Genomic DNA, 256,718 nt, shown 5'->3' on the forward strand with positions numbered 1-256,718 from the left:
AAATGCCTTGCTGCTGAAATGTGCTATACAAATAAAATTTGATTTGATTTTTTTATTTTATCTCTCAAGGTAAAAGTTTAACAGTCGAGTCCTGAAACTGGTAAAACCACCTGGTTGTTGCACAGAAGGGAAAAATAAATTTAGTTCTGATGTGATATCAACTCCAGGTCCATTAGAGTTCTGATTTCGCTCTCAGGTTTTGGTACCAAACACCAACTGATGAGGCCAGTCCAGGTTATGGGTTCTGGTTCTGTATGTGTGTGTGTGTGGGCGTGTGCGTGTGTTTTAAAAAAAAAAAACTCACAGCGGATCGCACAGCGTGAAGCTGGACGTCTTGTTCTGAATCTCCACTCTGCACTGGCGGTGAGTCGGGATGGACATTTCTAGAACCTGTTCAGGGAAACAAACATGGAAATACTGAAGTTAAAGGAAATGACTTGTACATCCAAAGTAAATGCTAAAAACTAACCAATATGTGAGTCTATATTTTCACTTAAAGAAATTAAAACTGATTAAAAAATAATTAGTTAATCAGTTACAGTTACTGGCACAAAGGATTGTGGGATTATTACAACATATGGAAACAAATGAAGCTCAATTTAAGTCTTGAAACCCTAAAATAACTTGATAAATTTAGTTGAGATGGGGCGTGCCGTGGTGGCGTAGTGGTTAGCGCGACTCGTATTTGGAGGCCTTGAGTCCTCGACGCGGCCGTCGCGGGTTCGACTCCCGGACCCGACGACATTTGCCGCATGTCTTCCCCCCTCTCCTTCCCCGTTTCCTGTCAGCCTGCTGTCATTTAAGGGACACTAGAGCCCCTGGAGGGGTTAAAAAAATAAATTTAGTTGAGATGTACATAAAGTGAATGACTTCTACTAGCTTAAAATGGCCTTTACTTCAAATCACCTCTGGTCTGTTGGTGCTTGGGAATTCTGGGTAATATTTGGTGTTTTGAAACACCAAATGAAAAACAGTAAAGATAACAAGATTGTTTTTGTTGTGTGGATGAACTCGAAAAGACAGGCTACTCGTACTTAAAAAAATTCTTTTCTGAAAAAAATAATAAATATTTAATACCACATATATTTTTGAGAAGATACCAACTTGAATTTTTATTGTTCATTTTACAGATTCAGTTTTGTTAAATTTACTTCTGCATAGAATCTTTTTTTTTCAGTTCAGAAACGTTGCAATCTTTCAGAGTCTGGCAACAACATCCTGTTTCCATCAGCCATCAAGACACATTTCACAATCTTTCACAGCTAAACGATCAGCAGAACCGATTTTACGTCCTGAGAAAATCCCAGAGTTTGCAGCTCAGAAAATGAGTTATGCAACAGAGATGGTGTTCCAGCGTCCAGAGACCACAGACGTTTTAGATCCGAGGTTCTGGGTCTATTCTTGAAGAACTCTGCAGATAACTGAACTTCTTGGCTGAATTCTGGCTCAGACCTTGGAATCACCGACCAGAACCAAGGAGAATCATTCAAACAGAAGTTACTCACTTGTTTGGAGCTCCTGAGGAACAACAGTTGTATGCAGGACTCTGTCTGAGCGCTGGGCCTGGATTCTGGTCGGGTATGGGGTATGAGGCGCGGTTTCCTCAGGAAATCTGAGTCTTAAAGAGACACTGAGACAAAATCAACTGAGGCAAACAGGCCAGACTTTAACCCCTAAACTGCCACCCCAAAGACACATGCATGGAGGAGGAAGTTATCCTTACTGTATGTTATTAGGCTGTTTTGAACTAATGCATGTTTGCATCAAAATGAAGTGCATGTGTGTGTGCATGTGTGTGTGCATGCGGAGGGGGGGGGGGGGGGGGGTCCAACATACAGTGTCATTCTGACCTAAATTCCGGATTTGGAAAGATGTGATGTTAGGTGTGATGATCTGTTTTTGTTATTTGACACTTTTTCATTCCCCAACACATTCTGAACTGTTCATCAACATCTGAACATTTGGAACTGTTCATTAACAGAATGTTCAATTGTCTGAACATTGTGAACTATTTACTAACATAAATAAATACTTCATAAATAAATAGAATGTTCATTAACATGAACTTTCTGAACTTTTTATTAACATATTAACATTCTGAACTGTTCCTAAATTCCTGAACATTCTGAACTGTTCGTCCAGAGCTGGATTTCCTGTTCATTCAAATTTGAACATAGAGAACTGTTTATGAACATCTGAACTTTCTGAACTGTTCCTCAACATCCGGATTTTCTGAATTGTTCATCAACATCTGAACTTTATGAACTGTTCGTGAATGTTTGCACGTTCTGAGCTGTTTGTGAATGTTCTGGACTGTTAATGAACATCTGAACATTTGAACATTCCTCCTGTTCCTTGGTTCTGTTCTGATGTTGATAATTTCTGTGTTGGTGTTTTCAGAGTTGCTTACTTCGGTCAGAACCGTCCTGCGTGTCAGTGGACCTGGGTCACCATGGAAACACCCACAGGGCTGTGGCTTTGGAGATCCCCTGACTCAGTGCTCCACCTTTCACAGTCCGACCTTTACTTTTAAACCGTGATGCTCCTGGTAGAACAAAGAATTGGTTGCCTGACTGGTTTCAAGCTTTTGGTTTTCATGTCACTTTCTAGGTTTGGTTCCTTTCGTTTTCTAGTTCGTGAGAAAGTCATATTTTTCCACAGATTTAATGAAGCCACAGAAACCTGAAGAGAACCATGAAACCAACATGTCTGAATCTGGGATTTGATGGATTAACATTTTTTTATGGATTTAATTTGGTTATGAACCTGAGAGAGAGAAGACAGACGTAAAGCAAAGTTTTACTGCGAGAAAAGCAGAAGAACTTGATTCTTCTCACTGATTCCTGTGGTTTGAGTCTCTTAAAACTCCAGAACCGAGCCAGAATCCATGATGACATGAAAACCAGCTCCCTCTGATCGCTCTGACTCACTTTGCTCAATTAAAGGAAGTGAAATCGTCACGTTGAAAGGCTGCAGCAGCTGCAGGAAGGAAACCTACATAGGAAACCTGAACAAGCAAAAAAAAAAAAGCAAATGAAGGGTGAAACTCCCTTGCGAGTAATGAAATGAAAAGCATTGCATTACGCAACGCTCTAGAATTTATATAGAATTCAGCGGAACAGATTGAGTCACCTCTCAGGAACAAATCTGAGAGTTTTGTGGTGAAAACTAGAAAATCAAAAACAAAAACCACTCAGAGTGAAACAGCTGCTGGCATGAAGGGACTGAACATTTCTCCTCATTAAATATGTCATGTTGTCCAATCAAACGTCACACTTTTACCGCCTAACAGCATTAGCTTCTCTTTGGGGAATCCCAATACAAAAGACAATTCGTCAAAATATGTAAAGAAATATCAACTTTTAGAATGTTTTTTCTTACTTTTATTCATTATTCAACCATTTTTACATTAGTTAGCATAAATGTTGCCTCATGCCTTCTGGTTTTAGTTGACCAGGGCTTTTTCCAACAGGATTTCTTGAGTTTTGACAGAAACTTTTCCATTTTTCAGTGCTAGCTGCAGGAGCGAAGCAGCTTCATAAATCTGACTGGCAGCCAATCAGAAACATAAGCATGTAAAATCAGTTTAACAAATTATGTTCAATGTATTATAATTGAAATACCTTAGGATCAGACTAAAAAAATTGTTTTAAAATTATGAATACATTAGAATGAAGTTATAATATTAGCAAAATAAAGACGAAAATACCATAAGAAAGTCAAAAAAATTACGAGAAATAAAATCGTTTTTACTAAAGTGTAACTTCACAATATGCTCAATATTCCTCATTTTAATTTGTATACGATTATAAAATTATTACTTCATTGTACAAATATTATGACATCATTTTGTCAATATAAGTAAATTTTTCTTAATTTTTGACTTTATTCTTATATTGTTAAGATTTTATTCTCATATTTGTAAGACTTTTTGTCATATGACTTTTTTTTATTAAAAAAGTTTTTTATTATGTTATTTTTATGTTATTAACTATTTTGGTAATAATGACTTTATTCTTGTATTATTATGACTTACTCTCGTATGACTCCATCCTCATAATATTATGGATTTATTTTTATATATAACTTTTTTCTTGCGATATGTAATATTTAAAGACTTTTTATGGTAATATTATGACTTTATTTTCATAATTAAAATTTCTTTCTAAACTTGGCCCTAATACTCCATTGTAAAAAAAAAAAAAAGCAGATTAAATTTTATGATAAAAAATTTAAAAATCAATGATTAAGAAATTTATATTTTATTTTATTTTAGTGATTTTTAAAAATATATCCTGAACTGGAACCATAATTTCTCATGGTTTTGAAAAATCATTTTTTTCCTTTGATGGTAATTGTCTTGCAGTCAGAAAAGAGAGGAAACAGCGCCCTCTGATGGTCAGAACACAAAACAGACAGAACCACCTGGGAGCTTTTCAGGTAATAAACTTTTATTTCTGTTATTTACACTCAGACAAATATTAATTACCTACTTATAGATGGAATAATAATGTTTCTGTATAACTTGCTTTGATGAGTAAAACAGAAAAATAAGCATCTCCATAGCAACAGAAAAGGGGCATGGCTTCATCTAGTCACATGCCTGGACGTAGTTTTCCGGGAAGAAGCCCTCCCGGCCATTACAGACGCCTTCACACCAGCCGTCGTCATGGCGACGCATCACGTAAATGATGTCCCCCTCAGTTAGAGAGAGGTCGTCAGGCTTGGAGGCCTCATAAGTATATAGCGCCACCACTAGGACAAAAAGAGGAAATGCATCATAAGTAACATCTCACTCTAATAGTGCAGCACCATGGTGGGGCGGGTGGTGGCACCTTTCTCCAGGTAGTCTGGGGGAGCATTGATGTCATAGTCCACTGGAGGAGGAAGGGGCGGCATGATGTCATCAAATTCTCCAATATCATCCAATGAAAGAGGAGGGGGCGGGGCTAAGATCTGAAGATCTGAGAGGACAGGAACCATCAACAGAGCAGCGTTATGTTACATATCTGTGTGTACTACATTTGTACTACACACTTAGAGATGAGTAGCACTGCTACACAATGCTCTTCTATAGTTAGCTGTGCTACATCTACAGCAGTACCACTACCGGTTCCTTACCCAGGTGTTCAAGACGAGCAGGTAAGCAGAGCCGAGGGGAGGCGGAGGAAGAGCGAGAGAGCAGGGGGAAGGGGGAAGAGGGAGAGGAGGATGAAGAGGCGATGGGCTCCGGGGGGGCATGAGGGGGAGGGTAAGGAGGAGGAGGGGGAATCCTGACTGACAGACAGAGAGAAGCCGAGTCAGTTTAGAGAACCAGGAGCCAAAATCTGGCCTGAAACCGACATGAACTGTTCATATGGATATTCTAATCTGTTCACCAACATCTGAACATTCTGAACTGTTCATCCATATTTGAACCTTGGGAACTGTTCAGCATCTGAACATTCTGAACTGTTCATTAACATCTCAACTGTTCATCCACATCTGAACATTATGAACTGTTCATCACATTTGAACATGATTCTGAACTGTTCATAGACATCTGAACCATGGGAACTGTTCAAATTCTGAACATTCTGTGCTGTTCATCCACATCTGAGTGTTCTGAACTGTTCATTAATAATTGACCACCCTGAACTGTTCATTAGTACCTGAACATTCTGAACTGTTCATTAGTACCTGAACATTCTGAACTGTTCATTAGTACCTGAACATTCTGAACTGTTCATTAGTATCCGAACATTCTAAACTCTACACTTACATCTGAAGTTTTAATCAGTATCTGGACCATTCATAAACATCTGAACATCCATGGTTCAGATGTGAGATGGGTCACACGACAGGCATTTTCCTAAAATGTCCTCCAACTTCAGTCACTCCAGGAATATAACCCAACACGGGTGAGAACTATAATTGGGTTATTGATGAACAAACTGAAGATCCTAAAACTAATCACTGATCCATCACCAGCCTCTCCTGAGTTCTTATTGGACGACAGCAGCTTACATGACTGGACTGCAGGCAAGAACAGAGAGCGAGTGTAGCGGCAGCGAGAGGCGGGGCCCGAGCGGACCCTCAGAGAGACAGAGCGAGTGGCTGGAGGTGAGCGCCGGCGGCGACTCCTCCGAGATGTGAGGGTCACTGAAAAACACCACAGAAGAAGTAAACACTGCAAATAAGCAGCAGAGAAGAAGCAGAAAGTGAAACAACTGAGGAATGACGAGCCGGGGGTTCGATTCCCCACGTTGGGACCTTTGCTGAATGTCTTCCCCCCACTTCCTGTCTGATTACTGATTAATTTATACAACTAAAAAACGGTATTACCGTCTCCTTCCTGGGGAGGTGGAGGTGGTGGAGGCGGGGCCAGAAAATCTGAGCCATCATTGGGTAATGGCGGGAAGCCATTATTATCAGAGGGAGGGGGAGGGGAAGGAGGCGGCAGGCTGTTCTCCTCCACCACTGAGGAAAGACAATAGAGATGATGTCATTGTGATGTCACACACTGACCAGGACTTCTTTTTGTTTAATCCACAAAGACCAAAATCAGCCCAGATCAGATGAAGACGCTCAGTTATTTCATAAAATCATAACTAAATTAATAAAATCAGGATTAGGATAATTTATTTTTAATTATTACTTCAGAGTAATATTAGCATTCATTTTGTGTAATACTGGAATTGATATGACTACAACGCTAAGCTCTGATTATTTTGAGATTTAAATAATTTGAAAAAAAAACAATATTTTAAACCTGCAGGGGGCATCAAAGTACAGAATACATAAAACACAAAGTAAAATCAGTAATAATAGTAGTAGTAAGTGGAAAGTGTTGAATCGTTAGAGTGAGCCACTGGTTGCTATGGTAACTGATGGAGAGCCCACAGCACCACTCTTTTCTCAGAAACACAAAGACTTTAGGCCTCACACTGAAGTCTGTAGAGGCCTCTGATTACTGTAAGAGCAGAGAAATTAGTTTGTGTATTTGGCAAAAAAGAGAAAGTTTTTATGCCTTTCTGGAGCTAATTATTTAGTTTAAGGTTTAATGTTTAGCTTGCTAACTAAATATTTATCTCAGTGTAAAATATTTAGTTTCTAAACAAAAGATTTAGTTGTGAGATCACCATTTACATTGTAATTCAAATTTTTAGCTAGCTAATTAAATATTTAAATTTAAAATATGACATTTTTAAAAATACCAACATGGTGGAAACATTATTTTACCTAAAACTTATAACAGGAATGGAGAAATGGCCAGAAGAAAAAAAAAATTATGATGTCTGATAAAAAAATTTTTATAAAATACAACAAAGATCCCCATTGTGTTTGTTTGACGTAATATGGCTTGTTTTTATATTTAAATTTTGGCTTTGATGATTCAGTTTGTCGTGGGAACACACTGTGATTTCATCACCTGTTTCTAGGGTGAGCGGTGCAATTGGAGGAGGAGCAGGAGCGCTGTGATTGATCACAACCCCAGAAGAAGAGGGAGGAGGAGGAGGAGGAGGTGGAGGAGGAGCAGGAGCGCTTTGATTGATCACAACCCCTGAGGAGCCAGAAGGAGGAGGCGGAGGAGGAGGTGCCGTTGGAGCCACCATCAGTCCTGAGGAATCAGGAGGTGGAGGAGGAGGAGGCAGACCGGAGATTACGTCCCCACTCTGAAGCAACTCCTCGTCAGGGAGAGGAGGAGGAAGTGGAGCTTCATCCAGCAAACTGGTGAGGATGTTACAGTCAGGTGGAGCTTGGCCAATGGGGGGAATGGTGGGCGGAGCTACAGGTTTCCCAAAGCTGGACCTGAGAGGGAGAATAATGTTGATTAAATAATAGTCAGGTGAAAAAAATGACTGATTGGTTAATTATTTAATAGCTACCAAAAGGAAACTGACATCATGGAAGGAATCATTAGCTTCCTACAATAATAGCATAAGTAGTTTTTATTTATTTAGTCTAATGTGATTTTGTCAATAAAATCACCATCTCCTTTTTGGCAAAAAAAAAAACAAAACGTTGACTTGGGGCCAGGAAGGTGATGAAATGTGACTTGTGGAATACCTCAAGGATCACTGATCGTTTCATACTTGTTTCTTTATATTAATGGAAAATTTGCTCTAATAACTCATTAAAACATGTTTGTTTTTATTGATTTTCTTCATCCTAACATCCCAAATTGTAGACATGCACTACATGTCTAAAACTCATAGACCTCAAATAAACTTTCAGTTTCAAACCCAAAAAAATCTAAATTTTGCCTGAAGATCTTAAAAATATGAGGGGAAATAAAAAAAATCTCTCTCTTACATGTTGAAATTAAATTTTGGTCTTAGACCTAAAGATGGATAAAATGGTTATGAATTACTCAGAAAGCATGCTTTTATTAAAATCCCATTTTATTTTATATTATCTGTCTGCAATTTCTGTGAGAAAGTTATACTATAAAATTTAATTATTAGAAACAAATAAAAAAAAGCTTGACGACCTGCAATCATCTTTATATTTGAAGAAAAATCAGCATTATCACCAAAAGATCGATTTTTTTTGTCAGTATGATTCATGGTAGTTATTCTTTTTTTTTTACATACTAAAGGAGTTTTATTTGTACTGAAATGAAAAATTAAGTGAAACAATTTTCTCAGCCACGCACGCCTCATCAGGCTGAGACATGAATCTGGCTCTTACCCTCCAGCAGGGGGAGCCACTGGGCACTGAACTGGCTCAGGAGCTTTGTTGGACCTGAAACAGACACGCATGAAACCGCAGTCAGACTTCCTGTGTGAGTCTTTGCTGCAAAAACAAGAAACTGCTGAGTACAGAAGCTCTGCAGAGGAGGAGAAGCAGACCTGATGGAGGCTCCGTGTTTCCGGATCGTTCCCGTTTTCTCCGGCTGTTTCCCAGAGACCTGCAGGGACGAGGGGGCAAACACAGAGCAGGGTGAACATGAATGGAGCCCTCAGCTTTCAGCAGCTCTAATTAGTCTCTCCAAACATTTTCCCACGGCCAACAAAGAGCCTCAGCTCAGGGTGTGTGTCTGTTTGTGTGTGTGTTTGTGTGTCTGCCTGTTTCTGTGAGGTCCAGCAGGACATTCAGACCCCGTGGACATCACAGGGACAGACACTGTGTAGAGGTGGATGTTGGTGCTAACAGGGTTGTCTGAGTGTGTTTTTCTACTAAATTAATCAGTGTTAGTTAAAGTCTAGGTTGGTGTCCTCGCAAAGCAGTGGGTTTGTTGAGTCCTCATGAAGATACACAACCGCGCATGTGTGTGTGTGTGTGTGGGGGGGGGGGATTTTAGTTAAGAGCTTTGTCTTTTTTTTGCTGTTAACTGCAGAGAAAACTGATCCATCTTTAAAACTCAGCATCTCGCAACTTATAACACAACATTTTTCCAATTTTGCAAGTGAAATAATCAGTCAGCAGAACTAGCACTATTTCATCAATATTAAGTAATTGTTGCCTTTAAAAAGCCAGAATATCTTTCTGAAAACATATTTTGTACAATAAGATTGTTGCGCAATCTTATTGCATACAAATCAAGTCCAATAAGATTTTTACATTAAAAGGAAGCAAAAAAGAATTGATAACACGTTGTGTTTTTGCAGTGTCACCCCACAATCCAATATAGAAGCTTAGATTTCAATTTTGATCTTAACTGTTAAACTGTTATAAGAAAAATTAAAGAATATTTAAAATAAGGTCAAATTTGAGTTTTAAAATATTTTGTAATGTCTTCATTTGCTTGCCTCTTTCGTCTCTGATTAAAATTGAGAATCCTTGTTTCTCAATTTGCTTTTGTTTTTAAAAATCTGGCAGCTTTAATGGGTGAGGGTGGCCTAGAACTAGGCAAAGCAAAGTTTTCAGGTTAAGGTAAACAGCTCAGAAATATTAGCAGAACAATGGTGCAGTGACAATGCCACTCCTGAATGGTTGGTCTCAACGTTTTGGAACTGAACTGAAACGGAAAGAAAAGCCACCAACGGTCCTGGGTCAGGTCTTTCAGAAAATCTCCTTGAGAAAATATTGTTCACCTGATGCAAACTTTTCTTGGCTTTTTTGTGAAAACTGTTTTTACTCAGGTCCACTGGAAGAAAACTGACAGGTGGATCTTTACTGAGATGTTTAAGCTGTATCAGTTTTGCTGCTGCGTTGTTTTGACACTGTTAATTTTCAAACAGATAAATCTGTACAGAGAACTAGTGTCACTTGGAGTCTGAAAAGGGAACTTTTTTGTAGCATTAATTCTGCTTCTGTGTCTCTGTGCAGAAGAGACTTCCTGTTAGCTTGCCGTTTGCAGCTAACAATGCTTCACTTCTGCTTTCAGCTTCTTTTTTAGGGTGTAAATGTTGCTTTGTGTATCTTTTAATAACCAGAATGCTGATTCCCATCAACTAGACTATAGGGCAAGAGGTTTGGACTAAACCTCTTGCCCTATAGTTATTTATCCAAGTCAATAAGATTTAAGCTAACCTCCTCTAGAAGAGCTGCCAAAGGGCAAACACAAACATTAAACTGTGAAGGAGAGTGCTACCTTAATGCCGTGGCCGATCTCGTCCAGCTGCTGGTAGTTGATTGGTCGGCGGCTGTACGATGGGCGGGGCTGCGTGCCAGTTGGAGGGATGATCTTATGGTTGCGAGGAACTCGTCTGACTGCCGTGAAGGCACCTATTTCCCGCCGTGCAACTTTCTCTTTATGCATTTCTATGGTCTGTGGAAAAGCAATTAGAGACTGTGAAAATATTCTGAACTGCAATCATAACTCGAGAGGGTCAGTCTTAACTCTGGAGAGGAGTTACTTCTGGTACTATTGAACTTTCCCTTCAAAGTTTGAATAAATGCATACACGACTTTGAAAAGCTGAAGTGATCAAACTTCATCAGGAAGTTTAGTCTGACCTTCTTCGTTTTAAGGAAGCAGTCACAACAAAAGAGGTCACAGCAAAAGATACCTTCCCTCTGATAAGCTGATACATTGTCAGACAATTAATGACAACCCATTTGTCCATCCCAGTCAAGATAATGGAGGATCCTGGAGGTTAACGGTCCTGAAGGGAACCCAGACTTGCCAAGGTTTTCCCAGGTCAGAAGGGGAATAGTCCCTCCTGAGAATCTCCACTTAGGTCTTCTCATTACCTCCTGCATCAAGCCACAGGAAATGGCTTGATGCAGGGCTTCATCCCATGTTAGGTGTCAGTTGTCAAATTTGCCTCATGGTAAGGATGGGAGGTTCAGACTAACAGTCATTCACTGAATTAGACCACAGCAATATTGATACCAAGACTAGAGTAAGCTACCTTGAAACTTGTCTGTTGGGCAACCTTGTGACCTAACCTTAGGGTTAGGTCTCAGCTTATGGCAAAGGTTATGCGTAATGATTTTTCCTAACATGAACTAATGACAGAAGGGCTATACATTTTTCATATTTTTCTTTAAAATGGTCATAAAAAAGAAGTTAGGAAAGAGTGAAGATATTGTAACCAGCCAGGAAGATATTTTGCTAAGAGTCTGAACAAGAGACTAACTTTCAGTTTAAGATAAACATTCATCAGAAAGATCCAGCTGGGTGTTGTAGACCAAAATCTCAGGACAACAAAAAGAAAATGATCAGATAATGTGAACTTCTGAGAAGAAAACATCTTCAGAGGGTTTTTCCCCATTCACTGATGTTCTTTTCAAAGCACCCCCTGATGTTTAACACCATCATTCACAGAATGGTCCTGGTCTGGATCATGGATGCTTCTGGACAGCTCCTTAAATCACAGCAGAGCTTTGAGCAGATCAGAAAACAATAAGGAAGCAGCAAACAGAGGCTCCATTCATCCATCCATCCATTCAGACCCTGGTTGCTCAGGCTGTCCTTGTAAACAGCCTCATGACTGGGAGGACCCTGAACCTCATTCCAACCTCAATCAGTCCAACCGGAGGAACAGAATCCTTCTACTGATGCACTTACTGAGAACATTTCACAATAATATATAATCTCTCCTGTAAATGTTTAATACATTTTCAAAATGTCTAATTTGTATAAATATCTCTAAATATGTTGAATTCACCAGTCCACACCTTTTACAAACTAAACAAAATAATTTCATGATGAAATATTCCATCAACACCCTGAGATTATTAAAAAATATAATGTGTTTTAATTGAGAGGTTTATACTCACCTGACCAATCAAATTTATGGAGGACTCCATCTGGCGAAGCTGATTGGTCTGAGCATCCAGCAGACTCAGGACGTTGTTAGCCAGAGTGCTGATCTGATACGCAACACTGGCTAATGATTGGGTGGTAAAGTTTTTAGTTTCCTCCAATGCTTTCTTGCTGTTTTCACCTGACTGTTAGAAAAACCAGAGAAATATTAGTCTAGCTCAGCCCAAAAACTAAAAACAAAGTGAAGAGTTAGCTCAACTTAGAACTATGACAAAAAACAAACAGTGAGCTTAGCTTTGCTAAAAAACTGAAAGGAAAGGGGAAAAAATAAACTACCAGTAGCTTAACACAAAAACTGAAAACTAAAAAACAATTAGCCTAGCTTGACACAAAGACTGAAAATAAAAGTGTTAGCTTTGTTCGTCAATGCTCAAAACTAAGCTACAAATTAGCTTAGCTTAGCACACTAAAAGAACACACAATGGCATTTAAAAAGATGTGTGAACCTAAAAAAAAGAGAAAAATAAATCATACAACCAAATAAAAATCCAATAAAAAACTGAACTTTGGGCAGAATTACTTGAGACATTTATCATGAAAGATAATAACGCTATAAATATTTACACAAACTGAAACGATTCTATAAGCAATAGAGTGATAATAAAAATATGCTAAACTTGTAATAGAATGTGATTGTAATTTAAGATAGAGGAAAAAAATGAATAAAATAAAAGTTTATATTAGATCAAGAACTGGGATCTAAAGGCAACAGGCATTATTTTGAACTATTCTTCAGTTTGGATCCAAAATGTTTTGGAATCATGGTCATTAAGCAAAATTATCACAAATGCAATTTGCGATGTTTGAAAGTTCAGGAAAATCTGCTCTAATAGCACATATTTGTAGTCTTCAGAGTTTCTAACACAATTTCTAACCAAAGAACAGCTGTACAAATGAGCAGAGAGATTATGATCAGTTGGTTTCAGCAGGCGGTATTTAGATGTTCTGGAGCTTTAATGGTGGCAGTAGCGGTACCAACCTGGGTGTAGGTGTTGTAGCAGTAATCGGCCACATTGAGCAGGTTTTGATAGTTTTCCTGCAGAGCTTTCCTGGCGCTTGGAGCTTCCTCCAGAATCTTCGTCACCTCGTCCTTATAGTTTTGGTCCTTCATGATCCCAGAATCGATAGACCACAGAAATCAACTGGTTTGATCTGCAGGGAGACAGAGACAGACTGAACCCACTCAGAACCACAGCTCAACGGGTGCTGGAAAACTGGACTTTGTTCTGAACCATCAGCTGGGTTTCAAGCCTCAGAGTGGTGGGAACCAGCAGTTCCAGCTGATTGTTAGACAGCCTCTATTACCAGTGTTGGTTAGGTCTGTTTCTGTTTGAGGAACACTAGCTGCTGATTTGACCACATTCAGGAACTACTTCACCCAGAAGTCTATCTGAGAACCAAGTCCGTCGTCTATATGCAGCAACACTCTGTCACCTCATTTTCTTCATTTTAAGACTTATTTTAGCTCTTCAAAAGGTTGATCTAAGTTTAAAACCGGGTTATTTAGACTTCTTACACAAATACAAGTAACTTTACAGCAGAATAAGTTAAATTTGTCAGAAATAATCTCATCTGCCGTCACTGTTTCTAACTTAACATACAATTATCTTTACAGAGTCCAACAGAACCAGAAGGGGGTTGTGGCTCTTTGCCAGATCTTCTATGTTACATTCGAACAGTTATTTTTGAAGCTGTAATTGATCAGAGACTCACCAGACGCCAGAGAGAAACAGAGTGATGAAGTGATGAAGATCCTCCTGTTTCTGACAAACTTCACTCTGCAGCTCCAAGTTTCCTCTACTGCTGCGGCCAGAGATCCTCTCTGTTAGACAGACCACCCACTCCTCACAGCAACCAGAAACACCCAAAGCACCAAGTATGAGCTTGCAGAAATCGGTCAGAGTGAGTGCCTCTCCCTAAGTTTTTAGCGTTTGGTGTGACCGCTTCCTGTTCCTCATCAACTCAAACAAATTGAGTCATCAGAAGCATCAAGGAGACTTTCTTTCCGTTCACTTCCTCTAATCACCCTCAGAGATATTTAAAACCTCCTTTGCGATACTTGAACCCCTTTAAAAAACCTACACATTCCTAAAAGATGCTCCTAGTCAGATGAAGGAGTTATAACCCTTCAGATACACGTAGTCTCATTAGAATGGAGACCAGAATCGCTTTAAAAGAAACCAGAACTTCTCTAAAAGATACCTGAAATGCAAATCCTTTTGAGAAACACCCTCTCCCAAATTACCTGAAACGTTCTGTGAGTCACCTGAACCAAATTGGAGAGATACCCAACACCCCTGAGAGATAGCTGAATCCTCCTCAAAGATACCAAAACCCCTTCAGAGATACCTCTCCCTGACTCAGAGATCCCTAAACCCCCATTAGAGATACCTGAACTCCTCAAAGAGATACCCTGAATCTCCATCAGATACCTGAACCCCTGAGAGATACCCAAAGGCCTCTCAGAGGCACCTTAACCCGCTTAGGTACTCTTACGTCCTAAGCACCATCAGAATCACTTCGGTTACCCAACTGCCCTCAGAGATTCCTGACACCCAACTTTCTCAGCTGTACGGAGAGTCTGAGAGTTAAACTGAAGTTGCTTTAATCACTGAGGGATACCAAACACCAGAAGTGACTGCTGCAGTGCCCCCTACTGGCTTACTCTGCATGGTTGAAGAAATATCCAGAAGAACCTCTGTGAAAAATAAATTTTAAAAAACGCCTGAAGTACTGCAGGGATTTTAAAATGAGAAGTTTATTAGAAACATTTAAGGAGAAACTGTGAGCTTTCATTTGGAGTTCTTGGTGTTTAATAAACAGATAAAAATCAAATCAATGTTTTAAAGTAAAACATCTGAAGCTAAACTTTTAAATGAACAAACAGCAGGATCACACCACAGAGTTTATACTGGATGGGGATTGCTGCGTGCCGCCTGGAGTGATGGTCCATCACGTGTTTCCAGGAGCTACAGGGTTCCATGGTTGTTTCCGTGGAGCTCCGTCTCTGTCCTTCTTGTCCAGAGGCTTCAGGTGAGAGGTCAGAACCAGACCTCTGAGGGAAAGAAACACACGTCATTAACCTGAAAACGCCAAAAATGTATAAATTATTACAGCTTGGAAGATCCAGGAGACATCACAGAACGTCCTGGTGTTACTTGCAAAGAGGAGCTACCTGGAACTCATCCAATAAATATTTGGAAAATTATCCTGCTTATGACTGTAAAAATTCCAGGACAACATGGAACTTTCTCATATATTCTCATAAAGCATTCCAAGGAGCCCTCAGTAGAAATGTAAATGTTTTTCTTACATCCTGGAGTATTTTACTCTTCATTTAAATAAATGTTATATTATGGAAAACTGGGATGTTTTAAAGACTCTTGAAGCTCCCTGAACTCTGAACTCTCAGAAAAGATTTAGGAAGTGATTCCAGGAATACTTCCAGGGATCCATCAAGCTTTCAGGAGAGTAAACTGACCCATGAATGTTTAAGAAATCAGAAACTCTTCATATTCCTGCTGATATCCCGCCTCAGACCCTCCTGGATCTTCTCTGCCAGACCTAAAACTTCCTGGTGATCCACCTGAACTGATCGTAATCCACTCCCTGGCTCACGGCCCTCAGCTTCGCTTGGTTTTCTCGCTGGTATTTTCTCTCAGACTCCACCGCCGCCTTGAGCTCCTTCTCCAGCGCAGAAAAGTCAATGATGTCGCGCTGTGACATCACTACACCTGGACAAACAGGAGCTCCGTTAGTTCAGGTAGAAACTAAAGTGAAAACACAAGAAAGTTCAGCGGATGGACGACCACATTTCATGCTTTAAAGCATTTAATTCCTGTAAATATAACAGGAATTAACAATTAAATAAAAATTACAATAGTGTTTATTATTTTATCTATTACAGTGAAGTTCATGCATGACTGATAAGATCAATTACCTGTTATTAAATCAACACTTATTCAATTTTACATCAAGAAGTCATAATGTAAAACAGTATAAATAGAAATATAGTAACAATAAAAAAATGTATTATAATCACAGCTCACTTATACTGTAATTGCTTGTTAATCTGTTACGTACAATCATATCCAATGAATTAGGATATCTATTATTATTTCAGCAACAAGAAAAAAATTTATTTCACCTGAGATGATGTTTTCAAGCTTTTTATTTTGTTATAACAATTTTCTTACTTAATATTTACAGACGTGAAAGAAGAAGAAGAAGTTAATCAATTCGGAAAGGACTGAAAAATGAAAACTTATCTTGAAAAACGCACTCAGGAGAAGAGAGACGCACGTCGGTCAAATTCCCAACTTAAAGAGGATGCTAGTACGCATGCGCAAGCTAAGAATCGTGGATCAGGGTTTAGATGATCTGACCAGAACTGGGTCGAATCAGTACCTGTCGGTTCACAGAAGTGGATCGATTGAATAACAGATTCAGAAGTTACGAAATACTTTCTCTGAAACAGAACAATGAACTAATCCTGGAGCAGTTCCTCCGTGTTCAGTTGAGTTCCAGCTCGGAATCAACAAAACGTCTCCATGGCGACGCTTGTTTTCTACTGCTGTGGTCTTTGCTGCCATCTGGTGGTTGAAGAGAAGTACAGCACAGAGAACTGGCGGGAAAACCCTGATTCTGCTTAAATGAATTTAGGACGTTCAATTTCTTCAATAAAACACTGATATTTTGATTTTATGTGATTTGATATGTGGAGAAGGAGACTCTACATTCATCATTGTCATGTTCAATGTTTGTATTTATTATTAAAATTAAGTAAAATTTTTAATAGATGGTCAGATTTTGTGTACATCTCAGATGGAATCAGAGACACTGAACTTTGCTAAACCAGCAGTTAACCCAACCTGGATGTTTTACAGTCTAAAGAGGAAACCAGAATATCTGGACCATAACCATCTCTGGGCAAACTGAAATCATTGTTGAATAATTATCATCAGATATTGATTTCCATCTAGACTTTAACATCTGGCACAGATGTGTTTTTAGTTCGTCTCCTCTCTCCTTTCAGATCCAAAGAAATCCGGTCTGGTACGGATCTTTAAAGGAATCCAAAACCTCTTTAAAACTGGACACAACAACCATTCCTGGTTTAACAATGACTTTTATTTCTAATAAAACTCAGTAAAATTCCCTTTTATTTACAGAAACTGTATATTCTGTGTTTACCTGGTTCTGTGTCTCTAATACATTTAAACAGTATAAAACAAAGAGCGAATGTGCAGCAGATCCATAACAAAGCTCATTACAGCAGAACTGTTCCTGGAAGACTCCACCCTATAGACAATTTAAAGTAGTTTGTTCTCTGAACCTCTGGGTTCAGAGAACAACATTCCCTCAGGGAAGCATCTAGGAACCACTGAACATTTAGAACACCTTCCTCAGATTTATCAACCTTTCATGAAGCTTCTGTCTCTTTTTAAGAGCTACATGTTTGCACTCCCAAATCCAGGGTATGTTGAAACGCTGGAAATGATCAAATGATTCCTTTGAAACAGAAGAATGACAATTCTTTATGAAAAAAAACATTTTAAAAATTAAATCTGAACTGATTTGGTGTTTAACACGATGAATCCGGATAAACTGAAACCTGATGCTGACATCAGGGAATGATCCAAACTGACTGATCCAATTGGAATTTTAAAATTCTAGATATAGATTCTCAGATTTCCCACTTGATCTTCATGCTATTATTGACCTCTACGTACATTAAACTCATATTAAAGTGTAGAACTTCCCCCTGACGAAGCAGATCTTCAGTATGAACTTCATGCTGTAAAAAACAGCCATCTGCTACTGGTGCATTTCTGAAGAGGTTCTTTGTTAACTTGGGTCAATGCAACATGGAGGTTCTGGAAGGATCCCAGTGACGTTAGAGCAGGTTCCAATGCGATTCAAGTTCTACATTCCAGCTTCTACTGTTTGGACTTTGGTTCTACAATTGGATTTTAGGCAGTTCGACAGATATTCCTCAGAAGGTTCTAGAGGTTTTTCTCAGGTCTGCAGTTTCCAGGAGGTTTCCAAGCTAGAGTCCCAAGTAGAACTCAGTCTGTGATGTCTCTTTAGCGGTTCAGGTGACTCGAGGTCCAGTTAGTTTGGTTCTTCAAAAGAAACCTCTTTCAGAAGTATCAGAACCAGAGTTTTTGATGGTTTTAGTTCTGTTGGTTTTAGGTTCCCCCTAATAGAGAATATATGCTTGTGGTCCTACAGGTTTTGAGACATTGTTGTTCAGTTCAGCATATGTTGCTCAGAAGGTTCTGGAAGGTGACAGTGGACCTCCTTCTACGTCTCAGCGAATATCTCATTGTATTGGTTGAGCATGAGCTCGACGATCTGGCTCTGGAAGACCATGTGGACCGTCATGTTGGCGGACTCGATCTGCGGCCGGAGCAGCGTGGGCCCAAACACGATGGCGACGCTCTGAACCGACATCCTGTTGGAGTCTTTGTGGTTGATAACCCTGAAACACGCAGAGATGGAGATAAGAACCGGAGCAGTTCTGGTTCTGGTTCTGCTTCAGAGCGGTTGGGCTCACCTGCGCAGGTGTTTGAAAAGCAGCTTCATGGTGTCGTAGTTCGGCAGCGGCAGAGAGCGGACCAGGTCCTTCGTGTAAGAAACCCTCTGGCTGTAGTCAGAAAGTTCTGCACAGACAAAAGATGAACCTTGAGGTCCGTTTGGACTCATCCGACACAATCAAACACTGGTTGTTCCTCAAACACTAACAGCTTTTAAGGTAAAACTACAAACTAATTCTTAAAGTTGGGTCTTTTTCAGTTTTCATTGTGGAAACATGAAGAGTTCAGTTACTGAAAAGGATAAGAAAAAATTCTACCAAATCAGGTTTAGAATGTGTGTGTGGTAAAACATAAAGCTCAATGAGCTTTTCCTCATATTTATCAGTTAATTATGAGATCATTAACCAATCCAAACATCCGTAGATGAGGAGGCTGGTTGGGATTGTGGTCTGGTGTGTGTGTGGGGGGGGAGGGGGAGTGTGTGTGAACTAACGGATGGTGGCGATGAACTTGTCAAAGCAGCAGAAGGGAAACAATGGTTCTGGAAGCTCCCTTAAGAAGAGCTTCAGTGCTCCAGTGATCACGTGGATTTCCTCCCACTGTCCGTCCTCCAGGTCCAAATGTTCCTCTGCAGGGACACAGAACCACAGAGTTAGATGGACAACCTCCAACCAACTGTGTTCTCAAGCTTCTCCTGGACTTTAACTCCTGGTACTGTTGATGCATCATCAAGTTCTCCTGCAGATCAATCTCCATATTTGTTCTGGTCTAGACCTTAGTTTATTGTTTCTGTTCCAGCCTGATGGATCCGTCAGACAGAAGCAGCAGGATTCTAGTTACCGTGATCGGCTTTATGTCGGAGTCTCTGGATCACAGCCAGGTTCCCGCTCACTCTGTAGATCCCATCAACATCCAGACCTGAAGGAACGGGAATGTTGAGGGGACAGAGAACAAATCGAGGTCAAAGATCAGAACAAAAACACATTCTGCTTAAGCAAAATCCTCCTGATTGAATCGCTGATATCCAATCCTGGTACAACAGGAAGTAAAACAGTTTCCTGATGTTTAAATGTCTGAAAATAGAAATATTCACCAATCAGGGGACACTTGTCCCCACCTGGACCAACCTATGGCAATTGGATCCAGTTCTGATGCTGTTTTCAGTTTGAAAACAGAACAAACTTCAGCTTTCTGACGGATTTTCTGAGTTAGGATGTTTGAAGGGTCTCAGCTTGGAGTTCTCTGGCTCCCTCTGGTGGTTTTTTGTTGTAACTTCAAGTAAATTTGATTTCATGTTGTCATTATCATATTACTATTATTACCATTATTACTATTTTAAATTTTAGGTAATTATATTATTATTATCTATTTATTTAAAAAATTTATTTAATATCTTCTGTTAAGATTTCACCCAGATGATGTGACAAGCTGCTGAATTTAATGTATTTCAGTTGGTAGGAAAATAATTTGATGAACTATTGAGAAAAACAATCATGAAATTATTTATATTGATTCTAGATTTCCACACTGATTATAGCTGAATTAGTTATTTTTAACTGTAAGGAAACAGTAGTGATCAGGTAGGGAAAGTAACAGAACTTAGTTTTCACCAGGAACAAATTTTAAACTCTAAAATTGGCTGTAACTATCCAATCCAAGAGGGAATATTTTAATTTTGGAAAGTTAAGAATTGATCACCTCTCCTCTCCACTGTTTTGATGCATTTCTCCACAAACTTGGGAATGGTGGAGTTTTCCCTGTGACAGAGAACGTCCAGGTGGCAGCCAAACACGTTGTCTGCAGGAGAAAATCACTCATTCAGAACGCGAAATAAACATTTCATAAATCAAATGCATTAACATAAATGTTTATTGTATTTTAACACTAAAACAAAGAGCGACAGGACCAGGAAAAATCTAGAAGCTTTCTGATGTTTCCATCAGAAGTCCAGAAAGCAAATCAATATATCTGGAAGAATAATAAGTTCCCTGATGTTCCTGTAAGCTGTTCCGTACCTTGGATGTATCCCTTCTCTTTGACGCTCTGCAGCGTCGGTCTCCTCTGCAGGAAGCGTCTCAGTTTGCTCCGGATCCGGTTCTGCTCTGAGTCTGCTCCTGAATTGCTCCTGGTGGCTGAAAAAACCACAGCAGAAAAAAACATGAGACTCAACTTTGGGAGAAACTGCCAGCCAAGAAAGAAGCTTTTATTTTGAAGGAACCACCATATCTGAATTATATCCAGCAGCTGGATTTATTTTAACATGATGGATAGTTTCAGGAAGACTCACATCCCCTCATCTTGTCCTCTCTGTCTGAGTTATCCTCGTCTTCGCTTAGATGCTCCGGTTCCTGAAAGAAGTTGCAAAGCAAAAAGTTACATTAATGCAAGAACCACAGGAGTGGAGTTACTTAGTCCTGCAGCTCTAATCTAGTGACGGTGCAATGGATTGGAACATTATCAGGAAGATACATCAGTGTATCATCAGCTTAACGATAAAACTGACCACTCTCTACATGATATTTTCAGTACACACAAATATATGAGAGCCTTTAATTTCTTCTTGTTACCCCCCCGTAATGACCTGTATAAAACTCGATGTACAATATACAATTAATTCCAAATCTGATCCCAAAACGAGTCGCACAACTGGAAAAATGGCTTAAAATGGGCCAAGAATCGCACAGTGAGAACAAACAGCTGCATTCCTGTATGAGGAAGCCAAAGAAAAGTACAGAGAAAGAGAAAAGGACGGGTCCAAGTGTGGACACCACAGGTAAGGAAAACTAGTCCTGTAAAACCCCCGGTTGGATAAAGAAGAGGTGAGGCGCTTAAAACCACATAGAGATCCCAGCCTGTTCTTCTAAATGGTCCAACGAGGCATCATGAACAGTACCAGAAGCTGCTGGCAGATCCAATAAAACTAGAACTGACTGTAAGGTGGAGCTGGTCTGCCTACAGGATGGGTGCGTTTGGCTGTGGGGTGTGTTGCTGTACCAGCTGATGAGGCGTCAGCTGCTGGATGGCTTGCTGGATGACTTTGTACCAGTCCGAGATGATGCTCTCCGTGTCGTACTGGATCAGATACTCGCAGCCCTGACGTGTCTTCAGCTGCACAAACAAACGCAGGACACAGTTACCTCCAGCCCACTGATCTGTAACCGTGGCAATAGAGATGCTGCTGTGGCCTCACCTCCAGAACAAACTTTTTGGAGGACTTGTCTTTGGCAGCCCATTGGAGCGACGCTCCTTTCAGGTCCACAGTGTACTCTGGAACAATCTGCGATGATTTGTTCTGAGAGAAAAGCAGAAATCCACCTGATCATCACTAAACCTATCCTCTCTGCTCGTATTCAGTCCTCTGGATATGTCATCAGCCTGGCGGAATATCTGCATCTGGTTGGCACTAAAACTGTGATAGAAGAAACTCATCTTACAAATCATTTTATCTGACCTGGATCAGTTCTCCAGGTTCCTGAAAGTCCCTGTAGAGTTCTTCTTCTGACTTTGGCTACAGCCCAGTTCAAGTTTAAGACGCTTAGTTTAGACCAATGGAACATTCAGGTAAATAATAGTTCCCAAATCTTAGTCTAATAAAGTCTAAGCTTGACGTCTGACTTTCATATAATCAAAGGATGACGCAAATCTCAGATGCTAAGTCCAATCTTTACATGGTTCTGTTTGTTAAAGACAAGACAAGATTAGATTTTAGCTTTGTTTTTTTGTACTTTTCCTTGATTTTCCGAGAGCTAAAGCCACGTTTGATTGTTCGTTATGCCCCATTTCCACCGACTGGTAGATCACCGCCAGTTGGACGCTCACTGAGTCAGTGGGGTTATAAACCCAAACACCTAACACTGAGTCATTCTAGTACGACAACAAATGTGATTCAAGCAGTGACGTTTTTCTGTCCCCCAATCATTGGATTGGGTTGTATGACGCCAGTAGATCCACCCTAACCGTACCATACCATAGTCTCACAGTGCTACAACTGAACGGTGTATTTGGCTTTGGTGGTACAAGTTGGTTGAATGGGACAATTTTACAATGGAAACAGACAAAATGGCACACAAAATGCCGATCCGATTGACCCATGCTGCTCAATTTAAATGAGGCATTGCTGGACTGAAAATGGCCTAATAAAGTCAGAATAAAGGTTGGATGGATCAGGACTGTCAGGATGGTTCTTACAGTGTTTCCAGCTGGGGCAAATTTGGGATCTTTGTGAAAAGTAAGAATCCCACCATGGAGGACTGTCCAGGACTGAGTCCAGTTCTTCCTGTTCAACAGAAACATCAAATATGGAAAACAATCATCTCTGAGTTCAAACAAATTCCCATACACAGGTCAGTCAAACTGAGGCAAAATCAGAACTGAAGTCTCTGGTTCTCACCTCATCTTTCTGCCATGATCAACCAATTTGGTCTTATTAACAATTCCTGCCTTTTCCAGCAGATGGCACTGAAGAGACAGAGAGGAAGAAGTGAGTTCTCATGTTTCTGCAGGGCAGCTTTGAAATGTGACTCCTTGGTAAACATGGGAGTGGAGAGTGAGAGTCTACCTGAGTCTACCTAAGTCTACCTGAGGGCTTTTATCCACCTCAGCCCCTTCATTCAGCAGTCTGCTCCCTTCTGGTATCATTTTCCCACTGATTCAGGAACTTAGAACAATTTCAAAGCAAAGAATTTGATCCAAATCTACTTTATAAACGCTTCTTCTACTGTAGACTCCTTAAGATTTATCAGAGCCTCACCTTTAGAAACGTGTAATGTAGCTTAACAGTGAGCCAAAACCAGTCTAGGTTGGTGCTAGAGATGAATGATGTAGGATTTATTGTCGCCTGAGGCGATCTGATTGAAAAAGGCCTTCAGGATTTAAATGTTGTGCTTTAGGCAAAACAAAAGTAGAATAAGGAAAACAGCCAAATTACAGAGAGGCTTCAGTGAATCAGAAGCTCAGCCTTTAGGGAACATCTCTGTAGGAGTTTCAAAGTGTCAAACTTCAGGTCTTCACAGCTGCTGGAGGAAAAGCAGCTTTGAAGGGGACAAAACCTCTGGTTGATTTAAAATTTACACCAAGGTTATGAAGCAAAAGTGGTATGGAAGCAGGAATAACTACTTGAGTCATTCACGTTTTAACATCACTAGAGCAGTGAAAGAACTGATGAGTTAAAATGATCAAATAAACATCTTTATTGTTATTTTTAATTTTAAAGAAGTGAATAAAACAACAAACATAATTTTTCTTTTTTCCTTTCACTTCTCTCCCATCTAATTAAGCTTCATGTTCTCCAATATTTTGGACGCTGGCGAATGTCATGGACATGTTGGGTCTTGCTGGACATATTGGATGTTGAGGAACGGAGTCAAACATGTTGATTGACATGTTGGATGTCAAGGGACATGTGGAACATGTTGGATATTTCTACATATGTTGGATGCTGAGGAACCAGCATCCAACGCTTTGACTGACATGCTGGATGTTGAGAAACATGTTTAAGGATGCCGAAGGACATGTTGGATGCCGAAGGACATGTTGGATGCTGAAAGACACATTGGATGCTGAAAGACACGTTGGATGCTGAAGGACATGTTGGATGCAGAAGGACAAGTTGGATGTTGACAGACTTTTTGGATATTGAGATGTGTTGGATTTTGATGAACATGTACAAACATGTTGATGAAAATGTGTTGAATAACATGTTGGATGTTGGATATGTTGGATGTTGATTAAAATGTTGGATGTTGAGTGACATGTTAGAGATCTCTCAGGGTGAACCAGAGTTCTGGTGGTACATGTAGTTTTTGTTTTTCAGTTTGGACCAAACTGCTGAATGAAACAGAACCTGACTAGAGAAAACAAACAAACCCTCCAGAACCAAGAGTAGAACCAACATCAGAACAAATCCAGCAGTTCAGAACTGTTAGCTGACAGGATGAATGGTTACTGATGAGCGGTTAGTGGGATTAGTGGGAAAACACTCAGAAACTTTCTGGGCAAAAGTCTTACTGCCAGAGATGGAAATTTCCAGAAGGAATTCGAGTCAAACTTCTTTGGTTAAAAATATTTTAGATTAGAGCCGCAGTGCTGCGTTTACACAGCAGGAGGCACTGGGACGTCTAAGCTGCCCAGAAAGTTCCCTACTGGTAAAAAAAAAAAGAGACGTTAGAACAAAATGTTAGTACATTTAGCAACGGCGCCTTGAACTTCCACCAGCCTTTCAGAACCTACATGGTGCTGGGGTTTCCCTGTGCTGTGGATGGACAGGTTCCTCCTAGGCTTGAGCCTACTATGAAACTGGAAGGAGGAAATAATGGTATGAGTCGATGGATGAATGAACAAGTCAGGAAGTCAGTGAACACATGAGCAAGTCTGGAAATTAATGCATGCTTTAGTCAATGAGTCAATGAATGGTTGAACAAATCGTTACATGAATAAACAAGTCAAGAAAAATTTGATGAAATGGGTCAGAAGATCAATGAACATTGTCTGTGAGGGTCCAATGGGGTTAGGGAACTGAGACAGGTGAGTCTGTACCTGCGGACTGTCTGGCGAAGGCTTCCTGGTAGCGTCTGTGAGGTCCGAGGATATCCTTCTGTGTCCTGGGGAAAACATCTGGAACACAGCGGGAATGTTAGGGAAGAACGCTTCAGAACCGTTCTGGATCAACATGTTTCACTCACATCTTCACCGATACTGTGTCTCATGATCTTGACTTGTGCGGCTCCTCCCTCCGCAGGGACTCCGTTACCCATCAGCCTCTGCTGCAACACAATAGAACCACCTGATCTGAGCAGGTTCTAGGGAAGACAGGATTGATGTTCCTGTGATGTGACTGCTCACCTCCTGCTGCTTCTGCTGGCCGTCCAGCTGGGCTCTGGGAATCTGCGGGAGCTGCTGCGGCGGCGGCTGCTCAGAACAAAACTGAAGGTCAAACTAGAGAAAGGCAGGGAATACTGGGAAACTCTGAGATTCTTCCGTACCGTAAAGACAGAGTCTCCATTGTTGTTGTGTCTGTCCGAGGGATAATCTGGCTTTGGTAGAGGAGGCTTCAAACCATCAAACAAATAATCATTAAAGATGCTCTATTATGCTTCTTTGAACAGGCTAAGATATATCTGTGGTCTATACAAAACATCTTTGTTAAATTTTTTTGCACAAAAGCATTCGTAGATAATGAGATTTTACCCTGATCAGCTCAGATCGACCTGTTTTAGGAACCTCTTGTCACTTTAAATCCAAATAAGCTGCTGGCCAGGCCCCCCAACTCAACGTTTACACTCTCACATAAAAATGGCTGCAAACAGATGCTCAATTATACATATGTACCTCTTTGAAAAGCAGAAGTGGAACCTTCTGCACAACCAACTAGAATGCAGCAAGTGGTTTCTTGATGGTAAGTGAATAACAAAACACTTGTCTTTTCCAGCAGCCATTATACAGAGCATACAAACGTCCTGGAGCTCCACTGGGGTTGCTAGGTGACAGGCAGAACTCTGCTGAGGTTGCTAGGTAACGGGCTGGGGTTGCTAGGTGAGAAGCAGTGCCTATTGATTTGTGACATTCTGAAGGTATTTGAAGTGGCTCATTTTCACAAAAACGTGAACTTATTGACAAAGAGCAACTGTGTAGGTTTTTTCAGAGGCAGTTCAGACCCAAAGTGGAAGCACAAAAATGTGAATTTTGCATAATAGATCCCCTTTAAGGCCAAGTCCAGACTACACCCTGTTTCAAAGATAAACCGCTCATGCCAACAGATCTTAAACTAAGGTAATCCAGGATAATCTCAGGCTCATACCGGGACGTCGTCCTGGTTTCTGCTGCCTGTGGATCCAGCAGGAGATAATGGGGTTGTTGGGTCAGGGAGAGCCCAGGACGTGGTTCCCGTTTTATGGTTGTGGTAGTAGACTTGCCCCGATGCTTCGTCCAGCAGCTCCTCCCACTCACAGGAACCCTGAGAGGAAGAAGAACCAGGTCAGACACCAGAACCGTCCGCTGTTACCGATCAGGGAGGAGCTGTGGTACCTGAGAGGAGGCCGGGGAGAGCGGACTGGACAGGTTCATGTCTCCGGCCGGCGTTTGGCCTCGGTGGTCCGACCAGGTGGTCTGTCTGGTTAGAGGATGGTAAAAGAACTTCCTGCCACTCTCCTGATCAGTGTGAACCTGAGCAGACAGGGGTACATACCATCATTCTGCACTTTATATTAATATTCAGAATGTCACGAAATTATTAAAATTTATTCCTTTTGTATTAATTAGGGCTGAAACGATTAATCACATCAATCATGATTGATCGATTATTGAAATAATCATCAACTAATTTAGCAATTGATTAATTGTGGATTAGATTTTTAAAAAGGCAATTTGCTGAAGAAAAAAACAACATCAAGGGAGGTAATTTAACCAAAACTGTAAAAATATACATTTAAACATTTAGAAATTTAGCTAAATTTTTTCATTTGTGTGTTCATTTGTGGCATTATCATTTCTAAAATTAAAAAAGAACAAGAGAACAAGTAATATAAATAAAAAAACTTTTATGTTGTGCAGCAAAAATTTCTGTAGCACAGTTGACTGACAATATTTCAATTTATTTTGTAAATGTAGGGGGGCTGGTTGACCTTTGATGACCTCAGGAAACATTTATTAATATCTCTAAAATTACAGAGGTGCACAAACTTTGTTTGGTTTGCAGAAGGTGGAGGTCCAACTTCTGGAGGTTCCTGGATAAACTAGTCTGACGGAGTGGCTAGTAGGTCTCATTACTGAAGTGTCTTTGAGCAAAGCATCACAGCTTTAGCTGTTCCTTATTAACACCTGATCCCTGCAGAGGAAACCTGATGACCTCGGGTAACATTTGATCAAACATTAATTATTTCCGTGTAACATGAGCTCAGAGCAGAGGAGGCTTACACTCAAGCTGTGTTCAAAACAGAAAACTTCAAAGTTTAATCAGATTTAACAGATTTTTCCTTAAATCCTCTACTTGTTACCATTTTTCTGCATTTCCACCAGCAGCTTCTTTAACATGCATAATTTTTCTTTATCACACCTGGATTTGGAGGTCATCTCACCTGCCATTCGTCTTGTGGGCTGAGAGGAGAGGCGGGGCTTATCATGCTGGAGGAGGAGCTTGGAGATAAGAGGGTGTGGTCTGCTTCCGATTGGTCAGGGTCTACACTAGTTGGGGAGGAGATGGAGATCTGAGGAGTAGAAGTTTTCTTGAGGGAGCAGACGTTGGCGTAGATGGGTGAACTAGGGGTGAGCGAACTTCGGTCCTACAGAGAGGGAGAGAAAAAAGGTTACATTTTTAGATACACTTCACCATATGTGTTTATGAATCCCACTAGAACGTCAACTGTATGAATTTCCCTTAAAAAATTACTCTTGGTCTTTTGCCAAAGACAAAAGAGAAATCTTACAACCAATTAAATCTGATGTTACTCCATTTTTGTTTGCATTTTGTGATGAATGAAGTTGAGCTCAATGTGTTTTTGTGGTTTCCTTCAGTGGTTATTGGTGCAGCGCCCACACAGGCGAGGGGGGGAACTGGTTTTTCAAAGGTTGTGGTTCGTTTGACACAATGCAGTGTGAAAAAGTATCCCAGCAGCTGAAAATGTAACAAATGCTGCAACTTTGGTCCCCAATTAAACCAAGTGTATCGGACTATGAGGTGTGAAAACACCTTTAGTTTTAGTTTCACCAAACCAGGATCAGGTCACCTTAGTGCCATTTTATAATTGGTATCTGTATTATATTTTATGCCGTAAAGCACTTTGAACTGCCTTGCTGCTGAAATGTGCTATATAAACAAACTTGACTTGACTCATTGACGAAGCTGTGGTCCCAGCGGTTCAGGGATTTTCATTCTGATCTCTCAACCAGAACCAGTTTGCATTGAACCAATCTTCCTCAAACAACATCTGCCCATTTTCTGAGGGCAAAATGAACAGATTTTAATCATTACTTGTCAACAGGAATCTTCTCATTCTGTTGAATCCAACTTTTACGTTGTAAATATGTTGCCCTACTATTTAGTACTGACCAACCGGAGCTTTATTCACCCAGCCCAACTTAAAAAGGCCACACATTCATAAACAATACACAGACCAGTGCACAACTGCAAGGTTATGTGGAGTGAAAAAAAAAAAGATAGAATCAAACCCACAACTTCAGGAATGCAAGAAAACTACTCTTCCCACTGACCCACAGCCAATCCTGAGATCTGGTTTCATTAAAAAGTTTCATTAAAAATATTCCAGTTTCCCTGGTTGTTCCCTCCTCAGACAGTTGTTTTCCTCAGACATCAGTGAAGGAACCCTGGTTTCTTCTAAATCTCTCCATGGCAGACCAATCCTGACTGAACCAAAATGTCAACATAAGAATCTGCCTCTCTCTCAGGTGAACCCGGTCAGTCTAGTTTTGTTTGACTCTCTTTGCTCTTCAGGTTTTGATAGAGTCCACTGTTATCTCCCAGTTCTTCCAGTAGGTCTCCCAGTATGCAACATGAAACCCCAACATAAGGTGAAGAAGGTTTGGGAGCATCAGCTGTTCCTAGAATAGTGGGGGCAGCATGTTGCTTCAATTCTTTCTGTAGACTTTTGCTTTTGAATGGTCACTATGATGTGTAACCATGGCATTAATGTATTTATTTTACAACTGGGAACAACTAATTAGTAACTCAAAAGCTCAAATGAACTATGACCCCAAGGACCAAAGCACAGAGAAAGGAGAAGAAAATTCAACTCATCTGCTACATCCATCATAATGGGCAACTATGGTATCCCCTACTCCAACATCTTTCTAACCAGACGGCCAAACAGAGATTTAAAAAAGAGCGACAAAAGCAAAGGAGGTGGATTAGCAGTGTATTCCAACAACTGATGGTGTTACTGTGGATTCTCATTTCTGTCCCTGTATATATCATGACAGTTTTAATCTACTCTGAGTGGCTTTGCTGAAACTCTAAGTCAACTGCTCTGAACCGCACCTAATTAAATGCTTAAATTGTCCGTTTGAAATGTTTTGGTTCTAAAAAAGCTGATATTTAATCTCCATAAGCAGAAAATTAAGCAAACATATGCATTTCTGTTGCTTCTGTGTTTAACATGAGTCCATTACTGATGTTTATGGAGAAAATCAAAGTGTAAAGTGGAGTTTTTCTTAACCGGGCTGCAGAAAAATCCTGTTATGACCAGGATCTCTGTCTGTCTGCCTGGGTGGATGGAGCTGCAGACCAACAGGAAGAACTCCTCCCATACTGTATAAACACAGAAGCAAATGATTCCCTTTTTCATCAAATGGTAAGAGCTGACTGAACATCTCCATGCGGTTTTAACCCAAGAAACCCAAACAGGAAACCTTACATTTTCACTCAAACTGATCAGAACTTCAAACCGAACAGCTTCTGAGAAGATTAGCCTCTCCATCTGTGACTCCATACTTTATATTTCAATTATCTTATGCTGTTGTGTGTCATGGAATTGCAGCAAACCTACAGCAGCTCATCATTTAGTTTGTCTCAGTTTTCATTCTATAACAGTAAATCCCTTTTAGCCTGGTTCAAAGTCCAGACTTCCTGCCGGTTCTGTTTGCAGCTGCAGATTGAGACTCTCAGACACAAAACGCATGGATTAAAGCTGAACCAAGGAGAGCCTAACAGGAAGTCAACTCACCTGTCAGCATCTTTCTGTTTGTCCTGAGGTCTGGGATACATTATCCTCCATCAGAAAACTTGTCATCCTGTCACTGATCTGCCTGCAGTGAAGCTGGGTCATGCTGCCAGTCTCAACGGCTCTGCCAGTTGTAGCTCCGCCCCCCCTCTATTCTCCTGTGAACTTAGGCCCCGCCCCTACTGAACCACAGGCAGTGTCACTTTTTTTTGGCTTCAAGTCTTCAGGATTTGTTTGAACTTGACTTTCATTCATGGTCCAAAAACTCTTCCTGGAAGTTAAGTGCTGATTGTTTCCAAGGAATTTTGTATCTCGTACACAACCTTCATAGAAACATGAAAATGCTCCAAAGAACCAGAATTTCTTCAAACATCTGCATCATGGAGACATGGAGCTTTATCAACATTTTGAGGTTAAATGAACAAAAACACAGAAAAGATGCTGTCAGCCTTGATTGAACAAAGTCCTGAGTCCTGCAGCTGCAAAAAAAGCCCAAATCACTACCTATCCACTGCCGTGCTCTGCTGCAGAAGGTGTTTGTGCCGATCGGCTGGGTTTGGTTTTCTCCAAACATGGTTCTCTGCATTATGGTCAAAAATCTCTACTTTGGTCTTATTTGTCCAGCGGCCATTATCCCAGAACTACATTTGTTGCAGCTTTGCAAACTGAAGTCCTGCCACCATTTTGTTTTTAGAGACAACCCTTCAAGCCTCCACCTACACTGGTTCACTGTTTCCAGATATACTTAGTCCAAAGTGTCAAAAATGGCTCTTATTGACAATTGTGTGACAAAAATTGCGTCATCAAGATCTTTTCTCAACAATAGACCCAGGTCAAACTACTTTGTTACATCTTTGTGTGAAGTGTGACAGCAATGCTAGTACTTCTGGTTCCACTATCCAATTTCTGTTCTGTGACTGCAGGTGACATGAATATTTATGTTTTTTTCTGAAACTGTGAAGAATTATTTACATCTATACAATTCTTCACTAAATAACTACAAAGATTGTCAAATGATCCTGGATGGAAACTGCAACGCTGTTGTTCACGGAGGACAACAGCGTTTCCTGCAGAAAGGTGGCGCTCTGTCTGTGACTGTTTCATAAAAGTAAAAGGAAGATCCAGGGATCCTGCGCCATGTATGAAAACAATGTGGAAATGCTAATGTCCCGTAACCATGTGACTGTGATTCGAACTGAGGCAACAGCATTCTAAGAGAACCTTTTCAGGGTTTTTCACAGTTGTGTCAGAGACTTCCTCAGACCTGCCTGTGTTTCCCTTCCGCCCTGTGTCAGAAGCTATCTGATCATCTTGAAAACACAAACATGTGGTATCAGCGCGATCAGGTCCTCAGGGAGCTGCAGTCTGTTTACCGACTTAAGGAAGCTTCTAGCTGCCACTGAGAACCAGCTGCTGGAGATCTGAAAGTACTCGGTTTCACACAGAGGATCCCATCAGTCTTCATAAAGTCACATCTTTCATCAACAAACCAAAAACCTTCTAGTAGGTTCTCCTGAACTCTGATTTATTAGATCTCCTGACCATTTGGACCATGTGAGATTTTACAGATAACAGCGGGAACATAATGGGTTTATGTTTTGATGGAGGTTCGCCTTGATTATGCTGCCCCCTGGTGTTGTTAAAAGCAAAATCTACATCTGAGTTCTTCAACAGGGTACAAAGATATAGAAAGAACCAGAAAGAGTCATGGTTATGATGAGCAGAAAAAGATCTTATCTGAAGTCACTCACCTTCATATCAATCTCCCAATGGAACACCATCATCATCTGAATCCACAGTTCCCAGTAACTGTCCCAATCAACAACCAGTCTTACCAGAAACAGGTCAGTTTAACTGCTAGTGCAGTCAATAACTGCACCGGTCAATAGCTGGATTGGTCAAAGCTGGTCCGCTCAATAGCTGGGTCGGTCAATAGCTGAATCGGTCAATAGCTGGTCCGGTCAATAGCTGAATCGGTCAATAGCTGGTCCGCTCAATAGCTGGGTCGGTCAATAGCTGGGCCGGTCAATAGCTGGGTCAATCAATAGCTGGTCCGCTCAATAGCTGGGTCGGTCAATAGCTGAATTGATCAATAGCTGGTCCGCTCAATAGCTGGGTCGGTCAATAGCTGAATCGATCAATAGCTGGTCCGCTCAATAGCTGGGTCGGTTAATAGCTGAATCGGTCAATAGCTGGTCCGGTCAACAGTTGGTCCAGTCAGTAGTTTTTCCGGTCAAATGCTGATCCGCTCCGTTGATAGCCTGTTAAAAGTGGGTTAGCCCAATACCTGGTCTATTCAATACATGATCAGATCAATAACTGGTTCCACTCAAAAACTGGTCCAGTCAATAGCAGGTCCGTTCATTAACTGATCAAACAGAACCTAACTCTGACCTGGTTCATGCAGAGGCTGACCAGGAAGAGCTGCAGACAATCCACCAATCAGCAGTGATAGGACTTTGACCAGGAAGATTTTGGTCCTGCTGCTGGAAGGAAATTCTTGATCCCTGATACCCGGAAAGGTAATAAATGTTTGTGGAGCTTTAGGAGGAGTTTGCCCCACTACAGCTGATTTACAGCAACAACCCTGGTGGATCCCCTGGGAATCGCATAAACAACTCCAGGACAAAGATACAGGCGAAACCAGGTGACCTACTGTCTGAGTCCAAAGTTCGTCACATGAATCAATAAAGGAAGTGAGCTAATCAGTGATCAGTTGGAATCAGACCAACTGGAGGTATAAACATCAACATGGTGCAAATTTAGACCAAAAGAAATCAGAACTTTACACAAAGCTAGTCATAAACCAGAGATTTATCTGCGCCAGCTCATTAGGGACAACTCGTTAAGAGCTCGTTAAGGAGAAGCTCTTGTTATGGTCTGTCAACTCGTTAAGAAAAATACTAACTACAGATCTCTTCCTTCATATTTTCCTCTACTTGATAAGAAATATAGTAAAGATGTGCCATTGATTACAACAATATCATTTCATTTGATTAAGATATTTTTTTTTCAATTTAGAAAGTTTTGCTAATACACACAATGATTTGTTTCCATATTGGGAAAATAACTTGACTTCCCTTAGATTTTCCTTCAGAATCATTAACTCCTCAGAAGCATTTGGAAATAAAAACTAAAACTGGCAACAGAGAAAGCTTTGACTCAGTTTCCCGCAATGCAACACATGACAGCTTTAAGACCAGATGAATGAAGCTGGGAGGTGAAGTTCTGCAGCTTTCAGAGTTTTACCCAGAGAACACAAACAGTCTGGGTTCTGGTTCCGTTCCCCTTCTGACCTGCAGGTGTCGCTGCACCGTCACAGCTGCCTCACGGTTTCCTGTCTGACCTGACCTCTTCCTGTCCGCTGTGACATCATTGCTTCCACCTGACCTCATCACATCCTGTTCTGACATCAGAAGTTCTACACCGAGACCCTGAACTCGTCCAGAACCAGCTGCAGAGCTAGAATCATCCAGAACTTGCTCATCCTTACAAACATCTTGCTCTGACTGGATCAGAAAACTACATAAACACCAGCGGATAAATCACAGTCTGTTGTTGACGTGGTTCATCTTTAAATTCATGATAAACATCTAGATAAATCCACAGCAGAGTCAGAACAGCATGAAGATAGTTTAGGATTAAACAGCAAAAGCTCAGCGGATTTTTCTGGGGTTTTTTTTTCTTTTCTTTGTTGCTCTGAGGAGAATAAAAAGAGGAAACAGCCTTTTCTGCTTCCAGCTTCCTGTGCCGACGCTGCAGGAAATAAGCCACAGCTGCACAGGGCTTTTATTTTGTAGAGAGACCAGCAGCCTCTGAACATCAGGCTCTGATTTTCATGCTGCAGCAGATGAAACATCCAGAACATCAACTCTGATCCTGCTGATCAGGAGGTCAAAAGAATCCAACAAAGTCATGTTGACCTGAGCAGCACACATGGTTTGTTTCCTCCAGACTCCAACAGAAAATCAGGATCATTCAGGAAACACACACAGGAACTAAACCTTCAATCTGAGCACGGATGCTGCATTCAAGGACTTGTCTGGGTCAGGATGCGTTCAAGGACGACAGAAAAAAGATGTGCCACAATGTTCCCACGTGGCCAATCAAAGCTACTGATATTGCAGAAGGCTATTGGCTGACAGAGTCATTTGACATCAGCTCACAAACCAATGAGCAGGTGAGGCTGAATAAAAACACAACAAAGTGTAAAGCAGCAACTTTAACTGCATCATTAAAAACTGATGCAGATCAGAATAGATATTTGAGAAAATCTGAGATTTGTGTTTATATGTAGACATGCAAAAAATGGAGATTTAAGATCCCGTGAATTACAGTCTACAACAAATAATGCACCAATATATTAGTAATTGATATTGTCTCATCTTTAATTAACTTTATATTCAAATGCTCGAATTAAAAGTAGTTCAAACTTTATTTCAGTCCACACAAATAAACCTCCTGTAGCCATGTTTAATTCCTAACAGGAAGTTGGGTTGTTTTGAAGGATTCTGATTGGCTGACATAGGTTTTAGCTTAGCATTACACTGCCCCCTACGGGTCTGGAGTGTTTAAATCAATGCTCAGGGTCGATGTGGATGGAAACTTTTGTGAAACCTGAATCACCAGAAACATGTCTGGAAAATTTAAACCTAAATCAGGCACGAGGTTGAATAAGTGGGTGGGTCTTACCTGTGAGGAGGGCGGAGCCACAGCAGGAAGTGAGGACTCAGGTGCTGCTGATGGCGCCTTCTGGAGGCTCAGAGCCTCCAGGTCCAGATTCAGGTCCTGGATGGACTCGTAGATGTGGTGACCTCGACACCCCTCCTCTTCCTCACTGCTCTCTGATGTTGTTGCCTCCTCAGCCACCTCCTCTTCTTCTGGCTCCTCTTTCTGTTGCTTGTTGTCATGACGACCCTCAGACGTTTTGCTGTGAGGGGGAACCACGGGCACCTCCACAGGGATGGGCTGGTTCTGGTGCTTGCTGGACATCCGCGGGTCCGCCGGACTAAAGCTGGGAACCCGCGGTTTTCCAGAATCCTGTTGGTCCTCATGGTGCCCCTTGACTTGGGGCTGCTTTTTACTGTCAGCCATGTTTGTAGTCCCAGTGGAAGATGTGGTTCCAGTCTCAGCAGAACCAGCAGAGTGGTTTGTATGGACCCTTGGCGATACATGTGCCAGGTCCGTGTCTAGATGTACGCCGAAAGTGGACATGCGGTTCTCATTGCGGTGGTGCCGGTTGGAAGTGTCGGGTCTGAGGCGGATCGTCACCTCATCATTTTGCTTGGTTCTGGTTCCTCCAGGCTCCTCCAGACTCTTTGGAACCGGGACAGGAACAGGAACAGGAACTGGAGCCACCACAGGATGAGGGACCGGTTCTGGACCGCGTTTGTCAGCAAAGTCCAATAGCGACGGGAAGTTGGTGGGTAGCTCTTTGACGTACTTGGCCGGGATGTAGAAGATTTTGGAGCTGCTGTCGTTCCGGACGTGCCACCAGTGGTCGTTGGTCTTGGCCAGCAGGACGTAGCGCTCATTGGGTTTGATGGTGACCAGAACCCCGTTCTGATCTTTGTATTCGTACTCAAACTCCACCAGAACCAGACCAAGACCTGGAAAGTTAGATTGCAGTTAGGCCTTTTCTCCAAACTTGCTCAGTCAGAACCTCTCAGGTCCGGTTTGCTTCTACATGACTAACACACTCACCTTTGCTCGGCACCATGGAGGTCGCTGCCATGTTTCCCTCCCTGACTTCCCCAGGCCCCGCCCCCTCAGGTAGACTCTGAAGGTGAGGGGTCAAAGGTTACCGCTGATTCTCAGCGACCCTAAAAGGAGAAAACATGAAATTAGCGACGACAGATCCAGGAATCCGGAAGCTAAATAAACTGAAAAAAGCTCTAATCATGATTTTGTGAAACTGTAAATTATCAACAGAAAACATCTTATTTCCAGATATGTTGGTACTGATCCACTTCTTCACAGATTGTGAGCCATCATCAAACCGGCTCACAATTAGCATTAGAGCATTAACATCTCTAATGCTACCTTCACACAGCAAATCGTGATACTCAATTTAAATATTTTAGCTAAAATACGGTTTTTGCATGGTTTTTCTTTCTAATAATTAAACCCGACTGAAAACAGACTTCAGTTACGACCCCAACGCGACCGGCGGACCAAAAATGCGAACTCCGGTCTCTACAAACCTGGGTCTCGGTTCGGTTGAAGTAAAGTCTGGTGTGGTTCCAATTCATGCGAAGGTCAAGCGGATGAGAGACCGCTCCAAAAGTAGGGCGTGAACTACAGCGCAAGGCATTTTGGGTAAATACTACCAAAACAAACGCGCTAGTCTACCGGTAGCAGGAGAAATGGCCCGTGGTCGTTAGCCAAAGACAAAAAGGAAATCTTACAACTGCTAAAATCAAACGCGACTCCGTTTTTGTTTACATTTTGCGAAGAAGGAAGTTGCTCTGAGTGTCTTTTTCTGAGGTGTTTGTGTCGGTTCCTTCAGTGGTGTAGCGCCCCCACAGGCGAGGAGGGGGACAGGTTTGTTAAAGGTTTGGTACGACGCCGTATTGGGCGAATTGTGGACAGAATGGGGAAAAAGAGTAAATTACTGCCAAAAATAAAAACTTAGAAATTTTCTGGAAAACACGAGGAAATTTTCCAGTTTAAAAAGTCAAAATATTTCTAGAAAAAAAATAGAAATGTTTTGAGATTAGTCTCAGAAATATTCTAGAAAAAATTCGTGGACATTTCTGAGTTTGAAATGTTGAATATTTGCTAAAATAAAAAAATATAGAAAACTCAGACATTTTAAAGGAAAACATGGACGTTTTAAATGTTTGAGTTTTAAAACTTGAGATTATTCTCCAATTTTTTTCTAGCAATTTTTTAACTTTTCAATGTCAGAAATTTCCTCCTTTTTTTTCTAGAAAATTTCAAAAATCCAAACAATTTTTAACTGTTCGTAGCAATCAAACCAATTCTACCCGGTGTAAAAACGCCCTCAGATTTACATCTAATAAGCTGTAAGATGAGTTTACGTTTAGAATGCTATATCACGAGTTCTGGTCAGTTCTATATGTTTTTATTTTCAATTTTAGTGTCTTCTCTTGGTTCCGAGACATTCTGGACCCACAGTTTATTATGGCTCACTCCTTGAGGACCTCCTGATTCAGAACTCATAAAGACTGAACCAGAACGTCTAAAACAAACAGCAGATCCCAGAACAGTACAGCTGATGATTGTTTTGCTCAGGATTCCTTGAGGAACAGCAGCTGCACACAGAACAAGTCATGAATGACAGCAACAAGCCGTTCTTCATGTCAGAACCCGTCTGAACACGCTAACCTCCTCCTGACTTCAGAAACACGCAGCTCAGCCGAGACTCGCCTCCAGGTGGCAGTTCTGGTTCTCAGGCTCTCTTTGGACCATGATTGGAGAATAAGATTAAACTATTTAGTTGACATTAGCATCTTTCATAATTTCTTTATTTCATGGTTCCTGGGTTGTTGTTTTTGGGGGTTTTTTTTACACTTTTTAGTATTTATTTTGTTTTGTACAGCAATTTGTGACTTTTATCCTACAAACTTGTGCCTAACGGCTAATCTAATGCTAACAGAACGCCGAGTTAAAAACCCAGCTGCTGTTTTGTCTCCGACAGATTTTCCTGATTTCTCCACATTCCTTCAGGTCTTGGACAAAGGTTGGACCTCTGAAGGAACCGGAACAGCTGCAGCAGCTGATCGTGATGACAACTTTTGGCCTGGATCCTAATAGAAAGCGAGAAGCCCCATCTCCAGCACTGGAATGCTCCTCTCTGAGTTTTCCTGCCCGGCTGCCTCCGAGCCAGGCACTCTGTCTCACAGAACAATGACAGGTGGCTGATTCCACGCCAGCTTTATTTACTAAGGGAAGTCCTGCTCTTCCTGTCAGCTCTAAGCCCCGCCTACATTGCTATGTGGACACCACCCCTTGATGACATCACGTTGTGCGTTTCCTGTCTTTGTGGAGGAACAATAGTCCGACCAGAAGATTCAGACTGCAAAGAGACTGAAATCTGATTCAAATGTGATCAAAATGTGAGATCTGGTAGATTTTAATGACCTGTAATCTAAAGGGGCCCAAGACACTGGAGGGGCCCCAAGACTAACGTGAAGTCAAAACAACACTGAAGTAGAGTCCTATTGTTAGGTTGGACAGCAGGTCACAGGATTCAGAGGCCACTGATCGATCGATCCAACCAACCATCCATCCATCCATCCATCCATCCATCCATCCATCCATCCATCCATCCATCCATCCAATCTGACCATCCTGGATCACCAGTTGAACTGAAATTGACCAGAACCTTCTGAAGAATCTGGACCCAGATCTGATCTGCTTCAGGTGTGTTTGAGACTCCATGTTGGAATGCAGCCACCTCTCACTCCGTTCTCTCACTCACTGTTTGTCTGCATGACTCAGCGCCTCCCTTCAGCCGTGTAACTCACACACACACACATAACCCCCACACCGCTCTGTGCAAGCAGAAAATAAACAAAGCTGTCAATCATCAGACCAAGGTCGAGGTTTGTGGCCGGAACATCAACCAATCAGAGCAAAACAAACATTCCTGCAGAGGATCGTCTCCTACAACATGGTGGGATCCACGATGACGGTGTGTCATGTGACATCACAGACCCAGCAGCCAATCAGAGCAGAGCACATCTGTAGGAAACCCAACCTTTACCCTGTGGGTGCGTGTGGGTGTGGTCACGCTCAGCACAGAAATAACCGGGTTGAGCTCATAAATCCTTCAGCCGAGTCTTCCTTCACAACACTGGAAAACAAACAGGAATGTTGAGAAAGTCCGACCACACGGAGTCGACATGACACCAAGTTACACGTTTACTATCCGACACATGATCAGCTCAGAGACAGAAAGATGAGACGACTCTGGGAGTCTCTGAGCAGAGCAGTTCAGGTGTCAGATTCACCTGTTCGGTTCAAAATCTGCTCAGAAATGTTGTATATTTCTGTTGTTGATGAAGTTATTCTCTAGAACTTGGAAACTTCCAGCACATCTATCTTCAAGATGGTTCCTCCAGTTTTCAGGGCCTCAAGTGTCCTCCGTTTTTCATTTCCTGATTTCTTCGATCCCTCTAGGCCTTTTAAGCATAAATATCGGTCAAACCTGTTCTGGGTTATGACAAACACCTTAACAAATTACTCAAAAAAAACCTATTGGAGATCTTCATACTTTCTTCTCAGATTTTTCCAACCTAAAACACCTTCAGACTCCTGTTAAGTTCCCTTTGAAAGACCCTATCTTTTAGAAAACTCTTTCAATGTACATAAACAGAATCAGACCTCCTAGATCTCACAGAAAAGCACTGAGACTAATGTAGAATCTCCACATACCTGCTGAAGTACTTGAAATGATTCAAAAACTAATCCCTAAGGTCAACAAGACCTACTCATGTATCCAAAACTCCAGAAGAAGCCAAGAAGCTCAGTCAAAACTACAACCCGTTCCTGAATCGTTCAACCGTTGGGTCAGATGTCAATCATCAAGATGAACCCTGTTGAATATTGTCTGCAAAGTCTCATCTTTGTAACCTCCTTTTGATCCTCCACATCAATCAAAAGACCACCATCATCTTTGTAGACCACCCCAAGACCATGGTTCTGAAACCAGAGTAGGTAAGCTGTCAGAAGAACATTAGATGTCTCCAAAACAACCAGAACCATTTCCTCACAAACACCCAGAACGGAACCCAAGACCACTTACATCTCCATGAGATTTTTGTTATTTTTAAAGATTCCACAAACTTTATGAAGACTTTCACCCTTACCACATTTAGAAGAGTGCTTCCTGTTGGTCAAAGTCCAAGGCTAATAAAGCAACCAGTTACCATGACAACTGTAGTTAACTAACTAATCTGCCCTTGTTACACCAGAGCAGAGATGGGTCCAACCAGAGAAGTTCTTAAGTTTCTAAGGACTCTGGGGAAGTTCTAGCATCTCTGAAGGAAAGACACTGTGACTAGAGTTAGCTCTTCAACAACTCCTCACATTACGTTTTGTTGAAAGGTTGAAGAACAGACGACAACGCCTTTTTCTTATGCACAAACATTGCTAACTTTTACATCAGGGTTTCTTCTGAGGTTTGAATGTGGATAAAAGTTGAGGTATGAGGTGAAGAATGATTATTTATACAAATGTTTCTGGGTTAAAAAAGGACAGTGACTGAGATGCTTGTCCACTGGTTGAAATGTTGGTTAGTACAGGCGATTGTTCTGAGGTTGGACAACTACATGTTCTCATCTACCGCTGCACGAATGAACAATAACCTTGAAAACCTTCTGGCACCTTCATAATCTGATCCGGATTACAGATTAATCTTGGGTGTCCTGCAGTCTGGAATCCATCAGGGATGTTCTCGGTCTTTGGGACTCCTAAAGTTGTTTTCCATGAATCGGTACAATCCCACCTTGAAGAAGGTGATCTGACTATGAACCAGTTTTTTCAGTTTCTATCTCCAAGGCAAATTCTCCAGACCACAAAAACTGCTCCTGTACAAGCAACACCTCGTTACCGGGTCAGAACAACGTCAGGAACTCAGGGCGGGTCCAGCAGAACAGCCAAATCTGCACCCAACATCCGATCGTTTCAACTCTCCATTAAATCGGTTTTGGTAAGACGCCTGAAGCTGAGTAGAAAAATTTATCATCTTCCAATCTGAAAGTTGTTGATTCAGTTATGACTCTCTCAGCCACTGCTGAGAGAGCAGTGGCTGAGCAGTGGGCAACATGATGCACATGTTGCCCACTAACATGTGCATCATTGAGCAACCAGAATGGAAAAACTCAGTTTTAACTACAGCTGTCAAAACAGAACCAGTACAGTCTCTCTTTCCCTCAACAGTAAGAGGGACACTCTCACCAAGACTGTTTGGAAAACCCAGAATCTTCAGATCCAAGCCAGCAAATTCTACAAATATTCCAGATTTCACTGCAAAATACAGTTTTCCCATTTTCATGGATGTTTTTTGTGCTCTAGAAATCTGGATCTTAAGGCCCTGAGACACCAGTTCGCAAGACGTCGGTTGGATTGTGTCTCTCTGCTGTGGTTGCCTATGGATATCTGAACACACCACAGGGAGGGGAGGATCAGACCAGAACCAGAACACAACTGGATCCACCAGCAAAACCTGGTTGGACCTGTTATTATATTGCAAAAGCAAAACATCTTGCCAAGTAATTTTTGTATACTTTCTAGTACAAATATCTTAGTACACTGGAAATAAGACAGAAATCACTTATAAGTAACTTTTCATCACAATATAGGAGCTTGTTTTAAGTAAATAAGTGCTTAAAATTTATTTAAAAAGTACTAGTTTGGGGGCGTGCCGTGGTGGCGTAGCGGTTAGCGCGACCCGTATTTGGAGGCCTTGAGTCCTCGACGCGGCCGTCGCGGGTTCGACTCCCGGACCCGACGACATTTGCCGCATTTCTTCCCCCCTCTCCTTCCCCGTTTCCTGTCAGCCTGCTGTCATATAAGTGACACTAGAGCCCACAAAAAGACCCCCTGGAGGGGTAAAAAAAAACAGTACTAGTTCTATTGGCAGATTATTTCACTTATAAGAAGAAAAATTTCCCAATGTTATAAGTGAAATAGTCAGTCAGTGGAACTAGTACTTTTTCATCAATATAATTTTTTTTTAACAAACAACAAGGTCCTATACTCATTGAAAAGTTACTTGTAAGCTAGTTTTGTCTTACTTCAGGGTTACTGAAATATCTACATGAGAAACTAGATAGAAACACTTGGTTTGTTTTGTGTTTTTGCAGTGTAAAGACAGTTAGAGCTCTACTGGACCAAGAAGAACCAGCTGTGGTGGAGGTTCCCTGTGACCGGATCAGATGGGCACCAGAGGACTCAGAAATATTGACCTGAACCACTCTGAAACAACTTCCACTCCTGGTTCTGAAACATTCGTGAGGTCCAGTCAGTGGAAATGTGGAAAAATTAATGAAGACTGACTCATTAGAGAGAAAAGTGAGACATTATGGTCTCAAGCTGAGTTCTACAGGAACTCGGCTTGAGAACCTGGAGCCACATTTCCAGCAGAACTTTCTTGTTTCATGTTCTGCTGGGTTCAGTGTTTGCGGCATAGGAACAGAGAAATGTGCTTGGACCGGTTCCTCTCCTGAACCGTCGCCGTGTCCCATATGAACCCAGAGGTAAACAACACCTGACAGCAGAAAACGCATGAAACCTTCCTGATCTCTGGGTCCAGCATTGTACCGGCGAACCCGGGGATTTCTCCTGGAAGCTGAAACGAGTTCAGGCTCAGCGTTGGTCTGAAATCAGAACAGGGTGGGTTTTCTTTCAGCTGAACACACCCGGCCACAGAAACCAGCCAACAACACACACAGACAGAACCAGCCTTGAAACTCAGCAGCAGAGTCTCTGTTAACCGGGCCACAGAACAGAACTTCACGGTCAGGTTTACTCCAGAAGAACCTCATTTTACTTATTTCACGTGGGGGAAAAACAACAACTTCTTAATAGCATTTCAGGTGCCATTTCAGCCTAGAATCATCCTATAATACATTCCTATTGAATCCAGAGGGAGAGAGATGGTTTTACCTGCATAAGAAGTTAGATCCAAACATCCTGATCCAGTTTTTCTCTGATTCTGAATCTTTCAAACAGGTTCCTGTCTGTGAGGCTCCACCTCTGGCCGACCTGCCAGCCCCAGCATGTCCTCCTCCTCTTCCTCCTCCTCCTAATCCTTGACTTGACATCCTGTTCTTCAGAGGAATCCACACATGGAGCTGGAGTTCAGCCTGAGTTCAACAGCACCATCTTCTGGCTGGCAGTAGGTGGTGCACCTTCTTTAAAACCAGGCCCATTCAGTGAGTGTTTGCTCTACAAACAGGGCCTGTTGTGCCAGAATGTATTGATAAACCCAATAACACACTGTTAAAATATTAATAAATAGCTGTGTGTGCTTTCGATAAATACTTCTTAAAATGCAGTAATATAACATCTTCTCACATTGATCGATCCCTCCAGGATTTTTAGACTGTTTTGGTGATTTATTGCATACAAAATCACTGATTTTATGGTTCAAATTTAGAAATACCTGCAAGAAATGTGATATTTACGTTTCTGTACGACAATGGAGTGTTAAGAAAAAAAATTAAATTAAAGTAAGAACATTACTGCAAGAATAAAGTCGTAGTATTCAGAGAATAAAGTTGAAATATTAGGAGAATTACAGTTTTTTGATAACTAGACCAAAAATGGTTAAGAATAAACAAATAAAATTAGGAATGTTGAGCATCTTGTTAGCAAATGACTATTTCGAAGAAACAACCACTCAGACACACCAAATTTTGATAATTAAATGGAGGCTTTGCTCTCATTAAAATGACATTTTCTAGCAATTTTACGACTTTCTTCTGGTAATATAGCATCTTTATTCTACTGATATTATAAATTCATTCTCATAATATTCTAATTTTATTCTCGTAATTTTTTTCTCTCTTTGTCTGGCCCTATTACTCCCTCGTATGGTTTTCTGCAGCCGCAGCAGAAAGCTGTGGAGCTGTTTTGTTGTTGCGCTTCTGAATCTGTCCAGCAGGGGGCGGTGGACGCATCGCCGCCTTATCTGAACTCCACACACGAAGCGGAGCCAGCAGCCAATCAGCGTTCAGCATTCAGCCTCAGCGCTGTGCTAATTGTGTTGTTATGTCTGCCGCTAGGTTTTAACCTGCCTTCCTGCGGGCTGAGGCGATCCAGACAGCGGCCTCCTGTGCGGGATCCGGCCCCATGGAGACCCCCAGAGACCCGGTGAGTCCCTTCCACCCTCTGCCCGGAGACAGACCTCTGTTCCCGCTTTGTTATGCTTGTTCGAGCCGCTTCTCTAGAGAGCAGCAATGATCGATACCGACAGACTGATTCCTACACATACCGCCGTTACAGAGTGGGGTCATGCATGCCGAATAAAGCGATGAGTGTAGATGAGTGAAACCAAGCTGCGAGTTGAGCTCAAGAACCTTGGAGCTGGATTCAGAACCGGCAGGAAGCTGGAATTAGAGGAATACTGAAGGGAGTCTGGTGTGGTGTCCTGCAGAGTCTGAGCACCGCAGTGCAGAGCTGAAGAAACAAGATCTGATCATTAAGATGTTAATGAGCTGCAGATGTCTGACAGATCTAAACATCTGATGAGGTTAAAATAAATCATACCGATGGGACCAAAAGTGTTAGAGAGGGAGGAACCTGACTGATCCAAAAAATCCAACTAAAAACATGGTCAGCTTCAAAAACTGAAGGGGAAAAAGCTTCCAAAATCCAAAGAAAACCTGGAAAATTGTTCTTTATTATACTAGAGGAACTTCTCAATCCATAGAGCTGAGACTGAAAGAAATAGAAGCTGCTTTAGCTGTAAATATTTAAGATTTTTCCAGATCTAAATGCACAAACAGAACAGGATGTTCACTTGTGGTATCCCTCAGGGGTTAGTACTCGGTCCTACCCTCTACTTCCCTCCTCTACAGCGTGAATCTGCCACAACCTTCCAACCTCAACTTTAAATTTCATGTGAAGCAACTGTGGAAGATTTCCTTCCATCATAACATTCCCAAACCTCTCTCCACTCTCTCTACCAGATGTTGGAAAAACAAATCCACACGTTTATCCTCTTTAAATCTCTATCTGGCTCTATGGTTGGAATCTGAGTAGAGATGTTGAAGTTGGGGATAAGCTTCTTGATGGATGGAGGGTTTGAACTTCCTTGCCTCTCTGCTCTTTGTTCTCTGGATCCATCGCAGCTTTAAGGAAGGACCTTTTCTCTTGATAGTTGGTTTCTGTTTTGCCTTGTATTCTTATCGTGTGTCTGTCCTCAGATGGAGCGTCCGTCCAGGAAGCGGCAGGACTCCTTTGGGATGCTGGACAGCCTGGAGGAGGACCGCAGCAGCTGCAGCTCAGACTCCAGCGCCGGCAGCGCCGCGTCCAGCCCAGAGGACAGCGAGGACGAAGACTTCGGCGTGGGTGGGGTCGGCCATCAACTGACCACCTCTTCATCCTCCTCCTCCTCCCTGATGCTCATTAAGACCAACGGACAGGTGTACACCTACCCTGACGGCAAGGCAGGCATGGGTCAGTCAGAAGAGTCTCCACAAACTAAAACTTTGTTCTCAAGCATTATAGATACAGTAGATAAGATAAAATAATAATAATTTTAAATAAACAAGCCACACTTTATTTCCGTTTAATATCAGTTGCAGCAATTTCCCAAAAACCTCAAACCAATTAAGCACCACATTGTTTTTGGTGGGAGTATTTAATTAGAGTAAATTGGTTGTAAACGTCAGGGCCATTTAGCGCATTGTCTTTCCACCAGGGGGCGCCACAACTTTGGGAGAAAAAAAGGCAAAAATAAAAAAATCTAATACGTTTTTTATTAGAATCAAAAATGTTTTTAAGACAGAGTATTAAGCCTCATTAAGAAAAGAAAACTAAATAAAACTATGAGATAAAGTCAAATTTACGAGAATAAAGTCATAATATTACGACTTTATTCTCGTACAAGTTTATTCTTGTAACATTATGACTTTATCTTGCATTTTTTAAATATTTTTTTTTCTTAGTATGGCTCTATTACTCCATTGTACCTTTTTCAATCATTATAATATTAAAGGTAACATAACTTATTTAAATGTTATTTTCCATGTTCATTTTCTGGCTGGCTGGGAGTCAGATTTATCAAGCTGCTTCGCTTAGCAATCCCAGAATGGAAACATTTCTGTCAAGAAATAAGACGATGGAGGACACTGCTGCACAAAAATCTAAGAACTGAAATTAGAAGGTATGAGTTGGCATTTAATTATCGGAAAGTGAGTGAAAGTGATAGAAAACATTCTGAAAGCTGATGTTTGTTTGCATATTTTGTCTGTGGGATTCCCCAGCCAGAAGCTAATGCTGATTGGAGGCCATGATGCAGAAAGTTTGGGCACCAATGAGGTAGCGGACCTCAGCAGGTGGTAGTTTTTCTTCGTAGTAGTTTTTCTCTCCGTCGTTGTTCTTTAGCCACCTGTGAGATGTGCGGGATGATCGGGGTCCGGGACGCTTTCTACAGTAAAACCAAGCGTTTCTGCAGCGTCTCCTGCTCCAGGAGCTTCTCCTCCAACTCCAAGAAGGCCAGCATCCTGGCCAGGCTGCAGGTGAGCCCGACCCAGTCCGATCAGAACCTTCCAGAACCTGGGAAGGCTCTGATCTGCCTCCTGTGTGTTTGAAAGGGGAAGCCGCCCACCAAGAAGGCCAAAGTTCTGCAGAAACAGCCTCTGATGACCAAACTGGCTGCGTACGCCCAGCACCAGTCCAGCCAGCAGGGCGGCGCCAGAAAGAGCGGTGGGTAGCAGCAGAACCTTCCTCACTCATCATCATCATCACAAACATGGCGGCTTTTTAACGCTGGCGGTGCGTCCTGCAGTCTCTGTGGACGTGTTTGACTGGGGGCGTTACCTTGGAGACGGAGAAGTGACGGGAGCGCCGGTCAGCTCCTTCAAACACGTGAGTTCATCTCCTCAGCTCCATCTTGGTTTCCTCTACACGCGTCTAACTCGAGGTCCGGGGGCCAAATGTGGCCGCCGTAGTTTTTTATGTGGCCCTCTAGACTCCAGATGCTAAATTAGACCAATCAGTCCCTCCAGTTTTCTGGAAACTCACATAAAGTCAACAGATCTCAGCATTTTTTCATCAGCCTTAAAATAAAAAACTGTTCAGAAATGGGTGCAAATTTTTTTTTCCTAACCTTTGTGTTATTCCCCCCCCACCAAGTTCTTTGGACTTCACTGTTGTTTTGGAGTGTTGGTCGGTCCAGTGAGTTCTTTTCATTCCTCACTGGATCCTGATAAAAGTGGATCTCGTCAGATTCCAACAGATTCCTTCTGAAGAAAACGAATAAATTCAGCCTGGAGAAGGAGGTTTCGTTGCTTCCAGCCCAGTTTTGACGCTTCGTCTGTCCAGGTTCTGATGGGGAAGTCGTGGGGCAGCGTCGGTGAAGGAGTCCGGGTCGAGGTCCCGAACACCGACAGCGGTCTGCCCATGAAGGTTTACTGGATCGCCAGCATCATCAAGCTAGCCGGTTAGCACCCACAGCTCAGCTGATCCGTCTAAGCCTTCGTCTGGCGAGGTTCTGGTTTAACCGGACTGGTTCTGGCTCCTCCTGCAGGATTTAAGGCCCTGCTGCGCTATGAGGGCTTCGACAGCGACTCCACCAGGGACTTCTGGCTGAATCTGTGCGTGCCGGACATCCACCCGGTGGGCTGGTGCGCGGCCGGAGGGAAACCTCTGGTTCCTCCTCAGAGTGAGTAAACGGTTCTGACGAACCCGATCCTGGGCGGTATCCTGCTGCAGACCGACCCGTTTGGTTTGATTTCTGATTGGCTGACGTTTTTCTGTCTGCAGCCATCCTGCACAGGTTCACCAACTGGAAGACCTTCCTCATTAAGAGACTGACCGGGTCCAAAACTCTGCCGCCGGACTTCTCATCGAAGGTGACCCATGAATCAGAGGCTTTCAGTTCGGTTCTGCTCATTCAGCTTCCATCATTATGGAAATTATTATTTTTTTAAGGATTAAACTACCGATTGTGCACAGATTAAATCTGAAAACTGCGATAGCTACATCTGAATATCAGCAAAATTATAAATGAGCCAAATTGGATTTAATAAGAAATTAACTGGTGTTTTTTTATCGTGCTGAGATTACAAGTATGAAGCATAAATGTTGGTAAATAAAAAGAAATATTCCAAAACTGATTTGATGTGCTGGATTTGTATGAATCCTGAAGAAGTAAATTTTCCTGCAGATTCGACTCAGTGGCCCTGATCTTCAAAAAACAGCACAAACTTTATGTAACGCTCAAACCTGATCTAAAAACACGGAAAACGTATTCAGGAGCAAACTGAAATCAATTGTTGGTTTTTGTGTTTCTGTCATATGAATCACTTTGAACTGCCTTATTAGTGAAATGTGCTGTAAAAGCAAACTTGACTGATTGATCTGAGACAGTCTGGGGGAAGAAACCGCTGCTTGACGTTGTCTTCCTCATCCTCCTCTTCCTCCTCCAGGTGCAGGAGAGCATGCAGTTCCCCTTCAAGAAGCAGATGAGGGTGGAGGTGGTGGATAAGACCCACCTGTGTCGGACTCGGGTGGCTCTGGTGGAGCAGGTGAGGGTCGGCCCGGTCGGATGGTTGGGGCGTTTCCGTCTCCATGACGACCGTGTCGTTGCAGGTGATCGGCGGGCGGCTGCGCCTCATCTACGAGGAATGCGACGACGGGACGGACGACTTCTGGTGTCACATGTACAGCCCGCTGATCCACAGCATCGGCTGGTCCCGCTCCATCGGACACCGCTTCAAACGATCAGGTGGGCGTGGCTTAAGTCCGGCGGTGTGGAGGAAGGAGGGAGGGACAGACGGAGGGTGAAGGTGTGTGTTTCTGTTTTCAGACGGGACGAGGAAGCTGGACGGACAGATGGACGCTCCTGGACAGCTGTTTGCCAAGGTGAGCCTCAGCTGGGCTCAGCTGTTTTTCATGCATTTTAAACCTGTTTAGATGTAAAATTGATTGATTATAAAATCGATTTTAACCATATTTTACTTCTGCAGCCTTTTAAAATTGTTCTCTTATTAAGCTGAAAGTTGCTAGAACGTATTTTAAAACAAATTCTCAGATTTTCTGGATTTTTTTTTCACTAATTTACCTGATTTTAATTGGGCCTAAAACGATTAATTGTGATTTCAAACCGTTTCAAAACAAAGAAAATTTTATTTTCTTATTTTAAAAATAGAATTGAATTATTTGTTAATTATTTATTCCTAATATTGTATAAAAATGCTTTAGTGGTTAATTGAAAAATCTGCAGAATGTGCCAATTCTTTTGTCCAATTAATCGATTAATCGTCAGAATAATTGCTAAGATAATCATTAGTTGCATCCCTCATACACGGTCATTACATCAGGCTATTCCATCTTCTGACCACCAGGGGGCAGTTTAACACCTGTTAACCTCAGAGCGATGTCCTCTGTCTCCCTCAGGTGAAGGAGGTGGATCAGACCGGACTCTGGTTCCAGGACGGGATGAAGCTGGAGGCCATCGACCCGCTGAACCTGTCTGCCATCTGCGTGGCCACAGTGAGGAAGGTGAGGAGGAGGAGTCCGTCCCGCTCAGACGGCGACTCAAACTTCTCCGCCTGACCTGCAGCCTCCGTCGCCTCCCGCAGGTTCTGGCAGACGGATACCTGATGATCGGCATCGACGGCTCGGAAGCAGCCGATGGTTCCGACTGGTTCTGTTATCACTCCACGTCTCCGTCCATCTTCCCCGCTGGATTCTGTGAGATCAATAACATCGAGCTGACGCCCCCCAGAGGTACGTCCGGCTTCCTGCAGCTGCAGGTTTAACATCCTGTTAAATCGGATGGTTTCGGAAAACTTGGAAATAACAGAAACTAAGGAATACACTGCAAAAACACAAAATCTTACCAAGCAATTTTGTTTAGTTGTACTGCAAATATCTTGGTACACTTGAAAAAATAGAAGACTAACTTACAAGTAACTTTTCAACAAGCTCAGTTATTCCTTAATATTGGCAGATTTTCCACTTACAATTTTTTCCCCCATTTCATAAAGTGAAATAATCTGCAAAAGGAACTAGAACTTTTTCATGAATATTAAGGAATTATTGACTTAATACAAGCTCCTATATTTTGCTGAAAAGTTATTTGTAAATTAGTTTTGTCTTATTTCCTGTGTAGTAAGACATTTACACAGTAAACTAAATAAAAATACTCAGTGAGATTTTGTGTTTTTGCAGTGTAGTATTTTGTTCCCAAAGTGTTTGAAGAAATCAGAAGATTTTTTTTTTTCAAATTCTTGATAAAATGTTTGATTGGAAAAGTTGGAATGAAAAGTTTCCGCACGTTCAGGACAGAACATTAATATTGGGAAGTAAACGAGAAGTTCTTGGAAAAGTTGTAAATTAAAAACCTCTTAAGATGGTTAGGAGGTAGATTTGGAAAGTTTTGGAATATCCTGGAAGCGTCCAGTGAGATCAGGGATGACGCTCCGCCTGTTTCTCCTCCTCAGGCTACGCCGGTCTTCCCTTCAGGTGGTTCGAGTATCTGAAGGAGAGCAAGTCAGTGGCCGCTCCGGTCAACCTCTTCAACAAGGTCAGACCAAAAACTGATGGATTCTGAACTAATGAATAATTAATCGATTATTAAAATAAGCATCTGCTAAAGTTCACATGTTGATATTAAAAATATTTTCAATGTTGTACATAATAAGGCTAAGTGGTTAAATGAAAAATCTGCAGAATGTGCCACATTTTTTATACCTTATTACAAGATTTTTTTTCCTAGTGAAATAATATGGAAGTAGAACTTTTTCATTCGTATTGAGGAATTATTGTCTTAAAACCAGCTGATGTATCTCGCTGAAAAATTACTTTTAAGTTAGTTTTGTCTTATTTACAGTGTACCAAGATATTTGCAGAAGAACAAAGACAAAACTTTGTTTTTGACTTTTTTTTTTTTTTGCCTGACTCCTGAAAAGTGGCTGCACACTATGATCATCCTTCCACTAAACTTTACCCATGGACTAATTTCTGATTTTGAAGCACATTACCAATGGAACAGATTATTTTAATTTTGTGGTTAGTTTGGCAGCAGAATATACTCTCAGAACCACAGGAACCCAGAAGAACCCGTCAGGGACGGTGGAGACGCCGTGACGACTCGTCTACCAACCAGGCAGAGCGTTTAAACTCCCCTCTCTTCGCTCCAACAGGAAGTCCCGAACCACGGTTTCCGTCCTGGGATGAAGCTGGAGGCCGTGGACCTCATGGAGCCGCGGCTTGTTTGCGTCGCCACGGTGACCAGGATCGTCCACCGGCTGCTGCGGATCCACTTCGACGGCTGGGAAGACGAGTACGACCAGTGGGTGGACTGCGAGTCCCCGGACCTGTACCCGGTGGGCTGGTGCCAGCTGACCGGGTACCAGCTACAGCCGCCAGCCGTTACCGCGGGTAACCCTCACCTGGTGGGGGGGGCTGAGGCAACATGCTAACCCAAAATGCTAACCCAGGCGTTTGTTGGCTTCAGGGTCCAGAGATCTGCAGTCTGCCGGATCCAAACAGAGGAGGAAGTCCCAGCAGTACCGAGGACAGAAGAAAAGTAGGTTGTTATGAATCGATTTTTATTCCCACTGATGGAAGTTTTACAGATTTGGTTCTCTGAACTTAAGTCTGTCACCATAACAAATTTTGCTGGATGATGACTTAGTGCGATAAACAATAATATTGTTGTTTTGAGACTATTTTCAACTAATATGATGCAAGAACACATTCTCAAAGATCAATAAACTTTAAGTTCTAATGAACATTTAACGCTGGAACTGGAAAACATTTTAAATATCCAAAATAAATAAACAGAACAACAAATAAAATGAATTATGAGGTCTCTGTAAATAAAATTCTCCTTCAAATAAAGGTTTAGTTGAGACCAAAGAACCAGACTAAAGACTTTTATCATCCAGTTCTTAGGTTGAGAGAAAGAATAGAGAAAAACGATAAATTGTTCAAATTTTGTTTTAATTTATTACGTGATTAATGGATTTATTGCTTATTGCGACACAACAGTGTTCTGTTTCTGGAAGTGATGATGGACTGAGCCGTTTATGGATCAACTTTAACCATGGAAGCAGGATCAAAGATCAAAACAAGACGAAAAGGAAAGCAGCAATCTGCCTTTAGTGGAGAATTTCCTGCAACTTCTGTAGAGAAGTTTGTTTTTATGTGAAGTCAGAGCCGTGATTAGGATGCGACGCGCTATAAGTTCATAATAATTATAATTTTCAGACATTTTTTACATCTTGATTTACAGCGTCTGGCTTCTTCTGGTGCAGAATTATGACGCATGTGTCGCATCAATGACATAAAAGATGTATAAAGTGACCGAAACGTTTTAAAAACAATCAAATCCAATTTAGTTCCACATATGGAAGTTGCTCAAGTCCTTTTTTGTTTTTTGTTTTGGTTGAGAAAAATTGAATTTGTGTCGCCTTCACCTGCTGTTTGAACAATATAAATCTAAAAATGTTTATCCGACTGTCTCCCAGAGAGGAAGTTACCCGTTGCTAAGCGCCCCGTCAGCCTCTCCGGCTCCATGGTAACGGGAGTTCCCAGGAACCTATCGGGAGACGAGAACGAGACGCCGCCTGACTACCCGTCGCCGCCCCCTCCGGCCTCGGCCGCCCAGCCGCCGTCCGCCGACCCCGACGCGGAGGGCGGGGCAGGTAAGCACCGTCTAAACCAGCTTTGGCGCTCCAGCGCTGACCGAGCGGTCAGCGGTTATTCTAATGGTCAACGTGTTTTTCGGAGTAACTGGACTTGATTGATAGTAACTTTGTGTCTTCAGGTCTGCAGATGGAGATCCACAACAACACAGGAGGAACGAATTCCTCATTCCAGCGAGCGGCGTCGGAAACCAACGGGTCATCCCGAGATTTCCTGGCCAGCAAAGATCAGTAAACTTTGCATCTTTACCATCGAACCATTTACTGTGATGAACTATTAACTGCCGCCTGCTTCACCTCATTGGTTTCCTTCCACAAACCCTCCGACTTTTTATTCTTCTGAACCAAAACGTCCTGAGAAAGAAGAAAATTTAAGCTGATTGACATGATGCATTCGGGTGCTGTCAGGACAATGCGTGAATCTCGTGAAGTGTTATTTAAAACTTTTTTTTGCCTTTGATATTTCCAACAGGAGAGAAAATTTGAAGGGTATCCTGGAAATTACATCTTTCTTTCCATAACTTTAAATTTTGATAACTGGATTTACTTTTTGTAGCTGATATTTCACATGAACTACACTTTAATATGAGGCGACTTTTTAACCTGGTAGGAAGAGGACAGCTCAATTATAACAGGTACTCTGACTGAAAGAGACTTTATAATACTAATGAGTTTTCAGTAGCCATTAGCTCATTTTGTATTTGTCACCTCTAAGCTGTGAGGAGATATGATGTAAGTTTTAGAAAATAACCCCCTTAGTAACAGAAAGATAACCTCCATATTTCAGAAAAGTACCCCAAAAAGGGGACGTTGCATCTGCCTTACAGGAAGGTCACTTCAAAGTTACAGGAAGGTAACCACTAAGGCTCAGAAGGTAACATTTAAGTTACAGAAAAGTAGCCTTGAAGTTACAAAGTAACTTTTAAATTAGAAGTAGGTAACCTCAAAGTTACAGGAAGGTAACCTCTAAGGTTCAAGAAGCTAACTTTTAAGTTATCAGAGAGGAACTTCTTAGTTACGTTAATGTAACCTGTAAGGTACTGAACAATAGCATCAAAGGTTCAAAAAGTAACACTGAAGTTACATAAAAGTAACTTTTAAATTAGAGGAAGGTGACGTTTAAGGTTCAGAAGGTAACTTCTAAGTTACAGAAGAGTAGCATTGACGTTACAAGACGGTAACCGTTAAGGTTCAGGAAAGTAGGATTTATGTTACAAAGTAACTTTTAAATTAGAAGTAGGTAACCTCAAAGTTACAGGAAGGTAACCTCTAAGGTTCAAGAAGCTAACTTTTAAGTTATCAGAGGGGAACTTCTTAGTTACATTAATGTAACCTGTAAGGTACTGAACGATAGCCTCAAAGGTTCAAAAAGTAACACTGAAGTTACAGAAAAGTAACTTTTAAATTAGAAGAAGGTAACGTCTAAGTTACAGGAAGATTAAATTCAAGTTATGGGACGGTAACCTCTATGTTGCAGAAAAGTAGCCTCTTAAATTTGAAAAAAAAAGTATCATATGAAAAGCAGATATATTAACTACGGTTAGAAAATATTTAATAAGTTTTATGAGATTCTTTTCTCTTTAAATTTCTAAAACAAAAGTGAAAATTAAATATGCAAAAAATAGAAGAAAATGTTGACATAAAGCAAATTTATCTTTAAAGTTGGAACCTTAAAAATATCAACAATCTCCTGAAATTCTTCGGATACCTCAGAAACCAGAATTTAAATAAGCTGCAGAACAAAATGGTTTAATTTGATTAAACAGTTTTTAACAAAAATATATTTGATTTAAGAAGAAATACTTTATTCTAACAGTTTAACAAATTAACATTTTATTACCTGTTCGGTCCGTGTGGCGTCCATGATATAAAACATTATAAATGTAAAGTTTGATGTGTTTTTGATGGTCAGTGAAGGAAGTTTCTGTTTTCATTCATGCAGAAGATGAACTCAAAGTTCAAAAGTTGAATTCTGCGTCTGTAACGTTAAACGTCGCATTTTCTAGAAGAAAATAAATCTATTGCATTTCATGAAGCTCTGAAGGTTTTATAGATTGAATTAAACTGATTTTATGAGACATTTATTTTTACATTCTAGTAAAAAATGTCAGAATTTGGGCCTAAAATTTAAATTAAATGTAAAAATGGAAGCCAGTTTCTCCAAAGGAAAACTTACATTTGTTTTGGTCAGTAATATTTTTATGTTGTTCCTTTTTTTGTCAGAGAAAAAAAAGAGAAATAAAAAGAATGCAGGGAACTGGATTTATTCATTATTCTAGTTTACATTTACTCATTTTTATTTAGCAAATCCAAATGTTATGGAAGCTTTTAACTGCCATAATCTTGGAAATAAATTCAGGAGCAGTATCTTGTTAAAATGAGTTTTACGAGAAAGACGCGTTTTATATCTCGTTATAACGGACAAATTTTGCTTCACTTTTGATGAGAAACTCGTTTTTTTCATTTTGTTAGAAGAAGAAACATTCTCATTTTAACAATTTGCATTTCATTTTCTTGTTATAGCAAAGTTTCTCATTTTAACGAGATATAACAGATTACGACTTGATATATTTTGTTTATAAGTCATATAACTCTCATTATAACGAGATTTTAACATTTTTGCTTTTCCTAAATTTATTTCCAAGTTCTGGCAGTTAAACTCTTCCGTAAAATTTACATTTTTAAAAGAAGCGAGTGACATTTTTTTATATTTGCTCATAACGAATGTCTGAATCTTCTTTTCCTGGGAGAAAAAGGCTTCCTCTCATCTCATCGATTGTCTGTCGGTAAACCAGGGCCCGGCTCCCAGTTTAACGTGAAGAACCGGAACCAGTGCCAACTGGTTTCTGTTGTGAGAAAACAATCATGTGTCCTGGTGCTTTATGTGGAGGATTTGAAGCTCTTTCTGGGAGGATTTCTGCGCCCTCAGCTTGTGTTTTTATAAATATGTCGGATTTTCTAAGAGCTGAACATGTTGAAGGTCTTCCTCGTCACTTTGACGCCGGCGTGTCGGACTGGACCAGTTCCTCATCGAGCAGAGTTCGATCCCACAGGAAATGTATCAGAATGACCTCAGAGGCTCTGAGAACTGATCACACTGCAAAAACTCAAAATCTTACCAAGTAGTTTGGTTTAGTTTCTACTGCAAATATCTCAGTACACTTTAAATGAGATAAAACTAACTTTTCAGCAAGATATAGGAGCGTGTTTTCAGTAAATAATTCATTAATATTGATTAAAAAGTTGTAGTTATAACAGAATGTTATAATATAAGTGAAATAATCTGCCAGTGGAACTAGCACTTTTTCTTCCACATTAATGAATTATTGACTTAAAACAAGCTCCTATATCTTGGTGAAAAGATGGTTATAAGTTACTTTTCTCTTATTTCAAGTGAAATAAAATATTTGCACTAGAAACTAGACCAAAAACACTGGATACACTTTTGTGTTTTTGCAGTTCAGGCGATAAATCCAGAACAATTTGGTCTAGTTTTGGACTGATTTACTCATGTTACCTAAAAGTGTTAAGTATTTATTTCAAACACGTGGAAATCTTTCTGATTTCATTTATTAAAAATATAAAAACTGCAGTCTGAACAGTAGATGAGTCCTTTTACAGCACAGAGGTCATGAGACGCTTCTCCTGTGTGACATCCTGGTTCCCCAGCAGCCCTCTGAGGGTCGACCTCTGCTCTCTATGCTGTTAAATGTGAAAATAAAGCTGAAGATCTTCAGAAAAGAATCATTTTCAGAAGAATCTGTTGATGTTCGTGGATTGTTGTGAACTTTTCTTGATTCCCCATCAGTTCGAAGGTTTGAAGATGACAAACAGATCTGGATCAGCTGTAACTGTCTGACTACAGTCGTGTGTTGATGTTCTGATGAAGGTTTTTATACGTTGTGCAATTTTTGGCAGCATGATTGTGAAGAAATATTTCATCTAGATGTGAAATTAATGACTTTATGCAATAAAAAGAAAATCTCAAGAGTCTGCTAGAATATATATTCATCCATGCATGAATGATGAGAACTGTTTTTTTTTTTTTAAATAAATATTCACGTTTTAGAGTTGGAATTTTCTACCAACATGGATCTAGGATCCGTCCTATCCGGTTCTGGTCGGACCAGAGAAATGTGACGTGCAGAACCTGGTTCCACCTCATTCCTCTCATTAGAGCAGCTGCTCGTTAGTTTCTCCTCATCCTCGCTCAATAAATCATTGGCGCTCCTTAACATGCCTTCTGGACTGGAAATGGATCCTAACACAGTGATTTATTACCGGGTCAGAAGAGATGATACCGAGTCAAAACCAAACTGGGCGTCTCCTGATCTCATGTCCAACCCACTGACCTCGGCCCATGCAGAACAGACTTCATGTATCGAGTCAGGGAATAAAACTTTGTAGACTAGAGAGTCCAAAGTGTGGGTCGGGGGCCATTTGTGGCCCTCTGAAGGATTTGGGGAGTTAAATTGAGAAAATCTGGCCTGCAAGGTGGTTGATGCAGATGGACACATTTTTCAACAATCTTTACAAATAAATAACATCTTAAGAAAATATTAGACACAAAAAAAAAATTCCCATTTATTAGCGAGTTTTTTATCATTCTTGTTAATTTTGGAGCAACTAGAATAACAAACATTGATCTACTTTTCCTCAAATGTAAATCTTGCTTCTCATACAAGAAAACAACTAGAGGAATTTTTAAACTGTTGGTCTTGACATACACGTCCAATTTAATCAAAAATGTAACTAGTTTGTTCATTTTAATATAATTAAAATTGTTTTCTTTATTACTGAAAAGCTACAATAAACAAAAGGCGGGGAGAGTTTGTTTTAAAAATGTATGATTTTGGTTTCAGTTTAACATTGGCCCTCATTGCAAAACCTGGTTATGAACCACAGATTTGATTCAGGCATTGAGCCACAGAAACATGTAAACATGGAGGCTGACGTTGGACACCACAACTCTACAGAACCGGAATAATTGGTCCTCTCGCTCTGATTGTGCCGAAGGTACACGGTGGTTGTCCTTGGTAACGGCAAAGATTAGCCCAATTCAAAACTACTGGAAAAATATAAAAAAATATTAACTTTGTACTCAGAAAATACCCTAAAGCAGTGGTCCCCAACCACCGGGCCGCGGACCGATACCGGTCCACAGACCAATTGGTACCGGGCCGCGCAAGAAATAATGAACTACTTCCGGATCTTTTATTTTGGAAATCCTAAACCGGATTTTACCGGTTACGTCTTGCGCATCAAAATTGAGCCAACTGGCAGCAGAATGAGTAACAAAACAGCATCGGAGTACCGCGGCGCACTTACGATACTTACGACGCGCGAAAATGAAGGACATTTGAATATGATGCACCAAGAAGACCAAACATCATGGTTCTGTGAGGTTCTAAAGGATTGGTTAAGTAGGGTTTTGTTAATTTGGTTTACATAAATAATTAATCTGCCACCTGGACCTTTATTATCAATAAACTGGATCTTAGACTGAACAAACTGCCTGAGTCCTGAGTTCTAAGGCAGCAGGATAAACCAGGACAAAAATCTTGCAAAATGTTCTTCCTTCCTGATCTTGAACTCTAAATCATAGTTGACACATTTAGATAAAAGTCACATGGATGTGCCTCAAGTCTGTTTCTGTCCTCATTTCATCTGCCTGTAAAAGGAAAGTCATGCCAGCCAACCAGCAGTCCAGACCTACCAGAGCCTGATGTGTTTCCCTGATGAGGGAGGATAGGATTCAGCTGATGGTTCAGCATCCGCAGCATAACTGATATTCTGCCAGAAACGTGTAGTTTCCCCCTCCCGCCTTCTAAAAACAGCTTCCTGGGCTGCATGCTGACACCAGACACTCGCCGTTCTGGACACCTGCCGGACTCTCTGCAGGCTGATGATCCGATTTATGCAACCCAGGTGAAACTCTCATGTAAACAAGAGGACCGTGTTTATTAACACAGCAATATTTCATTCACTGCAACAGCTTTTGTTGTTTCTAAGAGGTTTGGTCCAGTTTTGAAGGAGTTTTTTTCCTGTTGCTTGATAACAAAATTGACTCATTCCTTGATTTTAGCAGCAATAACTTATATAAGATGACCTGCCCTGCAAAAAACAAAAACTTTCCAAGCATTTATTTATCAAGTTTCTAGTGCAAATATCTTAGAAAACTTAAAATAAATCAAAACTACATTACAAGTAACTTTCTCCAAGATATAAGAGCTTGTCTTAAGTCAGTGATTCCTTAATGCTGATGAAAATACTCAGATTGTTTCACTTATAACATGGAAAAAATAATCTGCCAGTAGAACTAATACTTGCTTCTGTTATTGTAGCTAGAAACTAGAGATCAGGCTGAAATCTGGGTGTAGTGATGACATCTGACCTGAACCTTCGGAGTCACATAAAGACGGTTACAAAGTCGGCCTTCTATCACCTGCAGAACATTTCCAGGATTAGAGGACTAAATTCTCAGCAAGATCTAGACCGGGTATCTGCAAACTGCAAGCTAAGGAACTAACTAATGTTTTTAGATGTAGATATAATAACAAATGCAGATTTTTAGCAGTTTTTCTATTATATTTGCATTGACTTTCTACACAGAATGGCACTAAAAGTAGCAGTGTTACGTTTTTAGAGCTGTTTTTCCTCATCAAGATATTTTTTTCCTCATTTCCCGTCCTACTGAATAAAGATCCATTCTCTTTTCATAAAATTTTATGTTTATCTTTATTTTAAATAGTTAAAAAAAACTTAAAATGGTAGTTCTTTAACTACCATTTTAAAATTACATAAATACCATGGGGTATTTATGTAATTCTAATTTGAATTTATTTCACAAGGGACCGTACATATAAATCAACATGAGGATGTTAAAACAACCATGTAAAAATGAACTCCAGATTTAGCCACTGAGGTTCATTTTCATCTGTAGTTTCCTGCCAGTTCTGGTTCTGCGCCCCCAGAACCAGAACCAAAAATGGAGAAGCAGCATTCAGCTTCTATGCACCACAAATCTGGAACAAACTTCCAGAAAACTGTAAAACAGCTGAAACACTGAGTTCCTTTAAATCTGGACTAAAATCCCACCTGTTTGGAGCTGCTTTTGATTCATAATAATTAGAAAATTGATCAATATTTTTCATGTGTATTTGCTTGATGATAGCATTTGATCAAATGTATTTATTGCTGTGTCATAATTTATAACTTTATTACGTTTTTATGTTTTACCTGCGTTTCAGCTGAAATGTGCGACACAAATGAACTTTAAAATTGTAGAACGATCTTTATGCTGTGATTTTTTTTTGTTTTTTACTGTTTATTTCCATCATATCTGTGATATGATTGAACATTGACACTCAGACAGTTTGTGGTTAACATGAGACTTTATTGATCAGTGCTGCATGTTTGGTGGAACAGGTAAAAACCAAGGTAGAGGATCGACTGTAGAGTGGGCGGGGTTTAGTGGATGGGTGGGCGGAGCTCCAGAGGGGGCGGGGTTTACTCGTACAGGAAGGCCTGAGAGCAGGGGGTCCAGTTGACGAACTCCTCTGCCTTGAACCAAAGATCGACCTCCATCTTGGCGTTATCCAGGGTGTCGCTGCCGTGGATGATGTTCCTGAGGACACAGTCGGGTCCAGATCAGTGACTTACAGTTTCATTATCTGGTCCATTCTGTCTGGAAATATTAAGTTTCTTCCTAAGAAGAATAAGTTATTTCCCCCATTTTTTTAAATGAAAACCTGAAGATGTATTTACTTTTTCTTTTAGTAATAATCTAAAAATAATTATTGGTCATTTCTAATTATTTTTACTAGTGAAGTATTTTTAATATTTTACTATAATTAATTAAATAATTTATTTAAAAAATGTATTAGAAATGATTAATTTTAAGCATTTCTCATTTTTCTCACCTGTATCACATTTATAAGATGTTTTCTTTTTATATTTTATTTAATGCATTTTTCCGTATTTTGGGAATGTGTGGCATATATATTTTTATTTCTAAATGCAGAAATGTTCTAATGGTGACAGTAATATTTACTCTGAATTTTTATTCATGTAAAAAATATTTTTATCAGAAAAAATATATTTTTAAATTGATTCTAATGTAAAAATGTGTTTAAATATTTATTTTTGCTGTTTGTTCTCGTTAAATTTGACTTTTTCCCTCATTTCTCTGGATATTCCTTGAGAACAAACCTCTGCTCAGACCTCAGTAATCCCATTTGTGGTTAAGTTTTTGATTATATTGAATCTTTGCCGTCATTTCCTGGTGCGTTGTGCAGGTTTTGAGGCGTTGCCATGGTTTCCTCACCTGCCGATGTTGATGCACAGGTCTCCACGGATGCTGCCGGGCTTGGAGTCAGCGGGGTTGGTCTCACCCAGCATCATCCTGGCCAGCTTCACAATGCTCTGACCTTCCCAAACCTGAAACACAAATCCAAACACAAATGTCTGAATCAGGTTCACATTTCAGGAGATCTTCAAAAATAAACTTCAAACTTAACGTGGCTCTAACGGGTCTTCATGAAGTTATTTAAATGTTTTTAAAAATTAAAAGAAACCATCTAAAAATAAACTGGTCACAAGCGCGCTATATTATATTTTATGCCGTGATAACGATGATTAGTGTTTAAAAAACTATTTACTAGTTTTGCAGGACGGTGAAAACACGACACCAACACAAATATTATTCTTTAAAAACATTCCCAGACTTCTTCAAGATGCAACTTATGTCTTGAAGAAATCTGTGTGATTCACTTACTTTACTGAATTGAATCATGTTTTTGAATTTAGTGATATTTATTGATGCTCTTGTGTAACAAAAAGTGGAGAAAATATCAAAAATAATATTTCCGATCAAACTATCAGTTCTGTTTCATTAGTTTTTTTAAATTTAGCATCAGTAACTGAAATGTGTCATGACAACGATACACCAAAACTCTTGAAATGAGAAACGACACGACTCATTAAATATTACAACATGAGCACCAAGGCTGTCCTCTGTGTCTCCATGGTGACACTCTGTGGACAAGTAGCTGTCCTCTGTGTCTCCATGGTAACACTCTGTGGACAAGCAGCTGTCCTCTGTGTCTCCATGGTAACACTCTGTGGACAAGCAGCTGTCCTCCGTGTCTCAGCTTCCTGTTGGACTGAAGCAGCTGAGGCCTTGAGGACCAGCAGGTGTCAAGAGGTTGCTGACGCAACGGAAAAACGAAGCAGGAAGTTATGTGCGGCCATGTTTGTGTTGGCGTTACCATGGCGAAGACTGGTCCAGAGGACATGTATTTGCACAGTCCAGCGTAGAAAGGCATGTCCTTCAGGTCCAGGTAGTGCTTCTTCATGTGGTCCTCAGAGGCCTGCGCATGAAACGCAACAAAAAGTAAGTACACCCTGCTGATCACACATGATTTAAGACATTCATTAACCAATCAGCATCATTTTTACTGCTCTGGAGCAGAAAGGTGAGGTAAAAACCAGAGAAGCAACTTGAGCTGCTCATCAATCTGCACTGCAAAAACATTTCCTACCAAGTACTTTTGATCTCATTCCTACTACAAATATGTTAGTACACTTAAAATGAGACAAAAGTAACTTTTCAGCAAGATATAGGAGCTTCTTTTAAATCAATAATTCGTTAATATTGATGAAAAAATAACTTATAAGAAAAATGTCCAGTTATACGTGAAATAATCTGCCAGTGGAACTAATACTTAAAAATATATTTATTATTAAGGAATTATTCTTAAAACAAGCTCCTATGTGTTGCTGAAATGTTACTTTTAAATCAAATATTTTGGGTTTAGGTTTTAGCGCAAATATCTTAGTGCACAAGACAAAACTAACTGAAAAGTAACTTTTCAGCAAAACACAGGGGATTTATTTAAGCCAATAATTCCTTAATATTGATGAAAAAGTTTAGAGTATAAGTCAACGAGTAAATGTGTTCCTAGTTACCATGACAACAGAAACCAGAAAGCTTGGAAAAGATGATCACTTTGTGTTGCATCCAACATTTTTTATCAGTAGATTTTAATTTAAAAGCTACAGTTTGGTTTGAATTTATTTAATTTATTTTTGCATTTTAGTTGGAAGGGCTGCATGAAATCAGTCAACGGACCACAAATGGCCCCCTGACCTCACTTTGAACACCAGCTGCTGAAGAGACAAACCCACTGCTGCAGGTCAGGGGTGTACTTAGTTTCCCTCCTGGTCGTCATTTTGTTTCTCACCTGGACGAATTTGGCAGCGACCAGCTTGAAGCCTCTTGTCTCGAAGCGCTTGATGATCTCACCACACAGTCCTCTCTGGACGCCGTCAGGCTTCACAGCGATGAAGGTACGCTCCATGTCTGCTGAGGAGGCTGCAGAGAAACACGCACCTCATTTATTCACAGCTGGAAACATTCGCGTGAGTGAAACACGGGGTTAAAACGACACAGTCTGCTGAAAAACAAAGAGAAAAGAAAAGAAACAAAACAAAAACAGAAGAAACTCTTAGGGCGGAAATTTACTTCTCCCTTTTTCTATCTACAATATAGACGATCAAACTGGACCCGGATCTCAGAACGGCTGCAAAAAGTCTGACCCATTAAAGAGCAAAAACTTAATGAGTCTGGAATAAAGATAAAAATAAAAACATCCACCGGGCATCCTGGAATAAAAACCCATCGTCTGGTTTTAGATCCATCCTCATCAGAAACCTGACCAAGTTTTGGGTCCACTTTCTGGTTCTGTCTGGACCCGGAAACACGTTGCTAATTTTACAGCCGCTGGTATTTGTCGTCGTGACTCCGGCAGCAGCTGAGGGTCAGCGGGAGAGGCTCCCAGTTTAACCTCCTGCTGGGTATTATTAGGATCCCAGTTTGGGTTCTGCTGACCCTTCAGACGGGTCCAGATGAAATCAGAAACCGGGAAGAACAGAACCGGTTCCAGGCAGGAGAAACAAACAGGACTGGGGGAATCAAAACTCGCTCTGAGCCACAAAAGTTACATCAACTTTTGTAAAAACCGTTAAAATGTTTGGTAAATATCTGCTGCAGGAAACGGAAATTTTAAAGAGCCGCCATTTTTTTTCTGTTTTTAGGTTTTAAAACCAAGAAAAACATAAAATATTTACAGAAACATAAATGTTCTACCGGATTTAGATGTTTGCGATTGATTTTGAACAACAAAAAATATTTAGTTTCAAATGTAATGATGAGAAAAAATAAATATTTCTGAGATTTGTGTCATTCTGGTGTGGAAGTTTAAAGCAAGATTTATTCCATACAACAACAACAAAAAAACCACATAATAATAAAAAACTGATAAATCTGCAAAAAATAGTTGGTTCTGCAGCTTTTTGGCCAAATTATGATTCATTGTGAAACATGTAGCAGAACTTAAAGCATCTAAATTCAGCTTCATTTTGGATAAATATTGCACAAATGTGAACCCAGAACTTTAGTTTTAAAGGCAGAGGGACATTTTTTAAAGACTGAGGAGATTTTGCACTTAGAACCTGGAGCAGAACCTCCAGAACATAGAAATAAAAAACATCTTGAATTTATGAATAATTAATCATGCATTAGTAGATTTAAAGAAAAATCAAAAAGTAAATGTTAAATTCAAGCTCTGATGTTCAGATTTTGAAAAATAAAGTTCAGTTTTTGTGTCTAAAGGAAAAATGAATTTGAAGTTTCATTCAAAAGAAACTGCCAACAATAAATCAAACTTTGCACCAAACTTCCTCCAAATGTTCAGCTGATCCGATCCGGAAAGCAGCTGCAACAAAAAGGACGACGAAGAATCCAGAACCAGAACCAGAACCAGAACCAAATCAACTTCTGCTGCAGGATTTCTGGGATTTTTGGAAAGTTTCCGGATCTATTCTAGTTTCAAATAAAATCAAATAAAAACTCTCGAGATGAATGAATGAATTTTGCATGTTGGACAAAATAAAGTTCAGAGATTCTGCGGAATCAAAGCGCCGAAATTTCTAGACTTTCTCCACCTGATCCGAACCAGAATCTAAAAACATTTTTCTGCAAATATAATGAAGAATTCCTGTAAAAACGGAGGGAAAACGCGTCAAACGCTTCATGCAACAGAGTTTTAGTGAAGCTGAAAACCCGCAGGACGCAGCGGTTCGGGTCCAGTTCAAATGTTTCTGCAGGGTCAGAACCCTCACGTGCCGGGTCCGATATCTACCTGAGTTCTGGGACTTGAGGAGAACTTGTGAAGTTGAGTTGCCGGCGGCTGGGATGCGACACCGAGGCCGAAGACCCGAACAGCGGCTCTATATGGCGGCCGAACCGCGGGCGGGGTGAGGGCGGGGCCGGTCCGTGGGCTCGGTTCTGAATAGCTGGAAGCCGCTGACGGATCCCTCATTTGTGCATGTTTGTCTGTCACTGACTGGACCGTTTTAGAAGCTGTTGTCAAAGATCCAAAAGCTGCAAACGGAGAAAGAAAAACGAGAAAATATTTTCCAAATTTCTTAACATGGAAGTAAGAAATTCGTGATTTTAAAAATTATCTTAAAAAAATTAATAACTAAAATAAATCTTTAAAAATGAACCATGTAGATGAAACTACTAAACACGCAACTTCTGCAAACTTTCATAAAGTCTCTATAAGCTTTCTATAGATTCTGGGTTTTTTTATGAACGAAGAATTTATTTTATCTGCAGCTAAAATATTTATGATTACATTTCTAATCGTTTTCCTAAAACACGTGGAATTAGCATTTCTTGCTCAGAATATGATCTTTTTGTTACACAGGTTCATTAGTGGGGCTGGTTGCTCCAGTAGAGTCACAAACAGGATGGAGCTGAAACAGAAAAATCTCTGAGGGAAAATATGGCAGCTTTCTTTCAGCCAGCTGGCTGTCAGTGTGGTGGCGCAGCTAAATATTTTCTCAGGTGTATGCAGACACATTATAGGGGTTTTCAATGCACAAACAGCTGTTAAACCGAAAATGAGCTAGAATAATTATCCTGCCATCTTCTGGCGCCCGCTAGATTGGCGCCCTGGTGTTTGATTACATACTGAAGAAAAACTTTCTTTAAAAGTGACTTTAAACCATCGGAACCAAGAAAAACTAAAAGTATGAAATAATTTAGCAGGTAAACAGCTTTTGAGTTGGTCAGGAGTGTAGACACTACACTACCCATAATTCAATGTCGCTCCCCGTCGCTATGGTGGCGACTGGGTTGATCAGAACCTAAAGCTGCGGGTTAAACTGGGAGCAGAACCAGAATCCAGCAGGGCTGACTGTCGGTTCTGATCCAGACCCAGATGACCCTCACCTGATAAATATAACAGTCCTTCACCCTTCCCCCAAATCCCCACTAAATATAAACCTTCTCCTTATCAGGGATGGAAAGCAGACTCCTCTCATGGAGGGGGCAGGGTGAGGTTCTGTCCACTCTGCAGCCCTGCATGCTGGGGAGGTTCGGTCGGTGGGGAGGGGGTCCAATCAGGTCACATCAAACCAAACATACCCCCCACCCTGACTGGTCCCTTCAGGAATCAAACATCTGAGCTGCAGGTTCAGGTTGCTCTCAGGTTTGGGGTTGTCGGTTCGTGTCCCACGTCCTCACTGTCCTCATGTGTCCCCGGTTCCGTCCGGCCTGTCAGCAGAGTGACCCGCTCCCTGTTAGCGGCTTATTAAAGCGGGTCAGACGGTACCGCTTGCATAAACTCTGAATTATTTCCAGAAATGTCCATAAATCTGATTTAATCTGAATAAATCGGATTATTTTTCAGATTTTGTCACATAGTTTTATGGTTTTTTTATGTTATTTTTTCTTTTCTGCTTCGCTGCAGGTTTGTGAAGTTTGCTGATGGCGCCCCCTTCTGGCCGGAAAACAAACTGAGGCGGATTTTAGTTGTTTTTGTTTTGTCTCCAGATTTTATTTCAGTGTTTGTAGTGAGACAGCAGAGGGAGGAGACGTCTGCAGGAGGCGGGGTCACGTTCTCCATAATCAATAATCACCAAGAAATTCTCCGATTCTGGTCATCAACTCATCACTGATGTTAAACTAAATTAGCAACGTTTTCTAAAATCAAATTAATCCAATTAATGAGAAACAAGAGGGGAAAGTGTGAAATTTTGAATAAATAAATTTCGGTAAATTATGAAATTAAAAAATAAATTAAATAACTTGGAATAATTGTAATCCTTTTAGTTTAAATGTGAATTAATAAAATCACATTAATGATAAAATATTGTAAAAGAAAATCAAAATGATCAAAATCCTGAAAGTCAATGTACCTACATATAATATTATTCATTACTTATTAACATAATATTTTTATTTAATGTTATTTAAAAAATAGTAAAACTCTGAAACATATTGCTGTTGGTTTCTCATTCTAATGACTTTTTTTCTTTAATTAAATCCATTAAAAAAAAACAGACTAAAGGTTTTTTTCCCCTATTTTTTAAAAAAATATTAAATCTAAATTAAAATGAATAAATTTTGTTTTTATCACAACTGAAATTCAGAATTTTTCTTTGATTGTTTAATGAAAACCTCTTCAACCAAAAGTTTCTTCACTAAAAATGAAGAGAAGAAAAAAACCCATTTTGGAGGAAATTCTTTAAGTTAAAGAAAAATCTTTTTACGTTTTGTCTAAATTTAAATTTTCAGAAAATATTTCTCTTAACTTTGATCAAAATCTGATTTATCTGAAATTAACAGATTATTTTTCAGTAACTTAAGCAAACAGTACCAGCTAATTCTGTTGGTATTGTTTTAATCATTTCATTTTAATTATTTCAAGTTTATAAAGTAAAGCTCAAATGGTGTATTAATGTATCTTTAACGTTTCTATTATAATTTAAAATCAAATAATCTGAACCGTAAGGCTCCGCCCCCTGCCACACGTCTCCTCCAATCACATTATTCGCAGAAGAAAAGGATTCGTTTCCATGTAAACAGCCACTTCTGTACAAATAAAAAGCAACAGAAACAAAGTTTAGATAGAAAACAACTGAAACATCAAACTGAAGAGATTTCTGTACATTTCATAAAGTCATAAATTCATTTTTGTAATTTCTCTGTTTCATCGTCTTCTTAAACTTTCTGAGTTTTACAAATAAAAGACACCAAATGAAAGTTTTTCTCCTTGAGGTGGCGCTGCTCTCCCTCCGTTCATACATAAAATAGAATCTCCGATAGTTTTTTATTTACACACTTCAGATATTTACAGTTTTTTTTTTTTTAGTTTTCAGACCAGCGACACGGCGGACGGAGGAGACCGACCGCGGTGTCAAAGCTCTGGATCCCGGAACGGTTCTGGGCCGAGGCAGCGATCGATCTTTGGACCAGAACCGGACTCAGAACTGGACTGGGATCCACGACGTTGCGCGCCTGAGACCCAGAAAGTGGTCCTGAGAGAGCCGAGGGCTGACTGGTGATCGTCCACCTGAACTGGGTTTTCGGACCACCATGAAAACGCTTCAACCAGACCAGAACTTCATCTCAGCAGGAAACCGTCCTGATGGTTCCTGAAGAGAGAAGCTTTTATTTTGGAAGTTTACATTTAGATTCATGATACTGATATTATTCGTCTCCTGATTTTACTGAATTTTTCTTTTGTTTCTTTTCTGTCAGATGAGGTTTGTGGTTTTGTAACTTCTGGTCAAATTTTAGTTCAAACTCTGGATTTCTGCTTCAGTCAGAAGTTGGAACCATTTAGGTTGGAAAGTTGGAATTTCAGCTGTTTTTCTTGGTGGAATAAACCCCTGGCTCTGTGATGGATAAAAGGTCCAGTCAAATCATTTTTGTTCTGTCCAGAGTCAACTGGTATCAGTTCATGGTTCTGGAATCTGTTCCAGTTTAAGCTTTTATTCTAATTCAGTTTTGGCAGCAAAACCACAGGTTCACTTATTCATACGTTTCATACCATTCTGTAAACATAAATTATTGAGCCAGAAGTGCTGGCCAGTGATACCATTAATGTTCCAGAACCTTACTGGTTCCCAGTCAGTGGAGCCGATTGAGAAGTTTCTGAACAGGAACGGCCTGAAACTGGATGATATGGTACAGATGGAGAATAAAAAAGATCTCACTGCCCACCAGAGCTGAGAACGGCAACCATCCATCCAACCATCCAACCAACCAACCACCCATCCAACCATCCAACCAACCAACCAACCAACCAACCAACCAACCAACCATCCATCCAACCATCCAACCAACCAACCAACCATCCAACCAACCAACCAACCAACCATCCATCCAACCATCCAACCAACCATCCAACCATCCAACCAAACAACCATCCATCCAAACAAACAACCATCCATCCAAACAACCAACCATCCAACCATCAAACCAAACAACCAACCATCCAACCAACCAACCATCCAACCAACCAACCATCCAAACAACCATCCAACCATCAATCAAACCAACTAACCAAACAGCAATCCAACTAGCACTATCATCCATCCATCCATCCATCCATCCATCCATCCATCCATCCATCCATCCAACCTGCAGTTAGAAAGACAGATCAGCCTTCATGCCCGGGTCCATCAGCTCTGGAGGTGATCAAAACAACAACAACTCTTTAGATTTCTATAACTGGAGTAAATATGACAGCAGCGTGATGAGCTGTACAAACAAGAACCAAGCGATCCAAACACAACTGGACTGAACTGAACAGAACTCTACTGAAGAAGGAGTAAACAGAACCTCTGTGTGTCTCTGAGCCCTGAGGTTTGACAAAAAGTGCTTCGACCAGCCGGCGCCGCTTCCAGCCACCTCGGTTTATTGCCTCAGACCCGTCAGAACGGACCAATAGGAAGCCGGTTCTGGGCGGGGGTAGGCAGGTCCTTTGTAGAGCCGGCTGGTCGTTCAGGTGTGACAGCAGGTAGAGAGAAAGAATTTGATCAACTCTGAGGAGTGATGTCATCCCATCAACACGACTGATTGGCTAAATGTCCGGCCAATCAGATTAAAGAATCACGCTCTCTTAAAGGACCATTCCTTATTTTTTACTCCAGGTTTAACCAATCAGGCGGAGGTTTATGAAGTTTATATAGTTTATATCTGAAACCCAGAGGTATACAACAGACTGGTCCTTTAAGAGGAGCCTGATCTGGATCATGTGACCCTCAAACACTGTGAGATGTTCAGGGACCATCATCATTGTCTGGAAACACAAAGACTGTAGAGTCTTCAGACGTTGTTCAGTAGAAAACCAGCATCTACTCTCTGTGATCCAATCAGGTGAGTTGGTGCTCCGTCGGCGTCCACGAGTCCGACCGTCAGTGAATGCATCATCACCTGCCTGGACTCTGAGCGGAATATGGCAGCAGGTATGAAGCCCGGGTCGGCCCCAACATCAGGACCGACCTGAGTCTTTTGTTAAAAACATGAAATCCGCCTCGGCGCGAAACGAAATGATGGCTGTTTTCCTCCTCGCTGTGAACATTTACAGATCAGTTCTGGACAGAACAGAGAACCGCTGTCGGTCTCTGTCCGCAGTTCAGATCAGACGATCGCTCTGCTGCAGCCCCACAAAGTCACAGTACCATCAGCCCTCTGCGGGGGGCGCTGTCCTGCTGCAATAGCTCTGTATCCTCGACCCGTTTGGTCCATGAAGTCAGTGAAAATAAAACCTGAAGTCTGGAAAACCACATCACATTAAATCTTCCAGCCTGACTCCGGCTGAAGGAAGCTGATTGGACGATGCCTGCCATTTATCTGCATTCTGATTGGTCCTGATGGGGTTGGGTCATCAGTTGCTAACACACAGCAATGAAACAGCCTATTTTTTTCTCCAAATATTGTTTCAGGAGAAACATTAAAGCTAAAGGTTTGCTCTTTAATGCATCTTCTGAATTTAAAGGAACAGCACCTAACACCTACTGCCACCTGCTGGTAGAGAAAGATAAACATTTGCTTGATGCTTCACTTTTTTCCTGTATTTTATAGCTGGATCATGGCTGTTCTCCCGTTTTTTAAATGAATAAAGAGAAAAATCTCAGGTAATAAAGACAAAGTTTGATATCTCTTTAAGAAGATAACTTTTTATGCCTTTCTGTAACATAAAGATGATTCTCTGGGAGTGCAGGAGGGCGGCAACCATTTTTCAAAAGGGGCCCATTGCCCCACTAACCCCCCCTCAGGAGCGCCACTGATTTTCTGCTACTGCAGCTGAAAATACGCAGAATTTGAGGTAAATAGAAATAAATATGCGAATCGACTGGGTAGACTGGTTTGTGGAGGAGCCGTAACTCCACTTTATGTTCCAGCTGTGTGTTAGGAACCAATGCTTAGGTTTCGGGTCGGTTCTGGTTCTGCAGAGACGAACCAGAAACAGACGAATGAAACCAGAGTTCTGGGTCTCCAGGTTCGGAGGTGTGTCAGAATGTTTTATGTTATATGATGAAGAGGAGCAGGTGTAAATCTAACGTCCGGGTCATGATCCTCCTCCTCCTCTTCCTCGCCGCTCCTTCGTCCCTCTACGTGTCTTTGGGCTCCAGCTTGCAGGACATGTCAAACAGCAGGTTCTGGTTGTCGATCACCTGCAGCTGACGGACGTAGGCCTTCGTCTGCAGGTGTGAGGGGGACGTCTCTGTATCTATGGCTACCAGGAAACATCACAACATCAGTGAGCAGTCGCAGCTGCAGTGGCAGAAACCTGCCACCAGGTGGAGACAGACAAGACGATGAGGAAGAGTTCGGACTCACCCAGCTGGGAGCTGCGGTACCGTCTGATGGTTCTCACCATTTCAGCCACTTTATGCTGCAGAAAAACGATAAATATGAGATTACTGAGGCTCTGCGGGTCGTGGTTCACAGCACAGCAACAACAGATTAAATCTTACCAAGTACTTTGTGTAGTTTCTACTGCAAATATCTTTGTCTACTTGAAATAAAACAAAACTTACTTAGAAGTAACTTTTCAGCAAGAGAGAGGACATTCTTTTAAGACAATAATTTCTTAATAATGGTGAAAAAGTTGTAGTTCCATTGGCAGATTATTTCACTTACAACATGGGAGAAATGTCTTGTTGGAAGTGAATTTATCTGCCAATTTAACTACAACCTTTTCATCATTATTAAGGAATTATTGACTGAAAACAAGCTGCTCTCTCTTGCTGAAAAGTTACAAAGTTGTAAGTTTGTTTTTCTTATGTCAAATGTACTAAAATATTTGCACTACAAACTAGACCAAAAACATTGGGTAAGAATTTAATAAATTAAATAAGAGCTGATTTAGGTGCTGTAAAGTTTTCAGTAAAAGTGAATTAAGGCGGTTCTACTTTTTATAAAAGCTTGGTTGTAAAAAGATAAATAGTTTGTGTTTTACCCCGATTCAAATTTAAGTTTAACTGCAATTGGGAGCCAAAAGGAATCAATCCAAGGGCCACAAATGGCCCCTGTGCTGCTCTTTGGACATCCCTGATCTCAAGCTTTTCAGTTCATTCAGCGCCTCTGGAGTTTTACCTCCAAACTTCATCAGTTTTCAGTATTTTTTTCACATGCAATGATTGTGAAACAGGTCTGAGTCTCTTTCTGTCACTTTTAAGCTTTATACCTGATAACAACTGTTAAGGTAACCTACCTGTAAAATAATTAAACATCTGAACATTTCCATTATGTTGTAAGTGGACAACAAACTCACCATCTTCTCAAAGTTGACAAATTCTCCGTGGAACGTTTTGCAACTCTCGTGAAGAAACGTCAAATCTGCAAACAACACGAATCAGAGCGGTCAAGAATCTCACTGATGGAGACAAACGGATTCATCAGATGTGTCCTGTGTTACAAATGATCAAGAATTCACTAAATGAACAGAATTTTATTGCATTTTAAACAATAAAATGTTTATTAAAGGAATTAAATTATTTGTTTAGAGGCATCTTTTAAAGTATTTCTAATATTATATAAAAAAGCTTAAGAAATAATTTAAAAATCTGCAGAAATGCTAATTTTTAAATCTGATTAATCAACAGAAGTATCAATCACTATAATAATCATTAGTGTTTTTCACTTTTCACCCACCGGGGGCGCCAGATCACAATTCAAAAATAACAGTTTTCATCTTTTTTTTCCTTTAACCTACTTTCATCCGACTGTGTTGCCATGGAGATGGACAGTGTCAAGCTCCCCAGCATGTCCTCTCTAATAATTAGCAATTATTTACCTGAGATTTATTAAAAACATAAAAACCAGTGAAACTGTGAAAGGTTACAGGACTGTTGGAAATAATAAAAAACAGAATTTTTGGTTGAATTTTTTATTCTCTTCTTGTTTGGCAGATAAACAAAGAGCCGAATGGCCAGCAGGTCCAACCACGTCTGTTCCTCAGCTGGGAGCAAAGCCCCATGGGAAACGTAGTTAAAGTTCTACCTGAAAATGAGCCGATAATCTCCGCTAACGTCTCACTGAGGATCCTCTGAGATGAAACAGTTGGTGAATAAATCACCACATAAATAATTAAATTCTCACTTTCTTCTTTTACTCTATTTCTTTTTCATATTTTATGATCTTTGGAAATGTAAATAATTACAACCAGCATGAACAATACTGTAAGCTTAAACTTGTTGATATTTATTTATCATAAACATCATATAAAAAATGGGAGGATTTTGTATTTCAAGCCATCACTATAAAACACTTACATTAACCTCTAACTGTTTTTTCTAATTGTTTACAAGTGTTTAGCCATACTGTTGCTTTATCAATTAAGTTACATTTTTTCATTTAAGTTAATGTTAAATAGTCCATTAAAGCTGCACTAGAATAAAAATATTTAGCCAAAATATTAACTTGGGGTAATTTGTGTTTTTATAGTTTGTTTTTACAAATAAATACACTAATTTATTAATTTATTAGAGGTAATTTGGGAACAGCAAAGTTTCCAGTAAAAGTCTCTGGATAAATGAGGTTTAAAAAAAATGTTAGGTCAAAAAATGTGGAAAGAACAAAAGAATTGTTAAAAATCTGTAAAAAAAATTTTTAAAAATTAAAAATTCAGATTTTTTCCAAGCAATTTTTTGACTTTTCAAACTCACTTTTTTTTTTCTTGGGAAACTTCTGAAAGTTTTTGTCTGAAATTTACTGCTTGTTCCAGAAAAAACAGCAGCACTTTTTCCATCTTCATGATTCAATTAATATTTAAAAATATTGGTCAACTTTAAAAAAATAAGTAGGTTGGTGCAAAAGAAGAAATAATAACTATGTTATAATATATATATTAAGACTTCAGGAAATTTGTGTTTTTATAATTTGCTGTCACAAAAATACAGTGAGAGGACTGAAAAAAAAAATCAAAGGAATAGTTAAAAATCAGTGAAAAACCAGTGAAACCCATCAGTTTCCTGAGTTCTGCTCGGGTTCTGGTCACCTTTCAGCAGCAGCGGGGTGAACGGGATCAGCGGGGGCCTCAGGCTGGTGATCAGGTCTCTGTAGGATTTGTGGTTCCTGGACGGGTCCTGCAGGAGAAAAAGGTCAAAGGTGAGCATCATGTTTTTGAACTGGGTCGGTTCTGATCGGCACAGACCCAGGATCAGCGTGGGAAACTCACAGCGATGCTTTCGAACTGCTGGAACTGCTTCCTGAACTTCCCCGGAAGACCCTGAGAACATCAGAGGAGATTTCGTTATCAGAACCAGAGGATCTGGTTCTACAGACGGACTTGGTTTAACAGAACCGCCCTGTCTGTTCTGTTAAAAACCCGGCGGGTCGTACCTCCCAGGTGAGCCGCAGCCTGCTGACGGCCGGGTTGTCCAGACCCAGAACCACCGCCAGGAAGGACAGCAGGTCCTGCTGCTGTTTACAGCTGGAACAGAGCAGAACCGGGTCAGTTCACGGCCTGAACACCAGGAGGCAGCAGAGAGCTGCAGAGGACTGATGCCATTCAGTTCAATTTAAATACTGATTATTGATCATTTATCCCCAATACTGATCACAGTATATGATAAGTTCAACTGTATATTAGGTTCATTGGAGATAGAAAAACAGAGAAGGAAGCTGAGAGTTTTTTCTGAGTTTGAAAAGCTGAACATTTTCTAGAAAACAAAAAACTCAGAAATACTTTAATTTGAAAAGTTTAAAACTTGCTAAAAAACACACTACATTTTTAAATATGTTCTTTCTAGAAAAAAACTTTTGATTAGCTGCTGATTAATCTCAGAAATGTTTGAGAAAAAAAAAAATTCATAAAAAAATAGGAAATTTCTCAGTTTAAAATGTGGTAAATTTTCTAGAAACAACTGAGACATTTTTCAGTTTGAAATGTCAAAGATTTGTGAATAAAATATAAAAAATGTTGAGATTTACCTCTGAACATTTTTAGAAAAAAAAACGTGGAAATTTCTGAGTTTCAAATGTCGAAATGTTTTGACTTTTGGAAATTTTCTGGGTTTCAAAAGTTGAACATTTGACTTTTAAAAAATCAAAAATTACCAAACATTTTCTAGAAAATTTCTGAAATCAATCTAAAATATTTAAAACGGTTCAGAGATGTGATAAGCCCCATAAATGTCACCAAATGTCTGTTTTTTCTCCTGCAAATTTTCTACTTTTCATATTCAGAAATTTCCATGTTCTTTTTTTGAAAATTTCAAAAAAATATTTGCAGAAAGTTACTTCTGCTGTTTCTTCTCGATGTACAATGGCATTAATACATCTAACATGAACAAGATTTATTTATAAATCTAAAGAAAAATGTTTCTTGACTTATTTTTTTATTGGGGGAATAAATTCCAGTTGAAAATTATTAACATTATTATGTTAGTCTCTCTGGGAGTCATCTAATTACGCATTTATTTATTTACCAAAAATGAAAAATAATTAAATTTGTTCTATGAAGGGAAATAAAATGTTTACATTAGTGATCCTTTCTGTAGTTTGTGTCGATAATAAACTCACAGCGCTGCGATTTTGATGAACTTGCGCAGCAGCTGGATCCTCTTCGGCAGCGATTGGCATTGCAGGATCTCCGTGGCGACCCAGTGCTGCACCTCGCTGCAGCGCTGCAGTACCAGCTCCAGGTTGAGAGGGCGCCAGCGGGACTGCTCGCCGTGAAATACGTAACAGATGAACTCCACCTGCAGGGGGCGATATGGGTGTAGCATGGGATGAAAAAGTTGCAGATTGTTTTTTTCAGCTAATCACGTTTTTTAAGATTTTTTTCATCAAACGTTTTTCTGACCTCATGAACGCAGCTGAAAAGTTCCCAGTCGAACACCACCAGCTGATTGGCCACTTCCTCTGCCGACATGTCGTGAAGTTTGCTGTCGCCAGGCGTCCAGTGGATCTCCTCAGGAAGAGGAAGCTGTAGGAAGTGACATCAGAATTAAAGATGAAAAAAACTCCAGACAGAAATCTATCTTCATTGCTGAACTTTGAACCCAATGATAAGCATTTATCAGTAGTTAGCTTTAGTTTTCCAAAATATGGGAACTAAAATAGAGGTTCCTCAAAGTGTGGCACTTGGCCCCCTTTCTTTCTCTTAATTCAAACCTTCTTGCTCTTTGCTAAAAATAGTTTTTTACATTTTCCTGAATCTCTTTTGTTTCGTCATGAACTGGGGACATTTATGGGGGCTATCACACCTCTAACCCTTCTGAAATAGCTTACACAGAATAATTTTAAATGTACTTCCTAGAAAAGAGACAGATCTTTTTTTGAGTTAAAATCTGGACTGGACTGTTTCAAAACTGGACTGGATTGATTTTTGACTGTAAATACTCTACATCTGTGTCATCCTCATCCCCATGCCTGCATTCCAGTTAGGAATGGTGTCAGTTATCCAGTGTCACCAGTTTGATTGATTTATTTGCAGGATTTATTTATGATTTAGTCATAAACCAAATCTCCATGAACAGAGTCAACTTTGCCCTGACCCAGAAAGTATTCATAAAAACACTGATTATAATTCATGACGTAATATTCCATGGAAGGAAAACTGTCCTAATCTGTTTAAAGCTTTATTAGGGGTAATTCCTTTATTAGGGACCCGACATTTTCTCTGGTTTCATTGGCTGTCACTGCCCTACAATCAATCACCCTTCAATCAATAATCATCGATCCTCACCAGAGAGTCGAGTTCAGAGGGTTCACAGGCGAACAGGTGGGTGTTGACGCCCAGCGTGGTGAAGACGGCCTCGTCGCTGGGGCGAAACACGGCTTTTTCTGCAAACACAGCCACCATCAGTCACAGCAGGAAAAACCCCAAAACATCCACAACCGGAGGGAAGACGGACCTCCAGCTGAGGTGACGGCCACCAGTATGAGGTTTCCAGGCAAAACTGGTTGGTCCTCGCTGTACTGGAGTTTCTCTTTGACCAGCGCCAGAATCTCTCCGACCCGGCAGGACAGGCGGCTCCGGATGGTGACGTAGGAGTGATCCGGGGTGTAAACCCTGCAGAAGACTGCAAGCACGCAAAAATATCACACTGGGCTGGGAATGTTCACCAAAAAGTCTAGTTTATTTGGGTAGAACATTTAAGCAACAAGGCAGTTCAAAGTCCAGTAAACTTCACAGTTTGTCAAATCCCATCATCGAAATCTTCAATCAAATGTATTGATCCATTTTCCAGTTATTATGACTCAAAGGGAACTATAAAGAAACAGGTTTTTAGCCTTGATCTAAAGGAACCTCGTTCCTTTAAAGAATTTTAGCGTCCAGTCTCTGAGCTACAGTCCTTCAGGTGATAGAAGGCCGACGTTGTAACCGTCTTTATGTGATTCTGAAGGTTCAGATTTCAGCCTGGTCTCTAGTTTCCAGCTGTAGTAACTGAAGCTGTGCATTGACTCTAGATCGTTCGTCTTTAGGTCCAAAGACAACTTCAGTTTTGTTTCTGTTCAGCTGGAGGACGTTTTGGCACATCCACATGTTTATCTGTTCTAAGCATCTGTTCAGTGATTGGACGGTTCTGGGTCACCTGGTGACATCGTAATGTAGATATTAAACAGGAGGGCTCCAGGGATTGATCCCTGGGGTACTCCACATGTGATTTCTGTCCGCTCCGATGAGAAGTTACCTACTGACACAAAGAAATCCCCGTTCTTTAGGTAAGATCTGAACTGACCCAGTTCTCATAGTCAACAGTGTCAAATCCTGCAATGAGGTCCAACAGAACCAGCACCGTGGTTCTTCCACAGTCTGTATTTATGTGGATGACACTAAACACTGACGAGGGCTGTCTCAGTACTGTGGTAACCATGGAAACCGGAGTGAAAGACGTCAAAGCAATTTGTTGTTGTTAAGAAACACAGCTTTTTCAATCACCTTAAAGGGGCGGTATCATTTTTTATAGCACAATCAGGTAACTATGTCACCTTCAGTTGTTATCAAAAAGGCTTAAAAGAAACTTTACTTCCTGATTCAATTGGGCCTCTGTCTCTTTAAGAACTCCTGCTCTTTCTGAAGCTCCGCCTTCAGGAAGTCATCACAACATGGCTCCTCTATTAACCCTTCAACAACGTTTTTCCCAGCGTTGCTCTGAGAAGAAGCTCCTATAAGGAACTCAGCAGCTCCACCAGGTGTTTGCTAATTGCTGCTGGCTAGTCTGAAGGAGCTGAGTGGGGGCAGTGGAAGCTCTGAAGCTTCGAGGCTTTAGCTCCAAGGAGGAGCTGCGTCTTGAGGGCGGGGCTAAGTCCACCCAGGCGTTTTTCACAGGTTGCCATAGAGATCAAAGGATTTCTCACACATGCATGAAAGAATCGAAGCGACACTCCAGGTCTGTTTAGATGAAGGAATAACATTAGAACATGATGTAAAGCTAAACAAAGTACATTTTAAATGATACTGCCCCTGTAAATCAATACTTAGGGAGATTCTCTGTCCGTCTGCTGGTTATTTATGGAACTGCAGATGAACTGTTGGGTTGGTCCTTAGTATTCGAGTTAAAAGTCCAAACCTCAGATGTGTGTGTGTGTTGTGTTCAGGGTGTGTCGACCAGTGATTTGTATATCCCGACCGCAGATTGCAGCTGTGTTTGCATTTCAATTGTGAGTGTTTAAAGATCACAGCCTTTATAACTCAGATCTGTGTGTGCGTGTGTGTGTGCAGGTATCTGTGGGCGTCGTACTTTCGTCTGAGCCTCTGAAGGCCTCACGGGGCTGCAGGCAAGCATCGATACGTCTGAAGTGTCTGAACAGCGGACGGACCTGCTTCTTCCTGCTCTCCTTCTCCTCATCGGAGCTGAAATACACAAATATCCCGAATGAAAGGGAAAACAGCGAATAAACGTGATGAATATCCAACAAAAACAGCAGAATATGTAGTCATAATATCCAGAGTCTTCAACGCCTTACGGGCAGTGCAGGATCTCAGACCATCGCTGCAGCTTGAGGACGTCCTCCACCAGCTCAGGATACCGGGTCAGCTCCTGAACCGCACACATGTACAGCTCCTGCACACAGGCAAACCCACAATCTGAGCTCGTTCATCCCAAACGGAGACATCAGCACGGAGAACCCGCCGGCAGCAGCAGCAGGTTCAGCTGCTTCACTTTCACTTTCAGGCCTTCTCAGAACCAGCGTCTGGAGATTCCCATCAGGCTGCTTTCCAAACAGTTACTGTCATCGCGTGAATGCAGGAATTGGCCGATAATCATCAGGAAGTCAGGCATGTTGAGGCCTGATGGCGTCTCGCTCTCTGAGACAGATTATGTGAGATTACATCGTTTTACTGAAAGGCTGGGAAGATTCCTGTTGTTGGTTCTGGAACAACAAAGGCTGAATCCTGAAGGGTTTCAACCGTTAGGATGAAGGTTGGTCTGTGGTGGTCCGACCACCAGGGGATGTTCAAATTTAGCATCTTGCTGTATGTACCTTTTATAAAGTTACATGGTTGTTTTTTACATATTTGTTGAAACTCTTAGCATATCGTGGCAGTTTGGTACAAAACAAGTAATCTGTGAAAAAAAAAGAAATCAAGCTCCTGTCTACTCCCAGTGCAAACTAGAAACAACCAATCAGAGTGAGGAGGCGGGTCTTAGTGCCCCCCTCTTTCCCCACTCGATCTCTGTGACGCTACAGCTAGCATAGCCTGTCAAGAATGCTAAGGCTACTTAGCATGGCCACCAAAAATTGTGAATAAACAGTTTTCCTGTAATGGTGAGTTGTTTCTCTGCCATTAGCACATTTAGCAGCACATCCAAGAGATTGATTAACAGCACTAAGCCTCGCCTCCTGCCTCTGATTGGTTGTTTTTTAGTTGAGAGTGGTAAATTTCTTCAGATGGAAAAAATGGCTCTGGGAGAAGATGGAGATCTTTCTACAGATTATCTCACAACATGGTGACAGTTTTACGTAAACATATTTTTTAATAAAAGTTACAAACTGCAGCTTTAAAGCTGAGGTTTAAAGGAGGAGTGTCATGTTGCCAAAATCCTCAGCTCAAAATGTTGTGATTTTTTTTAACCTATTCAACAATAAACTAAACATGAACTATTTTAATTAAACAAATAAAGTAATTAGATTTTTTTGAAGTTTTTCCTTGCTAAATGAAAATCACCCAGTTTGCTTTTTATTTATATAAAAATATTTAATCTATTCTCAGCAATAAAAACAGGATCTGGGTCGTTTTGCTCTATTTTTAAAACAGGAATTAAAATCAGATTTGGACTACTTTAGAGTACAAGTCAATGATTAGATGTTGTCATAAACCAGACAGCGTGGAACAGGTTACCACATTTCAGTGAGTAGATTCTAATTTAAAAGTCATAGTTTTGTCCTAATTTATTGAATTTATTATTTTATCATGTAGCCTGGTCTTGCAGTCTTTCAGACTGGAGGTCAGTTTGTGTCGCTGACCGCCGTTGACCTCTGGCCTCACACCGGTACCTTGGGGAAGCTGTTGCTGCGCTCTCCCTCCTCCTGCAGCAGCTCTCTGTAGGTGTCCAGGTAGCGGAAGGCCATGTTCAGCACCGCCTGCTTCCTCTCGGCGGCACTCATGGCCGCCTCGGCCTCGCCGTCCCTCCGCTCGCTGCCCCCCCCCTCTGCCTCCAGGGAGAATCTGGAGGAGCGTTTGGGTTAAGGAGGAACCAGGCTGGATGTGAAACACGTGTTTCTGCGGCGCATGGAAACCTACATGCATTTTCTGTGTTACAGCAGGAGGAGCATCGTTTTCAGCTCAGAGAGAAACGCCGCCATGATGACCCACATTACACCACACACACACGCGCACACACACATCCTCATCCAGCTGCCTCACCAACACACACACTCTGCTTGTTTCATCCCCTCTGCCCGGCTGATGAGACATGCTTTTTCTGCTCTCTGTTTGTCCAACGCTGAAAATTTCAGCTATATTTCCCATGAAGCTTTGCTCTCCTTCGCCATCAGCTCCTTGTTCTTCTGATTTTTAATCAGGTCTATGACCATTTAATCCTGCATAGAGGACAGATGTGAACATCCTGAGAGGAAAAGTCCCTGAATCTCTGTAATACAACAAAGGGAGATTTATTTCTGTCCGTTTCTTTCACTCTTCTGCTTCCGCCCACATCCCTCTCTTCCTCTCCATCTCCCTGTGGGGGAGGATTCATGCGGATGGATGTAAAAAAACTGGCAGTTTTCATATCAGCCGTCATGAACTGAACTAATCAGAACACAACAGAAGAAAACGGCTTTCACGTCCCGTAGAGGTTTCCAGTTCAGCCGGTTTCAGAAAACTGTTTGCGGATGATGCAGGTCGTGTTAAGCTCAGATGATTCCGCAAAAACTTCCAGGAGAACGGGAAACAGTTTGCGTGACTCAGATTGTAAAGTTGTTTGCAGATGACGCACTCAAATTAAGTTTGAATGGTTATGCAATAATTTGCAGGAATGTGTGAAACAGGCGGCATCAGATTGTAAAGCTGTTTGCTGATGATGCAGTCATGTTAAGCTTAGGAAGTCACAAAATAATTGGTAGTAGAATGGGAAACAGTTGGAATGACTCAGATTGTATAGTTGTTTGCAGATGATGAAGTCGTGTTAAGCTTAGCAACAATTCTCCAGCAACAACTTGCAGCAGAATATGAAAGTCAACACAATTCAGATTGTAAAGATGTTTGCAGATGACACACTCAGGTTTGAATGGTTATGCAATAATTTGCAGGAGTCTGTGAAACAGTTGGCATCAATTTTTTAAACTGTTTGCAGATGTATTAAGAAGTCAAGTTAAGTTAGGATGGTGCTTCAATCATTTCCACAAGAATGAGAATCACTTAGCATAATTGAGATTGCGAAGCTGTTTGTTGTTTGCAGATGATGCAGTCATGTTAAGCTTAGAAAGTTCTGCAATCGTTTTCACAAAAACGTGAAACAGTCGACACAATTCAGATTGTAAAGTTGTTTGCAGATGACGCACTCAGGTCTGAATGGTTATGCAATCATTTGCAGGACTTTCTCAAACAGTTGGCATCAGATTGTTAAGCTTTTTGCCGATGATGCATCGTGTTTGTTCTGAGACTTTTAGATTGAGTCATTTGTCGCTGAAGGTGAAACAGTCAGGATTATAATCAGAACCTTCGACTCTGAGGCGATGGATTCATCAGGAAACTGGATTTCCACCTGCAGGTTTGGAGTCACGATTCAGGGTCTGGGGTATTAAGAAGTGGATCTACCAGTCGGTACTTCCCCATTCCTTGCCTCAGTCATTAGTTAGGCGTAGGAACCAAAAGAATGTGATCATGAATGCAAACAGCTGAAATAATTTCCCTGCAGGCTGGGCTCAGCCTCAGGAGAGGAAAAGTTTCAACATTCTGAACATAGTGATGCTCATCAAAGGTGCAACTTTACGTCAGTCTCACTGTGTTTCTGATTTCCACACAAACAGCGTTTATGTGACACATGAGGGTGAGACATGTTACAAACCCTCAGGAGCATGAAGACTGTACCCAACACTGGCATCTTTTCCTCTCTTTACTTTTCTACTTAATTTATTATTCTATTATTCTATTTATGAGATTATTTAGTTTTAAAGCTTGTAGTGTTCAAATTTTGTTTGTCTGAACATATGACAATTTTTTTTTTTAAATGAACTTGGATCAATTGCAAAAGCATGATGTTTCCTGGTATGCATCCTTTCTTCGTAACAAGGAGCTCAGGGTTTTCACAGGAACCAGATGAGGTGGTTTGGGAATCTGTTGGTTTCTTTTTTCCATCATCTCCAAATAAAACGAGGCTCTCATTTTATATTCAGAAAACAGTTTTACTCCATTCTACCAAGAACCAAGATGCTAAAGAGTTAAGACGCGTTCACACCAGCCATGTTTAGTCCGCTTTAATCCAGCTCCAGACCATTTGCCTGGAAAATCCGATTCCTTTGGGCAGGTGAGAATGCGTAATCAAACTCTGATGTGGACTGAAAGAACGAACTCTGGTCCACCTATAAACCTTGGTCTGGATTCGGTTGAAGTGAACTCTGGTGTGGTTCGGATGCATATGTGAACGCCAAGTGTGCCAAAAGCAGGAAGTGAACTATATCGCAGGGCATGCTAGCAGGCTAATGCTAGCAGAAGAAATGATTTGTCGTCTTTTACCAACAACAAATCTGAAGCTACTCTATTTTTGTTTACATTTATCGAAGAAGGACGTTCCACTCAGTGTCTTCTTCAGAGGCTTTCATGTTGTTTCCTTCATGAGGTTATATGTGCAGCGCCCCCACAGGCGAGGAGGGGAACTGTTTTTCAAAGGGTTTGGTTGGTTTGACTCAGTTCAGTGTGAAAGAGAACCACAGCATCTGAGAATGTAACAAATGTTGCAGTTTGGTTCCCAATCGGACCGATGCTACCAGACTATCATGTATGAAACATTCTTAAAAAACGGGTCCTGGATCAGGCAGTGAGGTCTCTGTTGTGGAAGTGTTTTTCTCCTGAACCTGAACGTGGTGAAATGTTCCTTTTTCTCCCCTCTGGAACACAAACAAACAGAAAGAAGGTGGGGCAAAAAAAAAAAAAAAGAAACTCGGTAACAAACATGAGGTAGAGTCAGCAGGCTGCAGGCAAAGAGGAGGGAAAAACACGACTCGCAGCTACACAACGGGAACAAAGACGCTGTTAATGCCCTGGAATCAAACCTGCGAAGCTCGTCCCTCATTCCGATCGCATTAAACACACCGGCGCATGCACGTCGCATCGCAGCGCTGTGAGCGCATTCAGTCAGGCCCAGGACAAGGATACTGCTGCAGCAGGACTTGCTGGAGCCTGTCGGCCGCCAGGAAGATGGGATGTGTCAACATGAAGTCATCCAGCAGGGTTTCTGCATACAGACACACAGAGAGGTTAGATGTTACACGCTGCACCTGAACGCAGCACAGACATTTCAAACTGGAGCCAGAGGACTCCACCTCTGATTTGCAGCATGTTCATTAAAGCAGATGAGTCAGGTGGAGGCTGAGGGACGCCTTCACCTCCTCCAGCCTCAGAGCTTCTGGTTTTCTACATGCAGAGTGAGTCCTGACAGGACAGCAGCGTCTCTGCGCCTCGGAGGAGGATGCAGAGACGAGGCCGCCTCTGATTATACGTTAGGCCGTGACACGCAGCGAGCCGAGAGGCGGCGGCGAGAAGCTGCTGCAGCCGACGGCTGTAATTTAAGATGCTGAAGCAGCACGACGCGCCTCAAACCTGTGGTCACATTTACTAAAATACACTGCTGCGCTGCGTGTGTGTGTGTGAGAGAGAGCCATGCTGCAGTGGGTGTGTCCAGTCCAAGCCCGCCTCTCTGCAGGCGGTTACCATAGAGACAACACGTCGCTGACAGCGAGAGGATGGAGAGAGAAATGTGCGAGAAGAAGAAGAAACTGATAAAAAAAAAGGAGAGAAATCAGAGTGCTAGCTGCAGGAAACCGGATCAGAACCGATCAGTTAAAACATTTAAAACTAAAGATGGATTTAATCTGTAGGGAGACAAAAACACCTTCAAATCAGAGCTGCAACTATTGATTATTCTGATGACTAATCAATTAATCGGACAAAAAAATGTCACATTCTGCAGATTTTTTACTTAATATCTTAAAAGATGCAAATGAACAAATTTCATTCCTTTCTTAACTAAGAAAATAAACATTTTCTTACCTAAAATATAGAAAATTATGCATCTACAGCCAATGATCAGCTTCTATGAACATGTGAAAACTCAACCTTATTTCAATAATCGATTAATCATGATTAATCCGATTAATTGTTGCAGCCCTACTTTAAATATAATTGGGGCCTGCCATGCAAAGCAATGGCAGGAACCTATTGCTATTCTCCCAAGAAAAGTTTCTTTATTATTATTGGGGCCTGCCATGCAAAGCAATGGCAGGAACCTATTACTATTGTCGGAGAGAAGCGTCTCTTTAAGTATTATTGGGGCCTGCCATGCAAAGCAATGGCAGGAACCTATTACTATTGTCGGAGAGAAGCGTCTCTTTAATATTATTATTATTATTATTATTATAGAACTTTATTTTTCTTCCGTAACCGTTAATGCGGCTCATACCGCTGGGTGCACACCTACAAATGAGGTATCAAAACGTGCAGAAAATTCACGCCATTGGAGCTATTACTTCTGGTGGGATTTGGGCTTAACGTGGCGACATAATTCGCAAAAAACTACGAAAAAAACCCCATTATAACTCAATGGGAAAAATCCTAGAAATACCCTATTTTTGAGGATTTGCTGTGTCGTCACAAATTCACCTAGAAATGCCATTCAAATTTCATTTTGTAGATACGTCTGTGATCTCTTCGAAAGTGAAGACGGCTCGTCGATACCAGTTACGGTTTGTCCACAATTTGCCTCTAAGCGACCCAAAGTTTCTCATTTTTGCTCATATTAGAGTGACAGCCGACCTCGGATCAGATATGGGCACAACATTTCTTTCTCTCATCGCTGTAAATGCTCTGAGTGAGGTACAGATATGAATCTCGGGACTATCGCAGAAGACACATTGAACTGTCATACGCTCGAAACGCTTTTCGAATATGTATTACGGTTCCCGAACAAGAAGGATTTGTTTCCAATGCTTTTTTTCAGTAAAGTGTGTTTGCTCAAACACACTTGTGTGTTTGAGAGCTCACAGCTCAGAGCTCACACCTGCTGAGACCATTATTTGCCATAGCAACGGAACTCAAGAGGCTATTGGCTGCTGGTTAGGACTACGAATACGCATCACTGTAGTTCTATCTATCCTCAGTTGAAACAGATCAGGACTGAGAACTGGCCTTTAGAACTACTGCTGCTATGGGCTGTATATAACTGATTTAACTCAGTAACTGTTACACATGGGATTAGTTTGGAACTTTAAAATGGAGCATAATAATAATTTCAAAATAAAAGCCTTGAATATTTTTACATCAGGTAATTGCTGTTTTTGGCTTTATTTGACGTTTTCATCCAAAGCACTGTTACACATGGGATTACTTTGGAACTTTAAAATGGAGAATAATAATTTCAAAATAAAAGCCTTGAATATTTTTACATCAGGTAATTGCTGTTTTTGGCTTTATTTGACGTTTTCATCCAAATCACTGTTACACATGGGATTACTTTGGAACTTTAAAATGGAGAATAATAATAATTTCAAAATAAAAGCCTTGAATATTTTTACATCAGGTAATTGCTTTTTTTGGCCGTATATGACTTTTTCATCCAAAGCAATGTTACACATGGGATTAGTTTGGAACTTTAAAATGGAGAATAATAATAATTTCAAAATAAAAGCCTTGAATATTTTTACATCAGGTAATTGCTGTTTTTGGCTTTATATGACTTTTTCATCCAAAGCACTGTTACACATGGGATTAGTTTGGAACTTTAAAATGGAGCATAATAATAATTTCAAAATAAAAGCCTTGAATATTTTTACATCAGGTAATTGCTCTTTTTGGCTTTATTTGACTTTTTCATCCAAAGCACTGTTACACGTGGTATTAGTTTGGCCCTTTGAAATGAAGCATACTGAAAATTTCAAAATAAAAGCCTTGAATAATTTTACATGACGTAATTGCTCTTTTTGGCTTTATTTGACTTTTTCATCCAAAGCACTGTTACACGTGGTATTAGTTTGGCCCTTTGAAATGAAGCTTAACAAAAGTTTCAAAATAAAAGCCTTGAATATTTTTACATGACGTAATTGCTCTTTTTGGCTTTATTTGACTTTTTCATCCAAAGCACTGTTACACATGGTATTAGTTTGGCCCTTTGAAATGAATATTAACAAAAATTTCAAAATAAAAGCCTTGAATATTTTTACATCATGTAATTGCTCTTTTTGGCTTTATTTGACTTTTTCATCCAAAGCACTGTTACACGTGGTATTAGTTTGGCCCTTTGAAATGAAGCTTAACAAAAGTTTCAAAATAAAAGCCTTGAATATTTTTACATGACGTAATTGCTCTTTTTGGCTTTATTTGACTTTTTCATCCAAAGCACTCTTACACGTGGTATTAGTTCAGAACTTTAAAATGAAGCATACTGAAAATTTCAAAATAAAAGCCTTGAATATTTTACATGAAGTAATTGCTCTTTTTGGCCGTATATGACTTTTTCATCCAAAGCAATGTTACACATGGGATTAGTTCGGAACTTTAAAATGGAGCATAATAATAATTTCAAAATAAAAGCCTTGAATATTTTTACATCAGGTAATTGCTGTTTTTGGCTTTATTTGACGTTTTCATCCAAAGCACTGTTACACATGGGATTACTTTGGAACTTTAAAATGGAGAATAATAATAATTTCAAAATAAAAGCCTTGAATATTTTTACATGACGTAATTGCACTTTTTGGCTTTATTTGACTTTTTCATCCAAAGCACTGTTACACATGGTATTAGTTTGGCCCTTTGAAATGAATATTAACAAAAATTTCAAAATAAAAGCCTTGAATATTTTTACATCATGTAATTGCTCTTTTTGGCTTTATTTGACTTTTTCATCCAAAGCACTGTTACACGTGGTATTAGTTTGGCCCTTTGAAATGAAGCTTAACAAAAGTTTCAAAATAAAAGCCTTGAATATTTTTACATGACGTAATTGCTCTTTTTGGCTTTATTTGACTTTTTCATCCAAAGCACTCTTACACGTGGTATTAGTTCAGAACTTTAAAATGAAGCATACTGAAAATTTCAAAATAAAAGCCTTGAATATTTTACATGAAGTAATTGCTCTTTTTGGCCGTATATGACTTTTTCATCCAAAGCAATGTTACACATGGGATTAGTTCGGAACTTTAAAATGGAGCATAATAATAATTTCAAAATAAAAGCCTTGAATATTTTTACATCAGGTAATTGCTGTTTTTGGCTTTATTTGACGTTTTCATCCAAAGCACTGTTACACATGGGATTACTTTGGAACTTTAAAATGGAGAATAATAATAATTTCAAAATAAAAGCCTTGAATATTTTTACATCAGGTAATTGCTGTTTTTGGCTTTATATGACTTTTTCATCCAAAGCACTGTTACACATGGGATTAGTTTGGAACTTTAAAATGGAGCATAATAATAATTTCAAAATAAAAGCCTTGAATATTTTTACATCAGGTAATTGCTCTTTTTGGCTTTATTTGACTTTTTCATCCAAAGCACTGTTACACGTGGTATTAGTTTGGCCCTTTGAAATGAAGCATTCTGAAAATTTCAAAATAAAAGCCTTGAATAATTTTACATGACGTAATTGCTCTTTTTGGCTTTATTTGACTTTTTCATCCAAAGCACTGTTACACGTGGTATTAGTTTGGCCCTTTGAAATGAAGCATACTGAAAATTTCAAAATAAAAGCCTTGAATATTTTTACATCAGGTAATTGCTCTTTTTGGCTTTATTTGACTTTTTCATCCAAAGCACTGTTACACGTGGTATTAGTTTGGCCCTTTGAAATGAAGCTTAACAAAAGTTTCAAAATAAAAGCCTTGAATATTTTTACATCATGTAATTGCGGTTTTTGGCTTTATGTGACTTTTTTATCCAAAGCACTGTTACACAATGGAATAGTTTGGCCCTCTGAAATGAAGCATACTAAAAATTTCAAAATAAAAGCCTTGAATATTTTTACATCATGTAATTGCTCTTTTTGGCCGTATATGACTTTTTCATCCAAAGCACTGTTACACATGGGATTAGTTCGGAACTTTGAAATGGAGCATAATAATAATTTCAAAATAAAAGCCTTGAATATTTTTACATCAGGTAATTGCTCTTTTTGGCTTTATTTGACTTTTTCATCCAAAGCACTGTTACACGTGGTATTAGTTTGGCCCTTTTGAAATGAAGCATACTGAAAATTCCAAAATAAAAGCCTTGAATATTTTTACATCAGCTACTTGTGTTTTGAGCCTTATATAACTATTTTAACCCAAGGACTATTACGCATGGGATTAGTTTGGCCCTTTGAAATGAAGCATACTGAAACTTCCAAAATAAAAGCCTCGACAACATTTTAAATCGTACCGAACGGTGCACGTCCGCCTCGCTTAACGTTCTTGCGGTTCTCCGCGTGCCACTGATTACGTCGCGGCGTTCTTTAGCGTCGACGCCGATTTGTGGCGTGACGACGCCGGGCCCATGCCCGACGGGCGCGCCTTGGCAGGCCCCGGCTAAATTTCTTCCGAAATTTTTATTCTTTATTTTTCTTCCGTAACCGTTAATGCGGCTCATACCGCTGGGTGCACACCTACAAATGAGGTATCAAAACGTGCAGAAAATTCACGCCATTGGAGCTATTATTTTTGGTGGGATTTGGGCTTAACGTGGCGACATAATTCGCAAAAAACTGCGAAAAAAACCCCATTATAACTCAATGGGAAAAATCCTAGAAATACCCTATTTTTGAGGATTTGCTGTGTCGTCACAAATTCACCTAGAAATGCCATTCAAATTTCATTTTGTAGATACGTCTGTGATCTCTTCGAAAGTGAAGACGGCTCGTCGATACCAGTTACGGTTTGTCCACAATTTGCCTCTAAGCGACCCAAACTTTCTCATTTTTGCTCAAGTTAGAGTGCGTTTCTGGCTGCTTAGAGTGAGAGATGAAGACAACTTTTTCAACCCAAATCATTTTTGAAATCGCCATCACGCCCACAAATATCGCACGATTAGTATCAAAATCGGTCCTGACATTGATACGCCTGTCTGCTCCGGTAAAATGTTTTCGAAATTTATCTAGACCGTACGGTTTTCTGTCACGGTGCTTCAGAGCAAAGTCATGCGACAGGATTTTCTGAGGCTGTCTGAGGCTCTCTCCCATGTATTTGAATAGAATTTCAGATCTGGGCACAACATTTCTTTCTCTCATCGCTGTAAATGTTCTGAGTGAGGTACAGATATGAATCTCGGGACTATCGCAGAAGACACATTGAACTGTCATACGCTGCAAACGCTTTTCGAATATGTATTACGGTTCCCGAACAAGAAGGATTTGTTTCCAATGCTTTTTTGTCAGTAAAATGTGTTTGCTCAAACACACAGTGTGTTTGAGAGCTCAGCGCTCAGAGCTCACACCTGCTGAGACCATTATTTACCATAGCAACGGAACTCAAGAGGCTATTGGCTGCTGATTAGGACTACAGATACGCATCGCTGTAGTTCTATCTATCCTCAGTTGAAACAGATCAGGACTGAGAACTGGCCTTTAGAACTACCTGCTGCTATGGGCTGTATATAACTGATTTAACTCAGTAACTGTTACACATGGGATTAGTTTGGAACTTTAAAATTAAGCATACTGAAAATTTCAAAATAAAAGCCTTGAATATTTTACATGACGTAATTGCTCTTTTTGGCCGTATATGACTTTTTCATCCAAAGCAATGTTACACATGGGATTAGTTTGGAACTTTAAAATGGAGCATAATAATAATTTCAAAATAAAAGCCTTGAATATTTTACATGACGTAATTGCTCTTATTGGCCGTATATTACTTTTTCATCCAAAGCAATGTTACACATGGGATTAGTTCGGAACTTTAAAATGGAGCATAATAATAATTTCAAAATAAAAGCCTTGAATATTTTTACATAATGTAATTGCTTTTTTTGGCCGTATATGACGTTTTCATCCAAAGCACTGTTACACATGGGATTAGTTTTGAACTTTAAAATGAAGCTTAACAAAAATTTCAAAATAAAAGCCTTGAATATTTTTACATCATGTAATTGCTCTTTTGAGCTTTATTTGACTTTTTCATCCAAAGCAATGTTACACATGGGATTAGTTCGGAACTTTAAAATGGAGCATAATAATAATTTCAAAATAAAAGCCTTGAATATTTTTACATCAGGTAATTGCGCTTTTTGGCTTTATGTGACTTTTTTATCCAAAGCACTGTTACACAATGGAATAGTTTGGCCCTCTGAAATGAAGCATACTGAAAATTTCAAAATAAAAGCCTTGAATATTTTTACGTCATGTAATTGCTCTTTTTGGCCGTATATGACTTTTTCATCCAAAGCACTGTTACACATGGGATTTGTTCGGAACTTTAAAATGGAGCATAATAATAATTTCAAAATAAAAGCCTTGAATATTTTTACATCAGGTAATTGCGCTTTTTGGCTTTATGTGACTTTTTCATCCAAAGCACTGTTACACATGGGATTAGTTCGGAACTTTAAAATGGAGCATAATAATAATTTCAAAATAAAAGCCTTGCATATTTTTACATCAGGTAATTGCGCTTTTTGGCTTTATGTGACTTTTTTATCCAAAGCACTGTTACACATGGGATTCGTTCGGAACTTTAAAATGGAGCATACTGAAAATTTCAAAATAAAAGCCTTGAATATTTTTACATCATGCAATTGCTGTTTTTGGCTTTGTATGACTTTTTCATCCAAAGCACTGTTACACATGGTATTAGTTCGGAACTTTAAAATGAAGTTTAACAAAACTTCCAAAATAAAAGCCTTGACAAAAATTTTAAATCGTACTGAATGGTGCACGTCCGCCTCGCTTAACGTTCTTGCGGTTCTCCGCGTGCCACTGCTTACGTCGCGGCGATGCCGATTTGTGGCGTGACGACGCCGGGCCCGAACCCCACGGGCGCGCCTTGGCAGGCCCCGGCTAAATTTCTTCCGAAATTTTCTAGTTGGGGCCTGCCATGCAAAGCAATGGCAGGAACCTATTACTATTGTCGGAGAGAAGCGTCTCTTTAATATTCTTTATTCTTCCGTAACCGTTAATGCGGCTCATACCGCTGGGTGCACACCTACAAATGAGGTATCAAAACGTGCAGAAAATTCACGCCATTGGAGCTATTACTTGTGGTGGGATTTGGGCTTAACGTGGCGACATAATTCGCAAAAAACTACGAAAAAAACCCCATTATAACTCAATGGGAAAAATCCTAGAAATACCCTATTTTTGAGGATTTGCTGTGTCGTCACAAATTCACGTAGAAATGCCATTCAAATTTCATTTTGTAGATACGTCTGTGATCTCTTCGAAAGTGAAGACGGCTCGTCGATACCAGTTACGGTTTGTCCACAATTTGCCTCTAAGCGACCCAAACTTTCTCATTTTTGCTGAAATTACAGTGACAGCCCATCTCGGTTCATATCTGGGCACAACATTTCTTTCTCTCATCGCTGTAAATGCTCTGAGTGAGGTACAGATATGAATCTCGGGACTATCGCAGAAGACACATTGAACTGTCATACGCTCGAAACGCTTTTCGAATATGTATTACGGTTCCCGAACAAGAAGGATTTGTTTCCAATGCTTTTTTTCAGTAAAGTGTGTTTGCTCAAACACACTTGTGTGTTTGAGAGCTCACAGCTCAGAGCTCACACCTGCTGAGACCATTATTTGCCATAGCAACGGAACTCAAGAGGCTATTGGCTGCTGATTTGGACTACGAATACGCATCGCTGTAGTTCTATCTATCCTCAGTTGAAACAGATCAGGACTGAGAACTGGCCTTTAGAACTACTGCTGCTATGGGCTGTATATAACTGATTTAACTCAGTAACTGTTACACATGGGATTAGTTTGGAACTTTAAAATGGAGCATAATAATAATTTCAAAATAAAAGCCTTGAATAGTTTTACATCAGGTAATTGCTGTTTTTGGCTTTATTTGACGTTTTCATCCAAAGCACTGTTACACATGGGATTACTTTGGAACTTTAAAATGGAGAATAATAATAATTTCAAAATAAAAGCCTTGAATATTTTTACATCAGGTAATTGCTTTTTTTGGCCGTATATGACTTTTTCATCCAAAGCAATGTTACACATGGGATTAGTTTGGAACTTTAAAATGGAGAATAATAATTTCAAAATAAAAGCCTTGAATATTTTTACATCATGTAATTGCTGTTTTTGGCTTTATGTGACTTTTTTATCCAAAGCACTGTTACACATGGGATTAGTTCGGAATTTAAAATGGAGCATAATAATAATTTCAAAATAAAAGCCTTGAATATTTTTACATCAGGTAATTGCTGTTTTTGGCTTTATGTGACTTTTTCATCCAAAGCAATGTTACACATGGGATTAGTTTGGAACTTTGAAATTAAGCATACTGAAAATTTCAAAATAAAAGCCTTGAATATTTTTACATCATGTAATTGCGGTTTTTGGCTTTATGTGACTTTTTCATCCAAAGCAATGTTACACATGGGATTAGTTTGGAACTTTGAAATTAAGCATACTGAAAATTTCAAAATAAAAGCCTTGAATATTTTACATGACGTAATTGCTCTTTTTGGCCGTATATGACTTTTTCATCCAAAGCAATGTTACACATGGGATTAGTTCGGAACTTTAAAATGGAGCATAATAATAATTTCAAAATAAAAGCCTTGAATATTTTTACATCAGGTAATTGCTGTTTTTGGCCGTATATGACTTTTTCATCCAAAGCACTGTTACACATGGGATTAGTTTGGAACTTTAAAATGGAGCATAATAATAATTTCAAAATAAAAGCCCTGAATATTTTTACATCATGTATTTGCTCTTTTTGGCTTTATCTGACTTTTCCATCCAAAGCACTGTTACACATGGGATTAGTTTGGAACTTTAAAATTAAGCATACTGAAAATTTCAAAATAAAAGCCTTGAATATTTTACATGACGTAATTGCTCTTTTTGGCCGTATATGACTTTTTCATCCAAAGCACTGTTACACGTGGTATTAGTTTGGCCCTCTGAAATGAAGCATAATAATAATTTCAAAATAAAAGCCTTGAATATTTTTACATCAGGTAATTGCTGTTTTTGGCTTTATATGACTTTTTCATCCAAAGCACTGTTACACATGGGATTAGTTTGGAACTTTAAAATGGAGCATAATAATAATTTCAAAATAAAAGCCTTGAATATTTTTACATCAGGTAATTGCTCTTTTTGGCTTTATTTGACTTTTTCATCCAAAGCACTGTTACACGTGGTATTAGTTTGGCCCTTTGAAATGAAGCATACTGAAAATTTCAAAATAAAAGCCTTGAATATTTTTACATCAGCTACTTGTGTTTTGAGCATTATATAACTATTTTAACCCAAGGACTATTACGCATGGGATTAGTTTGGCCCTTTGAAATGAAGTTTAACAAAACTTCCAAAATAAAAGCCTCGACAACATTTTAAATCGTACCGAACGGTGCACGTCCGCCTCGCTTAACGTTCTTGCGGTTCTCCGCGTGCCACTGCTTACGTCGCGGCGTTCTTTGGCGTCGACGCCGATTTGTGGCGCGACGACGCCGGGCCCGAACCCCACGGCCGCGCCTTGGCAGGCCCCGGCTAAATTTCTTCCGAAATTTTCTAGTTGGGGCCTGCCATGCAAAGCAATGGCAGGAACCTATTGCTATTCTCCCAAGAAAAGTTTCTTTATTATTATTATTCTTTATTTTTCATCCGTAACCGTTAATGCGGCTCATACCGCTGCGTGCACACCTACAAAAGAGGTATCAAAACGTGCAGAAAATTCACGCCATTCCAGCTATTACTTTTGGTGGGATTCGGGATTAACATGGCGACATAATTCGCAAAAAACTACGAAAAAAACCCCATTATAACTCAATGGGAAAAATCCTAGAAATACCCTATTTTTGAGGATTTGCTGTGTCGTCACAAATTCACCTAGAAATGCCATTCAAATTTCATTTTGTAGATACGTCTGTGATCTCTTCGAAAGTGAAGACGGCTCGTCGATACCAGTTATGGTTTGTCCACAATTTGCCTCTAAGCGACCCAAAGTTTCTCATTTTTGCTCATATTAGAGTGACAGCCGACCTCGGTTCATATCTGGGCACAACATTTCTTTCTCTCATCACTGTAAATGCTCTGAGTGAGGTACAGATATGAATCTCGGGACTATCGCAGAAGACACATTGAACTGTCATACGCTTAAAACGCTTTTCGAATATGTATTACGGTTCCCGAACAAGAAGGATTTGTTTCCAATGCTTTTTTTCAGTAAAGTGTGTTTGCTCAAACACACTTGTGTGTTTGAGAGCTCACAGCTCAGAGCTCACACCTGCTGAGACCATTATTTGCCATAGCAACGGAACTCAAGAGGCTATTGGCTGCTGGTTAGGACTACGAATACGCATCGTTGTAGTTCTATCTATCCTCAGTTGAAACAGATCAGGACTGAGAACTGGCCTTTACAACTACTTGCTGCTTTGGGCTGTATATAACTGATTTAACTCAGTAACTGTTACACATGGGATTAGTTTTACACTTTAAAATTAAGCATATTGAAAATTTCACAATAAAAGCCCTGAATATTTTTACATGACGTAATTGCTCTTTTTTGGCTTTATTTGACTTTTTCATCCAAAGCACTGTTACACATGGTATTAGTTTGGCCCTTTAAAATGAAGCTTAACAAAAATTTCAAAATAAAAGCCTTGAATATTTTTACATCAGCTACTTGTGTTTTGAGCATTATATAACTATTTTAACCGAAGGACTATTACGCATGGGATTAGTTTGGCCCTTTGAAATGAAGCATCCTGCAAATTTCAAAATAAAAGCCTTGAATATTTTTACATGACGTAATTGCTCTTTTTGGCTTTATTTGACTTTTTCATCCAAAGCACTGTTACACATGGTATTAGTTTGGCCCTTTGAAATGAATATTAACAAAAATTTCAAAATTAAAGCCTTGAATATTTTTACATCATGTAATTGCTCTTTTTGGCTTTATTTGACTTTTTCATCCAAAGCACTGTTACACGTGGTATTAGTTTGGCCCTTTGAAATGAAGCTTAACAAAAGTTTCAAAATAAAAGCCTTGAATATTTTTACATGACGTAATTGCTCTTTTTGGCCGTATATGACTTTTTCATCCAAAGCACTCTTACACGTGGTATTAGTTCAGAACTTTAAAATGAAGCATACTGAAAATTTCAAAATAAAAGCCTTGAATATTTTACATGAAGTAATTGCTCTTTTTGGCCGTATATGACTTTTTCATCCAAAGCAATGTTACACATGGGATTAGTTCGGAACTTTAAAATGGAGCATAATAATAATTTCAAAATAAAAGCCTTGAATATTTTTACATCAGGTAATTGCTGTTTTTGGCTTTATTTGACGTTTTCATCCAAAGCACTGTTACACATGGGATTACTTTGGAACTTTGAAATGAAGCATACTGAAAATTTCAAAATAAAAGCCTTGAATATTTTTACATCAGGTAATTGCTGTTTTTGGCTTTATATGACTTTTTCATCCAAAGCACTGTTACACATGGGATTAGTTTGGAACTTTAAAATGGAGCATAATAATAATTTCAAAATAAAAGCCTTGAATATTTTTACATCAGGTAATTGCTCTTTTTGGCTTTATTTGACTTTTTCATCCAAAGCACTGTTACACGTGGTATTAGTTTGGCCCTTTGAAATGAAGCATTCTGAAAATTTCAAAATAAAAGCCTTGAATAATTTTACATGACGTAATTGCTCTTTTTGGCTTTATTTGACTTTTTCATCCAAAGCACTGTTACACGTGGTATTAGTTTGGCCCTTTGAAATGAAGCATACTGAAAATTTCAAAATAAAAGCCTTGAATATTTTTACATCAGCTACTTGTGTTTTGAGCATTATATAACTATTTTAACCCAAGGACTATTACGCATGGGATTAGTTTGGCCCTTTGAAATGAAGGTTAACAAAACTTCCAAAATAAAAGCCTTGACAACATTTTAAATCGTACCGAACGGTGCACGTCCGCCTCGCTTAACGTTCTTGCGGTTCTCCGCGTGCCACTGATCACGTCGCGGCGTCCTTTGGCGTCGACGCCGATTTGTGGCGCGACGACGCCGGGCCCATGCCCGACGGGCGCGCCTTGGCAGGCCCCGGCTAAATTTCTTCCGAAATTTTCTAGTTGGGGCCTGCCATGCAAAGCAATGGCAGGAACCTATTACTATTGTCGGAGAGAAGCGTCTCTTTAAGTATTATTGGGGCCTGCCATGCAAAGCAATGGCAGGAACCTATTACTATTGTCGGAGAGAAGCGTCTCTTTATTATAATTCTTTATTTTTCTTCCGTAACCGTTAATGCGGCTCATACCGCTGGGTGCACACCTACAAATGAGGTATCAAAACGTGCAGAAAATTCACGCCATTGGAGCTATTATTTTTGGTGGGATTTGGGCTTAACGTGGCGACATAATTCGCAAAAAACTGCGAAAAAAACCCCATTATAACTCAATGGGAAAAATCCTAGAAATACCCTATTTTTGAGGATTTGCTGTGTCGTCACAAATTCACCTAGAAATGCCATTCAAATTTCATTTTGTAGATACGTCTGTGATCTCTTCGAAAGTGAAGACGGCTCGTCGATACCAGTTACGGTTTGTCCACAATTTGCCTCTAAGCGACCCAAAGTTTCTCATTTTTCTTCAAATTAGAGTGACAGCCCATCTCGGTTCATATCTGGGCACAACATTTCTTTCTCTCATCACTGTAAATGCTCTGAGTGAGGTACAGATATGAATCTCGGGACTATCGCAGAAGACACATTGAACTGTCATACGCTCGAAACGCTTTTCGAATATGTATTACGGTTCCCGAACAAGAAGGATTTGTTTCCAATGCTTTTTTTCAGTAAAGTGTGTTTGCTCAAACACACTTGTGTGTTTGAGAGCTCACAGCTCAGAGCTCACACCTGCTGAGACCATTATTTGCCATAGCAACGGAACTCAAGAGGCTATTGGCTGCTGATTTGGACTACGAATACGCATCGCTGTAGTTCTATCTATCCTCAGTTGAAACAGATCAGGACTGAGAACTGGCCTTTAGAACTACTGCTGCTATGGGCTGTATATAACTGATTTAACTCAGTAACTGTTACACATGGGATTAGTTTGGAACTTTAAAATGGAGCATAATAATAATTTCAAAATAAAAGCCTTGAATAGTTTTACATCAGGTAATTGCTGTTTTTGGCTTTATTTGACGTTTTCATCCAAAGCACTGTTACACATGGGATTACTTTGGAACTTTAAAATGGAGAATAATAATAATTTCAAAATAAAAGCCTTGAATATTTTTACATCAGGTAATTGCTTTTTTTGGCCGTATATGACTTTTTCATCCAAAGCAATGTTACACATGGGATTAGTTTGGAACTTTAAAATGGAGAATAATAATTTCAAAATAAAAGCCTTGAATATTTTTACATCAGGTAATTGCTGTTTTTGGCTTTATTTGACGTTTTCATCCAAAGCACTGTTACACATGGGATTACTTTGGAACTTTAAAATGGAGAATAATAATAATTTCAAAATAAAAGCCTTGAATATTTTTACATCAGGTAATTGCTTTTTTTGGCCGTATATGACTTTTTCATCCAAAGCAATGTTACACATGGGATTAGTTTGGAACTTTAAAATGGAGAATAATAATTTCAAAATAAAAGCCTTGAATATTTTTACATCAGGTAATTGCTGTTTTTGGCTTTATTTGACGTTTTCATCCAAAGCACTGTTACACATGGGATTACTTTGGAACTTTAAAATGGAGAATAATAATAATTTCAAAATAAAAGCCTTGAATAGTTTTACATCAGGTAATTGCTGTTTTTGGCTTTATTTGACGTTTTCATCCAAAGCACTGTTACACATGGGATTACTTTGGAACTTTAAAATGGAGAATAATAATAATTTCAAAATAAAAGCCTTGAATATTTTTACATCAGGTAATTGCTTTTTTTGGCTTTATTTGACGTTTTCATCCAAAGCACTGTTACACATGGGATTACTTTGGAACTTTAAAATGGAGCATAATAATAATTTCAAAATAAAAGCCTTGAATAGTTTTACATCAGGTAATTGCTGTTTTTGGCTTTATTTGACGTTTTCATCCAAAGCACTGTTACACATTGGATTACTTTGGAACTTTAAAATGGAGAATAATAATAATTTCAAAATAAAAGCCTTGAATATTTTTACATCAGGTAATTGCTGTTTTTGGCTTTATGTGACTTTTTCATCCAAAGCACTGTTACACGTGGTATTAGTTTGGCCCTTTAAAATGAAGCTTAACAAAAATTTCAAAATAAAAGCCTTGAATATTTTTACATGACGTAATTGCTCTTTTTGGCTTTATTTGACTTTTTCATCCACAGCACTCTTACACGTGGTATTAGTTCAGAACTTTAAAATGAAGCATACTGAAAATTTCAAAATAAAAGCCTTGAATATTTTACATGAAGTAATTGCTCTTTTTGGCCGTATATGACTTTTTCATCCAAAGCAATGTTACACATGGGATTAGTTCGGAACTTTAAAATGGAGCATAATAATAATTTCAAAATAAAAGCCTTGAATGTTGTTACATCAGGTAATTGCTGTTTTTGGCTTTATGTGACTTTTTCATCCAAAGCAATGTTACACGTGGTATTAGTTCGGAACTTTAAAATGGAGCATAATAATAATTTCAAAATAAAAGCCTTGAATATTTTTACATCATGCAATTGCTGTTTTTGTCTTTGTATGACTTTTTCATCCAAAGCACTGTTACACATGTGATTAGTTCGTAACTTTAAAATTAAGCATAATAATAATTTCAAAATAAAAACCTTGAATATTTTTACATCATGTAATTGCTGTTTTCAGCATTATATAACTATTTTAACCCAAGGACTATTACGCATGGGATTAGTTTGGCCCTTTGAAATGAAGTTTAACAAAACTTCCAAAATAAAAGCCTTGAGAAAATTTTAAATCGTACCGAATGGTGCATGTCCGCCTCGCTTAACGTTCTTGCGGTTCTCCGCGTGCCACTGGTCACGTCGCGGCGTTCTTTGGCGTCGACGCCGACTTGTGGCGTGACGACGCCGGGCCCAAAACCCCACGGGCGCGCCTTGGCAGGCCCCGGCTAAATTTCTTCCGAAATTTTCTAGTTGGGGCCTGCCATGCAAAGCAATGGCAGGAACCTATTGCTATTGTCGGAGAAAGTGTTTCTTTATTCTTTATTTTTCTTCCGTAACCGTTAATGCGGCTCATACCGCTGGGTGCACACCTACAAATGAGGTATCAAAACGTGCAGAAAATTCACGCCATTCCAGCTATTACTTCTGGTGGGATTTGGGCTTAACGTGGCGACATAATTCGCAAAAAACTACGAAAAAAAACCCATTATAAGTCAATGGGAAAAATCCTAGAAATACCCTATTTTTGAGGATTTTCTGTGTCGTCACAAATTCACCTAGAAATGCCATTCAAATTTCATTTTGTAGATACGTCTGTGATCTCTTCGAAAGTGAAGACGGCTCGTCGATACCAGTTACGGTTTGTCCACAATTTGCCTCTAAGCGACCCAAAGTTTCTCATTTTTCCTAAAGTTACAGTGCGTCTCTGGCTGCTTAGAGTGAGAGATGAAGACAACTTTTTCAGCCCAAATCATTTTTGAAATCGCCATCACGCCCACAAATATCGCACGATTAGTATCACAATCGGTCCTGACATTGATACGCCTGTCTGCTCCGGTAAAATGTTTTCGAAATTTATCTAGACCGTACGGTTTTCTGTCACGGTGCTTCAGAGCAAAGTCATGCGACAGGATTTTCTGAGGCTGTCTGAGGCTCTCTCCCATGTATTTGAATAGAATTTCAGATCTGGGCACAACATTTCTTTCTCTCATCACTGTAAATGCTCTGAGTGAGGTACAGATATGAATCTCGGGACTATCGCAGAAGACACATAGGCCTCTCATACGCTCGAAACGCTTTTCGAATATGTATTACGGTTCCCGAACAAGAAGGATTTGTTTCCAATGCTTTTTTTCAGTAAACCGTGTTGGCTCAAACACACAATTGTGTGTTTGAGCATGTATGACTCACAGCTCACACCTGCTGAGACCATTATTTACCATGGCAACGGAACTCAAGAGGCTGTTGGCTGCTGATTTGGACTACAAATACGCATCATTGTAGTTCTATCTATCCTCAGTTGAAACAGATCAGGACTGAGAACCGGCCTTTAGAACTACCCGCTGCTATGGGCTGTATATAACTGATTTAACTCAGTAACTGTTACACATGGGATTATTTTGGAACTTTAAAATTAAGCATACTGAAAATTTCAAAATAAAAGCCTTGAATATTTTACATGACGTAATTGCTCTTTTTGGCCGTATATGACTTTTTCATCCAAAGCAATGTTACACATGGGATTAGTTCGGAACTTTAAAATGGAGCATAATAATAATTTCAAAATAAAAGCCTTGAATATTTTTACATCAGGTAATTGCTGTTTTTGGCTTTATGTGACTTTTTCATCCAAAGCACTGTTACACATGGGATTAGTTTGGAACTTTAAAATTAAGCATACTGAAAATTTCAAAATAAAAGCCTTGAATATTTTACATGACGTAATTGCTTTTTTTGGCCGTATATGACTTTTTCATCCAAAGCACTGTTACACATGGGATTAGTTCGGAACTTTAAAATGGAGCATACTGAAAATTTCAAAATAAAAGCCTTGAATATTTTACATGACGTAATTGCTCTTATTGGCTTTATTTGACTTTTTCATCCAAAGCACTGTTACACATGGTATTAGTTCTGCCCTTTGAAATGAAGCATACTGAAAATTTCAAAATAAAAGCCTTGAATATTTTTACATCAACTACTTGCGTTTTCAGCATTATATAACTGATTTAACCCAATGACTATTACACATGGGATTAAAATAGACTGTTTTGCATGAGCAGCAGATAGATCCTCTATTGCACATGTGTCAAACTCAAGGCCCGCGGGCCACATGTGGCCCGCTACGTCATTTTATGTGGCCCTCTCCCCCCTACCACCGTTTTACAGCCCCATTGATTGACTTAAAATAGGTTTTGAGCACGAATTGACTACAAACTACATATCCCATAATGCCTTCCGATTCTTACCAACCAACATTACGGCTTCTCGCCACTAGAGTGCAGCAGAGTCACCTCAAGCTGATTATTAATTTTCCCAGCGAATAAAACTGAAACATCGCCAAGCTAACAAGCTAAAGAGCGAAGTCCCCTTTGAAATGAAGTTTAACAAAATCATTTAGCTAAGGTGTCTTTAAAACAAAGTAGAATTATGGACGTAAAGTATTGTAAGTCTGAAATAAAATCAATTATTAAGAGCAAAATTACATCTGAATGGCAACAATTGTGGGAAGAAGGAACTAACGGTCGTCATTTATTTCATATACAAAAGAATGGGTTGGGGAATATGGAAATAATAGGAGAAAATCGAAAAGAGCAATTAGTAAGGAAAAGATTGTGCCTTGGATATACTGGATTAAATAAATCTTTACATTTGATTGGTAAAAATCCAACAGGTAGATGTGAGTGTGGTATGGATATAGAAACAGTAGAACATTTAATAATTAATTGTGGAAAATATACAGCAAGTAGAGAGAAGCTAAAACAATAAATTAGGAAATATGATATAGACATATTTAAACATAATAAGATATTAATTAAACACCAAATAAATAAAGCGGTTATTACATTTTTCAAGGTAACAGTAACATGTAAGAATTTAGCTTGGGGGAGATGCTGTGGTACACACTCCAGCCAGTAGATGGCGTGTTAACGTTAGATGTAACCCGCCACTACAAATCACCAAGAAGAAGAAGAAGAGCTTTCTGCTTCCGAATCTGCTTGGTAAAGGTAAGACGTGTTTGTGTTCTGTCCATAAAAGATACTATTTCAATATTTAATTTAATTACTATATTATTAGAACTGCTTACTGTTGTTAAATTTTATGTGTTCTTTAAGAAATGTGATGGATTTTAAAAGTTTGACTGCTGTGGAATATGTTGTTGTGGCTCTGATAGCGTAGCTGCTAGCTTGATGGAATATTTTTTCCACGACAAAACCGGAACCGCAATTTGTTCACATGTTAGCAATTTGCTAACTGGCTTTCGTAAAAGCTGTTAGACTATAAAATCTCTGTTAACATCAAGCTGATCAGCTGAAATAAGGCAATTTTGTTTTACCTCAACCTAGAGCTATTGTGACTTGCAGAAATGGCCACAAATAACCAGAACTAGCATATTAAGCTAATTCACTGACTCAGTTGCTTCGGATACAGATACTCTCAGCTGCCGTCTTGTGCCGACAGTGAAAAACAGCAGAACTACATAATATTAGCTTAGTATGATGTAAATTATCATTTTTGTTTGAATTACATGAAATAACTTCATAATCTGAGTTTTTATCATTATGTTTGGCCTATCAATAATTTCAAATAAAACATAAAATATCTTGGTTTATTTTGTTCATCCGAACCACAACCTCGAGGTTCTCCGTTGTTGAGTTTCACCGGAAATTCCGCGGAGAAATATCTGTAGCGCAGCAGCTGCGATACAGTCTCCCCACTAGAGTAGAACTGAACCGAACCAAACATGAACGTATTTCATTGCCTAACGAAAGAAAAGGAAGCAAAAAGATTTTTGCTAAAAAAATCTAAACTTGAAAAGAGAACACAAAATGCGTTATGTGTACTAGTGTGATTGTATGGATAAAAGCAACCTGAAGAAAACCCGCAGCCGCAGAAACTGAGTCAGTGAAGTAGCTAACTATGCTAGCTCAAGTTATTTGCAGCCATTTCTTCAAGTTGCCATCCCTCCCCCAATAACTGTGGTGTGTGGTAAAACAGTATTGCCACATATTGCCACGTTTAAGCTGTGATAGGTCCCACATATTTTGTAGTGTAACACTCTGAAGAAAGCCAGTTAGCAAGTTGTTAACATGTAAACACATGTGCGCGGAAGTAACGCCTATAAATCACACAAAGCATCATGGGAGCTAGAAATTTGCTGGAAAGAAGATAAATGTTTTAGACCCACAGGAAGCTAATTAAGTGCTGCAGTGTTTTTAAGTCTCGTAATTTTGTTCGTATCTTCACATGTAACATCTCTGTTTTTGTAAAGTATATTTTTTAACCAAGTTGTAAAGTGTACTTATGTTTGCACCAGTTGTGAAAAATATATTGGCCTTGTTTAGAAACCTTAGAACAGTTTTAACTTTATTCTTGTACTTAAGAAAAAAATAGTAACCTATTTTTAAAATATATATATATATTTACGGTCCTTTTTTAATTGAAATTTATTTTGCTTCTATTTACAGCTTCTCTCTTGTGCGAGACTTTGTGATTTGGAAGTTTTCCACTGCTGCCTGCTACGAATCTCACCTCTGCATCACGACACCATCTTATTAATTCACTTATACTGATACCTCTTAATAATACAGAGATATATTTTATCTAGATATTAAGACAAGCACATAGTTACATTGAGTTAAAAGCATTCACAAACACATATAATATTGTTTAAATAACCAGCTTCCCCCCCCCCCAGGTGTCTTCTTTTTTTATTGTGCTGTTACAGGATGCCACGTAGAGGACGACGCTCTGAGGCGGCCAAGGTGAGATGGAGGAAGCTGGAGATTGTGCCGGTCGACGCCAAGGTATAACAATTAAACATTGCAGTAATTGTTTTTGTCTAACTGTAGTTCTTAATGTAGTTTAGACTTTAAGCATGATTATAATAGTTTCTGTGTTTACAGCCTGGGACACCACCGCTCACAACCAGCGCTTGGAACCCAACTCGGTCTCCGCCAAAGAAGGTATGGCTATCATTTTAAATTTTAGTAACTTACTGTTGGATGATAACAATTATTTCTTTTACTAATTTTACTTATCTCTTTAGATGTCCCCACTGCTGGACGGTGGCCTGCCCAACCAGGTATGTTCATGACAAGTTCAGGATCATTTATGTAGAATAACCAAAACAAGTTATGTTTGTAGTTAATCTATACATTTTGTAAATAATTCTTTTGCAGATGTCGCCTCCCATGGTGCGTCAGGAGGAGCCCCGTGTGCCACCGACCTCTCCTGGGTCACGTATGTAGATAAAATCTTTGTTGTTTTGTTGTTAAATTTTAAGCTGCATAAAAGCCTAATCTTGATAACTGCACGTTTCTAAACAGGCCGTGGGACGGGGCGTCGCCATCGGGTGGAGACGTGGCCAGCCTCCCGGGTGACCAGACGGAGCTGCAAGTTGGTTCTGCCTACTGCCGAGGCTCTGGAGAAGAAGGTTTTTTTTTTTGTATACCTCATATACAAATCTTGGTTTGAATGGTAAAATTCTATAAGCAAACTTTAATGTTTGTTTTTATTTTTTTTTCAGTTTGCTCTTTTGGTTGGTGATTCCCATCTGCGTGCTATTGTGGATGGGTATTCTACCATGCCAAAGGGCGACTTCTCCTTAGGGGTGCTTGCATCCCCCGGTGCCTCTGCGGAAGAGTTGAAGCTTGAGGTGCTGGATGCAGTTCTGCCTCGGCCCCCCGAGGTGATCTGTCTTCTGGCCCCAAGTAACAACTTAACCGCCAGCAGGACCTTCGTGGAGGCCGGAGCGGCGTTTGACGCTTTGTTGAGTACCGTCTGCAACCTCTCTGCTAATGTAAGTATAACATCCACTGCATTTAACCATGATCAAATATATCAGAAAACTTGCCGTATATTAATTTTGTTCCTTTATTTGGTTTGAAATTTAAAGGTGGTCGTTGTGGACTTTCCACCGCGCCTTTGCGTGGAGGACAGTGTGCAACAGCTGCTGCGGCAGGAGTTTCAACGTGTGGCTGCTCAGAGAAGTAAGTGACGTACACAATTTGTGTTTAGACTAAAACTTCAGCAAATTTACATTTTATAGTTTTCAGGGTTCAGATCTATGAAAAAATACTTTATTTTTTCTTTCGTATGTAATTTCTTTCAAATTAGAACATCGTTAGTGTGACTGAAAATAAGAATGCATTTTTATTTTTTTTTTCTGTCAAGGTGTTCGGTACTTGCCTGTCACTGAACACTTCCCATTGAGCAGCCTGGCCTTGTGGAGCAGGGATGGCGTAAGTTGAATTGATTTTCATAATTGTATTGTAAACATTTTATTGAGGCGTACTGTATTTGATAAAATGTGTTTATAATTTTAGGTTCACCTGAGCGACCATCCTGGGATGGAGGTCCTTGCTCAGTTGCTTGAGGCGGCGGTCTGCTCGCAACTTGAGTTAAGTGCATCGAAATCTCCTGCTCCTGTGATGTTGGCTCCACCCCCCCTTGGGACGGCTTCCCCCCCCGCGGTGAGACGTTGCCTGACCCAGCCGGTTGTGGTTACCGAAGTTGCTGCTCCGCGTCGTTCGGAGCCCTACGCCTGGACTGTGGTTGGTGGTGGTCGGAAGGTACTGGATAGATACTTATTTGATTTAATGAAAATTTTGCAAGTGTATATTTCACTTTTTAACATGTTTATTTCATGTCCGCCTCCCTGATTGTCCATTTCAACTTTTCTTTAAAGTGCAGATTATAAAGTAAATGGAACTTGATTTTACAGGGAGACCTGCTGGACTCTTCCATCCCCCTGAATCCTGTGTGCTTCAGCCCAGCGTTGCTGGAGGACATGGACCGGATCGTTCCTGCGTCTGGCCTTGAAACTCCGCTACCTATATGTTGTCCGAAGGTGGAAAAGGTGTTTTATTTAATTTTAATAAATGTAATCATTTGAATTTGATGTGCAACAGTTTGTTTTAACAATTATATAATTTCTTCTATTTTTCTTATTAGAAGGCGAGTGCGAAGCGTCGTTCCATTTCCGATCCCTACAAGCTGAATCCAGTGGAGCAGCAGGTCTGAAACCGTTTCAGAAAATATATCTGACTTTAATATAGTGAAATGTACAGTACATGTTCGCTTTGCACAAAAAACGGATTGCTTCTGTTGATTTATAGATGGAGGGAGCGTCGAGAGAGAGCAACAACAAAGCTCGTCGCCAGGCACAAAGTCCGGTCCCCCCGATGGACGTCCAGGGCGAGTCCTCTTCCGTGCCACAGGAGGACCATTTTTGGGATGGGAGCTGCAAGGTAACTGTTTCCTACCATCTCAGTCACAACAAATGGGTGTAGCAGTGCAACGTGATGTGGAGAAAGTTGGCGTACTTGGTTCTGTGTATGACGAGGGTGCCAAAGATTATGTCACTCACATCAGCACAAATGGCTGTGCGAATTGAGTTTACATATTTAAAAAAATTGTATTTTACAGCTTTTGACTTTGTAGAGATGCTGCTTTATTATTTGTGCATTTCTTAGTTTTTATTAAATTGAATATAATATCAAAATTTTTTGGATTTCCAGGTTTGCTAAAAAAGTGAGCTAATATTGTTAAAGATTAATTTCTAAAGTACAGAAAAGTAAATTTGAGATGCACAAATATGAACATATGGTTTTATATTGAAATCCCACCCAATACTAGTGTAATGACAGTATTTACCATGAAGTTAATTTATCAAAATTTTATTTCACTTAATCTATTTAACAACAGAATAATTGATTACTCAATTACAAAATATGTGTTTACAACAGGCTTAATTGGTGGTAGATAGTAATCAGGTGAATATTTGTATAAATACTAACTTTTAAAAAATTTGTATGTTACAGGCTTCTGCGTTGGAACCCGGGATCAGCGGTCCACCTGTCCTGTTGGTAAGTGCTACACATTCCCAGGCCGACAAGAGGTATGCTGCATTTTCCCGTAATCACCAGTGCACATGCATGGCACTCACATTTTTAGCTTACCACAATGAGGGGTTGCAGTTTGACACAGTGATGCTTGATAGAGTGATTGAAAAAGGAGACCAACTTTATGCCGGCGTTAAACAGCAACTGATCAGTGATGGAACATTTCGTGACAATCACTTGACGTTTGAACAGATGCCTGACCATGTACTCACAGATAGGAACATCTATGCAGTACACACAACTGGTTTAAGGGTAGGTCATGTTTTTGCTCGTAGCAGGAGCACTCAAGGATCTCGACAATTGGGTTTGCATCTTGCCCTGCAACTGAAATGTCTGTCGGAAAATGTAACCCATGCTTTCCTTTTGGTGACTCCAGAGTGCATTGCAGTTTTCAGGGACAGAAGCGGTCGGTTTGGAGTTTTTGATTCCCACTCAAGAAATTCAGCAGGCCTGCCCCACCCCAGTGGAACTGCAGTAATGATGACTTTCTGCAACCTGTCTGACTTGGTCAGCCATCTATTGAAGCTCTTTCGAAATCGCGGCCCCAATGCCACCTATGAGTTTGTGCCAGTAGGTTTTGACAGGGAAAATGAAGATCATCCTCAGAACTTGACTTTTGACAACATTTCACCTGTAGCAACACAGGTAAGTCCAACTGCTTTGAAATCAGAGAGTCCGTCTGATGAGGAAATGCCTCCTTGGCTTAGGGAAGTTGCAAACGTATTAGAGGAGAGACCTCCAACCGTTACAAATTTGTCAAAAGTGCCAAAAACCGATAGAAGAAAAATTAAAAACAGGATCAAAACACAACAGAGACAGAATGTAGGAAGTAAAATGAAACAAAGTTCATCTGAAAAAGAGAGATATCTGACATCTCCAACATTTAGGACCAAAAAGCTACAGGCCGTAAAAGAAAAATACATTCTTCATCAAGTAGAGAGGAAGGATCACTTAAATAATAGATATAGAACAGATGCATCTTTCCGGAAGAGACGAAGAAATTACATGAAGGACAGATTCAATTTTGGCCGTACCTTCACAGAAAGTCATAAAGCTAAGATGGCTGAGTATATGAGGAAACGATTCAGAGATGATCCGATCTTTAGAAGCAGAAAAAAATCAAACATCAGGAATCGATTCAGAAACGATCCAGTCTTCAGAAGCAAACACAAAAAAAAAATGCGTGAATATATGAAGGCGAAGTATCATAGTGAGCCTGCTTATCGAGCAAAACATAAAGAAAAATGTGCTGCAAACAGAAGAGGCAGATTAACAACAGAAGCACGTTCCAAAAATGTAACACTGCAGCATGCTTTGCGAATCAGAAACAAGTATAAAAGAAACGTAAGCTTCCACCTTGAAACTCCAAGCCCTCTGATAACTGACGAAATGAAAGCTGCGATACGAAACTTTTATAAGAACATTAAAAACGGACCCACATATGTTTGCACTGTGTGTCACAGAGCTCTTTTCCCCAATCAAGTAAAGCACTGTAAACGAGATAAGTACACCAAGAATATGCGTGTAGTAGCTGATTCTCTAACCGGTACATATGTTCATGTGTGTGGATCTGCATGCTCAACCCCATGTTCTGTACCTCAAGAGAGGAAGGGGGAGTGGATCTGCTACACGTGTGACAGCCATCTAACCAGAGGAAAGATGCCATCGATTGCTGCTGTTAATAACCTTCACCTAGCTTCTGTTCCACCAGAGCTTGCGGAATTGAATGTACTTGAACGGCAATTAATTGCAAAAATTCTACCTTTTGCAAAAATTGTTTCTTTGCCCAAGGGACAGCAAAGGGCAATACATGGAGCAGTTGTCTGTGTTCCTTCTGACATGGAAACAGTTGTAAACAGTCTTCCGAGGCCCCGTGAGGAAGCCCAGCTTTTACAGGTGAAGCTAAAGAGAAAAACCAAGTATAAAGGGTACCAATACTTTTACACAGTAAACATGAAAAATGTCTTAGCTGCACTGACGAAGCTTAAAGATAGTCATCCAGATTACAAAGAGATAAGTATAAATGAAAGTGCAACATTTGAAGATTTCCAAGAGGATCAGCAAGTTGAGGACTTGGAAACAGAAGCAGCGGAGACTGAAATGGATATAGAAGCAGACCAGCAACCTGACCACATAGGGATAGAGCATCAGGCACTTCGACCTGGTCTGATCTTGGACACCTGCATGCAGCCTCCTGACATAGCACAGGAAGTATTGTCATATGGAGAAGGGATTTTCAGCATTGCGCCGGCTCAGGGGAACAAGCCCATCTCCTTCTTCAGTGTTCCAAGACTTGAAGCAAATGCTTATCCCGTACATTTCCCAACTGGAATAAACACATTAGATGAAGCCCGCCGTGTTGCACTTTCACCGAGTATGTATTTCAATGTACGACTTTTCTCAATAGATAGTCGGTTTGCCAAAGACCAGAGTTACCTTTTCTTTGCTCAGTTTGTCACGGAAACTCATATTGCCAATAGTAGTATGTCCATTCAGAGAAGAAAAGGGAAACCAAGCACCAAAGATGGGAAAAATATTTCCAGCAAAATGCTGCAGGATAAAGAGGAGTTGGAAAAACTTATCCAGAATAAAGAGGCTACCCGTTTCATGCAACCCTTAAGAGGAACTCCAGCTTATTGGGAGAAAGGGTTACGTGATTTGCACGCCATGGTGAGGCAACTTGGAAAGCCCACTTTCTTTTGCACGTTCTCTGCTGCTGAAATGAGATGGCCAGAAGTCATTGAGGCCATCAAAGGTCAACATGGCGAGCAGGTAGATTTTTCTGAGCTTGACTGGAATGCAAAATGTGACATTCTTAGAAGCAACCCTGTAACCGTCATGCGCATGTTTGAAAAGAGAGTGGATGCACTGTTTAGAGACCTGATTCTTTCCCCTGCACAGCCCCTTGGAGCAGTGGACGATTACTTTTATCGTGTAGAATTTCAGGCAAGGGGTTCACCACACATACATGCTGTGATATGGATTAAGGATGCACCTGAAATGGAAGACCCCTCATGTTGCGGTGAAGTCATAAAGTTCATCGATCGTCACATATCCTGTCAGTTGCCTGATGAAACCAGAGATCCAGAGCTTCACAAAATAGTCACAGAGGTTCAAATGCACAGCAAAAAGCACTCAAAATCATGCAAAAAAGGTAATGTTGAATGCAGATTTGGATTCCCCAAACTAGCAATGGACCGCACCAGAATCACCGTCCCAGTAATTGACTTTGATTTGGAAATTGATGATGAAACACCAAAGCAAAGTAAGCCAAAAGGTAGGAGAAATTCCAAAAAATCGAGATCACCATTTGTCTCAAACCTACAAAGAGAGGCTAAGAAGAAACTGAAAACAGTTAGAGATTTACTTAAAGATGAGAAATCATCTTTCAGGGATTTGTCAGAGTTACTCCAGGCTTGTAATATGACTAAAATAGAGTACAATGGCCATGTTGATGCTCTCACTTCTGGAATGGTGGTAATGATGAAACGGGATCCTAAAGATAGCTGGGTCAATGGGTACAACCCCGATCTCCTTCGTGCATGGAATGCTAACATGGACATTCAGTATGTGCTTGATGAGTACACCTGCATTGAGTACATGATGTCCTACATAGCCAAGCCAGAGCATGAAATGGCGCAGTTCCTCAAGTCTGTTGTTGATGATTTAAAGACGGCCAATGTTAGCCAACGCGATGAGATGAAGAAGATCATGCAGGCTTATTCAAAACAGAGAGAGGTTAGTGCTCAAGAATCCGTTGCGCGCACTTGTAGCCTACCTCTCAAAAAGTCCTCTCGTAGTGTCCTTTTTCTTCAAACAGATGAAGACGGTATAAAAATGAGTCTTCCGATGAGTAAACTCGTAAACATGTCCCCAGATGAAGAGAATGTGTGGATGAAAGGATTGCCGGAAAAATATCTCAACAGACCAGACACATTAGAATTCGAACACATGTGCCTGGCAGAATTTGCATCAGAATACCGGGTTCTATATGGTAGGCAAATTGAAGGGCCAAATGCAATTGCCCTCCTTAATGATGCAGGATACATCCAGAAAAGAACTATCGGCAAACCTGCAGTTATTAGATTTACTCGTTTCTCTGAGAAAAAAACACCCGAAAAGTTTTACAGACGGCTTCTGAAGTTGTATTTTCCTCACAGACGAGATGAGGACCTAAAAAATGAGGAATGCACAACCTACGAAGCCTTTTACAACAACGGTTTTCGTGGTAGATATCGGGTTAAACAGTATGTGGATTTCAATTGCAAAAGGTATGAAGGGCAAGGTAAGAAAATTGATAAGATTATGGAAGATCTGAATAAGCAAGGACCGGTTCGTAATGCGTGGAACACTTTTGCACCAGAGGTTGAGGTAGACAGTTTAGAATGCGCTGCTGAGCGACCACCATTGCAAGAAGATGAAGAGCAAGACCCTATTCCAGATTATGAAATTGATGTCAACACTGTAGACATGCCAAAAATTGAAGCTCCTAAACTGAGCCCTGATTTCATCAGACAAATGTACAGGAGTTTAAATGAGACTCAAGCGTCCATGTTTTACGCCATTCGCGATTGGTGTCTGAAGCGCGTCTGGGGTGAGAAACCAGAACCGTTCTTTTATTTCTTGACGGGAGGAGCCGGATGTGGTAAATCTCATGTCATCAAATGTGTTTATCAGGAGGCAACCAAGCTCTTGCGCCAGCTTCCGAGAATTCTCGATATTGGTGACATGTCCAAGCCCACTGTGCTCCTCACAGCTTTTACTGGTACTGCAGCGTACAACATATCAGGGAAGACTTTACATTCCATCTTGAAGCTACCGAAAAGTTTAAAACCACCATACAAGGGACTTGGAAATTCATTGGATGAAGTGAGGGCAGTTCTTTCTAATATAGAAATCTTAATCATCGATGAAATCTCCATGGTCTCCAAAGACCTACTTGCATATGTTCACTGGAGATTTCAACAAATCAAGGGGAACAACAGGTTCATGGGTGGGGTCTCTGTTTTGGCTGTGGGGGATTTCTTCCAACTTCCTCCTCTTGGACGATCAAAACCGCTTTGTGTCGCCGAGGATGGCGTGCTTGATATCTGGAATGAGAATTTCCAGATGATAAGCCTGACAGAAATCATGCGGCAGAAAGATGACCGAGCGTTTGCAGAGCTCCTGAACAGGATTCGAGTTAAAGGTAAAGCCGATTCGCTTAGTAAGGATGACAAGACTCTTTTGATCCAAGCTGTTACTGACTCAAAAGAGTGTCCAATGGATGTTCTGCACATTTTTGCAACAAACAAACAGGTGGACACCCATAATGCAGCAGTTGTGACCTCTTTAGGTGCAGTAACAGTTGACATCGAGGCAGAGGACTACAAAAGGGTTACAAAGACAGGAAACATGATTAATCTGGGCTGTTGCATAGCGGGCAACAAACGAGACTTGTCTAACAACATACAGGCTGGTTTGGGTTTTAGGGTAATGATTATAAGAAACTTGGATGTAGAGGATGGTCTTGTTAATGGAACATTTGGGACCATTGCGGATATTGTCACCAGTACGAAAGATGGAAAGAATAGTGTAAAGTTAATTGGACTCAAACTGGACAATCCCCTCGCTGGACACACAAAAAAGATTCAGGGTAAACCAGACAGCTTTGTTTACATTGAGAGATTTGAGGAACAGAGTAGCGTAAAGGGAGTGGTACGACGGCAATTTCCAATCAGGTTAGCCTTTGGGTGTACGGCACACAAAGTCCAAGGGATGACCATGAAGTCTGCGGTTATTTCTTTGAAGCGTATTTTTGAACCGGGAATGGCATATGTGGCACTCAGTCGCACAACTTCCCTGGAAGGACTTAAAATCATTGATTTTGATGAAAGTAAGATCTACGCTGACAAAAACATCAGAGCAGCTATGGAATCAATGAGATCAGCATCGTTTTTGCATATCAGACCACTCTTGCATTTTCAGTCTGGTCATCAAGGTGCAACATTAACAATTGTCCACCACAATGTCGAAGGTCTTGTCTGTCACTCTGAGGACATGAAACAACATCATGAACTTATGCTGGCAGATGTCTTATGCCTAACGGAGACTCATTTATTTGGATCTTCTGTTCCAGCTTCTTGCCAAATGGAGGGCTATTCTTTCTTTTCACGGAACAGACATGTCTCCTACTCAAACAGAGTCGACATTGCTACCAAAGAGGGTGGGGGAGTAGCGACTTACTGCCGGAGTCTTCTCCAACCGCAGGAACGTAGATTCTTCAACCAGGTTACAGATATTGAATTCAACGTTGTGAAAGTGGAAACCCCAATCAGAGCACTGATTGCGACAGTTTACAGGCCACCAAGTTATGATCTTGGAACATTTTTAAGAAATCTGCAGAACCTCTTGGATGGCCTGAATTCAATGGATATTCGGCCCGTTGTCATATTGGGAGACTTCAATGAGGACCTTATTCCTCCTGGGAAAAAAGCCATCAATGAGTTGTTTAGAACAAAAGGCTTTATGCAACTCATCTCTGATGCAACCACAGAAAAACGTACCCTCCTTGATCACATTTACATCTCCAATCCAGAATACTGTATCCAATCAGGTGTCTTGCAGGCTTACTACAGCTACCACAATCCTATATACTGTGTGTTAGCTTCAGTATAAACTGCATCTACAGTGGCTTCCAAAAATAGTTATGTTCCTTGAAATTTTCCTAATCATAAGGGGTATTTTTCTTGATCTTTTATATTAAATTCTGATGAAATATATTTGTGGTTGTAATGTAACAATATGGAACAGTTCAAGGAGTATGATTACTTTGTAAGCACTGTAAATCTTAATCCTGAATTCATGACAGGATATTATTTTTGGAGAACATGTAAAGATCTTGCATCATTTTATGTGACTGTGGGTTTTTTTGTATATGCAGCAATCAGAAAGCAGTGTGGGTTGTTTTTCTCTATCATTGTTGCAGAGGGTTTGATATATATTTATTCATTGTACACATTTGTGAATTATAGTGTAGCTTGTGGATTTTGTTGTAGGAATAAAAATATTCTTGTACAGTTTGCAAATCTTTTCAATACTTATTTAGTTCCGTAGAAAGGAGGCTTCATAACCAGGGTTTGTATGTGCCCATGAAACTTTGTTTGAGGTTTGGGAATACGAAAGTGGCTGATCTTGAAACACTTATCGGTTCTCTGTCAGAGTAGTTGCTGGAAATATTGGACCAGGAAGCGGTAGATTAAAAAATCCGTTACTACACGTATATTCTGTTCTATTTTGAAATAAAAATTATTTCAAATTGGTCTTCAATCTGGCACATAGCATTTTCCTCATTTTTCTAATGCAGTTAGAGTAACTGTTACCCTCCGAATAAGTTAATTTTTTGCAAAACTCTTTTTTTATTCTTCACAATTTGCGTCATTCAATTAAAGCTCTCCTTGTTTCATCTCTCCCCAATGATACTGCACTTTTTACTGCTGCAGCTCCCTAGGGGTTACTTCACTAGAAGGACAAAAGTTGAACTCACTTTTGTCCTGTTGGACTCCCTCCACATACTGAGAATTTGTGTTGTTTTGATGGAATTAACCTCTTTCCTCCCAGTTTTAGTCTGTTTTTGCAGGTTGTTCCACACAAACAATCCTTGGAAGCTGCTAAGAACAGACAGGAAACGAGACCTGGAGGTTTGGTGCATGAGAGTTAGCAAATGTATCTAAATTGTAGCAACCTTAAAAGCAGTTACATTTTTGTTGTTGTTGATAATAGATGTCTATTGATGGAATGACTTGTTTATTTTTAGTGCAGGACAACCCTTGCCTAGCTCATGGACTTGGTCCCACACCCAATCTGAGGAGAAGATGGAGTTCCTGTTTCTTTAGATAGGTAGATAACAAATTAAAGCTAATTTTGTTTATTTTAATTTGAAATTGATGATGTTGTATATGTAAGTTTGATAGGAGGAATCCAGTGGATATAGGCCCTTTTTTCTTAGGTGACATTGGTGTTTATATCTATCTTAATCATTCTTAAACCTTAGTTTAAACAAAGTTTAATTTTTAGTTTATTCATTCATAAATCACATAAATGTTTAAAAATGTCATATATATTAATTTGGTTTTTGTCTGTTTTTTGTTTTTTTAATACAGTCTGTGATGTGTCACACCAGATTGGATGCCTAAGAAGAAGTTGGGAAAAATCAAAAAGCTTTGGAGAAGCGATACTTTTTTGTTGTTGTTATTCTTTATAGTTGTAAATAGTTTTTGATGTATGTATATATTTAAGATGGTTTCATTTATTGTATAGAGACTGCAATATGTTACATTAGATTAATTTAAAATATGTTTTCATGTATGTATATAGTTATAAAGGTTTCACATTTATAACAAGTGGATCATCATGGCAAAGCCATAATGTTTCACTTGTGACAGTAAATCTGTCGAGCCTCACCTTGACACTCAGGAAACAACCCTGAGTGCCACACGGCCGGACAGGACACATGTAAAATAAAAAAGATAGCAATTTCTTTTTATTGCAGAGACATTAGATTCTTAAATTTATGGTATTCTTTAAATGTTGTAATTTTGGTTCATTGTAAACTTTACCTGTAAAAAGTTTGTACAAATCTTTAACATAAGGTCAATATATATTTTTAAACTGTAATATGTTGTGTGTGTGTGTGTGTTATTGAAATTTTGTATTTGTCACGATCATTAGGTAAATGCTAATGAACTGCCTTCCTGCAGTTTATGAGCATTGAACTGTTAGTGAACAGTTCAATGCAAGGTTCATTAGCGTTAGCATTTTAGCTTCAATAAGCTATTAGCTATTTATTTTACTTTTTAGCAATGTTTAGTATACTGAATGGAGTAAATCAATTACAGAAAATATCCTAGTCATTTCCCACATGCTGATGAAAGCAATGACGCTAACATTAGCGTTTCTGCTGATTTTAGCTGATATACTTACTTTATAATACTGAATGGTGCACGTCCGCCTCACTTAACGTTCTTGCGGTTCTCCGCGTGCCACTGGTTACGTTGCGGCGTCCTTTGGCGTCGACGCCAATTTGTGGCGTGACGACGCCGGGCCCAAGCCCGACGGGCACGCCTTGGCAGGCCCCGGCTAAATTTCTTCAGAAATTTTGTTTTTCTAGTTATTCTTTATTTTTCTTCCGTAACCGTTAATGCGGCTCATACCGCTGGGTGCACACCTACAAATGAGGTATCAAAACGTGCAGAAAATTCACGCCATTGGAGCTATTATTTTTGGTGGGATTTGGGCTTAACGTGGCGACATAATTCGCAAAAAACTGCGAAAAAAACCCCATTATAACTCAATGGGAAAAATCCTAGAAATACCCTATTTTTGAGGATTTGCTGTGTCGTCACAAATTCACCTAGAAATGCCATTCAAATTTCATTTTGTAGATACGTCTGTGATCTCTTCGAAAGTGAAGACGGCTCGTCGATACCAGTTACGGTTTGTCCACAATTTGCCTCTAAGCGACCCAAAGTTTCTCATTTTTGCTCAAGTTAGAGTGCGTTTCTGGCTGCTTAGAGTGAGAGATGAAGACAACTTTTTCAACCCAAATCATTTTTGAAATCGCCATCACGCCCACAAATATCGCACGATTAGTATCAAAATCGGTCCTGAAATTGATACGCCTGTCTGCTCCGGTAAAATGTTTTCGAAATTTATCTAGACCGTACGGTTTTCTGTCACGGTGCTTCAGAGCAAAGTCATGCGACAGGATTTTCTGAGGCTGTCTGAGGCTCTCTCCCATGTATTTGAATAGAATTTCAGATCTGGGCACAACATTTCTTTCTCTCATCGCTGTAAATGCTCTGAGTGAGGTACAGATATGAATCTCGGGACTATCGCAGAAGACACATTGAACTGTCATACGCTGCAAACGCTTTTCGAATATGTATTACGGTTCCCGAACAAGAAGGATTTGTTTCCAATGCTTTTTTGTCAGTAAAATGTGTTTGCTCAAACACACAATTGTGTGTTTGAGAGCTCACAGCTCAGAGCTCACACCTGCTGAGACCATTATTTACCATAGCAACGGAACTCAAGAGGCTATTGGCTGCTGATTTGGACTACAGATACGCATCGCTGTAGTTCTATCTATCCTCAGTTGAAACAGATCAGGACTGAGAACTGGCCTTTAGAACTACCTGCTGCTATGGGCTGTATATAACTGATTGAACTCAGTAACTGTTACACATGGGATTAGTTTGGAACTTTAAAATGGAGCATAATAATAATTTCAAAATAAAAGCCTTGAATATTTTTACATCAGGTAATTGCTCTTTTTGGCTTTATTTGACTTTTTCATCCAAAGCAATGTTACACATGGGATTAGTTCGGAACTTTAAAATGGAGCATAATAATAATTTCAAAATAAAAGCCTTGAATATTTTTACATCAGGTAATTGCGCTTTTTGGCTTTATGTGACTTTTTTATCCAAAGCACTGTTACACAATGGAATAGTTTGGCCCTCTGAAATGAAGCATACTGAAAATTTCAAAATAAAAGCCTTGAATATTTTTACGTCATGTAATTGCTCTTTTTGGCCGTATATGACTTTTTCATCCAAAGCACTGTTACACATGGGATTTGTTCGGAACTTTAAAATGGAGCATAATAATAATTTCAAAATAAAAGCCTTGAATATTTTTACATCAGGTAATTGCGCTTTTTGGCTTTATGTGACTTTTTCATCCAAAGCACTGTTACACATGGGATTAGTTCGGAACTTTAAAATGGAGCATAATAATAATTTCAAAATAAAAGCCTTGCATATTTTTACATCAGGTAATTGCGCTTTTTGGCTTTATGTGACTTTTTTATCCAAAGCACTGTTACACATGGGATTCGTTCGGAACTTTAAAATGGAGCATACTGAAAATTTCAAAATAAAAGCCTTGAGAATTTTTACATGAGATTATTGCTGTTTTGAGCACTATATAACTGATTTTATCCAATGACTGTTATTCATGGGATTAGGTTGGCCCTTTGAAATGAAGTTTAACAAAACTTCCAAAATAAAAGCCTCGACAAAAATTTTAAATCGTACCGAACGGTGCACGTCCGCCTCGCTTAACGTTCTTGCGGTTCTCCGCGTGCCATTGATTACGTTGCGGCGTTCTTTAGCGTCGATGCCGATTTGTGGCGTGACGACGCCGGGCCCGAACCCCACGGGCGCGCCTTGGCAGGCCCCGGCTAAATTTCTTCCGAAATTTTCTAGTTGGGGCCTGCCATGCAAAGCAATGGCAGGAACCTATTACTATTGTCGGAGAGAAGCGTCTCTTTAAGTATTATTGTTGGGGCCTGCCATGCAAAGCAATGGCAGGAACCTATTGCTATTCTCCCAAGAAAAGTTTCTTTATTATTATTGGGGCCTGCCATGCAAAGCAATGGCAGGAACCTATTACTCTACACCCAACAAGCGTCTCTTTAATATTATTATAATTCTTTATTTTTCTTCCGTAACCGTTAATGCGGCTCGTACCGCTGGGTGCACACCTACAAATGAGGTATCAAAACGTGCAGAAAATTCACGCCATTGGAGCTATTACTTCTGGTGGGATTTGGGCTTAACGTGGCGACATAATTCGCAAAAAACTACGAAAAAAACCCCATTATAACTCAATGGGAAAAATCCTAGAAATACCCTATTTTTGAGGATTTGCTGTGTCGTCACAAATTCACCTAGAAATGCCATTCAAATTTCATTTTGTAGATACGTCTGTGATCTCTTCGAAAGTGAAGACGGCTCGTCGATACCAGTTACGGTTTGTCCACAATTTGCCTCTAAGCGACCCAAAGTTTCTCATTTTTCTTCAAATTAGAGTGACAGCCCATCTCGGTTCATATCTGGGCACAACATTTCTTTCTCTCATCGCTGTAAATGCTCTGAGTGAGGTACAGATATGAATCTCGGGACTATCGCAGAAGACACATTGAACTGTCATACGCTCGAAACGCTTTTCGAATATGTATTACGGTTCCCGAACAAGAAGGATTTGTTTCCAATGCTTTTTTTCAGTAAAGTGTGTTTGCTCAAACACACTTGTGTGTTTGAGAGCTCACAGCTCAGAGCTCACACCTGCTGAGACCATTATTTGCCATAGCAACGGAACTCAAGAGGCTATTGGCTGCTGATTTGGACTACGAATACGCATCACTGTAGTTCTATCTATCCTCAGTTGAAACAGATCAGGACTGAGAACTGGCCTTTAGAACTACTGCTGCTATGGGCTGTATATAACTCATTTAACTCAGTAACTGTTACACATGGGATTAGTTTGGAACTTTAAAATGGAGCATAATAATAATTTCAAAATAAAAGCCTTGAATATTTTTACATCAGGTAATTGCTGTTTTTGGCTTTATTTGACGTTTTCATCCGAAGCACTGTTACACATGGGATTACTTTGGAACTTTAAAATGGAGAATAATAATAATTTCAAAATAAAAGCCTTGAATATTTTTACATCAGGTAATTGCTTTTTTTGGCCGTATATGACTTTTTCATCCAAAGCAATGTTACACATGGGATTAGTTTGGAACTTTAAAATGGAGAATAATAATTTCAAAATAAAAGCCTTGAATATTTTTACATCAGGTAATTGCTGTTTTTGGCTTTATTTGACGTTTTCATCCAAAGCACTGTTACACATGGGATTAGTTTGGAACTTTAAAATGGAGCATAATAATAATTTCAAAATAAAAGCCTTGAATATTTTTACATCAGGTAATTGCTGTTTTTGGCTTTATATGACTTTTTCATCCAAAGCACTGTTACACATGGGATTAGTTTGGAACTTTAAAATGGAGCATAATAATAATTTCAAAATAAAAGCCTTGAATATTTTTACATCAGGTCATTGCTCTTTTTGACTTTATTTGACTTTTTCATCCAAAGCACTGTTACACGTGGTATTAGTTTGGCCCTTTGAAATGAAGCATTCTGAAAATTTCAAAATAAAAGCCTTGAATAATTTTACATGACGTAATTGCTCTTTTTGGCTTTATTTGACTTTTTCATCCAAAGCACTGTTACACGTGGTATTAGTTTGGCCCTTTGAAATGAAGCATACTGAAAATTTCAAAATAAAAGCCTTGAATATTTTTACATCAGCTACTTGTGTTTTGAGCATTATATAACTATTTTAACCCAAGGACTATTACGCATGGGATTAGTTTGGCCCTTTGAAATGAAGTTTAACAAAACTTCCAAAATAAAAGCCTTGACAACATTTTAAATCGTACCGAACGGTGCACGTCCGCCTCGCTTAACGTTCTTGCGGTTCTCCGCGTGCCACTGCTTACGTCGCGGCGTTCTTTGGCGTCGACGCCGATTTGTGGCGCGACGACGCCGGGCCCGAACCCCACGGCCGCGCCTTGGCAGGCCCCGGCTAAATTTCTTCCGAAATTTTCTAGTTATTCTTTATTTTTCATCCGTAACCGTTAATGCGGCTCATACCGCTGCGTGCACACCTACAAAAGAGGTATCAAAACGTGCAGAAAATTCACGCCATTCCAGCTATTACTTTTGGTGGGATTCGGGATTAACATGGCGACATAATTCGCAAAAAACTACGAAAAAAACCCCATTATAACTCAATGGGAAAAATCCTAGAAATACCCTATTTTTGAGGATTTGCTGTGTCGTCACAAATTCACCTAGAAATGCCATTCAAATTTCATTTTGTAGATACGTCTGTGATCTCTTCGAAAGTGAAGACGGCTCGTCGATACCAGTTATGGTTTGTCCACAATTTGCCTCTAAGCGACCCAAAGTTTCTCATTTTTGCTCATATTAGAGTGACAGCCGACCTCGGTTCATATCTGGGCACAACATTTCTTTCTCTCATCACTGTAAATGCTCTGAGTGAGGTACAGATATGAATCTCGGGACTATCGCAGAAGACACATTGAACTGTCATACGCTTAAAACGCTTTTCGAATATGTATTACGGTTCCCGAACAAGAAGGATTTGTTTCCAATGCTTTTTTTCAGTAAAGTGTGTTTGCTCAAACACACTTGTGTGTTTGAGAGCTCACAGCTCAGAGCTCACACCTGCTGAGACCATTATTTGCCATAGCAACGGAACTCAAGAGGCTATTGGCTGCTGGTTAGGACTACGAATACGCATCGTTGTAGTTCTATCTATCCTCAGTTGAAACAGATCAGGACTGAGAACTGGCCTTTACAACTACTTGCTGCTTTGGGCTGTATATAACTGATTTAACTCAGTAACTGTTACACATGGGATTAGTTTTACACTTTAAAATTAAGCATATTGAAAATTTCACAATAAAAGCCCTGAATATTTTTACATGACGTAATTGCTCTTTTTTGGCTTTATTTGACTTTTTCATCCAAAGCACTGTTACACATGGTATTAGTTTGGCCCTTTAAAATGAAGCTTAACAAAAATTTCAAAATAAAAGCCTTGAATATTTTTACATCAGCTACTTGTGTTTTGAGCATTATATAACTATTTTAACCGAAGGACTATTACGCATGGGATTAGTTTGGCCCTTTGAAATGAAGCATCCTGCAAATTTCAAAATAAAAGCCTTGAATATTTTTACATGACATAATTGCTCTTTTTGGCTTTATTTGACTTTTTCATCCAAAGCACTGTTACACATGGTATTAGTTCAGAACTTTAAAATGAAGCATACTGAAAATTTCAAAATAAAAGCCTTGAATATTTTTACATCATGTAATTGCTCTTTTTGGCTTTATTTGACTTTTTCATCCAAAGCACTGTTACACATGGTATTAGTTTGGAACTTTAAAATGGAGCATAATAATAATTTCAAAATAAAAGCCTTGAATATTTTTACATCATGTAATTGCTGTTTTTGGCTTTGTATGACTTTTTCATCCAAAGCACTGTTACACATGGGATTAGTTCGGAACTTTAAAATGAAACATACTGAAAATTTCAAAATAAAAGCCTTGAATATTTTTACATCATGTAATTGCTCTTTTTGGCTTTATTTGACTTTTTCATCCAAAGCACTGTTACACATGGGATTAGTTTGGCCCTTTGAAATGAAGCATACTGAAAATTTTAAAATAAAAGCCTTGAATATTTTTACATGACGTAATTGCTGTTTGTGGCTTTATGTGACTTTTTCATCCAAAGCACTGTTACACATGGGATTAGTTTGGAACTTTAAAATTAAGCATACTGAAAATTTCAAAATAAAAGCCTTGAAGATTTTACATGACGTAATTGCTTTTTTTGGCCGTATATGACTTTTTCATGCAAAGCACTGTTACACATGGGATTAGTTCGGAACTTTAAAATGGAGCATACTGAAAATTTCAAAATAAAAGCCTTGAATATTTTTACATCAGCTACTTGTGTTTTCAGCATTATATAACTATTTTAACCCAAGGACTATTACGCATGGGATTAGTTTGGCCCTTTGAAATGAAGTTTAACAAAACTTCCAAAATAAAAGCCTTGACAACATTTTAAATCGTACTGAATGGTGCACGTCCGCCTCGCTTAACGTTCTTGCGGTTCTCCGCGTGCCACTGATTACGTTGCGGCGTTCTTTAGCGTCGACGCCGATTTGTGGCGTGACGACGCCGGGCCCAAGCCCGACGGGCGCGCCTTGGCAGGCCCCGGCTAAATTTCTTCAGAAATTTTGTTTTTCTAGTTATTCTTTATTTTTCATCCGTAACCGTTAATGCGGCTCATACCGCTGCGTGCACACCTACAAAAGAGGTATCAAAACGTGCAGAAAATTCACGCCATTCCAGCTATTACTTTTGGTGGGATTCGGGATTAACATGGCGACATAATTCGCAAAAAACTACGAAAAAAACCCCATTATAACTCAATGGGAAAAATCCTAGAAATACCCTATTTTTGAGGATTTGCTGTGTCGTCACAAATTCACCTAGAAATGCCATTCAAATTTCATTTTGTAGATACGTCTGTGATCTCTTCGAAAGTGAAGACGGCTCGTCGATACCAGTTATGGTTTGTCCACAATTTGCCTCTAAGCGACCCAAAGTTTCTCATTTTTGCTCATATTAGAGTGACAGCCGACCTCGGTTCATATCTGGGCACAACATTTCTTTCTCTCATCACTGTAAATGCTCTGAGTGAGGTACAGATATGAATCTCGGGACTATCGCAGAAGACACATTGAACTGTCATACGCTTAAAACGCTTTTCGAATATGTATTACGGTTCCCGAACAAGAAGGATTTGTTTCCAATGCTTTTTTTCAGTAAAGTGTGTTTGCTCAAACACACTTGTGTGTTTGAGAGCTCACAGCTCAGAGCTCACACCTGCTGAGACCATTATTTGCCATAGCAACGGAACTCAAGAGGCTATTGGCTGCTGGTTAGGACTACGAATACGCATCGTTGTAGTTCTATCTATCCTCAGTTGAAACAGATCAGGACTGAGAACTGGCCTTTACAACTACTTGCTGCTTTGGGCTGTATATAACTGATTTAACTCAGTAACTGTTACACATGGGATTAGTTTTACACTTTAAAATTAAGCATATTGAAAATTTCACAATAAAAGCCCTGAATATTTTTACATGACGTAATTGCTCTTTTTTGGCTTTATTTGACTTTTTCATCCAAAGCACTGTTACACATGGTATTAGTTTGGCCCTTTAAAATGAAGCTTAACAAAAATTTCAAAATAAAAGCCTTGAATATTTTTACATCAGCTACTTGTGTTTTGAGCATTATATAACTATTTTAACCGAAGGACTATTACGCATGGGATTAGTTTGGCCCTTTGAAATGAAGCATCCTGCAAATTTCAAAATAAAAGCCTTGAATATTTTTACATGACGTAATTGCTCTTTTTGGCTTTATTTGACTTTTTCATCCAAAGCACTGTTACACATGGTATTAGTTTGGCCCTTTGAAATGACTATTAACAAAAATTTCAAAATTAAAGCCTTGAATATTTTTACATCATGTAATTGCTCTTTTTGGCTTTATTTGACTTTTTCATCCAAAGCACTGTTACACGTGGTATTAGTTTGGCCCTTTGAAATGAAGCTTAACAAAAGTTTCAAAATAAAAGCCTTGAATATTTTTACATGACGTAATTGCTCTTTTTGGCTTTATTTGACTTTTTCATCCAAAGCACTCTTACACGTGGTATTAGTTCAGAACTTTAAAATGAAGCATACTGAAAATTTCAAAATAAAAGCCTTGAATATTTTACATGAAGTAATTGCTCTTTTTGGCCGTATATGACTTTTTCATCCAAAGCAATGTTACACATGGGATTAGTTCGGAACTTTAAAATGGAGCATAATAATAATTTCAAAATAAAAGCCTTGAATATTTTTACATCAGGTAATTGCTGTTTTTGGCTTTATTTGACGTTTTCATCCAAAGCACTGTTACACATGGGATTACTTTGGAACTTTGAAATGAAGCATACTGAAAATTTCAAAATAAAAGCCTTGAATATTTTTACATCAGGTAATTGCTGTTTTTGGCTTTATATGACTTTTTCATCCAAAGCACTGTTACACATGGGATTAGTTTGGAACTTTAAAATGGAGCATAATAATAATTTCAAAATAAAAGCCTTGAATATTTTTACATCAGGTAATTGCTCTTTTTGGCTTTATTTGACTTTTTCATCCAAAGCACTGTTACACGTGGTATTAGTTTGGCCCTTTGAAATGAAGCATTCTGAAAATTTCAAAATAAAAGCCTTGAATAATTTTACATGACGTAATTGCTCTTTTTGGCTTTATTTGACTTTTTCATCCAAAGCACTGTTACACGTGGTATTAGTTTGGCCCTTTGAAATGAAGCATACTGAAAATTTCAAAATAAAAGCCTTGAATATTTTTACATCAGCTACTTGTGTTTTGAGCATTATATAACTATTTTAACCCAAGGACTATTACGCATGGGATTAGTTTGGCCCTTTGAAATGAAGGTTAACAAAACTTCCAAAATAAAAGCCTTGACAACATTTTAAATCGTACCGAACGGTGCACGTCCTCCTCGCTTAACGTTCTTGCGGTTCTCCGCGTGCCACTGATCACGTCGCGGCGTCCTTTGGCGTCGACGCCGATTTGTGGCGCGACGACGCCGGGCCCATGCCCGACGGGCGCGCCTTGGCAGGCCCCGGCTAAATTTCTTCCGAAATTTTCTAGTTATTCTTTATTTTTCATCCGTAACCGTTAATGCGGCTCATACCGCTGCGTGCACACCTACAAAAGAGGTATCAAAACGTGCAGAAAATTCACGCCATTCCAGCTATTACTTTTGGTGGGATTCGGGATTAACATGGCGACATAATTCGCAAAAAACTACGAAAAAAACCCCATTATAACTCAATGGGAAAAATCCTAGAAATACCCTATTTTTGAGGATTTGCTGTGTCGTCACAAATTCACCTAGAAATGCCATTCAAATTTCATTTTGTAGATACGTCTGTGATCTCTTCGAAAGTGAAGACGGCTCGTCGATACCAGTTATGGTTTGTCCACAATTTGCCTCTAAGCGACCCAAAGTTTCTCATTTTTGCTCATATTAGAGTGACAGCCGACCTCGGTTCATATCTGGGCACAACATTTCTTTCTCTCATCACTGTAAATGCTCTGAGTGAGGTACAGATATGAATCTCGGGACTATCGCAGAAGACACATTGAACTGTCATACGCTTAAAACGCTTTTCGAATATGTATTACGGTTCCCGAACAAGAAGGATTTGTTTCCAATGCTTTTTTTCAGTAAAGTGTGTTTGCTCAAACACACTTGTGTGTTTGAGAGCTCACAGCTCAGAGCTCACACCTGCTGAGACCATTATTTGCCATAGCAACGGAACTCAAGAGGCTATTGGCTGCTGGTTAGGACTACGAATACGCATCGTTGTAGTTCTATCTATCCTCAGTTGAAACAGATCAGGACTGAGAACTGGCCTTTACAACTACTTGCTGCTTTGGGCTGTATATAACTGATTTAACTCAGTAACTGTTACACATGGGATTAGTTTTACACTTTAAAATTAAGCATATTGAAAATTTCACAATAAAAGCCCTGAATATTTTTACATGACGTAATTGCTCTTTTTTGGCTTTATTTGACTTTTTCATCCAAAGCACTGTTACACATGGTATTAGTTTGGCCCTTTAAAATGAAGCTTAACAAAAATTTCAAAATAAAAGCCTTGAATATTTTTACATCAGCTACTTGTGTTTTGAGCATTATATAACTATTTTAACCGAAGGACTATTACGCATGGGATTAGTTTGGCCCTTTGAAATGAAGCATCCTGCAAATTTCAAAATGAAAGCCTTGAATATTTTTACATGACGTAATTGCTCTTTTTGGCTTTATTTGACTTTTTCATCCAAAGCACTGTTACACATGGTATTAGTTTGGCCCTTTGAAATGAATATTAACAAAAATTTCAAAATTAAAGCCTTGAATATTTTTACATCATGTAATTGCTCTTTTTGGCTTTATTTGACTTTTTCATCCAAAGCACTGTTACACGTGGTATTAGTTTGGCCCTTTGAAATGAAGCTTAACAAAAGTTTCAAAATAAAAGCCTTGAATATTTTTACATGACGTAATTGCTCTTTTTGGCTTTATTTGACTTTTTCATCCAAAGCACTCTTACACGTGGTATTAGTTCAGAACTTTAAAATGAAGCATACTGAAAATTTCAAAATAAAAGCCTTGAATATTTTACATGAAGTAATTGCTCTTTTTGGCCGTATATGACTTTTTCATCCAAAGCAATGTTACACATGGGATTAGTTCGGAACTTTAAAATGGAGCATAATAATAATTTCAAAATAAAAGCCTTGAATATTTTTACATCAGGTAATTGCTGTTTTTGGCTTTATTTGACGTTTTCATCCAAAGCACTGTTACACATGGGATTACTTTGGAACTTTGAAATGAAGCATACTGAAAATTTCAAAATAAAAGCCTTGAATATTTTTACATCAGGTAATTGCTGTTTTTGGCTTTATATGACTTTTTCATCCAAAGCACTGTTACACATGGGATTAGTTTGGAACTTTAAAATGGAGCATAATAATAATTTCAAAATAAAAGCCTTGAATATTTTTACATCAGGTAATTGCTCTTTTTGGCTTTATTTGACTTTTTCATCCAAAGCACTGTTACACGTGGTATTAGTTTGGCCCTTTGAAATGAAGCATTCTGAAAATTTCAAAATAAAAGCCTTGAATAATTTTACATGACGTAATTGCTCTTTTTGGCTTTATTTGACTTTTTCATCCAAAGCACTGTTACACGTGGTATTAGTTTGGCCCTTTGAAATGAAGCATACTGAAAATTTCAAAATAAAAGCCTTGAATATTTTTACATCAGCTACTTGTGTTTTGAGCATTATATAACTATTTTAACCCAAGGACTATTACGCATGGGATTAGTTTGGCCCTTTGAAATGAAGGTTAACAAAACTTCCAAAATAAAAGCCTTGACAACATTTTAAATCGTACCGAACGGTGCACGTCCGCCTCGCTTAACGTTCTTGCGGTTCTCCGCGTGCCACTGATCACGTCGCGGCGTCCTTTGGCGTCGACGCCGATTTGTGGCGCGACGACGCCGGGCCCATGCCCGACGGGCGCGCCTTGGCAGGCCCCGGCTAAATTTCTTCCGAAATTTTCTAGTTGGGGCCTGCCATGCAAAGCAATGGCAGGAACCTATTACTATTGTCGGAGAGAAGCGTCTCTTTAATATTCTTTATTCTTCCGTAACCGTTAATGCGGCTCGTACCGCTGGGTGCACACCTACAAATGAGGTATCAAAACGTGCAGAAAATTCACGCCATTGGAGCTATTATTTTTGGTGGGATTTGGGCTTAACGTGGCGACATAATTCGCAAAAAACTGCGAAAAAAACCCCATTATAACTCAATGGGAAAAATCCTAGAAATACCCTATTTTTGAGGATTTGCTGTGTCGTCACAAATTCACCTAGAAATGCCATTCAAATTTCATTTTGTAGATACGTCTGTGATCTCTTCGAAAGTGAAGACGGCTCGTCGATACCAGTTACGGTTTGTCCACAATTTGCCTCTAAGCGACCCAAACTTTCTCATTTTTGCTCAAGTTAGAGTGCGTTTCTGGCTGCTTAGAGTGAGAGATGAAGACAACTTTTTCAACCCAAATCATTTTTGAAATCGCCATCACGCCCACAAATATCGCACGATTAGTATCAAAATCGGTCCTGACATTGATACGCCTGTCTGCTCCGGTAAAATGTTTTCGAAATTTATCTAGACCGTACGGTTTTCTGTCACGGTGCTTCAGAGCAAAGTCATGCGACAGGATTTTCTGAGGCTGTCTGAGGCTCTCTCCCATGTATTTGAATAGAATTTCAGATCTGGGCACAACATTTCTTTCTCTCATCACTGTAAATGTTCTGAGTGAGGTACAGATATGAATCTCGGGACTATCGCAGAAGACACATTGAACTGTCATACGCTGCAAACGCTTTTCGAATATGTATTACGGTTCCCGAACAAGAAGGATTTGTTTCCAATGCTTTTTTGTCAGTAAAATGTGTTTGCTCAAACACACAGTGTGTTTGAGAGCTCAGCGCTCAGAGCTCACACCTGCTGAGACCATTATTTACCATAGCAACGGAACTCAAGAGGCTATTGGCTGCTGATTTGGACTACAGATACGCATCGCTGTAGTTCTATCTATCCTCAGTTGAAACAGATCAGGACTGAGAACTGGCCTTTAGAACTACCTGCTGCTATGGGCTGTATATAACTGATTTAACTCAGTAACTGTTACACATGGGATTAGTTTGGAACTTTAAAATTAAGCATACTGAAAATTTCAAAATAAAAGCCTTGAATATTTTACATGACGTAATTGCTCTTTTTGGCCGTATATGACTTTTTCATCCAAAGCAATGTTACACATGGGATTAGTTTGGAACTTTAAAATGGAGCATAATAATAATTTCAAAATAAAAGCCTTGAATATTTTACATGACGTAATTGCTCTTATTGGCCGTATATTACTTTTTCATCCAAAGCAATGTTACACATGGGATTAGTTTTGAACTTTAAAATGAAGCTTAACAAAAATTTCAAAATAAAAGCCTTGAATATTTTTACATCATGTAATTGCTCTTTTGAGCTTTATTTGACTTTTTCATCCAAAGCAATGTTACACATGGGATTAGTTCGGAACTTTAAAATGGAGCATAATAATAATTTCAAAATAAAAGCCTTGAATATTTTTACATCAGGTAATTGCGCTTTTTGGCTTTATGTGACTTTTTTATCCAAAGCACTGTTACACAATGGAATAGTTTGGCCCTCTGAAATGAAGCATACTGAAAATTTCAAAATAAAAGCCTTGAATATTTTTACGTCATGTAATTGCTCTTTTTGGCCGTATATGACTTTTTCATCCAAAGCACTGTTACACATGGGATTTGTTCGGAACTTTAAAATGGAGCATAATAATAATTTCAAAATAAAAGCCTTGAATATTTTTACATCAGGTAATTGCGCTTTTTGGCTTTATGTGACTTTTTCATCCAAAGCACTGTTACACATGGGATTAGTTCGGAACTTTAAAATGGAGCATAATAATAATTTCAAAATAAAAGCCTTGCATATTTTTACATCAGGTAATTGCGCTTTTTGGCTTTATGTGACTTTTTTATCCAAAGCACTGTTACACATGGGATTCGTTCGGAACTTTAAAATGGAGCATACTGAAAATTTCAAAATAAAAGCCTTGAATATTTTTACATCATGCAATTGCTGTTTTTGGCTTTGTATGACTTTTTCATCCAAAGCACTGTTACACATGGTATTAGTTCGGAACTTTAAAATGAAGTTTAACAAAACTTCCAAAATAAAAGCCTTGACAAAAATTTTAAATCGTACTGAATGGTGCACGTCCGCCTCGCTTAACGTTCTTGCGGTTCTCCGCGTGCCACTGCTTACGTCGCGGCGATGCCGATTTGTGGCGTGACGACGCCGGGCCCGAACCCCACGGGCGCGCCTTGGCAGGCCCCGGCTAAATTTCTTCCGAAATTTTCTAGTTATTCTTTATTTTTCATCCGTAACCGTTAATGCGGCTCATACCGCTGCGTGCACACCTACAAAAGAGGTATCAAAACGTGCAGAAAATTCACGCCATTCCAGCTATTACTTTTGGTGGGATTCGGGATTAACATGGCGACATAATTCGCAAAAAACTACGAAAAAAACCCCATTATAACTCAATGGGAAAAATCCTAGAAATACCCTATTTTTGAGGATTTGCTGTGTCGTCACAAATTCACCTAGAAATGCCATTCAAATTTCATTTTGTAGATACGTCTGTGATCTCTTCGAAAGTGAAGACGGCTCGTCGATACCAGTTATGGTTTGTCCACAATTTGCCTCTAAGCGACCCAAAGTTTCTCATTTTTGCTCATATTAGAGTGACAGCCGACCTCGGTTCATATCTGGGCACAACATTTCTTTCTCTCATCACTGTAAATGCTCTGAGTGAGGTACAGATATGAATCTCGGGACTATCGCAGAAGACACATTGAACTGTCATACGCTTAAAACGCTTTTCGAATATGTATTACGGTTCCCGAACAAGAAGGATTTGTTTCCAATGCTTTTTTTCAGTAAAGTGTGTTTGCTCAAACACACTTGTGTGTTTGAGAGCTCACAGCTCAGAGCTCACACCTGCTGAGACCATTATTTGCCATAGCAACGGAACTCAAGAGGCTATTGGCTGCTGGTTAGGACTACGAATACGCATCGTTGTAGTTCTATCTATCCTCAGTTGAAACAGATCAGGACTGAGAACTGGCCTTTACAACTACTTGCTGCTTTGGGCTGTATATAACTGATTTAACTCAGTAACTGTTACACATGGGATTAGTTTTACACTTTAAAATTAAGCATATTGAAAATTTCACAATAAAAGCCCTGAATATTTTTACATGACGTAATTGCTCTTTTTTGGCTTTATTTGACTTTTTCATCCAAAGCACTGTTACACATGGTATTAGTTTGGCCCTTTAAAATGAAGCTTAACAAAAATTTCAAAATAAAAGCCTTGAATATTTTTACATCAGCTACTTGTGTTTTGAGCATTATATAACTATTTTAACCGAAGGACTATTACGCATGGGATTAGTTTGGCCCTTTGAAATGAAGCATCCTGCAAATTTCAAAATAAAAGCCTTGAATATTTTTACATGACGTAATTGCTCTTTTTGGCTTTATTTGACTTTTTCATCCAAAGCACTGTTACACATGGTATTAGTTTGGCCCTTTGAAATGAATATTAACAAAAATTTCAAAATTAAAGCCTTGAATATTTTTACATCATGTAATTGCTCTTTTTGGCTTTATTTGACTTTTTCATCCAAAGCACTGTTACACGTGGTATTAGTTTGGCCCTTTGAAATGAAGCTTAACAAAAGTTTCAAAATAAAAGCCTTGAATATTTTTACATGACGTAATTGCTCTTTTTGGCTTTATTTGACTTTTTCATCCAAAGCACTCTTACACGTGGTATTAGTTCAGAACTTTAAAATGAAGCATACTGAAAATTTCAAAATAAAAGCCTTGAATATTTTACATGAAGTAATTGCTCTTTTTGGCCGTATATGACTTTTTCATCCAAAGCAATGTTACACATGGGATTAGTTCGGAACTTTAAAATGGAGCATAATAATAATTTCAAAATAAAAGCCTTGAATATTTTTACATCAGGTAATTGCTGTTTTTGGCTTTATTTGACGTTTTCATCCAAAGCACTGTTACACATGGGATTACTTTGGAACTTTGAAATGAAGCATACTGAAAATTTCAAAATAAAAGCCTTGAATATTTTTACATCAGGTAATTGCTGTTTTTGGCTTTATATGACTTTTTCATCCAAAGCACTGTTACACATGGGATTAGTTTGGAACTTTAAAATGGAGCATAATAATAATTTCAAAATAAAAGCCTTGAATATTTTTACATCAGGTAATTGCTCTTTTTGGCTTTATTTGACTTTTTCATCCAAAGCACTGTTACACGTGGTATTAGTTTGGCCCTTTGAAATGAAGCATTCTGAAAATTTCAAAATAAAAGCCTTGAATAATTTTACATGACGTAATTGCTCTTTTTGGCTTTATTTGACTTTTTCATCCAAAGCACTGTTACACGTGGTATTAGTTTGGCCCTTTGAAATGAAGCATACTGAAAATTTCAAAATAAAAGCCTTGAATATTTTTACATCAGCTACTTGTGTTTTGAGCATTATATAACTATTTTAACCCAAGGACTATTACGCATGGGATTAGTTTGGCCCTTTGAAATGAAGGTTAACAAAACTTCCAAAATAAAAGCCTTGACAACATTTTAAATCGTACCGAACGGTGCACGTCCGCCTCGCTTAACGTTCTTGCGGTTCTCCGCGTGCCACTGATCACGTCGCGGCGTCCTTTGGCGTCGACGCCGATTTGTGGCGCGACGACGCCGGGCCCATGCCCGACGGGCGCGCCTTGGCAGGCCCCGGCTAAATTTCTTCCGAAATTTTCTAGTGCGGCTCATACCGCTGGGTGCACACCTACAAATGAGGTATCAAAACGTGCAGAAAATTCACGCCATTGGAGCTATTATTTTTGGTGGGATTTGGGCTTAACGTGGCGACATAATTCGCAAAAAACTGCGAAAAAAACCCCATTATAACTCAATGGGAAAAATCCTAGAAATACCCTATTTTTGAGGATTTGCTGTGTCGTCACAAATTCACCTAGAAATGCCATTCAAATTTCATTTTGTAGATACGTCTGTGATCTCTTCGAAAGTGAAGACGGCTCGTCGATACCAGTTACGGTTTGTCCACAATTTGCCTCTAAGCGACCCAAACTTTCTCATTTTTGCTGAAATTACAGTGACAGCCCATCTCGGTTCATATCTGGGCACAACATTTCTTTCTCTCATCGCTGTAAATGCTCTGAGTGAGGTACAGATATGAATCTCGGGACTATCGCAGAAGACACATTGAACTGTCATACGCTCGAAACGCTTTTCGAATATGTATTACGGTTCCCGAACAAGAAGGATTTGTTTCCAATGCTTTTTTTCAGTAAAGTGTGTTTGCTCAAACACACTTGTGTGTTTGAGAGCTCACAGCTCAGAGCTCACACCTGCTGAGACCATTATTTGCCATAGCAACGGAACTCAAGAGGCTATTGGCTGCTGGTTAGGACTACGAATACGCATCACTGTAGTTCTATCTATCCTCAGTTGAAACAGATCAGGACTGAGAACTGGCCTTTAGAACTACTGCTGCTATGGGCTGTATATAACTGATTTAACTCAGTAACTGTTACACATGGGATTAGTTTGGAACTTTAAAATGGAGCATAATAATAATTTCAAAATAAAAGCCTTGAATATTTTTACATCAGGTAATTGCTTTTTTTGGCCGTATATGACTTTTTCATCCAAAGCAATGTTACACATGGGATTAGTTTGGAACTTTAAAATGGAGAATAATAATTTCAAAATAAAAGCCTTGAATATTTTTACATCAGGTAATTGCTGTTTTTGGCTTTATTTGACGTTTTCATCCAAAGCACTGTTACACATGGGATTACTTTGGAACTTTAAAATGGAGAATAATAATAATTTCAAAATAAAAGCCTTGAATATTTTTACATCAGGTAATTGCTGTTTTTGGCTTTATATGACTTTTTCATCCAAAGCACTGTTACACATGGGATTAGTTTGGAACTTTAAAATGGAGCATAATAATAATTTCAAAATAAAAGCCTTGAATATTTTTACATCAGGTAATTGCTCTTTTTGGCTTTATTTGACTTTTTCATCCAAAGCACTGTTACACGTGGTATTAGTTTGGCCCTTTGAAATGAAGCATTCTGAAAATTTCAAAATAAAAGCCTTGAATAATTTTACATGACGTAATTCCTCTTATTGGCCGTATATGACTTTTTCATCCAAAGCAATGTTACACATGGGATTAGTTCGGAACTTTAAAATGGAGCATAATAATAATTTCAAAATAAAAGCCTTGAATATTTTTACATAATGTAATTGCTTTTTTTGGCCGTATATGACGTTTTCATCCAAAGCACTGTTACACATGGGATTAGTTTTGAACTTTAAAATGAAGCTTAACAAAAATTTCAAAATAAAAGCCTTGAATATTTTTACATCATGTAATTGCTCTTTTGAGCTTTATTTGACTTTTTCATCCAAAGCAATGTTACACATGGGATTAGTTCGGAACTTTAAAATGGAGCATAATAATAATTTCAAAATAAAAGCCTTGAATATTTTTACATCAGGTAATTGCGCTTTTTGGCTTTATGTGACTTTTTTATCCAAAGCACTGTTACACAATGGAATAGTTTGGCCCTCTGAAATGAAGCATAATAATAATTTCAAAATAAAAGCCTTGAATATTTTTACATCAGGTAATTGCTGTTTTTGGCTTTATTTGACGTTTTCATCCAAAGCACTGTTACACATGGGATTACTTTGGAACTTTAAAATGGAGAATAATAATTTCAAAATAAAAGCCTTGAATATTTTCACATCAGGTAATTGCTTTTTTTGGCCGTAAATGACTTTTTCATCCAAAGCAATGTTACACATGGGATTAGTTTGGAACTTTAAAATGGAGAATAATAATTTCAAAATAAAAGCCTTGAATATTTTTACATCAGGTAATTGCTGTTTTTGGCTTTATTTGACGTTTTCATCCAAATCACTGTTACACATGGGATTACTTTGGAACTTTAAAATGGAGAATAATAATAATTTCAAAATAAAAGCCTTGAATATTTTTACATCAGGTAATTGCTGTTTTTGGCTTTATATGACTTTTTCATCCAAAGCACTGTTACACGTGGTATTAGTTTGGCCCTTTGAAATGAAGCATACTGAAAATTTCAAAATAAAAGCCTTGAATAATTTTACATGACGTAATTGCTCTTTTTGGCTTTATTTGACTTTTTCATCCAAAGCACTGTTACACGTGGTATTAGTTTGGCCCTTTGAAATGAAGCATACTGAAAATTTCAAAATAAAAGCCTTGAATATTTTTACATCAGCTACTTGTGTTTTGAGCATTATATAACTATTTTAACCCAAGGACTATTACGCATGGGATTAGTTTGGCCCTTTGAAATGAAGTTTAACAAAACTTCCAAAATAAAAGCCTCGACAACATTTTAAATCGTACCGAACGGTGCACGTCCGCCTCGCTTAACGTTCTTGCGGTTCTCCGCGTGCCACTGCTTACGTCGCGGCGTTCTTTGGCGTCGACGCCGATTTGTGGCGCGACGACGCCGGGCCCGAACCCCACGGCCGCGCCTTGGCAGGCCCCGGCTAAATTTCTTCCGAAATTTTCTAGTTTTTTTTGTGGCTCTATTTAAATGTTATTTTGTAGCAGTGGAGGCTTTGAGCTGTTCAAACTCTTCCCAGATTGATGAACAGCAGCAATTGCCTCTCTAAAATCTTTATTCACTTACTAAATTAGTTAACAATTATTTCAATAATCAATTAATCACGATTAATCCAATTAATTGTTTCAGCCCTACTTAAAATATTTCACTTTTTTCTTCTTGAAAAGATGTACAGAAATGCAGAGATCATCTGTCCAGCGCAAACTAATCCAATAACCAGAACCAAACCCATTTGGACACCAATTGGAGTCCATATCGGTGCCAAATCCGTTTAAATTTCCACCCCAGAACCCAAAACAATTTCAACAAAACAGTTCATTCAGAACAGGGAGTCACACATGTTGTCAAATCTGGACCCAGAACCCGTTCAGGTGACCCGTTGATCCGTCTGGGTCCACAGTGATCAACAGTGATCCAACTGGATCCCAGTTTCCCTGCTGGGATCTGCAGAACATTTGACTGATTTTCATCCCTAAAGGCTGAAATTTCACAGGAGATGGGAATGTTTTATAAGTGGCTTTAGAGCCGGAGACGAAGCGAACGGATAAAGTTCTGCTTGGCTGGCGGAGAGAAAGGTCCATTCACAATGTGAAGCCGAGCAGAAACTAAAATCTGGGACCAGAGCGGAGGACGACACGGCGGAGCTGCATTCACATCTACTCAGAAAAACAGAAATATCCACTAGAACATCTAAAAAAAAGAAATAAAAACTAGATATAACATAAAAAAGAAACAGTCATTTTGTACAGGTTCATTAGACACAGTAATATATTTCTAGCTTTTATTATGATTTACAGGAAAGACGGAAAAGATTAATCTAATTAAACATGATTAATCGATTGCTGGAATAGCGTCAATTAATTTAGTTGATTATTGGATAAAAAGATCGTTAACTGGTATAGAAAAATTCTAAAAAAAAAAAACATTTATTTGAAAAACCTCATATTCTGAGCAATAATTAAGCCAAAACTGTATAATAGATAGATTTTTATCTGTAAATCTGTTTTATCCAAAACTCCTCAGTTTTAGTTTCACGCGGTTCAGATTGACTTTACTTCTGCTCAGACAAACTGAGCTTTAGTTCATCTGAACGTCTAATACGTTACATTTACTACAGTTTATTGTGAAAAGAAAAATAAAAGTGTTTGAGGAGAGCTTCATGTTTCTTTAGAAGCAGGAAGTCTGGGAGCCGGACAGCAGACGGACACGCAGACGGACAGCAGACGGACACGCAGACGGGCATGCAGACGGACAGGCAGACGGACAGCAGACGGACAGCAGACGGACACGCAGACGGACAGCAGACGGACAGCAGACGGACACGCAGACGGACACGCAGACGGACAGGCAGACGGACACGCAGACGGACAGGCAGACGGGCACGCAGACGGACAGCAGACGGACAGCAGACGGACACGCAGACGGACACGCAGACGGACACGCAGACGGGCACGCAGACGGACACGCAGACGGACAGGCAGACGGACACGCAGACGGACAGCAGACGGACACGCAGACGGACACGCAGACGGGCACGCAGACGGACACGCAGACGGACAGGCAGACGGACACGCAGACGGACAGCAGACGGACATGCAGACGGACACGCAGACGGACAGTAGACGGACACGCAGACGGACACGCAGACGGACACGCAGACGGACAGTAGACGGACACGCAGACGGACACGCAGACGGACACGCAGACGGACAGCAGACGGACACGCAGACGGACAGTAGACGGACACGCAGACGTAACAAGGTTTTAAAGCCGCTCTGACCTCAGGGTCTGATTCTGAACACACGACTGAATCCAGGATTCACTTTAACTGCTTTTCTCCATGAGGAGAATAAAATACAAAAATATATTTTTTAAATACCAGATCCAGGTTACAATTTTAATCAATTTGATGGAAATTTACAAATGGCTTTTACTTTATGAGAATGTTTGTCTAAATATGAGAAAATAGTCAAAAAATATTTTCATCAGGGTCTGACATGATCAGCTCAGTTCATCAGCTGATTGTTTAAGTTCTGCTTCTGATAATAATTTGACGCTGATGTGTTAAAAGATTTTTTTTAAATATCATCTGTACAACTTATACCAAAGTCCAGTTTTTTGTGTTATTTCCCATGTTGTAGTTCTCATAAAAATACATCTTTATCCTTGTAATTAAAATAAAAACCTTAGTCTGGTGCTAATACTCATTTTATTCAGATTTGACCTGAATTGTACTGAAACACGCTTTCCAAACAAGATGGCGGCCTTGGAGGCGCTGATTTCACTCTGAACTATGAAAACCCAACAGAAAAAAATCTGTATTTTCCAAAAATGTAATCTTCAAAAACCAAAAGCTCGATTAATCGATCAAATCCAAACCGCCCAGCCCTACCAGGAAGTGGATTTGGGTTGATTTGCCCCGTTGATTCATCCTGGATGCATCTTGCTCAGGATGTGGAGAAGTTTCCCAGCTGAAGCTTTAATTTCTGCGTTTTTCCTCCCACTTCCTCGGCTCGGTTTCTCTTTCCGCCTCCCACTCCTCCTCCCCTCCCAGCGTCTCGCAGAGAGCTGGTTGCTATGTGAACAGGTGCTAAAAGAGCCTCTTGTGTTTCTGCGCGTCCAAACGGAGCGCATGCAGGACAAACGTGCAGCTCGGAGGGGTCGACGAAGGCGATGAAGAGGAGGAGGAGGAGGAGTGAAGGTAAACGGATCCAGAGAGGTAAACGAGTGGGATCGTTTCTCTGAAGAAAACCTTCCTCCCACACACGGATTCACTCGTTTCTGCTCCGGAGCCATCCGGCCGTCATTCTGCCACCGACTGGTGCAGAAACACAAAATCTTACCAGCATCTTGGGTTTAGTTTCTACTGCAAACATCTCAGAACACTGGAAATAAGACAAAACTAACAGTCAACTTGTAAGCGAGCAGATTCCCAGAAACCAAAACCGGAAACAGATTAACGGCTGCAGGACAGAGACGAGTCCGGCCTTCAGTTCAAACACCAAACCAAAAACTTTTCCTTCCACTTTAAATCCACAAAAAGACTTTATGTGAGGCAGGAGCTGCGTTCCCATTGAGCAAAAGTTATATTCTGCAACGCTGCATTAGAGCCATTCTAGACACAAAAACTCTAAAGGAAGTAAATTTCAGCCAAAAACCCCAGAAATTTTCAGATTCATCTCAAACGTTTTGTTGAAAAAAAATAATTTTGTTTCAAAATTTTAACATTTTTGAGACAAACTCATCAATTTTGAGGTTAATCTCAAAAGTTTTAGAAAAAACATTGGAAATTTTTGAATTTCCACATTTCTCTTATAACAAGACATTTTTCTTATGTTATAAGTGAAATAATCTGCTAGTGGAACTAGTATTGTTTTTCTTTTCTCAGAAAAATAAGCTCCAATATTTTGCTGAAAAGTTACTTGTAAGTTACTTTTCAAATGTAATACAATATTTGCACAGGAAAGTATAAAAATACTTGGTAATATTTGTTTTTTCTGCTCTGTTCAAGCAGCTGAACTCAAAGGAAGTGTGTGACAAACACACACACGCTTCTTGTTTTACGTCTGAGGCCTTAAAACTAGAATAAAATCAAACAGTTCTGGATTAAAATAGGGCTGAAATCCGGGGAAAAAGTAGGATAATTCTGGAATCAAAAGCTTGTTGGTTGTGACTTCCTGTGGACGGACGGTTTGGGTCGGGTTCTGACGTGTCGCTGTCTGAGCCTAAAAGTTTCAATCTGTTGTTTCTTTTTCTTCTCCAGGACAATAAAACGACTGAAACGTCTAATTAGAGCCTCAGAAAGAGGCTTAATTAGAGTTTCTGGAGGCCAAAAACACACACATGCACACGCCCGCATGCACACACACACACACACACACACTTAGCTGTGTTTGTGTCTCTGTGCAGAGGATCTGAGTTTTTGCCCTCTTATGTAACATCTTTCTGCTTTTGCTTTCATTCATTGTGGTTCTGCAGGTATTTTCCAGGTGAGCCACCTGTTCCCACCCTAAGCTGTGTTCTGTGTGCCAGAGTCAACCAGGAAGTGATGTCACCAGGTGAGAGCGTCCCACCTGCAGCAGGATTTGTTCTGGTTCTCTCGCTATGAAAGATCAAACTGTTCCAGGACGGTCGAGGAGCAGGGAGCCAATCAGATCGCAGGGAGGGCGGGTCTTTGGAATGCACACATATACACACCCTTACACACCCACACACACACACACACACACACACACCCATGGTGTGTGAGGCGAAGCAGAACCTTGGATCTGGATTATCAAAACAAACGTAAAAACTCTCCTTCCCTCCAGAAACAAGCGGCCAGCTCTGATTGGCTGACGGTTCAAACAATCACACTCCTCCTCTTCATCAGCTCTGGCCCCGCCCCCAGCAGGTAAAACCTGCCAGGTGAGGAGCCTTGATGGGGAAGAACTTGCTCTTCAAATGTTGGCTAAAGCAGAGAAACGGTCCATCAGAACCGAGCAGAATCCCAGAACCTTCCGGATCAGAAACCAAAACCGGAGACAGAAAAACGGCTGCAGGACAGAGAGACGCGTCCGTCCTTCAGCGGAGACACCAGAACTAAAACGTTTCACAATAAATCCACAAAAAGGTTTATGAGGCAAAACTTTGTCAATATTCTGAGTTTTAGGGTCACAATAAGTAGAAAAACAAAAACGGAGTAAAAAATAAATTCTGAGATTAATCTCAGAATTTCATAATTTTTTAAAGAATCAAACAGAAACAGCAGCTTGTTATGAAAAATCTTAATGTTTTAATGTATATTAACTTTATTTTTATTAACTTAAAATATTCTATGGTAATAATTTATTAATATAGAAATTTAAAATAAATATGTTTATTAATCTTTGTATTAGAACCAGAGTTTTATGTAAACAAAATATTCCAATATTAAACTCTTTGTCTCTAAAAAACATTGTTGTAATATAATATTTTTAATAACATAAACTATATCCAGTATCATTCTTACATATTTATATTGATTTTGTAATGTTTTTATATTAGATATTTCCATAAATCATTCAGATTCAAAATGCCCATATTAACAATATTTAATGCAGCTTAATGAAATAATTTTCTATTTGCTTCATTTTTGAATATTTTCAGGTTTTGCATGTTTTGAAATGTTTTTTTTAAATCCGATTGACTGTTTTCAGTCTGACTCCAGTTCTGTTCTCTTCCTGTTCCGGACCGGATCGTCGGATCGTCGCCGTCGGGAACAGAACTTGTCACAGTTCTGCAGCTTTCAGAGACAAACTGTGAAGCTCTGATGAAACCGGTGAACAGAACCCGTTGCATAAGAACCAGCAGAACAAACGAGCGGGCGGATCATAAAGAGTCCTTTGTGAGAGTTTGTTGAGGCGACAAGAAGCTTCCTAATTATTAATGAGACTGAAATCACCTGCTGGGGGTGAGAAAACATGGAGCCAAACACAAACTGCACAATAAAGATACATATTTTAAAATTCTTTAAAATATTTTAACTATTAGTCGGAGTCTTTAATTAAACGCAAATAATTTAGGTTAGAAAATTGAAAATGAATTACCAAGACATAACAAACCTTCACAACAATATAAAAACATTAATAAAACAAGAATTCAGAGAAATATTTAAAGCTAAATAAATAGGTTTATGATTAGAAGTTTTGAAATTGTTTTAGATATTTATAATTTACTTCAAATTTAATGTTTACTTTATTTTATTTTTTATTATTATATTATTTCAAGAACATGTGAAACATCAGTTCAGTCAAACAAAATGGAGGATTTCTGAAATATTATTATTTATCCAATTATAAATGTAAATGTATTTTAATTTACTAAAATTTGAGGAATTTTGTGGCATTTGAATTTTTTTTTTCTTTTTAATATTTGCTGCTTTTGTGTTTGTGTAAAAAAAAAAAAACTTAAACAAACAGAAAGACAGCAGAACCCATCAGGAGAGGAGAGAGAATCAGAGGCTGCAGCCAGAAAGAAAGGGGAGGAAGAGGAGCAGCAGGAGGAGGAGGAAGAGGAGCAGCAGGAGGAGCAGGAGGAGGTAGAGGAGTAAGAGGAGGAGGAGGAGGAGGAAGAGGAGCAGCCTGCTGTAACAACCAGGCTGAACAGATACTCATTATGTAACCTGTGAGGCTTCCAGCTGAGGCTGCAGGAAAATCCTTCTGCACGCCTCCAACTGGACCAGAACCAGAACCTGAACCTGGACCAGAACCTTCGCAGTCACTTCCTGTTCTGCGGTCGGAGTCTCTGCTACAGCTTTCAGAACAAAACCAGAAAGACATCCATCCATCCATCCATCCATCCATCCATCCATCCATCCATCCATCCGTTCCTCCATCCATCCTCAGGTCTTACCTGAACAGTGTCCGAACCGTTTTCCCGCCACCCCGTCCAGAACCGCTAACGTCAGGTTATCTGGAGTGTCGGGATGAAGAGGCGTCCCTCCTCCTCCTCCTGGACCGGATCCAGAACCTCCTCCTCCTCCTCCTCCGCTGCTCTCTGTGATCAGGCTCGCCTCGGAGCTCTGCTCGTCGCTGGACAGAGACGGACTGCGGACGTCTCCTCCTCCAGAACCGGAACCGGATCCAGACCCGGATCCAGAACCAGAACCGGAGCAGGAGCCGTTGGCGCTGCATGGAACTGAGGCCAGCCCGGTTCCTGCAGCGGAGGGCCAGGAGGGGGGGTCCTCGCTGTCAGGGCTGCAGGGGTCAAAGGTCAATATTTAGACTCAATCCATCTGAGGGAAGGAGGAGCAAGTTTGGTCCGAACTCTGACAGGATGTGACATCACCACTCATCATTTCCCCTCCCTCTGTGCCATGCTACATTGGGCGCCATGCTACACTGGGTGCCATGCTATAGGGGGCGCCATGCTACACTGGGTGCCATGCTATAGGGGGCGCCATGCTACACTGGGTGCCATGCTATAGGGGGCGCCATGCTACACTGGGTGCCATGCTACACTGGGTGCCATGCTATAGGGGGCGCCAAAAAGAGGCCTTTTCTGTATTGAACAGCTATTTGTGCTTTGAAAACCTGAATTCATCATAATAATTTCTAGATTTTTGGTAACTTTTTGTTCTGTAATTTTTCTATTTCTGTTTTCTACGGAGGGAAATCTCTGAGCGGCTGTTTAACATCCCACTTAAGCATCGGCCTCTGGGGCCTTTTCAGTTCCTACTTTCAATCACGGCTCCGAACTGAAGGAAGCCGAACATTAAATGAGTCCAGAGCTGCTGTGAATGAAGAACCACTGAGGTACGGTGGCTGAGAAGGCTCAAACCGCTGGAACAGAAACTCAAACTAAACTACAATAAAACAGAAGCAGAAAACTTTCAACACAAATTATGTCACTATTATTATTATTATTATATTATATAATAATAATAATAATAATAATAATAATAATAATAATAATTATTATTATTATTATTATTAAAAAGCAAAAAATTCATATAAAAACTTTTTTTTCTATAGAAATTCAACAATTTTTTCACATTGAAATTAGGAATAAAATCTGAAAGTTAACAGAACAAATCAATCTGTTCCAGAATTGTTTACACCCAGAACACTAAACCCAGTTAAACCTTCTGGCCACTTTATTAGGAACACCATTTCAATTCAAACACAAAAAGCTGAACAGCCAATCAGATGGCAGCAAACCAATGCAGATATTCATCCAGATGTGGAATAAAGGACGAGCTGAAAATCAAACTGAGCATCAGAACAAAGCAGAACAGAACCAGAGTTCTGGTGCTGACCAGACCCATCCATTTAGGACCACAGTGGACCCATGTTCTGATGATAAACCGGGTCAGAACAAACAGTAACTAGGACAAGGAGGTCCTCATCATGGATCTCATCTCTGCTTCATGCTATAATGGACCAGAACTAAGTGATCCAATCCAGAGCTTGCATGGTGTACCTAATAAAGTGGCCAGTAACTAAAGATGTGAAGATATATATTTTTTCTGATTTGGAACCAAAACTGTTATTTTATTTTCCAAGACATTCAGACTGTAGAAAAACAGTCTTCAGTCAGAGGTTCCTTCAAAGTTGCTGCAACATAGACTGCTACAGGAGACTTCTGAATAATTTGAATTAACAGGAATTACAACATTTAATTTCCCTTTGGGACAAATAACTGGGATTATAATTTGAATTTTGAATCTAAATGACATCAAACTTTAACCTTTGCTTTGGGTCCGCCTCATTTATTCATTTCTAATGAATTTAAGATGCAGAACCGAACTCACCTGAACACCTCCCGCGCGTGGCCGCTTTCAGGTGATGTCTCCCTGAAGAACGGGACGACCCGGGACAGGCTGGCCCTCCTGCGGGACGCCCCGGTGCCGCCGCTGGCCTTGTCTCCCACTCCGCCGAACCCCCCGGCCCGCGTCAGCGCGGTGGTCTGCTTCTTCAGGAACTTCTCCAGCGGTTTCATCCCCGCCGGCATGGTTCTTCTCTGGACCGGGGACCTGGGGGGCTGAGACCTGGGGTCCAGAGACCTGGGTGGGTTGCTGAGACTCGGGATTTGGTTGGTGGTGACGGGGCAGCGGCGCCTACATCATCCGGCCCCCGCAGTTCGGGTCAGGGAGCGCAGGTGCGTGCAGGTAAGAGCGGACCCTCCTGGGTTCTGCAGGCTGCTGTGGACCACCGGTCCGGGGCTAACCCATGGATGATCCACTCGGTCTCCGGAGCTCCGCGCACCGACAGCCGCTCCTCCACCGGCTGCTCTCCGGCTTCAGTCGCTGCCTCTACACGGAGCTGCGGTTCCGAGCTCCGGTTCCGAGCTCCGGTTCCGAGGGCGTGTAAAAAATAAATAATAATAAAGACCCAAAGAGAGCTTCTTCAATCCGCGCTGCGACTCTACGGCTCCGGACTCAGATCCGGACCCAAATCTCTGCGGATCGCTGTTTCCTCCTCGCTCACCTGGCCCGGTGCGTTTGGGTGCGGTGGGTTTTCCGAGCCTCCCCGGCGGTTCTCCGGTTCTGCAGACTCTTCGAAGCGGTCCAGTGGGGTTTTAGGTTCCCCCAAACCGATCTCCGGTCCCGGTCCTCCTGGTGAATTTCTGGATGAGCAGTGATGAAGAGCACGCGCGCGCGTTCCCCCGCCCGCCCCTCCGCGCGACTGACGATCTGCTGCAGTTGCGCGTTCCCGACACTCGCACTGCACGGCGGCGCGCAGGCACAGTGTAAAATTAATGGAAATGGAAATATCCCTGACGACAGAGCGGAAACACCGCGAGATTTCAGCGTGAGAGAGCGCAGATTCTTTTATTTAACACTAAACTCGAATGCTGAGCGGAAGTTTTCTGCAAGATCAGCTGATTTTTGATTCTCAGTGAAGTCACGTGACTCAGGATTGATCTAGAACCAGACACCTTCCTCCTCCTCCTCCTCCTCCTCCTCATGCTGGAGCATCAGGTTCCCTGAAACTGAACCCAGCAGCAGAGAAACACCCCAGGATTATTATTTCAGATCAGATTCTGTTTCAGGCTCAGGTAATATGAATCATCTGTGGAATACCACAGGGAACTAAACTAGGCCCCATGTTACTGTCTTCCATTCAGCCCACATATGATTCATTTTCTGAACTTATTCAGATCTCAGGATCTTTTTGTTTCTTTTCAGCAATTTAGCTTATAAACTCCACTTCTAAGTGATCTCTTCCACTCAGAGTGAAAGATTTCAAGCATTTTTAAAAGTACATTTAGATAATGCTGCCTTCTAGAGCAGGGTGGGCAACTCCAGGCCTCCTGCAACTTTTAGATGCATCTCTACTTCAACACACCTGGGTCAAATAATGAGGTCATTAGCAGGACTCTGGAGAACTTGACTGCACTGAGGAGGAGATTCAGCTGTTGGATTCAATGTGTTGGACCAGGGAGACGTCTAAGAGTTGCAGGACACCGGCCCTCGAGGACTAGGATTGCCCACCCCTGTTCTAGAGAGTAAAAACACAAATATTCAGTTGTTTTTTGTTAGAAATCTAGAATAATGTATCACATTTAGAAAAAAAATATTTTAAGAAATGCAGCCCTAAACAAACGTAAATAAATTAAGTTCGACAAATTTAATTTGATTACGTTACAAATTATTTAAAGTTGTTTTTTTTTAGTTGGAGCTCCTTTCTGTTTTTTCAGTGCAGGTTGCTAGCATCTTCTGCATTGTTGGTTCTGATGCGTTTTATCTTCCTCTTCACCCACGAATCCTCTGAGAGGTTCAAGTAAGAGCAGGTTGCTGGTGTTACCGTAGTGATTGAAGAAGGTATTGGTACCTTTAGCAGTTTGGGTCGGTACCGAGTCCTGCTGGAAAAATACAATCAGCTTTCTCCCTTCAAATTAAACTATCAGGGTGGAACAAACTGCAACAAAATGATGCAAAGAAAACGCGAATAAAGACATAAAGATGGAAAGTGACAAAAAAATAAAAAATCAAGAAGCTATAAATAAATAAGATGAACAAAGACAAGAAATCTGATTGATTTTATTGATCGTATGATTGCTATCACGTCATAGATTCAAACCAGGAAGTGAAGAGAGGCTCCTTGCCTCTCATTGGCTCGTTATCTGCAACTCTGCAGTTTCGGGCCAATCAGAGCAGACCTCTTCACCATCCTCCTCTGTGGTGCATCAGTTAACAAGCCAATTACTCAGAAAGCTCTCCAACATCCTGATCTCCATCACAGGCGGAAGGCGTTGCCATGGCTACAGCTGCAGGAGGTGGGAGGGAGGGTGTAACAGCTGAGGCTCCTTTTGTGTTTGAGCTGCTGATGAATATTCACCAGGCCGTCCGGCTGCTGATTGGTCGCTGGAGTTTATATAAGAGCCCCGCCTCCTGCAGCTCATGAATATTCATGTTAACATAAATAAACTCAGCAGGTGTGAAGCTTCAGGGGTGAAGAACGGACCCATAAATCAAATCAAATCTCCGGATTCCTGCTAATAACTTGATTATTTGACTCAGGTGCGCTGAGACGCAACTAAAAGTTGCATTTTAAGACCTGGAAGCTTCCCAGCAGAAGGAATGAGTTCTGGAAACCGGTTCTGGTTTGGACAGCACACGGAAACCAAGCAGATTTATAAGCAGTCAGTCCATGGTTCTGTTTTAAAGGGGGGGATTTTATGTAAAATTTTGCTTTATATCACATTAATGGCTGGACTTAATTAAAATTTATGACAGTTAATTGCAGGGTCTGTAATTAATTGTGTTTTAATCAAAAACTACATAAACAAAATAAACATTTTTGCTGCAAAATTCTTGACCAAACAGAAATGTGAGCTCAACAAATAATACATTTACTGTTTACAATCTGTAACTTGATCAGTCATAAAACTTAATAAATGACTAGACTGTAGAAGCTGGCAGCGTTAGTGATGTATCTGCTAGCTGCTACATGTTTAGCATTCTTACACTATTTTAGGCTTTAATAGCTTCGCTAACAGGCTAACTCCTTTTAGCACAACTTTTCAGCATCCAATCAAATCAGAGTTTAAAAAATAAAAATTAAACCCCTAGAGGACAAAGAGAAGCGGCTTATCATCCATTGTTGTTTGTGTATGAAACATCATCATAATTAACAGAAATTAATTCTTATAACCATCAATCTGTGTGTAATTAATCTTTTTAATGCGTTTCACGCAGTGATAAAATTCCTTTTCAGTGATATTCTAATTTATTGGATGGGTCTGTACATATAAAGACCGAGCATCAAGCTACAGATATATGACAGAAATATATTCTCATGAGAATTAAACTGATTTAGTTAATAATGGAATGTTTATAATCTGCAATTATCTATAAGAATTAAGTTTTTGGGTTTATTTGTACTTCAAACTCCCCAGCAGAAATTCAACTGAAAATGTGATGATGCCCTTCTGGTGACCCAGGCCAAAGCAATCAGCACTACATCCAATCAAGCGGCTTTTAGCCAATCAAATTAGGCTCGTCTGAATCCCCGGTACGTTGGGCTGGGTCAGAGGTCAATGTGTCTGCAGACGGGGGTGATGCATTAGCTGTCATCAGGTCAAACATTTCCCCCAGTTTGACTGGATGAAAAGATAACGACTCAAACGGGCGTCAAGCAGAACGAGACGTATAATAACTTCTGTTTAGGAGAAAACGCTCCTCTCTATAATAAAAGATGTACCTCTGGCCTGGAGAAACACACTGGTGTCACATGACCAAAGGATCCCAATTTGATTGGCTAAAAGCCGAACGACTGCATTTAGTGTCAATAGCTTCGGCTTGGCTCACCAGAAGGTCGCCATGCATGGAGACAAAGTTTTTGCTGAAAAATTTGGAGTGAAACAATTCGCATCAATAACTGCAAATACATTTCTTCCTTTTAGACGTGTTATAAATTAAACAGGTGCGTTCACACCAGCCCGGTTTAGTCCATTTCAATCCAAGGCTAGTTAGTTTGTTTAGAAACTCTGATAAGCCTACAAACATAGATCTCTGTTCATTTGAAGTGTTAAAAACTTTGTTACAGTACTTCAGTAAACTTTTTGTGTATCTGTACTTTACTTAAGCAGATTTAATGATGGATACTTTCCACTTTTACTCCACTACATTTTACAGTAAGTATCTGTACTTTCTACTTAACTACATTTCTACAAAATCGTCGTGTTACTCGAGACATAAAAGTCGCCTTGCACCTTTTAGAATGTGAAGTTTAGGAACAAGGTAGAAGTTCAGGTCAATGAATAGTGAAAATGAGTAATTTACCTGAACTTTATTTAAAAATCATACTTAGAAATTGCATTACCCTTCTTTTTATCTGAACGTTATGCGGCTGTTGGCCTTTTTCTTTAAATAATAATGTTTGTCCATCTATAGAAAAGTAGACATGATGAGTCGGGTTTTAATATTTCAGTTCACAGTTCATGAAGTGAGTCTGTCATAGTTTCAGTACCAAACACCTTTCTGTTCACAGACACAGAACCAGCCCAACATCCTGCACTGGTCTTTAGTTTTACCTTATTTAAGTGACTCCAGAGAGATTTGGGAAATTAATTACAAAACAGCACAACAGTCACTAATCAAACTTCAAAAAAGACCAATAAGAGTAATTAACAAGGCGAAGGACCAGGATCAGACTAACACATTATTTATCCAAATATTTTGCACATATACAACATTTTGTACAGAACTACAAAATACTCTTCAAATAAATAAATCCAATGCTGTACACAATTTTGTTCATAAATATAAAAATAATTCTAAAATAATTAAGCACTGCATTAACCATTGTAAAAAATCACTAAGCATAATATTTTGCATTGCAAATTGTCATCTGAATAAAGGTGCTGATGATGCAAGTCTGACCTCTTATAGCTGGTTAAAAATATATTATATATATATATAAATATATAAAATGGTCTTTACTGTTTTCTTTAGAGGCTGGTTCTAGACCAAATTTACCACAGGGGCCAGTATAGTCAGTGTTTTCTTTATGGAGACAGTAATAAAAGAATTAAACACAAACAGATTAATATTTCATCATTTAATAATGTGAACAAAGAGCCACTTGTGTCTCCAGAGATTCAGGTTGCAGATCCTGATTTAGCAGATGGAAAGTCTGATCCTATCTCCATACAGCAGCTAAAAGAGCAGTTTATAATTTTTAATTCATTAAATTAATTTTTATTCAAATTAATTTTAATGTATTTTTAATACCTTAGAAATAAAATTGAGAAGGTTTACAAAAATATCTACCACTGAATATTTAAAAAAAGACATTTATGTAATATAATTTCTTTAGAACCCCGCTTGGCCCCCGTCTAGAACCGGCCCTGGCCTGCAGGTCTGGTGTATTTTTACTTAACATGTTTTTTCTTCATTGATAGGAAGTCAGATCATCCTGACTAGTAAATCACATTAATAAAATATTAGTGAAGTAATACATTAAGTGACCACTGAACAATTATTCATAAAATATATCAAAATTTCTGAATAAAACACACAGAAAGTAATATAATGTAGGAAATATTTATATATTTACTGTTAATCTATTCGTATGATTTGTTCTTTAAATGGCCACTTATTTTGGCTAATGCTATTATTAATTAAATATCATCCAAACTCAACATCCTAAGCAAAGAATCAAACCACAATTTTCAGCTAAAATCACAATAAGAAACTGAATCATAACTAAATGTTCTGTACCATGTCAGCCTCAGGAGATGATTGAGGATGAAGAGACGCTGATTTCTGGTTCTTTAGGTTCTGATGGGTCTGCAGTTCCTCTCCTGATCCATTCAGTCTATCATACAGCAGCAGCACACGGCGCCACGACGGACACATTTTCTTTGCCTTTCGATGTCCACAGTATCCATCCTCTCTGAAATTGTTCAGCTTATAATGTGAGTCTTTTCACTCACGTCTGTATTTTTAAAAGCGTTTTTGCTTCTAAGGACACAGAATCGGGTCAAGGACGTTTTAAAAAGACTCAGGTTGATAGCAGCTCACTCTGGTCTTGGGTTAGGTGGTCTTGACTACACACTGCTATGTGGTTCCTTGGATGCATGTCCTCCCCACCCACCTTCTTTCCATCACCTTTCTGCTGGATTTCTTTCAAAATAAATGCCACTGGTGGCAAAAAAGTGAAGTTCAGACAAGATGTTTCCATCCCTGAACTTATGATGCATAGAATCACATATCTACGTTTTAAGCCATGTTACAGAGTAAACACAATAAAAACATGCTTTATCTGCAGCATTGTTCATTAAAATGGCACATTTCTGATGTATTAAAATTAAATACAGTAAGTACTCTTATTGGTATTGTATTAGTGAATAGGTAATAATACATTCAGCAAGTACTTCTACTTTTAATACTTAAGTATTTTTAAAACCAGTACTTTTTTACTTTTACTCAAGTAAAAATGTTAATGTGGTACTTTTACAAGAGTACATTTTTGTCTGTGTATTTGTACTTTTACTTAAATATATTTTTTGAGTATTTTCTCCACCACTGGTTAAATCCTACAACCTCTAGAATCTGACGCTACTGCATTGTTTACATTTTGTGAAGAAGGAAGTTGCGCCCACGTCTTGAGGTTTTCTTGTCGGTTCCCTCAGTCGCAGCGCCCCCACAGGCGAGGAGAGGAACTGTTTTTTAAGGTTTTGGTTTGTTTGACAGTGCAGTCAGTGTGAAAGTGAACCATAGCAGCTGAAAATGTAATAAATGTTGCAATTTTGGTTCTAACAAACAGAGTTGGTTTTTCTCTTAATTTCACAAGAGCTTTTACCGAGTTGTAGAGAGAAATCTAAAAAGATTCATTCAAAAACCTGTAATCATAAAAGCAACACTGACTGCCTTATATTTATATTTGTTAGTCTGTAGATGGAAATATGATCCTGAATAAGATTACCTTACCATAAAATTCAGGTGAAAGTTCAATATTTTAACCTATTCTTGTTTTATAAACATCTTTAATAAAAAAAAGACCCAAAGGAGTTCTGGTTTTGTTTGTCTGGGTGGGTCAGGGACGGCACACAGACGTTCAGGACAGAATCAGAAACTTTAATCTGACAACAAACCAAAAACGTTCCAGAGAACTGAGCAGAAAGAGATGAGCAAAAAAAAAATAAAAAGGAAATTTGTCTCCAGGAAACCGTAAAATTCAGTTAATAATGGGTCCGTCTGGGGTTCTGCTACGCTCTGGTCCGAACATGAAAACAAAAATCAGAGCAGATGGTCGCCTACTGCAAATAATAATAAAAAAGTAAAACAGTATGAAAATGAAAGGTTTAATAAAAGGAAGACAAACTATTTCTCTCTCTATTAACTCCACCGTTAACATTCAGGTCCCTGCCGACGACTCAGCTCTGATTACAATAAGTTCACGGATCTATTTAATCTCTTCCAGATTTTATTTACAGTTAGCTTCTATTTACAGCAACACTAAGCAACACCAGGTGGCGCCAACAGAGGCAGGTCTCAAAATCTGCGCTTTTAGGTTTATAACGTCGTCGTTTACCGGGAATTATTTATTATGTCATAAAATATCTGCATCTGAAATATGTGATCCGAACAGAACCGGGGCAGTCGACCCGATCCAGTTCTGGCTAACAGATCTTGTAGAGCTATAACCGTTGGAGTAGATTCAGACAAACCGGACATGAAGCCGTTAGCGGGTCCGCTCCATCCGTCTGTCTGTCAGAGTGACTGAAAAGGGAATAAAGGAAAGTTCTGATCCAGAAGAGTCCGTCTCGTCCTGCCCTCCGCCCCCTCACGGTGTCGTCTGATTGGGCCTCACTGCTCCTCCCACCCTGCTCCTGCCCACACAGACCAATCACCAGTCAGAAAACCTGGAGCAGGAAGTAAACATCATGCCACACTAGGAGGAAATTAGGGCTGGGCGAAATGGCTTCAAAATAAAATCTCTCATGTTTTCCATACTAGATCCAATTTTAATGTGTTTTATCTCACTTTCTTTACTAAAAAAAATATAAGTTTTACGGCAAATATTAGGGAATTTTTGTTTAATTACAAGAAGCATAATTGGTTTCATTTCTGCTCTACAACCTCAGAGCAGAAATGAAACCAAAGATGTTACTAAAAGAACATCTTAAAATTACGAGAGAAACAATTGGATAAAAGCCTGAATAATATTTATTTGTTATTTTTTGTGATGGAGTTCTGATAAAAAAAATACTTTATTCTCCAAATATTACAACTTTATTCTTGTAAAATTAGAACTATTTTTGTAAAAAAAACAAACAGAACAAAACTTATCACTCTTATATTTAATTGTAGAACTGACCTGAAGATGATGTTATGGATGGAACTAACGATTATTTTAGTAATCAGTAAATCTATCAATTATTCTGAAGATTAATCAGATAAGAACAAACTGCCGTTCTGCATATTATTCATTTAGCCACTCAAACCTTTTTTACACAATGTTAGGAATATATTAAAAGTTGCAAATAAATAAATACATTTTGTAAATAAGTAAAACAGAATTTCTTTAGTGAACATTTAATTTGTAGCAAAGGATTCATCTGCAGCTAAAGATACCTTTAACATAAAAAGCTCAGGTTTTTCTGCTGGACTTATCAATATAGAGTACGACTGATCTACTGATTATGTTTTGGTTTAACAGATTAATAACTGAATAGCAAAAGGTGCTTTAATGGATTTTTTATTACAGAATTTGAACGATATAAAGCTAAAACTGCAACTTTAGGCATCATATTTACAGACAAAAGGTTGATTTTAATCTTAAATATATAATGTATATGTGTATTGTACAGTTTTGGTTTAATTCCTGATCTGAGTGTGTTGTTCTCTCAGCAAACTGCCTTTCTTTGAGTTTCTATACTCCAGTTAATGATTACTTGATTACTACATGAGTTGTCAGTCATTTCAATGATCGATTAATCACGATTAATTTGATTAATCGTTTCAGCCTGAACTGGCATCACTCTGAACTATGGGAACACAAGAAGCGCTTTGGTAAAAATACAATCCAGATTTTCCAAAAATTAATCTTCATAAACCAAAAATTTGATTAAATTGAACTTCTCGATCAATCGCCCAGCCCTAGAGGAATCCGTTAAGGCCTCACCTGCAGCTCTGAGGTCAGGGTGGGGGCGGAGCCTGGGGGCAGGGAAGGAGATGAGGGCGGAGTCACTCTGAGGCGTAGGGAACCTCTGGAGGGGGGGGTTTGACGGTGACGGGCTGAGAGGTGCGGCGGGGCGGCGACGGTTTGGGCTGAGCCTGCTGCTGCATGGTGTCGTAGTACGTGACGCCGCCGTACGTCACCTGGGTCTGACCCTGAAACACAGCAGAGGTCAAACTGGGTCCGGAGGTTCTGCTGGTTCTGATGAGCAGCGGTCCTGTCTTACCTGTGGGCTTGGATACATGGCAGGGTAGGGGAAGGTCATGACCCCAGGAGGAGGGTAGAACGGAGGAGGCAGCAGCTGCTGTGGTTGCCCCGGTGACAGGGAGACAGGTGGGCCTCCGTAGAGGGCGGGGTTAGCGATGGGGCCTCCTGATTGGTGGGGATGGAGACCTGCACAGAGAGAGAGAGGCAGCAGAGTGAGAGGGCGACCAAGGAGGGTTGTGAAATGGTGAATTTAAAGGAAACCCACCAGGATGAGGGATGTGCATCTCTGGCTGGACCAGCATGCCCTGGGGCGGGATGGGGGCGGGGCCTTCTCCGTGGGTGTAGATTGGTCCCTGGTACGACACTGAGGGGGCAGAAGAGGTGATCAGAGGAAAACATCAGCAGCTGCAACACAGCTATTAAATAAATTATCTAGGACTGAAACGATTAATCATCATTAATCAATTACTGAAATAATCAACTAATTCAGGAATCAATTAATTAATCATTAAATGGAGTATACAGACAAAAAAAAAAAACTATTTGCTAAAAGAACTACAACCTCTGAGCAGTAATGAAACCAAAACTGTACAAAAAAAAATTTACATTTTGCATCAGAGATAAAAAAGCTTAAACAGTTTTTCATTCACCTGGTTAACAAAATCTCTTATCAAGAAACTTTTTCATCCAAATATTCATCAGTTACACAAATAATCAACAGATCAGCCAAGTCGAGCAGAACGGGCAGAGTTTGTTATGTTGATGTTAAACATATTTTTTAGTTGATGAAGCATAAATTAAACAAATGCTGTTAATAGACAACAAAATGTTTATTTTCTTAATAATAATGGAATGTATTAATTTATTTGCTCTTCTAGTGTATTTTTAATATTGGATAGAAATTCATAAGTGTTTAAATGCCGAATGTGCCATATTTCTGTCGATTGGTACCAACAGCTCAATCGGAGGTTCTGACTGCAGTTCTAACTCTGAACAGACACTGCTGAAGTTTGCTGACCCCTGCTGGTGAAACAGAGGAGGTGCAGCAATAATGTGAAAACTGATCTGCTGCTTTTTAAATTGGATTCTAGTAGAAAACTCCTGAGAAGCAGCATCATCAAGACCCGGATGGACCCGGACAGACCCGGATGTGACGCCGATGAGCTGCAGTTCTAACAGAATCAGAACCAAAAATAGAACCGAGTTAAAACCTCCGTCATAAAAGCATTCAGAACCTTGTTAAAACACATAAAACATATTTTTCCACAAACGTTAGTAGAACTGATCAACTGTGACGGTTCTGATTGATCGGGTTTTATCAGAACTTTATCTTTAGTTCTTCAACTCCAGCTCTAATGTCCTACTGGTTGAACTGCTGGGAATCTTACTGGGCTCGTAGTAGTGTCCAGTCTCCATCACTCCCAGGTGCATGGGCGGGGCCGGTTCTGGAACGGCTCTCTGACGCTGGGAGGAGTAACGCTTGGCCCGGTTAGAGCCCACGCCCATCTCCTCTATGTTGGAGTACTGAGGCGGCCCACTGGCCATGTGGATGGGGTTAGGAAGACCTGTAGAGAGGTACACTGGTTTAACTGGGACACAGATCAGGTGGACTGGGGAAATAATTGGTTGGACTGGTTTAACTGGGTCTCTGTACTCCCAGTATGAAGGAACTCACCTCTCATCTCGGAGCGTACGTACGACGTTGGACTCTGACTCCAGGTCTGTCGGACCAGATTGAGCCGGGCCACTTCCTGGTCCAGCTCGGCGACCCCTCCCCCGCCCGCTGCTGTCTGACTTCCCCCATCACTGCCCCCCGTCCAGCCCTTGCCCCCTCCGCTGCTGGGTGAGGAGCTGTTTCCCCCCGCTGCTGACTCCTCCACTGAGGCCTGCTTACTGCCGAGGTCTGACGGCCGCGAGCGAGTCCTGCGGGCCAGAGAGTACGATTTACGTTCAACGGGGCGCTCAGCCGGTGGAGAGGCTTCCCGATTGGCTGCTGAAGACTGGAGGGCGGGGTCAGAGGTGGAGGCAGCCAATCCGGAGGCAGCTCTGTCCCCACTGCCTCTTTGTTCCTGATGCTGTCGTCTCGGTGACTGATACCCGCCCGGCTGCCTTGCTGCAGCCGTCGCTGCAGACTCTGACCTTGGATCCTCCTCCGCTGCACCTGATTGGCCATCTGAAACCTCCTCAATGACCACAGAGGAGCCTCCTCTTCCTCCGTGGCCCCGTCCACCTCTACCGGCCCCGCCTCTGTCTCCCGATGGGTCCAGTTGAGTTTTTGGGGCGTGCCGCTCTCTGGGATGAACCTGAGGTGCGTTGGATTCATTGTTCCTGTACTCTGACTGAGACAACGGGTGCACTTGGCTGTAGTGAGGGGGTCTGCTGCGGGAGGGCGGCGGCCTGGAGGAGTTGTTGTTCCGCTGAGCAGCAGAGAGGGGAGGAAACGCTGAGGAAGAGGAGGGTGGAGGGACAGATGAAGGTGGAGGTGGTACTCCTCCTCGGTTCTGCCAGGTCCGGGCCGGTCTTTGCCCGTCTCTCCACCGCTTGTCTCTGCCTGGAGGAGAACTCTGCCTGCAGGAACGGAGACAGGAGGATGGTGATAAAACGATGATAAACACAAACGCTAGTCTTGAAAAACATTCCTATTTTATATTAGCTTCTACTGAAAGTGTGATTTAAATCACTAAGCTGCACAGAGAGACTTTAGTTCATCATATTTTCTGTTTTACTCAAAATACTAAAACATTTTAGTCAGTTCTTTTAATATTGAATTTTTTCACAATAAACTATGTGATAATTGTCCAACCCTAGTGGATGGGATTCAGCTGTCAGTCAGTAGCTGATAAATCCTGGCTGTTCTGAAGCTACGCAGCGCCACCTACAGCCAGACAGCTCACATACCATCCAAAAAAAACCTGTTCATGTCCTTCAGACTAAAGTTTAGAGATGAACGAGAATCATTTTTCACTTTCACAATATAAATTATGTAAAAATCTGAAAGTAAAAAGGACAAAATCATTAATTTTATCTTTCTAATCCAGGATGTAAAGTTTCATTTCACTAACTTAATAATTTAGCTTTCTCATCCCGGTTTGTGGTGTTTGTGCAGCGTTTACATTTGACCCAATGCTCCTATGTAAATGACTTGTTGCCATGACAACCAGAGGAACGGCAGCAGACAGACATTCATTTCCAGGTTGTTCTGTTCGGTTTCCGACCATCAGAACCAGTGAAGCCGACGTTCAGACCCGAGCGTCTTGTTGGGCGTGGGCATACGTTACACTGTCATGGCGACCAGCTCACCTGGGTCTGCGCTGCCTGTACGCCCGGTCTCCAGGGCCGCTGCCGCCGCCGTTCCGGATGTCGTAGCCGTAGATGGCGATGAGCTCCTCGCGGCTCTTGGGCGCCTGCTCTTCCTCCCTGAACTTGTCGTGCTCCCAGCGGCCCTCGTCCTTCCACAACTTCCTGTTCCGACCTTTAGGCCTGAGAAGAAGAAGAGGAACAGGTAAACTTCCTTCTGGAGACGCTGAGGCTGAAACGGAAGCGGCGTCTCACCTCTCCTCTTCCTGAGTCTGTCCACGGACGTCGTGCTCGAAGAACAAACCCTTCCTGGGAATGTAAGCCGGGTTCTTCCGGTCTTCGTCGTCGTCCAGCTGCTGACCAGGCTTCGTCTCCGGGTCGTCGGTGGACTCCTGCATGGAGGTCAGGGACAGGAGAAGAAGAAACCATGACGACCCTTTCTTCAACAGGAAGCAGAATAAGTAAAATATTCTGGAATCCGTCTGAAAGCGAGTCGTATTCCCACCTGTCCATCTCCGCTCTGCCTCTCTCCTGCCAGGTTTCCCTTCTCCTCCGCTTTGCTCTCCTCCTTACTGGACCCTCCTGCCTCTTCCTCCTCCTCCTCCTCCTGTTCCTCTTCTTCCTCCTTATCCTTCTCCTCTCCATCATCCTGTGTGGGTCCATCAGGAGCAGCGGGTTTGGGTTCGCTGGCTGCTGCTGGAGCCTCTTCCTCGCTGAAACCTTCCTCTTCCTCCTCTCCTCCCTGACGGAGAAACAGAAACTAGAATCATCATCCCGGCCCAACAGAGCGGAACCGGCCGGATCCGATTCTGTTTACCTCTGAGTGGGATGCGTTCTCCTCTGGATCGGCGCTGTCGTAATCCGAGAGGACGGCTGGAGGAAACAGAGCCAGGCGTCATGACAACGGAGCGGATCAACAGAACATGCAACGGGCCGCGGGTCGGGTCTTACCTTCTCCTGCTCCGTCTTCACTCTCCTGTAAAGACAAACAGGATCAGAACCAGAAGCAAAACAAGAACAGGATCAGAATCAGAACCAGAACACGAAGAAGATCAGAAAGTCTCTGAAAAGCAGTAAACTCCGACCCAGTCTGGCTCGGATCTATTCTTCGATCTGAACGCCACAGAAACAGAACCAACCCATAAATCTGTGCTGAGAATCCTAAACATGAAGCGGGTTCTACAGAACAGAACCGTGGAATCTCTGTTAAATAATCTAACTTCACCAGAACGGACCCAAATTCTGCTGACCCAATTTGGTTTGCTTTCTTTGGTAAAATCTTCCTTCAGGAATCTCTGGTTCTGGTTTCATTGCTTCAGGTTCTGCTGATGGTTCTCCAGGCTGAGATGAAAACAGAACCTGAAGTTCTGTTCAGTCCAGACTCTGATCTAGTTAAAACATTTATTTTTAAATCCTTTTTTCTTTTGATAATCTCATATTTTATACATTGTTGCCTCTATTTTTATAAATAATGTTTTACTTTTTACTTATTAATTTTATTATTATTAATTTACTTGAGCCTAGGTGGGAAAACTCAATAAATAAAAATGTTAAAGTAAATAAAATCACTGTCTTTGGTCATGCCCCAAGATACAGATATACTGGGAATCTATTCTGGTTGAGACTAGGAAAATTATCAAAACTAATATTGATCTCGATCCAGTGTCTCTTCTCCTTGGTCTACCAAATAAACATATCCAAAATCAAAACAAGAGTAAGTTGTATATTATCCTAATTTTCAATGCTCGAAAGAATATTTTGTTACAATGGATTTCTAATAAATCTCCTACTATTTTTGGGTGAAAGAAGCTTATTTTGGAATATATTCCTCTCGACTTTCTAACATGCCTCGTCCACTCTAAGACTGACATTTTTGGACGCATATGGAAGCCCTTCTTGGACTATGCTGAAGGACACGTGTCTACCATCCTGTCTCGAACATCTATAAATGTTTAGATGTGGACTATATAATGATGGAAGTATGTATGCCCCCTATCTTTCCTTTTGTCTCTGGACTGCACTGCTGAGCTTTTGTTCTGTGTTATGTTGTTATTAAACAAAAAAAATTAATAAACATATCTATTAAAAAAAAAAGGAAATAAAATGTTTTTCCTGCAGCCGTTAGACCAGGGGTCTCAAACTCCAGTCCTGCAACCTTTAGATGTGCCTCTGCTGCACCAGCTGAATAGAATAATTAGATCATTAAGGCTCTGGAGAACTGATCTACACAAGGAGGAGGTAATTAAACCATTTCATTCCAGTGTTTTGTACCTGTGGCACATCTAAAAACTGCAGGACAGCGGCCCTCCAGGACTGGAGTTTGAGACTCCTGCGTTAGACGTTGATGTTTGGCTCTGAGCAGAACTTCTGACTGCAGAGAAACTTTCTGTTGATTTAACATCTTGAAACTGAAATGTTTCACACTGGAGTTCAAAACAACAAAAAAAAAAAAAAGCAATTGAACTGCATCCTTCAAAGAAACCTGTTGCAATCATCAATAAATAGATTAATCACAGGATAAATTCAAACAAGCTCAATAATTTCCATTTTTGTGGTAGTTTGTTTCTCTTTTGTCTTCCTTTCTACCAAAAACTGGATAAAAAGTCCAGTCTGGTGCTTTGGTTTCATCCAAGCCCTTTTTTTAAAAAGACAATTTCATTTAAAGAGACTTCATAATCATATTCTGTCATTTTAGTTGTTTTGTTTATTTATTTTGGAAATTTAAAATGTCTTCCAAGTTTCGGTGTTAAATGTTTGTTCGAAATGAAACTTTATTGACCTTTGAGAACGTGTTCTTGGATTACAACGCTATTATTATTATCATCGTTATATTAGTTGAAAATGGTCTCAAGACAATATTATTGTCCATCACAATAACTTTCATGACAATTTATTGTCCAGTAAAATGTGTCATCATGACAGGCCTACTTTCAACCAATGTGTCTGTTTATCCTGTTTTGAACTGTTAGAATTATAAAAGGTTTGAGTGCCGCTGGTTTGTGATCTACAGCTGCACCTGTCTGGTTCTTGTTACCTCTGATTCCTGATCCCTCCATCACTTCGCCTGGTTAGAAATGCTTTAGGGTATTTTTATGGAATTTTTTTTATCTTCTTGTTTGCGTTTCTTTAGTCAATTTCAGAACAGAAGTGTCTCTTTGAATCCCTACCTGCCGTTAGAGCCACTACCACGACAACATGAACATCTGTAGGACTTTCATTAGGCGTGATTAGATTTAAATAAACAGTTATAATTACTAAGATTTCTGCTTTGAAGCACATTTTCACCTGAATTAATAATTTCAAATATAGTTTTACTCTGAAATAAGGATGAACAGTGTGAGTTCTGAGTCATGAAATCACAGGGGGCCAAAGGCTGAGGGGACTAACCATCGGGGCCAAAGGCTGAGGGGACTAACCATCGGGGCCACACGCTGAGGGGACCACCCGGCGGGGCCACACGCTGAGGGGACCACCCGGCGGGGCCACACGCTGAGGGGACCACCCGGCGGGGCCACAGGGTGTCCTCGGGATCCACTCATCCGCCCAAGCTTTGTGGCTCCCCGACAGCCTGAATAATAATGTCGACATCTCTTTCCTTCTGCATTACATTCATTAAACTCGGAGAAACCACCGGCTGCCTGAGCAGGTGTTATGTCGCATTTAGTCTCCCCTATAAATGTGTTCCAACTGGCGCCTTTCGGTCTGGTTCCCTAAAAACATCTCACCGTCGAGCTATTTCTAAACAATACATTTATTATTTTACTGTTAACACAATAATTAATGTTCTCCTGACATCGTGCTGAGCTAACTGGGAGCTAACGGTTCTGTAAATCCTTCAGCCAGCGGGGAGACCATTAGATCTCTGGCCGTATTCAGAGCTCTCAGCTAAGGGAACCACGGTTAGCTTCTTGGGGTTAGCCCGGACTGATACTCACACACTCGGACTCAACTTCGCTTTTCGCCTCGGACCGGCTCACTGGCGCCTCAACCGGAACGGGTTCTCGGCCTCGGGCCTTTGTCGCTGGAGAACCGGACCTCCCACTGTCCGAACCCGAGCCGGACTCGTCGTCGTCCTCGCTGTCCTGAGACGCGCGCCTCCTTCTCCGCCGCCGGTCCGCCATCTTAGAAATGGAATGGCTGGAAGCGGAAGAAGCGACTCACTATGGGTAATAGAGTTTCCTTTTATTTACGTTACCAAACGGCCTAGCAGAGCTAAGCTACATCTACTGCCACCACGTGGATAATCTCATATCGCTTTTCACTTAGAAATGTTAAAGTTATTTAAATTTTATTTTTGCATTTACTTATTTAATCATTTAGAGAATAAGTTATAATCTTAATCTAGAAATACTTTTCATACACTCAAGATGACTTTACAAAGAAATTTCAAACATTATAGTGGGCTTTATAATTTTTTGCTTTGCTGCACAATCCAAGTGATTTTGAGTTTTAGGCCACAAACTAATGACTTTCACTGGTTAAAAAAAACAAACAAAAAAGAATTCATGTTTCCATCAGTTACATCAAAGCAGCAAAGCTGTCCAAGAGCATCACTCTGCCACCACCATTTAAACGGCATCATGAGTGAATAAAGAAAACAAATGAAAGAGAAAACAATGCAGAAAATGAAGTAATAAGAAGTGCACAATTTGTCAATGAATGTCATAATGCATCTAAACAGTGGTTGGGATTAAAGGGAGTTAGATAACCCAATGATTTCTCCTCGGCTTATGAACGCAGAAGAAAAAGCTCCTCAGAAATGTTGGATGAAGTTGTTTCATGCAGGAGAACATAGAGATCTTTAGTTATTGTTTTGGCCATACAGAGCACATTGTAAATCCTGATCATATCATTAGAGCTCATAATGGTTGAATGAAAACATGATTGTGTTTATCATGTTTGCTCATAATAAAATAACTAACTAGTGCATGTTAAAGCATCTTTCTCTGCATTCTGATCTCCATATTCATGAAATACTGCAAACAATAACTAGTCCATTAAATTAATTATTGATTTAACATTAGTAGTGCTGGTTATGGGACACCTGGAGGTTCAGTATTAGCTGCAGTTCTTCATCAGCCCACTACGTGGAGCTGCAACACACACAAAAAAGTTTTCTGTGGCCTTGAGGTATTAATGTTAAATACTTTTAAATAAAAAATCTTTTTATTTAAGCAAAGTCCGCTTTGCATATTGAGTTTGGTACAATACGCTAATCTTGAATGTTGCGTTTTCCTTACCTACAAGCAGAAAATCAGCATAAAAGGCAACAAAGAACTGAAAACGTCAATATGGATGTAATTTATATCAATGTTTCTGTCTTGCTTGTTTGAGATGTTTCTCTACTTTAACACACTTGATTCAGATGATTCCAGTTCATTAAAACCTGTTAGGTTTGCTGAAGAAGGGAAATGCTTAAAACACTCATTTATACAATGTGTTTCAGTTAGTGATGAAATTACTGACACAAATAGTCATTTTCAGCTTTATTTATGAATTTCTTTAACAGCAGCCACAGCTGAGACAAAGTGTTGAACATCGGAGATAAATAAGAAAAAAAAGGAAACATCAAATAAAATGAAAATGCTAAACACACAACACTGTAAAGGAATTAAAAACTCAAGAGAAAACCTAAAAACAAATCAGTACAGATCGAATCAAATAGAAGTTGGCTAAAACAAAGTCTCAGTTGGGTAAAGAGGTCAGAGAGGAAAAAAGTTAATCAGACCTTGAAACCCTGGACGGCTATTTTATTTAAATACATCAGAAATGTGTTTTTTAATCAATAATAAATTTTATTGCTCAAACTTAAACAAGATTTTTCTTCCAACCTGGAGCCAGTCAATATTTTCACCTTGTTAATCTAATTAAAACATTGACAAGAAACAGCAACACAAACTCCTGTTTATACTGTAAAAAAACCCCAAACACATGAACAAGTTTACTGTAATTTTAAATTAGTAGACATTAAACAACATATTTACTACCTAAGTAGTTTATCTCTGCTCAGCAGCAGCTTTTACAGACTTATCTACTAACGGTGAACAAATGGACACTGAAGACTTAACTGTTAACCAGTCAAATACCTTGTGTTGGTCACATCCAAATCCAGCGTAAAGCGGTTCGGTGAATGTGGTGTGGAAGGTGTGGAGGTGGATCAATGTGTCAAAGGAGACAACATAGTAAGACAGAATGCCAGCAGGATGGTCAACATAGACTGCTATTCTGTTACAAACATGGGAGGACAAACGTATTTCCTTTTTTTCTTTGCTATGGAAGACAGCAAACTGGTTGAAGAAGCATGTCAGAGTCCAGGACTTATCATTTCCTCCAAACAGAGATTCAGAATTGTTTCCTCTTCTGCTGATTCCTCTGTAGCTTACAGCTACATCAACCTGTCCTTTCCATTTCACCTCCCAGTAACAACGACTAGGCAGAGCATGTTTACACAGCACCTGGGGCCAGAAGTCAAATCTTTCTAAATGATCTGGATATTCATGGAAACTTGAAAATATCTTCCTCCTGCTTTTGGACAGTTTGAGGTTTCGGTTTATTGTGTTTGAGTCCAGCTCAAGTTCACAGGTATCTGATGGAGAAAATCAGAAACAACAGCTGTTAAATTCACAGAAACAAAGATTCAATTCTGATGGTTCGGACGATACACAGACGTTAATCTGTCTGTGTAAAAAAAAAAGTAAGTAAAAATAAATAAGTAAATAAAAATTAGATAGATAAAAATATTTTAATAAAAACTTAAATCACTAAAACAATTAAAAGGTAAATATAACAAGTAAATAAAACAAAATAGTGAATAAATAAAAATAAGCAAAAGAAAAAATAAAACAATAAAATTAATTAATAAATAAAATTGACTAAATAAAAAATTATTATTTCCAGCTAACATAAAAACATTATTCAAACAGACCAAGATCGTGATCTTATACTTTGTTTAAGTTGTAGTCTGAAGAAGGGAGATTCCGACTTCCCAGTTGGAAAAATCAACTGGAACGGCCCTCCAAGGTCCCACTGGGAAACTGGGAGGAACTCCCACTATTCCCAGTTACAACGTGTAAAGCGGACTTTGCGTTTCAATTTGGCCTCTCCTCACATAAAAGGTAAACTGTGGTATAAACATATTTATTTTGCAACATACACATTTAATAGTGCATCTAAAATTAGAGATACTTTTTTCCGATCATGTGATCAGAAATCGCGCTCGATCACTTGGTTTCAGACTCGATCCGATTCTGGCGTCATTTCCCTATCAGGGATCGAATATTGATTTTAAATCCAAATAGGAATAATAACAGTAAGTATCCGCCGTTAGTTATGTGGTGGCACCGAGTCGAGACAGCTTTGTCTCAAAACAACACCAGCGCGGCACTTTGCAGCAGTGACTGCCGTAAAGCGAATCAGAACACGGCACCAGCGTGAAGTGGGAGCGCTGTTGCCAACTTAGAGAAGGTGCCGCTGCATTTAGTTACTTTTCAGACCTTATTTTCCTTAAAAGTGACAAATGTAGCTACTTTCTCTGGTTTATTTGGGACTTTGGAGACACAACTGAAAAAGTATAGAGAGCTACCGTGGATCATGATAAATACAGTTATTCTATACCACAATAAATAATTTCATTTTATTCCTTTTAACTTTAATGCTTGTTGTATTTTAAATGTTTTGAAAGTCAGAGTGATCATAGAAACTTACATTTCCTGATGTCAGGCTGCAGCGTCTGCTCTCCACAGTGGTCCAACCTAAAACAAGAAATTCCCCATCAGCTCAGTGAATGAGGCTCATCAAAACCATGAGAACTTTCACTTTCATCAGGTTGGCTTGTTTTATCCACATACCTAAGCGTCTGTAGTCTCCAGGTTGGGTCCTCTAGTCCAGCGACTAACTGCTCCATTCCTGACTCTCCTGGATTGTTGTGACTCAGGTCAAGTTCTCTGAGGTGGGAAGGGTTGGTGTTCAGAGCTGAAGCCAAAAAATCACAACCAGCCTCCGCAATCAAACAGTTAGACATCCTGCAAGAGTACAAAGAAGCTGAACATAACAAAAGAAACAGTCCTACTGTTAAAATATCCATAAATAGGTGTTTATTTCCCCCGGGTCTTGAGTTTGACAGATGTGCTCTTCATCGTAATTACACCGCTGCACTAACCTGAGACTTTCCAGTTTACAGTTTGGACTCTGCAGGCCAACAGAGAGCAGCTTCACTCCTGAATCCTGCAGGTCACTGTTGCTCAGGTCCAGTTCTTTCAGATTGGAGGAATGAGAACTGAGAACCAGAGAAAGAGCTTCCAGGGATCGCTCTGACAATCTGCAGCCTGTTAACCTAGAAAAGAGACAGTCGAACTTAGAATTTTTCAAGAAATCACCATGGTTTGCTAATTTTACACAGTGACAGTTTTAGCAAATATATCAAAAAAGACCTTGTTTTTTAAAGTTACACACTGTAAATTTCAACTTTCAAAGACAAAGCCGAAATTTGTCAGTAAAAATAAGAACAATAACTTTGGATATCCACTAGTTTGTTCCAGTTTATCTCACCCAGCATTGTCCCTCAGTACTTTGTGACTTAAAACACAGTGGATATGAAACTTTGTAAATTGGCCTTTCACAATAAATTCTTGCTCCAAGTGAAGCAATTACAAAAACTCATGAAAGTTACATTTATTCAAATGTTCCTGCCTATTTACATCCTGATTGCTGTATTACATGCACATTTTAAATAAACCCCAAAATGTAATTTTCTTAGATTCACTGTGCAATAATTGCAATAATCTTGTATGATTTTGTATTTATGCCTGTTATTCTTGATATTAAAATATGTTTGATGAGCTGAAACAATTTTGTGGGACAAAAACATTAAAAGAAGAAACCTTTAAGAGAGAGAAATATTTGAAACACTTCCACATCATAATTAAACCGCTACAATAACCTGAGACTTTCCAGTTTACAGTTTGGACTCTGCAGGCCAACAGAGAGCAGCTTCACTCCTGAATCCTGCAGGTCACTGTTGCTCAGGTCCAGTTCTTTCAGATTGGAGGAATGAGAACTGAGAACCAGAGAAAGAGCTTCCAGGGATCGCTCTGACAATCTGCAGCCTGTTAACCTAGAAAAGAAAACAGTTTAGGTTACAATTTTCCATGAACTTAGCCAGGTTTACTAGATGTTTTTCCCTTTAAAATAAAGTTAATTTGTCAGCAAAAATGAGAATAATAATAGTATCTACAATATGGCTGCAACTAGCAATTACTTTAGTTGTCGATTAATCTATTATTCTGGTAAGTAATCGGATAAAATATTGGCACATTCTGCAGATTTTTTATTTAAGTCTTTTTCATATAATATTAGAAATACATAAAAGATAAACAAAAAAAATATTCATTTTTAATGGGAAAATAAACATTATTGTCTAATATGCGATAACAGCATTTTTGACCTCTAGTGAATGATTGATTTCTTGCAGCAACGGATGAATCTGCAGCTTAAAAAATGCCTCTAACATCAACATGTGAAAGCTCAGCTCTTCCTGCTTGACTCAACATCAGTACAGCTCATTTGTCGACTATTTTTTGATTAACAGTTTTGTACCAAAATGTGCTTAATAAAAGATTTATTTAGCACATTCGAATCAGTTGAAGCTAAATCTATTTCACTTGAGGAGCTTTGGGTAGAATATTTACAGACAAAGAACAACTTTCTTAATCTTAAATCCAAAATATATATTTTTTTGTACAGTTTTGGTTTAATTACTAATCTGAGTATTTTGTTCTCTCAGTAAATGAACATTTCTAGAGTCTGTATACTCCAGTTAACAATTCATGGTATACTAAATTAGTTGACAATTATTTCAATAATCAATTCATCACGATTGATCTGATTAATTGTTTCAGCCTTAATCGAACTGCATAACCTTTGGAAAATCCTCCTGTTTGTTCCAATGTATTCCAGTACAACCCAGTATTGTCCCACAGTACCATGAGACTTGAAAACACACTTAATGTAGAACTTTGGAAATTGGCCTTTCACAACCAATTCCTGCTACAAATATGTCAATTAGAAAAACTCATCAGTTTTTTTTAAGTACTCCTCTTTGTACTCACAGAGCTTTTCTGGAGGCTTCCAGGACAGGCATGAGCTGCAGCAGAACCTCCTCTGACAAAGAGTATTTCTTCAGGTCAAACTCATCTAGATGTTTTTCTGATGACATTAAGATTAAGATCAGAATTGACCACTGATCAGGTGATAGTTTATCCATGGAAAGACGTTGGGATCTCAGGCAGTTTCGGATCTCCTCCACAACAGAGTCATCCCTCAGCTCATTCAGACAGAGAAACATTACTATGATCCTTTCTGGTGATGTACTCTCACTGATTTTTTTCTTCATGTACTTAATTATGTTCTGGTTGGACCATGAGGTACTTCTTGTTGGTTCCAGCAGGTCCTGTAGGAGAAACTGATTTGTATGTAGAGAAAGACCCATGATGAACTGTAGGAACAACAAAAGCCTTCCATTTGGAGTTTTCAAGGTTCTCTTCAATGCTGTTTTATGAAGTTTTGTTGTTGAGGTTCTTGTGAAACAGGGGAGACAGTTCTCAACTGTCATCCATGAATCAAGCATCACATTTTTGTTGTTGGAGACCAGGGAAGTGATCACATGAACAGCGGCAAGAAACTTCTGAATGCTGGACTGAGTGAAACAAAAAATCGTCTTCTGGTAATTGTCTGACGTCTTTCCAGAAAATGTCTTGAAGATCTCTTTGAACCCTTCAGAGCGCTCTGATGTCATTATAAGGCCACAGCTTCTTAAGTCCTCCTCAGTAGACATAGTGTTATCTCTGAGGAGCTGCTTAAAGGCCAGTTTGGCCAGAGACTTGATGCACATGATGCACTTTCCAGTATCATACTTTTCCTTCATGTGGTTGATCTGAACCACCAGGAACTCTATGAACATCTCCGTCAGGTTGCTGGGAAGAGCTCCTCTCTCTCTTGTTTCACACAGGTTCTCCAGAACTACAGCAGTGATCCAGCAGAAAAGTGGCATGCGACACATGAAATGAATGATTTTTAAGGTCTTGGTGTAGGAGATGATTTCGCTGGCCCGTGGCTCATCTCTGAATCTCTTCCTAAAGTACTCCTCTCTCTGCAGGTCATTGAACCCTCTGAGCTCCGTCACCATGTCAACACACTCAGGAGGGATCTGACTGGCTGTTTCAGATTGTGTGGTTATCCAGAGGTAAGCAGCAGGAAGCAATTTCTTCAAGATGAGCTTAGTCAGAAGCACTTCTACTCTACTTGACTTTCTTACGTTCGATTTATTTGTCCCGCTGATAAAATCAAACTCCAAGGGGAGATTCTGATCCAGACCATCAATGATAAACAGAAGTTTGAATTCACTGCTGTCACAGCTGGTTTCTCTCACATTTTGTAAATCTGTGAAGATTGCGGTAAGAGTCTCCTCCGTAACGCCACTGGACGGCATTCCCGGAACAACTTTGTGAATTAGCTCTGCCAGAGTAAACCTCTCTCCTCTCCATAAACACAGCCGACGAGCATCAAAAGGGAAAACTAGATGAAATTCTTGATTAAATCTTTTTTCAGCCCAATCCAACATAAACTCTTGCACTAGGAAGGATTTGCCAATGCCAGCACACCCTTTGGTCACCACTGTTCTGCTGGATTTGCCTCTTCTGGACAGATGTTGAAACATATTGCTGACATTCACTGATTTAGATGTTTCTGTTTCTGAGCCTGTGACCTCATGCTGACCCCGTTCATCGGTGATAAACAGCTCTGGATGCATGTAGCATAGAGTCTCCTCGTCGTGCTTCTCCAACCAATCATCTTTCACAGATATGAACATGTTCTGGAGGTTGGACTGCAGCACAGCTGGGCTTGATGTGGTTTGTGGACAAGGCAGTGCTGACATCTTCACACCTGTCAAACACAAACAAATCCTGAGAAATCTGGACGACTGCCACCATAAATACTTATAGACACATGAAACATCATCCAGGACACTGGTCGTGTCAGTCAGAAAATGTTGTAAATTTACAGGCTTTACGTTTTTTTCTAAAACGTTAGGATAACCTCCAGACTTGCATCTCAATCAGTAGTTCCTGATTCTGAAGGAACTTCTTCTGTTATGTATTTCACAAACCAACAATGGACATTAGGTAAAATTGTAGAGACTGTAGCTCATTGAGTTTTGTACAAGCTAGAAACAGGAGATGGAAGACTGGTCGACACCGGATTAAACCGGCTGATATTCGTATCAACCAGTTTGAATTGAATATGGATACTCTTGTCATCCTGACTACTCAAATCACTTTAACTCGACCAACATTCACTTAATCAAACTCAAAAATATGCACATCAGAAGGGAATTTGGGGATAAGTGTTGGTGTGTCCAGGGCCACACAAAAGTGTGACAGCAGGAAACTGTAATCAAACCCATAAGTTTTGGATGGGAAGATGACTAATCTTCCCCAGTGAGCCATAGGTGACCCTAAAACAGTGTCCATTGTTGGTATGTGAGATAGATGCAGTCCCTAAAAATCGAGAAATGCTGATTGAGCTGTCAGCCTGGAAATTATCCTAAGGTTGTAATATAAACTTTTAAATGTAAAGCCTGTAAATTTACATGGTTTTCTGACTAAAGCACTTTTTCTCAATGATTGTTTATATGCAAATGAGAAGGCAAATGCAAGTGCCTTGTCCAAGGTACACCAATTATAAAGGACCTTGTTTTTAGTTCAAACTCTTTTAGAGAAGATTACCTTCAGGTTGCTTTGCGATTGATAGAACGTCTGATGGAAAAAGAAATGTATCTGCTTCATTCTCTTCATCATTGCTGACCTCCACAGAGACAGGAGAGAACAGATTGTTTGGTGATGAGTTCATTAGTCCTTCAGCTGCTCCAGATTTGGCAGGAACTGCCTCATCAGACGGCTGTGGTGAAGGTGGATAAGGAGAGTAGAGCGGCTCTTCCTCAGTTGACTCAGTGGGTTGATTTCCTGCTCCGTTGGATGCCAGCGTGTTCTTGGGCAGGACTTCAACCCCCTCATTGCCAAAAATGACCTCATGACTGCAGGTTTCTGCTGGAGAAACCTCCCCTGAAGCCTTGGATGCAGCATTTGACAACTTCTCTGCCAGATCATTCCTATTCATCCTCCGTAAAACCATCCTGGCCACTTCCACACACTGACGGCTGTAGGTTTGCACCATCAGGTCCACGGTATCCTCACGATCTGAACTCTCCAGCTGGTATTTTGGGATGGATGGGATGGTTTTCAGGAACTCTGCCTGCTGCAGGTACCACTTAAACTTCTTAAATTCTCTGTCGCCCAAGTCCTCCAAAGATTCTAGCAGCTCTATTGCTCCTGCCATCGTTTCTCACAGTTGGACCATGTTGAGCCTTTGTTCTCAGAGGACAGTCAAAGGTCCAACTCCACTGCATTCCTGCCTGTGGAGTCAAGGCATGGATGGAGGACAGCGTTGAAACAAGAGCCTAGAAACAGAACCATGTCAGAAATTCAGTTATGATGTTTTTATATGCAAAACCAAATACTTTTTATCAGACATTATCATCTATATTGTTTTCATCTCATTAGAAATTATGTATCAAAAATGCGTCTATCTCTAGAAAATAAATTTAAATAATTTGACCACAGGGACATTTTAAGCTATGGTGTGTCCTCTAATTAGCATTACAGGTGTCTTCACGCTTGTAGTCAGCTTGCCTATTTAAAATTTTTGTCTTTTGGACATTGTTTGAGTTTCTAAAGTCAAGTATTTTCGACACTTCAAACTCAGAAATTTCCGAGTTTTTTTCTAGAAAATTTCTAAAATTGTTTGACGGAAATGTATTCTTTTTTTTTCTATCTACAACAACCATAATACGCCGTTGTACTTCATCCGTCATTGTTACTTGAACATTTGGATACGGTGGGCAGTAAACAACACACCAGACTCATGTTTCAAAGGATTTCTGGGCTGCATGTGGATCGTTGCATCACTGTGACGTAATCGGCCTTCAAAGGACGAGACCCTTGAATTTGGACACATCAGCTGAAAACAATAGATCTAAAACCAGAGTTCTTGTGACACATTGACTGAAACTTCAGGTATTTTAGTATAATACATATGAATTTGCTAATGTGCTTCATGGAGCAATGTCCAGTGTATGAAGGTGCTCAGCCACATTTAGCTCTCTGCATAGTTTTAACCTCTTCCATCGTTATGAAAATCATTGTTAGGAACTCCAGACACACTTCAGCTGATTCAGAAATACGACATCCAATGAAATCATATCTGATCTATGAAGAACAATCACTCCATCTTTGTTGTATTTGGAAATGAGGAACTTTGTAAATGTTAGAAGAAAATTGTGAAATTATGTTTGCCCACTTATTGAAACAAAGTAAAAATCTATGAATTTAGGTTTTAAATCTGACATTCAGCCTGGAGGAAATATCATGTATGCCTCTCACTCCAGGAAAAGTAAAGTTTTGATAACAATGTTCAGTAATTAAAAGAGCCTGTTCTTTTTCATTTTACCCTTGCCAGTAGAGGGCAGTGTAAACTGTGCCTTAGTCAGGAGTGGAAGAGAATATGGGAGAGAAATATGACTATAACATCAGTAAATAAACACAAATGAATTCATGTAGCACTGCTGAACTGTCCTCAGCTAGGAGGGGGTAATGTTGGAATGACCAGAATAAATCTATTTGGACTATATTAATAAATTCTTTTACAAATTTAATTTTCACTAAAGTAAATTATTTTGTGGCTCAGTTTTCAGATTCATTATAAGATCTATAACAGCCATAAGTCACTCAGACATTTAATAGTAGGGCATAGAAATGTAGAGTGATCATCTGAAAGACTTAGTTTTAAGTTTTTATCCTGTAAATTGTTCTGCAGCAAAGGAAATAGTTGACTGAAGGTTTTATCGTCTGCGTTTCAAACTGCTCACACACTTAAGTCATTTTCAAATCATAATTTCTCTGCCTGTCTCTTCACCTGCATCAGGTGAATATATTGCATAAGAGATGAGAGGAAATCGATTGCTCTCCTCAGATAACAGAATAAGTAATCTATCATTCAGCGTAATTTCCTGTTTTCATCACATTTAACACATTTAACATGTTACACAAGATTTTCTTCTAACTTGCAAAGCAGAAATTATTTATATTTCACGACTCCAGTTTCAGTAGAAATAGCAAAGTGATCAAAATCGTACCTGCTTGCCGTTGTAGGAACACTCAGCAAAATTTTATTTCTTTCAGGAAGCTGAAAATCATTTTTTGTATACATAGCCACATCCTGTCTCTGCAACAGGAAACAGACATGATTGCTTCAGAGTGACAATAATCATTATGTAACGCAGGAAGCTACCAACCTGCATGAAGAGAGAATTTGAACAAAATGCTGATAAATTGTTTAATTACATTAAACTAAATCATTAAATATTTTGGTTATTTTTATTTCTCTCTAGGCTTGATTATGGACCATTGAAAAAACTCTGATGTTAAATAGCATAATGTCAGCTCAGCTTTTTTTCATCCAAACGTTTGTATATGTTTTTATTCTGCCTTCTTGTTCTCTAACCACCATCAAGATTTGTGACAAAATTCAGAAATGAGACGCCAAAGCTTTCTGGATTCTCCATCAATAATAGGATGCCTTTATTTAAAATAAATCCATATATTGTTTACATTAAAGAAATTAAATCTTTTCTCCGCAGAGCCCCAATACATTCATGCATATTTAAATAAAAATACAACTACTGAATACATGCAAACTTATATTCAGGTGATTTTACATTATGAGAAAAACCATTGCAAGATACATTCACAAGAAATTTTGTCATGGCAAAAACAAATTATACAATGAAAGTGAAATCTGTGTTTTTGTTTCCTAAAAGCTGTGGGGGGCGCTGCACCAAGAACCACTGAAGGAAACGATATGAAAACCTCTGAAGAAGAAACTGAGAGCAACTTCTTTCACGGAATGGAAAGAAAAATGGAGCAGCGTCAGATTTGAACGGCTGTCGGATTTCTCTTTGTCTTTGGTAAAACACCATGAACCATTTCTCCCGCTAGCGCTAGACTCCACGTTTGTTTTGTTTGTAGTTACCCAGAATGCCCTGTGCTGTAGTCCACTTCCTGCTTTTGGAGCGGTCTCTGGTCTGCTTGCCGTTCACTTATGCATTTAAACCTCACCAGAGGACGAAACGAGAACAAAGTTTGTTGGCGGACCAACATTCGTTTTTTGATCCACATCAGAGTTCGACTGTGTATTCACATCTCCCCAAACCAAACAGACTTTCTAGGCAAAAATTACTAGAGTTGGATTCAAGTGGACTAAACATCTGGTGTAAATGTACCAGAATAAAACCAAACACAGCAGGAGTGTGAGATAAAGGAAGTAGAGTTTCCATAGAATCAGTTAAGCCTTGACGCTAATGGATAACTATTCATATGTTCCCAGTGATTGTCTCTAACTGTAATACATTGGCTGAGGCTTATTTCATGGATTTCTACAATCCTTTGAGCCCTGGTGTTCGCCGCTTCTCTTTAACTCCAAGCAGGGACCACTGAGCTGACGACACAAAGAACGGTTACGACATTTCAGAACCGCCGTCAGCACCAAAACAAACAAAAGAATCAAAACAGAAATAATAGTTACGATAATGATGACCTGCTGTTTGGACTCTACAGGGCTGTTTGGGACTGGTGTCAGTGTGGGGTCAGGCTCTGTTATGATCATTTGCTTTTCACATGTGTCTCCATAGTAACTGTCAGGACACTCGCAAAACCACTCATTGGACCGTAGCAGCCTCTTGCATATCCCATTATTCTTACATTGATTGGTAACACAGACAGGTGAGAGTCTGGAGTAATGAACAGAAATCCAACTGTCATAGCCACTCCAGGAACATTTCACTCGATGAAAAGGTGTTGGCACCTCTATAAATTGGTTTCCATAGGCAACTTGTGTAACTTTGGTATATTTTGTCAGAGGAATAGTAATTTCCTCATCATGATCCTTTGGAAACCATTTATGACTGCATCTCTGTGCCGTCATAAAGAATTTTGAAATTGTCTTAGGTTCACACTTCATATTTTCTAAACACTCTCTGGCTGTATTCTTCACCTCTTCAACATGTGTCATGTCTGCCTTTACAGTGTAGTCTACAGCAACTACAAGATTCCCAATGTTGAAGGTAAACTCAGCATTAAGCATGATATTTTTGTTCTGACTTTTGTCAAACACCACCACCACCCAGTTGTACCAGCTGTACTTGTTGTCCAAAGCTTCTTTCACCTGAAGAGCGAGGGCGTTTTGGTCAGAACCTTGATCTTTGGTGATCTCCACCACATCTTTCTTTAAGTATTGCTTATAGTTGGTGAGGCAGAACTCCACAGCTGATAACTGGGCTTCAGAGACCTTCTTGAACATCTGCCCAGGTTCAGCTGCTTTGCTTTTGACACCAGTCAGTTTCCAGTAGAACTGGTTGAGTATCATCCCTTTCCAAAACAAGCTGCTCAAGTACAGGTTATATCTGCTGATCATATAAACGTCACATTTAAACTTCTTCTTCAGCAGACTGTTGAGGTTTTCGCTCAGAGACGTGCTGTCCACGGTCAGGTAGCGGTAAAGATTGGACACACTGGACTCAGCTCCTGAACTTTCATAGTAGCTGGTGAAAATTTTAGTTTTCTTAGATGTTTCTTCAGGACTTTGTGATTCAGTTCTATGCAGAAACTCACCAAACTTCTCAAAGGTGTTGAGGATAGTAAGTTCGTCTCTGGAATAGACGCTGGCGTAATTGAACCATTCTACATCTGTTGCCAGGTTGGAGATCTTAATGGACAGAGAGTCCAGTTTCTGGTTTACCTCAACAAAACCTTTCTTTACCTCACTCAGCACCGGATCATCCTGAGGGATAAAGGCCAGGACCATATTGACGACAGAGAAGACCACAGCTCCAACTCCTGGTGCGAAACTAGCAAAGCTGGAGATGCCTTTCATTACATCTGACAGCTTCTTGGAGTCCATACTTCCCATGACATCTTTGAAGAGAGTCAGAGACTCCTTTGCAACATTTAGGGTCTTCTCTGTTTTCTCTCTACTCTCATAAGGTATGCCAATGGCTGAGGTTGAAGGATCTGACCGCACAGAGAAAGTCGCCCAGTGAAGAAGAATCATTGAAGCCAACAGCATCGAAGCTGACCTCTTTGGAGCCATAGCTGAAACACATAAGACACAACAAGGAATCAGTACCATTGTATACAAACCCATCAGTATCGCTTAACCTTGGGACAATATGAAGAACTCAGTGAGCTAAACTCTCATTGAACAAATTATTCAGCCTCAGATATCAATCAAAACGGTCAATTTTTTTATTGTCCTACAACCTACAGTGTTGTTTCCATTAATGATGACAATAATAAACTTGTTTAATTAGTGGACTAACACTAATTAGTCCACTAATCCACTAGACTGAAACAATTCTGATGAAATTATGACTTAAAACTAAAATTGTTAGAATAATTTCAGATAATTCAGTTAGCCTAATGCAGCATGTCTGTGTTAGTTTTAGACTAAAAGACCAGGTTTCAAAAAGCTTACTGTCAGCCGACCTGCAGAGAGAGCAGAGCTGGGATTTGGTCCAGTGAGGTTTTCCAGAGGTGATTTGGTCAGCAGCTCCTTTGAGTTGTGCAGCCTGAGGTTGTGCTTCAAAAGGAATCCACCAGGCATTTTATAGGAAGCTGGATCGCCTGACCTCTCCCTCTTAATAACAGACTTTCCATTCATTTCAGGACGTATGATGCAATAAACACCAATATTTACCAAGCTGTGTAAAGGCTACACTTATTTAGATAAAAGAGATCTGGTGTGGCCCATATGATTAATCAAACCAGATCTAATGGAATAAAAGTTTGAAAAGCTGAGAGGGGTTTTCTTTTTGTAATTTCAGAAGGAAATATAAAGCTTAGATTATAAAGCACAGACTAGATTATTCTAGTTTCAACATTCGGTGTTCCTGAGTCTCTTTCGTTTAATTATATTATTCTTTTTCTGTTTTCCTTTAGTTCAATGCTTTCTTAGTTATTCTAGTTTATTCTTGTTTTTAGTTATTCTTTGCAACTTTAGTTTAATTATGTTCCTTATGTCTTCTCATTCCGTAGTGTTAGACTTATTCCCTCGCCCTCTGTGCCACTTTCTCTCTCTCTCCCCTCACACCTGCAGCCAGGTAGCCAATCAGAACAAGTCCAATTTTCCACAGTCACTCTCTCAGGACTTAAAGACTTATCCTTTCAAATTTCCTTGGATTTATGTTTTTTGTTCTCCTCTGGCTCCCTGTGCTCCCATTGTTTTGTTCAGTTTTTTTTTGTAAGTTTTGTTCTTAAATATTCATAATCAACTCTCTGCTTGTGCTGCTCCTTCATTTGGGACCTACAGTATTTTAACCAACATGAGAACTTTATTTATCCAGAGGAAATTATGAGTTAGACCAAATGTCTCAAACTCATGGCCCAGGGACCAAATTTGGTCCACCGTAGCTTTTTGTGTGGCCCTCTAGACTCCAAATTACATCAATAAGTCTCTCCAGTTTTTTCACAAATGTACAAAATTCATACAAAATCAACAAATCGCCACATTTTTCAGATTTTTATTGCAAATTTTTCTCAAAATTGGCCAAAAACATTGGGTCTAAGTGACTGCTGCCTCAGCTTTACGTCATGTCAAGTTATAGTCGAGACGGCAATTAGTAAAAACTCATTTATCATCACTCATTAGCACAAATATTGTAAAAATTCCCTACAAATATTTCTAATTTATCACCACAAAATCCATGATTTTGATTGCAAATAAACACAATAACAATCACAAAATCCTGGAGGGACTGATCAGTGTGAAAAGATGTTCAAATAAATTATTTAATTTGAAGAAAAACTTATTGAATGCTGAAAAGAAAAAACTATTTATTAATATTTTACCATTTTAATGGGTTTTATCAATACATTCTGGCACAACAGGCCCTTTAAAAACATTCAGATTTTTGATATGGTTCAAAATAAAAATGAGTTTGATTCCCATTATGTAGACTGTAGTTCACATACATGCATAACCAACCATAAATACTAGAGTAAATACATAATAAAAGACAAAGTAACAAGGAGAAACAATGAAGACCCGCCGTTTCCTGTCCTTAATCCAACTTCCTTCTGCTTTCATGGTCCTCAGCATTTATAAAATTTCTTTAAGTTTCCACTTTTACTGTGTATTGTATTTTGTTGTTGGTTTTAATGTGTCATATTAACAGAATATTTTGATTTCATCACTCAAGGCTTACCTGAAACTGCATTCATTTATGTAAGAGACAAAATAAAACCAGCCGTGTTCTACATTTTCTTTCTTGACTTAAAAAATGTCAGATATTCAGGGTCTCTTTGGACTGAGCTCACCTCACCTTTGGCTGGACAAACTGTTGAAATTCCATGTAATATTTTCTTTCAAAGCAGATTAACATAGTTTAGCAAAATGTATTTTAGAAAACCTTATCACCTCATGCGATGCGTGAATGAATGTCTCTCTGTGCAAAATGAAACCAAATTTGGAGATGAGGAGGGAGTGAAGGCCAAGACAAACGTGGGATTTCTTGCAGGGAAAGTATTTGGCTGAGCCTCCAGAGAAGTCACTCAGTAAATATGTACAAGACATAAAAACTCTATTCATATATTTTATTTCAGTTTGAGGAGATGCAGCAAAACTTCACAAAAAATGAAATTATACATTAAGTATGAAAAAAATACATCTGATTTAACTTCATCTTTATGACAAGTATAGAAAATATGTGAAAGTAAGAGTGAGTGCTGCAAATGAATGACTTGATGCAATCTGCTGTGTTTCCTTAATTAGAAAACTTTATTTTTTAAAATTAGTTTTAATAATGAACTGAACTAAATGCGCTGTTTGATAACTGGGATCAAACAGTAGGTAGATTTGGTTACAGTGAAGGGATTCAGCTTTCTTGCCAAACAGGGAATTAGACAAACACACAATAAATATAACATGATTAAAAGTGACTGGGTGCTCGATAATTTAAAATATATAAACCATAAAAACAATAAAATAAAAACACATTCACTTAAAAACAGTATCCTCATTAGTCAGGATTCTTACTTTAACCCATTTCAGCAACAAAGCAGTTCAGAGTCTTACATCATAAAAACATCAGAGTCACCAATTATGAAACAATCAGCAAACATTACGTTTTGTCAAATGTTTAATCAATAAACATTAAAATAATAATTTAAAAAGAATAAGGAAAACAATGTTAAGACTATGGTGAGTTGAATTTTGGAAGCTTGTGGCAACAGGAACAAAAATGGTTTTATTCTTAGTTTTACATTTTTTAATCAAATGTGTCCAAATGAGAAGAACCTGAACTCACAGTTCAGAGGATGAAACTCGTCTGTTAAGACTGATATGGATCATCTCTGCACTTTCCTTAAAGATGAAGGTTCTGGGTTCAGCTTCTTCTGACCCATCAGCTTCCTGGCCCATTTAATGCTGGTTCTTGTTTTTAAAATTGGACTACAAAGCAGAAAAATAAAACCGACTTAATAAAAATCTTGATAAAATACAGTCAACAGATGATATATATTATACCAGATCAGACTACTGACGACATGTCTACAAACTGGGTATTTCCTGCAGGGAAAAAACACACAGCTGAGCATCTAGAAGTCACTGAGTAAATATGGAGAAGAGAAAAAAAACTATTAATACTGTGGAATGAATGACGACATGTTTATCTGAACGCTGTCATTCATTCAGCCACTGGCTGCCCAGGTGGTGTCCTGAAGACAAAGTTATTTAAAATATTTTCTGCTTCTTTATCAACCTGCCAATCATCATTTGTTCAAAGGTTCAAAGGTTAACACTGTCTTTCTTTTTGCTGAGGCATAACCTGTTTAGTAGGTAGTGTCTGCTTATGGCAGGCCGTTTTAACATAAAATCTCCTGTGTCTGACCATCTGTGATGACACTGTAGATGTATAAAAATGAGTTTTGACAAAAAAACATGTTGGCTGTCCTGAATGGTAATTTAAAGGTAATATCTGTATTTATGTTCTGAATAGTAAGAAGGATAATTCAATGTATTTTCACCAGATTTGATAGTTGAAAGGTCACAGACCCATAATTACAATAACAACATATCAGTATGAATGACAGTAATTATTCATATCCAGTTTGATGTAAATCAGAGCATGTTTGTGTGATTTAGGCTGCATTCACACCAGTTTGGTCTGTTATAATACAACTTCAGTTCATTTGCCTAGAAAGTCCACTTCGTTTGGGGAGGTGTGAATGTCTAATCGAACTCTGATGTGGACCAACAAGGGAAGTCTGGTCCGTTTACAAACCTCGGTCTCGGTTCGGTTGAAATGAACACTGGTGCGGTTCAAATGCATATATGAACGCCAACTGTTGTGCAGATCTGCTCATTAGTTCAGATGTGGGTGCATGAAGAGACATTTGTGTGTGCACACACACATACACACATTAGTGTGCCACTCTGCAGCACTTCTCAGCAGGTGAAAGAAATCTGGCCCAATCAGCAGCACCCTCAACTCAGGTATATAAGGAATCCACTAACCACTTTACTGGTTTTGCAACAGAGCTGAGGAAGGCAAACACAGCCTCCAAAGCAGCATTTCATGGAAAAGGACTTATAAGGACTACCGGTAAGCCACTAACTGGGCTTAATTGAATGTAATTTGACTGTAGTTTTGCATTTGAGAAATGAAATGAAGAATTTATTGAAGTAACAGTTTGCATTGCTAGTTTTATAGTTTGGTTCCACTAAATGTATGTTAAACTCACAGCAACTAATATTTAATGGAAAAACCTCATGTCCTAAGGAAAAGAAAAAAAAATGTAATTCTAAAATGTGTGGATTTGTTTGATTCAAATTCAACCAGACATGAAATTTAATAATTTAATACTGTGAATTTATGGTTAAAATTGTAAGAAAAATGTATGTTTAAGGTTAAAAATGGAATTAGTCATTAAGATAAATTATTAACTTTGACCCAAATGTCTAAAAATGTATGTTAAAATATTTTGTATGTGTTTTGTAGGTTTTTCACCTGTTCTGTTCATTGGTTCTCACTCATTGGTGAAATTAAAAAAGATTGAGTGAATTCCTGAAGTCTCCAAGTCCTCCTTTTCAAGTGTAGGAAGCCATGAAATTATAGGACACTTGACACCAACCAAATTGGAGACATTTCTGAAAGCAGGAAGTGGACTATGGCGCAGGGCATTCTGGGTAAATATAACCAAGACAAACACGCTAGTCTAACGCTAGCGGGAGAAATGTTTTGTGATTTTTTTTACCAAAGACAAAAGAGAAGTGTTACAAATGCTAAGGTCTGATGCCACACCATTTTCTATCATTTTGTAAAGAAGAAAATTGCATTCAGTGTCTTCAGAGGTTCTTGTGTTTGTTTTTGCAGTAGTTTTTGGTACAGCGCTCCCAGAGGCGAGGAGGGGAACAAGTAGCTCAAACAGTTTGGTTTGTTTGACAAAGTTCAGTGTGAAAGCAAAAAATCTGTTTTAGTATATTTTATTGATAACTTTCTGGCTGAGACGTCATTCCAACCTGAGACTGGAGTGAAACTGGATTCATGTTCTGTGAAAAATAAAATCTTAATAAAATCTTAAATTATGAATCAAAAAAGCAAACAGTAAATGTGTGATTCTGCTGATCATAGATTTTTCTGTTCAGTCTCAGAGTCTTCATGTTCCTGAGCAGTTCCTGATTCTTGGTGCTTTCAGTTGTCAGACGTCTGAGCAAACATGAAAGTAGGTTATTAATAATCTTCTGTTCTTTTCAGAACATCAGTTGGATCAACACAAACATGTCTAACTGAAGAAACTCTTAAAATAATCTATGACTGAGAAGCTTAAGATGTCATTAGAACATATCATTACAGTCTCATCAGGAGCACAGGCGTACTGCTTCTCCAGATATTCCCTGTCCAGCTTCTGTCCAATAGATTTGTCTGCCAGGCAGGTATCCAGGTGGACGGTGGCTTTGAACCTGGACTGGCGCAGAACCAGAGACAGAGCCAAGGTGACCACAGAGAACGGGACGCTCTCTGATTCTTCTCCTGGAAGGATGAAGGGAATGACGATCCGGTTTCTCCCAATAGGACCGTATTTTTTGGTGAGAGACTCAAAGCTTTTCCAAACACCATCGTCTGGTCGTAGAGGACTAACTGTGATGTTTGGGATCATCTGGTCTCCAGCCTGTCTCATTGAGTTCCAGCGGTCCGGTAGTTTCACGGATTGGTGCATTTTATCAGGAAACATGCAGCCAACCTTCTTGGTGTAGAAGAGTCTATGCTGAGGCTTCAGTTTTCCTGTAGCCATAGCATATGTTAATACTACACCTCCAGAGACACAGTTCCAGGGACTATACAGAACCAAGTCTCTGATGGAGGCCAGAGGCAGCAGACAGCTGGCTGGGATCATAAAGTCTCCGATTGCTCCATGAGCCACGAAGGTGATGTCCACAGTGTCGCTATGGTTCTTCTTCTGCTCCTCATCTATGTGTTTTTTAAAGAAATTAAACATGTCCACCAGCTGGTAGAAGGTGGAAGGTTTTTCTTTGAGCCACTTGAGGACGGTTTGATTGGTGCAGTTTTCTTCTGCAAGCTTCATCAGCCTCTTCCACTCATCTGAGCCTGTTGTGCTTTCAACAATGTGAATACGTTTCAATATAGATGCCCTGCAGAAAAAACAAGAGAATTAGAATAAAGCCGGCGTATTGTTGTAAAACAACGACCTGTTTCTGGTAGTCACTCCTTAAATCATAAATAGTTGTTTGTCCCTCAGCATATTGTGTTCCTAATAAGATGATCAGTTTAATAGAAAATGTCTTGACATTTTTAACAAACCAATGTGACATTTGATGAATTTGCTGCAGTTTTCTTTAATGTTTGCATTAAGTAACCTTGACTTTATTTTGAAAATCAAAACAGAACTAGATTTTACTTTCACTTTTGCTCAGAATATCAGCAACATGTTTAAATGTCTAAGAGCATTTCTTTCTGGCATATTTGTTGTTAAGCCTAAAGAAACTCACAGAATTACATATTTTTTCAGCTCCTCTAGAGAAGTCAACAGTTCTTGGAGTAGATCAGTTGTTGGGTTCCTCATGGTTGATGGATCACTCATGGTTGATGGATCACTTATGGTTGATGGATCATCTGGAACTAAAAATAAAAGGTTTAACCTGAAAACAAAATCAGTTTACAATGAGAAAACACTGCAGTTTGAGAATTGACCAGTTTTAAATTTTCACATTTCTGATAGCTACCCTTCCACTACATAACAAACTGTATGACTGAGCAACTTTGTCTGATATAAAATCAGATTCTGATACTTCAGAATAAATTTATCGCTAAATATTTCATAGTAATACTGTGAATTTATTAGAGCAAAGCTGCAGTTTTGTCCTACCTGTTGCAGGTGAAATCAATGCAGTCATCTAACAGGTAAAGGACCAGAAGCCCTATTTATAAACCTTGAATCATATTACATCATGAGCGACACGCCTCAATGAGAAACAAACAGAAAAAATCCCCTGAGACTCCAGTCTGTGAATGTCAAGGTTTAAAAGTTCATTGACCATAATAAATAACAAAGTTCATCCAACACTGAGTAGAGAAACCTGCTCATCCTGCAGCAGGATCTGCTCTGTGATGCTGGCATGGAGTAAAATCTGGTAGAAACTCAGCAAACAGGAATAATCATTAGGTTTGGTTTAGTGTATCTGTTGCATTTCTATCTCTGTCCTCTTCACATCACAGAGTTATAATGGAGTTTTATTTGAGGTAATCACAATAACATCATCTTACATATCAACAATTGATATGAAAACACACCTCTGACCTGGTTTGGCTCAGGAATCTCTGCCAAATGTCTTCCTGTAAATCAGCTGATTTACTGTAACTCAGCAGCTCTCCACATGTTTTACATGAATTTAAATCTTGCAGCAGAAACACAGCAGCTGCTTCACATGTACCTGGTAGGCTCTACTTTAAACTGATGCATGGATCAGTAAATATACAGTAAATATTATAATAAAGTCTGAACCAAGAAAAACTTTAGACTTGTGAGCCAGAAACGCATGTACAGTACAACATGTTCTGTCAGATTATATATTTTTAATTTGTGATTCTTGCCTGTGAAATATTGTTTTGTAACTAATTTCGTATGATGTTATTCATCTCAGTCTCAAATTCTCTTCAGTTTTTATTTCTTCCATTTTACTGTTTCTATAAAACTGATGTGTTGCTTTCCTTCAATAAGAGATTCAGAGTTTGACTTGTCCACTCTGTCAGCTCTTTGGGAAAAGAACATGGATTTTTAATATTCCAATTTCTCTTTCTGAATCAGCCATTTATTATTGGAAAAAAATAAACAAATTTATAAGTAAGCTTGCAAAATTTGATCCTCCAGTTAGAGAGCAGAACATGTCTGACATCATGAAGGTCTTTCAGCAGGCGCTGTGAGGACAATCTGTAAGCTGATTGGTTAAAAGAACAGTTGCACTTCTATATTGTGGACTGAATGTAGATCTGCTCTCCTGACTCTGAAGGCCCTGGGCAGATTAAATTGACCCTAGCAACAAATAGCGACTGAAATCTGATTGGATGAAACTTTGCTAATCCACACAGGCAGGTACAGGAGGCAGCGCAGCCAAGAGAAATGTTACCAAAAAAAAAACAGTAGATCATTGAAAGTAAATTAAAACCATTTATTTGAACCAACATGAGAATATAGACGTTATTGATTCTGATTGGGTTTAGTTGTGTGAGAAAGTCTTGCAGGCCCTGAGAGCTGAAAGCTGCTGGGAGACGAGTTCAATCTGGGATCCATGAGAAGTAATGACTGATGACTGATTTTGTGCTTTTGATTTTGAACAACTTAAGTTTTGCTTTCTGGAGGAACCAGTCTGTGGAAAAAAAGGATTATTACAGTCAATAAATTCTCCTTTTGTTTGCAGCAGTTTCTGTGCATCTTCTTATGCAAACCCACTAACCTCTTTAAATATTTTTTTTATCCCTTTTTTGTAAATTATCTGAATCTTAGTCAAAAGTAAAGTTCTTGAGGAGAAGCTAGTTTGGCTTCTGGCAGGTAAACCTGATAAACTAAGTTATTTAACTCTGAGTTTAAACTGCAGCAGCTTCATTTATATTCTGACAGCAACATTTTCAGGAAATGAGAAGCTGCAGTAAATCTATGAGTTTACTGCACAAAGGAAAACTGCAGAATAAATTGTTTTCTCTGAAATTGATTAAAAGGAATCTGTTCAGTAATCAGTGTAAACAATCTGAATTCACATCACTGCTTTTCAAGAGAACATTCAAGTCAAATTTACACTTTTTGCAAACAAAGAATCTTTAGTTTAGAACATCATGTCTGCTGTTATCTAAAGTGATTTAAATCAAATGTGCAAATTATGAACCAATTACTTATCTTGAAGACAAACAATACAGAAGTTCATTAATTATTTAAATAATTATTTTTAGTTGATAAAAATGGGAAAATACAACAGAACCTGAACCTGGACCACAAAGGAAGAAATTCAGGAATCTAAACTGCAGTAACATTTCAGTCAAAAACATGGGAACAATTATTTTTCTTTCAAGGAAATAAAACTGAGGAGATATTGGAGCATTTAGGCTCTATCATATATTTGAGTTTCATAATCCCTGAGGAGTTTTGTCTTCACTTGTTTAGAGATGTCGAAAGACGTTTGGATGTAACTGAAAGCTGTTGGTCTGTCCAACCTGGACCTCTTTCTGCCACAAACGACTTCTTAAAATAATCTTTAATATTCTGCTAACAACTTAAGATGTGGGGTGAACATTTCATCACTGTTTCATCTGCAGCCCAGGCGTACTGCCGCTCCAGGTAACACCTGTCAAACTTCTGTCCAACAGAACTGCAACCCAGACAGGCGTCCAGGTGGACGGTGGCTTTGAACCTGGACTGGAGCAGAACCAGAGACAGAGCCAAGGTGACCACAGAGAACGGGACGCTGTCTGATTTTTCTTCTGGGAGAATGAAGGGAATGACGATCCGGTTTCTCCCAACAGGGCCGTGTTGTTTGGTGAGAGACTCAAATCTTCTCCAAACACCATCGTCTGGTCTTAGAGGACTAACTGTGATGTTTGGGATCATCTGGTCTCCAGCCTGTCTCATTGAGTTCCAGCGGTCCGGTAGTTTCACAGGTCGGTGTTTTTCATCAGGAACTGTACATCCATTCTCCTTGGAGCAGAAAAAGACTCTGTGCTGAGGCTTCAGTCTTCCTGTGGCTATGGCATATGTCAGCTGTGCACCATAAGAGTCACAGTTCCAGGGAGCATAAAGAACCACGTCTCTGATGGAGGCCAGAGGCAGCAGACAGCTGGCTGGGATCATGAAGTCTCCGATTGCTCCATGTGCCACAAAAGTGATGTCCACAGTGTCGCTATGGTTCTTCTTCTCCTCCTCATCTATGTGTTTTTTAAAGAAATTAAACATGTCCACCAGCTTGGGGAAAGTATTTTTATTCAGCAACGTCAGGGCCTTTCGATTGGCGTAATTATCCTCTGCAAGCTTCATCAGCCTGTTCTTCTCATCTCTGTGGACAAACAAGAACAGGTATTTGTTGTGATCACAGTATTCACAGAACATGTTCCAACCACAGCTAACTATGTCATAATGTGAGAAAACCAGGCTGCAGAGAGAAGCAGACCTCCTCAGACTGACAGTGGCAGGAAAACTGAAGGTATGGTTGCTTAGAGACCTCCAAATAATCAAGACTTGCTTAGCAAGTTTCTGGGTTTGACTTTCTGAAAATCATTGCTTCGGTCTTCTAGTTCCCATAGTTTTGGGCTGGTCTGGTATGTCCTGGGTGGCAATCTGGGCTCTGACTATCAGTGGCTTGTGGAGGCTCTCTTGCCCACCTGCCTGGGGTGGTTACTCTGGATGGACACCCCTGGTGTCGCCGGGAAACTTTGAGAGATCCAAGGTGTGAGATAGATGCATGTGGATCTTGCATGAACAAGGGGAGAGTCTGGAAGTGACCCACCTTGCTTTGCTCAGTTCTTTCCTAATTTTAATGCATTTGATACACAAATCTGTCTCCCAAATACCTTCGCCAGCCCCAGTTTGAACATGCCAGCATCCCCGAAGGGAAATCTGGAACCAAGAGCGTAGGGGGCTCCACTCTTTACCCCCACACTCCTCTTACACGTGTACACTTGAAATTCACGGCTGTGTGAAACGACTGATCACTTTGTCCTGCTGGAACCTGGTGGGTCCTCTTTGCTTCAGTGCATTGGTTAAAGCAGAGACAACAGAAACATCAGTAATAAAAGGAGTTCAGAAACTCACAGGATCTGCTTCTGCCTTTTCATCTCCTGGAAAGCAGAATGTAACATTATCAGGGTGGGATTGGTTGTTACGTAGCTCATGGTCCGCAGATAGTCAGGACCTGAAAGCAGAAAGAAGCTTTTATTTTAGTCCTAAAACATGATTCAGGTGGGATTTTGTTCCAAACTGAATGAAATCCACAGATTTTAGCTGAGTCTGCTACAGCCCTCTGTCAGCTGGATGATTGCTCTCCTTCCTGTATCCTGTGTGACATGGAGGAATCCTGTGGGATAGTTAAAGTAAAGCTTCAGCCAGTCTTACCTGCTGTTAAATGAAGAGCTGTGCTTCATCCGATCAGGTAACACCTGAAGCTCTGAGGTTTTATCACTGATCACCTGGTGACACACCTCTTTGTTGTGCTGTGACACATCTACATACTTGAAAGAGAAACTGAATGGGAGTCCCTGGGAAATCCCAAAATAAGAAGGTTTCTCAGTCTATCGTTGGATTACAGTAAACCTTGTACATTAAATAACCTGAGAATAAAAGCCAGGACATTCAGCAGTGGTCACTATTTTACTTAAAGTAAAAACGCAGCAAACCAGTTAATTTACCTGCTGGGTGTTATGATGTAGTTTTCTTTGAACTTTGCACTTCAGACTGAGTGAGGATCAAGGAAATTAGATCAAAATCATCCTACATAGAACAACTGTTATCAAATTCATCAAATATTTCGGCAGACAAAGGTCTGCAAATATTTCCTGTCTGCAGGAATAATAATCATAACAGCAGATTATTCCTGTAAATCAGCTGATTTATTGTCACTGAGCTTCACATGTGTAGAAATTAGAAACTGGAGCAAAAAAAATGCTGCACTACCATGAATAAATTTCTGCTTATGTTTGAAATAAATGTTTAACTATGACCAAGCAGCAGAGAAAACAACCTAAAAACTCCTTTTATAGGAGATAAAATATTTTTAAAAAGACTCAGAGCAACAATTTAAAGTTAATTATAATGAAATGTTGTCTGGTGCAGCCTGTGGTCTCACACCCAGACTCTCCTAACTGCTCTCCCTGCCAGTGAAACACCTACAGATGGTGCAGACAGGGGAGCCGCCAGGCATCTTGGGCCCCCTGGCAAAAATTAAATTGGGCCCCACGCAGCTGCTGTTACAATTTTTTTGAGTCTTTCTGACCCATCAAAAGAGTCACAATTTTAAAGGCTTGCAACTTTCCTGCTTTCTTTGGTCCAGGACTGATAACTAGCACAATATTTACTGCTCATATATTTTACATCCAACAGTCCACATACAGTATGCAAGTAAGTTGTATAAATTTTTTCTATTAGTTTTAGATTAGTGAAATGTCACAAGCAACAGTCAGAGGCAACATGCAAAATACACATGAAGCAATCCAGACTTCTCAAAAAATGCTGTGTAGTTGCATTTTATTCAATGTTAGTGAAAAACCATCTGGTCCAGAACCATCTGTAGATTCTGGACCATCTGTAGATTCTGGACCATCTATAGATTCTGGACCATCTGTAGATTCTGGACCATCTGTAGATTCTCCTGTTTTCTGTTTTATCCACCTTCGTTAACCTGAAGTGAGTCACTGTTGCTTAAAACATCTTTATAATTATAAATGTACACAAATATTTCATTTTATTGGGTAGAATAACATCTTAAGATGATTATTACTGTCTGTATTTGGATGACTAGCCCCATCACAGCAGAATATTACATGGTATAAATGCTGGAAAGACAAAGAGTTTATTGAAAAATACAACAGAAGAATAAGAAATGGAGGGAATTGAACTTAGTTACAGACTTTCTAGTTGTTGCAATATTAAAAATAATAAAGAAGCTGGTCGTCAACCAGATCACTGTGACCCCAAGCCGAGTGTCTGATTATTCTCTCTGCATCCCAACACCAGAGTTCTGATCTAAATTAGCTGCCTTACAGTCCTTGACTGTTTATAAAATGTCTCTGTAGAGGGAGAAACCACACAAAGTGTCTGCAAGATACAAATTTCTCATTTATTGACAGGAATTACAGCATATATATAGTGGCACAAAGTCCCTCCCTTTCCCAAATGTGTGACTGGTTTACAAACTATTAGAAAATCACAAACAGTTGTCTTATAAGATTCAACACAGAATCACATGAGAGTCTGTTGACTTTCTAACATCAGAATTGGGCTGACCAGCTGTGGATTGGAAGAAAATGGTTTTCTGCAGCATTACCATTTAGCTGTGATGTGTGAAAGCAGGATGTGAAACCAATAAACCAACATTTTCTAGTACTCCAGTTGTCTTGGTATATACAGTTATATGGTATATACATATATAATATGAGAACATTTGATGTAATTTTAATACAAACTAATAACTATAAAACCCAGAAATCTGGTACCTGAGGGAGGAGCTTCATGTAGATATTATAATTTACACATTTAGATTGGCAGAACACATTTTTACCAAAATAAACTGCTAATATAACATATTCATAATCTTTTCTATCCACAATACACTGAAGATGTCATAAGATGTCATAATGATGAAGATGTCATCATTCCAGTGCCATCAACAGCGTAGGCGTACTGCCTCTCCAGATATTTTCTGTCAAGCTTCTGTCCAATAGAGTGGTCAGTCAGACAGGCGTCCAGGTGGACGGTGGCTTTGAACCTGGACTGCAGCAGAACCAGAGACAGAGCCAAGGTGACCACAGAGAACGGGACGCTGTCTGATTCTTTTCCTGGGAGAATGAAGGGAATGACGATCCGGTTTCTCCCAACAGGGCCGTATAGTTTGGTGAGAAACTCAAAGTTCTTCCAAACACCATCGTCTGGACTTAGAGGACTAACTGTGATGTTTGGGATCATCTGGTCTCCAGCCTGTTTCATTGAGTTCCAGCGGTCCGGTAGTTTAACAGGTCGATGTTTATAATCAGGAACTGAACATCCATCCTTCTTGTAGCAGTAGAAGACTCTGTGCTGAGGCTTCAGTCGTCCCGTGGCGATGGCGTATGTTAGCTCTGCACCTGCGGAGACACAGTTCCAGGGAGCATAAAGAACCACGTCTCTGATGGAGGCCAGAGGCAGCAGACAGCTGGCTGGGATCATAAAGTCTCTGATTGCTCCATGAGCCACAAAAGTGATGTCCACAGTGTCACTGTGGTTCTTCTTCTCTTCCTCATCTATGTGCTTTTTAAAGAAGTTGAACATCTCCACCAGTTTGGTGAAGGAGTTTTCTCTCAGCCACTTCAAAACGACTGGATTTGAACAATTTCTCTCTGCGAGCTTCATCAGCTTTTCTTTGGAGATCCTTGTTCTTTGTGAATATTGAACATCTCTGTAGATGTCCCACCTATAGAAAGAAAATGATTATAAATATTTAGTATGAATGTGTGTCTGTTACCTCCTTACTGTCACTGTATTCCTGTCTTTGCCAGATCACATTACGGTGGACGCCGGTTCAGTACCAGTAGGTTTTCCAGGCCAGGACCAAAACTCTTTTACTGTTTAATTGTTGTGGGAGACTTTGAATCCATGTAGATTAATCCCCAACAGAGAGGGGCAAAAAAACGGTGATATACTTCAAACCTTTCATTTGAGCCAACAGGTTACACTAAAACATGGGAAAAAATATTTATTAGGAAATTATAAACATAAACGTCAGCAATGCTCTTTGCCACAGTTGATAGATTAACAAACTTACAGCCTCTAATCTCCACTCTATCAGCGGCTGCAATCAATTTTCCACCTTCTTTACATAAAAAAATCTAAAAATAAAGTTAACCTGCACATCAACATCCAATATTGAAGCCATGCACAAACATAAAAATGTAGAAAAAATGGCTAAATGAAGCTCTTCCTCCTGCTGCCTTGATATCAAAGTCATGACTTAAAGTTCTGCCTGTTGTTGAATCCGATCTGATTCAGATAGTAAACTGATTCCTCTCATCGGGTTTTTTCCCTCAGTCTTTAAAAACAGCAGTTATCATAACAATTTGGACAAATCTATATGTTCCCACTAGCTCGTTATAATCTCTGTAGTTATCTACCATAACTACACAGATGATGTACAGCATCATCATGTACAGCTCCATGGACTGGAGCAGAACCAGAGACAGGGCCAAGGTGACCACAGAGAACGGGACGCTGTCTGATTCTTTTCCTGGGGGGATGAAGGGAATGACGATCATTCCATCATGATGTCACCAGGTGACTCTGAACCGTCCAATCACTGAACAGATGCTTAGAACAGATAAATGTCTGGATGCGCTACAACTTTCTCCGGATGAACAGAAGCAAAACTAAAGTTATTTGGACCTAAATATGAACGATCAACAAACAGCTTCAGTTATTACAGCTGGAAACTAGAGATCAGGATGACCTCTGACCTGAACCTTTACATCAAGGCTAAAGTTTTTAACTGTTTACCGTTTTGTTTTTAACACAGTTAAACTTTCTTTTGGCTGAAATGTGCTACAAATAAATGTGACTTCTTCGTTTTAATGCATTGATCCAAACAAATACATCAAACTAACTGATATTATTTCTCATAAGAACATTCTGGAGCAGAATAAGATGCTGCTCAGCATTTTCTCATTGAATATTTGCATCAGGAAACTCACTGTGTCAAACTCTGTATTTTCAGGTTTAGAGAAACCATTCTCTGGAGTTGGTCACTTGTTGGGTCACTCATGGTTGGTGGATGAACAGGAACGAAACATGAAACTGTTAACCTGCAGAAGAAAAACAAAATCATTTTACAATAAGAAAATACTGAAGTTTTTTTTAGTTTTAACTTAAATTTCCACATTCCTGCCAGCTGTACAAATTTCTACACAATAACAGAAACTCTGTGACTGAAAAGCTTTTCCTCTAATATAAGAACCAGATTCTATTAGTTCAGAATAAATTACTGCTAATATTTCATAGTAATACTGTTAATTTCTTAGAGCAAAGCTGCAGTGTGTCCTACCTGTTGCAGGTGAAACTGGTGCAATCATCTAACAGATAAAGGACCAGAAGCCCTATTTATAAACCTTGAATCATATTACGTCATGGGCGACACGCCTTATCACTGATCAAAGTTTTGGAGAAACCAGACAGCATGCTCTGCAGACTGATCCTGGCGTTCAGCATCAGCCCCTCTCGTTTGGCCATGGCCCTCACGATCATTTCTACAACATAATCTTCTGGAGAAAGTTTCTCAAAGGACGAAGCCTCCTTTTCCCTCCGCTCTCCTTCCTCCTTCAGCGTTCCCATCAGTTTCTCAATCCCCTTTTCGAGATTCTCAATCTTCTCACTGATCTGTTTGGCTTCTTTCATGTTTAGGCTCGCCACAGTGATGTCCACCACATCTGAGGTCACGTTAGTGGTCAGACCGAGGCCAGAGGCCACGGCTCCAGCCGTGAACAGGAACGGGATCGCAGCTCCTCCAGTGACCAGGGCTGATATGCCAGAAACTGTCATGGCCGCCGCTCCTCCTACAGACACTGAGCTGCCTACAACTTTGCTGATGTTGCAACCTTTCTTTGTTTCCTCCAGCTCAGTGGCCAGTTTGTCAAACTTTTCTGCACCTTCTTTCTGCAGCTTCACCCACTTGAAGATTTTATCTATGAGCATGTCGGCTACATCCATGGTGGGATCCCAGTGATTATAACCAGAATAGTTATAATCTGTTATAATCTCTGTAGTTATCTACCATAACTACACAGATGATGCATCATGATGTCACCAGGTGACTCTGAACCGTCCAATCACTGAACAGATGCTTAGAACAGATAAATGTCTGGATGCGCTACAACTTTCTCCGGATGAACAGAAGCAAAACTAAAGTTATTTGGACCTAAATATGAACGATCAACAAACAGCTTCAGTTATTACAGCTGGAAACTAGAGATCAGGATGACCTCTGACCTGAACCTTTACATCAAGGCTAAAGTTTTTAACTGTTTACCGTTTTGTTTTTAACACAGTTAAACTTCCTTGTTGCTGAAATGTGCTACAAATAAATTTGACTTCTTCGTTTTAATGCATTGATCCAAACAAATACATCAAACTAACTGATATTATTTCTCATAAGAACATTCTGGAGCAGAATAAGATGCTGCTCAGCATTTTCTCATTGAATATTTGCATCAGGAAACTCACTGCGTCCAACTCTGTATTTTCATCACAGAAACCATTCTCTGGAGTTGGTCACTTGTTGGGTCACTCATGGTTGGTGGATGAACAGGAACTAAAAATGAAACTGTTAACCTGCAGAAGAAAAACAAAATCATTTTACAATAAGAAAATACTGAAGTTTTTTTTAGTTTTAACTTAAATTTCCACATTCCTGCCAGCTGTACAAATTTCTACACAATAACAGAAACTCTGTGACTGAAAAGCTTTTCCTCTAATATAAGAACCAAATTCTGTTAGTTCAGAATAAATTACTGCTAATATTTCATAGTAATACTGTTAATTTCTTAGAGCAAAGCTGCAGTGTGTCCTACCTGTTGCAGGTGAAACTGGTGCAGTAGAGGACCAGCAGTCTTACTTATAAACCTTGAATCATATTACGTCATGGGCGACACGCCTCAATGAGAAACAAAGAGCAAAAAGTGAAAGAGAAACTTCAGAGCCAAAATTTACCTTTTTTTCACCAGGAAAATCCCACTGAGATTAAAAAACTATTTTGGAAGATAAGCCTGGCCAAGACTGGCAGCAGCACACAGAGGTTATAAAGGCTTTAGAGTTTATTGACCATAATAAATACCAGAATCCGACCAAAACTGAGCAGAAACCTGCAGCAGGATCTGCTCTGTGAAGCAGGCATGCAGTAAAATCTGTAGGAATTCAGCAAACAGAAATAAATGATGTATTAGCATCAGATTGGGTTTAGTCTATCTGTTGTTTTTCTGTCTCTGTACTCTTCACGTCACACTGAGTTAGAATGGAGTTTTATTTACTGAAATCAGGTTAGAATCACAATACACACAATACAACATGTGAAAGGAAAATACCTCTGAACTGGTTTGACTCGGGAATCTTTGCCAATCAGTTGGTTCTTCTTGCCAGTCACCTGATTTACTGTAACTCAGCAGCTCTTCACATGTTTTACATGAATTTAAATCCTGTAGCTGCTTCACATGATCCTGGTAGGCTCTACTTTAAATGTGCAAACCCAGAACTGATGCATGAATCAGAGTAAATATTTAATATCTGTAAAGTCTGAATATTTTGAAGGAAAATAACAAGAAACACTGAAGACTTGTGAGCTGTAGATTCAATTCATGTTTATTTATGTAACACCAGTTCACAACAAATATTGTCTCAAGACACTTTACAAAAAAATTATACATACATAGAAACATTTAAATTGATGCTAATTATTATAAAGTACAGTAAGCTCAGTTATCAAAAGTAGTGTAAAAGGTTTCTATCTAAGAAAAGATGAGAAACACAGAGTACAGCACATTTTATCAGGTTTTAGAGTTTTAACCTAAACTAATGTAATTTGGCCAGTTTCATAGATTGATATATTATTAAAGTTATTTAAAAAACACATTTCTTCATTTCAGTGAAGTAAATCAATAAGGAATAAATCAGTAACTCTGACACTAATAAACAATACATTGCTGCTTATAACAGGAGTGATGTCTGCATAATCACAGAAAAACAAACGTGAACAAATAAAACCACACATATGAGAAATATAAATATTCGTCTGCAGCTTATCCAGGTCGTTGCCTGTTGCTGGAAACTAAATGACTTAATGCTGAATTTTCTGATTATTTGATGTCCTGAATTTGAGTTTTGAATCTGTTTTGATTGAATAGTTATTTTCTTTAATGTAAATATGACTGTTTGAATAGACTGACGCTAACTGTACTCACTGCCACTAAATCAATTAATTAAACTGGGGGTAAATTTCCTTTGCAGTCTAAGACCACTAGATGGCAGTGCAGTAAAAGTTTACAAAAGCTGAACAGAAAGTGGAACAACATAAATCTGATGAATGTTTTCTATGATGAATCAAAGAAAACCCGTTGAGATGGACCTGAAGCTGGAGTCCAAAACATCTAGTTCATAAAACCAGAGATGTTCTGGTTTTATTTCTATTTTCTCAGAACCCATTTTGTCTCAGAGTTCAACCGAACATGGCTTTGAAAGCTTTGGCCAGCCTCTCATGTACTTGGGTTTCTGCACTGCTTTCTGTTCTTCTGAAGAACTTTATCACTGAAGATATTATAGATTGGAACTTGGAGGCCAACATCTTCTCAGTTGAGGTCATTCCTGTGAAGTCGATGGTGCAGGCATACTGCTGCTTCAGAGCTTCCTCATCCAGTTTCATTTTTCTGGAAAGTTTCCCCAGGCAGACGGTGAGGTGGAGCGTTGCCTGAAATCTGGAGAACATGAGCACCAGAGACAGAGCCAAGGTGACCACAGGGAGAGGGATGTCTTCTTCATCATCATCTTCATTATCTTGTTCAGGGAGGATCAATGGGATGAGGATATGGTTTCTTCCAGGGTGGCCATATCTGCTTTCTAGCCTCTCAAATTTCTTCCAGACGCCATCTTCAGGTGATTTTAAAGGAGACACGATGATGTTGGGAATCTTTTGATTTCCAGCTTTCTTCATGGAGTTCCACCCATCAGGGAGACGTTTGGGCCGATGCCCGTTATCTGGAACCTTGCAGCCACGATCAGGTGAGCAGTAAAACTGTCTGTGGACAGGTTGAATCTTCCCTGTGGCGATACCGTACGCCGCGGTAGCTTCAAGGTAGCAGTTCCAGGGCGAGTACAGGACAACGTCGGAGACGGTGGGCAGAGGCAGCAGGCAGCTGGCTGGCATCATGGAGTCAGTGATCGCTCCATGAGCCACAAAGGTGATGTCAACTTCATTACTGTGGTTCTTTTCTTCTTCCTCATCAAGCTTTTCCTTCAGGAACTGGAACATGTCCACCAGCTTGGAGAAGATCTCAGACTTTGCGTTTTCCCTGAGCCACTTCCTAACGGATTCATCTTTGCAGGAATCCTGTGCAAAGTCCAGCAGAGTTTGACTGTCGTCACTGCTCTTGTTTTTGGTTTCAATGGAGCGTTTAACCTTGGCTAACCTCCGGAAGATCGATCTGGAAGAGAAAACGCCAATCAGAAGACAGTTCTCATAAAGGTTATAAATGTGACTGTTTTAGCAACATGTTGTGGTAACCATGTATTTCTTGTCCTGTTGGATCTGATCAAAACGTTTTACCCAATGGATCATTACATGTTCATATCGAGTCAAGAGCAAAATGTGGGAATCATGTCGAGCTAACAGAACAAGATTTTTATGTCATTTTCCCCCCGATTTCCCTTTTGTGACAATCTTGGGGATTATCTGATTATCGGAATGAATCTTAAAATAGTTTACTAGTGAGATGTTTCGTCTTTCAGACTTACTGAATGTTTTTAAGGTCTTTTTCCATCTGGTCAGAAGCTTTCCGAATGTCCACAGCATTCTTCCTCAGACTCTGACTGGCTTCAGTCTTACAGTTTTTCACATCGACACAGTTGATCACCAGCTCAGGAACTGAAAACGCCAACCCAACCACTCCTGCTCCAACCTTGGAAAGGCAAAATAAATATAGGAGAATAAAATGTTTATATAATGGCACAAAAAACATGGACATTTTTATCTAAAATGGCCTTAATATGCCGTCATAAAGTCCCACAAAATATGTTGATGTTTCATATATTCAGTAGCAGACTGAGCTTCTCACCCGTCCGACTGCTTTGCCTGCAGCTTTTGCTCCCATGGCTGCTGCCAGCTCTGGAAGGCCATTCGACACCAAACTCTTCCCAGACTTTCTAGCTGCGATCATCGCAAACTTGGAAGCTAAAGAAATCCCAAGAAGAGCGAAATCTGCCTCCTTATCACTGATCAAAGTTTTGGAGAAACCAGACAGCATGGTCTGCAGACTGATCCTGGCGTTCAGCATCAGCCCCTCTCGTTTGGCCATGGCCCTCACGATCATTTCTACAACATAATCTTCTGGAGAAAGTTTCTCAAAGGACGAAGCCTCCTTTTCCCTCCGCTCTCCTTCCTCCTTCAGCGTTCCCATCAGTTTCTCAATCCCCTTTTCGAGATTCTCAATCTTCTCACCAATCTGCTTGGCTTCTTTCATGTTTAGGCTCGCCACAGTGATGTCCACAACATCTGAGGTCAGGTTAGTGGTCAGACCGAGGCCAGAGGCCACGGCTCCAGCCGTGAACAGGAACGGGATCGCAGCTCCTCCAGTGACCAGGGCTGATATGCCAGAAACTGTCATGGCCGCCGCTCCTCCTACAGACACTGAGCTGCCTACAACTTTGCTGATGTTGCAACCTTTCTTGGTTTCCTCCAGCTCAGTGGCCAGTTTGTCAAACTTCTCTGCAGCTTCTTTCTGCAGCTTCACCCACTGGAAGATTTTATCTATGAGCATGTCGGCTACATCCATGGTGGGATCCCAGTGATTTTCCTGAAAAAAGGTTGAAGTTTAGTCACTAGTTACATTAAAGCAACATCTGACTGCTGAACTCTCACCTTTTCCAAGCAAAAAGTAGAAACACAGAGTCTCTTGATGGAGCTGAAGTTTCTGGAAGTTCGTTCAGATCTCGTCTATTGCTGAGTAATTCTGAAATACTGTTAGAAAATGTTGATGTTACCAAATTATATGAATAAATAACTATAATGTTGCATTGAGGACATTGTAGGAAGAAGAAAAAAAAGGAGCAGATTTTGGGATTAATCTCAGAATTTATTCGGAAAAATTGGAAATTCTCCACTTTTGAAACTCAGAAATTTCCAGGATTTTTCCAGAACATTTCTGAGATTAATCTCAAAATTACATTTTTTTCATTTATGACTTTTTGGACTCATAAATTTTGTTTCATTTTCAAAAAATTTCTCAGATTAATAAAAAAGAAATCTCTTTTTTTTCATGCAAATTTTTGATTTTCAGAAATTTCCTTGTGTTTTTTTTTTTCTTTAAAACATTTCTGAGATTTTTCTTGAAGTTCCTGAGTTTTATTTCACTCCTCCTTTATTTTCTATCCACATTGGCCCTAATACATTGTTATAAGTAACATATGTAAATGCATGTAAAATTAATATTCCAGTGTCTCACCTTTTCTGTTGAAATGTGAAAAGACTCTTGTCAAAGTTCTGCTTGGGCTTTTATTGAAAGGAAGTTTATTGTCTGTTTCTCTGTTCTGATTGGCTGATTTAAAGTCAGTCATTCAGAAAGTGAAAGTGTTTGTCTTATCCTGCTGACCCAAACAGATAAACTTTTGATCTGACCTCAAACGACCTGCAACTTCAGATCAGAACCAGGAGTCGATCATAGTTCATGCAGAAAACTGAAAACTACAGATAAACATCTTGATTTGTGATTCTATCAAATTTATGTGGATTTCACTTAAAATGATAAAAAATAAATAAATCCAGCACAAATTGAGATTTCTCTTTCAAAAACGAAAGTAAACTCAACGAAAGCAGCAATTAAACTTCCGGTCTTCTCACTGTACTATAAAGTATATCTGTTTTTTTATGAAGCAGCAGATTTATTATCAGGCTGGTGATGCAATAACTGGACTGGTTCCATTTATAAAAACAAATCTTTTCTGCTCAGATTGTTCATAATATCCAGTTCTAAGTTTAACTGTGATCAGTTCTACAGAGACCCTCAGCTGTCAGGCAGTTTCTTGGCTTTTTGCTACAGTAAATATGGGAGGCTGTTTGTAAAGTCACATTCACAAATTAAATGACAACTAAACACAAAAAAACTGGTTTGCTTAGCCTGTCACTTCAGAAAACATGGGGGCTTATTTTTCTATGTTAATGTCAGCCATGCATTTATAAATGTTGCCATTTTAAATCAAATGTTTAATTAACAAGCTAAACATTTAGTTTACAAATGAAGTAAAGTTTAGTTAGCAGGCTAAATATTTAGTTTGAAGCTAAGTGTTGAGTTAGCAAACACAATATTTAGCTTGCTAACTACTAACTCTGAGATAAATATTTAATTTCTAAGCTAAATATTTATCTTAATATTTAACTTACTGACAAAATAGCAAGTTAAATATTGAGTTATTAGAGTCAATATTGAGCTTTTTAAACTAAATATTTAGCCAATACAATATGTAGAAATATATTTAGTTAGCTAGGTGAACGGTTAGCTTGCTAACTAAACAGCAAGCTAAATGTGTTGCTAAGTGTGAAAGTTATGAATGAAAATTAAATAACAAATGTGACTGTAAAATTAACCATATTTTCTTATGACAGTCTAAACAGCCCAGCCCAAGTATTTGCACTGGTTCTGGGCCAAATGTAGGTGAACATGATATGATTGATTAACAGAAGTTACGTCAACAAAGTGATACCAGAGGCAATCTGGTGACACACCCACAGCAGCATGTTGTCTCTGCAACAAGTTTAACGGTTAAAGATCATCTCAGTGGAGGAGATCCTCCAACATAACCTGCTGCAGCTGCAGGTTATAATGGAGGAGATCCTCCAACATAACCTGCAGCAGCGTTGCTGCATTCAGTTTGTAAAACAGTTGATACTATTAAGGTCTGATACTTTGTTAAATTACAAAACCTTCTGACAAACTGAACCTTATTTAAATATTAAGATATTTTCGCAAAGATCTGAGGTTTCTAACTGATTTAGAAGATGAATTGTTCATTGCTTCATGTTTGAACTCAATACATCTTCAACATTTTAATTTGAGTTTTTGTTACTGTACAGCAGATTCTAGAAATTATTTTTCTCTAAAACATTTTAAAAACTAGTTTAAAACTAAGTAATCTACTAAATCTGTTCCTTCTTAGAATATTTGTACAGATGATTAGTTAATATTTTCACTCAGATTTGGGTGTAATTTCTCTATCAGCCACTAGATGGCGCTGCACTGATTCAGAATTGATTAATCCGTCAGCACAGGGTTCACCTGATTGGCTGGTTTGCAGCCACGTGTTTAAAATGAGTCAATTCAATTAAAAAAAATCTTTATTTGTCCCAAAGGAAAATTTAATGTTTTTATCATTCATATCATCTAAGTATCTTCAGAGTCGTTGTGGATGATGATGCTGTGGGCAGGAAGGATCTCCAGTAGCAGTCAGTCTTGCAGTGAATCTGGAGAAGCCTCTGACTGAAGAATGTTGCTGAATAACAACCTTATGCTAACATGCTATCAAAGAAACTAAACCAGAAGAGAGAAGAGTCAAGCAGTTATTAATTTATCTCTTATCGATCTGCAGGTAAGATTTTACAAAAATATGAGACCCGTCAGGAATATTTTATTAAACCTTCTTAATGTTTCAAACTTTAAAAACCGAAGCAAAAACAACCTCCAGGTTTTATGTTCAGCTTCAGCAGCAATCCATTAAATAAGGCACAGATGAGCTGCTGCTGTAACTTCAACCTGATGAGAAACTGAACCAGCAGCAATAACATATTAACTTATTAACATTTATAAACAAGATTTTGAGCAACAATATGTCGCCACGGTGAAGCTTAGCAATAAAAATAAGAATAAATAAATAAATAAAACAGGTTTAAAGCTGCCTTCATGGCGGCAGCCTTCGTCACACCCAGTTAGCTTCCAGATTTTCCAAATCTCTTACATCATCTGAAACATGAATCCAGATTTTCTTTAACTTTAATATCTTCATGATGCTGAACGTATCAGTCCGGTTTGGACCCTGAAGCATCAGATCTGAAACCATCAGGTTGAATCTGCATGAAGCTCCGTTTCCTCCTGAGGAGCTGAAATGTTTCTGCAGCTCTGATGGTCTGCAGGTTCTTCAGCAGCTCCTCTCTCACTGTAAGACAAAGGTCAGGGGTCAGGTATTGATCCTAAATCAGAAGGTGTTCATGATCTCCATCAACAATAACATTATAGCCAAACAAACTTGGAATCATGTCAGAAAGATCTGCTGAAGGGCTTTAAGTAGGACCTGGACCATCGGCTGCAGTTATTTCAGAGTTTATTTTTAAACTGTTTAAATGTCTTTAAAAAAACTTCTTTTCATAGCTTTGTTCTCAAATTGGACACATGAGCTGACCAATCAGAGACAAGCTTTTAAACTGAACACTCTTCGTAAACCTTAAACTTTTCTACATTTTGTCCCTGCAGGTTTTCTGCAGGTTTCACAATCTCAAACTTAAGACTTTATAAGACCATTGTGAATGAAATTTAAGACCTGTAAGGCAAAGATGTACAAAAGAAAATAGCATGTTTTATATTGCATTAGTGCTAATCTTTTTTTAAACAGAATGCACATAGCAACGTATGGGTTAATAACAGAAGTGAGTCAGTGATGAAGGCGAAAGTCATCCAGCCAATTTGCAAAATGATAAAAGCTAAAAAGTTACCTAACTAGCAAGAGTTTATAAACAGCTAGTTAGCGTTAGCTGCAACGCCTCGAGTCGCAGGACAGAACAAAGATACCTGCACACAACTCAAACATTTACTTTCCAGAAAAGTCCTACAAGAAAAATCAACTACATGGAAAATAGCTGTTACTTGCAGCCCTGAATTTCACAGTAGTGCTGCAGACCTTTGGTTTTGGGAGCTGAGGTTCTCTGCTCACCATGCAGCTGTATCCTGGAGCGAACGTCACACCTTTCAGAGCTTTGTCCTGAGATCCACTGCTGTTGCCGCTCACTGAGTTCTTCCTCATGATGCCTGAACATAAAGCAGACCCGTTTCAGAGAGCCTGAAACCGTTACTCTGTCTGCACAGTGCAGTGAGCTCATCTACCTGAAGGGGGCGGTATGTCCTGTCTCTGCAGGCTGTTTCTGCGAGGCAGGGTGTAGTTTGCTGGTTTGGAGAGACGGCGGTGGCGGTGTTTCAACATGGCCGCCGGAGGGATAATGCTGGGGGGCGGGGCTTTACCTTTCTCTCGATAGAGCTCTTCAATTTCTCGCTTCTGACTCACCTGCAGGCTCTGCACCTCCCCCAGGTGTCTGTGAGGAGGAGAGAGAGGATAGTGCACAGTAAACAAGAATGCATTGTGAGATTTGGTGACACCTGCTGGCCAAAACCAAAACACTGCTCTTTACATGACAGTGAGTTGTGATGGATTTGTTTTTCCAGCTATTTGTGCAGCAAAAGATGATCACCTGTGACGAAGCTCTATTAGCTCCTCCCACATTTCCTCGTCCTCTGATTCATCAGAGCTGTAGGTGGCAGAGCGGCTCCATGATTGGCTGCTGCCTGACCCCTCCCACAGACTGACACTCTGCCTGCGACTCCCCGTCGTCTTCTGCTCCTGACCAGACAGGCTGTCGTTGTTGCCAGGAGGGGAGATGGTGACTGTGGGGTTGCTGCTCTCTGATTGGCTCGTCTCTGTACTACTTCCTGTGTGCTCTGGTTGATTTTTATTGGATGGAGTCACGGACTGGGTGGTGGCAGTGGTGTGGTCTTGAGTGGATGGTCCTTGATGACTGACAGAGGGACCTCCTGAAGAGGGCGACACCTGGAAGCGTCCAACTGTGAAACCTGGTTTCTTTACTGTGAAAGAAGAAAAGAGGAGAAGATACATTTGATTGACTGAGAGATCATTTCATTTTCAGCAAGTTCAGCCCAAAGGCAGAACAAAAATACAGACAAAAGAATAAAATCGTGATTCCAACACAGAAAGGAGCAGTGGAAGAACAGAGGAAGAGAATGTCTCCTTGGTTCTTTCCTTTGGAGGTTTTTTGGGGACATCCGACCTACAAGGAGGAGACCCCAGGTAAAATCCAGAACTCAGTAAAAGAACAATGCATCCTGTCTGGTCTGGGAATGACTTGGGAGACTCCTGAATGAGCTCGGAGAGGCATGTCCCGTTTCCTTTCTGGACCTGTTACCTCCTCAACCCAGTTGGATAACTAGAGGTCAACAGCGACAGCGATGGAAAGGAAAACTATGGGAGACGTAAAAATACATGATAATAGGAAACATTTTTTTCTGTTGCTGGTTCTCTGGGCTTTCTTCTGTTAATGAAAAAATCTTGAGAATTGTCTTTGTTTTACAAATCAGAAAAGTAAATTTTACCTTTCAGGGTCGGAGACATTCTTCCTGACGGAGAAACAGGAGGGGACACCTAAAATAAAGTAAAAAAATATCCAGTTTAATCAACATGGTAGGTAAGTGAAGAGGACAAACACAACTCTGCAGTAAGGACATTTGGTCTAAACATTACAACCAGTTAAAAATATGATTTAATTTAACTGATCATAGATAAAGATACGATCATGAGAAACTACAAGGCATTGAGTCACTGCCTTGTCATTGACCTGCTTGCTATTTGTGTTTGTGTATTGTGAAACAACACAGACTGGTGAATTGTAGCTGATGAACTAATGGTTCGCTGAGCACAGGAAGGATTCCCAGAGCTAAACTGATGTGACTTCTCTAACCAATGAGGCATGGAAAGACGGATGTAAGGTTTGTTATCTATAAACAGACATCAATGTGTCGATGAACTGCCACTGTTTGGGTTTAGTGTTTGAAAATTATCACAGTCTCATTGGAGAGAGACAAGAAATACCTGGACTGATCAGGTATTGCTTGGGGTCAATGTGGGTGACACATGTAAATGCACTGATCATAAAACAGATAAAAAAACATTTGATGTCTGTAGACCTCACCATTTTGCGAGGAGTTGATGGATGAGGAGATGATGTGGAGGAAGAGGTCGATGAGTCTGAGAACTCTTCTCTGTGATTGGGTCTCCTGGTCAGACTTGGAGAAAAGGGTGTACCTGAACCTGTGAACCAGGACGATGAATGTTCAGTGTCTAGGTCTGATCAGCTGTGACTGAAGTCATTAAATCCACCAGGTACTCACCATGAGGGGGTGAGGGTAAGTCAGCTTTACGGACAGAACTGTTGAGCTGTGATGAAGGAATGAGAGGTTAGCACAAAACAGGATGCTTTAGTTCCATATAACAAAACCCAGTAACCCCAAAACTTGTTATCACACCTGATAGTCCATTAGACTGTTTGATTTGGGATCAAAATTTGTTACATTTTCAACTTGTGCATTTCACTGTCAAACAAACCAAACCCTTTGAATAACCTGTTCCCCCTTCACCTGGAACTGCACCAGGAACCACTGAAGGAAATGACACAGTGACATGAGTGGCACTTCCTTCTTCACAAGATGTAAACAACAAAGGAGTACTGGCAAATTTTAGCGTTTGTAGGATTTCTCTTTTGTCATTGGCTATTTCTCCCACTAGCGTTAGACTCTTGTGCTTGTTTTGGTTGTATTTACCCAGAATGCCCTATGCTATAGTACGTTTTCTGCTTTTGGACTGGTCTTCGGTCCACTTGGCCGCACCAGAGTTCACTTCACCCAAACCGAGACCTAGGTTTGCAGGCAGACCCTAGTTCGCTCTTTTGGTCTGCATCAGCATACCACCACACCAGACTTTCAAGGCAAATGAACTGGAGATCAAATAAGGCAGATTAAACAAGGTGCTGTGAATTAGTCTTAGTCTTACCTGAGGTGTTTCTGGGACCCTGTTGGTTCTGGGACCCTGCTCACTGTCCCTACATGAGCCAGTCCGAGGTCTTGGTGGGGAGTATGTTTGTTGTATGGAGAAGGAATTGGAAAATGAACCTTGGTTTTGATGATGGAGACCAGAACCCAAAGATGGAGACCCAGAGGAAGAGAGGGGAGGTTGGGGGTTTGAGAATGGGGGAGATAAAGGCGGAGTGTGGGGATATAAGCCCTGATTGGGGGCCCCAGATTGGGGCAAGAGGGACTGAGCCACACTCATTGCCACAGAGATGACATTAGCCAAGGAAAAGTAAGGTTGGTCTGCGGAGGGCCATTGGGGAGGGTTGGGTGCTGGTGGAGAAGAGGTAGGCGTGAAAAGGGAAGGGTTGCTTTGCACCCGGGGCAGTCGGGAAATGGCGGAAATGGTTGGGAAGGAGGCAGTGTAAGTGGAATAGGGGTGAGTCTGGAGTTGATATTGAGCAGCATGTGGGGGATGCGGTTGGGGAGTAGTGTTGGATTGTGGGTGGGGGTAGTGGAGGGAGACCTGGGGGTGCTGATAGGAGGAAGCTGGAGAGAGGAACACAAATGACATTTAGTTTTAAAAAAGGTAAACATCTGGGTAATTCACACGTTACACCAGGTGGTGCTGTGCATCATCTCAATACTGGCCTACATTTAGAAAATATGCAATAGGAAGACATTTAGGTTGGATGCCAACCAAAGTGTTTCAACACTACCACCAAAATTAAAAAGATTATAGCCATATTACGACCATATTTGTCTGTAAATATGTTCTGTCCAGAACTCTTTAAGCACCTTTTACTATCAAATTATTACTCAGTTAATCCAAAAAATAGTCAACAGATCAACCCTACACTTCATTGACGTTAAAATTGCAACAAATAATAAAGCATATAAGTAGATATCCATCACCTCTACCAGCTGGACATTTGGAGAAGATGATGATGTGAAGGTATTATGTAAAACACGACACCATGTCGTACCTGATGGAGTCTGAAACGACTGTGACCTCAGTGGTCTGACGAGGGGTGTGGCCTCTGTGTCGATGCGGAAATCCACAGCTTTCAAAGGTGAGGGGTCACTGTTATCAATATCTGACAGGAAGAGACAACAATGAGCCAGAGAAACGAATCAATGAATGAGTCAAAACTGACGGAGATACATCAGATCAAAGTAGATCTGAGTTTCAAACCATCAGACTGGCTTCACAGTCCAAATGTTGGTACTTACCAGGTAAAGAGGACGAGGACAAAGTCCTGGACAGACCCTTTGTTGCCTCGTTTAACTGTGAAGATTAAAGAACTTGATTAGAGTACCAATCAGAGTATAATTCAATAAAATTACTGAAAGCATGGAGTCTGACTGAGATGATTTTATATTGTAACGCTGTACTTTTTTATGAAAAACTGTACCGGTTTAAACAATTAAAGGATTCAACTGTTTATGCACTGTTCAACCAAAGGAGGGCAGAACTGAGTCAGTTTTAGGCATTATATTGCAGAACTAAACACAAAAATTTACACAGAGACATAAAGACAGAACCCTAAATGACCTATTTGATAAAATCAAAAAAGAAGTAGATTTTGGGAGTTAGTGATCAGAAGAAAAACCTTTCGGGGAGAAATGAGATGCACCTGTGATTCGGGCAATGCAGATGCAGTCAAGTTGGGCAACCTGCTGGCGCCTGCTGGATGCTGCTGATGCATCATTAACGCCGCCCTCTTTATGATTTCATACATGCGTAGAATAAACCCCTCTCTCTCTGATGGCAGGATGAAGTCTCTGAGCAGCTGGAAGGAAAGAGTTGGTTGATGTTGATGGAGGACAAGCTGGAGGAGAAAGCTCAATGCTGATTGGTTGTCTCCTAACCATCACAGAGGCGATGTCCTCCGGATTGTCTCCATCCAGGTCAAACTTGAAGGTCACCATCTTGTTGTTGTGAGTCTGCAGCTGACACTCCACCACTCGGTCCACCTTGTCCGACACCTAAATGCACCAAACAAACACCAGCTGCGTTTGCATCAAGCATAGAATTGCATAAATGGAAACACATCAATTTTTTTAAAACTCATGGTTTTTGTGAGGCAGGTTTTGACCAAATCTAAATTTGTTTATTTCATAAAACTGCAATGGAAACACTTTTTTTTGCATCACATGAGTCATATTACAATCAGTCGGATGTTACTCCTGGCGGAAATGCCAAAGAAGACAACAACAGGAAGTAGTAGGAAGATGATGATTTGTGGGGTTTTTTTAGACTTTAGTTCTTAAATTTCTTAAAACACTTGAAATACGACAAAACTAACTTACAAGTAACATTTCAGCAAGATATAGGAGCTTGTTTTAAGTAATTCCTTAATATTGATTTAAAAAGTTGTAGTCCCACTGGTAGATTATTTCACTTATAAAAATATATTTTCCTCATATTTTAAGTGAAATAATCTTCCAGTGGAACTAGAACTTTTATCAAGATTAAGAAAAATTTAAGCTCCTATTTCTTCCTGAAAAGTTGCTTGTCAGTTAGTTCTGTCGTATTTCAGGTGTGTTAAGAAATTTGCACTAAAAACTAGACCAAAAATACTTGGTAAGATTTTGTGTTTTTGCAGTGTTGTAACTGTTTACTGGCATGTTTTTTTAATAACTTATCACGGGTCGAAACTTATTCACGTGCAATTTTAATTTCATTTCTTAATTATTGGAAACACAGCAATTGTGAAGTTATGTTTTGATATCAGCGGGACATCGACATTTGTTGCAGTTTGTAACAGAAGCTCAGCTTTCGACTGGGACGGCTCGACTCACCCCGACTATCCTCAGCCGGGCTCTGGCTCTACGCCTGAACTGCTTCGTTGCTTCTCTTTTCGCTGCTTCCTGCTTGCTCCGTTCTGATTGGCCATCGTTGCCGTCACTCATGGATGTTATGTCAGAGGAGTAGCTGTAAGGAGAAAACACAGATTCTAAAATAAAACATATTGAAACGAAGGAGGCTGATTGTTTTCTCCTGTGTGTTACCTGTCGACAGGTGAGCAGAAGCCGCAGCGTGAATCAGTGCGATGTTTCTCTGAACTTTGGGAAACAGCAATGCTCTGCAGAACATAGTTTCAATTAGAGCTGAGACTAACAACTACATTAGTTATCAATTAATCTGTTTAAAAAATTGTTAAAAAATTGTTCAAAATTATTTGATGAAAAAGATCTTTAATAGGAGATATTTTTTTTTACACAATTTGTACCAGGTGATTGTAAAGGAGATCTGGGTAGAACATATTTAGTTTTTATTTATATTTTAAATGCAAATTTTCTGTATAGTTGAGCTAAATTACTACTCTGAGTATATTATTCTTTCAGCAAGTTGCTGTTTTTTAAGTCTGTATACTCCAGTTAACAATTAATCGATTGCTAAAGTATTTTGATAATTAATTCATCACGATTTATCTGATTAATCATTTCAGCTCTCTTCAAATTTTAGAGACTGAAGGATTTTATAAACCTATTTAAATTTATCCCTGTGAATTTTTTTTTTTTGCTTTCTGTTGTTTGTAGCTGGACTGAAGCAAATGAAGTAAATTTGATCTGTTTTTCTCAAATACAATACTACGACTTCGTTCCTGCTGACCTTCGGGAAGCGCAACACCGGGAAGGGCGGAGCTTTGGAATGTTTCCGTCTCAAAGGAGGCGGAGTCCCTGGATTGGGGGCGGAGCTTAACGGAGGAGGAGGAGCCTCTGGAGTCACAGGAGGGGTGTTGAAGAAGATTCCTGTCTCACAGTCAGCTGCCATAAGAAGAAGCAGTTATTAACTTGAACAGCAGCTATAATAACCATTCAACACGTAATTAAATACACTGACAGGCAGCTGAGGAGTGAGACGCGTGTCTGGTTGTCTTGTCTTGGTCCTCGTCTCCATCTTCTTCCGTTTTGCTGGACAAGATGCTGATCCCAGAATCTGCCGGGCTGCTGCTGGCCAACCACATCCCTGTTGGGCTGGGTGCCGTGGGCGGGGCTTGGATGTCAGCAGGAACATCATTCTGTGAGTTTATTGGACGAGAGTTAAGGCTCCCACATTTCCAGGTTTATTTCACTCTGTGGATGTTCAGCAAACTTTCATTTTTAGGTACTTGTTCTCAGTGTCGCAGAGTAAACTGCTGAGCACAAAACAGTGTTAAGATCAAACTGTTTCACATGTGAAAGAGCTGAAAAGGTTGTGAGTTGGCGCCATCTGGTGGATATCATTAATTTTTAACAACGTCTTATGAAAGACAGAAAATGTTATTAGTGAGGGAATATAAGGACTTTCAGAGAACATTTTACTTTGTAACACGGTACTCACAAAATATTTTAAAAATGTCTTTACATATGTGTGATGTTGATTGGGGGTAATTTTGGTGGATGGAAGTGCGGATATGTGGTGCACAGTAAAGTAGCTACGTTACTTATCAAACAATAAATTGCTAATCAGCAATTGGACTATTTGGTCAAGGTAAATGTGGGTGAATTTGAGGGAAATAAAGAATTTTTCTTAATTTATTGAATTTGTTCATTATCATATTTTGTTTTGAAGGAGTCTAAAGGCTCCCATTGGCCGTACTTTGCGTATTCAGTGAGCCACGCAGACTCCACCCATACTGTCCCCAGATGCGTGGCTCACTGAATACGCAAAGTACGGCCAATGGGAGCCTTTAGACTCCTTCAAAACAAAATATGATAATGAACAAATTCAATAAATTAAGAAAATAAAAAGATTTTCATTTGTAAATAAAATCTTAAAACATTTAATTTGTTGCTTCAGACTCACCTGATTAGCCATTCTTCCAGAAGCAGTCAGAACCGATGCAGGCTTCTGATTGGACAGTTTGGACTGATCGGGGGCGGGCTCAGTGGCCTTCCTGCTGACAACCGCTTTAAGGTTGTTCAGAGCTTCCTCCAGCAGGCGGCGCTTTTTGTCCCGCTGCTGCTTGATGGCAGTCACTCGGTTCCTGATCGCCTTGGCGATCACCTTGTAGTCGGCCTTACACACAAATCCCAGGATCACCTGAGAGACAAAGACGACAGGTGAGTCCAGCCGGCAGGTGATTATTCTTTGGTGATGTTGTGGCGATGAGGCTACCATCTCCTGGGCGACCTCTTCAGGGACGTCTTTGTACAGCTCAAAAAGGAACTCAATGGCATTGTTGTCTTTGTATTTGCCCAGAAGCTTCTTCTTGTCTTCCACCCTGAGCCAGAGCTTCAGCGCCGCCTTTGCACCATCATCTTCCTCAGCAAGCTCCACATAGTAACCCGTCTTTTCCTGCAAGAACCGGTGCTCCAGCAGATCCTGAACCGTGAACCTACCGAAGAAATCAACCGTCAATAAGTGGTTCACTGTCCAACATTGACAAGAGATATGAGAACTATTCAGACAGAAATATTTTAAAGCTTCTAGCTTAAAAAATGTTCATTAGGAAGCTCTAAAACAAAGATACAAGAAGAATACAGCTCTATGTTTTTAAAGGTGCATTCACACCAACCCTCTTTAATTTGCTTTAATCGAACTCCAGTTTCTTTATCTACAAAGTCTGGTTCGTTTGGGGAGGTGTGAATGTTTAATCGAACACACCAGGCACAGTTTTCCCGACTCACCTCTCACTGCTGTTGGTTCGGATGCAGCCCTCGATTATCTCTTTCAGCTCCTGGTTTTGTACTTTAGAAAAATTGTCCGGCTTGATTCCCTGGAGGACAGACGGCGGGTCAAACACGGAAACGCAACAGGAAGTGCGCAGGTGTGAGGTGAACGTGGCCTTACGTTGGTGACTTTGCGGTAGATCTGGGCTGCGTTTTGACACTCGGAGTACGGATACTCTGAAGTTGCCATCTCCAGCATGCACATACCGAAGGCGTAAATGTCCACGGCCTCGTCATACTTCTCCTCATACATCTCAGGAGCCATAAACTCAGGAGTTCCTGAACGCACCACGAGTCACAGTGTGAGACACTCAAACAGAACCCTTCCTCCCGACTTCCTGAGTAGATGCTTCTTACCGATGACGCTCTTGGCGAACGAGGCCTTCTTGAGCGTCGCAAGGCCCAAGTCCCCGATCTTGACCGAGGCGGTGGGTCCGTTGATGAAGACATTGTCGCATTTAAGGTCTCGGTGGAGAATGGGTGGCGAGCGCGAGTGCAGGAAGTGGAGACCTTTCAGGATTTGCAGGCTCCATCTCTGCAGCAGCTTGAGCTTCATCGGGCGGAACCGGCGCACGTACCTGGATGGGTTCAAAGGAAAACACACGACCAGGAGGGTCATGTTCAGGATACGCTCTGGTGCTAGATAGTGTTGGGAGTGACAAAGTGGCAAAACGCTCACACAGACACGTGGAGGTTCTGTAAGAATTGTGTGAATATGGAACTTGTGTAAAATGTAAAGTTGGCCCAAATAAAGCAGACAGAAACAGAGTCCAGAGTGATGATTTGTTTTTGTTTGCTGCTTTTTAACATAATTGCTGCCCAACGTGGGGCGTATTTATTCTCAGATCTGACTATGTCTGTGTGTGTGGAGTTCTGCACCAGTCCAGTCTGTGGTTTGGTTGGCTTGCTTTAAACTGGACTCCTATGAGACTGTCCAGAAATTATCCACAGCTGGAACATTTCAGCTGTTATTTTCTCATCTTTCCAAACTCCTTCCTGACTTCCCAAGTCAGATTGACCATTTGAGTTTCTCTCAATCAGAACATGGGAAAATATCTTGTTATGAATAAAATAACCTGGTAGAACTATCAATATTAACTTATCTTGCTGAAAAGTTACTTGTAAGTTAGTTTTGTCTTATTTTGTCAAAATACTTGGTCAGATTTGATGTTTTTGATTTGATGTTTGTATGAGAGATGAAGGTTTTTGTGGGCCGTTTTCCTCACGTTTTGAGCGTCCCAGACGTCATGAGCTCCGTCACCAGGATGATGCACTTGGCGGACTTCCAGGAGTCGTAGAACCTCACGATGTTGGGATGCTGCAGGACTTTGAGCATCTCCACCTCCTCGCTGAAGCGCTGGCGCTCGGATCTGCTCAGACTGTGAGTCTGTGGAGCGTGAACACATGAACAGCGTCAGCCGTTCACCTTGTGAGAGATAAACCGCCCTGGAGGACGCTGAGCCCTCACAGAGCCGCTGATAATGAGCTGCTGACATGGCAACACAAACGCCTCGCTTTGCTGCCAAACTCGGTTTTCTGTTTGTTTATTTATGATCCGGCGCTTCCTGTGTCTCCGAGTTCTGACTTCAGGCGTCACAAGGTTGGTGACTGGATCACAGCAGCAACCAGAACCGGGAAAATGAAATAAGGTAAAAAATAAAAAAAATTTAATACATTAATTTAATTTAATACATTTTATATTTATTTAATTAAATTAATGTATACATTTGAATTTAAATCAAATTGAATGAAATTTAACTGGATAATTTAATATCAATTAAATTATATAAATATATCAAAATTATAAAATGTATTGAATAGAGAAAAAAACAACAACTATAAATGTTTAAAAATATATTTAAATGTAAAATTTAAAACCTAAATTTGTTCTTCTTGCTTTGTTTTTAGATTTTCATGAGTTTTTTTATTTCTCTCTAATTTTATTTTATGCTGCTTATTAAAACAACCTGTGGATTTAAAGAGGAAAAAATCCTTCAGTGGGAGAAAAATCACATGAAAAAACACAAAACACAGAAAATAGCAACATGTCAGGCGTGTTTCTGCACCAAACAGACTGGATGGCAACATGTGTGTGTGTGCGTGTGTGTGTGTGTGTGTGTGTGTGTGTGTGTGTTATCACCAGCATCCAGCCGCCGTGCTCTTGCTCAGATACTGTGTATGTTTCAACAAACTGCTGACTCATGCTTCATCACGCAAACACTTATGTGCGTGTATCTGCAGCCTGCTGCTGAGCGGAGCTGAAGGCGAGGAAACCGACCCAGAAACATGTTTTACCCGCATTTTTCTGGATGTTTTAAACGTCGTGAAGGGAAAAACTCTGGAATCCAGCTGGGTTTGATGGGACAACGTGTAACGGTTCACATCAAAAAATGTGAATATCGTGTAAAAGTCATTTTAGAAAGTGAAGATAATGTAGAATCACCACACAGAGAGATGCATCTACAGCCTTTGTTTCTTGATTTTTGATGATCATGGCTTATACATAATGAAAACATTTGAAAATTGGAAAACTGAAAAAGATCACGGTGTCACCTTCTAATCAGCTAATTAAGTCAAAACGCCTGCAAAGGTCTCCTCAGCCTTAAAACAATTTCACAAGGAGGAGAAGACACAAAAAGTTATTGCTAAAGAAGCTGGATGTTCACAAAATCCTAGCATATTAGCAGAAAATTGAGTGGAAGGAAGAAATATGATTGCACTATTTTTGCTTCGGTTTAGGTTGTGCCGTCTTCGGAATGTCGGCCAGATTACATTAATATAAGAAGTGGATGCGAAGTTAATCAGTTTAACTCATTTTAATGTAATAAACCATTAACTGACAATTAATAGTAAATTGGTTAATGGGTTGCGTTGCTGTGTGGTTCTGATCCATCAATCCATATTGACCCTTATAGTTCTGATAAACTACATTCACCCGGATCAGAGAACCAGCGAATACGGCTCATTACGGCCGTAGAAGATAGAAAAACGAAAAGGAGGAAATTTCTTCCAAATGTCCAGAAATTTTGAAATTAAGAATTTTGAAAAATCAGAAGATTTCTAGAAGGAAAAAGTTTGAAGAAGTTGAAGGCTTTTGACTTTTGAAACTCAAATCTCCAAGTTTTTACAGAAAAGTTTTGAAATTGATCTCAAAATCTCAGAGATTTTGTCTTGCAAAGTTTCAGCTTTTTGAACTCAAAAATTTCTGATTTCTGATACATATTTCAGATTTATTTTGGCAGAATTTTCTCTTTATTCCCCCCTCGCGGCCCATAAGTCGCCATGGTAACCGGACTCCCTGACCCCGTGACCCGGTGGTTACCTGCAGCTCGCACCAGGCCACCTCCACCGTCTTCTCCGTGTCCAGGCCTTTGTAAACCGTCTTGAAGGAACCTCTTCCGATCTCGATGTTGAATTTCAGGAATCGCCCGTTGGGAGACGAACCCACCGCCACCGTCTCCGCCTCGTCGCGCGCCTCCTGCTTCTGCCGTTGCCATGGCAACTCCTCCCTGGTGGAGTCGGACAGCGTGACGCCGGACTCCTCGGCCGAGTCCCAGCCGATGCTCAGCCCTTCGGCGCTTTTATCCCCGGCGTCTGATTGGCTGGTCGGGTCGTCCTCCGACGCTTTGACCGGAAGATTCCAACCTTCCTCCTCCTCTTCATCTTCATCTTCCTCGGTTCTCTTCTTCGCATCAATCTCAGGTGTCGACGTCATCGCGGCTGATCTCAGGTGCGATTGTGACGTCACAAAAGGTGGGCGGAGCTTCAAGAACCTATAAATAAAGACAGCCATGCTAATTTTTCACAATTAAATCATAATGTGTTGGTTCATTTTTCCCATAAACATGTTAAACAAGTTTTATTACATCAAATAAATGTTTATATTTAAATGTTAATATTAATATTTAAATTTATATTATTTTCACTTTTCAAACTGTTAATGATTAAACTGAAGACAAAGAAAATCAAATAACCATTTATAGCTGTTTTAATCCCAGATTAAGGACAGTCTAGATTAAAAAAAGAAAAAGATTTTACATTTAGCCAAAAAAAAACTCATTAAGTTGGTAGTTTTGAGATTCAAAATCCAGAAATGTTCGACTTTTAGAAATGTTTCCCCTACTTATGAGTGAAACATTAGATATAATTTAACTTGAAACACTTTTTATGCCCAAACATTAAACTCTGAGTTTGTTCCTCCAACTGGCGCAGATCCAGATTCTGATTATTTCTGGACTTCTAGATTTCTGAAGAAATGCTGCTTATTATGAGTTGGATGTAAATAATCTAAATGTTTCTGTTGTACTCACTGTGTTTGTCCGCTTCGATCAGCTTCGGACCGGAACCGGTAAATCCAGCGCACCTGGCGGACCTTTAAAGTTCTGGCTGAGGTTCGGTTCCTATCTGAGTCCAGGTCGTCCTCCTCCTGTTCTTCTGCTTCTGTGATGTCATAGCCTGACATCCGCGCGCTATCAGCTCAGAGCAGACTGCGCGAGCGGGAAGGAAGCCCCGCCCACCGGACACCTGTCTGGAAAAAAAACAAAACGGGTCACGTGACTTGTCAGAAACGGATCAATCATTAATCTGTTGTTTATTTATTTATGTTTTTGTTTTGGTCAGAAACCTGTTTCTGTCTTTTTTTGTGTCATATCTGAATTTTAGTGAAAATTATTATTTTCTTTTTCCTGTAAAAATCCTGCATTTACTACACAGAAACTTTTACACAACATTTTTTAGAAATAAATAAGTAAATAAATACTTCGTTTTAAGTATTTGTTATCTGATATTTATTTTACATTTTTATCTTGGTCACAAGTTTGTTTTATATTTTTTGTGTCAATATTATTTTCCTTTTTCCTGTAAAAGTATTAAATACGTAAAAATTTAACTTTGACAACACATTACTGCTACTCTGTGGGATTTTAAGAGTCTTTTACCTGATATACTAATAAAGGGTGTTGTGAGTTTTATTTATTTTATGTATTTTCTTTATTTACTTTTCCTGTTTTTTTCAGCCGGTTTTTATTCTAATGCAGAAAATAACCAGTATCAATTTAAATTAAATTTGTTATTAATGTTAACATTTACAGATTTGCGCCACCCAAATAAAAATCAGTAACTCAAAGATTCTTTAACCAATCCAACTCCTGCTTCCGCCAAAACCTTTAAAGGAAAAGTAAACAATGACGTCATCTGCAAAGCTAAATATTTGTATTTATTAAGGTAAAATTTATTTCCGCAAAAGAAAAAGAAAAAAACGAACATAACTTATATTGTTTCGGTATTTATTGTTTCATCTGATATTCTGGTTCGTGCTGTAATGTCGCCCTCTGACCGCCAGAGGGCAACATTACCTTAACTCCGCAGCTTCCGTCATTTAATTAAAGTTTTGATATTTTATTTAAATAATTTTCTACTGTAAATGTTGCATTTTATCATGTTTGAAGAATTCCGTGTATTTATTTATTTATTTGTTGGTTTATTTATTTATTTATTTATTTATTTATTTATTTATTTATTTATTTATTTATTTATTTATTTATTTGTGTGTTAAATCTCCGTCTGCTGCTGCTGTACTCACTCAGCTCCGTCCTCCGATGTAACGGCTGTGAGTATGAACAATCTCTCTTTTGTTTGCCTATTTGTTTGTTTTCGTTTTTTACTTAAAATGTTTATTGTTTAAAATGCTTTAAGACATTAGCAAATGTGTTTGTTTTATCTAAAAACTTAATGAATTATGTCCAACCTTTAATATAGTTCATGATCTGTTTTTCCTGTCAATTTTCATAATCAGCATAATAAGAAACAACCTGATAAGATGAAAGAAACCCAGTTTAAAGTGTTTTGTGTATAAAATCAGGCAATAAACAGGCAAATTGTGCTTTAAATGAAAATATCTACTTTATGTTCATATTTTCTTTTCTTCCTTGAAGCAGTAAACCTTTGACCTTTAATCCCAGCAGGAGGATTAAGCAGATTTTCTCATCATTAATCCGTTTCTCATCTCCATCTTTCCACCTTTATCCCTTTGTCCTGTCGTTCTTCCTCCTCTTCTTCTCTGTTTAATTTCCTGTCTTGTTGTTGTGACGTCATACGCAAGGCTCGGGGAAGTCAAAGAATCGCGTCATTTTACGTCATGTCCCGCTGTCTGACGCTCCTTATCCTCCTCCTTTTGAGCCATTCATCATCCCTCCAGGGGGTGGCGCTGTGGCGCCGGGGGAACCGAGTGTCTTCCATCAATGCCTGCCAGCAGAAGGAGGCGCCGGACGGAGGACTGATGGTTCGCTGCAGCGGACTCCGACTGACCCAGGTCCGTCTGCTGGGTCCAGTTTAACCAGTAGATTCTGTGGTTGAGTTTTTGAGATGTCAGATTGATCAAACTGATCTTTTATTATTGTGATGACAATAAAAAAAATTAATAAAACAGTTTTTTAGGTAACTATATGATGTCTAATGCAACAAACATAAATATTGTTCTTGAAAAAACATTCCGATTTGAAACTTACTTACTTAAAAACTGTGATTTATTTTTGCTAAACTGCACAGTAACTGCATTTAATTATATTTTCACATTTGGTATTTATTCAGAGTTGGGAACAATAACTACATTTACTCAGTTACATTTACTTGAGTATCTTTTTGGTAAAAATGTACTTTTAGACATATTTTTACTACGCTGGAGTATATATTTTATATATTTTTTATATTAAAAGAAATTGATTTGGAAAGATTTTTATTTTGGCTGATTTAGTATATACATTAACCAAAATACTTTAACCAAATACTTTTTTACTTTTATTGAGTAATTTTTTAGGCTACTTTTTACTTTTACTCGAATAAAAATATGTTGAAGCAGTAAAATATCTCAGTATTTATTAAGGCTCCAATGGAACAAACAGTGGAGAAAATAGAAAAAATAACATTTCCAATAAAACTGTCTGTTTTGATTTTTAATTTACTATTAATAACAGAAATTTGTGATAACAATAATAAATAAAATTTCTTATGATAAGAAATTTTTTATAATAACTGATAAACGATACGATAAGTGGGATTTTCAAGTAATCACGCTTTGCACAATCCAACTTAATTTAATCATATTTTTGAACTTAATTATATTTATTGAGGAACAAACAGTGGAGAAAATAATAAAACATAACATCACACTGACAGTTTTGATTCTTTGTTTACCACCAATAACTGAAAATTGTGTTGACAACAATAAATCATAATTCTTATTGTGATAATAGATATTTTTTACAATAAATGATAAACGCTCAGGTGTGTTTGTCTCCCCAGATTCCTGCCGGTCTGTCCAACCACACAACCCGCCTGTTTCTGAATAAGAACCGGCTCAGCTCTCTGCCGCCGTTCTGCTTCTCGGACCTTTTCCTGCTGGATGAACTCGACCTCTCCCACAACCAGGTCCGGCCAAAATGAGCTTTTTCTCTCCAATCAAAAACATAAAACTAATATTATTGTCAATTCTTTCTCTTTTACCCACACAACAATAAATTAGTGAAATAACATTGTGATGAAACCTGCATTAGTATGACATTAGCCTTATTTAAACATTTTTTTTAGTTATTTAACTTCTTTGGCCTTTTGTTGATCTATAAAATGTTTATAAAATAAGAATTTTCTTTTAAAGACTTTGTTGTGTTTAGCCAAGTATCATGGATAGGTGTAAAACCCAGAGACATCTACTTCCTGTTTCCTGTCGCAGCTCTCCTCTCTTGAACCCGGGTGTTTCTCCGGCCTGGCGTCATCTCTCCGGTTCCTGGACCTCTCCTCCAACCGGCTCACCACGTTGGACCCGGCAGTTCTGGGTGGACTGCAGGTCCAAGCCAACCTGAGCCAGAACCCGTGGCACTGTGACTGCAGCATGCAGGTGGGCCTCAGGGCGGTGTTGGTACCAGACACACTGCAAAAACACAAAACCTTACCAAGTATTTCTGGTCCAGTTTCTTAGTTCACTTGAAATAAAACTAAACTAAGTTGCAAGTAACTTTTCAGCAAGAAATATGAACTTATTTTAAGTTAATAATTCCTTAAATACTTATTCTATTGGCAGATTAATTCACTTATAACATGAATAAAATAGCTTGTTAAAAGTGAATTAATCTGCCAAAGGAATAAATACTTAAAAAAAATCAAAAGTAAAAAATTATTGACTTAAAATAAGTTCTTATATTTGCTGTTTTTTTTATTATTATTATTTCAAGCGAGACATTTACTAAAATACTTGTTAAGGTTTATTGTTTCTGCAGTGAGGGACAGGTCGATGACTTCCTGTCTCTGTCCAGGTGTCCATACCTCAGCTGGACATGGACAATTCCTCTCTGGAGAAAGTCATCTGTCAGACATCGGACCTTCCGAACCTCGGTACGTTGAGTCCGCCTGGTTCCTCATGTTCAAAACCTCAGAACCTGCTTCTGGTTGTAACCGTGTGTGTTTCAGGAGCTACTGGGCTTCCACTGGTCTTACTGGTGCGGGACTGGGATCTGTGTCAGTCCGTGAGGAGAACCACCGACTTCCTGACGTTGATCACTATGTTCCTCTGGTTCATCATGCTCCTTTCCTACCTGATCCACTACATCCGTCATAACAAGGTGGTAGCCCGACGACACATGGAGTACCTGAAGTTCCTGGAGAGCCGGGACCCGTTCAGACCCCGATGACCCCGATGACCCCAGATGACCCCAAGAATGCTCAGCAAACCACCTCAAAGGAAACTAAAGCTGCAGTTTGTAACTTTCAAAAAGAATATTTGTTAAAACTGTCACCATGACTTGACTGTTTGTTATGAGACAAATAATTTGTGAAAAGATCCATGTCTATTGACTTCGGAAGAAATGAACCACTCCCGTCCAAAAACAACCAATCAGAGTGAGGAGGAGGGTCTTAGCGCTGTCAATCATCCTCATGTGCTTACAGAGAAGAAAAAACTTACTGCTACAGGAAAACCGTTTATTCGTTGTCATCTGTGGCCATGCTAACTAGCTTTAGTATTCACGTTAGCAGAGAGCAAAGGGGAAAAGTTGAGAGGTGATTGGCATCACTAAGACCCGCCTCCTGGCTCTGATTGGTTGCTTCTAGTTAGCACTTGGAGAAGCAAGAAGAGCTCTAATTTTTTCACAGATTATCTCTCATATACAGTCACAACTTAACGACAGTTTCAACAAATATGTAAAGAAAGATTTATAAAAGTTACATACTTCAGTTTGAAACCTGATTTAAAATGATTGTTTCTGATAAAAAAAGCTACGTTCACACAGCAGGCAAATGCTATATCCGCATTTTTCACGACTGTCTGAACGGTTTAATTCTGATCTTTTCACAGAATAAACTATCAGACATCAGATGCGTTCCACTTCCAGAAGTTCTCCGTTCACACAGAAGTTTGATTGCGATTTCATTTAATCAGTAGCGTGAACGGCCACGCATAAAAATATAAGGATTTTAGGAAAAATAAAATAATTGAAAATGAGCATCAAGACCCGCTGTGGGAATGTAGCCAAGTACAATCAAGCCATGACTCCTGCAGAACCTTTCAGAACCATAAAACTACGGGTCAAAGGTCAAAGACTTACCAGTAGTTAATCCCTAGAAGTTCTGATTATTGGATGTTTTTAAAGAACTCCCACAGAACCAGATGGACTTTTCCAAGGATGTTAATGACGATGACAACAAACCTACAACTCTGAAAGTTTTTCCTTGCACACATCATCCTTTCAGAGCTCAACCTGTGAACTGTATACGTGCTGTTTCCATGGTAACTGCCTCCCACCTCAGGGTTCACAGCCTCCTGACTCTGTCTGCAGCTGTTCACCTAATTTATGTGCTAAAAATGTCAAATAAATCCTGTGAAGTCAGTGCAGGTTGGGTTCTTTGTGTCTATGTTCAAATGATTTGAAAGGATTTCAAAGTTTAATCATCCAGAATGAGTGTTTGTGTTGTACAAATGACTAAAACTGGTAAATACGAGTGAAACGGATCAGTTCAGAGTTACAGAAACCAGACCATAGGCTGCTGAAAGCATTGTTTTTCATTTCTTTCTTCAGAATCATTTTAAATTTAGTTTTATGTTCTTACACTGAAGAATTTTTTACATTTTTTAACTTTAGATACACTTTTTAGTTCTTGCTTTTATTGAGATTGTTTTTTTTTATTGTGACAGAATTTAATTTATTTTGTAATAATTTTGAAAACTTAAAAAATCTATTGAAAATGTGGTTATCATTATTATTAATAATTTTATTTAGGATAATGATTTCTAAAAATAGAGAACATTTAAAAAGAATTTGCTGTATGATAAATAGTTAAGAACTTATTAATCTTATTGTATTTCTCATATAGAGACTTGTCATTAAAGGTGAGATTTACCAATAATAAATCTCTAATAATAATTAGATAATTAATCATTCTTTTTTTCTAATATGTAAAATTTGGTTTGTTTGTTTCTAATCTGCACTTGTGAATAAAAACAAATACAAGTACAAATTAGCTTATTAATCAAATTATATATTATTTATTCAAAGTAAAAGCATCAACTTTATTTATTTTTTCTGTTGCTTGTGACTGAGCGAAGCAGGATCGAGTCATCTGGGATCGACTGCCTCTGCCTGCTGTTTTCTCTCCACCATCAACTGCTCTGGTCTGCAGAGTGAATACTGTCCAGTCATTGTGAGGATCAGCTTCAGCTGCTCCCAACATCGAACCCCTCGGAACCGCACAGTTCGGCCCAAACACAGTATGAAGGAGACAGCGGCCAAGCGGAGAGACAAGGCGGGCGGTCGGGACCGGGACAAGTCTAACAAGGAACCCAAAGAGCCGAAGGAGGTGAAGCCCGCGATGGCGGCCGCGGAGCCGCAGGACGTGGAGATGCCGGAGGAGGAGACGACAAACGCGGTCAAGCTGCCCAAGGAGCAGGACAGCCTCACACTGGAGGGTAATCCTGGGTCTGATGTTCGGGTAGAACCGGGGGAACCTGTCCGGTACTGAAGTCACTGTGGTTCTGGACACTTTACTGGACTTGTTAGCTCTAGCCTGTTAGCATAAAACCAACTACTGCTAGATGCCGTAAAACGGCAGAAGGGACGTAAGAACCTCCAAAAGTCTGTTTTTATGTCGTTTATTTTACGTTTAACGGATCTAGTTCGTGGTCTGACCCGAACAACTTTGGAGTATAAATAGTAAACGGTGAGACAGCAGAAAATAACCATTTCAGTGTTTTGGCCTCAGGACGGTTTAGGATGCTAATGTTGCTTCTGCTGCTGAATCATTGTTTATCAAGGTATCACATCTCCTGTAGAACCGTTTACGGTTCTGCTGGGACCGGTCACTCCAGAATGGACCAGTTTAAGTCCATTTATGTGGTTCGTTTGTCTTCAGATCCTGAAGGATTCAGTGATCAAGGATTAAAATGCAACTTTTAGATGAAATCCACGATGTTCCTGCTGCAAAGTTCTGGAAAGACGTGTGAAGGGATCACAGAACCGGACCCTTCATGGTTTGGATCTTACCGAACCAGGCGCAGTGATCCAGTTCAGTTAGGAGATTTGTCCTAAGCTACAGCTCCGTGTTCCTCTGGAGTGCCTCAAGGCTCCGTCCTGGGCCTGGTGCAGTTTTTAACTCAACTGGGGTTGATTAAAAAAACAAAACATAATTCTCATTGCGAATTTATTCTCGTAATTTTACGACTTTATTCCTTTAATATTATGACTTTATTCTCGTAATTGAATGTCTCTAGTTTCGTAACTTTATTATTGTAATTTTAGGACTTTATTCTTGTAATTAAAACCAAAAATCTTTTAGTGTGGAACTGATACAATGTTATAAGTTTCACGACTAGAAATTAAATCGGTCTTAATTTTACTTAGATTTTTGTCTGTTTTTTTTTCTTACAGTTTTGACATGAACTCAGAATTTTGATCTCAGAAGCTTAAAGGGAGAATTCTGAGAGAAAAGTCTGAATAATTTTTTTATGTTTTTCAGTGACTCCAATTCTCTTCATTAACCTTGATACTTGTGGATTTTAAATCTTTTTGCTTTTGATTGAGCATCAATACTGTAATATGTAATTATTTTTCAATGTTGAAACTCTACTTTACACCTTTTATCTTTTTATTTCCTTTTTTATTTCACGTCTTGACGAGTCTCTGACTTGTTCGGCTCTAGAAATCTGCGTTGACTGGACTTGTGTTCAGAGTTAGATGTTTGTGAAGCTGTCAGTGATCTGAGCTCCTCCCCTACCTTCATCCTCTCCTCCTCCTCAGACATCAAGGAGCATGTGAAGCAGATCGAGAAGGCCGTGTCGGGGAAGGAGCCGCGCTTCGTCCTGAGGGCCCTGCGCGCGCTGCCGTCCACCAGCCGCCGCCTCAATACCGTCGTCCTCCAGAAAGCGCTCACCGGCTTCTTCACCAGCAACACCTCCACCAGAGACTTCCTGCTGGGCTTCCTGGAGGAGGTGAGCCGCTCTGATCCGTTTACGTCTGGATTCCTGCTCACCCAGCAGCTGGTGTTTTCACTGAGCCGTCCTCTGTCTGTGTCTCAGCCCATGGAGACGGGCGACGGAGACATCCAGTTCCGCCCGCGGACGGGGAAGGCAGCGTCGGCTCCTCTGCTGCCGGAGGTGGAGGCGTACCTGCAGCTGCTGCTGGTCGTCCACCTGACCAACAGCAAGAGGTACACCGAGGTGAGGAACACACACTGCTACTGGACGGGACCTCGAAATCATGAATAGATTATTGATTGGGCTCGGTGCTGCGTCAGATTTTAAAAAGAAATGTCTGAAAATTGTGCTTGTTTTTATGAGAGTCGGACAATAAATTGATTTTTTTGACTAATCTAATTGTTTTTGAAGATTTAATTTAATTTTTTTTAATTATTGGAACAAAAACAAAATCATGATTTTACAAGAATAAAGTCATATCACAATAAAGTCAAAATAATTAGAGAATCAATTCTTAACATTTCCAGAATAAAGTAGTAATTTTATGAGAACTCAAACACAGAAATACAACAAATTAATTATTTAAGCTTTTTTCTTCTTAAAACGATTTTTATCTTGTAATTTTAAGAGTTTATTCTGATAAAATTGTGTATTTATTCTGCTAATAACATGACAACATTTTTGTAATTTCACAAAAATCCTAATTACATTGCTCCAGTACTCTGTCGTCCAGCTTACAGAAAGGTTGATTTTAATTAAAAGCGACTTTTTGAAAATATTTTCTGTTATTTGTAATTTTTATTTTAGAAAGGAAAAAACAAAAACTAAAATTGGAAATCGGATCTGGTATGGGAAAAAATCAGATTTTTTTTTTAAGCTGTGACCCAGCCTATGCAGAACCTGGTGGTGTCTCTGACCCTCTGTGACCTCTGTGACCTCTGTGACCTTGACTGCTGCTGTTCTGGTTTCAGGCCCAGAAGGTTTCTGATGAGCTGATGCAGAAGGTGAGCTCCAAGAACCGCAGAGCTCTGGATCTGGTCGTAGCCAAATGTTACTATTATCACGCCCGAGTGTACGAGTTCCTGAACCAGCTCGACACCATCCGCAGGTACACACACACACACACACACACACTTAGTTCAGTCTGTTGCAGTCCGGACCGCCTGGTTTGGGACATTAAAGTTCCTTCGTATCAGTTTGAATCAGGAGTTGGTGTGAATAAACTGTTTTAAATCTAAATAACATGTAAACACCAGCAGTAATCATAAATTCTTTAAACAGTTTTCAGCGTCTAAACTACAGAACCAGAACTAGAGATGAGGAGACGTTTCCTCTGGGTTTCAACTTTTAAAGTTACTCTTCTGTCCTGTTAAGGTTGTCATGCTTCACAACCTTAACAGATAAAAACAACCTGAGATTAAAATTCTAAAAAAAAAAAAGTCAGAAATCTGAGATTCAGACTTTGAGATTAAACTCAGAATTATGAAATTATAATTGAGAAAAAAAGTCAAAATTCTTTGAAAAAAGTCAGTTCTGACATTATAAAATGAGAATTATGAGACAAAAGTCAGAATTCAGCAATTAAAGTTAGAATTTTGAGAAAAAGTCAGATCTTGTTTTCCAGTGGCTATAATCCTCTTTCACATAAATTTAATTTAAAGTGGGATTAGAACATTTTACATGTGACTTTCTCCCTCTGTAATCCCAGCTTTCTGCACACCCGGTTGCGCACGGCGACGCTGCGGCACGACGCCGACGGCCAGGCGGTGCTGCTCAACCTGCTGCTGAGGAACTACCTGCACTTCAACCTGTACGACCAGGCCGAGAAGCTCGTGTCCAAGTCCGTGTTCCCCGAGCTCGCCAACAACAACGAGTGGGCGCGCTACCTCTACTACACAGGTGGGACACACACCCGCAGGGTGGCGAGGGCAGGGGGGGCTGCGGAGGGCTCACCTGTGTGTCATGTGACCCCTGCAGGTCGGATCAAAGCCATCCAGCTGGAATACTCAGAGGCCCGCAGGACTCTGACCAACGCTCTGAGGAAAGCTCCACAACACACTGCAGTGGGCTTCAAGCAGACCGTACGAACACACACACACACACACACACACACACACACACACCAACAAACACTGAAGCAATCAGAACCTCCAGAGATCGGTTTGGTCGATAAAAACTTCATTTAAATTCCCTAATCAGAGAAGTAAAGCTGTGTTCCCCTTGTTTGACCAGCAGGGGGAGCTGTTGAGTCATGTTGGATGCTCAGTGTTTGTTTTGGCTTTAAAATAGTCAGAATTTTAATCAGGTGTTTTCAAGGTGTGGAGACTGTTTGGCATTCAAACTGCACCGTTTGGTAATAAAGTTCAAACTAAAGTTTGATTTTAAAAAAGCCTAAATTTCAAAAACATTCACAGATATTTTCATAAACCAAATAGAAAGAGAGGCATATTTTGTTCTCCTGGTCTGAAGTTAAATCAGACTAAACTTTTCTTAGGATAGTTTGAATTCCAAAATGATCATTAATCATGATTAACCGATTTTTGAATTAATTGTCAAAATTTTTTTAAATGTTATTTCTAATATTGTATAAAGTAATCACAGCTGGCTGAATGAAAAATCTGCAGAATTTGACCTTTTTTTAATTCAATAAATTATTATTTCTATTTGCTAAATGCCAGAAAACTTAACTAGAACATTTTTAAAATATATTTTTTGTAACTTTCTTTGTATTTTTGTGTTTAAACTTATAATTTAAGTAGGAAAGTCATTTATCTTAACATGATTAGTTTAAATTGTTTCAATGTAATGAATATTTTTTATTCCTAATGGTTCAATTACTTATTGATCTGTGTAATTAAAATAAAGATTAGCTTATATTTCATATGTTAGACATTGAAATTTTTGATTTTTATAGTTTTTTTATTAACGTTTTGTTGAAGGGAGTATAAGGTAAGAGAGAGAGAGACATTTCAAAACATAACATTTTCTTACATTTTAGTTTAGCCAGAATGTGGAATACAAATCCAAAGATATTCTTAATAAGAATAATAAATAATATCATTTAATAGTGAATAGAAACTGTCAGATTTTATTTAATTTAATGTTTTTATCTTCCAACTGTGGTGTTGGAAACATTTGAAAACTGAAAACGATTGAAAAGTGTTTTGAGTTTTACTGTGGGTAAACGTTTGGGCCCTGTTTCTGGTTCTGTTTGGGTCCGGTTCTGACGGGCCGGTCTCTGTTTCAGGTCCACAAGCTGCTGATCGTGGTGGAGCTGCTGCTGGGAGAAATTCCCGACAGACTGCAGTTCAGGCAGCCGTCGCTTAAACGCTCCCTGATGCCGTACTTCCTGCTGACCCAGGGTCAGTGTCCACACACACACACACACACACACACACACACACACACACACACACACACACACACACACACACACACACACACACACACACACACACACACACACACACACACGCTGCTTTCAGTTCCCCATCACTTCCAGCACCAGGTTCTGACTCCCCTGTTGTTAATGAATGAATCAGCGTTTAACAGAATGATGTAACGTTACGTCTGAGCCTGGGAATTAGATTTCTGGTTTCAGTTCCTGATCAGAACTGCGGCTCCACTCCAGGGTCCGGTTCTGAAACGGGATATTACATCAGTGTGGGGGAAGAATGAAGCAACGTCTGAGTTGCATGAAAAGCATTAAATCTGAATGTCAGATGCATTAAAAACATTTCGCAAGATGAATGAATCGGTTCTGAATTGTTCAGCTGGAATCCCTCAGTGGGGAATTTATGAATTATTGTCGGGAATATAAATGATCATAACATGTAGAAGCAGGTAAACGTAAAAATATGAGCAGCAGAGAGAAAAAATCGATGCAAACTCCAGCTAAAGTGGATGGAAGATGAGAAATTTAGTAAATTTATGGTTGTACAAATTAAAATATTAAACTCGGGATGATAATTTGAGATCACACATGCAGAAATTGGCTTTAAGAGGAGAAAAACCGATAAATCTGTCCAGTTTCTTCTTCAAGGAAACGTCTAGAACTGAGAGCCACAGATGTAACAATCCCAAACGATTCATAAAAAATTATCGGTACAGATTCTATAATTGATTCCCAGATGAGGGCAGAGTCACCAGAAACTACTCAAGAGAACTACTTCAACAAATCAATAATTGATCAAATTATCAACCATTTTGATATTTAAAAATGACATCATCAGATGGACCGAAATGTAAAGTTAAGTGGAAATTTTGGTATTTTAATTTATATAATTAACAAAAAATAACAAAATCTGGCAAAGTAAATTTTTCCAAATCAGTTTCTTTCAATAAAAAACTTTTGTGTGTGTGTATGATGTGTGTGTATGATGTGTGTGTATGATGTGTGTATGATGTGTGTGTATGATGTGTGTGTATGATGTGTGTATGATGTGTGTGTATGATGTGTGTGTATGATGTGTGTATGATGTGTGTGTATGATGTGTGTATGATGTGTGTATGATGTGTGTGTATGATGTGTGTGTCTCCCCTCAGCTGTGAGGACCGGGAACCTGGCCAAGTTCAACCAGGTGTTGGAGCAGTTTGGAGAGAAGTTCCAGGCGGACGGGACGTACACGCTCATCATCCGACTGCGACACAACGTCATCAAGACTGGTGAGCCAATCACAGGCCTCCGCTGCTCCCAGCCAATCAGAGATCTGATTCTGTCTGTTATCCTCCCAGCCAATCAAAGCTCCCATCTCCAAAGTGTGATGGAAAAGTTTGAGAACACACCTTGAAAAGTGCTTGAGTTTTACTCTGTGCGTGTGTGCGTGTGTGTGTGTGTGTGCGTGTGTGCGCGTGTGTGTGTGTGTGTGTGTGTGTGTGTGTGTGTGTGTGTGTGTGTTCAGGCGTTCGGATGATCAGCCTGTCGTACTCTCGGATCTCTCTCTCTGACATCGCTCAAAAGCTGCAGCTCGACAGTCCAGAGGACGCAGAGTTCATCGTTGCCAAGGTAACCCGGATATAAATGACTCTTAAAGGGGCGGTATTCTGTAAAATGAACCTTTTGTAGCTTTCTACATCATGTTATAAAGTCATTCCCTCATTAGAAACTTACCTGGAGGTATTGTTGCTTTGATTATTTCATGTTCCATCTCCATGGCAACCATTCAGCTCCCCCACAACTCCCTCACTCAGCTCCTTCAGACTAGCCATCAGCAATTAGCAAAAACCTGCTGAGCTGATTATAGGAGCTACTTCTCAGTGAAGCGCTCAGTGGTAAAAACGTTGTTAAAGGGTTAATAGAGGAGCCATGTTGTCATGACTTCATGAAGGCGGAGTTTCAGACAGAGCAGAGGCTTCTTAAAGAGACAGAGGCATTAAATTAGAAAATCACTTTTAAAGCAACTGAAGGTGACATCGTTACCTGGTATTGCTATAAAATATACCTGGAAGACATAACCGCCCCTTAAAGGCGAGGCTGGTTTAATTTGACCGTTTCGCGCAGGCGATCCGTGACGGCGTGATCGAGGCGAGCATCAACCATGAGAAGGGCTTCGTCCAATCAAAGGAGACGATGGACATCTACGGCACCAGAGAGCCTCAGCTGGCGTTCCACCAGAGGATTTCCTTCTGCCTCGACATCCACAACATGTCTGTGAAGGTAATCCAGAGTTTCCTCCTGGCTGAAGCTAATCTGAGGAAACTGATCAGCTCCAGGTTCTGACTCTCTGTCTCCCCCTGCAGGCCATGAGGTTTCCTCCTAAAGCGTACAACAAGGACCTGGAGTCAGCAGAGGTAATGCAGCTTCACTCCCAGTTTCAGACATTTTCTACTTCTGTTGTCATATTTAAAGGCAGAAGTAATAAAAAAAGAAGTAATAGTTTTTATTCTTACTTTTATCGTTTTCACGATATTTAATACCAAAACGCGGTTTTGTAACAAAAAGCTGCACCAATAATTCAACTGTTTAGGCAACATTGAATTATTGCCTAAACAAAATTTGCATAAAAATGTGCTTTTTTTAACTGTTTAGACAGTTAAAAAAAGCACCATGAACAGAAACGGCGTTTATCAGAAAAACTAAAACCAGATCTAATTGTTTTAATTTATTTTTAGAACATGAATAAAAAATATTTATACATCAACAGTTAAAGTCTATATATAAACGATTTATTTAAATTATAATCGTTAACCTGTCTCTGTTTCGGTCTGTGGTGCGTTCAGGAGCGTCGGGAACGGGAGCAGCAGGATCTGGAGTTCGCCAAAGAAATGGCTGAAGATGACGACGACAGCTTCCCATGAGCCTCTCCGCTGACTTCCTGTTCAAACAGGAAGTAGTTGTGTGTTAACAGATCACTTATTACCCACAATCCCCTCTGTTCCCTCCCTGTTTTCTGTGTTGCAGCTTTAAACTGCTGCTGTTTCTTGTTTCTGACACAAATAAATCCTGTTTTTGTTTAATCAGCTGCTTGTGCTTTTTACTGAGCGCGCTCAGAAGCAGTTAAAAGGCCGAACCACCAGGTGGCGCTGCAGAAAACAAAACTGAAAGCATGATTAGTCAGAACCTGTGGTCAGAGATGAGTAATACTACTGAGGACGGATCACCGTGTCAAATATAACCACACACATGACGAAAAGAACACGTCAGAACAGAACCAGCAGGAACCCGGAACAAAATGTTCAGAGATAAAAATCAGAACAAGACGATACCAGAACCAGAATCAGATGAATCACCTTCTGGATTTACAACAAGCAATAATGAGAAGAATCGCAGCTCCAGGAGAAAATGTTTAAATAAACCAGGAAACAGAAAACCTGAATTAATTACGACGTGTCAAACTCGAGGCCCAGGGACCAAAGCTGGTCCACAACTGGTTTTTATGTGGCCCTCCAGGCTCTGGAGGAACACATGCAAAACTTTTCAGCTAACAGAGTTTTTTTTTTTTAAACAGGTTTTTTGTTCAGGTCCCTCTTGAAAATGAGATCTAGACCTGAGCAAAAATTTGCAATACATAGCAACCTGTTATCTTGTAACCAGGTTGCTATGTATAGCAAATTTTTGCTCAGGTCCCTCTTGAAAATGAGATCTAGATCTCAACGGGGTTTACCTGATTAAATAAAGGAATATTTGTCATTTTTTAAACTTCCATACACAAGTCTAAAAGAAAAAAAAAAAACACCTTACTGAAAAAAACTAGTACAGAAATAAATACAGAGGTGGGTAAAGTACCCCAAACTACTCAACTAAAGTAATACTTCAAAATATTTGTACTCGGGTACAAAGTAACCATCCAAGAAATTATTCTTATCCGAGTAAAATTTCTGGATTTTCTACCCACTGAATGAGAAACAAACATGTTTTAACCAAAACTTCACCAGACACAGAAACACAGTTTCTGTTAAAGTTTCTGACGTTTTCATAAGTTTCTTTATTGAACGAAACTGATCGGAAACGGAGTTCCACTGGGGTTGCTAGGTAACGGGCGGTGACTGCTGATCTGTGACATTACATCCTGGACGTTTTTGAAACGGCTCATTTTCACCAACAAACATGAACTTATTGCCAAACTTATTGCTCTGTGTTTTTAGAACCGAAATGAAAGTTCAAAAACATGTAAAATGTGAATTTATTTCCACTTTAAGAGCTTTGAAGGGGGTCAATACTTTCCCTCAGCACTGCACCGTAAAGTCTGGGGTACAAGTAGTTGGGTAGTAACTGGTTACATTTACTCAATTACATTTACTTGAGTAGCTTTTAAAAAAAAAACAAAAAAACTTTTAGGAGTATTTTTTATTATCCTGACCTTTTTACTTGTACTTGAGTCATTTCTTGGACGACTTTTCATTTTTACTTAAGTGAAAATATGCTGAAGTAACTTCTACTTTTCCCTCTGAGCCTAAATAAGCAGATGGTTCTGGTTCTGCAGGTTCTGGTGCGTTTCATGTTTAATAGGCGTTGAAAAGGAGCAACATGTTGAGCCCAGTCTGAGGGAAACGAAAAACCTCCCAGGAATCTTATTTACTGACAACCTGAACTTTTCCTCCCGGGATCCTGGAGCCCAACCGGCTCCGGGCCGTGGAGAAGACAACCCCCTCACATTAACCAGGTCTGGTTCTGGACCGGTTTCCCAGCACCGGGTCTGAACCTTCTTGGTAAACGTAGCTGTGAGTCAGCTGATTCCCTGCAGGATCCAGGTGTCATCAGTGGTGGGAACTTCCTGATTTTCCCTCTGAAAGGCTGAAGAAAATCCTAAAATTAAGAAATTCCTTTTGTCCCAAATCCAAATTATTTCTCACATTTCTTCTCAAATTATATTCAAAAATGTGAACTAATTATTAAGATTTTCCAAAAGCTAAGAAAGTTCCTTTTATTGTGTTTCAGAGGTTTTGAGTTGACAGGATTTTTTTTTTATTAATGTGTTTATTAAAAAGTTTTGCGGGACGATTTCATTTCCTCTATGGCCTTTCTATAAAAATCCAAAATTACTTGAATTTTCTAAGAATGAAATTATTTTAGGGACCTTGAGGAAAGAAAAGAGACATGAGCGATGACTGAATGTAAAAATGTCTTTTTTTTAAAAAACCCAAAACTATTTCTTTCCCCACTTTTCACGAGGAACTTTGCCACTTCTTCTTATCCATAAAATATATGGTCAAAAAACAAGATCTGTATCATATGATAAACAAACTGAAAGTCCCGTAAAACCCCAGGTTTTCATTTTTATGACATTTTAGTTGCTGGTTTGTTTCTGTATGTAAAATCTCGCCTGTTCCTGTTTTTGATGTTTTTGCAGCTGGTGGCGGTTTTGTATCTGACATTTGTTGATTATGCTGTTAATAAGAAAAACAGCATTGTTAACTAAACATTAGTTTAGTTAGTTTGCTAACTGAATATTAGCTAGGAAGCTAAATACTGAATTTGACATGAAAAATTAATTTTTTTCATAGCAAGCTAAATATTTAGTTTGGACCAAAACATTTACTATGTTGTTAAGTATTTAGTTATCAAGCTAATTATTTAGTTTGAAAGACATATTAAGTAATAAGTGAAATATTTAGTTAGTAAACTAAAAATGTTGTTTTACGCTAAATGTAAATATTTAGTTTATACTAAATAAGTGTTTTGTAATCCACATAATATTTAGTATGAGACTAAATATTTAGTTTTACTCTAAATATTTAGTAATCAAGCTAAAATGAGCTTTAACCAAAACATTAGTATGGAGTTAAATATTTAGTTTGATGCTAAATATATAGGTTATCGTCAATACATTAATGTAATATTAGTATTACATTAAATATTTGAATTTAATGTAATACTACATTAAATTCAAATATTTAATGTAAATATTTTAGTTGATGCTAATTATTTAGTTTTACTAAGTACATAAAAATCCAGCTAAATATTTAGTAATCAAGCTAAAAATTAGTTTAAAGCAAAACATTTAGTACGAGGTAAAATATTTAGTTTGACGACAAATATAAATATTTAGATGGTGAGGTAAATATTTAATATGAAATTAAATATTTAGTTGATAATAAATGTTTAGTAATCAAGCTAAATAATTACTTTAAACCAAAACATTTAGTATGAGGCCAAATATTGAGTTATCCAGATAAATAACTAGAAATAGAAACATTGTTTATTATTCCACAAAGTGAATATTTCTGTGCAAAAGCAGCAAACAGATTCACACAAAGATAGAATAGAAATGATGAAAAAACACAATAAAGCATAAAATACTGAGCAGCATTTCGACATACTGTGTAGTTTTAAACTAAATAATGTGCAACTGGTTCATGTAAAAAACTGTTTACTGTTAGTGACATAAAAACTGCAGAGAAACCAGTGATGGGTGTAAACACTTACTGGGTTTATTGTAACTGCAGTGCTCCTTTGAGAACCTTAAAAACTTCAGTTTTCCTCAGAAACTTTACTATAATCTCAATAAAAGCAGAAGGAAACGCTGGAGTTTTATTTCTCAGACTCAGGATTAATAGATCAACTGGAGTCTGCGTCGAGAAGGAAACGATCCGCTTTTCCTGTTGACTCACAAGCTTCCAGAATTACATAAAGAGCGACACACATGATGACACACAGGAAGACAAAGCACAGTCACACAATGAAAACACACCCAGGTTGATACTCAAACACACCTTTGACACATTTCCACCAGTTCACCTGCCAGCCAGGCAGGAAGTGAGGCGACCTCCCGGCTGGGAACCAGACTCTTCCTCTGAGCTCCTGCAGTCAGGATGATGCCGTCGCTCTGCAAGCTTCACCCTGTGCAGGTGCAGCTGAGACGGAAAGCAGTGAAATAATTCACTTTTTCTTACACCTTTAATTATTTTCACATTTACTGAATAATTAAACCTGCAGAAGAAGGTAAAATAAATGAAAACAGAACAAAATATTACAGAGTTTTTGGTCTAATTTCTAGTGTAAAAATTTGAAGTAAGACGAAACCAACTTACACTTTTTTTTTGCAAGATGTAAGAGCTTGTTTTAAGTTAATAATTCACTAAGATCAATAAAAAAAAAGTTTTGCTATAAGTCACAGGTGTTAAACTCCAGTCCTCACGGTCCTGCAGGTTTTAGATGAGCCACAGGTACAAAACACTGGAATGAAACGGTTTAATTTCCTCCTCCTGGTGTAGATCAGTTATCTGGAGCCTTAATGGTCTAATTATTTTATTCAGCTGGTGCAGCAGAGACTCAGCTGAAAGTTTCAGGGCAGCCGACCTCCAGGTCTGGAGTTTGACAGCCTGCTATAAGTGAAACGATCTGCCGTTGGAACCAGAGCTTTCTCATTTACAGTAAACTAAGATATTTGCACAAAGAACTAGACAGAAATAGTTGCTCATATTTTTGCATTTTTGCCATGTAATCTTATATATTAACAGGATGTTAAAGTTTTAAATCTTTTTGATTCTCCACCTTCTTCAAATTAAGCAAAATAAATGTTTGTGCAACAAAATGGTCATTTTTGCTGCTGTCATTTGAACAATATTAATAAATGTTTCCAGGTTCCTCACAGGTGCTTCATGTTTACAAAATCAAAAGAAACATGGTGTCAGTCAACTCTGACGCATTTGTGATGTTATCGTTTTTAAGATTTTAAAAAAATGTTCAAAGGTCAGCAGAAATGGACGTATCCCTTTGCCCAAAAATTAACAAAATCGATATAAATAAAGTTTTATATTCCTGTGCAGCTACAGTTTTTGCAGAACAGTTGACTGATACTAGATTTCCATGATAATTGATTTTGTAATTTGCAAAAATGTATTTGTTTTTCTTTTTGACACAAACTTACCAAATTTTTGCACATTTTGTAATTTTTGTAAGGAGGAAGGCTTGTTCACCTTGATGACTTCTGGAAACATTTATTCATATATTTATTAGCAGAACTAACTAACTAACTAACTAACTAACTAACTAACTAACTAACTAACTAACTAACTAACTAACTAGACAGCGGCACAAATTAAATAAATAAATATAGAAAAATAATAATAAATACAAAAATTATGAATAAAAAATAAAACTAAATTTAAAAAGGATAACAATTAATAAAAAAACAACAAAAAGGAAAGTTTCCCAAACAGCAGCAGCAGCAACAATAATAATACTACATTAATTAATAAAAATAAACTTTAAAAAAAATTTAAAACAAAATTCTTTTCTGCACACGTGAGTCTCATTGTCTCATGTCAGTCTTGTTTAATTTGAAGAGGGCGTGGTGGATAATTTCACCTAAATTCTCAGAAGTGTCTCAGTAGGAAAGGTGCGCTGTCACGTGGTTTACCTAACCTCCCACCCTGCGCGCATCTCCGTGCGCGTGCACGGCTGCGTGACGCATTCAGGGATTCTGAGACTTCGTAACTTCGGGCTTACGGCATGACTCCCAGTCAATGGGAAACCCCGCGACGGAGCAGAGCAGAGCAGATAAAAGGTCCAAACTGGTCCAAATGGAAGCTGAAAGACAAACTCCGGAGCTGCGCAGCGGACACGCACTGACACACGCACACGCACGGCCACCCTGACAGACATGGACACCTGGACAGGTAGGTTCACAGCTGGAGAACATGCCGTCCACAGAGCTGTCAGGACTAGCAGAAACATCCGCTGGTTCTGGACTCGGCTTGTATGGGAGGCTGGTGATGCCAAAACCAGAAAATACAAAGCAAAACTGTTAATTGAATTAAAGCCTTAAAAGTGATTAATTAGTGATTTATTAGCATTAACAGACAGACTGTGGGCTGAAATAAACAGTTTCCAGATGTTTTCTGGGTACATTTGTATTTATTTGGCCAAAAACAGGAAGATTAGCAAATGTTAATGAAATGAACGTCGACCCTCAGTTTTCAGCATCACCTGTGTTTCATGAACACCACTGTGATCTCAGAAGACAATTAACAATCCTGAAATATAGTTGATTATTATTTTGTTTTTTTCTATTCATAAATGTGTTGCAGATATGGTTGAAAATTATACCAATATAAAAACAAAATTTTACCTTTTTTGCTACAATTTAAATTTCTTCCATCCCTTTTTATAGCCAGGAGGCATGTTGGAGTTTGCATGGATGTTGCATTGTCTTTATTAACTGTCATGGCGTAAAATTACCGCAGTGATTTTCAGGCATCTGTTTCTTAAAGTTGAGGTCAAATTTGCCATTTTTTAAGCTTTATATTTGTTTTACGAAAAGATGAAAATGCTGCCAATAAACTTACAAAAAAGGTCAAGATTTTAACATATTTAAATTGCAAACAATATTTTAAAAAATCGTCGATAGAAATAAAATCATTTCCTGAGGAATTGTCAAAGTGCAGACAATAATTCCATATATGGTAATTCAAGGCAACAGGAACTCTATGCGCAAATCATACAGAAAATCTCAAAATGCTTTTTGCACAAAAAAAAGAATATATCACAGGTTTGGCGTTTAGGAGACGTCGTGAAACAGGAAGTTAAATTAGAAGGGGTCTAAGAGGACTGGTCAAAATTCAACCGAGTTTTTAGTCAGAAAAGACGGAAATACAGAAATTCAAATTCCTCAAACTACTTTGATCCCAAAGGGAAATTAAATAAAATGTTAAAGGGGAAAGACAAAAAAACCTTTTGTGAAAACATTGTGATGACTCGTGAAAATTGTGCAAAATTTGCAAATGATTTGCTAAATTGCTAAATTCGCTAAATAAATTTAGCTAAATTTGTGAAATTAGCAAACGTCCTGCACAGACTCATCTAAAAATCAACTGAAATGAGATATCTTACACCCAGAATCAAATAAGTCTGCGTTTCAGTTCTGGATTTCTGTCAGATTGTTATGTTTGAAGTCTTATTCCTAGATAAATTTGGCACTAACAGAGTTCCGATTTGTTTCCTTCCTTCAGTTCTCAAGATGCTGCAGTACTTCCTGTTTGCATCTTTGGTCCGATCGGCTCCGGCCGGCTTGCCGTCCAACCTGCCGCCCGAGTTCAGAGAAACGGCCCTGAAGGCCATGACGCTCGGTGAAAAAATCCTCAAGGACATTTCTGCAGCGCACGCCGCCGCAGTCAAGGTAAAAACAGTTTGGTTGGTCCAGATTGGTTTTTTATTTCTTCTTCTTCTTTGGTTTTTAATGCGCTCCTGTCCTCCGTAGGATTTCAGCCTCGATTCATCAACATCCAACCTGCAGTCGATGGCAGTGATGATGGAAATCCCGTTGTCTCCCGTCATCCAGGCGGTGTCCCCAGAGTTTCCCCTGGTCAGTCTGAGGACGGGTGGGTTGGGTCTTTTGGGCGGTTCCACTGTGACTGGAGGATTTTGTTCTGCAGTTTGGTAGTTCAGGCTGTTCTAAGGGTTTCTCATTGGGTTTTTATGGGTAAAAGTAGATTTACCCATAAATTTTGTTTCCAGGAGCTGCTCAGACTCGTTGAGTGCTAGTCAGAATTTTTTTCTGTGGTTCTAAGAAAAGCCTTTGAGATGTTTTATGTGATGAGCTTTTTTTTTATGTCTTTTCAGTGGTTTTTATGGAATGTTTATGTTTAGCGAGGGTTTCTTAAATTGTGGTTTTATTGGTTCTTCATCGCCTTTGAGGCGGTTTGCACAAAGGTTTTTTGTTTCTTGACAGTTCAGGTGGTTCTTAGGACTTTTTTTGGAGAATGTACTTTAACTTTCAGAGAGTTTGATGTCTCTGGATGATGAAATAGTTACATAAATCTAAATCTACGACCCGTTGAGTCTTCATGTTTAGTCTCTTGTGGCTTGGTGTTTCCTTCAAAGGTTTAGAGATCATCCAGTTTCTTCTCATGTTCATTTGATTTATGTTTGGTTCCTTTGTGGATGTTTTAGTGTAAAACAGTTTGAGGTTAACTCTAATTGCTTGGAGTATTTTACGAGGCTTTAGGAATCCTAGAGGTAGGCAGGGTTGGGACTTGGCTCTTCTTCTTTGTTGGTTCATTAGACAATGAGTCATTTTTTGTTTGAGGAATGTTTTTAATTGAGTTCCTGGTATAAAGAAAAAAATCAAGGGTCATAAATAGGTGAATCTTTATGTTTCATTTAGTTTCTGTCAGGTTCGGGTTACAGTGGTTCTGTGGTTTTCAGGTTGGGGGAAACTTGAAACTGCTACTTTGTATGTTACTGACCAGCTTGTTGCTAGGTAACCATAGAGCAGGGGTCTCAAACTCCAGTCCTGGAGGGCCGCTGTCCTGCAACTTCTAGATGTGCCTCTGCTGCACCATCTGAACAGAATAATTAGGTCATTAAGGCTCTGGAGAACCGATCTACACCAGGAGGAGGAAATTTAGCCGTTTCATTCCAGTGTTTTGTAGCTTTTTCACATTTAAAACCTGCAGGACAGCGACTGGAGGACTGCAGTTTGAGACCCCTGCCATAGAGTGAGTGGGGCTAAGCTAGCCACCAAGCTAGCTTAGCTGACCATGAGGGGTTGAGATTTAAGTCTTTCCTCTGCCTACATCCCCAGAATGCAGTGCGGTTCTTGATCGGTGTTCAGTGAAATTATTGAATATTCTATTGGATGTATTTTCTATTGATACTGATCAAGTGTCTATTGTGATAGATATCGTTATTGTTTTATCGGCCAGCCCTAAACTAGAGGTGCAGACGGTTCTTAGGAAGATTTATAGCGAATAAAAGTGAGATTGCTGAATCCGAAGAGCTTTTATTTAAATTTAAATTACCTGGGATCATTTTATTATTATTATGGTGTTAGTACATGAAGTTGAGCCTGATGTTTCCTGCAGGTTTTTAATGGGACATTGAAGGTTTCTGAGCAAAAAAACAAACTCTTACCAAGTATTTTTGGTCTAGTTCGTAGTGCAGATATGTCAGTACACTTTAAATAAGACAACACTAACTTACAAACACCTTTTCAGAAAAATATATGGGCTTGTTTTAAGTAAATAATTTCTTAATATTGATGAAGAAGTACTAGTAAATTTTTTAAATCAGTATTACAGAAAGGTTAGTTACCTCTTGTTTCAAGTTTACTAGGATATTTGTACTAGAAAGTAGACCAAAAACAACTGGTAAGATTTCATTTTTTTCAGTGTTCATGTTTGAGAATATTTCTGCTCTAAACTTCTGTAGGAGTTTAATCATGTTTTTGTTTGTCGCCCCCTGCAGGAGACATTAGTTAGCCACATGCTAGCAGGTGTTCAGATGTACCAGAACCTGCTGGAGGTTCTGTCCAGCAAAGTGAGCGGTCTGGATGACCTGAGAGCGGACCTGCGCGACCTGCTGAATCACATCAACAAGGTAAAGCCTCGCGTCACGTGACCGACAGTCTTGTGATCAGGCGTCTGATTGGCTAACAGCTGTCTGTTTGTTGCAGCTAAAGGAGGTGGCGCAACTTACGGTGGAAGTTTCGGATCAGAACCCGAGCACGAACCTGGCCTCTCATCTCCAGAACAGCCACAACGTTCCGGTGGCCTTCCGACTGACGTTTACTCGGCTGCGCTCCTTCTGTCATGACTTGAACCGGACCTTCAAACACCTCTCCAAGCTGTCAGCTGCAGGTGCACGCTAAGCCCCGCCCACCTGGGCCGACTCAATAGCTGCGCTTCCATTGACTATTAAAGTGCACAATTTCACATTTCGAAATATTTTCACTTATTTTGAAAAAATGTGTTTTTTGATAAAAACTTTGGTGCCAGGATGAGGCATCAAAATTGGTTTATTCTGCAAACCTGCAGTCACACGAGTCACAGCAGGATGTTACCGCTGCTGGAAACCATGAAGAAGACAGGAAGTAGTCGGAGGTTCATGGCGGTGAATGTTTTTAAATAACTTACAGCGTGAACAAACTTATTCATGTGTGATTTTAATTACATTTCTTATTTAACATGTTCTTGTGAGTATTCGTGGAATTTTAGCTGCATTTCTATTACAATTCCACACAAAACTTTGAAGATGTTACGCTAATGTAAAAGAAACTGTTTGCAACTAAATTAAATTAGAAAAGCAATGAAAATCACGCATGAATAAGTTTGTCCACCCGATAAGTCATTTAAAAAAACATGCGGCGTCGTCATCCTCCAACCACTTCCTGTAGTCACATCCGGTTGTTGATCATAGGACTTCCTGTGACTCGAACAAATTTTGCAAACTGCATTAACTTTTATACAGCTGGAAACCCCAAAATTCTAGCAGTAAAACTTTATCAAAAAATTTACGTTTTTCCAAAATTATCCAAATTTAATTTCCTAACTCCAGTTTTCCAACAGTCAGTGGAGGCGCAGCTACAGACAAAGTTTTACGCACATTTGTAGTGGAAACGCAGTTACTGGAACGATGTGGAATGTAAAGTCAGAGCTCAATCAGAACCGACTGAAGGATCTGGTGCAGTTTGGTTCTGCTAGGTAAAGATCCTAAAAGCTGCTGGCCAGTTATCGGACCATCTACGCTGAATCAGATCCAGAAGAATCCTGAAGCTCAGTGTCTGTTCCGGCACGTCGGGCCGCTGCGCATGTTGAGGACTATCAGGAATGCGAGCGCTGCCGCGGGGACAAACATGTTTACAAACCTTCTAAGAAGCCAGAAAGAGCCGATTGTGAGTTTTGATGGAGGTTCTGCAGGTCCGGACCCGCTCGGCGCTCGAAGGAATCTCTCCTTCTGCTGTTAATCGGCCTCATTACTGGAAAAGCAGCAGACTGACAGCAAGCAGTTTGATGAATGTTGAAACTTCTTATTACCTGAGGCTGGAACAGATCAGAGTTGAACTTTTATTACTGCAGAGACAATCGGATCAACCGCATCTTACATTTGTTTACTTTCTGTTAATGTAAACAACCTCCGGACTACCTGAGCGTTATGCTGCCACCTGCCTGCAACATTTTTTATGTTTTGTTTTTTATGTTTTTAAAAAATGTTTTTGTTTTCAAGACTTTGAGACTTTTATTTTGAAAATCCTGTTGGCTCACCAAATGATTTTATTTATCAGCTGTTGTTTTTTTAATTTATTGATATTTATTTGGTATTTATTAAAGTATTTATTAACATCACTGACAGGTTGTTTTATGTATGTATCGTTATTTATTTATTTGAGTCAAACTGAACTAAGTCAGATCGCTGGTAAAAGGTCACTGAGGGCGAGCGAGCCTGACATCACACACTGATGACATCATCACTGCCTCGTCCTCACATGACCTCAGGTCGACCCAGCTGACTCAGGTTGAATTGTTCTGCTGTGTGGAATAATACTCATGTCTGTACATTTCAAAACGTACAGAAATGTAAAGATTGATAAAGATTTCAAAATAAAATCATTAAATGTTAAAAAAATGTATTTGATTGTGGATGATTTTATATTTAGAATAAAATTTGATCCAATGTTTTATCTGAAAAACAGCTACATTAATTTCCTAATAAAACAGTTATTTTTAAGGATTATCATATAAAATCAACTTTTTAAAAACTTCACATCATGTTTTAATGTTTTATATAAAACAAACCTGGTTGCTTTGTTTCTTTTCTGCATGTTTGAAAAATCCTTGACTTACTATAAATTACAAAAATTCACCAGACACACACATGCAGTTTTTGTTAAATTTTCATAAGTTTTATATTGAAAGAAATTGTTTAAATATATTTAATTATTTTATTCATAATTAATTATTTCCATTTTGTTTTCTAATATCCTCAAATTTCCATATAACTTTATATTGTGGTTTGTCTGATGCTGTAATTTTTAAATGTTAAATGATTTATGTTTCGATCAGTTACTCAGTTACTCAGTTGAATTTTTACCAAATACTTTTTCACTCTTGAGTAATTTCTTCGACGTCTACGTTTTACTTGAGTAAAAACATGTTTAAGTAGATACTCTTACTTGATTTTAATCCATTTTTACACACTTTACTCTCCTCTGTTGATAAATACATTTTTATAATAACTGAAGGTAACAGGTACTTGATTGTGTTTGGAATATATGTAACACTGGCCCTTTAATACACTTTTTCTGTAAAAACTAATAGAAAAGTGATATTAATTAAAATACGTTTCTGTCCTGCTCGAGTCCAACCAGCAGAGGGCGCTGCTGCAGCAAAAACCGCCCCGGGATCCTGATAAGGAAGAAAACAAGGTGACACTGCAGAGAGGTTCATGTTTGGCTTTATATCTCTGTTATAAACTGAAACCTTCAGGTTTTGTATCTAAAAGTGTGATAGCAGCATCCTGAGATGATTTAGAAAGAAAAGATTATGAGAAACCTGCAATAATTATGTAATTATCTGTAATTTATTAATGTTTTCTATTGTTTCTATGTAAAGTATTTTTATTTTTAGCCTCAAAGCCTAAGAATCAGCTGTTTTTCTGAGATATTTCGTAATGTTTTTCAGTCTCATCATCCTCTGCTGTCTTTGTCCATCCCTCCATCTCCTCCATCCAATCCTCCTCCTCCTCCTCCTCCTCCTCCTCCTCCTCCTCCTCCTGCTGTCCTTGGAGCTGCTGTTTCAGGACCAGGCTGCAGTGTTCTGCTGAGTAGCGGTGAAACAGCACTCGCTCGTCAGCAGACAGCTCTCAGCTGAGCCCCTCAGGAGGGAAACTACGGCTCCCAGAATCCTCCTCTGCAGCCCAAAGTCAGTTCGGATCCGAGAGGGACCCCAGAGGAACTCTGGGAGACGTGGTCCGAGTCCATCAGCTGCTCCCGGAGGCAGAGGGAGGAGAGGCTGACGTGCCATGACAACAGTCGGAGGGAGACGCGCTGAGAGGTGAGACCATCTGTTTGTTTCTCTTTCTGTGTCTCTTCATCGTCCTCCGTCCCTCCTGTCTGCTGTCCAACCTGTCCAACCCTCTGCGTCTGCCTGACGGCGTGTCTTACAGCCGGGAACATTGTGTGTTTGTCTCAGAACAGCAGAGACAGTGTGTTTGCGTGCGTGCGTGCGTGTGTGTGTGCGTGTGTGTGTGTTAAAACATCTCCACCCAGCCTGTAGTATCTCCCAGACCTCCTGAGATGATGCAGCAAACAGGAAAACCAGAAATCAGGACACAAAAATCACAGAAATGAAAGGAAAAACGTTTGAACACCATCTGCTACAGCAGTGTTCAAAGTGTGGTCTGGGATCCCTGGACTGATCTTTTCTATTTTCATTTTTATTTATTGCAGACGAATTAAAATCTTAGGATAGAAAATGTTGGCAACAGCACCAAGTATTTAAAGTCTGATCTTTTTACTGTCACAATAACAGATTTAGCTGAACTTATTGAGATAAACGATAATATTGATGTTTTGAGAACATTTTCAACTGATGATGCAAGAACACGTCATCAAATATCAATAAGCTTTAAATTCTAAAAACCATGTAGCACTGGAACTGGAAGACATTTTAAAATTCAAAATAAACAAACAAAACAACAAATGAAATGGATTATGACGTCTCTGTAAACAACATTGTCCTTCAAGGAAAGGAGCAATTTGAGACCAAAGCAGCAGATTATTTCTGCCAATAATCTCCCAATTATTGGTAGAAAGAGAGAGAAGAGAAAACCAATAAATTATGTAAATGTAAATGAAATAAAAGTCTATTTCAATACCAGAGAATTAATTCTATTTTTATTTTCAGCCAACAACTCTAAAAATTAGCAAATTATATCCCTTCCTTTAATGAGGCAAATATGAAAAACCGTTTTATAAAAACTTACACATTACTTACAAAAATTTAGAAAAAAATCTGTATTTTGTTTCTTTTAGTGTCTTTTTTCCCTTATTTTTAGTCTTTTCAACCTGATTATTTTGACCAACGTGACAAAAAGTTTGGACACCCCTGATCTACCACTGCTCATATTCTGGTTTCTCTCTCCTCATCTCAATATTTGATGATATTTTTAACTCTTAATTTCCAGTAGGAGCCGCAGCAGAAGAATGAAGCTGAGTAAACTTCATGGCTGCAGCCAAGGATTAATTTAGTCATCGATTCTTCTATTCTGACGATTATCTACAAATCAAAATAATTACTGATCTGAGTATAAATGTACATATACTACAGATAATGATTGATTACGATTATTGACAATTATTTCAATAATATTCATCACAATTCATGTGATTAATCTTTTCATCCGTGTTTCTTTCCAGATCACTGTCCTCCTTTATGTTGTGATTAAACTCTTTACCTGCTTCACCAACTTTCAGTCACTTTTAAAGGACTAAACATTTTATGCATTCATTTTTGGTAAAACTGACTTTTTTTAGCTTTATATTATGTTTCAACGTTATTCCCTCATCAACAACAAGCATAGAGTCTTGCATTAATTCTCTTGAATCCCATTCAGCTCCTTCAGACTAGCAGCAGCAATTAGCAAACACCCGGTGAAACTGTGCATCTGCTGAGCTCATTCTACAAAATACGTCTTAGAACAATAATAAAGGATTAATGGTGAAACATTGTTTTAATGATGTACTGAAGGCAGCATGTCAGAAACAGCAGGAGCTTCTTAAAGAGACAGAGACCCAATTTCTAGGTGTCAAATTACAAAGTCAAATTTATTTTAAGTCAACAGAAACCAACATCAATGATTGTGTTATAAAATGTCACTTTGTCTCTGAAAAACACATCTTTAAGACATTTTTTCCCCTGTAAAACCATATTAGATGCTTTTGCTCCTGAGATTTTCTCTACTAGGAGTCATCCTCCAGAGGAGCGCCGTGTGAGGGAAGCAGAAACCGGCAGATATTAACCCGACGAGCGTTTCCTGCGTGGAACATCAGGTTTTACCAGAGCAGGACGAAGTGGGTCAGTAGCATCAGCTGAGAGACGCCGTCTCCCTGCTGACTTCTTGCCTCAGGACTTAGTGTGTCTTCACACAGCAGCCGTGTGTTCCAGCTGAATCCTTAACGAGGCAGTTCAGAGGTCAACTGCTCTGGGAGTTTGGAGGAGGAAGAAGAGGAAGAGGAGGAGGGACTCAGATCATCTGCGTTTCTTCAGGAAGCTGAATGTTTCCTGTGGACCAGCTGGTCATTGTGGCGCCTTATGTCTCATGTCAGTCTTTGTTAAAAGCCTGATATTGCCTTTATGATGCAGTCTGGATCAGAACCTTAACAGAACTGGGGAAGCTGAGTGTTGATGCGTGACATTAACGATGAAGATGTGTCATCAGATCCAGGGATGAAGCTGCTGGTGAGTTTCAGGGAAAAGATCAGATTCTGGAGGAACTTGCTGAAAGCGGACATTCTGGAGTGAGAAAACCTGAAGAACAATGCTCCTCCTCATGCTGTTTACAACAGTTACTACAGTTTCACTGAGCAGTGGTTTGTATGTTGAGCTCAGCAGACTCACAGTTCCACCAGGTGTTTGCTAATAGCTGCTGCTGCTAGTCTGAAGGAGCTCCGTTTAGGTTTAGGTGTTCAGGTATCCCTGAATGGCTGCTACAGGAGATTCCCGGATTCCTCAAACATGCATGAAAGAATCACAGCAACACTCCAGGTGTGTTTTTGATAAATGAATGATATTATAACATGATGTAAAGCTAAAAAAGTCAATTTTACGTAACACCTCCCCTTTAAAAACTATTTATCATCAGGCAAATCAAAACTGTCCCAGTGCAGACGAGATGGTCATAAAATGTTTCTTAGCCGTAACGTAAACGGCTAAGATGTGTTAGCAGCGTTAGCAGCAGAGATAATATGTGTTTGATGCTGTTTGACATTTTGTCCCTTCTGTCCCACCGTCCTCTGTCTGTCTCCTGTCTCTGAGCAGATAATCACAGAGCCATGTCTGCAGGCCTGGAGGACACAGACAACGTGTTCGGTGAGCCTCACAGAACCACTAATGGACTCATTTACACATTAATGATGATTATGCGGCTCGTTCTGAGCACTTTAGCGCCTCCTGCTGGTCATTATTAGGCAGTGATGATTTATCTACATGAAATAACTGAACAGGAAGAACTCAGCAGCTGGTAAAGTCAATGAAATCACTTGAAAACATCTAAAAGTCTGCAGGATTCTGCTTTCCTCCTCTTTCTCTTTCTTTGTTCTCCAGCATTGTCTCGTTTTTCTCCCCCACCCTCCGGTTCATCCATCCATCATCCTTCCATCCTCTGTTTCATTAAATCTCCATCTTCTCTCTCTCTGTCGCCTCATTTTACTGCCCAACACATCTTCCCTTCCTCCCCCATCAGGTTTACCTCCCCCATCCGTCTTCCCCCCTGGGAAATAAACCTCCATCAGCTCAGTGTGTGTGCGAGGCTGTGTGTGTGTGCGTGTGTGTGTGTGTGTGTGTGTGTGTGTGTGGGTGTGTGTGTGCGCGTGCGTGGGAACCCTTTATTCCTCTGAGGAGATTGTTCACATCCTGAATAAGAGTTATCCTAACAAGAGAGCAAACAGACATGCACTGCTGCCACACTGGTCGTCATGGAGACGGGAGGTTAATACATCAAGCAGATTGTTTAAATAAGTTTAAATAATCGACAAAACCGAGACGAAATGCTTCAATGCGGAGATATTTTCACACTCACAGAATATCAACAAGACAAAGTTCCTGCTTGTTTTATTTGCCTTTTAGAGGCCATTTACTCTAGTGTGTGTGTGTGGGCGTGTTTGTGTGTGTGTGTGTGTGTGTGTGTGTTTGTGTGTGTGTGTTTGTGTGTGTGTGTGTGTGGGCGTGTTTGTGTGTGTGTGTGTGTGGGCGTGTTTGTGTGTGTGTGATGGTCAGCATGCTGAATATTTGATGGCGCTCTGATGGACTGAGTGGGAGGAGGAGGAAGAGCTTATTAAGTTAAAAACTTGATGCATCATCAGAACAAAACTGTGGAATAAACATGAACTGATGTTACACAGTCAGTCCGTCCATCGATACATCCATCATCCATTCATCCATCCATCCATCATCCATTCATCCATCCATCCATCCATCCATCCATCCATCCATCCATCCATCCATTTGTCCGTTGTGGATGATGGATGGATGGATGGATGGATGGATGGATGATGGATGGATGTATCGATGGATGGATGGATGCATCGATGGATGATGGATGGATGTATCAATGGACGGATGGATGATGGATGGATGATGGATGGACAGACGGACGGATGGACGGATGGATGGATGGATGATGTCCAGTATCATGGTGGTATTGAAGCGGGTCATTAAATCTCCATATTGTTCACTGAGGTTTTTAAACCACTTCCTTCCTTTCTGGGCTTCATTTTGTCTGTTTATTTTTTACAGATTAATTTTTTCACCTCCAGTTTTCTAGACTTCTTCCCAAAGCATCAAGCTTCTCCACAGTAACCGAATAAACCCGTCTCCTGCAGACCTGAACGAGGCCGTCCCGGAGACAGAGCTGCTGGACAACAGCATCCAGAAGGGCCGGGCCCAGCTGTCCGTCAAAACGCGCCGCCACCGGCCCTCGCGCTCCCGTTACCGTGACAGCGTGAGCTCCACGGAGGGAGACGACGGCTTCGACAGGAAGGTAGAGTCCAGTCTGAAGCTGGTGTGTTTTATACCAGTCACGATCCGATCGGCTGATCTTCTGAGTGTGTTACCAGGAAAGTCCGGTACAGTCGGCCCGCTCACCTCTACACCTGGCCATGAGAGGCTCCTCCCCCTCACCTGATTTACTTGTGTCGTCCAGAAGCCCCGCCTTTTCCTTCGACGCATCGCTGGTGAGACCGATCAGAAGGAATCATACAGAGCTTTTACTTTTGAAAAAACATGAAAAAGAATCTTCTTCCTGTTTCACCTTGCCGTCTCAGGGGCGTCGGTCTCCAGAGGACGAGGGCGCCTCATTGGCCGCTCCACCACGGGGGCGATACCATCAGCTGACCAACGCCACGTCACAGGAGGCTCTGGTGACGCCGAGCAGCTCGCCGTCTAAATCCTGCCCCTCCTCTGACTGCTCACCTGTATACATGAGGAGGAACAGGAGGCCGGACAGCGAAGGTACACACACCTGGACACACACCTGGACACACACCTGTAAATAGTCATTTAGCTCTAGTCTTGATTATAGGAGCTATAAACACAACTTTAATGCACCTGGAGAAACATTAGTAAATACAGTCGCTTTGCATACACAACAGACTATAGGAGCTTTGAACACACCTGGATACACACACAACTAGACACACATATGCTGTTGTCTGACATACTGTATGTCCCTGGTTTTGATATAAAGAGCCATAAAGAATAAAACACACCTGTATGCCCACCTGTAAATACAGTGAATTAGCTTATATTCCCCAAAATGCCTGGATACACACCTGGATACACACAGAAAATTCACAATTGCATTCATATACAACTGAGAAGTGCAATTAATTCCATTCATCTGGGATTTGTCTTTGCTTTCGATATAAAGAGCTGAACAATTAAACACACCTGGATGCACACCTTTAACGCAGCTGTAAATACGTCGTTTAGCTTATATTGATGATTATAGGAGCCATAAACGCAACTGGAAACAAGGACACAAAACAATTTAATATTGTAAATGAACTATCCTGATAGTGGGTGTTATAAACACACCTGTAACTCACCTGTAAACAGGGAATCACATGTTCCTGCTCCTAATTTATAATCACTTGTTTGTTTCAGTTCTGGTTTCTGATACGAGTCGAGACACGAGTCCAGCCGATCCCGGCAGTCCGACCGTCGTCTTTGACAAGAAGACAAAGAGACGTTTCCTGGATTTAGGGTGAGTAAACTGAGTTCTCCTACACAAGTTAAACATAAAAGCTACGTTTCTGTCCAACCGCCCTCGTCTCAGTCAGTGATGGTTTCCTTTGTGTCTCAGGGTGACGCTCAGACGTTCCTACATCAGAGTGAGGAAAGATAAATCCAACAGGCTCTCTGTGGGCAGCAGGTGGGTCCATCACCAACATGACCTTCTGCTTCCTCCAGAACCACTTGATTAACCGATGTTGGACATGTCTCCTGTCCTCAGAGAACCGTCTGAGAGTCCGTCTCGGTCCTCTGGATCCTTCGTCTCGTTTTCCTGGTTCACTGAAGGTCGGGGGTCCTTCTCCTCCTCTGGGACTCCTCCATGTTCTCCCAAAATCCCCCCGCTGGGCTCCCAGAGACCCAGGAAGTCCCACTCACAGGTACTTTCTTCTTTAGGCCTGAAGTACGAGGTCCAGAATATGGTTCTGAACGAGAAGTAAAGGGTTTATGCAGTTTTTTGGATGTACTTGAATGCATCATGTTGCAGCTGATCAGGACGTCTTTCAGGCCCAGAATAAATCGCAAGAAAACATTTTAATAGTCGGAAAGTTATTTTGCCATTACATGAATATGTCTTTCTGAAAGCAGAGCAACACAAACAGTTAGTTCAGAGAACTATTATGCTAAATTTACATTTTGCATGTTTTGTTCTTCCATTTGTGTCTCAACTGCTTCTAAAAAAAAGCCCAAGCAATTAAAAAACATCACATAGTAACTTTTTGACTATGTGTCAATGTGTTCTGGTGTCTGAAAAATGAGCTGTTTCTAAAACCTAGTGATTGTTAAGCCGCACTCAACGGGCAATGTGGCGTTACCTAGCAACCGCAGCAAAGCCTAGCCCATCACCTAGCAACCCAAGCAGAGCTCCAGTACGTTAGATCAGCTGGTTTTACCACTGTATGCGCTGTACAATGGCTGCTGGAAAAGACAAGTGTTTTCTTGTTGACTTACCATCCAGAAATTCTGCATTCTGGTTGGTTGTGGAGTAGGCTCTACTTATGCTTTTCACAGATGTGTGATTATATAGTTGTGCATCTGTTTGCAGCCATTTTCATGTGTGTGTAAACGTTGAGTTGGGGGGCGTGGCCAGCAGCAGCTTACTTGGATTTAAAGTGACAGAATCCCTGAAACAGATCATTCTGACATGAACAGACTAAAATCTCATTATCTAAGAATGATTTGTGCAAAAAAAAAAATTAATTAACATGTTGTGTGTAGTCCATAAATCTATCCTAACCTGATCAGGGAAACATAATAAAAGTTTAGGCTGCATTCTCACCATCCCTGTTTAGTGCACTTTAATTGAGCTCGAGTTTGTTTGTCTAAGCAGGGCAGGGCAGTCCTGGTCCTCCAGGAGCAGGATTGGTACAACATACTTGAATCAAATAGCTGAATCACCTCCTAAGTGCGGTCAAGTTCTCCAGAGTTCTGCTAATGACGTCATTATTTGACTCAGGTGTGTTGAAGTAGAGACACGTCTAAAAGTTGCAGGAGGCCCTTGAGGCCTGGAGTTGCCCCCCCTGGTCTAGAGGTTCGTTTAGGGGCGTGTGAATATGTAATCGAACTCTGATGTGGACAAAAACAAAAAGATTCTGGTCTGCCTACAATCTTAGGTCTCAGTTCGGTTGAAGTGAACTGATTTGACATCTGATGGAGCAGTGAATCTATTTGCAGCAGGTAGATTAGTTCTGATTGGTTGACGGGGTCACATGACCCCCAGCTGCGGTTTGCGTTGCGGTCAGTGAAATATGTGGTGGTCAGATTCAGCAGGAAGCTCCGGTTTCCGACTCCTGTAGTCCATCATTACAGATCCATTAGAGCCGCAGCAGAGATCCTCCAGCAGGAGCCGCAGAGTGATGTCTCACTCTGAGGCGAATGCTGGAGTCTGTCTGCTGGGATCTGGGAACGATTGAAACCCACCAGTGGGCTGCTGAAGGTTTCCACTGACACAATGAAGACTCAGTTCTGGATCCTTGTTGACCATAAATCTTTCTTATTGAATTATTTTTTAAAAAATAATGGAAAGTAAAAGGTTTATTTTATTTTTCTGGATTGATGCTGTTTTGTGTCATCATGTCTGCAGGGTTTCATGTTTACTGTTCTGTTTTAAACTGTTCCAGTAAAATTAAAGCCTAAAATCCAACTTTAATTCCATCCTTAAACCAAAAATATATTTCAACAGATGATAAAATATGGGGCTGAAATGATTAATGACAGTAATCGTGATTAATTGATTACTGAAGTAATTCTCAACTAATTTAGTAACTGATTAATTGTTAACTGAAGTATGCAAGCTCTAAAATGGTCATTTGCTGAAAGAACAAAAATACTCAGAGCCATAATTAAGACAAAATTGTACAAAAAATGTTTGGATTTTAAATTATAAACCTCTCAAGTGGCATCATTTCAGCTTTGTTAATGTTTTTTTTATACATATAAAAAAATCTCCTCCAATTATTAAATTGGCTAATCCAAAATATAACCAACAGATCATCCGAAGGAATACTGATATTTCATTTTAGACAATACAATTCTTATTTAAAAATGAATTTAATTATTTGTTTATTTGCAGCTTTTAATGTATTTCTAATGTTGAGTAAAAAGGCTTAATTAGTAAATGAAAAATCAAGAGAATATTCTAACGTTTTTTATCTGATAATTGATTAATCGTCAGAATAATAGATTAATCGATCACCAAAATAATTTGTTTGTTGCAACCGTAATAAAATAGTTTTCATGCAAATTGTGATTTTTAAAAGATTTGCAATAAAAAAACCTGAATATAAGAGAAAATATTTTATAATTATGTTGTTTCTGCTCTTTGCCCAGGAGTCGGCTCTCAGTGAAGAGTTTTCTCCTCCTCCCACCTCCTCTTCCACCTCTCCTCCTCCAGAGTCGTCCTCCAGATCCTCCCATCCGTACCACACCCTGTCCCAGTCCTCCGATGAGGTGATGCTCTGAAATCCCAAAATATATCTGGGTTACAGTCCTTCGATAAAAGGATTTTATCAATTAATCGAATTTTTAGTTTTTGAAGATTTAATTTTTGGAAAATTGGGATGCTTTTCACCAATGCAACCCTTGGGTTTCCATAGAAACGAGTGATCTCAGCATGTCCAGATATGCTCAAAAAAATAAAGGGAACACTTAAACAGGTGTTTAACACTTAAAGTGTTTCCTTTATTTTTTTGAGCAGTATATATAAAATAAATATTTTGTTTTATTTTTAAAATAAAACAATTATATTTTTTCATTTTTAGTCATTTCTATTTTTAGAAAAGAAAGGGAGAATTTTTATTTTTATTTTTAAGCCATATCCCCCCGGCCTGTCCTGAGTTATTCCAGATTTACTTCCTCCTCTTTGAGGAGCCGTTTGTAAAGTCACACAGTAAAAATGTAACAGCAATATTTTGGTTTATTTGACTTGCTATAGAGAAACAAAATGTTATTCCTACATTTATAAATGTCAAAGTTCCAAATAAATATTTAATTCACAATATAAATATTTCGTTTCAAAAGCTAAAGATATATTTTGTAAACTAAATATTTGGCTTGTGAATTAAATATTTTGTTTGGATTTCTGACATTTATAAATGTAGGAGTAACATGGTGAAAATATGACTTTGAAAGATGAACACCCACATTTCTTTTCTCAGTGACAGACTAAATAAAACTAATTATTGCTGTTAATTTTTTAGTGTGTAACTGTCCAAACGTCTCCTTCTCCTCAGCCCTGTGACGAGCCGTCCTCCTCCGTCTCCTCCTGGTCGACCCAGGAGGTTTGCCAGTGGCTCCGAGGACTCCACATGGACCAGTACGTCCCAGAGTTCAGCGCCAGAGACATCGATGGAGAGCAGCTGCTGCAGATGGACGGCACCAAGCTGAAGGTGACGATGAGGATGGTGGTGATGATGGGATCACTCCTCCAGAGGAACTCTGACCCTCTGCTGTCTCTGTCCTCTGCAGGGTCTGGGCGTGCTCAGTTCGTCCGACCGCAGCACTCTGAAGCGCCGCATCAAAGACGTCCAAACTGCGGCGGAGAAAGAGAGGAAAGCTCTGGACAAACTGGAGAAACAGAAGGAAAAACAGCGCAGGAAAGACCAGGAGCAGCGCAGGAACTGACTACCACCACCAGAGGGAGCCAGACGATAGTCCACGGATTCCTGTCAGAGTGAGACTTCAACCGCAATGAACTATCTGTGGTTTTTATGGAAAACCTGGAATTCCTGACTGCAGATTTCCAGACCTGGAAACTGGTTTGAGGAAATGAGACTGAGAGAAAGTTCTGGAGAAACATGAAAAATTATTAAATCTTTCAAACATTTCTGACCGTGTCTTTATTTAATATTGAGCAGGAGCCATGAAAGGACACATTTGTGATGGCATATTAGAGCCACAGTAGATAGAGAAAAACAGGAGTAAACTCCTGCCAAAAAAACTCAGAAAGTTTGAAATTAATCTCAGAAATTATATTTTAGACAAAACTTAAAAATTTAACCCTTTTTGTTTATATTTCCTAAAGAAGAAAGTTGTGCTTGGTAGCTGCGTTTCCATTGACCATAAAATTGCGCAAATTGGAATTACATAAATAAATTTGTTTAACGGAAACAGCCATTAAAAAATAGATACCTCATGTTTTTTGATGAAAAGGTTTTTGCGCTACAATGAGGTAAATTTTCATGCAATTCTGAGTAAAGTAATAAATTTGGGGAAAAGTCAGAATTCTTTGAAGCTATGGTGTTACATGTAGTGACCGGTGTGTCAGAGTTAGCTGCAACAGTGAGTGAAGGTTAGCAGGCACAGAGCATTACTTATAGACACACCAACAGCAGGTGATGAGGTTGATGAGGTTGTATCAAAGGTTTGAGTGAAGAAAGTTGCAGAGATCAATTAACCTGACATATCGGTGACATCCGTTTGTCCCACTTGCCAAGCAATGGCACCAAACAACCTCCCAAGTTCCCTGGCTGACATGTCGGACATACAGATGCAACAATGGGCCACTGTGACATCTGTACGCCCTACAGGGAACTTGGGAGGGTGTTTGGTGCCATTGCTTGGCAAGTGGGGAATACAGATGTCACAGTGAACCATTGGTGGTACCTGTTTGATTGAGCCTTAAAGTGGTGTATCTATATAGTTGTATAATTATTTTGCATATGGATAATTGGGGCCTGCCCATAGCAATGCATAGGGAGAGCAAGTCAGTCACTGCCTCCATGCATTGCATGGCAGGAACCTATTTTTGCTTGTTTAGGGCAGGCAGCTGTTATTACCCTTATTATTGCTTGTTCAGATTGGACACCTTTAGTCGTATCCAGTGCTGTAACTAGTGACTTATTCACACCATTGTACAAGTCATTTCATTTCCAGTGCTGAAGTAATGTAATTATTGTTAAACTATTTTAAGCTTAGTACATAATTAACAAAATACCCCCCTATGACCATGACTACCCCTCTATGTTAAGGGAATTTAACAAATTAATTGTCCAACTCGCATATCCATCTAATATTTAGCTAATTTAGAGTGAAACATCTGCTAAATATTGGTAGTTTTACAAATGTCTCTGATGAAAACCTGTTCCTTGTTTTCCTTAAGTACAGCTTTAGAACATAACTTTCAAAAAACATCTTCACCTGAATTTCACCTTCAAATAAATATTATATTACTCATCTGGACTATCAAAACATCTACTTATCTCTTAACATGACCCTTTTTTTTCAGTACCTACAATACTTCCAGATCTCAACATTTCAATTGTTGAGAGCCTGAGTTGTCTATAAAAATATAAAATTTAGTTGGCTTCTCTCACTGGAGAACTTTGACTCTCTCAGGTAGAATCTGTCTTTCCCGGGAAGATTTAAGGTCCCTTATTGTGGCTTTTTCCTCAGCACTTTTACATCAACAACATAGAGATCGCAATCTCTCTTCGCAGATTCAGCTGGCTTAATATTAAAACTCACGGCCTCCTGCCGTACTATTAAGGTCACGGCCTCCTACCGTACTATTAAGCTCACGGCCTCCTACCGTACTATTAAGGTCACGGCCTCCTACCGTACTATTAAACTCACGGCCTCCTACCGTACTATTAAGGTCACGGCCTCCTACCGTACTATTAAACTCACGGCCTCCTACCGTACTATTAAGGTCACGGCCTCCTACCGTACTATTAAGCTCACGGCCTCCTGCCGTACTATTAAGGTCACGGCCTCCTACCGTACTATTAAACTCACGGCCTCCTACCGTACTATTAAGCTCATGGCCTCCTACCGTACTATTAAGTTCACGGCCTCTTGCCATACTATTAAGCTCACGGCCTCCTGCCGTACTATTAAGCTCACGGCCTCTTGCCATACTATTAAGCTCACGGCCTCTTGCCGTACTTCTAAGATCACGGCCTCCTACCGTACTTCTAAGATCATGTCTTGACCTCAACATCTGTTCCACTTCAGACGAACTATTAGTCATATTGTTTGTTTCATGTCTTTCCAAATAGAGGTTCTTTCTCCAGTCTTTTGCTCCGGCCCGGTTCCTTTGCAAGTGAGCAGTTGAAAGGTTGGGCGCCAGAACTTTCTTGCACAACAGCTTAAAACTAACATCTTTCCTCTCTTAAGTGATTGTTATTCCACGTCTCTCCAAATCTGAATTCCTTCCTGACTTCTAGGTCAGATTAATCCAGTCCATTTGACACAGTCCCCTTCTGTTAGGGTTAAACATATATTAGTGCGAACCAACCAAACAACATAATTTTTAACTATTATTATAATCATATTCCTCTACAATTTATTGGGAAGAGTCTTGGTTATAGAGGCCCAGAAACGTTGAATGAGGCTGGGTTTTTTGGCTGGTTTTGCTATTTTGGTTTTGCAAATTGAAATGAATTCCTTATCTACCGCTGAACAGTTTAAACCCAACAGTAAAAGAACATCTTTTTTTGAGCAGCCTAATTTTTTTGGGACTGCTCTCAGTATGTCCTTGCTCAGATTGTTCAGACTACTTTTAATGTCCTTTAGATCTTGCACCTTGACCTCAGCACAGATTTTCTCAGACAACCTCTCTACAATGACTTGGAGGTGATTGTACGTGCATGTAATCCTTGATTTTGTTATGGCCTTGATAAGTACTGCATTGACAAGCAGCATGATGGATGACTTCTGCTCTTTCTCTGCGGCTGGCAGCAGTTCAGCAACCTGTGTGGCAACCACTGACTCTTGCTCTGCATCAACTAACTCTCTGCATGTTGAGTGGGTCGATTCCTCTGAAATTGTGTTTTCCACTGATGGTACTGTGGTTTCTTCATCCTCTGGTGGCGGTAAATCCCTATTGCCTTGTTCGTTGCTGTAATTTTGGAGGTTCTCCTTCATTTCGACTCCATCTGCTTTGTTGTTCTGTTGTGCAAGGGGAAGAGGAGCAGCTTGATCGCTAGACTCTTGGTTTTCTGTTGGTGGAAGGTCATCCAATGAATTACTTGGGATCTCTACATGGTGTTGGTCAGAGATTGACTTTTTCACTTCCCTATCCTTTGGCAGCACCTCAAAGATTAAGTCTTCCATCATTTCCAGACTTGACTCCTTTTCCGTCAACGTAAGATTAGTTGCCTTTGTCTGATCTGAAAACTCCTCTGAAATAAATTCATCCACCATCTTTATATCTGGTTCCTTTTCATTCGAGCTCAAATCATCTTCATTAGTGGAATTTGAAAGTTCCTCCAAAATGAATTCATCCACCATCTTTATAGCTGATTCCCTTTCAGTCGAGACCAAATTATCTTCATTAGTGGAATTCGAAAGTTCCTCCAAAATAAATTCATCCACCATCTTCAAGTCCGATTCCTCGTTTTCAGAAACAGGATTGCTGTCAAATGTCTCGTCTGTTGTCATCTCAGAGTCTAATTTCTCAAGGTTGTCTGGTGTCAGGTTTACATTAAACTGCTGGCTCCCGTTCTTTGTGTGGCTCATGGCTTCTTGGATTTACAATGTAAAACAAACTCTAGGACAATTAAATAACTATTTTGCTTAAATCGCAAACTATCTCGATCTCTCACCAAACTCCAGCTGTGTCTCTTAAAGAAAGTAGCAGAAGTAAAGAGTTGCTGTCTGAAATCTGTGATATATCTCTGTGATGTCATATATATCTCTGTGATGTCATAACAGACCAGATTCCATCAACGCAGGTTGAGTCAGCTTAGCAACCGTTGCTAGGTATGTCAACAGCTGTGTGCAGCTCAGAGAAATAATGTCTAATTTAAAGGAGGAAAAGTGAAAGTTTCCATGTTTTAGAGGCTCTGAGGCTGAGAAGGAATCCTCCAGTCACTAAACGCTCTTCATGTTGTAGCGCGACTGAGACAGGACTGACACCCAGCAGCAGTAAAAACAGGCAGGGTTGTTTTCAGATTACTTCAATGACCGAACTTACTAACGATCTTAAAAACACAGAAAATGGATCATTTGCGCAGCCGCGGTACCGCGATTCTGCGCAGATGTGTCCGCAAAGTGTCTTTCATCAGTGGAAATAATAGGAGATCCGCTGCAGAAGAACCAACAGGTTATGGGCCCAGGCAAGTTCCGAGTATGGCAGTGCACGGAAGGGGATTTCCGCCGCGGTTTCACGGAGACGAAGCCCGCTGCCACAGTGGTTTTCAAAGTGGGGGCCGCAAGGGGGCGCCAGGGAGCCACGGGAAGATGGAGAAAAAAATAATAGTTGTACATGAAATAATTTTATTGAATCAAAATAATTAAAATATTCCTGTCTGGGTATAACTGCATTATGAAAATCATTCACATGAAGCTTACAAATAATATTTTTGTCATAGCCATGACCATGACGCACTGTAAACAAACCTGACTAGCCTTGCGCCGACATTAGCTTCGTGAAAACAATAGTGCTAAACAGATAGCAGGCAAACATGTTAACATGGACAAGTTTTTGAAAAGAAAAGGACCTGGCGAAGACCCCACCAATCCACAAACATCTGATCAAACACAGAGGAGCTGCAACTGGCCACAACAGTTGAGCAAGTATGAAAAGGATGATATTAACTATGGATTTACGGTCACACACAAAAACGGACAGGAGTGCCCTAAATGTGTGCTAT

At 39.7% G+C, this 256,718-nt stretch overlaps 19 protein-coding genes across 32 annotated transcripts in view; 6 read left to right on the forward strand and 13 right to left on the reverse strand.

Annotated features, from left to right (window-relative positions):
• The window catches only part of LOC102235734 (DELTA-actitoxin-Aas1a-like), a 3,989-nt gene extending 2,377 nt beyond the window's left edge, over window positions 1-1,612 (reverse strand). Inside the window, exons 1-2 of the mRNA XM_005803177.2 lie at window positions 1,506-1,612; window positions 305-390 (exon numbers count right to left, since the gene is read on the reverse strand). Of these exons, the coding sequence (XP_005803234.1) occupies window positions 305-381 (77 nt within the window). The 5' untranslated portion in view covers window positions 382-390; window positions 1,506-1,612. The remainder of the gene's footprint in view (window positions 1-304; window positions 391-1,505) is intronic.
• Window positions 1,613-4,422: 2,810 nt separating this feature from the next.
• Window positions 4,423-14,764, reverse strand: LOC102220001 (abl interactor 1-like). Of its 2 annotated transcripts, none has more exons than XM_023348374.1 (10): window positions 13,912-14,762; window positions 13,178-13,350; window positions 12,153-12,323; window positions 10,520-10,696; window positions 8,835-8,893; window positions 8,674-8,727; window positions 7,412-7,791; window positions 6,325-6,459; window positions 4,836-4,964; window positions 4,423-4,755 (listed from the first exon to the last, which is right to left on the reverse strand). In XM_023348374.1, exons 2-10 carry the CDS (start codon window positions 13,307-13,309, stop codon window positions 4,592-4,594), a joined length of 1,401 nt encoding a protein of 466 aa, XP_023204142.1. In that variant the 5' UTR covers window positions 13,310-13,350; window positions 13,912-14,762; the 3' UTR covers window positions 4,423-4,591. The 2 variants fall into 2 exon arrangements, 1 of the variants encoding a protein (XP_023204142.1); XR_002754077.1 differs by lacking the exon at window positions 4,423-4,755 and adding an exon at window positions 5,122-6,141 and having other exon boundaries at window positions 4,873-4,964; window positions 13,912-14,764.
• A 181-nt stretch (window positions 14,765-14,945) lies between these two features.
• ccdc103 (coiled-coil domain containing 103) lies at window positions 14,946-17,183 on the reverse strand. 2 transcript variants are annotated; one of them, XM_023349050.1, is made up of 3 exons: window positions 16,606-17,183; window positions 15,785-15,932; window positions 14,946-15,253 (listed from the first exon to the last, which is right to left on the reverse strand). In XM_023349050.1, the coding sequence occupies exons 2-3, from the start codon at window positions 15,922-15,924 to the stop codon at window positions 15,151-15,153; spliced, it is 243 nt and encodes an 80-aa protein (XP_023204818.1). In that variant the 5' UTR covers window positions 15,925-15,932; window positions 16,606-17,183; the 3' UTR covers window positions 14,946-15,150. The 2 variants fall into 2 exon arrangements, with proteins under 2 accessions (XP_023204818.1, XP_014325761.1); XM_014470275.2 differs by having other exon boundaries at window positions 16,481-17,183.
• Window positions 17,184-17,324: 141 nt separating this feature from the next.
• Window positions 17,325-43,149, reverse strand: LOC102219744 (rho GTPase-activating protein 27-like). 3 transcript variants are annotated; one of them, XM_023349048.1, is made up of 22 exons: window positions 43,043-43,149; window positions 36,110-36,228; window positions 35,099-36,015; window positions 27,809-28,012; window positions 26,760-26,897; window positions 26,533-26,688; window positions 25,718-25,783; window positions 25,578-25,643; window positions 25,418-25,495; window positions 25,272-25,349; window positions 24,966-25,031; window positions 23,128-23,195; window positions 22,926-23,013; window positions 21,928-22,029; window positions 21,732-21,845; window positions 21,025-21,085; window positions 20,753-20,869; window positions 20,436-20,534; window positions 19,578-19,655; window positions 19,231-19,365; window positions 18,758-18,863; window positions 17,325-18,682 (listed from the first exon to the last, which is right to left on the reverse strand). In XM_023349048.1, exons 2-22 carry the CDS (start codon window positions 36,138-36,140, stop codon window positions 18,505-18,507), a joined length of 2,946 nt encoding a protein of 981 aa, XP_023204816.1. In that variant the 5' UTR covers window positions 36,141-36,228; window positions 43,043-43,149; the 3' UTR covers window positions 17,325-18,504. The 3 variants fall into 3 exon arrangements, with proteins under 3 accessions (XP_023204816.1, XP_023204815.1, XP_023204817.1); XM_023349047.1 differs by having other exon boundaries at window positions 17,326-18,682; window positions 25,418-25,498; XM_023349049.1 differs by lacking the exon at window positions 24,966-25,031 and having other exon boundaries at window positions 17,326-18,682; window positions 25,418-25,498.
• A 949-nt stretch (window positions 43,150-44,098) lies between these two features.
• LOC102219492 (MBT domain-containing protein 1-like) lies at window positions 44,099-54,839 on the forward strand. 4 transcript variants are annotated; one of them, XM_014470293.2, is made up of 18 exons: window positions 44,099-44,251; window positions 45,307-45,559; window positions 46,490-46,623; window positions 46,699-46,810; window positions 46,893-46,972; window positions 47,429-47,546; window positions 47,634-47,768; window positions 47,870-47,958; window positions 48,535-48,633; window positions 48,698-48,833; window positions 48,915-48,970; window positions 49,505-49,609; window positions 49,690-49,837; window positions 50,554-50,636; window positions 51,256-51,493; window positions 51,570-51,641; window positions 52,585-52,761; window positions 52,884-54,839. In XM_014470293.2, the coding sequence occupies exons 1-18, from the start codon at window positions 44,231-44,233 to the stop codon at window positions 52,994-52,996; spliced, it is 2,169 nt and encodes a 722-aa protein (XP_014325779.1). In that variant the 5' UTR covers window positions 44,099-44,230; the 3' UTR covers window positions 52,997-54,839. The 4 variants fall into 4 exon arrangements, with proteins under 4 accessions (XP_014325779.1, XP_023205129.1, XP_023205131.1 ...); XM_023349361.1 differs by having other exon boundaries at window positions 46,705-46,810; XM_023349363.1 differs by lacking the exon at window positions 44,099-44,251 and adding an exon at window positions 46,161-46,268 and having other exon boundaries at window positions 45,470-45,559; window positions 46,369-46,623.
• Window positions 54,840-60,136: 5,297 nt separating this feature from the next.
• On the reverse strand, window positions 60,137-65,069 carry LOC102235047 (nucleoside diphosphate kinase B-like). The gene is made up of 5 exons (XM_005803174.2): window positions 64,965-65,069; window positions 63,006-63,136; window positions 62,031-62,132; window positions 61,088-61,200; window positions 60,137-60,388 (listed from the first exon to the last, which is right to left on the reverse strand). The coding sequence occupies exons 2-5, from the start codon at window positions 63,120-63,122 to the stop codon at window positions 60,271-60,273; spliced, it is 450 nt and encodes a 149-aa protein (XP_005803231.1). The 5' UTR covers window positions 63,123-63,136; window positions 64,965-65,069; the 3' UTR covers window positions 60,137-60,270.
• Window positions 65,070-69,153: 4,084 nt separating this feature from the next.
• Window positions 69,154-145,334, reverse strand: rapgefl1 (Rap guanine nucleotide exchange factor like 1). Its single transcript, XM_023348704.1, has 16 exons — window positions 144,466-145,334; window positions 142,566-142,909; window positions 83,898-83,976; window positions 80,579-80,750; window positions 79,046-79,143; window positions 78,820-78,932; window positions 76,990-77,157; window positions 76,821-76,918; window positions 75,936-76,058; window positions 75,653-75,831; window positions 74,471-74,561; window positions 74,307-74,357; window positions 74,127-74,214; window positions 72,402-72,466; window positions 71,465-71,519; window positions 69,154-71,360 (listed from the first exon to the last, which is right to left on the reverse strand). Exons 1-16 carry the CDS (start codon window positions 144,663-144,665, stop codon window positions 71,236-71,238), a joined length of 2,049 nt encoding a protein of 682 aa, XP_023204472.1. The 5' UTR covers window positions 144,666-145,334; the 3' UTR covers window positions 69,154-71,235.
• Window positions 104,276-116,279, forward strand: LOC102230707. Of its 4 annotated transcripts, none has more exons than XR_002754120.1 (15): window positions 104,276-104,616; window positions 104,716-104,775; window positions 104,859-104,894; window positions 104,992-105,052; window positions 105,139-105,245; window positions 105,339-105,611; window positions 105,708-105,801; window positions 105,986-106,053; window positions 106,138-106,383; window positions 106,536-106,670; window positions 106,766-106,828; window positions 106,930-107,061; window positions 107,635-115,419; window positions 115,511-115,593; window positions 115,857-116,279. XR_002754120.1 is itself a non-coding variant. In XM_023348703.1 (11 exons), the coding sequence occupies exons 1-11, from the start codon at window positions 104,539-104,541 to the stop codon at window positions 106,832-106,834; spliced, it is 1,227 nt and encodes a 408-aa protein (XP_023204471.1). In that variant the 5' UTR covers window positions 104,276-104,538; the 3' UTR covers window positions 106,835-106,904. The 4 variants fall into 4 exon arrangements, 1 of the variants encoding a protein (XP_023204471.1); XR_002754119.1 differs by having other exon boundaries at window positions 107,635-115,394; XR_002754118.1 differs by having other exon boundaries at window positions 107,635-115,593.
• Window positions 145,335-151,718: 6,384 nt separating the features above from the next.
• Window positions 151,719-161,474, reverse strand: casc3 (cancer susceptibility 3). Its single transcript, XM_005810310.3, has 12 exons — window positions 161,284-161,474; window positions 158,300-158,324; window positions 158,166-158,221; window positions 157,854-158,090; window positions 157,604-157,740; window positions 157,352-157,531; window positions 155,727-156,619; window positions 155,440-155,616; window positions 154,317-154,415; window positions 154,071-154,237; window positions 153,791-153,999; window positions 151,719-152,495 (listed from the first exon to the last, which is right to left on the reverse strand). Exons 1-11 carry the CDS (start codon window positions 161,467-161,469, stop codon window positions 153,853-153,855), a joined length of 2,304 nt encoding a protein of 767 aa, XP_005810367.2. The 5' UTR covers window positions 161,470-161,474; the 3' UTR covers window positions 151,719-152,495; window positions 153,791-153,852.
• A 1,347-nt stretch (window positions 161,475-162,821) lies between these two features.
• On the reverse strand, window positions 162,822-172,641 carry LOC102217706 (NACHT, LRR and PYD domains-containing protein 12-like). Its single transcript, XM_023348380.1, has 8 exons — window positions 172,596-172,641; window positions 170,131-170,861; window positions 167,455-169,288; window positions 166,287-166,460; window positions 165,507-165,680; window positions 165,196-165,369; window positions 165,053-165,099; window positions 162,822-163,934 (listed from the first exon to the last, which is right to left on the reverse strand). Exons 2-8 carry the CDS (start codon window positions 170,738-170,740, stop codon window positions 163,345-163,347), a joined length of 3,603 nt encoding a protein of 1,200 aa, XP_023204148.1. The 5' UTR covers window positions 170,741-170,861; window positions 172,596-172,641; the 3' UTR covers window positions 162,822-163,344.
• Window positions 172,642-173,884: 1,243 nt separating this feature from the next.
• On the reverse strand, window positions 173,885-176,052 carry LOC111611655 (cephalotoxin-like protein). The gene is made up of 3 exons (XM_023349203.1): window positions 176,002-176,052; window positions 174,044-175,608; window positions 173,885-173,956 (listed from the first exon to the last, which is right to left on the reverse strand). Exons 2-3 carry the CDS (start codon window positions 175,604-175,606, stop codon window positions 173,885-173,887), a joined length of 1,635 nt encoding a protein of 544 aa, XP_023204971.1. The 5' UTR covers window positions 175,607-175,608; window positions 176,002-176,052.
• A 4,987-nt stretch (window positions 176,053-181,039) lies between these two features.
• Window positions 181,040-182,933, reverse strand: LOC111611720. The gene is made up of 3 exons (XM_023349575.1): window positions 182,899-182,933; window positions 182,522-182,671; window positions 181,040-182,164 (listed from the first exon to the last, which is right to left on the reverse strand). Exons 2-3 carry the CDS (start codon window positions 182,611-182,613, stop codon window positions 181,297-181,299), a joined length of 960 nt encoding a protein of 319 aa, XP_023205343.1. The 5' UTR covers window positions 182,614-182,671; window positions 182,899-182,933; the 3' UTR covers window positions 181,040-181,296.
• A 5,933-nt stretch (window positions 182,934-188,866) lies between these two features.
• Window positions 188,867-193,071, reverse strand: LOC111611707. The gene is made up of 3 exons (XM_023349513.1): window positions 192,970-193,071; window positions 191,445-191,555; window positions 188,867-190,174 (listed from the first exon to the last, which is right to left on the reverse strand). Exons 1-3 carry the CDS (start codon window positions 193,035-193,037, stop codon window positions 189,358-189,360), a joined length of 996 nt encoding a protein of 331 aa, XP_023205281.1. The 5' UTR covers window positions 193,038-193,071; the 3' UTR covers window positions 188,867-189,357.
• A 1,121-nt stretch (window positions 193,072-194,192) lies between these two features.
• Window positions 194,193-198,213, reverse strand: LOC111611702. Of its 2 annotated transcripts, XM_023349455.1 has the most exons (5): window positions 197,952-198,213; window positions 197,369-197,467; window positions 196,566-197,303; window positions 196,246-196,409; window positions 194,193-195,935 (listed from the first exon to the last, which is right to left on the reverse strand). In XM_023349455.1, exons 3-5 carry the CDS (start codon window positions 197,280-197,282, stop codon window positions 194,954-194,956), a joined length of 1,863 nt encoding a protein of 620 aa, XP_023205223.1. In that variant the 5' UTR covers window positions 197,283-197,303; window positions 197,369-197,467; window positions 197,952-198,213; the 3' UTR covers window positions 194,193-194,953. The 2 variants fall into 2 exon arrangements, with proteins under 2 accessions (XP_023205223.1, XP_023205224.1); XM_023349456.1 differs by lacking the exon at window positions 197,952-198,213 and having other exon boundaries at window positions 197,369-197,515.
• A 1,638-nt stretch (window positions 198,214-199,851) lies between these two features.
• Window positions 199,852-214,486, reverse strand: LOC102217960 (serine/threonine-protein kinase WNK4-like). Of its 2 annotated transcripts, none has more exons than XM_023349630.1 (24): window positions 214,313-214,486; window positions 213,325-213,775; window positions 211,229-211,389; window positions 210,360-210,580; window positions 210,124-210,281; window positions 209,961-210,049; window positions 209,449-209,668; window positions 209,137-209,373; window positions 208,192-208,369; window positions 207,961-208,115; window positions 207,357-207,430; window positions 207,147-207,279; window positions 206,214-206,330; window positions 205,979-206,134; window positions 205,575-205,629; window positions 205,328-205,438; window positions 204,325-204,890; window positions 203,667-203,712; window positions 203,468-203,586; window positions 202,872-202,920; window positions 201,956-202,346; window positions 201,594-201,799; window positions 201,391-201,518; window positions 199,852-200,652 (listed from the first exon to the last, which is right to left on the reverse strand). In XM_023349630.1, exons 1-24 carry the CDS (start codon window positions 214,462-214,464, stop codon window positions 200,650-200,652), a joined length of 4,176 nt encoding a protein of 1,391 aa, XP_023205398.1. In that variant the 5' UTR covers window positions 214,465-214,486; the 3' UTR covers window positions 199,852-200,649. The 2 variants fall into 2 exon arrangements, with proteins under 2 accessions (XP_023205398.1, XP_023205399.1); XM_023349631.1 differs by having other exon boundaries at window positions 201,424-201,518; window positions 214,313-214,485.
• A 1,114-nt stretch (window positions 214,487-215,600) lies between these two features.
• On the forward strand, window positions 215,601-218,920 carry LOC102218220 (leucine-rich repeat-containing protein 3-like). Its single transcript, XM_023349546.1, has 6 exons — window positions 215,601-215,610; window positions 216,103-216,312; window positions 217,302-217,427; window positions 217,729-217,893; window positions 218,309-218,387; window positions 218,463-218,920. The coding sequence occupies exons 2-6, from the start codon at window positions 216,139-216,141 to the stop codon at window positions 218,681-218,683; spliced, it is 765 nt and encodes a 254-aa protein (XP_023205314.1). The 5' UTR covers window positions 215,601-215,610; window positions 216,103-216,138; the 3' UTR covers window positions 218,684-218,920.
• A 1,719-nt stretch (window positions 218,921-220,639) lies between these two features.
• psmd3 (proteasome 26S subunit, non-ATPase 3) lies at window positions 220,640-228,912 on the forward strand. Its single transcript, XM_023349613.1, has 12 exons — window positions 220,640-220,953; window positions 222,281-222,471; window positions 222,559-222,699; window positions 223,428-223,564; window positions 224,165-224,355; window positions 224,434-224,537; window positions 225,704-225,818; window positions 227,002-227,121; window positions 227,358-227,461; window positions 227,957-228,112; window positions 228,196-228,246; window positions 228,676-228,912. The coding sequence occupies exons 1-12, from the start codon at window positions 220,758-220,760 to the stop codon at window positions 228,751-228,753; spliced, it is 1,584 nt and encodes a 527-aa protein (XP_023205381.1). The 5' UTR covers window positions 220,640-220,757; the 3' UTR covers window positions 228,754-228,912.
• Window positions 228,913-234,316: 5,404 nt separating this feature from the next.
• LOC102218728 lies at window positions 234,317-239,863 on the forward strand. Its single transcript, XM_005810315.2, has 5 exons — window positions 234,317-234,516; window positions 235,849-236,015; window positions 236,097-236,201; window positions 238,085-238,216; window positions 238,293-239,863. Exons 1-5 carry the CDS (start codon window positions 234,501-234,503, stop codon window positions 238,485-238,487), a joined length of 615 nt encoding a protein of 204 aa, XP_005810372.1. The 5' UTR covers window positions 234,317-234,500; the 3' UTR covers window positions 238,488-239,863.
• Window positions 239,864-240,990: 1,127 nt separating this feature from the next.
• Window positions 240,991-251,948, forward strand: samd14 (sterile alpha motif domain containing 14). 2 transcript variants are annotated; one of them, XM_005810299.2, is made up of 12 exons: window positions 240,991-241,040; window positions 241,415-241,668; window positions 244,654-244,704; window positions 246,216-246,373; window positions 246,450-246,566; window positions 246,657-246,843; window positions 247,498-247,597; window positions 247,697-247,765; window positions 247,847-248,003; window positions 250,453-250,572; window positions 251,355-251,510; window positions 251,590-251,948. In XM_005810299.2, exons 3-12 carry the CDS (start codon window positions 244,668-244,670, stop codon window positions 251,743-251,745), a joined length of 1,257 nt encoding a protein of 418 aa, XP_005810356.1. In that variant the 5' UTR covers window positions 240,991-241,040; window positions 241,415-241,668; window positions 244,654-244,667; the 3' UTR covers window positions 251,746-251,948. The 2 variants fall into 2 exon arrangements, with proteins under 2 accessions (XP_005810356.1, XP_023204360.1); XM_023348592.1 differs by lacking the exon at window positions 240,991-241,040 and adding an exon at window positions 241,041-241,056.
• Window positions 251,949-256,718: the final 4,770 nt, after the last annotated feature.

This window comes from Xiphophorus maculatus, chromosome 16 (genome assembly GCF_002775205.1).
Source record: "Xiphophorus maculatus strain JP 163 A chromosome 16, X_maculatus-5.0-male, whole genome shotgun sequence".
Lineage (NCBI taxonomy): Eukaryota > Metazoa > Chordata > Actinopteri > Cyprinodontiformes > Poeciliidae > Xiphophorus > Xiphophorus maculatus.

Excerpts from the sequence above, each read along its gene's own strand:
- LOC102220001 (XM_023348374.1), bottom strand. The coding sequence starts at position 13,309 with ATGAAGGACCAAAACTATAAGGACGAGGTGACGAAGATTCTGGAGGAA. Across the intron at positions 8,728-8,834 it reads AAACACGGAGCCTCCATCAG|GTCCAACAAAGCTCCTGAGC; the intron begins GTCTGCTTCTCC and ends TGTCTGTTTCAG. Across the intron at positions 7,792-8,673 it reads GTGGCTCCCCCTGCTGGAGG|GTCCAGCTTTGGGAAACCTG; the intron begins GTAAGAGCCAGA and ends TCTCCCTCTCAG.
- ccdc103 (XM_023349050.1), bottom strand. The coding sequence starts at position 15,924 with ATGTCACAGCGCGACATCATTGACTTTTCTGCGCTGGAGAAGGAGCTC. Across the intron at positions 15,254-15,784 it reads GTGGATTACGATCAGTTCAG|AGGTCTGGTTCTGACCTCTC; the intron begins GTGGATCACCAG and ends TCTTTCCCTCAG.
- LOC102219744 (XM_023349047.1), bottom strand. The coding sequence starts at position 36,140 with ATGGCAGCGACCTCCATGGTGCCGAGCAAAG. Across the intron at positions 25,644-25,717 it reads ATGGAGACTCTGTCTTTACG|CCGCCGCCGCAGCAGCTCCC; the intron begins GTACGGAAGAAT and ends TGTTCTGAGCAG. Across the intron at positions 25,499-25,577 it reads GCCAGCAGAAGCAGCAGGAG|CAGAGGCTGATGGGTAACGG; the intron begins GTGAGCAGTCAC and ends ATTGTGTTGCAG.
- LOC102219492 (XM_014470293.2), top strand. The coding sequence starts at position 44,231 with ATGGAGACCCCCAGAGACCCG. Across the intron at positions 48,834-48,914 it reads ACACCGCTTCAAACGATCAG|ACGGGACGAGGAAGCTGGAC; the intron begins GTGGGCGTGGCT and ends TTCTGTTTTCAG. Across the intron at positions 51,494-51,569 it reads GCCGCCAGCCGTTACCGCGG|GGTCCAGAGATCTGCAGTCT; the intron begins GTAACCCTCACC and ends TGTTGGCTTCAG.
- LOC102235047 (XM_005803174.2), bottom strand. The coding sequence starts at position 63,122 with ATGGAGCGTACCTTCATCGCTGTGAAGCCTGACGGCGTCCAGAGAGGA. Across the intron at positions 62,133-63,005 it reads TCGCTGCCAAATTCGTCCAG|GCCTCTGAGGACCACATGAA; the intron begins GTGAGAAACAAA and ends TTTCATGCGCAG. Across the intron at positions 60,389-61,087 it reads CTGTGCATCAACATCGGCAG|GAACATCATCCACGGCAGCG; the intron begins GTGAGGAAACCA and ends CTGTGTCCTCAG.
- LOC102230707 (XM_023348703.1), top strand. The coding sequence starts at position 104,539 with ATGCCACGTAGAGGACGACGCTCTGAGGCGGCCAAGGTGAGATGGAGG. Across the intron at positions 104,617-104,715 it reads TTGTGCCGGTCGACGCCAAG|CCTGGGACACCACCGCTCAC; the intron begins GTATAACAATTA and ends CTGTGTTTACAG. Across the intron at positions 106,671-106,765 it reads GTTGTCCGAAGGTGGAAAAG|AAGGCGAGTGCGAAGCGTCG; the intron begins GTGTTTTATTTA and ends TTTTCTTATTAG.
- rapgefl1 (XM_023348704.1), bottom strand. The coding sequence starts at position 144,665 with ATGCCGGCGGGGATGAAACCGCTGGAGAAGTTCCTGAAGAAGCAGACC. Across the intron at positions 75,832-75,935 it reads TTTTCAGCTGCGTTCATGAG|GTGGAGTTCATCTGTTACGT; the intron begins GTCAGAAAAACG and ends CGCCCCCTGCAG. Across the intron at positions 74,215-74,306 it reads AGCAGTTCGAAAGCATCGCT|GACCCGTCCAGGAACCACAA; the intron begins GTGAGTTTCCCA and ends TTTCTCCTGCAG.
- casc3 (XM_005810310.3), bottom strand. The coding sequence starts at position 161,469 with ATGGCGGACCGGCGGCGGAGAAGGAGGCGCGCGTCTCAGGACAGCGAG. Across the intron at positions 158,325-161,283 it reads GCGAAGTTGAGTCCGAGTGT|GAGAGTGAAGACGGAGCAGG; the intron begins GTGAGTATCAGT and ends TTGTCTTTACAG. Across the intron at positions 158,091-158,165 it reads AGAACGCATCCCACTCAGAG|GGAGGAGAGGAGGAAGAGGA; the intron begins GTAAACAGAATC and ends TTTCTCCGTCAG.
- LOC102217706 (XM_023348380.1), bottom strand. The coding sequence starts at position 170,740 with ATGGCAGGAGCAATAGAGCTGCTAGAATCTTTGGAGGACTTGGGCGAC. Across the intron at positions 166,461-167,454 it reads GAAGCCTCCAGAAAAGCTCT|GTTAACAGGCTGCAGATTGT; the intron begins GTGAGTACAAAG and ends TTTCTTTTCTAG. Across the intron at positions 163,935-165,052 it reads GCAGCCTGACATCAGGAAAT|ATACCTGTGAACTTGAGCTG; the intron begins GTAAGTTTCTAT and ends TTTCTCCATCAG.
- LOC111611655 (XM_023349203.1), bottom strand. The coding sequence starts at position 175,606 with ATGGCTCCAAAGAGGTCAGCTTCGATGCTGTTGGCTTCAATGATTCTT. Across the intron at positions 173,957-174,043 it reads AACAGCAGGTCATCATTATC|CTCAGTGGTCCCTGCTTGGA; the intron begins GTAACTATTATT and ends TTGTGTCGTCAG.
- LOC111611720 (XM_023349575.1), bottom strand. The coding sequence starts at position 182,613 with ATGAGTGATCCATCAACCATGAGGAACCCAACAACTGATCTACTCCAA. Across the intron at positions 182,165-182,521 it reads CTGAAAAAATATGTAATTCT|GGCATCTATATTGAAACGTA; the intron begins GTGAGTTTCTTT and ends TTTTTTCTGCAG.
- LOC111611707 (XM_023349513.1), bottom strand. The coding sequence starts at position 193,037 with ATGAGTGACCCAACAAGTGACCAACTCCAGAGAATGGTTTCTGTGATG. Across the intron at positions 191,556-192,969 it reads AAAATACAGAGTTGGACGCA|GTTAACAGTTTCATGTTTCG; the intron begins GTGAGTTTCCTG and ends TTTCTTCTGCAG. Across the intron at positions 190,175-191,444 it reads AAAATACAGAGTTTGACACA|GTGGGACATCTACAGAGATG; the intron begins GTGAGTTTCCTG and ends TTCTTTCTATAG.
- LOC111611702 (XM_023349455.1), bottom strand. The coding sequence starts at position 197,282 with ATGGATGTAGCCGACATGCTCATAGATAAAATCTTCCAGTGGGTGAAG. Across the intron at positions 196,410-196,565 it reads CAGGCAAAGCAGTCGGACGG|GTTGGAGCAGGAGTGGTTGG; the intron begins GTGAGAAGCTCA and ends TGCCTTTCCAAG. Across the intron at positions 195,936-196,245 it reads AAAGACCTTAAAAACATTCA|ATCGATCTTCCGGAGGTTAG; the intron begins GTAAGTCTGAAA and ends TTTCTCTTCCAG.
- LOC102217960 (XM_023349630.1), bottom strand. The coding sequence starts at position 214,464 with ATGTCAGGCTATGACATCACAGAAGCAGAAGAACAGGAGGAGGACGAC. Across the intron at positions 208,116-208,191 it reads GTCTCACTCCTCAGCTGCCT|CTGACTGTGAGACAGGAATC; the intron begins GTCAGTGTATTT and ends TTCTTATGGCAG. Across the intron at positions 205,439-205,574 it reads GTCCTCGTCCTCTTTACCTG|ATATTGATAACAGTGACCCC; the intron begins GTAAGTACCAAC and ends TCTTCCTGTCAG.
- LOC102218220 (XM_023349546.1), top strand. The coding sequence starts at position 216,139 with ATGTCCCGCTGTCTGACGCTCCTTATCCTCCTCCTTTTGAGCCATTCA. Across the intron at positions 217,894-218,308 it reads ACTGTGACTGCAGCATGCAG|GTGTCCATACCTCAGCTGGA; the intron begins GTGGGCCTCAGG and ends GTCTCTGTCCAG. Across the intron at positions 218,388-218,462 it reads ATCGGACCTTCCGAACCTCG|GAGCTACTGGGCTTCCACTG; the intron begins GTACGTTGAGTC and ends TGTGTGTTTCAG.
- psmd3 (XM_023349613.1), top strand. The coding sequence starts at position 220,758 with ATGAAGGAGACAGCGGCCAAGCGGAGAGACAAGGCGGGCGGTCGGGAC. Across the intron at positions 227,462-227,956 it reads CAGAGTTCATCGTTGCCAAG|GCGATCCGTGACGGCGTGAT; the intron begins GTAACCCGGATA and ends CGTTTCGCGCAG. Across the intron at positions 228,113-228,195 it reads TCCACAACATGTCTGTGAAG|GCCATGAGGTTTCCTCCTAA; the intron begins GTAATCCAGAGT and ends CTCCCCCTGCAG.
- LOC102218728 (XM_005810315.2), top strand. Across the intron at positions 236,016-236,096 it reads CGCACGCCGCCGCAGTCAAG|GATTTCAGCCTCGATTCATC; the intron begins GTAAAAACAGTT and ends TGTCCTCCGTAG. Across the intron at positions 238,217-238,292 it reads TGCTGAATCACATCAACAAG|CTAAAGGAGGTGGCGCAACT; the intron begins GTAAAGCCTCGC and ends TGTTTGTTGCAG.
- samd14 (XM_005810299.2), top strand. The coding sequence starts at position 244,668 with ATGTCTGCAGGCCTGGAGGACACAGACAACGTGTTCG. Across the intron at positions 250,573-251,354 it reads TGTCCCAGTCCTCCGATGAG|CCCTGTGACGAGCCGTCCTC; the intron begins GTGATGCTCTGA and ends CCTTCTCCTCAG. Across the intron at positions 251,511-251,589 it reads TGGACGGCACCAAGCTGAAG|GGTCTGGGCGTGCTCAGTTC; the intron begins GTGACGATGAGG and ends TGTCCTCTGCAG.